Here is a 220,617-nt window from a genome sequence, read left to right on the forward strand (position 1 = left end):
GTTGAGGCTAGCAACATGTTCACTTTCTGATCATTTTTGTGCATTTTCAGGTCACTTTCTGTTGATTTTGAGTCATTTCTGGGTGGGCTATTCATTTTGAGTCAATTTCTGATCATTTTTAGGCATTTTCAGGTCACTTTAGGTTGATTTTGAGTCATATCTGGGGAGCCTATTAGTTTTGAGTCACTGGATGATTATTTTTGGGCATTTTCAGGTCACTTTCTGTTGATTTTGAGTCATTTCTGGGTGGCCTATTCATTTTGAGTCAATTTCTGATCATTTTTGGGCATTTTCAGGTCACTTTAGGTTGATTATGAGTCATATCTGATGAGCTTATGCATTTTGAGTCACTTATTTTTAGGCATTTTCAGGTCACTTTCTGTCCACTTTGAGTCATTTCTGGGTGGCCTTTTCATTTTGAGTCACTTTCTGATCATTTTTGGGCATTTTCAGGTCCCTTCCTGTCACTTGCTCTTGATTTTTGGACATTTTTAGACACTCTGCCATTGACAATGACTTTTAATAAGTTTTAACTTAGTGGGCTGGCTGTCAATGCTCATCTTTCAGTGCCACTGACTAGACATCCAATCAATTCTGACCGGAATATTTGTTAATTTGCTCCCCTCAGTGAAAATGGATTGGACGTCCACTGCCGTCAATGGCAGTCAATGAGGTGAGGAGGTGAATTAGGTTTCTACTGAGTCTCAGACAGGACAAAGACATATTGCACAGTTACAGAAACTACTCGTGCCTATTTTCTTACCTACTTTTCACCCGTTCCGAGCGTATTAGCGGTTACGCGCTCTGCACCGTTGCTCAGACGTCCGTCGCCGTCAACGGCATTGTCATGGCAACAAGTGATAAAAGACCGGGCGAGTGAACGAGCGAGCGAGCGAACTCAAGGTGATGTTTGCGCTGATCCGAGGCCTCGTCGCCATCTATACGAGGCCTTTATATCTCCATCCGGCGTCCACGTCGAGCGACCTTGCGTTTACGAGGCCGACGCTGCCGCCGACGAACAATTGGCTTGATTCATGTGACACGACGGCGAAACAGGAAGCTTAAAAGCCCCCCCCTTCCCCTCGCCAACAGCGAGCAATATATCTGGCCGACGCCCACGCTCGGGGCGTTCGACGGGTGGATTTAGTTACCTGTGAGGATCAATACGCTGACGCTAGCTGGCATTCTGCAAAATGACATTATGGATTTTGCCATTTGAGATTTTCCATATGTTTAACGGCCATCATATGAACAACATCTATCAAGAAGGACGCTTTGAATTGGGCTAGATTAGCCAGGTGCACCCTGGACTGGTCGCTAGCAGGTGTCAGCGCAGTAAACAAACCCTGCGATATGCTAATGCTACATGCTATAAAAGTTGATCATTAGTTTATCACTAATAGACGTCCAATCCACTTGAAGTGGGAGGGTGGGTAGGATTGCCGTCCTGGTGGCCGGAAAGTGTCATTGCATGTAATTTACTTTCCTATATGTGATTTTAAAATTAAGAGTTTTCCGGTAAAATATTGTCTATGTAAGTTGTAAAGCAATAAACCAAACAACAAAAATGAATGAAATGAACAAAAAAGATATTTTTATAATGGGTCAAAATTATTTTTCCAACACATCATGTGATTAGCACCTTAGATGGTCATTTCCTTTGCATGGATGTACATGGCCGTAATTGAATTGGAAGCTAGTTCATTCGTTGCCACCTACCTACTTCTTTTGTTGGAAGCCAATGAGTCAATCCAATCCAGATACTGAAGCTCATTTTGGTTTCCCTTAACAAGCGTTGAGCTCCTTAGCAATGCGCAGCGGCTAATAAGTATTTATTAGAGGCTAGGAGGCGCTAACGGGACTCGTCAATGAACGCCGTTAGCTCATAATTGCTAATTAATCAGCTTTCTGGCTGCCTTCATTAAGGAAGATATGAAAGTAGACCTGGGAACCAATTGAGTTTGGTGCAAATCGGTAATGTACTCTGAATGTTTGTATTAAGAAGAAAACAATCAATGATTTTGACCCACATTTAAGTCCAAATGTTTGTATTTATGATATTTAGATGACCCTCAGGGAGTATTTGAGTGGATTTTTGGTTTCGTTAATATATAAAATTAATCATAAATATATATATCAGGGCTGTCAAAATTATCGTGTTAACGGGCGTTAATTTTTAAAATTAACCACGTTAAAATATTTGACGCAATTAACGCATGCACTGAATGAGCCGCTCTCGCATTGCCTCAAAAAGATTTCAATGAGGCCGTTTATGGACATTAAGAGTGAAGAGAAAGCCACCGGCCGCTTGGGGGCAGCGCAGCGCCGTTCCATACTAATGTTATTCCTTCTAATACTGGGAGAATTAATAGTTGTGAGACGTTTATGCTGTTGCTTTGTGCTCCACACATATTTCGGTAAGTTTGCTTTCTTTTAGTGGCAATTATGTGTCTCTTGTTGTATTTTGGGTAAGATACGCTCAGAGATATATCTGTTATAAAGGCGAGTGGACACAGGCGTTCTTTGGGCTGCGCCGTTTATTGGCATACGCTTCTGCAACTCCTTCACAACAAACGGAAGTATCATTTAGTGAAAGCACAACAGAAACAATATTGCTCTCTCAAAAAAAAATTATGTTCACAAAAAGAAAAGCACTTCAGTCTGTAGTAATGAGGCCCTATTCTCACACAGCTAAACAACAATGCAAAGTGAACTGGCATTACTCAGAGTTTGGTCACTCAATTCTTATTGTTATTTTTATTCTTCTTATTATTATATTAACTCTACTTTTGATTGAAAATTGTACAAATTTTATTAAAACGAAAATATGAAGAGGGATTTTAATATAAAATTACTATAACTTGTAACTATAACATATATCTTTTATGAACTACAACTCTTACTATCCATGGATCACTTAAACAGAAAGAATGTTAATAATGCCATTTGTGAATTTATTGTCATAATAAACAAATACAGCACTTATGTACAGTATGTTGTATGTATATATCCGTCTTGTGTCTTATCTTTCCATTCCAACAATAATTTACAGAAAAATATGGCATTCTTTAGAGATGGTTTGAATTGCAATTAATTGCGATTAATTACGATTAATTTTTAAGCTGTAATTAATCTATATATACATATATAAATATAATTATAAAAAAATATATACGAAATAATTCAGAATCCAATAAAACAATTTTTTAAAATATATGTACATTTATATTAAAGAAATAATACATCAAAAATAGAACTCCAGTGATCCCTCGTTTTTTGCGGTTAATGGGGACCATAATCCACTGCGATTAGTGAAAAACCACGAAGTAGCGCCCCCCCACCGCCTCCCCGTGTGGGGTGTGTGCGCCTGTGTGTTTAATGTATCTATTCAGATTTAGCGTTGGAAAGAGATACATAGAAGATATGTTTTTTCACCTTTTTCCCAGAGTATAATTTTTTAAAAAAACTTTATGTACATATCTACTTTAATAAATGGTTTTGATGTAATAATTATGGTTTGAGTTTTAAACATGTTACTGTCCCACCGAATTGTTTTTAAAAAAGAATACAATTAGAAAAATGCTTGGCTTTATTAAATATTTCATTGAGTGGGTCCACTCAAATCTGCTCTAGCTGCTCACTAACACACAATGAGTTGCCACGGCAACTGTTTAACAAGTTAAACACTGATTGACGCATGCGGCGCTCTGAAGCAGGCATCTGTGGCGAGATCAAACGTTAAACGTCTGTCAATCATCGTTAACTTTTAATGTGAAAGTCAAAAGTCCTCTCTCACTCACTCAAGTCAGCCACGCGATGCAATCAGTTACACCACACAAAACACATCCGCTACATTAGAACCCGATTCGTTGCATTATTACAGGTATTATTATATTATTATTCCAATTTTTATTCATAATTTATTTGTTTTGCTCTGTGTAAATTGCTATTTGCAATAGTCTCGTCTTCAGTCTTGTCTGTGTTTTCTGCCATATATTAATGGATTGGACGTCTATCCTCGTCGACCGCGGCCGACGCGTTCAAGACAAAAACCACGATTTCAGGTTGGAATTGCGCTCCAACGCTGCAGGTGTTGCCGGTCATCGCTCGGCAGTCAAAACTGCTCATTCCCGCTTTTATGGCTTGAGCGATAAGCCTATTGATTTTGTGTTAAAGCGCACGCGAGATGGCCTGGCGGGAAGTCTCGGCCGGTGTGGCCAAATAAGCTATAAAGCCGTCCGCGGTACTCAAACGCCACCCGGCCAAGGTCGCCGCCGTTCGTCACTCGTTTTGCCCCGTTCCGGAACTTTTCAATCAAAGCGATCCGGCGGTTGCAGATTGAGCCGTTACAAGGCAAGGATAAAAAGAAAAACAGAAGGTCAGCGAAACGGAGCGTAAAAGGTAAAAATGTCTCAAGGCAAACTCGGGCTTTTTTTTTATTTCTTGATTTTATGACAAGCATTTCTGTTTACAACTTTTTTTGGGGGGGGGGACACGAAGCCTTCACCTTCGTGCGCCGACGACATTTTCAAAGAAAAGAAAAATACTACTGTTATCATGTTACTAAAATTTTCAAATCCCATGGAAATACTACATGAACAAAACAAATTCAATAGCTCTTTCAGCGCCATTGAAAAACTTAAAAACTATATTCAAACTCCTGAAATCTCTATTAGACACCCAATCCATTTAAAGTGCGTACGACAGGATTAAAAAAAAAAAAGTCTCAAACAGCATTATTATGTGAATTAGAATCATATTTTGAGACGATTTGTCTATATAAAACAATTTGGCAAAGCGCAGATGACGAGAAATTAGTTTTTTTTAATCCGCTGTTTAGCCACGCCTACCATTATAGGGCTCTAGCGTCCCCAACAGGTGGATGACGTCAGCGGGAGAATGGGCTCATCGGTTTTACTATTCATCCCATTGAGAGGGAATTATTCAGAACGAGGAAAACGCGACGGAGAGAGCCGCAAAATGACATTGTTTCACTCTCTCTACTCCAATATTTTTACAGGATATTCTTTTTATCAAAGCATTTTCCCCAATTGCTAAATAAATGGTATGTTAATGACAGATAACAGTCTTGTGCTAAATGGAATATGAAATAATAAAATTTCATCTATTCAGTACGACATGGCAAAATTACTTCATAATGATCAAAACTGTCGACTTCACCTTTACTGTCGCACCTCCTGAATGTTATTTTATGCCACTGTAGTTAGTCTTTTGTCATTTCCCTGCCCCGGCTTCGGAAAATGTAAACAAACCAAGAGGCATGACAGCTAGCCGACATGTTAACCCGAACCGAGTGATGTCTCAAAGTCTTATTTTCACTTTTCGAAGCGAAAAAAATCACACAAAACTAGCTTGGATCATATCATACGGCGGCGGGGTTGTCAAATGTCATTGCCAATCGGCAAACCGCCTGGCGGCAACCAAGTTACAGCTCGTTCCCCTGCTACGGACAGGAGAGCTTGCCGGGGATGCAGCCAGAGAGTACCGCCGGACAAACTGGCCGACGTCGGAGGAGCACGTCGCCATATGGCCAACACGAATATGGCGTAAACTAATGCTTTACACTACACAGCGAAGACGTAACCAGAGAGCGGTGTGCAGTTGTTGTGCAGCTAACATGGCAGGATGTGTCTGAAGAACTTTTCTACATGTCGGCAGAGGTGAAAGTGGGCCAGAACGGTCAGGAACGCAGTTTCAGCATGGGATTCAGGGCCAGAACGCAGTTCCAGTATTAAGATTCAGGGCCGGAATGCTGTTCCGGTACACAGTGCTTTGATTCCGAAAAATACAATTTTGAATGAAAATCAGTTTTTGTATGTGTTATAGAAATAACTGTGCTAACAGTTTTCTTTGCATTTCAGCAGTTTAAGAGGTTTGACCCCCCCCCCCCGACCCTCTCCCACCCACCCACACACACAAATGAAAGAAAAAAATAAATAAATAAAATTTCTGGCAAGAAATTCTAGCCACTTTCACCCCTGCATGTCGGTCCATGATAAATAGACCTTTATTTAAAGAAAGTTTGTACTGTTTACTTTGTAATCGTTGTATTCACGGCCATTTTAACACAAAGTTGCAATTTTTGATGGGGTTGAACATTTGACAGAACACCAGGCACATGAAGAGGGCAATAAGACGAGTGGGGGGGGGGGGGGGTGCAAAAAAGCCGCCGGTCGTCGTCAAGAGTCAAGAAACTGCATTGGGCAAGTTTTCAAGTCAAGAATCTGCATTGGACAAGGTGATGATGCCGGAACTTTTGTTTGGTGCTGTTCCAGCGAGATTTACAAAGATGACTGCATGAAGAAGGCATCAAAATTCCCTCTTTCCTTGATGATATGGGGCTGCATGTCAGGCAAAGGCACTGGGGAGATGGCTGTGGTTAAAACTTTAATAAATGCACAAGTTTACTTTGAAATTTTAGACAGCTTTCTTATCCCTTCAATTGAAAATATGTTTGTCTTTTCCAAGATGACAATGCATCATGCCACAGAGCTAAAACTGTTAAAGCAGGGGTCCCCAACCTTTTTTACAGCACGGACCAGTGTGATTTGGGTCTTTTTTTCCACGGACCGGTGGTCTGTCAAATTTTGCACCCTTATAAAATTTTGCTCCCAAAGCTTTTGTGGCGGTGAATAAAATTTTTTTTATATTCAGTTGGACCCTCAATGTTATCCAACGGTGCTAAAAAACTATTTACATCATAAAAATACATGTGCAACACGAAAATGGCGGAAATTAATGCTTAACGACACGGCGAAGTCGTTAAGTGAGAGAGCTGCGAACAGTTGTGTGCAGTTAACATGGCAAACGTAAGTTAATATTCCTTCCTTTAAAGAAAGTTTGTAGTGTGTACTTTGGAATCGCTGCATTCGCCGTCATTTTTAACGTTATGCGCATGCCAAATTCGTCAGAACACCGGAAATGTGCGGCAGAAAAAATACAGCAGATATAAAATAACATGTTTTTAGCCCTGTCGTGCTAAGTGCAGGCAAAATACAACTCACCCGCTGAATTAGTGGGAGGCCTGAGCTTGTTTCGTTGTGACGAGATGGTCCCGAGATGGGAGAGTGAGAGAAACTAGTGTCACAAAGACACGATGTTGGAAATTGTAGCACAGTTTTTAGTGCGCTCCTAGCGATGTCAGGATATTCCGAAATGACTTTAATCCAGAACCTCGGTAGAGTTGTTGTCTCAAATGTACGTTTAAGGTCGTCGTGATTTGCGATCTCTACAAGCTGATATTCCTGTTGCACAGACATGCTCGAATCGCTCGGTTTATTCACATACGGGTCACGAATCCACTCCTTCGCAGTTCGTGGGTCTTTAGTGATTGGGAAGTAGCACAGATTTTGTTTTCTTCAAGGTTGTAGGCTTATCTTCTGGCCCGTCAGGTTCCCCGTAAAAAAATCTGTCCAAAGACGTCTGTTTTTCAGTCATTCTAGTGTGGGGGCTAATTATTTCCGGGAACAAATGTGACGTGCCCGCCAGAGGTTGCACTAGACTTTTTCGTTGTCTGTCATTTTGACTGACAGGGTCATAAAAATCCGGTCATAATCTATTTTTACCCGTCACTTAAATTTTTAAAATGTTAATAATGACATATTCAATAGTATTTCGTTTTCATTCATCTTTAATTAATATTCTGTCCAAACAAGCTTAACAGAGAATCCACACCGCGCCATCACGCATCAAGCAGCTGTGCGTTATTAGCGCCTAGCTTGCCTTGAACACGGCTTTTTGGGAAGGATCGGACTTGACAAGTCATTAAAAAAAAATTTTTAAAAAGGGGTTTGAGGATAAGCCTGAGAATGATCGGTTTTCTCTCTGCTCCATATGAGCAATATTCCAACATTGCTTACATGGCCGAAAGTCAGGGCAAACTGCTCGTATGTGTGTGTGACATGCACGAACAGTGCGTGCATGCTATCGATCCATATACTTTGAATATAAACCTGTACAGGGATTATTTATGCCTGTTATTTGTGCCCTCCTTTTAATAAGCAAAATATGATATCCCTGGAATGACGGATGACAGCCAACATGTGTGATTATATGGTCATTTGTTTTGATGCTTCTGCGCATGCGGGTCGTCTTGCTCAGCACACGTCGGACTGCGAATTAGTGCGCATGCATAATACTTGAATGGTCTCAATGGACAAAGGTAGTCTGAACGGGCACGCCAAAAACCCAGATATGACAAAAAATTGGATTCGTGCATTAAGACCTGTGAACGTAGCCATAGGCTTGTTGCTGCTAAAAAGAGGACACAAATAACAGGCATATATAATCCCCGTTTAGGCTTATATTCAAAGTATATGGATCGATAGCATGCACGCACTGTGCATCGCTACCGTAGCTACCGTACCGTCTCTCGCTTTTTGATGACGTAATTGCTGCATTAAATCCGATTTGCGGGACTGGACAGTACAGACCGCCGTGACAGTCTGGAAAAATATGGCCCAGATCGGATTTAAACCACATACGAAAGTGACCCAGATCGGATTTGAAATGGTCCCGTTTTATGCGACTTGTCACGTTCAGACAGTCAAGTTAATGCCTCACTCGAGTCGGAAAAACACGAAAAAATCGGATTCGTGCATTAAGACCTGTAGTATGAACGTAGCCTTAGTTCGGACGCTCAGTTGCCTTGACATTTTTCCGAGTAAGGCCAACGACGTCATGCATCAAGAGAGACAATAGCTAATTAATATGCTCACTCGCCACCCTGTGGTCTGGGGTGTGAATTGCAACCTGTCAAAATGACGGATGGACTTGTTTTTTCCGTCACCGTGTTAAAAAACCGGTCAACGACGGAAAATATTCGGTTAACGCGACCCCTGGTGCCCGCCCTACGTCATACATTATTATCGAGGCCAAGCGCACATAGATATACAAAACAAGATGTACCGCTAACAGTCCAATCAATGCATTTCTATGACGACCTCCTATCCTGTAGTTGTATATCTAGAGTAGACAGGGATGTTGGTGTGTTAAGCGGCACAGGCCAAAGTCAATCGGCCAGAATGCAGTCGTTAATAAATTATTTATTATTTCTGCGCGGCCCGGTACCAAATGCGCCACGGACCGGTACCGGTCCCCGGCCCGGTCGTTGGGGACCCCTGTGTTAAAGCATTCCTTGGAGAAAGACTCATCCAGTCAATGTCATGGCCTGAAAATAGCCCAGATCTCAACCCTATTGAAAACCTGTGGTGGAAATTGAAAAAAATGGTCGACAGCAAGGCTCCGACCTGCAAGGACGATCTGGCAACTGCACTCAAAGAGAGTTGGCACCAAATTGATGAAGAATACTCATCAAGTCCATGCCTCAGAGAAGCCAGGGGTGGTGGTACTAAATACTAGAGATGTGTTTTGATTGTTATTTGTTTGTTTCTCATGATTCCATATTTTTTCCTCAGAATGGATTAATTCCATATACATTTCCCTGCACTTGCTCTATAAAATTAACATTTACTGACCACCACAATGTTTTACTCATCTCTTTTACTGTTTCTGAATGCTTAAGAGTTATACTTTTGAAGTAATTCATTATTTTTTCAGGCTTTTTATCGAAGTTTGTTCTACATGATAAAATGTCTGAGTGAGTGCTCGTCTGAGACTGGTGATTCCATACTTTTTGCTAGGGGTTGTATCAGGTGGTAGGGTGTCCTGACTTTTTCCTCAGTTAGAATATGGATTTTTGTTGATATATTTGGTTTAATGAGTAAAGCAATGTTGATATTTGCTGCTTACCTGCAATTAAATCACTTTCTTTTCCAGTGATAAAGGAAAACAAGACATTGATATGTGAGGCGCAAAACACTCAGGTGACTTTAAGTTCCGCTCTGAAACCCCCAGTTTGGCCAGCTTTCAAAATTGTCCCATATGCATGTGTGATAAATCATTGGAACGCTTAAAATCTCAATTTTCTGGGGGAAGAAAATTTTTGAACAGGAGGGCATTTAAAAAAAAAAAAAAAAAAAAATTTAAATAGCAAAACCCGAACTGGAGGTGAGAGCACACGAGAGCAGAATTAAAGACGCCATGATTTTAACGAGATATTATCGCGTTCTTACCTCTTTTCGATCCAAAAACTCCATGTAGAATGTATCACCGAGTGTCAAGACACAGCTGTGCGTGGCCACAGCTCTATTAGTGGGGGATTTTATGGGTGAAACATGGTAATATAACAAGGGTGGCGATGCAGAAATCGCAGACATCAAGGATTGGTTGAGATTAGAGATGTCCCGATCCGATATTTGGATCGGATCGGACCCCGATATGGGCAAAAAAATGTGCATCGGTATGGGATCGGAACACGGGAAAAATTCTGATCCAGACTTCCGATCCAGTTTTTTTTTTTTTTTTTTTAAAGTCCGGTCCAGGATTTCCAGTGCACCGATTTACATAATCCATTCCAGTTTTTGCTTCGGTTTCCCTAAAATCCGGTCCGCATTTACGGCACACCGTAAACACACTACATTACCATCTCCCAATTTACCGAGAGACTTCATCGGTAAAAATGTCAGCTGTGTGGGATCATTTCACCTTAAAGGACGACATAGATGAAGAGGCAGAGTGCAACATATGCCACAAAGTCAAGCGTGGTGGTAAAGCTGTAAGAAGTTTTAATACAACCAACCTAATCAAGCATTTAGCGACATACCACCACAAACAATATAAGAATAGCGAAGACAAAAAGAAAGGTCCTACGCAACTAACACTGGCAGAAACTTTTGCTATGCGTGACAAACTGGCACTCGACAGTCCCAAAGCCCAGGGAATAACAAGAGTCACTGCCGAAGAATTCATTCTGGATGATGAGCCATTATCTCTCGTGAGTGAAGACGCACCATCCAACACTTAGAACCACGGTACAACATGCCCAGCCGTCATTACATCCTTGAGCGATTCGGCCGTGGAAGTTTCGAGAACGATTCACAAACATCCAAATTCCGATTATTGAAATATGTCAAGTATAGCGGAACTAAACCACAGCGCGGTCTTCAGGACGCAATGAGAACCTGACCGCATTGCGTCCCGAAAGTAAACATAACTTGTCTTAGACCCGGGTAATGCCAATGCTCAACTCACGGTTTTAGCTCAACTCATGCAGCTGGATAAAAAACACAAGAATACCTGACTGGTGCTGACAGCCGCAACAAACTACATCAACGTCGTTTTACTGGAGATAATAGAGATCATATGTATATAGAACCAGATGCTACACGACAGACTCGACTGCGTTAGCAACATTGAAGTTTTGAAAATCAGATGCGTTAGTAAACAGCCGCCATCTTAAAGCAGAAGACTTCCCTCGTAGGCTGTTGTGAACCTTCCAAGCGAACCTAATTAACTTTTTATCTAAAATACTCCTAAATCGGCAAAATCTTGACTTGAATCTATCTTCAAAACAGTTTTAAAACTTTCACATGTCGAAAGTAGACAGAAGGGAAATTATGGAATAACGGGAGCAATATTAACAACTTTAACAGTTGATTCGCAAAATTAAATGAAATGAATGTAGTTTAAAGCTGCTGATACAGAATGGGGACTTGAGTATTTTATTTACTGTTTTAAAATGCTAACTTGTTTATTTAAACCTGAGAGGCTTTTTATACAATTTTTGTAACTAATGCACGAAACATTAAAAGCATCTAATACCTTGGGGGATTTGTGGGATTTTCCACTGAGGTTGTTGGTGTGTTTTGCTTTTTTAAGACAGTTTACAATATTATTTGCACGTTTTACTGACTGACTATGCCATTTCTGTTTGTTATTTAAAATGTTTTGTGTTTGTCACTGAATAAACAGGTCAGTTTCTTGTTACCAACCGTTGTGTGTTATTCAAACTCACCTAATTCAGCTGGCTAGTTGTTATCAAGGGTACTAAAACCTTTTTCAACATGAGTCTTACAACTAAATAAGGAAGCTAAATAACTTTAAACTTTAACACATGCTCAGATAGGTCAGTATCGGCCAGTATCGGTATCGGATCGGAAGTGCAAAACAATATCGGTATCGGATCGGAAGTGCAAAAACCTTGATCGGGACATCCCTAGTTGAGATTTTCATTTTCATATATTTACCATTTTAAATGTTTTTTTTTTTTTTTTTAACGTTTCTTTGTTTGGATCGATTATTTATCATCTAACATATCGGAGAAAATGCGATAGTAACAAAAAAAAATAAATAAATACATTTAAGCAATCATTATGAGGTAGATATCCGTGACTGCTTTACAGACGTTAATTTTTTCATTATGACTTCATTGTTAAAAAATTTCAAATATGGGAGTGAATAATTTTTTTAAGTCGTTTTTTTTTTTTTTTTTTAACTAAATATCAGACATCAATTATTGATTCTAGGCTATAAATGACATTTCAAATAATAAATACCATTACTTACCTTCTTTTTATGGGTAGGTTGAAACAAAAGCGGTTGCGTGACATCTGTAAACGGGGGTTTCCAGGGTAAAACTGACAAATTAAAAATAGTTTGGGGATTTAATGCGCCATGAATCCGCTATGGCAGCATATTGTTGTATCAAACAAAACAGTTCTTTTGGCTTAAAATACAGCAGATTATGTTAAAGATGGGTGCAAGAGCAGAAACTGCTTTTTCAGCGTTGTCTGTTTTCCACCGTGAACATTTCATGATGAAGAACTGAATATTTCATGGGGTGCCCTAATTTTTATTACATGACTTTATATTGATGCTTCGTCGTAGCTCCCAGCTAAGGTACATGTATGTGAAGTGCGTAGCTGTTTACCATAAGTAATAATACAATATTTTTTTCTCGCCGTACCAATACGACTTTAATCTAGTAGTCCTTTTTTCTTCTTTTTTTTTTACCCTAATCCTCCGTCGTAGTACGATGCGTAGTTTAGACACGGAGAATAGGAATCGGAGTGTCCTTATGGGAGTTTGATATACTCCCATTGTGGTTTTTCATTAAGTTGAAGATGAAATGCAAAAAATTAAATGACATAAACTAGATAACAAGCAATTTATTGATGAGATGATGACTTGACTCATTGCCAGAATAATTTGTGATTAATCGACTATCAAAATTGTTTGTGGCATATGCACACACACACACACACACACGCACACACACTACTTTATCTTCCTCTGCAGATGCAGATGACTCTCATGTGACATTTCAACTCTTAAAAAGGGAGATTTTATTTGACCAGTAAAACCAGCAGACACACACACACACACACCCCCACACACACACTCAATTAACCCCAGTCAAGTGCCGCCTGAGGGTAGAGAAGGAAAAACAACAGCGAGCTAATGTTGACCTGCGGCCTGTTTGTGCAAGATTTGGTGAGACGTGTGTGCTTCATCTTTTTCTTTTTTTTTTTTTTCCATTTTCCCCCGATTAATTGTGCCTCCAAAGGTTGGCAATCTGCACTAGGGGTGTGACAATATTAGTGCTGCAACAATGAATCGATTAACTCGAGTAATTCAAATAGAAAAAAGCTTTGAATCAAATTTTGCCGTTTTGAGGATTCGTTTAATCATAGACTTCATAATATATTGACGGGACACTGGGCGCGGGGCTGATTCATAGGGGGCCTATCTCCGTCAAAGCTGAGTGGAAACACAGACAAAGAGCTTTTTACATTGAAAATTCTTGTGAATAAATGCTTGAATCCCTGAATTTTTTAGAGAATGTAAAACAGTCTCAATTCTTGCTTAAAAGCAAAAAAAAAAAAAAAACAGGCAGTTTAACGTTAACAGTAGAAAACACATACAGGAGGACACTTCTCTCTAAACCGCTTCCTACTCATGTTTTGAAGGTTAGCAAGTTCACACAGTTTAATGTTATGCCAACTCTGATGTCGTACTTTCAGGAGAAAAATTTGTGGTGTGTTCCCCATTTCCACAACGTCTCAGTCTGAACATGATGAAAATAATTCACTTAATAATTGTAGGGTCAATTCTATCCTTACAACATATGGAAAGACAATCTAAATGACCAATAATAACTGAAGTCATTATATAACGCAAATAACGTTGCTTAAAAGTTGGTAGGGACAATTTGAGCATCCTGAAAGTTGGTAGTGTTTGGTCTCTACTGTCCCTATGCAAACTTACGCCCTTGCAATGCGGTACAACAAAAGAACAGTTGGGTAACTTGCATAGCAAAAGTCCGCTAGCTTAAATGCTATAAAATGCTACCGTAATTTTCGGACTATAGGCCGCTACTTTTTTCCCTCATTTTGAATCCTGCGGCTTATAGTCCAGTGCGGCTTATATGTTGATTTATTTGGGTTAATAGCTAACACTTTATTTGACAGCGGCGTCATAAGACTGCCAGAAGACAGCCATAAATATGACATGATACTATTATGAGAATCAATGAATGCTTATGACAGATGTCACTAACTGTCATCCGGCAAATTATATCACCAACTCTATGCCCAGCTCGGATCTTTTACATGCAGTCAAAAGTGAGATCATTTGACATCTCTCATAAGCATTCATTAATGCTCATGGCTGTGTCTTGTCATAATTATGATGGTCTTATGACAGTCTTATAGCGCCACAGTGAAAGTAGCTAACTAGCAATTAATGAAACAACTGGAATAGTAACTGAAGAAATTATTAGCACAGAACATGAATTTTGAATGTTATTTACATCTGTAGAGCTGCAATGCACGCTAGGAGGCATGTTGGATGACAAGTGTTGACAGCAGGTGGCAGCAGAGGTTCACTGTCTCCCCCATGCGGGAAGTGATGGCAAAATGACGCTTCTTGAATTAATGAAGCTTTGCAGCCAATTGGTTCAAGCTTTGCAGCCAATTGGTTCAAAGCTTCATAATGATTCATTTGGTTTTATGACAGTCTTATGATGCCGCTGTCAAAAAAAGTGTTTCCGGTTAATATCTTTTGATGTAAATATCCCCTAATACAGTGAGCACAGCTGCGGCTTATAGTCCAGTGCAGCTTATCTATGAACAAATGCCTTTGTTGTGTCAAATTTGGTGGGTGGCGGCTTATAGTCAGGTGCGCCTTATAGTCCAGAAATTAGGGTAATTATTTTTTTCCCCCCAAAGCTCTTAACAAATCATTAAAATGCATATTCCAGCAAAAACATTTATACTGCTAATTAACGGATGCACTGACAAACAAATTGGCGCAATCAAAAACTTTCCTAATGTTCCTAATTGTAAAAGCAGCTGGATTCAGCCATGCTAGATGAGTTACGTCATATTCACTGTTGCCACTCGAGGGCAGTATATCCACCCAAATCAATAAAACTAATTACACTTTCAAAACAAACCATTACAACGCCACTCTAATTAAACGAAGAGTTGAAGCAGCAAAATTTGATTCGAGGCTTTTTCTAATCGAAATACTTGAGTTAATTGACGTTTGCCGCACTAGCTGTGTTTTTTTGAAAACCTTTTTTGTTGAAATGAACTCAAACTAAACCGTGACTTATGTGTATCGTTACACCCCTATTGCTAATATTTAACCTTTTTTTAACTGAGCAAAAATAGTCACTTGCACTATCAGGGGTTGAAGGTCAACTTTTTAATAGCTGACCACTGTCCGTGAAAGGATTCATTCACTTACTTTGATTTTGTCATGGTGTTGTATTTTGAAAGCATCACCACCAAACCAGAGCCAAATGGTAAATATCTCTGACAGGCATATGCGGACCTGGTGGCCGAAAAGTGTTCCTATATGATTTTAAAATTAAGAGTTTTCCGGTAAAACATTGTCTATAAAAACCGTAAAGCAATAAAACAAACAACAAAAATGAAAGAAATTCACTAAAAAAAATTTTTTATAATGTGTCAGACAGACGGTCATTTGCTTTGCTGAGCCAAAACCACCTGAGGACCGAAGAGACAAGATGGATGTGCGTAATTTTTCCAGACCTAAGCTTTCAAGCGACAACAACTACTAAGCAAGAACCAACGATTGAAAATGTGGACCATGAAACGCCAGAGAGCACCGCCTAAATTGTGAGCGGCGTTTCAATTTGCCCCACTAAAGACGCTAATTGTGCAACAGAGCCACCACCATTGTTCTGCCAAATTTTGCACCCTTATAATATTTTGCTCCCAAAATTGTTAATAATAATAATAGTAAAAATAATACTACATTCAGTTGGACTCTCAATGTTATCCAAAGGTGCTAATAAGTAGCATCGTAAACATACATCGTCAAAATAAATATGGCATAAATTAATGTTTAACGACACAGCGAAGACAAACAGTGAGAGAGCGGTGTGCAGTTGTTGTGTGCAACTAACATAGCAGGATGTGTCTGAGGAGAACTTTTCTACATGTCCGTCCATGATCAAACATGAGTCAATATTCCTTTATTTATAGAAAGTTTGTAGTGTTTACTTTGTAACGGCTGTATTCACGGCCATTTTTAACACAAAGTTGCAATTTCTGATGGGGTGCTAAATTTGACAGAACACCGGCGGGCAATGGATGACGATCTTGGCGAAAAGTATAGCTGTCCTAAGCAACCTGATTTTAGAATTCCCCTCAAAAATGATGCGAAACAAAAAAAAAACCCGCTAATTTTCAACTTATCATTATAAATATTCATGTATGTTAATTTTATTGCTGACACTGCGTTTCGGGGTCATCAACATGTTGTGCCCACCCTGCCGCAAAAGTCAAACTCCGCCTATGCTGACAGGACTTTTAAAAACTGATGAAGTTAAGCTAAGATGAAAGCCATGGCACTTTTGTTCCACGCTAAGTGTTAGTTATGGAACACTAGCGTCTTATTACGAGCGGGCCGCCAATCTGCTTGCTTGTACTCATTTATGGTCATTTGGGGCAGATGTTTGCAGTCAAATGAGTCATAAACGTGTCGGTGCACAACCATTATCTTCCTTCTTTGATCTTCAGAGCATCTTGCGCTTCGTTTCCATGAAAAGGAAGAAGACAAGAGTTGAAATTCCTTCAACAGTGACTTCATAGAAGAAATGATGTATGGAAAACGCTTCTTATGTTTTTTTTTGTTATTTTTAACTCGTAGGCAGTCATTGACGGCCATAACCGTCCAATCCATTTGAAGTGCGAGGGTTAGCAGCAGTGTTGTTACTTTTTCAGTAGTGAGTATTCTAATTAATTACTTTTCTAATCTTGGCAACACAGTTACCATTACTATGCGAAGACATGCGTTAAAATTAGAGGTGTGCGAAATTTCAGATTCTTAGATTATTCGCAATTTGGCCGTGGAAGATTCCAGAACGATTCACAAACATCCAAATTCCGATTATTGAAATAAGTAAAGCGGAAGTAAAATACACTCAGCGCGCCGCGCGGTTTTCGGGACGCAATGAGGAACGGAGCGAGAGTAGCTAAACATCATGCTTGTCATTACCCGGCCTCTCGGGTAATGCAAATTCTCAACTCACGGCTCTAGCTCAACTCATGCCGCGAGATAAAAAAACAACAACATACTTGACTGCTGCTGACATCTGCTACAAAGTACGTCCACGTAATGTTACGGTAGATATCATATTTATATAGGACTAGATGCAATACGGACTCGGTGGCGTTAGCAGCACATCTACAGAAAGCTAGATGCGGCGTTAGTAAACGGCCGCCATCTTAAAGCAGTAGACTTCCCTGCAAGGCTGTTGTAGCAAACCTTCCAAGCGAACCTCATTAACTTTTTATCTAAAATACTCCTAAATCGGTAAAATATTGACTTGAATATCTTTAAAATAGTTTTAAAACTTTCACATGTCGAAAGTAGACAAAAGGGAAATTATGGAATGACGGGAGCAATTTTAACAACTTTAACTGTTGATTCACAACATTAAATTAATTGAATGTAGTTTAAAGCTGCTGATACAGAATGGGGATTTGAGTATTGTGTTTATAACTGTTAACTTGATACTGAAATAGTCGTTTATTTAAGCCTTTTTTTTTTTTTTTTAAACAGTTTTTGTAACTAATGTACAAAACATTAAAAGCAGCTAATAGCGGGGTGGGGGGTGTCATCAATAATCGATTTATAATCGAATCGTAGCCTCCGAATCGTAATCAAATCATTAGGTGCCCGAAGATACCTACCTCTAGTTAAAATGCGTTACTATGTTGGTTGAATGACGCGACAAAAGTGACAGACTCACGGAGACGAGTGAGCAGAACAGGAGTGGGGAGGAGGGAAGGGAGTTGTGACGCCGTTGCAAACGTAGGGGCAGTTTACATGGCGACTCTGCGACACAAAGACGCAATGATTGAGTGGCGGACTCGCCTCGCGTGCATATGGTGTCGGCGAAGACGAAAAATTCTGATTCCTGCCTCCAAAGTGGAAGAATCCGATTGCGGGGGGTTGAAAGGGGCTTCCTTGGAATGCATATCAAAGGCTCCTGCGACGCGAGACCGCGCCGTTAACGTCAGCACTCGTACAAGTGACATTGGGCGCGCGCGCCGGTGCTACTAAACATTAAAAACAGCAAATATGGCGGAATGTCGGCTTTAATAATATTTTCAAATTGAATATGTTGAACGTTTCAATTTTTGTGCCTTTTTGAACAAAAGAAAAATGACATAGCTTCAAGTGGGCGGGCATATTTTTTTCTGGGCTGAGGGAGCTTGGTGGGGTCAAAGTGCATCATTCTCTGTCGCCCTGTAAATCTGCACTGCCCCCTAGGGCCTGGCATGAATACTACATCGTTTTCATGCCGAATTGCGATATTGTTCAAATGGAGACGCAAATGCAAATTTGAATTTTTTCGTATTCTCGGAGAGTCACCATGTAAACGGCCCCGTAATGCAAGGTGGCTCCAATAATACCTGACAGTAGCAGATAGCCTACAAACTACGCCCACATGATGCTACGGTAGATATCAGATATAGAACTAGATGCGAAATGACAGACACGGCAGCCTTAGCACATGTATAGAGAACTAGATGCGAAATGATGCTCGCGTTAGTAAACAGCCGCCATCTTTAAGCAGTGGACTTCTCAGGAAGGTCAGGGAGGCTCGGTTGTAGAGAACCTTCCTAGCGGACCTACCGTAATTTTCGCACTATAAGGCTCACCTGACTATAAGCCGCCACCCACCAAATTTTGAACGAAAACATTTGTTCATAGATAAGCCGCACTGGACTATAAGCCGCAGTGGTTCTCACTGTATTATGGGATATTTACACCAAAAGATATTAACTGGTAACACGTTATTTGACAGTGGCATCATACGACTGTCATAAGACCAAATGAACCACCATGAAGCTTTGAACCAATTGGCTGCAAAGCTTCATTTGGCCATCCCTGCTCCCTTGGGGGAGACACTCAACCTCTGCTGCCAACACGGTCTTTGCCCAACATGCCTCCTAGCATGCAATGCAGCGCTACAGATGTAAATAACAATCAAAATTCATGTTCTGTGCCAATTATTTCTTCAGCTACTGTTCCTGTTGTTTAATTGCTAGTTATGGTACTTGGTAACACTTTTGTTTGACTGTGGTGCCATAAGACTGTCATTAGACAATGACAATTATGTCATGGCACTGTCATGAGCATTAATGAATGCTTATAACAGATGTCATTTAGTGTTATCCGGCAAATTAGCTCACTTTTGAATGGATGCAAAAGAGCTGGACATAAATGGAGTTAGTGACATAATTTGCCGGATGACACTTAATGACATCTGCCATAAGCATTCAGTAATGCCCATGATAGTGTCATGTCATAATTATGATAGTCTCATGACGGTGCTGTCAAATAAACTGTTACAAATTAATCGAAATAAACAAATAAGCCGCACTGGACTATAAGCCGCAGGATTTAAAATGAAGGGAAAAAAGTAGCGCCTTATAGTCCGAAAATTACAGTAAGTAACTTTTAGTCAGAAATACTCCTAAATCGGCAAAATCTTGACTTGAATGCATCATTAAATGATGAAACAGTTTAAAACTTAACAAAAGTAGACAGAAGGGATGTAATGCAATAACGGGAGCAAATTTAACAACTTTAACGGTTGATTCACAACATTAAATGATTTCTAAACATAGCGAGGGTTACTATGTTGTTGTTTTTTTAATGAAAAAAAAAACATGAAAGGTAACACCAGTTACTTTGCCAAGTAACTAATTACTCTTACACTCAGGTAACTGAATTACTAACTCAATTACTTTTTGGGAGAAGTCATTTGTAACTAATTAATTACTTTATTAAAGTAAGATTAACAACACTGGTTGGCAGTGAATGAACAAACTGCCACCCTTCCACTTCAAATGGATTGGACGTCTATCCCTTTTGACTGTCTACTCTAAACAGTCAATGGCACCGAAAGATGAGCACTCACAGCCAGTCTAAAAGAATTGGACATCTATTGCTGTTGCATTAATACGTTGAGTTCAAGAAATGGCATTGTTATTTCCACAGGAAGCATGGGAGACTTTCCTATGTGTGGGAAACGGCAGCTACTGCTGTCCTCTGTCGCCATCTTTAGGACAGCTGGGGAATCGTCTCCCCAAAAGGACACTTTCAACGCAAATTGTCACGCAAACCTGGTCATTTTGCATGGATAAAAGGTTTATGGAAAAACAACGTAAACAAAAACAAAACAAAGTTAGGGCGTCGACCAAAAAAAAAAAACGTTGCAGTGGGATTTTGTGTATTTTCATTGTGAAATTTATCTTACATGAACAAAGTGATGTAGGAGGAGCAACTTGCAACCGTGGACATCAGGTTTTTAGACAGAAACCAGAGTTTCCACGTTTAATGAAAGAAAAATAATGTTTAACTCATTGATGCCTGCATTTGAAGTATGAAGCATTGGAGGAATACATGAGTACATAAAAATACTGTGGTATTCATCTTGTCAACTAGGTGATCCTGTTCCTTTGCCATTGACAGCGATAGACGTCCAATTTCAACCGTTCGCAAACAGGATTGGATGTCTATCCCCATCAAAGACAGTCAGTGGGTTAACAAAAGAATATCGAATATTGAAAAATAAATCGCAAAATACAGCTCAAAATGAGAAAATCCTAAAATAAAGAAAAATACAAATGTATCTAATTAGAAATACAATTTTCATATTTGAAAATAAACATTTGGGGGGAAATTTTAGTAATAAGTTGCTTTTCATTTTTATTTTTTCCCCCCAAAAAAAACATTTTAAAAAATATTTAATTTTCCATATTTTCCTCTGAAAATCAATGATTTTTTTAAATTTAGGATTTTTCCATTTTTTGTTGTTCTTTTCAATTTCACTTTCTACATATATTTATTTATTATTAACAGTTTGAATTACTTTTGTATTCCCCCATTGTTTTTCGGTGTATACTATAAAAAATTCAGGCATCAAGAGGTTAAGTATCTGATGATCGTGTAGAATCTAAAAACAGTCTTCTAACTTCCTATTCAACGGCGACTGGTGGATCCTGATTTCCTCTTTCCCGCCAGCAGGTGTTTGGGTTTCAGGTCAAACACGTGACGGTCCGACTCGCCCTTCTTGCCTTGGCGGTTCATGCCTTTCTGGGAGTTCTTCATCATCTTCTTGGTCTTCTTCACCATCTGAAACACCGGCAAAGATGCTTTGTTCAAAAGCTAACAAGCGACTCCTTTATTTTAGGACTGCAACTAACGATTATTTTTTATAATTGATTAACCGGCTAATTGATTAATTGAATAAATGTCACAGGATAAAAAGAGCTTGTTTTTCTGTTTATTATTTGTAGATTGATTTCCATGACTCATGTATCGCTATATCATTGAGATCATCGTTATCGTGAGTCTTGTACCGCAAATTCCCATTCCCCTAAGTGTAAGCACACGTATAGATGCTAGCGTACCTTTGCGTCTCGTAATCCGGACTGGTCTCGAGGAGGACGGGAGGCGCTCTGGCTGCGCGTCTTGGAAACGGACGGCGCCGCCAGCGAAGCTTCGCGCTTTCTTTTCCTGGTGATGCTGCGAGAGCGACGGGCCTGCTGGGCGTAGTGACTCTGCCAGAACAAAGCAAACGGTGATCACCAAACCACCCACAAATCATAGCCGTTGACGCAGATACTCACTTCGTTTTTGTCGCTCATGTCCAAACCGAGGTCGCCCATCTCTTTCTCCAACGTCTTCCTCTCCACCTGCAGGGGAAACCGGTTTTTGTTTGTAATCCAGTTAAAGCTGTGGTGGTATTCCTCGACAATTCGGCCACCTTGGCGGAGGTTCTGGGCATTCGCGGTCCGTGTACATCCTTCTCTTTGGACTTCAAGATCATGAGGTGCTTCTTCTCGCGGATCTGCCGGGCCATGGCACGGATCTCCTGCATCTCCTCGTCTTCGCTCTCGTCGTCCGAGTCGTACTCGCCGGCGCGTTCCTTCAGCTCCTCTTCTTTCTCCAGGTCTTCCAGTTTCTACCAGACAACGAATTCAATTCTCCGACCTCGAAGCGCTTCACGTTCCGTCCCCGACCGTCGCCACTGACCTTCATGATGGCGGGGTCGATGTAGTCGGCAATGTTGTGGCCCTCCCACACTTCGGGGATCTTGTCGTGCTTCTCGTCATCGTTCATCAGGTCCCAGTATTCTGACGGGGACAAAGACGCTGCTGGTTAGGACGGCAGTGCGCCTGATGCTAACGTGTAATAATGACCCATGAGGCTCACTCTGAAGGTCCAGAATGTAGTCGTCGCCCATTTCCATCTCCAGATCTTTCTCCTGGAAGGCAAATTTGGGATTATCAGACAAGATGGTTGCAAATATAAAGGGTGTCAGACATTTTGTAGGGCTATTCAACTTTGCCTAAGAAGAAAATCCTAATTTTTTTCTCTCAAACCCGATTTTCCCGATATCGATTACGATTTCTTGGCAAAAAAAAAAAAAAATTGACAAATAAAGTATTGGGAATATCTTCTATATTAACTGTTTTTTTTTCTTTATTAGAACTGAAAGTGCCAGTGACTAACTCTTAATACACACAAAGAGCATTTTATTTATCAGGGTTCTAATAGGTTTCCTCAAGTTAAATTTAAGAGTTTTTAAGACCTAATTACGACCATTTTTTAAAAAACTTAATACTATTTCACAGCCATATCGTCAAAAACAAACAAAATTATTGAATTTGTGTCAATTTATTTCTTGTAAATGGAAATGTGGAATGTGTGCAGGATGCAAGACTGCAGCATATTGAAAAGGGGGGCTGCAGCACTAGCAGCTAGCTGGCTAGTGTTAGCTGCTGTCGCTTCACTTACATGAGAAGCTTGCTGGCTAGCTTTAGCTTCTGTCTCTTCAGGCTTGTGTGCAACTGGCTGGCCTAAACAGGCAGGTTGAAAAATGCCGGCTTTGCTTAAAAGGAACCACGAATAGAAAGACGTGTATTTCTTAAAAGATGAACTTTATTATGAGTTAAAATAATTAGATATTAAAAACCCCTCTTGAGGCTTTCAATCAATCAATGAAGACGGGCTTCCAGGGTACGACTCTAGCGACAAACACGTCATTTGTTCCGACATTTCAATTTGCTATTTCACAAAACGAGCAGCAAAAGCAAAATGAACAGGAAAGACGGGATGAGACGAGACGAGTAGGACAAAACCGGTGTTCTGCCAAAATGTCCAACACTGGCGAAACCTCCGACAAGAGGCAAATTTGACACCCAAGTACTACCATGCACTTGCATCTTGTTTTGTTTTGATGCATACGGACAGAACATATTCACGATTCGTTAATACTTCAAGTGCCTGTGACATGAAAAAGCACGTTTATTTCATAATGCACGCGGTATTTTATGCTCCTGAATTAAATGGACCACTTGGATGTGTGAAGAAGCGACCGATATATTTTAGAGCTGAAACGAATACTAGAGCAACTCGGGTTTAAAAACTGATCTGAGTAATTTTTTTCACCTCGAGTAATCGTTTAATTTTGACAGCTCTAAGCATCACATTTTGCCCGGACTACTTTTAATGCGGAACAACGCGCTGATTTCACGTGCGTAGAGGAAGAAGCAATAAAAAAATAAATAAAAATAAAAAACTTATTGCAGCCGACAGCCGCTACAAACGATGCCGACGTTGCTAAAAACTACCCTGCATGATGCTATCGTGGTAGCAGGTAGCGTCTGATGCTTCTCACAGAGATCACATCTATGTTGAACTAGATGCAAAATGACAGAGTCAGCGGCGTTAGTAAATAGCCGCCATCTTAAAGCAGTAGACCTCTGAGCACTAATAAATAAGATTAACGTCACTGTCACTTGCTCACGTAACGTTAGCCCTGCAGAGGGCTAGGTTTCTATTAATTATGACCACTGTCGATTGTGGCTAACGTGTCTTACACACAGGCTTTATTCACTCTGTGAAAACATAGCGCTGTAGAGTGATGAGGGTGTAAAATAAAAACTTAATAATGCTAACTGTCAATTTTAGCTCAGTAGTCATTGCTGGATAAAACACGTAGCACTGGTTCTTAATGTGCTCCAATACGCAGGTATCATACATTTATTTTGAGAACTGCAAAAACTCAAAATCCTATCAGGACTTACAGTTTAGACTAACTTAAAACTTAACTACATCTTAAAAATAGCTTGACACAAATAGAAATTCGATTGAAACACATGGGAAAAACACCTAACTTTTAAGTGATGTGTGTTATCAAGCGTAATGTCATTTTTAGGTAAGAATTATATATATATATTTTTTTTATAAAATCTAAACGTTTTTTGAGTGAAAGCAGTGAGTTAGTCTTTTGTTTAATTCTAGTTACATCTGAGATGCAATTGTTGGCTGTTTTCAACAATGTACATCAAAAATAAAGACATTGATTGACTGAAAATGGTTCAATATTAGATGAAATGTCTTGTTTTCTCATGTATATTTATAATTGCGCTTCACCTAAAAATGTTTTATCCGATTACTCGATTAATCGATAGAATTTTCAGTTGATGACTCGATTATTAAAATATTCGATAGCTGCAGCCCTAATATATTTATTCAATTTTTTGAATCCCGTGATACGAAAATGACAGACTTCCAGCTTAGGTCTTGCATTGAGGAAGGGGGCGATGTGACGTGTACGGGAGAAGGAGTCCTCTTCACTATACAGCCGTACTGTTGTATGAGAAGGACTAAGGATTCAGCTGATTTCGCGGATTAATTCATTTATTTTTCGCATCACGCCAGCCAAAATGCTTCAGAAAAATCTTGCTGTACGCCTTTTTGGGGTTTCAAAAGGTTCCCATTCACCGGTGGATATTGGCCAAAACAAGCCCTACTACTGTGGGACCATGGGACTTAACGAGGAAGTGAGTATACATCATGTTTTGTATTATATCAAATACTGGGATCATATTAATATGTAGGTGGCTTGCATTTTGTGGCTGACATGCTCCTTGTCCCCTTGGCCGATGACCGGCGGCTTGTCGCACATCCCCCCCACCGGGAGAGCACTATACTCGGCTTATTGCCTTCATCGTGTGCCCGGTGTTCTGTCAAATTTTCCAACCGATCAGAGATTGCTACTTTGTGTTAAAAATAGCCGAGAATACAGCGATTACAAAGTAAATACTACAAACTTTCTTTAAATAACGGACTACTTATGTTTGATCATGGGTGGACATGTAAAAAGCTCTCCTCATACACATATTGTCATGTTAGCTGCATAACAACTGCAGCCACCCGCCTATGAGTCTCTCGCTGTTTACGACTTCACCGTGTAGTAAAGCATTATTTTGCCATATTCGTGTTAACCATTTGGCAGCTACACGCTCCTCCGATGTCGGGCGGTTTGTCCGGCGGGCATTGTCCAGCCACTTCCCCACAAACGAGCCCTCTGCCCTCAGCAGGGGAACGACGAACTCTAACTCGTTCGCCGCCAGGCGGGTTGCCGATCGGCGGAGACAATCAACAACCGAGTCGACATGTGAAATGATCCGGGCTAGTTATGTGTGATTTTCCGCTTCGAAGACTTTGAAACATTACTCGGTTCGGGTTAGCGTGTCGGCTAGCTGTCACACCTCTTGGTTTGTTTTAGAGATCTCCCGATCCGATATTTGGATCGGATCAGACGCCGATATGGGCAAAAAAAATGTGCATCGGTATCGGATCGGCCGACACAGAAAAATTCCGATCCAGTTTTCCAGCGCACCGATTTACATAATCCATTCCAGTTTTTGCTTCAGTTTGCCTAAAATCCGGTCCGCATTTGACGGCACACCTTCAAACACACTACATTCCCGTCTCCCAATTTACCGAGAGACTTTATCAGTAAAAATGTCAGCTGTGTGGGATCATTTCACCTTAAAGGACGACAAAGACGAAGAGGCAGAGTGCAACATATGCCACAATAAAGTCAAGCGTGGTGGTAAAGCTGTAAGAAGTTTTGATACAACCAACCTAATCAAGCATTTAGCGAAATACCACCACAAACAATATGAGGAGTATGTTAAGAAAACCGAAGACAAAAAGAAAGGTCCTACGCGACTAACACTGGCAGAAACATTTACTATGCGTAACAAACTGGCACTCGACAGTCCCAAAGCCCAGGGAATAACGAGTCATTGCCGAAGAATTCTTTCTGGATGATGAGCCATTATCTCTCGTGAGTAAAGATGCACCATCCAACACTTAGAACCACGGTACAACATGCCCAGCCGTCATTACATCCTTGAGTGATTCGGCCATGGAAGATTCGAGAACGATTCACAAACATCCAAATTTCGATTATTGAAATATGTCAAGTAAAGCGGAACTAATACACAGCGCGGTCTTCAGTACGCAATGAGAAACGGACCGCATTGCGTCCCGAGAGTATGATGAGAGCATGCTTGTAATAGACCCGGGTAATGCCAATGCTCGACTCATGGCTTTAGCTCAACTCATGTCGCTGGATAAAAAAACACAAGAATACCTGACTGCTGCTGACAGGCGCTACAAACTACGTCAACATTGTTTTACTGTAGATAATAGATATCATATGTATATAGAACTAGATGCCAAATGACAGACTCGACGGCGTTCGCAACATTGAAGTATGGACAACTAGATGTGTTGGTAAACAGCCACCATCTTAAAGCAGGAGACTTTCCTAGTTGTGAACCTTCAAAGCAAACCTAATTAACTTTTTATCTAAAATACTACTAAATCGGCAAAATCTTGACTTAAATCTATCTTCAAAACAGTTTTAAAACTTTCACATGTCGAAAGTAGACGGAAGGGAAATTATGGAATAACGGGAGCAATATTAACAACTTTAACAGTTGATTCGCAAAATTAAATGAATTGAATGTAGTTTAAAGCTGCTGATACAGAATGGGGACTTGAGTATTTTATTTACGGTTTTAAAATGTTAACTTGATACTGAAATAGTCGTTTATTTAAACCTGAGAGGCTTTTTATACAATTATTGTAACTAATGCACGAAATATTAAAAGCATCTAATAGCTTTGGGGGTTTGTGGGATTTTCCACTGAGGTTGTTTGTGTGTTTTTCTTTTTTAAGACAGTTTACAATATTATTTGCACGTTTTACTGACCGACTATGCCATTTCTGTTGGTTATTTATAATGTTTTGTGTTTGTCACTGAATAAACAGGTCAGTTTCTTGTTACCAACCGTTATGTGTTATTCAAACTCACCTAATTCAGCTGGCTAGTTGTTATCAAGAGTACTAAAATCCTTTTCGACATGAGTCTGACAACTAAGTAAGGAGGCTAAATAACTTTAAACTTTAACACATGCTCAGATAGACCGGTATCGGCCAGTATCGGTATCAGATCGGAAGTGCAAAAACCTGGATCGGGACATCCCTAGTTTGTTTACATCCTCCGAAACCGGGAAAGGGAAATGACATAAGCCCGACTTAGGTGGCAGAAAATATTGTTCGGGAGGTGCAACAGTAAAGGTGAAGTCGACAGTTTTGGCCATTATGGAGTAATTTTGCCATGTCGTCCTGGAGAAATGCAATTTTATTATTTCATATTCCATTTAGCACAAGACTGTTATTTGTCATAACCATGCCTTTTATTTAGCTACTGGGGAAAAATACTTGGATAAAAAGAATATCCTGTAAAAATATTGGAGTAGAGAGACTGAAACAATGACATTTTGCGGCTCTCTTCGTTGCGTTTTCCTCGTTGTGAATAATTCCCCCTCAATGGGCTTCATTCTAAATCAGATGAAATCGTGACTCCACTGACATCATCCACCTGTTGGGGAAGCTAGAGCCCTATAATGGTAGGCGTGGCTAACCGGCAGATTAAAAGACTAATTTCTCGTCATCTGCGCTTTGCTAAATTGTTGTATATTGTCGAATTGTCTCAAAATATGATTCTGATTCACATAATAATGCAATTTAAGACTTTTTTTTTTTTCTCCTGTCGTGCGCACGTACAATTAAGTAATATCAAATAGGGGTGGTTTAAATACGCTACTTGACAAATGTGGTCGACAGATCAACAATCTGCTTTAAAGCTACCACAATAAAACAATGCTTAAAAGTATGAGAGGGAAACACATGCAAAAATTAAAGTTGCGAAAGGAATTGCAGAACAACGGTAGTGTTCGTCTAGTGACAAACTACGTCATCACCCCAAGCGTCCATTGCCCGCAAAAAACACAGCGCCCGCTGTATGTCAAAACAAGTACGAAATATTATAGACTTTTACATCAATGGGAATATTTTATGTGTTTCTAATAACAGATTTTAGTCAAAGAACAATTATGGTTTATTTGAACTATATATTTGACTTTAGGTCCGAGGTTCCCTCCAAGGTTATCATATCGTCAAAATCTCGTACCGGCACATGCCTGTTTATATATAAGCACAGATATAAAAATAGATGATTTGAATAACCCCATTGACTCCTTTGTAAACTAAACAAAAAACAGGATGTCATTTCAAACTGGTCCATCACTGTCAACGGCATTAATTTTTTGTTCCTACCAGTTTGCGTTTCGGAGCATCCACCTCCATGGCTCTTTTGCGCATCAAAGCTCCTTCCGGGATGAATGGCGGTCTCTCCTGTGGGAACAAACCGTGGTTAAGCGTGGACGGCACCGCTTCTCGCGCTTCTGCTCAACTGGTCCCACCTTGTCGTCTCTCTTGGTGGGAATGGCCAGGTGTAGCCTGTTGAGAACGTCGTGAACCTTCTTGCCCTTCATTTTGTTGTCCACACGGTGGGCCAGGAGCCGGTCGCAAGCCTGTGGCCGACAACACACTTGTTGTTTAAAAATTACTTAGAAAAAAAAATATTAAAAAAGTTAATATCTTGGCAAGCCGCCTAGGATCGGTCTAAAGACACTGCTGCTCATCAACTCATCCCGCAGCTTTTTAATTTTTTTATTTTAGTGCCGACTCACTTACCACTAGGGGTGTAACAATATATCGAAAAGGTGATGTATCACGTTAATTTGGAGCCCAGAAGGTTACCGATATGTAAAAATCGTCTTACCTCATTCTTGACCTGGATGACACCCTCCTCGGTCAGCGTGCTAGTCTCGATGACGGAGATGCCGTCCGCAACCAAGTCCGCAAACATTTTCTGGGAAGAAAAAAAAAAAAGTTTCAACCAACTAAAAAAACAGCCACAATCTCAAAACACATTTAAACAATGGGAGCATGTAAGAAAAATTAAATCCCACTAATAATAACGGAATGATCCATAACGACGTACCTGATCCTCCTCGGACAGCTCGGCGATCTTCTTCACGTCACATTTGTTGGCCACAACGATGAGCGGCTGCGGAAAGAAAGCGTGCGTTAAATTGGCGGTAAACGGCTAGGGAGGGAGCGTCGGGCGGATATCTTGTACGGATGTGCCATCTTAGGCACCCCACGACTCGAATATTGAACGATGATCACAGTTATCACGATTGTCACGATTATCGATGCGTTGTACATTATGAAGTAATACAGTAGCAAAACAAATGTATGTCCATTATTTATTTAAAATATCCTAATGACAACAGGAACGATGAAAACATGCCCATACAACAAAAAGCTGCCCTCAAGCTGCTTTTTTATTTTTTTTTTTTTTTTACAAGAAAGTGCAAAAACATTAACCATTTTAAAGGGAGTACTTATTTCTCTCAACAATACAATAACATTTACACAGGTGGAATGAATCACACATTTTCTGAAAACAAAGTGTCTTTAGAAATAAGACTTTTAACCAATATACTTTGTTTTCACAGATTTCTGTACTATTTTGCATGTTTGTAGTGTTACCGCTGTACTTAATCATGGTTTTACATGTTCTGCATAAGAAATACACATTGGCGAATTAGCTAATTAGCTTAGCGCTCGGCGCTAACTATTAAGATCTCAAAAACAACAACAACAAAGGCTAAACAGTACTAGAGGGTTTGTGTACTCACCTCTTATAGATGCACACGGATCTTAGCAACACACTCAGGACATTTTTCAATTGAAATGCCTTAAAGAGCATACGACACGAGAAAAAAAAGTCTTAAATGTCATTATTATGTGAATTAGAATCATATTTTGAGACGATTCGACTATATACAACAATTTAGCAAAGCACAGATGACGAGAAATTAGCCTTTTAATCTGCCAGTTAGCCACGCCTACCATTATAGGGCTTTAGCGTCCCCAACAGGTGGATGACGTCAGCGGTAGACTGGTCTCATCGATTTTACTATTCAGCCCATTGAGGAGGGAATTATTCAGAACGAGGAAAACGCGACGAAGAAAGCCGCCAAATGTCATTGTTTCAGTCTCTCTACTCCAATATTTTTACAGGATATTCTTTTTATCCAAGTATTTTTCCCCAATAGCAATATAAATGGCTTGAGAAGGACCAGTCAGCCCGTCGAGAGAGAACTATTCAGAACGAGGAAAACGCGACGAAGAGAGCAGCAAAATGTCATTGTTTCTGTCTCTTTACTTCAATATTTTTACAGGATATTCTTTTTATCCAAGTATTTTTCCCCAATAGCTATATAAATGGCTTGAGAAGGACCAGTCAGCCCGTCGAGGGGGAACTATTCACAATGAGGAAAACGCGACGAAGAGAGCGGCAAAATGTCATTGTTTCTGTCTCTTTACTTCAATATTTTTACAGGATATTCTTTTTATCCAAGTATTTTCCCCAATTGCTAAATAAATGGCATGGTCATGACAAATAACAGTCTTGTGCTGAATGGAATATGAAATAATAAAAATGCATTTATTCAGGACGACATGGCAAAATGACTCCATAATGGTCAAAACTGTCGACTTCACCTTTCCTGTCGCACCTCCCGAACTATATTTTATGACACCTAAATCGGACATATGTCATTTCCCTTCCGCGGCTTCGGAGAATGTAAACAAACCAGAAGGCCTGACAGCTAGCCGACATGCTAACCCGAACCGAGTGATGTTTCAAAGTCTTCAAAGCGGAAAATCACACATAACTATCCTGGATTATTTGACACGACGACCCGGTTGTCTATTGTCGTCGCGGATCGGCAAACCGCCCGGCGGAGAGCAATTTACAGTTCGTTCCCCGGAGGAGGGTGGCTGGAGTTGTTGTGCAGCTAACGGGCTGCTGCTAATGACCATTAGGACAGCTTTTTACATGTCTATCAATGATCAAACGTAAGTAGTCCTTCATTTAAAGGAAGTTTGTAGTGTTTACTTTGTAATCGCTGTATTCGTATTTGACATAATACAAAACAAGATGTTTACTCACTTCCTCGAAAGTCCAATGGTCCCACAGTAAATATCCACGGTGAATGGGAACCTTTTGAAACTCCAAAAAGGCGCATACGCCTCTCCCTCATACAGAATGATTTTTCTGCAGCCGTTTGGCTGGCGTGATGCGAAAAATAAACGTATTAATCCGCAAAATCAGCTGAATCATTCGTCCCCATACACAACAGTACGCTGTATAGTGAAGAGGACGTCTTCTACCGTACATGTCACAGCGCCCTCCTCCTCAATGCAAGACCGAAGCCGGAAGTCACTCATTTTCCTGGCGCGGGATTCAAAAAACTAAATAAATATAGCGATCGCCTCCACACACATCCAAGCGGTCCATATCATTCAGGAGCATAAAATACCGCGTGTATTATGAAATAAACATGCTTTTTCGTGTCACAGGCACTTTAAAACTACTGCTGGACATCCAAAAGACAAGGAGCAACAAACTATCTCTCTCCCCCTCTTGCTCTAAAAAATAACTTGCGCACAAAAGCGTGACCACCGGGTCACGCTTCTGGACCTACCTGTCTCATACACAAATTTATTTTCCAGTCTTTTAAAAAGGACTCTCTCTCAGTAACCGGCAGCATCCAAAACAGCATGTGTGCGCCCGTTAACGGTGCCCGGGCGGCAGACGTGTCTTGAATTTGAAAAAAAATCATCGTTTTTGAACCTTTATGAATCGTAATCGAATCATCACGTGTCGAATCGCGATGCATGTAATAATCGATTATTTGGAACTCCTCTAGTACCTTGTTGGCGAAGAGCGGTCGGATGTTGTTGAAGAGCTCCAGTTGCTGAGGCAGCGTGTGGCCGCACTGCTCCGACGTGTCCATGACGTACAGCACGGCCGCTCGTAGGTGGGCCAGAGCCGTGATGGCCTGCATTTCGATGGTGTTGCGCTCTTCCAGTGGGTGGTCCAGGATCCCGGGGGTGTCCACCACCTACAGTGACATTTGTGTTATTTATATTTAATCCCTCAAAGGTTGGTGGACGCGCCTGTATGTCCTGTGTGCACATTATTTTACAAGCATTGTAACTTGGTGATTATGTCACAAAATTTAAGAATAAAAAAAGTTCCACTTCTAATGGATTGGATGTCTATCTCCGTCAACGACAGTCAACAAATTGCCTCTCACCTGCCAGCGCAGGTATCTGTAATCCATGTGACCCACAAACAGCGACTTGGTGGTGAAAGCGTAAGGCTGCACGTCCACATCTGCTCGCGTCACCTGAAGATGGGAGTTGCCAGCTGTTACTATATTTTCAGAAAGATGCGCTAGAAGCTTACCTTGTTGATGAAACTAGACTTGCCCACGTTAGGATACCCGCACAGAAGTAGGGTCCTGGTGTTTGGGTCAATGGAGGGCAGACGGGACAGATGTTGACGCACTGTGAAAAGAACAGCATTGGTTTGTCAAGTACAGTAAGTCTCTTGTTTGTGAGTGCAATCTAGTCAAAAGTAGAGCTGAAACGAGTACTCGAGCAACTCGAGTAACTCGAGTTTAAAAACTGATCCGAGTAATTTTATTCACCTCGAGTAATCGTTTATTTTGACAGCTCTAAGCATCACGTTTTGCTCAGACTACTTTTAATGCGGGACAACGCGCTGTCACGTGCGGAGAGGAAGAAGGAAAAAAAAAAAAAACTTACTGCAGCCGACAGCCGCCACAAATGATGCCGACGTTGCTAAATACTAGCCCGCACGATGCTACGTTGGTACAGGTAGCGTCTGATGCGTCTCATTGAGATCACATGTATGTTGAACTAGATGCGCAATGACAGACTCGGCCGCGTCTGGGCACCGTTAGGAAACAGCCGCCATCTTAAAGCAGTACAGCGCTAAGCGCTAATAAAGAGCGCTAAGCGCTAATAAATAAGATTAACGTTACTGTCGCTACTAGCTCACGTAACGTTAGCCCTGCGGAGTGCTAGGTTTCAATTCATTATGACCACTGTCGATGCGTGGCTAATGTGTCTTACATACAGGCTTTAACATAACATAGCATTGTGGAGTGATGAGGGTGTAAAATAAAAACTTAATCATGCTAACTATCAATTTTAGCTCAGTAGTCATTGCTGGATAAAACACCAAGTAGCACTGGTCCCTAATGTGCTCCAATACAGCCTGTATCATACATTTATTTTGAACACTGCAAAAACTCACAATCCTATCAGGACTTACAGTCTAGACTAATTTAAAACTTAACTAGAACTTAAAAATGGCTTGACACAAATAGAAATTCAATTGAAACACGTGGGAAAAAATCCTAACTTTTAAGTGATGTGTGTTATCAAGCGTAACGGCATTTTTAGGCAAGATATATATATATATATATATATATTTTTAATAAGATCTAAAAGTTTTTTGAGTGAAAGCAGTGAATTTGTCTTTTTTAATTCTAGTTACATCTGAGATGCAATTGTTGGCTGTTTTCAACAATATACATCAAAAATAAAGACATTGATTGATTGAAAATGGTTCAAGATTAGATGAAATGTCTTGTTTTCTCATGTATATTTATAATTGCTCTTCACCTAAAAATATATTTGTTTTATCCGATTACTCGATTAATCGATAGAATTTTCAGTCGATTACTAAAATATTCGATAGCTGCAGCCCTAGTCAAAAGAGTATTATTTTACTCATTGTGTACTACAGTATGATTTGTCCCATCAGTGAGTGTTTTTTTAGATCGTCTTTCTTAAATGTTGTCTATTATGAAGTGAGGTGGCTCACGCTACACTGGCTTCCAGTGAGTCAAAGGATAGACTATAAAATACTACTGCTCGTCTACAAAACACTTAATGGCCTTGGACCAAAATACATGCTTGACTTGTTAGATTCCTATGAGACATCTAGACCCCTAACGTCGTCTGGAACCGGTCTTCTGCATGTTCCAAGAACAAGAACCAAGCAGGGTGAGGCAGCATTTAGTTATTATGCTCCTCACCTCTGGCACAAGTTACCCGAACGTCTGAAGTATGCTTAAACTGTTAGCTCTTTTAAATCAGGGCTAAAAACGCTTTTGTTTAGCACTGCATATCCATAACTATCTATAGACCCTACCCACCGACGTCACAAAATCACGTGCTCGCTGTATGGTTCCGCCCCCTTGTCCGTCATTTTGTGTCTGTATTATCAATGGTCTCAATTGATCGAGCAATTTATAATGCATTTCATGGAAGACCCGGTGCTTTCGGATGCCGTAAACTCACTTGATGCGTTGCATAAAAGGCGTTATGTGGAAAAGCTTCAGTTTATCCATTCGCCAGATCCATATCTGATGCCTAAATCGATATTTTTCGACCCGCTGTCTCCGCCGTATTTGCCTGACATCTGCTAGCTAGCCTGATATGTACAACTATCATGTCCACACAAAATCAGCCTATTCTGACGAAAGTTTGAAAAACTTTAAGAGCTTGGAGGCTTATAAATACTTCGTTGCTGGTTGGGTGAAACAGGTCCTCGTCCACGAAAATTCGGCAGGAATCTATCTTGTGCTTGGAAAGGTGAGTTACGAAATTTTCAATTCAAAATCTTTTGTTATTGCTAACATCCACTGTCAAGTCTAATGTATTTCATGTCGTTTGTCAATGGAGTTAGGGCTTTTAATGTTTATATGGTTTAGCGATAGCACTCTCACTACATACATACGTGTATGTTGTCGGCGATTAGCCTAGCAATGATCTTAATTGTGGTTGTCAGCCCAAAACTCTCTAAATATATATTAAATGCATCTTACCAGATATAAAATGACTACTACATAATCTGTGGTAATCGTTTGGAGCCCAGTTTTCTCGTCGAATTGCAGCAGCCCATCTCGCTCTCTTCTTTCCGGGTCTCCCGGAATCCGGTAGAACTTCAAGTCTCTCCGTCTTCTCCGTCTGTCTTCTCTGTTATTGTAACCGACCGCCACACACGCCTTCACCATTTTGATTATTAATGTTAACGAGCAGAAAAACACGTCGTAAATAGGAGGAATGTACGTAGCCGTAACAGGTAAACATGATGTGTTGACGGACAATTGGGCGGCACCAGTCAGGAGGAAGGAGTTGTGACGTCACGTGGGTAGGGTCTATATATTTCAATCTACCTGCTTTCTATTCCTCTTGTGCTTATCTCCATTGCTGATTTCAATTATTATTATTAGTAGTAGTAGTTTTTGTTTTATTTTTATTTTATTTTTATTTATTTATTTTTATTCTGTGATTAAATGCGATCTTTTGTCTTGGTTTTTACGTTGTGTTGATTTAAATGTGATTTTTATGATCTTCATGTGATGTAAAGCACTTTGAATTGCCTTGTGTTGAATTGTGCTATATAAATACATTTGCCTTGCCTTGCCTTTGTATTAATGTTGGTGATGACAGACTGTGAAAATGAATTTCCATATGCGACGATAAAGTCTAGCTAGCCTTCTGTCTATCTATCCATCTAGCCAGCTATCTATCGAGCTAGCCATCTAGCCAGCTATTTATCGAGCTAGCCAGATAGCTATCCATCTATCCAGCTATCTATCAATCTATCTAGAAAGCCATCTATCGAGCTGGCCAGATAGCCATCTATCTATCCATCTAGCCAGATAACCATCTATCCATCCATCTAGCAATCTATCCATCCATCTAGCCCGCTAGCCATCTATCTAGCTCGCTTTGTTGAAATATGAACAAATCTTAGCATCCTCTTACATTCCTAACTATAAAAAGGGACAAATCAGTGTTTTCACTGTTTTCTGAGTGAATCTCTGATTCAGGCTCCAGTAGGTCTCTTGCCATATTTGCAGCGACTGTGGTGAAATTAAATGGAAGATTCATCTGAAAACTCCACATTTTGCCACAAAACAGTTAAGTTAGTTTGGTGGTGGGAAAATCATGGTCTGGGGTTACATCCAGTATGGGGTGTGCGAGAAATCTGCAGGGCGGAAGGCAACATAAATAGTCTGAAATATCAACAAATCTTAGCTGCCTCTTACATTCCCAACCATAAAAAGGGCCAAATTCTGCAGCAGAATGGTGCTCCATCGCATACTTCAATATCTACCTCAAAGTTCCTCAACGCAAAGAAGATCAAGATCCTCCAGGACTGGCCAGCCCAGTCACCAGACATGAACATCATTGAGCATGTCTGGGGTAGGATGAAAAAGGAAGCATGGAAGATGAAACCCAAGAATGTTGATGAACTCTGGGAGGCATGCAAGACTGCTTTCTTTGATGTTCCTGATGACTTCATCAATAAATTGTATGAATCCTTGCCGAAGCCCATGGAAATCATACAAAATATTAAATGTGGATCTCACTGCACCACTACTTAATTCGCTTATGTTATGTAACATATTTTTGTATTTGAAGTACATTTTTTGTCCAATTTTCACACTACTTTCTGTAGGCGACAAAACTTTTGTCTTGGCAAAATTTGACTTTTGTGTCTTCATTAAATGATAAATCTTTTTTCAGTCAAACAAATATATTTTTGTACATTCAACATTATTTGGGAGGGTCTTAGCTTTCATATGAGCCATTTCTGAAACCAACAAAATGGATAAGCAACAAGACTTTTGTCAGGGACTGTATTTCCCCACGCACCCTAACTTTTTCCAACCGAAGTACAGCATTTTCACAAACCGAGGGACCGCTAAACGCCAATACAAAGACTGACCTTGCTCCAGGTACTCCAAGCTGGACTTCTGGCGCTTCAAAATGGTACACATGCGACCCAAAGCGGCTCGCTTCAGCTGCTTGCATCTATAAAGAGAATCTCCGTATTTCATCAGGCGCACGTAGTCCTTGGCCACGCTGAAACAAGGCAAAAATAAACTTTTAGCTGCAAAGTTCGTGTCAGGGCAAATTCATCAACACACGTACTTGTCAATTAAATTCTTGGCGATGTTGATCTGACCCAAAGCCAGCTTGTAATGATCTTTGTCGTAAAGCACGTTCATCAGGTCGGCGTAAAAGGGATGGATGTCCTGCAGAAAATAACACAAAGTTTGGGAAACTAATGTCACACAGTCCTGCAGTTTGTCTCTTTATAACAGGAGATTTTTGACTCACGTCAAGTTTCGGGAAGTCGGTGAGGATCTGCGTGAGGCGATCGTGGTAGTTTTGTTGCGTGAACTTCACCTTGCGCATGTAAAAATGTCGGATGCGGTGGATTTGGTAATGCTTGTGTATCACCGTGGGTGTCTTCCTTTGAGTTTTGGATAAGGTGATGTCAATGAAATCCTGCCGAGAAAAAAGTATGCATGTAGTATGTAGGCATGTGCCGGTATGAGATTTTGACGGTATGATAACCGTGAGCAAAAATACCGCGGTTTCACGGTATCGCAATTATAGCTCCAAAATTTTGAGATGTATGGGTTTAAAAAAAAAAAAAAAAAAAAAAACTTTTTTCCATTGAACAGGTTTTTTTTTTTTTCAGAACATATTTGCAAATTGGAACATGAATATAATGTGAAAATAAATTAATGTGAAAATAAATAAATTAACAAAAAATAACAAATATTTTACATAAAATTAAAATAGAACCTAGACTATACCCACAGCCAGAACTCAAGTTGCTCAATAATAGAGCAAGAACAAAATAATCGCTATAAAAAAGTAAGAACACTTCTAAATAAAATTAAAAATATTTATTGTGACGTTTTTTGAGGGGGAGAAGCTAAAGTTTCGCCATTTTCAGCCACTGTGTAAACTCTCTTCTACATGATGTCATGCCTTTGTGTTAAAAAGAACAAAGAATTCATAAGTTAATAAGTTAGTTAAAAATGTATAAGTTAGTTTTATAAGTTAGTTAAAATGTAAATATTGTTGAGGTTTCAAGGTTTCATCTAAAACAAAAAGTGAGGAGTGAGACCTCCTTTCGCAATTAGCGATCTTTGACGCGATCCTTTTTTTTCTCCCCCCTTCATTCAAGCTTGTTTCTCACTCAATGGCTGTGAGACATAAAACGTCGACCAAGCTGCTCTCCCAGCTTAGCCTAGGCTAACATTCGTCTTTGAAAGTTTTAGTTAGTTTGTATATTGAATTTGAAAGGAAAATGTATGTTTTGTTTTTGGCGACCTTTTTCATGGTGCTACTGCTATCCTGTTGAACCTACTCACATGTGGAAAAATACAATTGTATAACGTTTTAAATGTATTCATTTGTATATTTCACCACGATTTGAGAGCTCAATAAATTGAAGAAAAGTAAGCCTTGTGTTTCGAGGGTTGGTTTTTGGGTTTGCTGGCTGTTTAGCAGAATAGCGTGACTGACACTCACGGCAACAAACGGGAAGGGTGAGCGCTGCCGCACCAAGCCACTTCGGCTGCATTTTGGCACATGAAAAATAGCGAATACCGTACTAAGGTATGACAGAAAATTTTAGTGGTTTTGAAACCGCGACGTTTTCACACCACGGTAAACCGTGAAACCGGTAACCGGCACATGTCTAGTAGTATGTGTTGATCCCACCTACATGCGTACACATAGCCAAACAAATTTATAGAGGTGTCACCCGCTTGGCTCCCCATCCTTTTAAGGTTGACACTCACTCTTGTTGCTAGGGCCATCCCAAATAAAAAGAGGGGTGAAGGAGGGCTTTTTTTCAGAACGATTGTGGAAACTGTATTTTGTAGTCTAGTATTGCATTGTATAGTTTCCCTACTTCTCCTTGCATGCTTTTCAACTAAATCGAGTGCCTTCTCTCCTTATTTTTGTTCATGTTTATAAATGTCCTCCTAAGGATTCGTATTTGAACTTGACATTTAACATCACTAAGTTGACGTTGTCCTTGTAGGCGGTACAATATGTGCTCGTGTGTCTATTGAAGGGAAAAGGTACCGTTCTCTCACGTTTATGTCACGTTCATTTGAAATTGTTGAAAACCTTTATTTTTGGACTAAAATTAAACTAACATTTTACAGACAAAAACTGTAAATTAAAATTACTAAAATAAGACTAAGACCCTCTGGAAATGGCGACCGTAATTCCGGATCAACTCAAAGGTGCTATGAAATATGGCATCAAGTTACTTTAAATGATAGAAGAGCTTTTTTTTTGCCACAAATCCATCAAAACAGTCATCCCATTTCAATGGAGGAAGTCTGCGTGATGTCACGATGACGTCACCTCGCTTAGCAACGGGTCGCCATTTTGTGAAGGGGGTACACACAGCTAAACATTCCATAGACAAACATGTGAAATTAATATATTTCAGGTGTGTTTTGCGTCTTTTTTCATAAAAACGTCTTAAACATGGCTTACTATTATCACGAGTCACTGCCGACAGACGCGAGGAGGCGATACAATTTAAATTTAGCATTTATTGGCTTACAAAGCTGCCCATACAAAGTCGCAGCTGATAGCTGGATAAACAAAGGAATGGCCTGCAGTGGAGTTCGGAAACATCTACAACTACCTCATAAAGTCAACCAGTAAGTTGACCTTTATCAATTACGTTACGTGGAATACTGTGTGGAACTCAGAAAATTGGTAGTAAAATTGGTAGTATATACGAAGTGATTATTTCTGCCGTAACCGGTAATTCGCCTCCAAGCGTTATTTAGCCGGGAACACGTCACGGCAAAATAACCAATTCCTACCAGGCCAATAATATACCGATTGACTGATCAGAGCAGTTCACGGCAAAAGAAAAATAACGCTCTGCAAGTTCCCGGTTACGGTAATAATAAGCACTGCCTAGTCTATTGAATCCTAGCAGCTAATTGGGGCAAAAATTAAAGTCTACTCAACAGCCATAAAATGTCAGCTGCAAACGTAAATGTGCTTGAATTTAGGTTCCCACAGGCGAGAATAGTCCACGGAACCGTCTTCTTTTACTGTTCCTCTAATTGCTTTCAGCCATTTGCTTGTCCTTTTCTTCTCACGAGGAAGAATAAAAAACTTCAAATGTGGCTCCAAACTCTTCCTTGTGTGACAACCCGCAACACAGCAACTTTTAGTCATTCCGATGGAAAAAAAGACCACCAAGACGGAAGTTCAACGCGTCTGTATCACAATGCACGACAGAGCAACTGCTTGTGACTCATCTTTAGCCCCGTTTTCAATATGGCGACGCTTTGTTGTGGCTCGTGACGTAATTAATGCCCGGATGTCCGACTGCCTCTATCACTGTCAATGGCAGTTAAAGAGTTAACTTCCGGAGGACGCGTTTTTATATCATATCTTAAGTCATGTCAACACAATCAAAAGTTAGCAATAATTCAATATAACTTGTTTTTGTAAGTTAAATATAAATTACTTGTCACTTAGTTCACTCGTGGGGGATTTTTACTTCCTTGCACGTGTTTGCTAACTGAGCTGTCTTGGTGTATTTTTCGTCGATTTTCCAGAGCCAGGCGGTTAAAACCGGAACATCCCAAAAGAGAAAACTCGTGACGGATCACTTACCTTGGCGGTGGGAACCACCATGATTTTCTTGAAATTGTACAGTGCCATTTTGTCGGCACACGTTGCAGTCCGTAGACGGCACGATAGAAAAGGAAGGGATGGACGCTGGCGAATCGTGTAACGACAAAACCGGAAATGACGTTAAAGTGTAAATTTTTAACTCTTATTTTAGATGTCGTCCCTTGTGGTCAAATGCGTACAATGCATGGTGAAATTGGAGGTCGGAGAGTGCTGATATGACTGTCATTTCGCCTGATTTCAAATATTAATTAAAAAACAACCAAAAAACTGAGATATCCAACAACTTTTCTACTTCTGAGGTATACAAGAGTACCCCAAGACTTGAAATAGACTACTCTCATAATAATACTGACAGGTCATTTCAAAATAAAAGTACTTTGAAAATTGCTTTATGGAGTCTTGAGCGATTTACAAACAGTTTGGTTTGTAACAAACCGTATTAACTTGGCTATGATTCAGGGTGAATGCTAAAAAAAATGTATGTGGCGGAAAACACAGACAAGACTGAAAAAGCAGTTTCTGCTCATTCACTCCTCTTTAAAATAAACTGCTATATTTTAAGCCAAAAGAACTGTTGTGTTTGATAAAACAATATGTCTGTATGCTCCCAAAGCTGATTCATGGCGCATTCAGCCCCCAAACTATTTTTAATTTGTCCGTTTTACCCTTGAAACCCCCGTTTACAGACGTCGCGCAACCGTTTTTGTTTCAACCTAGCCATAAAAATTAGGTAAGTAATCGTATTTATTATTCGAAATGTATGTCATTTTTAGCTTAGAATCATTCGCTGATGTCTCATATTTCGTTTGAAAAAAAAAACACTTAAAAAATTCATTCACTCACATATTTTAAACTTTTAATAAAATTATGTCACAATGAAAAAAATGGTGTCTGTAAAAAAGTCACGGATATCTACCTCATAACTATCGCTTAATTATATTTTTTTGTTACTGTCGCGTTTTCCCTGATATGTTAGATGATAAATAATCAATCCAAACAAAAGAAATTGAAAAAAAAAGTTTAAAAGTGTAAATATATGAAAAATAAAATCTCGACCACTCCTTGATGTCTGCGATTTCTGCATCGCGACCCTTGTTATATTACCATATTTCACCCATAAAATCCCCCAAAAATCCAGCTGTGGCCATTCACAGCTGTGTCTTGACACTCAGTGAGACAGGCGACATGGAGTTTTTGGATCGAAACAAGGTAAATACGCGATAATATCTCGTTAAAGTCATGGCGTCTGTAATTCTGCTCTCGCGTGCTCTCACCTCCAGATAGGGTTTTGCTGTTTAAAAAAAAAAAGTATTTTTCTTTAAATGCCCTCCTGTTAAAAATTTTTCTTCCCCCAGAAAATTTAGATTTTAAGCTTTCTAATGATGTATCACACATGTATATAGGACAATTTTGAAATCTGGCCGAATTTGGGGTTTCAGGGCAGAACTTCAAGTCACCTGAGTGTTTTCCGCCATATATATTGTTAAGTTTTAAGTTAATAACGTCATCTCTGAAGGGTTTTAAAAAAACAATGTACAGTATAACTATTTCATTGTACACGCTCCTTTTATGATATTATAAATTGTATTTAGCTAACTGTTGCGACGCAAGATGGCCGATACGTTACGACGCTCATTCCTTTTTGCTCACTAGCGTTTATCAGACATCTAGTCGATTACAGACATGATATTTATCAGTTGATGAGCATTATAAGCAGTTTACGATTATAAGGGGTACCAAATTGTCTCGTTCATAATATTTATTATTTTCTAATATCCTTAATTGCACTAGTTGCGATTACATATATTTGGAAATAGTTATAAATCTGTTTGGTGTATTCAGACGACAGACGAGCAACATGTTTGTTATGATCTACGGCGGTAAGCGAGCAGCCAATCGGCGTGCTCAGTCTTGAAAAGGCCACGCCTTGCTGCTTGATCACGAGTGGGTCCGCGTGCGCGGCCTCCAAACAATATCCAATCGGAGCTGACGACTGACAGCCGTAGCCAATCAAAGCCCGCAGGAAGAACGAGGCGGGTCGAATGCGCGAGCCCTCCGCGACAGCTGCGGGTTTTGCGCTGAACCAGAGATGTTGACAAAACAAAGAGTATCCACTCCTCACTGGTAATTCAATGAAAAAAAATGTTGTATTGTTAAAATTGAGTGAATATAATTTCCTCCTGTGCATGCGAAACATAACATTTATTCTACTTTTTATAGAAAATTTGAGTTAATAAGGTAGTTTTGAGCCTGTAGATGACTTAAGCTTTCTTGAGAAGGTTCGTCATCTTATCAACATAGACGATCTTCTGGTGGAAGACGAAAGGGAAAGGAAACGGCGACTTCTCCATTCCAAAATCCTCATCTCTTCTCTTTTCGGGAGTCAAGAGTATCTACCAGTCGGAAGCCGAGACACCTTTATTCCTCGGATTTGGTCGATTCGCTTCAATTATTCCCTCTTCAATAGTCGCTACCACCAACCGTGTGGGAGATTTGCCTCGCGTGAAATTGTACAGGCGCCAGATTTATTGAGCACGACTGCACTAAGTTGGGAAGGCAAGCGGGCTAAGCTAGTTAGCCACCTAGCTTCCCTTGCTAACTAGCTCGCAGTGCTGGTAGGCTATACCTCACTTTTTTCGGGGGGTGGGTGGGGGAATAATTCTATTTTGGGACTTGTCGGCCGGGTTGTTAACACCTGCCTAAAGCTCGAATAAACGTTGAATGCTAGGTTCCCTGAGACGTTTATTAACAGCGAGCGTGTTCGACACTACCTGCTAGTTAATACCCTGCGCATTTAGCCCCAGACGTCAGGTGTAGGCCTCAATCCAAACCCCGACGTCTCCTGTCTTCTTTTGCCGCTGCCCGGACTCTCCTCCCCGCCCTCTGTGTGTTTGTTTGTGGATTACCGGACAGCGAGAGTTGACAGGTGAGTGATAAACTCTTTTTTTACGAATTTATTGTAGTTGGCTCAGAGGCAATACTCGTTGCGACAAAATAAAAATCTTTTTGTGGGGAAAAAGTGAAGTTAGCTTGGAGAGCTAGCCAAATATTAGCTCGATGGGGGTTGGGGGAATCGGGTGAAATCACGCCGGAGGTCGCCATCTTCCATTGGATACGAAGGCTAACCATACTGGGGCTACTTCATGCACTTTATTATTACTGGAGTTATGTATTTAGTGTTGTTAAATGTCGAGCGTCTGAACGAAGATATGGTGCTTATCTCGTCTGATCAAAACGCGACATTTTGCTCTCACACCTGCAATGCTGATTCTGGGAAACCCGATAATAACCTTTCCGAAAACTGTAATAGAGCATTCAAAACATTGTTAAATGGTCTTTCATCGTTGGGTTACGTGATGTACATGGTTATTAATTGAAGATTAAACACTTGAAGTTAATCAGAAATAAATAATTGTAAGCCTACAACTAGGGGTGGGAACCTCTGTGTACCTTACTAGACGATATGATTTGCGATACGAGGCTCATGATAACCTCGCGATACAATAATTATCGATACATGGGCCAGGAAATCAATCTAGGGTATTTTACAATGCAAATAATAAGCAGAAAAATATTGTGGTACTTTGTAGCTCAATAGGTGATCATTATGCTCCCGCTAAGAATCAATATATTGTTTAAAATAGGGCTGCAGCTATCGAATATTTTAGTAGTCGATTAAGCGATGGACTAGTTAGTTCGAATAATCGAGTAATCGGATAAGAAACATTAAAAATTAAAATATGTTAGCTGAGCCTCAAATGGTATAAAAAAAATTTAAATGAGGATCTATGTACAACAAAAGAGCAATTGGCTAACTTACATAGAAAAAGTTCGCTAGCTTAAATGCTATAAAATGCTAATGTTTTTTTACAATGCTTTTAACAAATGGTTCAGACACATATTCCCACAAATAAGGCAAAATATACCTATAAACTAAATCATGAATGCATTAAATAAACATTGGCTCAAACAAAAACTTAGCTTATGTTGGTCTTAACAGGGAGCAGTTGGATTCAGAAATGTGGAAAGAGGCAGACCAGAGGGCAGTGTATCCACCCTAATCAATAAAACTAAATGCAAACACTTTCAAAATTAACCATTGCAACGCCATTTTTATTAAACGAATACTCGAGGCAACACAATTTTATTCGAATATTTTTTTCTAATCGTAAACTCAAGTTAATCGATTAATCGTTGCAGCACTTGTTTATAACGTGTAACTGTTTAAAAAAAATATATATAATAATAATAATGACCAACAAGTTGCTACCAAAATCTTCCATTAGAATATGGTAGTGTTGGCTTTAGGCATGTGTTGGTGTGAGATTTTGACAGGATGATAACTTTAAGCAAAAATACCATGGTTTTACGGTATAGTGGTATTGCAATTATAGCTCTAAAATGTGTTATTTTGCGATGGGTTAAAAATAAAAATCAATTGAGCAGGATTTATCGAGATATCGTCTTAAGTAGGTGTCAGTGTCAAAAAATAAAAAGGAACCAACAAGTTGCTGCCAAAATTTTCCACCATATTAGTGTCTTGGTTAACTCTTTGACGCATTGACGGTGCACGACGCCCAAGCCATTTAGAGTGGGAACGTTCGTTCATTCGAAACCAGAGCATTCAGTCATTCTGTCTGATTTTCAGGACATTTACAGGTCACTTGCGGTTCATTTTAGGCCATTTACAGGTCATTTCCTCTTGAGTTTGAGTCACTGGCTGACTGCCTATTCATTTGGGTGAATCCCGTGTCACTTCACTTCTGTAACTTCAAATAAACAGGAAGTGAACCATAAAATACCCCAAAATCAACAGGAAGTAACTGAACATCAATAGGTAAATGACCTTAAATGGCCCAAAATGACCTAATTGCCTGGCATTGGCTGCCACTGACGGCCATAGATGCTCAATCCGTTTCAAGTGGGAGGGTGGCAGCAAACGAACGATGAAATAAATGCCATTATATTTTTAAAAGTTGGATTTTTCTCTTTTTTTTTTTTCCATTAAGGTCCCATATTATTTAGAAATAAAATTATTAGAAGCTAAAAAACACATCTCAACCAGGGGTGCCAATAATTATGGAGGGCATTGTACTTTGTTTTCACAAATTCCTGAATTATTTTGCTTGTTTGTAGAGTTACCGCTGTACTTAATCATGGTTTTACACGTTCTGCATATGAAATACACGTGAGAGAAATAGCTAATTAACTTAGCGCTCGGCACTAACTATTAACACCTCAAAAACAACAACAATAAAAGCTAAACAGTACAAGAGGGTTTGTGTACTCACCTCTCATAGACGCACACGGGTCTCAGCAACACACTCAGGACATTTTTCAATTGAAATGACTTGAAAATACAGCTGGACATCAGAAAGACAAGGAGCAACGAACTATCTCTCTTCCCCTCTCGCTCTAAAAAATAACGTTCGCACAGACACGTGCCGGGTCGCACTTGTTGTGCGTGCATCCGTTAAAGGTGTCCGGGCGGCCGACGTGTCTTGAATTTCGTTCCGCTACGAGCGGCTGTCGTAAAGTTATGAGGGAAAATCAACGTTTTTGAGCCTTTATGAATCGTCTCGTGTCGGATTGCGATGCATGTAATACCGTATTGGTCGGAATATAAGACTGTGTTTTTTGCATTGAAATAAGACTGAAAAAGTGTGTGTCGTCTTATATTCGGGGTCTAGACATTATACCCATTCGCGACGCTAGATGGCGCCAGATATCATTGAAGCGATGTTCTGTCATGACAGATCTCAGCTACTCTCAAGTTTAACCAATTTGCATTATTTTTTTTTGAAGTGCTTTTCCTTATTCAGATTTGTTTCAAGACTACAGTTACAGTTAGACTTCACTTTGATGGTTAATGCAGTTATTGCAGTTTTGTTGTTTTATCACAATAGATTGGATTGTTTACATTTCGAAAACCAGAAGCAATTTATTTAGGAATGTGATTGCACTTTAGTTTACATATTTAAATTTTCAGATATTAAGATTTGAATGAGGCAAAATAAGATGCTTTTTCTCTCAAATATATTGTTGTATATTGTATCATTTGTTTTGGATGTGCTGTGATTATTTTCTGTATAAAAATTAATTTGGTGTTCAAAAAGTCTTTTTTTTCCAAACTTGAGTCTTGAAAAAGAGGTGGTCGTCTTATAATCAGGGCCATCTTATATTTGGACCAGTACAGTAATCGATTTTTTGGAACTTCCGCTATCCACCTTAGTGTCCAGCTTGAAATCCTCCCACACTCTTGACATTTTCTGCTTTTTCTCATTGCCTTTCTCTTTGCTTACGCCGGCTTCTTCGTCATTACCTCTATATTCATGCATAGTTGAAATCAAATATTTCCGCCGCCTCTGTCTTCTTCCTGTTTGCACGTGATGTCAGCGCGTCATACCGCATTCAAAGTAGTTCGGGCAAAACGTCATGTTTAGAGCTGGCGAAATTAAACGATTCCTCAAGGCGGTGAAAATTCCTCGAGTTACTGGAATTATTCGAGTACCGTAATTTTCCCGAATATAAGGCGCACCCGTATATAACGCGCACCCCAAATTTACTTGTAAAATCTAGGGAAAACTATTGTACCCGTGTATAGGCCCCATCTGGGCCTAGGTCCCAGGCTTCAACTGGGACCATGTGCTTTGGTCAGATGACACCAAGATTGAGCTTTTTGGCAACAAACACTCTAAAGTGGGTCTGGCGTGCCACGAAAGATGCACATGCTGAAAAGCACCTCATACCCACTTTGAAGTATGGGGGTGGGTCAGTGATACTGTGGGGCTGTTTCGCTTCCAAAGGCCCTGGGAACCTTGTTAGGGTGCATGGCATCATGAATGCTTTGAAATACCAGGACATTTTAAATCAAAATCTGTTGCCCTCTGCCCGAAAGCTGAAGATGGGTCGTCACTGGGTCTTTCAGCAAGACAATGACCCTAAACATATGGCCAAATCTACACAGAAATGGTTCACCAAACACAAAATCAAGCTTGTGAAACATTATAGGAGAAGATTAGGTACTGTTTTGTTGGCAAAAGGGGGTTGTACAAAGTATTAACACCAGGGGTGCTAATAATTGTGACACACATTATTTGATGTCAAATAATTATTTCTTTATGTGGGATTTTTCCCCACTGAATAAATGCACTTGTATTGAAGGTTGGATTTTGCTCTTTTTTTCCATTAAGGTCCCATATTATTTGAAATAAAAAAAATATAAGAAGCTAAAAACTAGGCTGTCAAACGATTAAAAATTTTAATCGAGTTAATTACAGCTTGAAAATTAATTAATCGTAACTAATCGCAATTCAAACCATCTGTAAAATATGCCATATTTTTCTGTAAATTATTGTCAGAATGGAAAGATAAGACACAAGACTGATATATACATTCAACATACGGTACATAAGTACTGGATTTGTTTACAATAACAATAAATCAACAAGATGGCATTAACATTATTAACATTCTCTTAAAGTGAACCATGGATAGAAAGACTTGTAGTTCTTGAAAGATAAATGTTAGTGCAAGTTATAGAAATTTTATATTAAAACCCCTCTTGATGTTTTTGTTCTATTAAAATTTGTAACATTTTCAATCAAAAAATAAACTAGTAGCTCGCCATTGTTGATGTCAATAATTACACCATGCTCACTCATTGTAAAATAAAATCATTTGGACTCAAGCGCCAGCAGAGGGCGCCAACCACACAAAAAACAAGTAACAAGCGGGCATTACATTGCTGTCATTTTAATCTGAGCGGGGCTGTGCGCTAATTGTAGAGCTGAAACGAGTACTCGAGCAACTCGAGTAACTCGAGTTTAAAAACTGATCCGAGTAATTTTATTCACCTCGAGTAATCGTTTATTTTGACAGCTCTAAGCATCACGTTTTGCTCGGACTACTTTTAATGCGGGACAACGCGCTGTCACGTGCGGGGAGGAAGAAGGGGGAAAAAAAAACTTACTGCAGCCGACAGCCGCCACAAACGACGCCGACGTTGCTAAATACTAGCCCGCACGATGCTACGTTGGTACAGGTAGCGTCTGATGCGTCTCATAGAGATCACACGTATGTTGAACTAGTTGCATAATGACAGACTCGGCCACGTCTGGGCAGCGTTAGTAAACATCCGCCATCTTAAAGCAGTACAGCGCTAAGCGCTAGTAAAGAGCGCTAAGCGCTAATAAATAAGATTAACGTTACTGTCGCTACTAGCTCACGTAACGTTAGCCCTGCGGAGTGCTAGGTTTCTATTAATTATGACCACTGTCGATGCGTGGCTAACGTGTCTTACATACAGGCTTTAACATAACATAGCATTGTGGAGTGATGAGGGTGTAAAATAAAAACTTAATCATGCTAACTATCAATTTTAGCTCAGTAGTCATTGCTGGATAAAACACCAAGTAGCACTGGTCCTTAATGTGCTCCAATACAGCCTGTATCATACATTTATTTTGAACACAGCAAAAACTCAAAATCCTATCAGGACTTACAGTTTAGACTAACTTAAAACTTAACTTGAACTTAAAAATGGCTTGACACAAAGAGAAATTCAATTGAAACACGTGGGAAAAAAATCCTAACTTTTAAGTGATGTGTGTTATCAAGCGTAACGGCATTTTTAGGTAAGATATATATATGTTTTTTTTTTTTTTTTTAATAAGATCTAAAAGTTTTTTGAGTGAAAGCAGTGAATTAGTCTTTTTTTTTTTCTAGTTACATCTGAGATGTAATTGTTGGCTGTTTTCAACAATATACATAGAAAATAAAGACATTGATTGACTGAAAATGGTTCAAGATTAGATGAAATGTCTTGTTTTCTCATGTATATTTATAATTGCTCTTCACCTAAAAATATATTTGTTTTATCCGATTACTCGATTAATCGAAATAATTTTCAGTCGATTACTCGATGACTAAAATATTCGATAGCTGCAGCCCTAATTTGGACCCAAGCGCCAGCAGAGAGCCCCAAACACAAAAAAAAAACAAGTAACAAGCGGACATTACATTGCTGTCATTTTAATCGGAGCGGGGCTGTGCGTTAATTGCGTCAAATATTTGAACGTGATTAATTAAAAAATTAATTACCGCCCGTTAACGCGATAATTTTGACAGCCCTATAAAAAACACATCTTAACCAGGAGTGCCAATAATTATGGAGGGCACTGTATTTCTGTCTCCATCCATGTACCCGCGTATAATGCGCACCGTGATTTTACAAGTTGATTTTTGGGGGGGGGAAGTGTGCGTTATATTCGGTAAATTAAGGTAATCATTTCAGCCCTACCGTCCGATGAACTGCCCGTTCGGTGAGTGTGTCTTTTCTTACGACGTCTCTCTAATCAATGTGAGCACGAAGGCTGTATTCATTGACCACCTATCTATTCATTGATGAAGCAAGGACCAACAAAATCGCAAAGGTTACCAAGGCCTCCACGTGTAGTTTTTTATTTGAACAGATGCGTGGTTGATTTCTTGTTATGAGTAAACCTTGCCCTGATTCATTTTTTTTTCCCTCTCTCTCTTTCTCTGTTGTTGTTTTGTCGGTTTTTGGCGGTGCGCCGTAGCCTCCTCGCTGCCACATCGTCTTCTCCCTGAGGAGCCAAAAAGCAGACGGCTCATGACTTCTGACCAGGACACAAAGGTTGTCGCTGAACCACAGGTGCAGCAAGTACAAGAGGCCAAGGACAACGCTCATTTGGTACGTCACACTGCTCGGTGACATGCAGTCATCCCTCACTATTTGGGTTGTCAAAAGTATTAATGCTGAAATGACTTTTTTTTTTTGTTTGTTTTGTTTTGCATTTTCCATGGTAATTCGTTGTGTACAATTTATGCTAGTTCTCTCAGTTTGAATGATGTTTCTGAACCTGTGCAATTTGTCTGTTTTTCTCCATCTGGGACTCCGGATTTTGGAGCATTTCCATGTAACTTCAAGTTGATTTTGGGTCACTTCCGTTACATTTTGGGCCATTCAGGGGTTACTTCCTTTCATTTCTCGTCAATACCATACCGCACGTAACACGTCGCCTTTGCCCATTAATATTCCTGACGTTAGAAACTAGGGTTGTTCCGATCATGTTTTTTTGCTCCCGATCCGATCCCGATCGTTTTAGTTTGAGTATCTGCCGATCCCGTTATTTCCCGATCAGATTGCTTTTTTTTGCTCCCGATTCAATTCCAATCATTCCCGATAATTTTTCCCGATCATATACATTTTGCATTAAGAAAAAAATGAATAAAACTCGGACGAATATATACATTCAACATACAGTACATTAGTACTGTACTTGTTTATTATGACAATAAATCCTCAAGATGGCATTTACATTATTAACATTCTTTCTGTGAGAGGGATCCACGGATAGAAAGACTTGTAATTCTTAAAGGATAAATGTGACTTTGTATATTGTGACTAAATATTGCCATCTAGTGTATTTGTTGAGCTTTCAGTAAATGATACTGTAGCCATTTAACTGTTCTGCCCAAATGCATGATGGCAGTGACTGTGCGTAGTGGCACCAATTGATATATCTTCTCTGCGTTGGGAAGTAACATAGGGTGTTAAGAAAAAGTTCAACCACTACCATTCTTCCCCACATTGCTACCCACAATATTTCTAATTGTCGAGAGAGGGATTTTAAGGCTTTAGCCAATTAAAAAGAGGCTCCAAAGACTGCCAAAATTCTCTCTACTCAGTTTACGCTGCCTGTTAGCTCTATTTATAGGTAAAACGGTGCCATTATAGATTGAATGCGACAATGCGTGAGTGGGTCGTGCAGCGCATGCGTTAATTGCATTAAATATTTTAACGTGATTGATTTTAAAAAAAATAAATTACCGCCGTTTACGCAATAAATTTGATAGCCCTACTTTAAGCCAAAACTAAAGACTCTGGATGAATGTAAGACATTTTGTATGTAACGTTAAAAACAATTAGAAAACGATTTCATTGAAAAAATATATACATATTTTAAAAAAGGCATGTCCGATATTTTTTGGCCGATTCCGATACTTTGAAAATGACGTGATCGGACCCGATCGATCGGCATCGATCAATCGGGACATCTTTATTAGAAACTGTTGCTACGGGGGTGAAACCCACGTTTGTCCCTCCTGCTAGATCGAGGGTCGGCAACTCGTGTTTTGAGAGCCGCATGCGGGTCTTTAGCGCTGCGCTAGTGGCTCCCTGCATTTTCAAAAATGTTTGAAAATGCACAAAGAGGTTGGAGGAAATATATTTTTTGTTTTGAAATGGTTTCTGTGGCAGGACAAAAATGACACAAACATTCTTAACATTTTCCAATGCTGTAAAAATGTATAGAATACATATTAAATTTCAACATTTCTATCAACAAAGATTTGCGTCATAGCCTGCGACACACGTTTCTATCAGCAGGGCGGGATGCCAGGCGGATGGCTGTTGTAAACAAGCCACAACACCCGTTGGCAGCCGAGTACCCAGTTGGGAGTCAGAGGAAAAAGTGCGATTCTATTACTTTTCAAGAACTTAGGCTAGGTTCATACCGCAGGTCTTAATGCACGAATCCGTATTTTTCTTGTTTTTCCGACTCGAGTGAGGCATTAACTTGACTGTCTGAACGGGACAAGTCGCATAGAAGTGGACTATTTCAAATCTGATCTCGGTCACTTTTGTATGTGGTTTAAATCTGATCTGGGCCACATTTTTCCAGAATGTGGCAGGCAGTCTGAACTGTCAAATCTCCCGAATGGCGTACTGCGAGTAACATGTCACTTTTGCTCATTAATATTCTCATGAGGTTAGCAATTGTGGCAAGTCGGGTCAACCTCCCGTTTGTCCCCAATAATAAATGAATGGAAATTGTGTACGAAGGAGATGTTTACCGAGTAAAACCTACCATTTCTGTCTGAAAAGGATGTCCCTGGTGCCAAATTCCCTGGCAAAGATGTGGAAGAACATACAAATGTTTAGTTCAAGAGATGGCTTGTGTGTCGAGGGCTGAAAAAGAGCTGACCTGATAGTCAACCACTAATTGTGCAAGTTCTCCCACTTGAAAATATTAGAGAGGCCTGTAATTGTCAACATGGGTAAACCTCAACCATGAGAGACCGAATGTGGAAAAAAAACCCCAGAAAATCACATTGTTTGAATTTTAAAGAATTTATTTGCAAATCATGGTTGAAAATAAGTATTTGGTCAATACCAAAAGTTAATCTCAATGCTTTATGTACCCTTTGTTGGCAATAACGGAGGCCAAACGTTTTCTATAACTCTTCAAAAGCTTTTCACACACTGTTGCTGGTATTTTGGCCCATTCCTCCATGCAGAGCTCCTCTAAAGCAGTGATGTTTTGGGGCTTTCGTTGGGCAACACGGACTTTCAACTCCCTCCACTGATTTTCTATGAGGTTGAGATCTGGAGACTGGCTAGGCCACTCCAGGACCTTGAAATGCTTCTTACGAAGCCACTTTTTGTTGCCCTGGCTGTGTGTTTGGGATCATTGTCATGCTGAAAGACCCAGCCACGTCTCATCTTCAATGTCCTTGCTGATGGAAGGAGATTTTCACTCAAAATCTCTCGATACATTGCCCCATTCATTCTTTCCTTTACACAGATCAGTCGTCCTGGTCTCTCAGCAGAAAAACAGCCCCAAAGAATGATGTTTCCACCTCCATGCTTCACAGTGGGTATGGTGTTCTCCGGATGCAATTCAGTATTCTTTCTCCTCCAAACACGAGAACCTGTGTTTCTACCAAAAAGTTCTATTTTGGTTTCATCTGACCATAACACATTCTCTCAGTCCTCTTCTGGATCATCCAAATGCTCTCTAGCGAACCGCAGACGGGCCTGGACTTGTACTGGCTTCAGCAGGGGGACACATCTGGCAGTGCAGGATTTGAGTCCCTGGCGGCGCACTGTGTTACTGATAGTAGCCTTTGTTACTGCGGTCCCAGCTCTCTGTAGATCATTCACTAGGTCCCCCTGCGTGGTTCAGGAATTTTTGCTCACCGTTCTTGTTATCATTTTGACGCCACGGGGTGAGATCTTGCATGGAGCCCCAGATCGAGGGAGATTATCAGTGGTCTTGTATGTCTTCCATTTTCTAATAATTGCTCCCACAGTTGATTTCTTTACACCAGGGGTCTCCAAACCTGTCCTCGAGAGCCGCTGTGGGTCCTGGTTTTTGTTCATACCGATCAAGCACAGGCCTTTTAACCAATGTGGTTTCTACTAAAACAAGCAGCACCTGACTGCAATCAACTGATTACAATTATAAAACACCGGATTGGTGAAAAGGTGTGGTCTTGTTTTGTTCAGTGAAATCCTGCACCCACTGCTGCCTTATGTGGAATAGTTTGTAGACCAGTGCTTTACACCAAGCATTTTACTTATTGCAGATTCAGTCTTCCCAGCCTGGTGCAGGTCTACAATTTTGTCTCTGGTGTCCTTCGACAGGTCTTGGCCATAGTGGAGTTTGGAGTTTGACTGACTGAGGTTGTGGACAGGTCTCTTTTATACTGATAATGAGTTAAAACAGGTGCCATTAATACAGGTAATGAGTGGAGCCTCGTTAGACCTCGTTAGAAGAAGTTGTTGTTTATGTTGTTGTATTGTTGTTTTTTACTTAAGAGGCATGGTCTATTGTTTTAGTTGTGATTTCTTAAAAAGTATTTTTGAATTTAAGAGTAAATATTTATCGCGTTTAAATGGGTGTACTTGGATCTATTAATATATACTGTATTCTCACTGTGTTATTGTAAATTGGTTAAAAAAAAATTGGGGGGGGGGGCGCAAAAATATCGCATATCGCAGTAATTTATGAGAATAATTATCGCACACTAAAATTTGTTATCGCAACAGGCCTACGTCCATGTCACTCATTGTTTACTCGTCACATTAGTGCATTAGTCGGGGGCAAAATTTCTTGTAAAAATTATAATTTCACATCGTTATCGCTCGCCCCTGCGTCATGGAAGGAATCGCAAAGTGACAAAATCCTTAAACGGGTGACGAGTCTCATCCAGCATTCCGCTTACAGGATTCCGCCAAGGTTTCGGACCTCAACCCCAATGCCAAAGCATGGGCCAACCGCATGTTTAGCGTGGACCCCAGTGGCGGTGCCGACAACTCTGCTGCGACCCTGCGACCATGGAAGGATGGCCGCGAAAGCTCAACCCAGCCAGGTTGGCCCACCTTGTCCTATGCTTTGATTTCGTTTGTGGATTTAAATGAGTTGATCACTATTGGGCATCCAATCCATTTAATCTGCCAACCCTCCCACTTCAAATGGATTGGACATCGCCAATGGGTTAATATACAGAAAGCTTTTTGTCTAGAATGTTCCCACACTACGCATGAACTTCATTTGACTCCTTAGGATTGTTAAACTGACTTGATCTTTTTTCATTGGAGGCTACGAAGCCAGCGAAGAGGACGTCGCTTTCAAGGAGCCACTCATAACCCCGCCCGATGAGCCTCCACCGGCGCCGCTAATGTCGGCCCAAGCTCCCGCCTCCGCCGTGCCCGTCACCCCAGAGCGCTCGGAGCCGGCCTACCCGGACTTCTCCGAGCAAGGGCCCACAGGTAGGCAAAATATTCTGGCTCAGATGCCATTGAGAGTAATATTCAAACCAGAAAAACAGAACAGTTTTGTTTTTACATTACACACACACACTGTAAATTTCATACTGTAATCTCTCGCTACTTTGGGGTTCAGGCTTTGCCAATTCAGTGCATTGCGGAAGTATTCATAAAAAAAATAAAACTGAAAAAAAATAGGTGTCGTTTCATTTTGAGAATATTTCGCAGTTAGACATAAGGTATATGACTCGGGGGCATTGTAGAAACCCACGGGCTCTCATCCGAGGCACGTAATTGGTTCCTGGTGCAAGATCGATACATGAAACAAAACAATGAGCACCATCGAAGTGATCGGCACGACAAGACTAGGGCTGTCCCAAATGACTTAATTTCCTCCCGATTAGTCAGCCGACTATTTTTACGATTAGTCGACTAATATATATATATTTTTTTTTACTACTTTAATAATTTAATTTTTGTTGAAGCTTATTAATTCACAAAAAACATTTTGGAACGCCTACATTCTTTATTAACGTATAAATAAATAACATAAAATCAATACAATAAATAAAAATAATAATAAATCAATAATAAATCACAAACAATGAGGTCAAATGATGCTGGCATTAACTAGTGCAAAAAAAAAATGTAAGCGGAAACACTGAGACTTCACCTCTTTAACAGGAGTCAAAACAATTCTTACTCTTTTTGTGGTATGTCTATATTGTTCTAAATGTTAAAATGAATTGCAATGTCCCGGACAACCATTTTCAGAATACTTTGTGTGAGTTCAGATGCTTTTTCTGGTGTGCATTCCGCATTTTGGAAAAACTGTTCAACTTTTGTTTGTTGTAACCTGAAAATCGATCAAGTAGAGGGCACACTGAAATATTACAACTATTTTGAATGAGAGGCACACATACTCACAGTAACAAAAATTAAATATATAGTATTAATTTGATAGTATACTACAATATGTATATACACAATGATACTTTATAATATAAAGTGACTAACATTAGTGCAGTCATGGATTACAGTAAACAGGCCAGTGCTGTTGCCATATATATTTTCATTATATTATGTATATACAGGATGTATGTATATATTTTCCCCAAGTGGGAGCTTCCATGATCCTAATAAATTTAATAATAATAATAATATATATATATATATATATAATTATTAGGGCTGTCAAACGATTAAAATTTTTAATCGAGTTAATTACAGCTTAAAAACTAATTAATTGTAATTAATCGCAATTCAAACCATCTCTAAAATATGCTATATTTTTATGTAAATTATTGTTCGAATGGAAAGATAAGACACATGACGGATATATACATACAACATACTGTCAGGCATGAAAATCTCTCACCTTTCGGCGAAATTCGCCGTTTTGAAGTAAAAAAGGATGACCTACGTGAATCGTGTAGATCCGAGGAGAAAATTTTTAAGGGGGGGGGGGTCGGGTGTAGGCATGTGCCGGTTACCTTCACGGTTTGTCATGCTATTAAAACGTCGCGGTTACAAAACCACTAAAATGTTTCGTCATACAGTAGTACGTAATCGTTATTTTTCATGTGTCAAAAATGCAGCCAGAAGTGGCTTGGCGCGGCAGCGCTTACCCTTTCCCCTGTTTGATGCTGCGTGTGCCAGTGACGCTATTCCAGCAAACCCAAAAACAAGCACTCTAAACGCAAGGCGTACTTCTCTGCAATTTATTGATCTCTCACATCGTGGCAACTGAAATATACCAAATGAATACATTTAAAACGTTGTACAATCGTATTTTTCCAAGTGTGAGTAGCTTCAACAGTTTAGCTTCATGAAAAAGTTCGCCAAAAAAAACCCCACACATTTTCCTTTCAAATTCAATATACAAAGTTACTAATAACTCACAAAGCAGAATGATAGGCAAGGCTTAGCAAGGAGAGCAACTTCATTGAGGTTAATCACAGCCGCTGAGAGAGAAACAAGTTTGAATGCAGGGGGGAGAAAAGAGCGTCAAAGATCGTTAATTGCGACAGATGATCTTGTTCTAAGTACAAAATCGCGTTCGCTGGAAGAGGAGAGGTCTCACTCCCAATTTTTTTTAGATGAATGCATTTGCCAGCATATTGAATTTGGTGAGTAATGGTTTCAATCGTTTTCATATTTTGCGTTATGACAAGTTACTGCAGTTCGTTCCAGCTTGCATTGAATACTGCCAGAGCTAGCCAAATCTCTGGTGAAAAAAATAGCTCCCGTTAAGTTAGCGTCAAGCTTGTGTATTTAATGGTAATATAAAAGCAGTGTTGTCAGTAACGCGTTATGTGAGTAATGCGTAACAGTAATCTGATTGCTTTCTTTCAGTAAAGAGCAATCTAACGCGTTCATTTTTCTAAATCCGTAATCTGATTAAAGTTACTTTCCTTGATGCCTGTGCGTTTCTATTTTGTTATTGCCCCATAATGTATGTATAATGAAGAATACTGTAGTCATGGGAGTGACAGCACGTGTCACATTTTCTAATCGGGTATGGAAAAAAAACAGGTGACGTGTTTTACCATGATGTGTGAGCCGTGAGCGCTGGGAATTTGCGGTCAAAACAACATAGCCTTGCTATCTCGCCAGGATGCAATTAAATAGGCAGGAGATATACTACAACCGGCTGCATTTGCACACTGGAAACACAGCCATTACTTCACATTTTTGTCCAGTAAAGATGACAAAAATATCTCCTTGCGCTGGCTCTAAAAGACTGTTGACCGCTAAAGCATCCAATTCAAGCACCACCTGGAATTACAGCACAACAGGTAACAAGACAGCCAGGACTTTTTGATACTGCTCGTGCTCAATCCTCTGTTCAAGCTCAGTTGTTGTTGAGGGTTTTGAAAGCTTAGGTTTAAAGAAATTCTAAATATCCATCTTGCCTCCTCATCTTTAGTTTTGGCTAAGCAAAGCAAACGGCTGTCTCTCAGGTGCTATAGTCACAGGATCTGTTCGAAAAATAATTTGGACGCATTATGAAATACTTTGAAGGATTCTTATTCATTTCATTCATTTTTGTTGTTTTATTGCTCTAAAACTTTTATAGACAACATTTTAATGGTCATATTCAATGGTCTATACTTTAAAGGGGAAGTTCAGAATTTTTTACATTAGGCTTAATCTTTGAGTTAGCCTGGGTTCAATTAGTCGCTGGAGTTGATTTGAACAAATTCTGTGCAGTTTGCCAGTTATTTGATAGTTTCAGGGCTTCGGAGTGAGAGCGCGAGTCAATGGTGGTTGAAATCAACTGCTTCAACTAATTAAACCCCTGCTAATTTGAATATTAAGCCTTATGTGAAAAATTAAAATTGTCAAATTCGCCTCATGTTTCGCCGACGGAGGACATTTTGGCAGAACGCCGGAACATATTTCCTCCACACCCTTCTCACCTTTTTAACCCCTGACCCATTTTCATGCCTGTACTGTACATCAGTACCATTTACTGTATTTGTTTATTGTAACAATAAATCCACAAATGGCATTATTAACATTCTTTCTGTTAAAGTGATCCACGGATAGAAAGACTTGTAGTTCTTAAACGATAAATGTTATAGTTACAAGTTATAGTAATTTTATATTAAAACCCCTCTTCATGTTTTCGTTTTAATAAAATTTGTAAAATTTTCAATCAAAAGTAGAGTTAATATAATAAGAATAAAAATAGAGTGAAAAGTTTTACGTGTATTTTGCATAGCTAAATTGATATGTAATGCCAGTTTATTTAGCATTGTTGTTTAACTCTGTGTCAGAATAGGGCCTCATTACTATAGACTGAAGTGCTTTTCTTTTTGAGAACTTTTTTTTTTTTTTTTTTTGAGAGATAGGAATATTTTTGTTGTGCTTTCACTAAACGATACTTATGTTTGTTGTGAAGGAGAAGCTTTTGCCAATAAACGGCGCGCCTGTGTCCACTCGCCTTTACTGTATAACATATACAGTGGGGAGAACAAGTATTTGATACACTGCCAAAACCCATTGGCAGTGTATCAAATACTTGTTCTCACCACTGTATCTGTACATATCTTAACCAAAATAAAACAAGAGACACATAATTGCCACTAAAAGAAAGAAAACTTACTGAAATATGTGTGGAGCACAAATAGCAATTTGCATTGCATTGTGAATACAGCATAAACGTCTCACAACTACTAATTCTCCCACGTTTAGAAGACATAACACGAGTATGGAACGGCGCTGCCCCCAAGCGGCCGGTGGCATTCTCTTCACTCTTAATGTCCATAAACGGCCTCATTGTAATGTTTGAGGCAATATGACAGCAGGTGCGTTAATTGCGTCAAATATTTTAACGTGATTAATTTTAAAAATTAATTAACGCCCGTTAACGCGATAATTTTGACAGCCCTAATAATTATATATACATTAATTATTTTATTAAATAAAAATGCACGTTGATACGACGCACATAAAGGTAACTTCCATTTTAAAAAATCGTTAGAAAGTTGTATGGACTTACAATCTGCTAGCTTGTTGTTGCTTGTTGTCTTGGAAAAATATACTTGGGTGACGGCGCTTCAAGTGTTCGTTCATAGCTGACGTGCTACCGTGCGTGGTATGCGAGCTCAGCTTAGCAAAGAGTACACACAGTGGCACCCTCCATATTTTCCTTGAAATTATTCCAGGCTCTGGCTATTCTGGTCCGCTTTTTTGGCTTTATGCCACTTTCATGTGTCACCAATTCTGCCCTTTTTGGTAATTGGCGGTGTTTTCAACTCCTCGCCATAATGAGGAGTGAACCGGCGATTCACTTGGCTCGTTGTCGTTGGTTCGGCCCATGTCCTCCTCAGGAAGGCGGCGGCGTTCATAAAAACACTGGCTCTTTATCGATACTTTTATTGTCCAAAACAAAAACGCAGGGGCTGCAGCCACTGAACTCCGCGCTCACCGATCTCCCTCTGTTTTGCTCCCGCTAACTCGCCCATTTTCTTCCTCTTTGCTCAATCTGACAATGCCGGTCACATTGAAATAACAGCGGCCCCCTTGGGGGTGTTCGTCGCAACCGCTTGCATCGTGAGCGCCGGCCATTCTAAACTTTATCCGCATGTAATTTTTTTTTAACCCGTCAATACCCGTCAACGGTATGTTTTGCCCGTCGACGCATTTACGTCATCGATGACGTCGACTAGTCGGGACAGCTCTAGACAAGACCTTCATTAAGAGTGGCTTTATCCCATGAGCTGATTGGCTGCGCACACCATCAGGGATTCCCCTATGGTGATTGACAAATAAGACGGCCAATAATAGTTGCTTTATCCTGTGAGCTGATTGGTACTTTCTTGGCAATTCAGGTACTTCTGGAGCTATTATTTTTTTATTTGTGTGATTCAGTAAACATGCTTTACTCATTTCAATGAAGTTCAGTGTTTGCATTATTCAATTTTTTTGCCCAGTTTTACACTTTTACTGCATATTAATATCCTCTCCAAAAATTTGCTATCGGCCCCTCTAACTACTAATAATGGACTGAATTGAGTCCTGAAAAGCTCTAGGTAATATCACGAGCCAATACCAAAGTTGACTCAATGAAGTATTTTTCTGGTCACAGGCAGCGATCCCCAGCCTGAAAATCCCCAGGAAAGTTTGAGGGAACACCTGAAGAAAGCCCTGGAGTTCTGCCTTTCCCGGTGAGTGCCGCTCATGCACATTTCTAACTTTATTTTCCTCATTTGCATGTTTTTAACTCATTTGCATCACGTTCTTGATTCATTCACAACATTGTTGTACCGTAATTTCTGGACTATAAGGGGCTCCTGACGATAAGCCACCAGCCACCAAATTTGACATGAAAACGGCATTGTTCATAGATAAGCTGCTCTGGACTATAAGACGCAGTTGTCCTCATGTAATATAGGGTATTTACACCAAAAGATATTAACTGGGAACACTTCATTTGACAATGGCATCATAAGACTGTCATGAGACCAAATGAACCACCATAAAGCTTTGAACCAATTAGCTGCAAAGATTTGTTTCAAGAAGCTTGATTTGGCCATCACTGCTGCCTTGGGGGAGACAGTCAACTTCTGCTGCCACCTGCTGTCAACACTGTTATCATCCAACATCCCTCCTAGCATGCATTGCGGCACTATAGCTGTAAATAAGAATTAAAATTCATGTTCTGTGCTAATTATTTCTTCAGTTACTGTTCCAGTTGTTTCATTAATTGCTAATTATGGTATTTGGTCATTTTTTCGTGGATAGTGGTGCCATAAGACTGTCATAAGACAATCATAATTATGACCTGTCTCTGTCATAAGCATTAATGAATGCTTATAACAGATGTCGTTTAGTGTCATCCAGCAAATTATGTCACTTTTGAATGGACGCAAAAGATCTGAGCTGGACATAAATGGAGTTAGTGACATATTATGCCGGATGACACTTAATGACATCTGTCATAAGCATTCAGTAATGATAGTGTCATGTCATAATTATGACATTCTTACGACAGATGCCGCTGTCAATTAAAGTGTTACCTATTAAACCAAATAAATCAACAAATAAGCTGAACTGGCTATAAGCTGCAGGATTCATAATGAGGGGGAAAAAGTAGTGGCGTCGTACAACAGACTAGTCACGTGGTGCGTCATCCTCTACAGCAGGGGTGTCCAAACTTTTTGCAAAGGGGGCCAGAATCTGTGTGGTAAAAATGTGGGGAGCCGACCTTGGCTGACATCCTTTACGTAGAACAATATATTTATGCAAATTTCAGCAAGCCATTCTGTGTGTCACATTTGCTTTATTATTATTTTTTTAAATAATAATTTCCACAAAATCTTGCAACTAGCCTTTGTGGCGTTCTCTTTCATCTCTTGGGCTCTTGCAAAATACTGCTGCTGTAAAATTAAACTAGCTTTAAGTTGCTTCAATTTCTCGCTACGTATCGTCCCTGTAATCTTGTCATACATGTCAGCTTGTCTTGTTTAGTAATATCGCCTCACATCAAACTCTTTAAAAACAGTGACTGTCTCTTTGCAAATGAGGCAGACACAGTTTTTGTGTATTTTAGTGAAGAAATAGTCCAATTTCCACCTATCCTTGAAGCGTCAGCCGTCACAGTCAACTTTCTTTTTTTTTTTTTTTTTTTTTTTGTTGATAGTCGCCATTTTAGAAAATTGGGAGTAAAGGGTCACGCGGGGTAATGTTTCTTAGAGTGCTGCTGCCTTTTAGTGGGTAAATGAGGAGCAGCATTTAGTGTGTAAGCTACTTCATATGCCGGTAGCAGTACTGCTGACCAATTTATTAGTTCTGTGTGCAGGCCAGACATTATTGATTTTATGACACAGGCTGGGGGCCGGATGAAATTTGACCACGGGCCGCATTTGGCCCCCGGGCCGCACTTTGGACATGTCTGCTCTACAGGATGCATTGCAGGGAAAATAAACATTTAATTATGAAAGATCATTATGTATTTCTAGCCCACCTAGTCATTTTAATAGTAGGCTAATATGGCTAATGTAGATTACGGGTATAACGGTACATGTATTTGTATTGAACCGTTTCAGTACTTGGTGCTCGGTTCGGAACGGAGTCGTAGCGAACGAGTTTCTGACGAAATGTAACCTTTACTTTTCGAGGCTGTGAGTCGATCTGGTTACAGTTTCTTTGTGTTGATTATATTTATTCAGTCTTCTCTACTATAATGAGGACCAACACGGTAGTACAGTAAATTAGAAACGTCAACGGTGCGACAACGTGGCCGCCGTGAGAACGCAGTGAAACACAAGATTAAAGTCAATCAGCCAATGCACACCAGTCACAGTGCGGCCACGTGTTAGACGCGTCCCAGAAGCGGCTCAACACAACGCACGCAAAAAGAACGGCAGAGTTGACTTATTTGACGTGAGACGCGGCCCTCCTGCGTTAATACTACTAGCTAGCAGACCGGAAGTCACTCGTGTAAAAATACGGTGGATCCGGTTGATTTTCAAACTAATATGCAATCGTAACCCACTTTTTGAGTCCATCAGATCTCTTTAGTGGTAGATCGGGGCACAGTTGACTTGTCTTTGTTGATTTACAGTTGTCTTCTCTGCTATAATAATAACCAACACGGCCCCGTGTTCAATACAGAACCCTCCTACCACAACAAAACAAGTAGGAACTAATATTTACATAGGAACTAAAGTTATACAACATAAAATATACAATATTAATGAATACTACATCACATTTGTAAAATATAAACACATAATAAAATAAATAATAGCCCATTTAAATAAAATGAAATGAGCTAAAACACCTGTAATTAAATAATAAGAATAATACACAGATCCTGCTTACACAATTAAATTTATTAATTTCTGTGTGGCGCTCTAACTCGAGAAAATCCACCAATAAAGCTTTTGAAAACCGTTCATAAGAAAAAAAAAATCATTGAGGCATTTATTTGTAAAATACATGATCAAATCTTTGTCGTTGGGATTGCTTTTCTCTTTAGCACAGGACTTTTTTCTTCTTTCTTTCAGAAAGAAAGCTGACCAATACGCGAGGTCTGAAAGGCAAATCGTTGTTGGATTATTATCTATAAATACCCGCTACTTTTTGAGCAGAATTCTAGCTTTGTATAGGCTACTGTTTCTATTGTTGAAAGCACAAAAGTGTGTAATAAACAACTAGCACATTTTTATTTTGCATTTTGTTTTCTTACTGTACCGAAAATGAACCGCACCATGATCTCAAAACCGAGGTACGTACCGAACCGAGATTTTTGTGTACCATTAAACCCCTAATATAGATACATACAGCATGTGTTGCCTTCATTATTAGGCTTATATAAAGCATTTAATTTTAGCGGCTCCGGACACATTTGTTTTTTTGGGAGGAGTCTCATATGGCTCTTTCAACAGTTTGGGTTGCTGACTCCTGCCTTAGACTGACTCACCGAACGCCTGGGGTTCAATCGAACCCAGGTTAGGAACCACTGTCCTAGGTTAATTAAGGGTTCGTGTTATTGTTTACTATGATTTTGTCCAAAACAACATCAAATGCTGTTTTTTTCCCCATCAAGAGGTACTTGTGTTTCCAGCTGGATGGCTTCCAACCCTGTCCATGAAGTGGGCTAGCCCCCCCCCCCCCCCAAAACCCCTCACCCTGCCGTCCGCCCCCGTATATCACCTTTTCGATATATTGTCGCACTCCTACACACAATGAGGAAAACGTGGGATAATTCAATACTTCTACTTGTCTGCATTAGGACTTGATGTTCTACACCTTTTCGACCCCTGCCTTGTCGTTGTGATGCCATTTTGTCGATGTGATCGTGAGGAAAAATTTATTATTCCGGCAGAGACGTGATATGAAACATTCCGGATGCAAGATGGCGGCCACTGACGCCAACGTCAACTCACTAACTTCAAGTCAGCTCAGGAAAACTCATTTAGTTACCATGCGACAGTGCTGCCATCTGCTCTTGAATGATAGAGCTATTATTCCTCAATATACTGGTGAAAATGACGGCTTTATAATGAGTACAAAAGATGTTTTGGCCGACAGAAATCGAGGGGACGGCGGCGCGGAGTGTAAAGGGTTAAGGAAGGGAGTTCCCACCTCAATAATGAGCATGCTTTTATGCTTAGCAGTTTCAGCAAACACATTTTCTGGTCTGTGTCTCTCAGGGAGAACCTGGCCAGTGACATTTACCTCATCTCCCAAATGGACAGCGACCAGTACGTGCCAATTGTGACTGTAGCCAACCTGGATCACATCAAAAAACTCAGCTCGGACGTGGAGCTCATCGTGGACATTTTACGCTGTGAGTGTCACGCAAGAGCACGCGTCCGCGTCAAGCTATTTAGCAATATGGTTGTTGACGTTTTTTTTCCAGCTCTGCCGTTGGTCCAGGTGGATGAGAAGGGAGAGAAGGTGCGACCCAACCAGAACCGCTGCATTGTGATCCTCAGAGAAGTTCCGGAGAGCACGCCCGTCGACGTAAGTGCATCTGCGTGGAGTCGGTCTGATGTTATCAACCGATGAACGCGCTTGTCGTTCATTCGTCAGGATCTTGTGCTCAAAAGCTTTCACTGGCGGTCGTTGACCGGGTTCACTTGGATGGTTGGCAGGGAGAAATTGAAGAAACACAATAAAAAGTAAAAAAAAAAAAATTTAAAAAAAGCCATTTCTGGGGAAATTGCTTCAGAAAGATTTGATGGTGATAGATAAACTCGGCTGATTTGTGTTTCCGGATCACTTGATGGCAATAGAGAATCATTGGGCGTCGATCGCCGTCAATTGCAGCCAGTGTTGTTTTTTTATAATACTTACTGTATCAGTAGAGATGTGGCCGAAAATAGCTAAAATTGCATTTTCAGTTTTCGGTTAAAAGACCGAAAATTGTCGTCGTCTTGTAATGACTTCGTCAAAACACAACAAGAAGCAAAACTACTGGGTCACAGTCAACATGTCCACGGTTTGGAAGTATTTGGAGGTATCAACAAGATGTATAAATTATTAAATGAAGGAAAATAAAATAAATTTGCTTTATCGCTGCTACCCACGCGTTCTGAAGTTGACAGACAAAAGCTGGTGTTCGTCTCGTGATGTTTTAGTCTCCAAAAAAGCACCTTTTTAGCTCGTTATAGTCTCGTCAATGCCGTGAAAATATTTAGTGCTGCAACAATTAATCGATTAACTCGAGTAATTCGATTAGGAAAAAGATTCATTCAGATTAAATTAAAGTGGCGTTGTAATGTTTTGTTTTGAAAGTGTTTGCATTTAGTTTTATTAATTTGGGTTGATACACTTCCTTCTAGTGGTGTCAGTGAATATGACGTCACTCGTTTCACATAGCCGAATCCAGCTGCTCCCTGTTAACACCAACATAAGTTTCTTTGTTTGAGCTAAAAAAAAATTGTAATGCATTCATAGTTTAGTTTATTGGTAACTTAGCGTTTTTTTGGGTGGAATGTGTTGGAACTAGGGGTGTCAAACGATTAAAATTTTTTAATCGAGTTAATTACAGCGCAAAAATTAATCATAATTAATCGCAAATCAAACCATCTATAAAATACGCCATATTTTTCTGTAAATTATTGTTGGAATGGAAAGATGAGACACAAGATGGATATATACATTCAAAATACGGTACATAAGTATTGTATTTGTTTATTATAATAAATCAACAAGATGGCATTACCATTATTAACATTCTGTTAAAGCGATCCATGGATAGAAAGACTTCTAGTTCTTAAAAGATAATGTTAGTACAAGTTATAGAAATTTTATATTAAAACCCCTCTTAATGTTTTCGTTTTAATAAAATTTGTAAAATGTTCAATCAAAAAATAAACTAGTAGCCTACCATTGTTGATGCCAATAATTACTTAAACAATGCTCATGGGTGCTGAAGCCTATAAAATCAGTCGCACCCAAGCGCCAACAGAGGGCGACAAAACTCCGAAAAACACAACAAGTATACATTTCACTGTGCTGTCATTTTAATGTTTGAGCGAGGCATGTGCGTTCATTGCGTGAAATATTTTAATGTGATTAATTTAAAAAACTAATTTCCGCCCGTTAACGCGATCATTTTGACAGCCCTATTTTGAACCTTTTCTTTAGAGCATTGTTTAAAAAAAAAGTTAGCATTTAATAGGATTTAAGCTAACACACTTTTGCTATGGAAATTAGCCAAATGTTCTTTTGTTGTACTTAGTTCATTTATTTTTCATACCGTTTGAGGCTCAGCTCAGTTATTTACATTTTTCTATGTTCCTTATCCTATTACTCGATTATTCAAACTAAGTAGTTCATCGATTAATCGACTACTCAAATAATCGATAACTGCAGCCCTAAAGTTAGTGTTCGTTGGTGAAATATTTTCATCATCGTTGACTGCAAAAATGTTTCTTTCCCCCCAGGAGGTGGAGGCTCTTTTTAAAGGAGACAGTCTACCGAAGTTCATCAACTGTGAATTTGCCTACAACGACAACTGGTTCATCACCTTTGAGTCAGAAGCGGACGCACAACAGGTAAAGCCCCAAACTGAGAGATCGTCAGGTGTGCCGCGAGAAATTGTCCAATATCGTAGTTTTTTTGTTTTTTTACGTTGTCGGGCTGAATTTCAGTAGGAAGGAGGGAGTATGTAGAAGGTTGGTGCCATGTGCAGATGAGCGAGGTATTACTTGTTCCGCGTTCAAGAACTGCTTGGATTTCTAGCCATTAGCCACCTTACTGTCCGCGACAATGTGGATCTCAGCACGTATACTGTAAATCATTTGATTAGACTCGTCAAATGTCGATATACACAAAAATGAATTGGATATCTTGCGCCGTCAATGGCAGCTAGTGAGCTAACGTAGACACTATTCTATGGAAGATTTTGATAGCAACTTGTTGGTTCCTTTTTACTTTTAAACAGTGACACTTTTTAAAAAGATACATCGATTCTTGGTGGGAGCTTATGGATAACCTTTTGGACTACAAAGTATCGCAATATATCACCTTTTCGATATATTGTCGCTAGAGGCGTGCGAAATTTGCAATTCGGCCGTGGAAGATTCAAGAACGATTCACAAACATCCAAATTCCGATTACTGAATTATACCACGTAAAGCGGAACTAAAACAGTCTCCGGTGCACAATTAGGAATGGACCGAGAGTAAATATTAGGGTTGGGAATCTCTGGCATGAAGCCGATTCGATATGTATCTAGATACACAGGTTACGATTTGATTAAAAACGATACATTTTTTAGGCCGAGCGATTCGATATGATTCAATACAGTTTAATAACGAATCGGTTCGATACAGAGTGAAAACGATACGATAGTAAACATTTATTCTGTGTGTTCGTACAGTATTTTAAAAATATTAAAAAAAGACCACATTTTTTAAGGGCAAAATTAAACAACAAAATTTCATACCAATGTTATGTTTTATTTTTTTATGAGAAAAAAAATAAGGCTTACTATATGACCGTCATTTTGTTGGATGGGATTGATAATACAATAAAACTCCAGTGACAGACAACAATAAAGTGCAGTAATTTAATTACTGTATTTCCTGGTGTTTTGAACACAATAGGTAAGTAATTTAAGTGCAAACTTTCAACGTAAACATCTTGCAAGCAAAAAATATTGTATGCAGCAGCTCTTGAAAAAAAGAATTAAACCTGTTCGTGTTATCATAAATAAATAATTATGCTTTACCATTGGTATATCTGGGGAATAAAAACATGGCATTTTAGACAGACAGGTCTATAATCATTACTTTAACCATATACACAGCAAAGTCAATCACTTATGCCTATGCTTCCACATTTTTTTATTCCTCAGCACTGTCTATATCTCTTTTGAAGGGCAGATTTTTCTTGAAGAAGATCAACTGATCCACATGTTCATGTTTAAGTCTACTGCGTTTCGTGGAAACAATATCTCCAGCAGATCGTGCTGCCCTTTCCACCATTGTAGTGGGTTATTTTTCAGGGTTAAAAACTCACGATCTCTGTACCGCTTCACACTTCACACTAGCTCGAACAGATCTGGCTGCCTTCGTCGCTTCAAAGTCCGACTTTTGTTTTCCGGGGTGCGTTGAAAATCAATCGCTGTATGTCGCTGGCGTGGTGCGCAAACTGTCCATTGTTTTAGCATGTTGCTTCGTTGCCACTACTAGTTTCGTTTTGGGCTGTGAAGAAAACGATACGGAGCGTGCATTACAGTGGTTTTGTTAGCTCTGGCGTTGTTATGACACGCCCGGGACGAACGGGTAATGACGGCGACTACTAGCGGTTCTGCCGAAATGAATGGGAAGTTGAGGCAACCACGACGGCGGTCACAATCTAAGTGCGGTGTGTGGTGAATGACACAAGCGCAGCATGTGAGGTAAAAGCTAAATTATTATCATATTAAGCAATGGATTGAACTAGGCATTAGAAGCCTAAGAAGATTCTTGTGCTCGCGATAGCCGAATTTTATCTCTACTATCGTTTCCTTGAATATTTAATGGCTAATTACTGTCGAATGGTAAGTTTACTATCGATACAGCTGTATCTCACCTGTAAAACCGGATATCCGGTCATATCAGTTTATCGTTCTCAAGCTTAGTAAATATCATGTTCAAGTCATGCCGCTAGATAAAAAAACAATCATACCTGACTGCGGCCGCTACAAACAACACCCAGTTGCTACAAACATACGGCTACAGTAGATATCACAAGTATAACACCATAACACATATATGTGAAACTAGATGCAAAATGACAGACGACTGCGTTAGAACATTTATTAGAGAACTAGATACGAAATGACCGTCGGCCGACAGTAAACAGCCGCCATCTTAAAGCAGTAGACTTCTCTAGAAGGCTCTGTTGTAGCAAACCTAATTAGAGTAACTTTTTATCTAAAATACTCCTAAATGGGCAAAATATTGACTTGAATCTATCTTTAAATAATGAAACAGTTTTAAAACTTGACATGTCAAAAGTTGACAGAGGGGAAATTATGGAATAACAGGAGCAATTTTAACAACTTTAACGGTTGATTCACAACATTAAATTTATTGAATGTAGTTTAAAGCTGCTAATACAGAATGGGGACTTGAGTATTTTATTTACTATTTTGAACCGTCTGAGAGGATTTTTGAACAATTTTGGAACTAACGTATAAAACATTAAAAGTGGCGGGGGGGGGGGGGTATCAATAATCGATTTATAATCGAATCGGAGCCTCTAAATCGTAATCGAATGGTTAGGTGCCCAAAGATTCCCACCTCTAATTGTCGCCCGCTAACAACTACGAAACTAAAGCAATTTTGGCATTCTTGGAAAAAAAATCTCCAAACATTACAGTTAATGGCACTGAAAAAGTGAACTCTTACACCAAAAGTGTCAAATCTGTATGCACCCTGACTTAAAAATGTTCTCCTGTTCAAGGCATATCAGTACCTCCGTGAGGAAGTGAAAACCTTTCAAGGGAAGCCTATCAAGGTTAGCTGCATTCAATGTATAATCTTGAGCTACAAGAAGCCTGGCGCCATTTTGTGACAGTGTGTTTTTGGTTTCACAGGCAAGAATAAAGGCAAAGGCAATCGCTCTCAACACTTTTATGCCAAAGAACGGTTACCGGCCAGTGGAGGTGAACCCGTATGCGCAGCAGCGTTACACCGCGTCTTACTACATTCCGCCGGTGTACAGCCCCCAGCAGCAGTTCCCCCTCTACAGCCTCATCACGCCGCAGGCCTGGTCGGCCACGCACAGCTTCATCGACCCCGCGCTGGTAAGAACTCATCAGCAGCAGTATCGTGTATACGTTTGACCATAGATATCATGGATGAAGCTAGATGCATGGGTTAAAGGTTTCCCGTCATCGTGGCGGAAATTCGTCATCAGAGAGAATGTGAGAGAATAGGTACCTATAATTATTTTTACAAGTGTTAGTGATTGTTAGTTGCTTTTGAGTTCTGTCGTGTCATGTTTTTTATATGTTAATTTTGTTGGCTGTTACAGCCCTAAACTGGGTTTTAGCTTCTAATTCCTCTTAATTAGGCTCTGTTATTATCAGCAAGCATGGGTAAGCTATTCAGTTGGAAAGAATCCAGTGTGCTTTACGATACGATACGATACGATACGATTTGCAATACAAGTAGTCCCCGGGTTACGACATATTCTACTTGCGTTTTCGACTTTATGGCGCCGGAGTCTCGTCCAGCATTTTGTCTCCAGTTTTTTTTTGTTTTTTTTTTTAAAGTTGCGAAAACAGTACCTTATTGTACATCAAAGTATTTTTTTTTCCTTTAGTAATATGACGTGTTCTGACCTCACTAAACGTGAAGTTTTTTAGCTTGACAGTCAGCAAACAAGACAACTGTGGTTTTTGAAGCTTTGTACTCCCTTCACTTTTGACAATTTGTAAAGCTGGAGCACACATATGTACACTTATGTTCAAGACGACCCTATTAACACTAAAACACTTAACACAAAACAATTGGTGTTCAAACATCCATCTAGTTTGGGCAATATACAAATTTAGTAGATTAAATTAGCGTAACAAAAGTAAGCTAGTTTACATGCTAAGATTGCGAACTTTTTTACAATTCTCATAGCAAATCGCTCTCACGTAACTCTACAAACTGTAGCTTTAAACATACATCGATCCCTCGTTTTTTGCAGTTAATGGGGACAGCCCCCCGCGATAATCGAAATCCGCAAAGTAGAATTGTTGCTTTTTTTTTGTGTGTGTGTGTGTTCAATGTACATTATTTATTCATATTTAGCATTGCAGACAGACACATATAAGACACGATCCCCCCCCCCCCCCCCCCCCCAAAGTATAATTCTTTATTAAATTCTTCATTGAGTAAATCTTCTCAAATCAACTCATAGACTAGCACACGGCACAACACAATGAGTTGCCCTAGCGACTACAGCCAATGTTTAAAAAGCTAAACGAGGCGGCGGGCTTTGAAAGCTTCAAAGCAGCTCCCTTGTCACTCGTCGTTTACTTTAACAAGCTGGAGCTTCTTGGTTAGAAAGAAAAGCTTCAGGAGGGAAAGTGAGAAGCTGTATGTGATCGGATTGGACATCTCCATCAAATCCTGCACTTTTTTTTCTTTTATAATTGAAAAAAAATCCGCGATGGACTGAGGTCGCGATGATTGACGCGCGAAGTAGCAAGGGATCACTTGTAATCAGAAATGCATACACAAACGTTAATTAGCTAAAACAACTTACAGCCTTATGTGTGCCAAACCAGGGCACATCTTTCCTTTATTCATTTCAGACAAGTCTGCTACTCAGTAGAGGCGGGCGGTATACTGAAAATTTACCGTTACCGAAATTCTTCACGATGACCGTTGTAATTTTGACCATGTCAGTAAATTCGATAATTTAATAAAACAAGAAAATTAAGTCTTTTCATCCTGGTTCGACTCTGTGTTGTCCGGTTATGTTCATTCCCCTTTAAGAAAGCAGTCAGTGTTCTTACGTATGAAGTCACGTGGGTTAAAATCAATGGAGCATGTACGTTGAAATAATTATAACGCGATTTTCAAACAAAATAATAATAATAAGTGTTCATTCGCTGCCAGCCCCCAGTTCAAATGGATTGGACGTCTACTCGTGATAAACTCATTGTAAGAGGAGAAATTATTCATATACTGTGGGGCAAATAAGTATTTAATCAACCACTAATTGTGCAAGTTCTCTCACTTGGAAATATTAGAGAGGCCTGTAACTGTCAACATGGGTACACCTCAACCATGAGAGACAGAATGTGGAAAAAAAAAACAGAAAATCACATTGTTTGATTTTTAAATAATTTATTTGCAAATCATGGTGGAAAATAAGTATTTGGTCAATACCAAAAGTTCATCTCAATATTTTGTTATGTACCCTTTGTTTGCAATAACGGAGGCCAAACGTTTTCTGTAACTCTTCACAAGTGTTTCACACACTGTTGCTGGTATTTTGGCCCATTCCTCCATGCAGATCTCCTCTCGAGCAGTGATGTTGTGGGGCTGTTGTTGGGCAACACGGACTTTCAACTCCCTCCACAGATTTTCTATGGGTTTGAGATCTGGAGCCTGGCTAGGCCACTCAAGGATTTGAGTCCCTGGCGGCGCATTGTGTTACTAATAGGAGCCTTTGTTACTGTGGTCCCAGCTCTCTGTAGGTCATTCACTAGGTTCCCCCGTGTGGTTCTGGGATTTTTGCTCACCGTTCTTGTCATCATTTTGACGCCACGGGGTGAGCTCTTGCATGGAGCCCCAGATCGAGGGATATTATCTGTGGTCTTGTATGTCTTCCATTTTCTAATAATTGCTCCCACAGTTGATTTCTTTATACCAAGCATTTTACCTATTGCAGATTCAGTCTTCCCAGCCTGGTGCAGGTCTACAATTTTGTCTCTGGTGTCCTTCGACGGCTCTTTGGTCTTGGCCATTGTGGAGTTTGGAGTGTGACTGACTGAGATTGTGGACAGTTGTCTTTTATACCGATAATGAATTAACGAGTGGAGACTCGTTAAACCTCGTTAGAAGTTAGACCTCTTTGACAGCCAGAAATCTTGCTTGTTTGTAGGTGACCAAATACTTATTTCCACTCTAATTTGGAAATAAATTCTTTTAAAATCAAACAATGTGATTTTCTGTTTTTTTTCCACATTCTGTCTCTCATGGTTGAGGTTTACCCATGTTGACATTACAGGCCTCTCTAATCTTTTCAAGTAGAACTTGCACAATTGGTGGTTGACTAAATACTTATGGCAGTTTAAGGGTTCAAATCAGTGAAGCATGTTAAAATAATTATAACGAGGTTTTCAAACGAAATAAACTGATGTTTATTTGCTGCTACCTCCCAGTTCTAATGAATTGGACGTCTAAACTCATTAGGGCTGTCCCAAACGACTAATTTCCTCCTGATTAGTCAGCCCACTATTTTTACGATTAGTCGACTAATCTAATTTTTTTTTTTTTTTAATTTAACTACTGTCATAATGATTTTTTTGTTCAAGCTTATTAATTCACAAAAAAAACGTTTTGGAACACCTAAATTCTTTATTAACGTATAAATAAATAAGATAAAAACAAATAATAAATCACAAACAATGAGGTCAAAGGCTGCTGGCATTAACTAAAGCAAAAAAATGTCAACGGAAACACTGTGACTTCACCTCTTTAACAGGAGTCAAAACAATTCTTACTGTTTTTGTGGTATGCCATTGTCTATATATTTCTAAATGTTAAAATGAATTGCAATGTCCCGGACAACCATTTTCAGAATACTTTGTGTGAGTTCAGATGCTTTTTCTGGTGTGCATTCCGCATTTTTGGGGATGGGAAAAACTGTTCAACTTTTGTTTGTTTTAACCTGAAAATAAATAAAGTAGAGGGCACACTGAAATATTACCACAATTATTTTGAATGAAAGGCACACATACCCACAGTAACAAAAAAATAAATATATAGTAATGATTTTATAGTATACTACAAAATGTAAAACTTTATAATATTAAATAACTAACATCAGTGCAGTCATGGATTACAGTAAGCAGGCCAGTGGTGTTTCCATATATATATTTATCATATTATGTATATACAGGATATGTGTATATATTTTCCCCAAGTGAGAGCTTCTATGATCCTAATAAATTTAACAATAATTTTAAAAAATATATAATTATATTAATTATTTTATTAAATAAAAATTAACGTTGATACGACGCACATAAAGGCAAGTTCTATTTAAAAAATCGTTAGAAAGTTGTATGGACTTACAATCCGCTAGCTTGTTGTTTCTTGTTGTCTTCAAAAATTACACTTGGGTGACGGCGCTTCAAGTGTTCGTTCATAGCCGACGTGCTACCGTGGTATGCAAGCTCAGCTGAGCAAAGAGTACACAAAGTGGCACCCTCCATATTTTCCTTGAAATAATTCCAGGCTCTGACTATTCTGGTCCGCTTTTTTGGCTTAATGTCACTTTCACGTGTTACCAACTCTGCTCTTTTTGGAAATTGGCGGTGTTTTTAACTCCTCACCGGCGATTCACTTGGCTCGTTGTCGTCGGTGCGTCTGGGTTCGTCCGATTTCCTCCTCAGGAAGGCGGCGGCATGCATAAAAACACCGAGAGGCGTCGGATGGCTCTTTAAGGATACTTTTATTGACCAAAACAAAAATGTGAGGGATGAAGCCAGTCAACTCGGTGCTACCTGCGAACTTTTCCAACTCACCGATCTTGCTCCCTCTCTCTCTCGCTCGCTCGCCCACTCGCTTCCTCTTTGCTCAATCTGACAACGCCGGTGTAGGCGCACTATCCTAGTCCCCTCACTATCCTCTCGCGGGGGCCTGCGCTTGTCAGTGACGTTCCTTATTCTCGCTATATGAATATACAACTTTAGCATTTGTTAATAATACACTCTGTGTGTAGTATCATCCATCGATTTTCCTTTTTAAATGAGCACTTTTAAGCGAACGCAAGAAGTAACAACGGGAACATTTTTAAACAGGCATTTCACGGGAGAGCATTTCGACTCTTTGGCCAATCACGGGAGAGCATTTCGACTCTTCGGCCAATCATATAGCGAGAGTGAGTGGATAGTGAGGGGAAGAGGATAGTGAACCTACACCGGTCACATTGAAATAACAGCGGCACCCTTGGGGGTGGCAGTAACAACCGCTTGTATCTCGAGCGCCCGCCATTCTAAACTTTATCCGCATGTTTTTTTTTTTAACCCGTCATTACCTGTCGACGGTATGTTTTGCCCGTCGACGCATTTACGTCATCGATGACGTCAACAACGTCGACTAGTCGGGACAGCTCTAAAACTCATTGTGAGGGGAGAGTTTACTCATATACATACAGGAAGGAGCATATTGTGTGTGGTTTGAATGACTAAAGATATTTTTGTTTATTTTAGGTTGCTCCATTTCACAACAACCAATTTATCAATGGATTTGCATCGGCCAGTTTTAAACCAGCGACTACTCCCGTCACTGTAAGACACCACTCTCCCCGGACCAGGTGGGTGCTGAACTTCCTTCCTTTGGAGTTTCACAAGAAACGGACAAAAAATATCAAATTGATTTGGAAGTCTTTGTCCTCGTAGAAACCACAGCAAGCCTCACTTGAGGCCAGGGCTACCCACCGCCGAGCGCACGGGTCTCCTGGAGAGCCCCGGCCTGTTTCCAAGCTTCCCCAGCGACAGACTGAACGGCATCCGCAGCAGCCCCCCCACGCGCTTCCCAACCAGCCAACCCAGAAGCAGGTTACCTGCCGCCTTTCCTCGCCGGGAGATGGCGGGCACCGGGCGAGTGTCCGACTTTAGCACCGCCGACTACTCTACCCTGGGAATGGGCAGAGGAAGGTAACCAAGATGCTAGTTTGAGTGTTGTAACATGCCAAAATTAAAGCGATAAAAAAATATTTGGATTATCTTCAAATTTTGGTTTTTTTTTTTCAAGGAAAAAGAGGGATGAAAAGTTTACAGTAAGTTCTTTTCACTTTTTCGTTGCTAAACATATTTATTGTTGAGTTGCGGTCCTTAACATGAAGTGACTTGTGCGTGACCAGCGAGTGACACCTCAGTCGCCGCCACCGCCGCCACCTCCACCCAAAGCGCCGTCTCCGAGCTTTGAGTTGGGCATGTCCAGCTTCCCCCCTTTGCCCGGAGCCGCCGGGCATCTCAAAAGCGAGGACATCTTTGACAACCGGCTGGTCAGCGGCGGCGTTCATGCCACCCCGCCCGCCAAAGACAGAGTACGCTTCACTCTTCCCTTTTTGAACTTTTGTTCTTCAAACATAATTTATCCGTTTTTGCTCAGAATGCTAGATGTTCTGATTTTTCTTTGGAAAAAGCCTGTATACAATTTTCATATGAATGTATTGCGCAGAATGCAAGTGTGGACTCCAGTCCTGGAGTGACCCCCTCCTCAGTCGGCCCCAAAGAGCCTCTTCGGACACCCCCTTCTGCCTCGTCCTCTTCTATGATGCCCGTGAGCTACATATCTTCGCCTGCTACGCCCACCCCAGCGGCGGCCTCCACCTGGGTCCCCGCCATGTGCTCGCCACCACCTCCCTCCCTCCCAGCCGAGTAAGAACCACATTGATTAGCAGTGAATAAGGAATGAATGTCCCAGATCCGATCGAGTGAGTTTGGGAAATCGGGCCCGATCTGGCACAGGTCAGGAAATCGGGCCCGATCTCGCGTGGTTTGGAAATTTGTTTCTTTTAACAATATAATTGTAGAACTGGATATTTTTGTTGCTTTGTAGCCCTTAAAAATTAGAAATAAAAGTAAATACATCTTAAAAACACGTGTTCAGAAATCGGGCCCGATCTGGTGCCGGTCGGGAAATCTGGGGCGGCGATCAGGCGCTAGTCAGGTAAATCTGGGGGCCCCGATGGGGCGCCGGTCGGGGAATCTGGGGGCCCCGGTCTGGCACCGGTCGGGGGAAATCCGGGGGCGCCGGTCGGGGGAAATCCGGGGGCGCCGGTACGGCGCCGGTCGGGGGAAATCCGGGGACCCCGGTACGGCGCCGGTCGGGCGAAATCCGGGGACTCCGGTACGGCGCCGGTCGGGGAAATCCGGGGACCCCGATATGGCGCTGGTCGAAAATGTTGTTGCTTTGTAGCCCTAAAAATTAGAAATAAAAATGAATGTGTCTTAAAAACTCGACCGCATGTTCGGAAATCGGGCCTGATCATGTGCACCTCTCAGTTGAGATACTTTAGGCATCTTACAAACTAGACACAAAAAACATGTACACTGTTGCCTCGTCAAAAGGAAAATGGTTCGTTTTCTGCTACTTTATTTCAGGGAAGCAAGGGTATCGGAGGTAAAGCCCAAGGAGGTTCCGTTGTTTGTGGAGCGAGTTCCTGGGACTCTGTCTACAACCAGCAAGTCTGTGCAAGTGAACGGCGCCGCCACGGTCAGTGTACATTCAACTCATTATTTGGTGTGCACCAGATAGTTTCTGGTGCCCACTAGAAACAATCTGGTAAACAATAGCAGTATAAAGCATTTAAGCTTGCGAATTTTTGCTATGCAGGTTAGCCAATTGTTGTAAACATTATCATTGTATAGCATTTAAGCTAGCGAACTTTTGCTATGCAGGTTAACCAATTGTTTTAGACATTAGCATTGTATAGCATATAAGCTAGCAAACTTTTTCTATGCAAGGTAGCTAATTGTTGTAAACATTAGCATTATATAGCATTTAAGCTTGTGAACTTTTGTGATGCAAGGTAGCCAATTGTTGTAAACATTAACATTACATAACATTTAAGCTAGTGAACTTTTGCTATGCAAGTTAGCCAATTGTTGTAAACATAGCATTTAAGCCAGCAGACGTTTGCTATGCAGGTAAGCCAATTGTTGTAAACATTATCATTGTATAGCATTTAAGCTAGCGAACTTTTGCGATGCAGGTTAACCAATTGTTGTAAAATTTAGCATTACATAGCATTTAAGATAGCGGACCTTTGCTGTGCAAGTTAGCCAATTGTTGTAAACATTAGCATTATATAGCCTTGAAGCTAGAGGACTTTTTCTGTGCAAGTTAACCAACTGTTGTATACATTAGCATTATGTAGCATTTAAGCTAGCGGACTTTTTCTAAGCAAGTTAGCCAATTGTTGCATTGTTGCAATTGACTATCTTGCATAGCAAAAGTCTGCGAGCTTAAATGCCATATAATGCTAATGTTTACATGTTTCTTGTGCGCGCGACAAACAATCTGGTGCGCACCAGATTACTTATAATTTATTTTATATCTGTCAATGTCCCTGTAGCAGATCCGTAGATATCTCTTATGTTCCTTTCGGCTTCAATGTCGTATTGGGTTTTTGGAGTTGGATAACATCGGGATCTCGGTTATTGGTTAAAAAGTCATTATCGGACAACTCTGCTTACAGTTTGTGTGTGTGTAAAACTATCTGCAGTTGGTCATGGCCATGAAATTATTTTCAAGTGGCATTAAAAGAGATTTGCTGATACTCATACAACCCCTAGGAAACAGTATGGAATCACCAGTCTCGGACGACCACTCGCTCAGACATTTTATCATGTAGAACAAACTCGCATAAAAAGCTTGAAAAAAATAATGAATTATTTCGAAAGTGCAACTCTTTAGCATTCAGAAACACTAAAAGAAATGAATAAAAAAAATTGGTTGTCAGTAAATGTTACTTTTATAGAGCAAGTGCTGGGAAATATATCATCACCTTGTCAAGAGTCAAGAATCTGCAATGGACAAGGTGATGGTGCTGGAACTTATGTTTGGTGCTGTTCCAGTGAGATTTACAAAGATGACTGCCTGAAGAAAACATCAAAATTCCCTATCATCCTTGATGATATGGGGCTGCGTGTCAGGCAAAGGCACTGGGGAGATGGTTGTGGTTAAATCTTCAATAAATGCACAAGTTTACATTGAAATTTTAAGACCGCTTTCTTATCCCTTCAATTGAAAATATGTTTGTCATTTTCCAAGATGACAATGCATCATGCCACAGAGCTAAAACTGTTAAAGCATTCCTTGGAGAAAGACATCCAACATCCAAACAAGTTCAAGCTGTCCCGCGGTGCCAGGGTACAACAGTGTCAACCCGTACTAAGCGTTGGCATCTGAATGAAAAGGGAGTCTATGGTAGGATACCCAGGGAGACATAAAAAAGACAGGCTGGAGTTTGCTAAAACTTACCTGAGAAAGCAAAAAAAAAAAACGTTTTGGAAGAATGTTCTCTGGTCAGATGAGACAAAAGTAGTTTTTTGGGAAAAGGCATTAACATAGAGTTTACAGGAAAGAAAATGAGGCCTTCAAAGAAAAGAACACGTTCCCGACAGTCAAACATGGCGGAGGTTCCCTGATGTTTTCAGGTTGCTTTGCTGCCTCTGGCACTGGACTGCTTGACTGTGTGCATGGCATTATGAAGTCTGAAGACTACCAACAAATTTTGCAGCATAATGTAGGGCCCAGTGTGAGAAAGTTGGTTCTCCTCATAGGTCACGGGTCTTCCAGCAGGACAGTGACCCAAAACACACTTCAAAAAGCACGAGAAAATGGTTGTCAAGACTCAAGAATCTGTATTGGAAAGGGTGTCAAGAGTCAAGAATTTGCATTGGACAAGATGATGATGCTGGAACTTTTGTTTGGTGCTGTTCCAGTGTGATTTACAAAGAAGTCTTCCTGAAGAAAACATCATAATTCCCCTCAGTCCTTTAGATATGGGGCTGCATGTCAGGCAAAGGCACTGGGAAGATGGCTGTGGTTAAATCTTCAATAAATAAACAAGTTTACATTGAAATTTTAGACAGCTTTCTTATCCCTTCAATTGAAAATGTAATTTTTTTCCAAGATGACAATGCATCATGCCACATTCTTGGGAGAATGCCTCTTCCAGTCAATGTCATGGTCTGCAAATAGCGTAGATCTCAACCCTATTGAAAAAAATGGTCCGCAGAAAAGCTCTGACCTGCAAGGATGACTTGGCAACTACAATCAATGAGAGTTGGCACCAAATTGATGAAGAATACTCATTAAGTCCGTTCCTCAGAGACTGCAAGGTGTCATAAAAGCGAGAGGTAGTGCTACTAAATACTAGAGATGTGCTTTGATTGTTATTTCTTTGTTTCTTTCTCATGATTCCATATTTTTTTCCTCAAAATGGAGTCATTTCATGTATATTTCCCTGCAATTGCTCTATAAAAGTAACAATTACTGACCACCATAATGTTTTTGATTCATTTCTTTTAGTGTTTCTGAATGCTAAAGAGTTGCACTTTTGAACTAATTCATTATTTTTTCAAGCTTTTTATCCAAGTTAAGATAAAATTTCTGAGTGCTCGCCCGAGGGAGTACCGCTGTAGTCACTTCTGTAAAAGGTTAAGAAAAAATATTTGCTGCGCCTTCAGGAGCAGAGGAAGCCTTCCTATGCTGAGATCTGCCAGCGGGCTAAGGAGCACCCCGGCCCGACGCAGCCTTCTGCCCCCAAGGAAGCCAAGCCGGCAGGCGCCGACCCAGCAGGCGAGGAGAAGAAATGCCCCGACGGGGAGACGTGCCCGCCATCATCCAAGGGAAGACCCCCACGGGACGTCCGCCGACCGGCCGGCCGCTGGGCCTCACCGCCCCCGCCCAAGTCGCCGCTGTAGGAAGGGCATCTCCTTCCTCCCGCTCTTCTCCATTGACGCCTCGGAAACGACGTCAGGGCTACTCCATTCTTCAACACGGGCAAAGAGGACACCTTCTTTTCTGGATCAGGGCTCGCAGACGAAAAGCACTTTACTGTGCACGTAAAGCACCGTCTCGTTCATTTTTACTTTCCCACTTTGATTTTTGCCCCCCCCCCCCCCCCCCCCCCCCCCCCCCCCGCTCCTTTCTTTTAATCACTATTTTTTTGTGGGCGGGGTTGCCAAACATTTCTGGGAATTTGACTTTTAATGGGAACGACGGGCATAGAATGTCGATTACTTTGTTTTTTTGCTCAAAGCTCAAAATTGGAAAATAGCAACAGCGTGAGTGGAAACAATGGCGGGAAAATTCCCCTATTACTCATTGACGACAATAAATGTCCAATCCATTTGAAGTAGGAGGGTGGCAGAGAATGAACGAATGTCAAACTTATTTCAAATGGATCGAACGTTTACTAGAGATAAACTCGAGTTTTAATTTAGTTTTTAAATTGGATGTCTATCACCGTCAATTCTATGCTCCTTTTTTATTCCCATTGAAGTCTCAAAATTCCCAGGATTTTGCGACCCTTTGCCCAAGCGACACTGTGAGCGGTAGGAGAACATTGGCGGTAGGTGGCTTTTTTCTTTTGTTTTTTGGGCATGCGGAGTGGCCACCTTTTCCTTTTATAACCCATTATACGTCTCCGTACGCCAGCTGGAACAGAGCAAGACGCTCACCTCTTGGTTCCAACTCTTTGTCGGACGCTTAGCCGCTTCAGCGAGACGTCGGGCGGTTTGGACTCCAAATGAAACGTTTGAGGAGTGAACGCGAAGCGCCGTTTCACGGCGTTGGACTTTTTTGACAGACATTCTTGGATCACGATCGACGCGGAAGTTTGTTAGCGTCACTAGCGTCTTTCGTATGGGTAGCGGTTAATCGTTAGCTCACGTGCTAACAAGTTAGGATCGGGAGCGAAATTTCCGAAGACGGGCTAATTTGCTTTTGACTTGACATTAGCATCACTAGCGTCTTTTGTTTGGATAGCGGTTACTCGTTAGCGGAAGTGAAAACAAGTTATGATCGGGAGATGCATTCACGAAACGTGCTAATTTGCTTTTGACTTGACTAGAGTCTTTGTAGAGGGAGCGGTTACTTGTTAGCACACATGCTACCAAGTAACAATCGGAAGAGGCATTCACGAGACGCGCTAATTTGCTTTTGACTTGACATTAGCGTCACTAGCGTCTTTCATACGGATAGCAGTTACTCCTTGGTCCACGTGTTACCTAGTTATAATCAGGAGCTGCATTCACGAGACGTAGTAATTTGTTTTTGACTTGAGATTAGCGTCAGTAGCGTCTTTTGTTTGGATAGCGGTTACTCGTTAGCACAAGTGCTAACAAGTAACACTCGGAAGATGCATTGAGAAGACGCGCTAATTTGCTTTTGACTTGACATTAGCGTCACTAGCGTCTTTTGTGCGAATAGCAGTTACTCCTTAACGCACGTGCTACCTAGTTACAATCAGGAGCTGCATTCACAAGACGCGCTAATTTGCTTTGTACTTAAGATTGTTACCGTCACTAGCGTCTTTCGTACGGATAGCGGTTACTTGATAGCGCAAGTGCAACCAAGTTACGGTCGGGAACTGCATTCACGAGACTTGCTTTTGACTTAACATTGTTAACGTCACTAGGGTCCTTTGTAGGGAGAGCGGTAACTTGTTAGCACATGTGCTACCAAGTAACAGTCGGAAGATGCATTCACAGGATGCACTAATTTGCTTTCGACTTGACATTAACATCACTAGTGTCCTTTGTAGGGAGAGCGGTACCCTGTTAGCACACGTGCTACCAAGTAACAATCGGAAGATGCATTCACAAGATGCGCTAATTTGCTTTGGACTTGACATTAGCGTCACTAGCGTCTTTTGTACGGATAGCAGTTACTCCTTAGCGCACTTGCTACCTAGTTACAATCAGGAGCTGCATTCACAAGACGCGCTAATTTGCTTTGGACTTGAGATTGACATCACTAGCGTCTTTCGTACGGATAACTGTTACTCGTTAGTGCACCACTTTACGATCGGGCGCTGTATTCACGAGACTTGCTTTTGACTTGACATTAGCGTCACTAGCATCTTTTGTGTGGATAAGGGTTACTCGTTAGCGCACCTGCTACCAAGTTACGATCTGGAGCTGCATTCGAGAGACGCGCTAGTTTGCTTTTGATTTGACGGAAGGCGCGGCAGTGACTCGGGCGCCAGTTTGACGCGATAAGCTGCGCTAGCCAGATATGAAAGGAATTTAGGGCGTTTTACTTTTTCGATGGATGGCTTTAGATGACTTGATGAGGAAATGAGGATCGTGCGCGTAACTTGGTTAGCGTCACTAGCATCTTTTGTACGGATTTCGGTTACTCGCACATGCTAGCAGGTTGCAAGCGGTAAATATGAAGGGTGTCACGAGTTGCGCAAATTTGCTTTTGACTTTTGATCTGATTCGAAATTGCGTTAGCTAGATTTGAAAGGGATTTAAGATGTGTATATATATATATATATATTTTTTTTTTTTTTTTACGGAAGCCTTCAAGCAGACAAGGAAACAAGGTTCACACGCGTTACTCGCGTCTCACTAATACTGAAAACTCACGCCCTAGGTGTTTAAGACACATATGCTACCAAGTTACTAACAGTAGGTATGAACGGTGTAATTTTTTTTGCGTTTGACACAATAAAGTCGTGGTAGTTAGATATGAAAGGGATTTATTAGTGATTGGATAGCAGCAAAGGGGGTAAGGGGAGGCAAACGAGTCTTTGCTAACTTTGTGAGACATGAAAAACGGCGCTGGCACGACGTGCCAAGTGATGCTGGATTAGCAGGTTTCCAGTTTCCGAAAGACGCTTATACGCTTCCAGAGTCAGGAGCACGTGTTACCAAGAGACTCGCTAATTCTGCTGATTTGACTCGACAAACTCCGCTAACTAACTTCGTGAGACATGAAAAACGGCGGGAGCCTGACTTGCTAATTCTTGATTAATTGGCAAGTTTCCAGTTTCCGATCTTTACGTAAGACTCGTATGACTTATTGAGTCACTCCTGTGAGCTAGGGTGTAAGGTGCAGGTGCTACTAAGAGACTCGCTAAATCTGCTGATCTTACTCGATAAGCTGCGCTAACTAACTTTGTGAGACACGAAAAAAGACGTGGGAGGGACTTGTTTCCTGTTTCCTAGCTTTACGAAAGACTCGTTTGACGCTTACCGAGTCACGCCGGCGAGCTAGGTGTGCAAGTTGTACGTGCTACCAAGAGATGCGTTAATTCTGCCGATCTGACTGGATAAGGTAACTTTGTGAGACATGAACAACGGCGTGGATGCGACTTGCTAAATCATGCTGGATTACCAAACGTTTCCAGTTTCCATGCTTCACGAAAGACTCACATGACTCTTACCGAGTCACTCCGGTGAGCTAGGTGTGTAAGTGTAAGGAGCACGTGCTACCAAGCGACGCGCTAATTCCGCCGATTTTACTCTATAAGCTACGCTAACTAACTTTGTAAGATACGAACAACGGCGTAGGCGCAAATTGCTAAGTCATGCTGGATTTCCAATAGTTTCCACGCTTTACGAAAGACTCACATGACTCTAATCAAGTCACACCGGCAAGCTAGGTGTGTCGCACGTGCTACCAAGATACTCCCCAATTCTGCCATTCTGACTCGATAAGATGCGCTAACCAACTTTGTGAGACACGAACAACGGCATGACTTGCGAATTAGTGCTGGGTTGCCTAAAATTTTCCAGTTTCTGCGCATTACGAAAGACTTGTGTGACGCTTACCAAGTCACTAGAGCGAGCTAAGTGTGTAAGTCACACATGCTACCAAGGACTTGCTAATTCTGCCGATCTGACTGGATAAGCTAACTTTGTGAGACACGACTTGCTAAGACATCCTGGATTACCAAAAGTTTCCAGTTTTTGCGCTTTACAAAAGATTCGTTTAACACTTAACGAGTCACTCCGGTGAGCTAGTTGTGTAAGGCGGACGCTCTACTAAAAGATGCTAATTCTGCTGATCTGACTCGATAAGCTGCTAGTTAAAGGTTAGCTAAGAAAGTAGCTAACTTTTGTGAGCTACAAAAGTAGCTAGCTTTTGTTAGCTGCAAAAGTAGCAAGCTTTTGTTAGCTACAAACGTTAGCTAGCTTTTATTAGCTACAAACGTTAGCTAGCCTTTGTTAGCTACAAACGTTAGCTAGCCTTTGTTAGCTACAAACGTTAGCTAGCCTTTGTTAGACACGAAAAACCACGCGACTTGCGAAGTGGTGCTGGTTTTGCAAAAGTTTCCAGAAGACATACGGCGCTTACCGGATCACTGGCGAGCTACGAAAGATGCGGTTGCGCTTGGCAGACCTTAAGACGACAAATCTGGGGGAAAAAACCTGACCGAGACTTGTAATTTGCGCCAACACTTCATGAAAAGTGTGAATTGGCTACTGGAAGAAAAGCACAGGGGGCACTCATGTCTCAAGGCTTTTGCTATATTTTGACTTGACTTTAGATGGCGCTAAATGACATCCAAGGAAGTAAAAACAAGAAGCGCCTTGTAGCAGTTGCGGCTTCAAATGTCAATTCCAGCGAGAAAAGACAAAGAGGGAAAACCTCCAGGTTCTTTTTCTTTCATTTTAAGGACTGAGATGCACTCGGATGGCTTCGTTTTTCTGTTTTTTCGTTACGCCAGTCGACAGAAGACGCACATTTCTCAATCTGCGCTCCGTTATTCACTTGTTCGGAACGACGCGGCGCGAAAGATTTTCCATCCAGTGCTTGAGAAACTTGAATTTTATTTGAACTTGAAAAGTGACTTTGCCTTAACTTTTATACCAGACGAGCATAGAGTGTATTTGTCGCCCCACCTCCGCTAATAAAAAAAAATATTAAGGCACGAAAGGCAGAGTGCAAATAAGTCGTTTTTTTTGGTTTATTTTTGCCCTTTTTTTTTTTTTTTTTTTTTTTTTAAATACCAAAAACAAGAATCGTTCGGATTCAGGTCGTTTTTGGCGGGCGAAAGTCAAAACGTGTAAATGCAAACAGTCGATACTGTATTAAATATTATGCACTTTGAGGTGTGTGCTTTGCTTGTACAGTTGTAAATACTCAGATTGAAGAAAATATAAGAGGTACCTAAAAAAAAATATTAATGTCGCTAACGAGATGGATGTAGGATTTAAATAAGAAGACAAAAAAATGACTCAATGTTTGTGTTTTGTTTTTTTGGACCCTTTTCAAATTTTTTTTCGAGTGTGATGTTTGACCAACTGTATATTTTTTTTGTTCCGTTCCGCTTGGTTTCATTCCATCGACACGTTGGGCGCGTTTGTCTTGTTTACACGCCAGGAAAAAACTACTAAAAATTTGCTTAAATGTTGATTTTTTTCGAGGTTCGTTTCACTAAAGGTTCTCTGGTTTTTAACCCGTCGACGGCCGATCGGTTCGAAGCGGGAGGGTGGCAGCGAATGAACGAACGTTCATTCGCTGCCACCCTCCCGCTTCGAACCGATCGGCCGCGTTTTCTCACCGCCTCCGATTTTTGTTTACGAAAAGCACATTTGGAGACCATGCCTTAACGTTTGTATTCCGCAAAATGGCCGCCATCATCTCAATAGGCCCGTTTGGCGACTGGGAATCATGTTTCTTCTTCTCACTGTGGTTTCACTTCATTAGCGTTAGCTTACATGCCGGCGGATGTCGAAGAACACACCTTTAACCGTTATGCGCTCGTTTTTTTTGTTGACTTTTTTTGTTGTTCTTCAGTGTGAGACTGGAATCAAGCGCGTGGAGATAATTTAAGTTGTGTCAGGATGTTCAATTTGGAGGAAATAAATGTAGCTTATTGGAAAATAAACATTTAGGCACTGTTGAGAGGCACGTCTCTTGTCTTTTTTGTTTTCAGACGACGACTAAAGGCAAAGGGTGGTTTTAGACGAGGTTAATAAGCCCATCCCGATATTTTCCGACTCCGAAAAAAACTAGATCAAACCGATTCTGGGATATGCGGTTGTCCATTTAGCGTGTTATTGCTAATTGTATTGTGATGCCCTACTGGATGCGTTAATAATGATAAATGTAACAACTTCAAAAGTTTTCCTAATAAACATTCTGTGAAAATTACTGTAATTTTCAGACTATAAGGCACACCTGACTACGCTGCTGGCCAAAAGTATTGGACCCCCTGCAATTTTGTCAGATAATGCTAAATTTTTCCCAAAAAATGATTGCAATTACAAATGCTTTGGTAGTTGTCAGGGAAGTTCAAGTTTGAACTCCAAGACAAGTGTCACCTCGATAGCTCGAATATGAGAGAAATGAATCAGACCCAGCCATGGATTGCCTGCTTCGAAGACTTTATATAAAAACTTGATATATATCAAGGTTACAATGGTGTGATCCGGCCAGGAGCCGTGAACATGCAGCAGTACAAATACAACACACAAGTCAAGGGTTTACATATGCTTGTTGAAAGGGCGTCGCTAACTATGAAAACGATACCTACTATGAAAGCAAAAACGAAACGTATTCCAGCCCACCTCTGGTGATTTTTAGCTGAAAAACATCGTGAGTTACGACCTTGGGAACTTAGCTGTAGCTGGCATGAAAAGGGAGTAAAATCAGATAAGAGTCCACAGAAACCCTTTGTATTTTGTTCAAGAAATACATGTGCAATGCAAGAACATACAGTGCCTTGCAAAAGTATTCGGCCCCCTTGAATCTTGCAACCTTTCGCCACATTTCAGGCTTCAAACATAAAGATATGAAATTTAATTTTTTTGTCAAGAATCAACAACAAGTGGGACACAATCGTGAAGTGGAACAACATTTATTGGATAATTTAAACTTTTTTAACAAAAAACTGAAAAGTGGGGCATGCAATATTATTCGGCCCCTTTACTTTCAGTGCAGCAAACTCACTCCAGAAGTTCAGTGAGGATCTCTGAATGATCCAATGTTGTCCTAAATGACCGATGATGATAAATAGAATCCACCTGTGTGTAATCAAGTCTCCGTATAAATGCACCTGCTCTGTGATAGTCTCAGGGTTCTGTTTAAAGTGCAGAGAGCATTATGAAAACCAAGGAACACACCAGGCAGGTCCGAGATACTGTTGTGGAGTTTAAAGCCGGATTCGGATACAAAAAGATTTCCCAAGCTTTAAACATCTCAAGGAGCACTGTGCAAGCCATCATATTGAAATGGAAGGAGCATCAGACCACTGCAAATCTAACAAGACCCGGCCGTCCTTCCAAACTTTCTTCTCAAACAAGGAGAAAACTGATCAGAGATGCAGCCAAGACACCCATGATCACTCTGGATGAACTGCAGAGATCTACAGCTGAGGTGGGAGAGTCTGTCCATAGGACAACAATCAGTCGTACACTGCACAAATCTGGCCGTTATGGAAGAGCGGCAAGAAGAAAGCCATTTCTCAAAGATATCCATAAAAAGTCTCGTTTAAAGTTTGCCACAAGCCACCTGGGAGACACACCAAACATGTGGAAGAAGGTGCTCTGGTCAGATGAAACCAAAATTGAACTTTTTGGCCACAATGCAAAACGATATGTTTGGCGTAAAAGCAACACAGCTCATCACCCTGAACACACCATCCCCACTGTCAAACGTGGTGGCAGCATCATGGTTTGGGCCTGCTTTTCTTCAGCAGGGACAGGGAAGATGATGAAAATTGACGGGAAGATGGATGCAGCCAAATACAGGAACATTCTGGAAGAAAACCTGTTGGTATCTGCACAAGACCTGAGACTGGGACGGAGATTTATCTTCCAACAGGACAATGATCCAAAACATAAAGCCAAATCTACAATGGAATGGTTCAAAAATAAACGTATCCAGGTGTTAGAATGGCCAAGTCAAAGTCCAGACCTGAATCCAATGGAGAATCTGTGGAAAGAGCTGAAGACTGCTGTTCACAAACACTCTCCATCCAACCTCACTGAGCTCGAGCTGTTTTGCAAGGAGGAATGGGCAAGAATGTCAGTCTCTCGATGTGCAAAACTGATAGAAACATACCCCAAGCGACTTGCAGCTGTAATTAGAGCAAAAGGTGGCGCTACAAAGTATGAACGCAAGGGGGCCGAATAATATTGCACGCCCCACTTTTCAGTTTTTTATTTGTTAAAAAAGTTTAAATTATCCAATAAATTTTGTTCCACTTCACGATTGTGTCCCACTTGTAGTTCTTGACAAAAAATTAAAATTTTATATCTTTATGTTTGAAGCCTGAAATGTGGCGAAAGGTTGCAAGGTTCAAGGGGGCCGAATACTTTTGCAAGGCACTGTATGCTTGTTGAAAGGGCGTTGCTAACTATGAAAACGATACCTACTATGAAAGCAAAAACGAAACGTATTCCAGCCCACCTCTGGTGATTTTTAGCTGAAAAACATCGTGAGTTACGACCTTGGGAACTTAGCTGTAGCTGGCATGAAAAGTGAGTAAAATCAGATAAGAATCCACAGAAACCCTTTGTATTTTGTTCAAAGAAATACATGTGCAGTGCAAGAACATAGATGAATGCAGTCTAACGAATGAATATAGTATCACAGTGGGGAGAACAAGTATTTGATACACTGCCGATTTTGCTGGTTTTCTCACTTGCAAGCCATGTAGAGGTCTGTAATTTGTATCATAAATTCTCTTCCACTGTGAGGGACGGAATCTAATACAAAAGTCCAGAAAACCACATTGCATAATTTTTAAATAATAAATTGGTATTTAACTGCATGAAATAAGTATTTGATACATTACCAACTAGTAAATATTTCGGCTCTTAGTTCTTTTTTAAGAACCCCTCCTGTTCTCCACTCATTACCGGAAGTAACAGCACCTGTTTGAACTTGTTACCTGTATAAAAGACACCTGTTCACATGCTCAAACAAACAAACTCCAACCTCTCCACAATGGCCAAGACCAAAGAGCTGTGTAAGGACATCAGGGATAAAATAATAGACCTGCACAAGGCTGGGATGGGCTACAGGAAAATAAGCAAGCAGCTTGGTGAGAAGGTAACAACTGTTGGAGCGATTATTAGAAAATGGAAGAAGTTCAAGTTGACGGTCAATCTGCCTCGTTCTGGGGCTCCGTGCAAGATCTCCCCTCGTGGGGCATCACTGATCATGAGGAAGGTGAGGGATCAGCCCAGAACTACACGGCAGGACCTGGTCAATGACCTGAAGAGAGCTGGAACCACAGTCTCGAAGAAACCCATCGGAAACACATTACGCCGTCACGGATTCAAATCCTACAGCGCACGTAAGGTCCCGCTGCTGAAGCCAGTGCATGTCCAGACACGTCTGAAGTTTGCCACTGACCATCTGGATGATCCAGAGGAGCAATGGGAGAAGGTCATGTGGTCGGATGAGACCAAAATGGAACTTTTTGGTCTAAACTCTGCTCGTGTTTGGAGGAAAAAGAAGGATGAGTACAACCCCAGGAACACCATCCCAACCGTGAAACATGGAGGAGGAAACATCATTTTTTGGGGCTGCTTCTCTGCCAAGGGTACACGACGACTACACCGTATTGAGGGGAGGATGGATGGGGCTATGTATTGCCAGTTCTTTTGTCTTCTTTCTTTTTTCTGTGGCGCCTCCAGAAATTTTTCATAGGGGTGACCAGATGGGGCCACTTAAAATCTTGGGGTGGCCAAAACTAAAAGCCATTATTTCAGGTTTTCATTGTATTATTGCAGTAAAAAGGTCAGGGGAAAACTATCAGAAAGACTTAAGGACACGACTACTGATACAGTATACTTTGGTGTATTGTGTAATATTTGATGTTACTAATGGTTTAATGTGCATAGTCCATAACTGTCCAGTCAACATTTTGAGTTCCTCAACAATTCTGTTTTTATTGTGTTATGTATATATTAGGCATAAGGTGTACATTTAACTAGGGCTGTCAAACGATTACAATTTTTAAACGAGTTAATCACAGCTTAAAAATTAATTAATTGTAATTAATCGCAATTCAAACCATCTCTAAAATATGCCATATTTTTCTGTAAATTATTGTTGGAATGGAAAGATAAGACAAGATGGATATATACATTCAACATACTGTACATAAGTACTGTATTTGTTTATTATAACAATAAATCCACAAGATGGCATTCACATTCTGTTAAAACGATCCATGGATAGAAAGACTTGTGATTCTTAAAGGATAAATGTGAGTTGAGTGAGTTGTTTTGTAAATTGTGACTAAATATTGCCATCTAGTCTATTTGTTGAGCTTTCAGTAAATGATACCGTAGCGACTTAACTGTTTTGCCCAAATGCACGACGGGAAATGGTGCAACCATGACTGTGTGTGGTGGCTGCAAATGCTATATCTCCTCTGCGTTGGGTACACTACAGGGTGTTAAGAAAAAGATCAACTCCTGTCATTTGTCCCCACGTCACTTCCCACTATATTTATAGTTACTGTGGGAGAGATGACAAAGCTTTTGCCAATTAAAAGCACGGCCCCAATGAATGCTTGTATCTACTCCACTCACTTGACACTGCCTCTTATCTCTGTATATAAGTAAAACGGCGCCATTGTAGGCTGCTTGCGGCAATGCGTGAGTGAGTCGTACCGCGAATGCGTTAATTGCGATATTTTCACGTGATTAAAAAAATTAATTACCGCCCGTTAACGCAATAAATTTGACAGACCTACATTTAACGAAAGAAAATAAATGCATTCATTTGGGATGAAATGCATAACCGATGCTACAACAATCTAACGCTTTACTGGCAAGCGGGGTGGCCAACCAATTTATAGGGGTACCCGTGGCCACCCCCTGGTGGCGCCAGTGTCTTTTTTACATGCTCAATGTGGTACACACAAGGACACAGTACAGCGGTTAACTCAACTTTAATCCATTTTAACTAGCTGCAAGTGTGATTCAGTGATTGCCAGAGGTGCTGTTAATTAAGTGTTGAGTTAATTATCGGGGGTTGATTTAATATTTGCTTGATTGATTTAATATTTGCTTGTGCTCATATATACCTAATACATACATAATACATATTGCCATATTTTTTATATGCCTAATACATACATAATACATATTGCCATATTTTTCTTATTGATATAACCAGTAAATGATTATTGCTTGCTATACTAGGTTGTAGTATAATGTTTAAGTGTTATAAAGTGTTAAAGAGGGTCGGGGTGACAACTGCCTTGCTTCATGGCCGCAACATTGCGTAACTAGACCTTCTGGGACATCTTCAGCATCTTACGTCTAGACTTTCGTCTAGACTTCCGAGGACATCTTCCATTCGAGGACATCTTCCATGGCCGCAGCGTTGCATAACTGAAGTGTCTGGGTCATTCTGACCACTTTATCTAAGTGCCTTTGCTTACACACGTGTATTTAGTTAGTTCCGCCTACATGCTCACACATAGCCAATCAAAATCACATGGGTGTCTCCAGCTTGCTTTTCCCCCTCCCTTTAGGGCGGCACCTTTCTGTGTTAGGACAAACCCCTAATAAAAGAAAGCGCAAGGAGTTTAGTTTAGATCAGTTTTGGTGACTAAACAGCGTAATCTAGCATTTCATTGTCTAGTCCCTCCTTGCTCTCCTTGGCCAAGAAAACTGAGTGTCTTCTCTCCTTATTTTTGGGTAATTTTACGAATGTCTGCCTGAGGATCTATTTTTGAACTTGACATTACACAAATTAGAGAAGCATCACATGATTTTCAAAGGGTGCCATTACTTTTGTCCGGCGGAGTTTTGTGTGAAATGATGTTAATGGTCCCCCCCATTTTGTGTTTTTTCATTGCAAGCAAAATCAATGAAGATATTACTCCCAAAGCATTTATAACTTTAATCATTTTCTGGAACAAATTGAGCATTATGTGACAGAATTGCTGGGGTGCCAATACTTTTGGCCAGCAGTGTACAAGCTGCCACCCACCAAATTTGACCAAAAAAACGGCATTTGTTCATAGATAAGCCGCACTGGACTAGCTGTCCTCACTGTATTATGGGATAATTACACCAAAAGTTATTAACTGGCAACACTTATTTGACGGCGGCATAAGACTGTCATCATAAGACCACATGAACTTCCACGGAGCTTTGAGCTAATTTGCTGCAAAGCTTCATTGCTTCAAGAAGCTTTATTTGGCCATCACTTCTCCCTTGAGGGAGATGGTCAACCCCCGCTGCCACCTGCTGTTGTCCAACATGCCTCCTAGCATGCATCGCAGCACTACAAATGTAAATAGTGATCAAAATTCATGTTCTGTGCTAATAATTTCTTCAGTCCCTGTTCCAGTTGTTTCATTAATTGCTAGTTATGGTGTTTGGTAACACCTAAAGATGTGATCGAGTCCGATCATGTCATTTTCAAAGTATCGGAATTGGCAAAAAAATATCGGACATGCCTTTTTAAATTTTTTTTAATTAAATCGTTTTCTAATTGTATTTAACGTTACAGACAAAATGTCTTACATTCATCCAGAGTCTTTAGTTTTGGCTTAAAGTAGGGCTATCAAATTTATTGCGTAAACGGCGATAATTAATTTTTTTAAAATTAATCACGTTAAAATATTTAATGCAATTAACACATGCACTGCACGACCCATTCACGCATTGTCGCGTTTAATCTGTAATGGCCGTTTTACCTATATATAGAGCTAACAGGCAGCGTAAAATGAGTAGAGAGAATGTTGGCAGTCTTTGGAGCCTCTTTTTAATTGGCCAAAGCCTTAAAATCCCTCTCTCAACAATTAGAAATATCGTGGGAAGCAATGTGGGGAAGAACGGTAGTGGTTGATCTTTTCATTAACACCCTATGTTACTTCCCAACGGAGAGAAGATATACAGTTGTGGTCAAAAGTTTACATACACTTGTGAAGAACATAATGTCATGGCTCTCTTGAGTTTCCAGTTATTTCTACAACTCTGATTTTTCTCTGATAGAGTGATTGGAACAGATACTTCTTTGTCACAAAAAACATTCACGAAGTTTGGTTCTTTTATGACTTTATTATGGGTGAACAGAAAAAAGTGATCAAATCTGCTGGGTCAAAAATATACATACAGCAGCGCTAATATTTAGTAACATGTCCCTTGGCCATTTTCACTTCAATTAGGCGCTTTTGGTAGCCATCCACAAGCTTCTGGTTGAATCTTTGACCACTCCTCTTGACAGAATTGGTGCAGTTCAGTTAAATTTGATGGCTTTCTGACATGGACTTGTTTCTTCAGCATTGTCCACAAGTTCTCAATGGGGTTTAAGTCAGGACTTTGGGAAGGCCATTCGAAAACCTTAATTCTAACCTGATTTAGCCATTCCATTACCACTTTTGATGTTTGTTTGGGGTCATTGTCCTGTTGAAACACCCAACTGCGCCCAAGACACAATCTTCGGGCTGATGACGCTAGGTTATCTTGAAGAATTTGAAAGTAATCCTCCTTCTTCATTATCCCATTTACTCTTTGTAAAGCACCAGTTCCATTGGCAGCGAAACAGCCCCACAGCATAATACTACCACCACCGTGCTTGACGGTAGGCATGGTGTACTTGGGGTTAAAGGCCTCACCTTTTCTCCTCCAAACATATTGCTGGGCATTGTGGCCATACAGCTCGAATTTTGTTTCGTTTGACCACAGAACTTTCCTCCAGAAGGTCTTATCTTTGTCCATGTGATCAGCAGCAAACTTGAGTCGAGCCTTAAGGTGCCGCTTTTGGAGCAAGGGCTTCCTTCTTGCACGGCAGCCTCTCAGTCCATGGAGATACAAAACACGCTTGACTGTAGACACTGACACCTGTGTTACAGCAGCTTCTAATTCTTGGCAGATCTGCTTTTTGGTGATTCTCGGTTGAATCTTCACCCTCCTGACCAATTTTCTCTCAGCAGCAGGTGATAGCTTGCGTTTTCTTCCTGATCGTGGCAGTGGCAAAACAGTGCCATGCACTTTATACTTACAAACAATTGTTTGCACTGTAGCTCTTGGGACCTGCAGCTGCTTTGAAATGGCTCCAAGTGACTTTCCTGACTTATTCAAGTCAATGATTGTTCAAGTCAATAATCGCTCACAAGAAATTGCTAATTCGTGTTGCTGTATGTATATTTTTGACCCAGCAGATTCGATCACTTTTTTTGTTAACCCATAATAAAGTCATAAAAGAACCAAACTTCATGAATGTTTTTTGTGACAAAGAAGTAACTGTTCCAATCACTCTATCGGAGAAAAATCTGAGTTGTAGAAATAACTGGAAACTCAGGAGAGCCATGACATTATGTTCTTCACAAGTGTATGTAAACTTTTGACCACAACTGTATCAATTGGTGCCGCTCTGCACAGTCATGGTTGCACTTCCCATCATGCATTTGGGCAAAACAGTTAAATGGCTACAGGATCATTTACTGAAAGCTCAACAAATACACTAGATGGCAATATTTAGTTACAATATACAAAGTCACATTTATCCTTTAAGAATTACAAGTCTTTCTATCCGTGGATTGCTCTCACAGAGAGGAATGTTAATAATGTAAATGCCATCTTGAGGATTTATTGTCATACTAAACAAATACAGTACATATGTACTGTATGTTGAATGTATATATTCGTCCAAGTTTTATTCATTTTTTTCTTAATACATTGCCAAAATGTATATGATCTGGAAATATTATCGGGACTGATTGAAATTGAATCGGGAGCAAAAAAAAAAAAGCAATCGGATCTGGAAATATCGGGAACGGCAGATACTCAAACTAAAACGATCGGGATCGGATCAGGAGCAAAAAAAAACATGATCGGAACAACCCGATTTATATTCATCCCTTTCTTCGTTTTTGAGGTATTGCGAAATTCCTTTTCTGACCCCCGTGATTTTTTTACCACAAAATGTAATCACCGCAATGAAATTATGATCGTCAAAAGTAAAGGTGAAACAACTTTTCCTGAGTTCTATCAATGGCAATAAATAGGTGCGAAGAAGCAAATTTTTAGGTTTGGAAATATAAATATAATAATTCATATTCAATCACACTGAATCAACGAATGTAGAAATACTGTTTTTTATTTTTTATATTTTTGCGGAGCGCGATTAAAATCAGGCCAAATATTTTAGAACTTCCACACATAATGTCTCGTTTCCCTCGATGGCCGCTAGATGACGCCAGAGACTAAACTACAGTGACGTGTACTTTATGTAAATACGTACTTGCTGAATATGAATCATTTCCAAACATATCTTTCCACTAATTGCGTGGTGCTCTACTTTTAGTGTCATTTAGAACGAGTAGAAGTCAAATCGATAAATGTATATCAAACATTGAACTTGAACTTGACGGGTTCAAATTCAGTTACCGGAGATCATACGGGACTCTCCTTTCAAAATAAAGCTTGACAAGTGTTCAATGAACTTCCGCGTGAAAATTCTCAAACTGGTTGATGAAAAAACATTAACGTGGCTATGATTTAAACTGAATTTTGGAAAGGAAATATAATTGTTTTTATGCCTGAATTTACATTTAACAACTAGGCTATACATCAAAAAGTAGGGTTGTTCCAATCATGTTGTTTTTGCTCCCGATCCGATCCCGATCATTTTAGTTTGAGTATCTGCCGATCCTGATATTTCCCGATCCGATTGCTTTTCTTTGTGCTCCCGATTCAATTCCAATCATTCCCGAACATTTTTCCCGATCATATACATTTTGGCAATGCATTAAGAAAAAATAATAGTATCTACGAATCTAATCATTCAACATACAGTACATAAGTACTGTATTTGTTTATTATGACAATAAATCCTCAAGATGGCATTTACATTATTAACATTCTTCTGTGAGAGGGATCCACGGATAGAAAGACTTGTAATTCTTAAAGGATAAATGTGACTTTGTATATTGTGACTAAATATTGCCATCCAGTGTATTTGTTGAGCTTTCAGTAAATGATACCGTAGCCATTTAACTGTTCTGCCCAAATGCATGATGGGAAGTGCAACCATGACTGCGCAGTGGCACCAATTGATATATCTTCTCTGAGTTGGGAAGTAACATACGGTGTTAAGGAAAAGATCAACCACTACCGTTCTCCCCCAAATTGCTTCCCACGATATTTCAAATTGTTGAGAGAGGGATTTTAAGGCTTTAGCCAATTAAAAAGAGGCTCTAAAGACTGCCAAAATTCTCTCTACTCATTTTACGCTGCCTGTTAGCTCTATATATAGGTAAAACGGTGCCATTATAGATTGAACGCGACAATGCGTGAGCAGGTATTGTATTAAATATTTTAACGTGATTAATTTTTAAAAAATTAATTACCGCCATTTACGCGATAAATTTGATAGCCCTAGCCAAAACTAAAGACTCTGGATGAATGTAAGACGTTTTGTCTGTAACGTTAAATACAATTAGAAAACGATTTAACTAAAAATATATATATATATTAAAAAAAGACATGTCCGATATTTTTTTGCCGATTCCGATACTTTGAAAATGACGTGATAGGACCCGATCGATAATATATAATACATATATATATAATATGTTGAGAGAAATGGAGGAAATGTTTTGTATTCATAAATGTGTCCTCAGTTGATTTGGAAATAATGCTCCTATTGCTTGTTATTATTGACATATTATCTTTTCGCCACAAGATGGCAGGATGGGACTTAAATATCTAAAGTGCTACATTTATTACTTCTTTGTGTTTGACTTTGATGACTTTGATTTGTGGGATTGCCTGTGAAGACAGCAATGAGAAAGGATGTATACGCATGTCAATGGAAATTAAATACGCCAAGTTTTGGCTAAAAGACAACTTATTCTTCGTCAATTCTTCCTACGAATGCAACGTTGAGCTGCAACCACCTCAACATAATATAGATAATTATTATAACTATATTATCAGTATGTAGAAATATGTAAATACAATTAAATTGGAAAATCTAGAATAAATATTGTGATTTAAAAAAGAGAATTAAAGGAAAATAATAATACAATATCGATATTGTGCTGAAATGGTTAATCGATTAACTCGAGTAATTCAATTAGAAAAAAAAGCTTCAAATCAAATTTTGCTGCTTCGAGTATTCGTTTAATTAGAATGAACATAACATACTCATAGCTTCTCCGCCATTTGCTATTGCCCAGCATACCTGGCATAGGCGGAGCTTAACTTTTGGGGCGGGGGGGGGCACAACATGTTGATGACCTCAAAACGCAGTGTCAGCCATTAAATTAACTTACAAGAATATTTATAATAGTAATAATTAGGGCTGTCAAACGATTAAAATTTTCAATCGAGTTAATTACAGCTTAAAAATTAATTAATCGTAATTATTCGCAATTAATCGCAATTTAAACCATCATAAAATATGCAATATTTTTCTTTAAATTACTGTTGGAATTGAAAGATAAGACACAAGATGGATAAATACATTCAACATACAGTACATAAGGACTGTATTTGTTTATTATAACAATAAATCAACAAGATGGCATAAAAATTCTGTTAAAGCGATCCATCGATAGAAAGACTTGTAGTTCTTAAAAGAAAAATGTTAGTACAATTTATAGAAATTTTATATTAAAACCCCTCTTAATGTTTTTGTCTTAATGAAATTTGTAAAATTTTCAATCAAAAAATAAACTTGTAGCCCGCCATTGTTGATGTCAATAATTACTTTGGTCATGGGTGCTGAAGCCTATAAAATCAGTCGCACCCAAGCGCCAGCAGAGGGCGGCAAAACTCCATAAAACACAATTAGCAAGTGAGTGTTTCACTGTACCGTCATTTAAAGTTGTCTGAGCGGGGCATCTCGTTAATTGCGTCTAATATTTTAACGTGGTTAATTTAAAAAATTAACGCCCGTTAACGCAATAATTTTGACAGCCCTAATAATAATATATTTCAATCTACTTGCTTTCTATTCCTCTTGTGCTTATCTCCATTGCTGATTTCAATTATTATTAGTAGTAGTAGTAGTAGTTTTTGTTTTATTTTTATTTATTTATTTTTATTCTATTCGTAATTAAATGCGATTTTTATGTATAATATTATTTCCGATTTTGATTGTCTTGGTTTTTACGTTGTATTGATTTAAATGTGATTTTTATGATCTTCATGTGATGTAAAGCACTTTGAATTGCCTTGTGTTGAATTGTGCTATATAAATAAATTTGCCTTGCCTAATAAGTTGACAATGAGCCTTTTGTTGTTTCCCATCATTCTAGAGGGGAATTCTAAATCAGGCTGCTTAGAACAGCTATAACTTTTCGCCAAGATCATCATCCATTGAATATGGTACGCCTGCCGGTGTTGTTCCAATGTAGTTACCCCAGTCAAAAATTGTATCCCCTGAGCGGAGCCATATGGAGGTAGATTTGTGTCTTTATTATTTAATCGAAAGAAAGTGTCTTCAATAAAAAATGTTGCTTCAATCAAAATATATATTTTCAATCAAAGTCGCTTCAATAAAAAATAAATAAAAATTTAAATGTGTTTAAATTCGGGCTGTCAAAATTATTGCGTTAACGGGCGTTAATTAATTTTTTAAATTAATCACGTTAAAATATTTGACGCGATTAACGCACATGTCCCGCTCAGACAGATTTAAATGACAGTAGAGTGAAATGCCCACTTGTTAATTGTGTTTTATGGAGTTTTGCCGCCCTCTGCTGGCGCTTGGGTGCGACTGATTTTATAGGCTTCAGGCATCAACAATGGCGGGCTACTAGTTTATTTTTTGATTGAAAATTTTACAAATTTTATTAAAACGAAAACATTAAGAGGGGTTTTAATATAAAATTTCTATAACTTGTACTGACATTTATCTTTTAAGAACTACAAGTATTTCTATCCATGGATCGCTTTAACAGAATGTTAATGCCATCTTGTTGATTTATTGTTATAATAAACAAATACAGTCCTTATGTACCGTATGTTGAATGTATATATCCAGCTTGTGTCTTATCTTTCCATTCCAACAATTTTACAGAATATATATATAATTTACAGAAAAATATGGCATATTTTATAGATGGTTTGAAATGCGATTAATTACGATTAATTAATTTTTAAGCTGTAATTAACTCAATTAAAAATTGTAATCGTTTGACAGCCCTAGTTCATTTGCAAAAATAAATTTGAAACTAAAAAAAATGCATGTGAAAGCCATTTTTCTTTGAATTTGTATTGATTGGGGCAGGGCCGGGCCATTTGGGGGCCCTAAGCAAAATGATGCAAAGGGGCCCATATTTTTGGCCCACCATTTCGTCACAGTGTACTGTGAAACCCATACATGCAATCCAACCCATACGTCCATATTTTGTATATTAATCAGATTTTGTTGCACTGCATACTTCAAACTTCTCACCCCAAATGATTGTCAGTACTCACAGTAGATAGCGCCAAACCTTTTTCTAAAAGAGGGAAGAAAGAAGTTAAAGAAGAATTTTAATTTTTTTAAGCTTGTAATCAAGTCTCAAAACTCACAAAAGTCAAATAAAGCAAACTGTAGTAAACAGAATACAAATTAAACAATTGCCAGATTGGGGGCCCCCTAGTGGTCAGGGGGCCCTAAGCAGCTGCATAGTCTGGGTATAAACTGGGCCGGCCCTGGATTGGGGTCAAGTTTTTTTTTTGGTTGAAGCAACTTTTTTGAATGAAGTAATGTTGATTTGTGTTTAGGCCACATTTTGACTAGGACGTTTTTGTCTTATTCAATCAAAAAATAAGTTGCTTCATACAAAAAAATATAGATTTCCAAAAGAAAAATCACTTAAATTAAAAAATAAAAATTCAATCATAAAAAATGTTTTTGAATGTGAAAAAATATTTGAGATTGAAAAATTTGCATTTGAAAACTTAATTTTTCATTGAAAAAGTCTTCTTTGATTGAAGCAATCCTTTTTGTGTTTGGGCCATATTATGGGTAGGACATTTGTGTCTAAATCATTCAATCACAAAAAAATTTTTTTTTTCAATCAAAGAAAAAAATCATTACAAAAATTAAATTGCCCTCCACGATTTTATTTTGTTGTTGTTGAAAATTATATGCAAAGCAAATGACCGTCTAAAGTCACATGATCCGTTCGAAAAATAATTTTGACCCATTATAAAAAAAATATTTTTTGTTCATTTTAGGGCTGTCAAACGATTAAAATTTTTAATCGAGTTAGTCGCAGCTTAAAAATTAATTCTTCGTAATTAATCGCAATTCAAACCATCTCGAAAATATCCCATATTTTTCTTTAAATTATTGTTGGAATGGAAAGATAAGACATAAGACGGATGTATACATTCAACATACTGTACATAAGTACTCTATTTGTTTATTATAACATCAATCAAAAATAAACTATCAGCTCGCCATTGTTAACGCGATAATTATGACAGCCCGAGTTCATTTCATTCATTTTTGTTGCAGTTTTATTGCTTTACAATTTATATATATATTGGAAAGTCAATTTCATGCAATGAAACTTTTCGGCCACCAGGGGTGATACCAGAAAGTATCCCGGATTCCACCGCTTCAACATGCGCCTCCACGGTTAACAGGAACCCAGGAATTGAATGCTCGGGTCGGCGCTTGTCGTGGAAACTCCCTCTTTCCGGGACTCAAGATCAGACTGCAGACCAGTTCGCCAAGATCGTCATCCATTGAATATGGTACGCCCGCCGGTGTCGTGCCAATGTAGTAACCCCAGTGAAAAATTGTATCCCCTGGGCGGAGCCATATGGAAGTATATTTGTGTGTTCATTATTCCATAAAAAAAAAAAAAAAAAAAAAAAAAAAAAAAAAAAAAAAAGAGTTGCTTCAATCAAAACATATATTTGCAAGGCAAGGGCAGGGCAAGGGCAGGGCAATGGCAGGGATTAGGGTACATGCTGAGAATTTTAAAAAAAAACTTAAAAAAATAAAAAAAAATAAAAATAAAAATAAAAAAAAACTTGAAAAAAAAAAACTTGAAAAAATTAAAATTAAAAAAATAAAATAAAATTACATTTAAAGAAATAGCTTTCACGTGCATTTTTTGCGTTTCAAAATTTTGCATTCAAACACATCCTTTTTTGATTGAAGCGACTTTTTTTTATTGAACATATATATTTTGATTCGGGCTGTCAAACAATTTAAATTTTTAATCGAGTTAATCACAGCTTAAAAAGTAATTAATTGTAATTAATCGCAATTCAAACCATCTCTAAAATATGCCACATTTTTCTGTAAATTATTGTTGGAATGGAAAGATAAGACACAAGACTGATATATACATTCAACATACTGTACATGAGTACTGTATTTGTTTATTATAACAATAAATCAACAAGATGGCATTACCATTATTAAAATTCTGTTAAAGCAATCCCTGGATAGAAAGACTTGTAGTTCTTAAAAGATAAATGTTAGTACAAGTTATAGAAATTTTATATTATGTTAATGTTTTCGTTTTAATCAAATTTGCAAAAATTTCAATCAAAAAATAAACTAGTAGCTCCCCATTGTTGACGTCAATAATCACACAATTCTCATGTTGCTGAACCCATAAAATTAGTCGCACCCAAGCGCCAACAGAGGGCGACAAAACTCCAAAAAACACAAGTAACAAGTGCACATGACCCTGAGCTTCATTTTAGTCTGTTTGAGCGTGGCATGTGCGTTAATTGCGTCAAATATTTTAACGTGATAAATTTTAAAAATTAATTACCGCCCGTTAACCCGATAATTTAGATAGCCCTAATAAATATATATATTTATAATACAAATATATACATATATAATATATAAATATTTAAAATATTAAACTTTTCTCCAATAAAAAAAAAAAAATAGCTTTCACATGCATTTTTTTTTTTGCCTTTCAAATTTTTGCATTCAAACACATTCTTTTTTGATTGAAGCGACTTTTTAAAAATTTATTTAAAATATATATTTTGATTAAAGCAACTTTTTTTTCTTTTTTTTTTGGATTGAATAATAAAGACACAAATTTACCTCCATATGGCTCCGCCCAGGGGATACAATTTTTGACTGGGGTAACTACATTGGCACGACACAGGCGGGCGTACCCTATTCAATGGATGACGATCTTGGCAAAAAGTATTGCCTAAGCGTTCTGATTTAGAATTCCCTTCAAGAATGATGGGAAACAAGAAACGCTCATTGTCAACTCATTATTAGGGCCCGAGCACTAAGCGTGTGAAGGCCCTATTGTTTTGCAAAGGATTTGAATGAAAACGGGCAATTTGGAGGCCTGAACATGCACGAAAAGTCACCAAAATTTGCACATACGTGCGGAAAATTGTAAATTTTGATAATTTTGCAACGTTGCAAAAAAATCTAACAAAATGGCTCTGTGGCGTCCGCTTGAAATTTTAAAATTGGCCTATAACATTAGGGTCTGTCAGCGTAGAGCTATGACATTTGGGGAGTCTATACCTTGTCCAAAACCGCTCCAAAAAAGCATTGGCACCCATATTCCAAACCCAACAGGAAATCGGTTATTTTGGATCGAATATGAAATTTTTATCGATTTACAGGGTGCACATTTGAGACCTTTTCGCCGAGGGAGTTAGTTGGATCATCTTCAAAATTGGTGAGACTGTTCAGGAGACATATGAGATCTTAAATTTGTAAAATGGTGCGTTTCCATTCACGGGTTTGACCTGGGCGTGGTGCCAAAGTCGGCCATTTTTTCGGCAAAATGACAAATTCAGTAAATGACTAATAGTTCCTTGACACAACGTTCAATCTTTTTCATATATGGCATGTATGTGCGGTATCCCACCCTTAACACGAGTGCATTGAAATATTACCCATTAGGCCTAGCGCCCCCTAGTGAGAACAGGAAATGCCTTTTTTTTACGAGACAGGTTCCTCCTTCAAGGGAAAAAAATCTGTTGACCTTAAACCTGCATCAGGGGAGCCTTAAGACCTGTGTTCAGGTGCCTGATGAAAAATATTGAAGTTTCGTTGAAGCGGCGGGGTCCAAACAGGAAAGTGAAAATGACCGTCAACAATTTGTCTCACCCAAAACTTTGAACAGTCATAACTCAGCAGATATACAACATTTCTGCACCAAACTTCCCGTGCTTGTTGAGAGTCATACCCTGAAGGGTCTTGTAAGGGTCATTTGCATCAACTTTACAGTGCCAACTAGTGGCGACAGAAAGGAGTTTTAAAACAGGCCTTTCCTATTGGGTTTTTTCAACGTAGAGCAATGAAATTTGGGGAGTCCATACCTTATGCAAAACTGTTCCAAAAAGTCTCTTGCACCCATTTTCCAAATCAAACAGAAAATCAGGTAGTTTGGATCGAATGTGAAATTTTTATCCATTTGTAGTATAGTTTACATTTGGAGTCCTGAACATGCATGAAAACTGACCAAATTTTGCATATACATGCGGCTTTGCATGGATTTTGATAATCTTGCGACGTTACAAATAAATATAACAAAATAGCTCAGTGGCGCCCCCTTGAATTTTTCAAAAAGGCATTTCCTATTAGGTTTTTTTAACGTAGAGCAATGAAATTTGGAGAGTCGATACCTTGCGCAAAACTGCTCCAAAAAGTCTCTTGAACCCATATTCCAAACCCAACAGGAAATCGGGTATTTTGGATCGAATGTGAAATTTTTGTCAATTAACAGGGTGCACATTTGAGACCTTGTCACAGAGGGAGTTAGTTGGATCATCTTCAAAATTGGTGAGACTATTCAGGAGACATAGGAGATCTAAAATTTTCAAAATGCTGCGTTTTTATTCATGGGTCTGACCTGGGCGTGGTGCCAAAGTCGGCCATTTTTTTGACAAAATGACAAATTCAGTAAAAGACTAATAGCTCCTTGACACAACGTTCAATCTTTTTCATATCTGGCATGTATGTGCGGGATCCCACCCTTAACACGAGTGCATTGAAACATTACCCATTAGGCCTAGCGCCCCCTAGTGGGAACAGGAAATGCCTTTTTTTTTACTAAACAGGCTCCTCCTCCAAGGAAAAAAATATATTTACCTGAAACCTGCATCAGGGGAGCCATAAGACATGTGTTCAGGTGCCTGATGAAAAATACTGAGGTTTGGTTGAAGCAGAAGAGTCCAACAGGAGAAGTGAAAATGACTGAAGCCATTTCGTCTCACCACAAGTTTTGAACAGTCATAACTTCTACAACATATCTGTGCCAAACATCTCGTGCTTGTTGAGTCAGACTCTGAAGGGTCCTGTAGGGGTCATTTGCATCAACCCTACAGCGCCAACTAGTGGCAATAGAAAGTCACTCATTTTTAAAAATATATGTCCAGTTCTTTTCAGGTTGGTCATTGTAGTTTCAAGACCTTTTAAAATACTTATTTTACGGCCCATGTCCACATGTCTCTGTCTGTTGCCGTGACGACCCTTTATTCGCTCCTTTTTTGTAGTACTCTCTCCAATAGGGGTTTTTATCTCTTAGGTGTCTGAATGTATAGAGGTGACTTTCGAGCATGTTAGATTCTAATGAGATGATTAGAGAGGACGATCTGCCACCACCCTGACCTGCACACTGTCCGAGTTGCGCTAGATTGCGAGGGCCCGTTCAGTCCTGCTTGCAGGCCTAGTTATAAATATTCTTCTAAGTTCATTTTATTGCTGACACTGCGTTTCGGGATCATCAACATCTTGTGCCCCTCCTGCCCCAAAAGTCAAACTCCGCCTATGTAGATTAGGGCATTTACATAGAAAACACGTCTATACTTACAGAATTTTCAAGTTAAGAAACTACTTTCAGAACCAATGAATTTCGTAAGTAGAGGTACCACTTGTCTATAGACCCTACTCACGTGACGTCACAGCCACGCCCCCGCGGCATGTTGTCCGTATACTCGTCATGTTAATGCATTAGCGCTTCGTAAATTCCTCCTATTATGGCGTGTTCTTCTGCTCGTTAACATTAATAATCAAAATGGTGAAGTCGTGTGTGGCGGTCGGTTGCAAAAACAGAGAAGATAGACGGAGAGACTTGAAGTTTTACCGTATTTCGAGAGACCCGGAGAGGAGAGCGAGATGGACTGCTGCAATTCGACGAGAAAACTGGGCTCCAAACGACTACCACAGATTATGTAGTAGTCATTTTATATCTGGTAAGATGCATTTAATATATATTTAGAGGGTTTTGGGCTGACAACCACAATTAAGATCATTGCTAGGCTAATCGCCGACAACATACACTCAGACGTTGTGAATGAACTACCTGAAAATACAGTGCCTTGCAAAAGTATTCGGCCCCCTTGAACCTTGCAACCTTTCGCCACATTTCAGGCTTGGAAGATAAATCTCCGTCCCAGTCTCAGGTCTTGTGCAGATACCAACAGGTTTTCTTCCATAATGTTCCTGTATTTGGCTGCATCCATCTTCCCGTCCATTTTAACAATCTTCCCTGTCCCTGCTGAAGAAAAACAGGCCCAAACCATGATGCTGCCACCACCATGTTTGACAGTGGGGATGGTGTGTTCAGGGTGATGAGCTGTGTTGCTTTTACGCCAAACATATCGTTTTGCATTGTGGCCAAAAAGTTCAATTTTGGTTTCATCTGACCAGAGCACCTTCTTCCACATGTTTGGTGTGTCTCCCAGGTGGCTTGTGGCAAACTTTAAACGAGACTTTTTATGGATATCTTTGAGAAATGGCTTTCTTCTTGCCACTCTTCCATAAATGCCAGATTTGTGCAGTGTACGACTGATTGTTGTCCTATGGACAGACTCTCCCACCTCAGCTGTAGATCTCTGCAGTTCATCAAGAGTGATCATGGGCGTCTTGGCTGCATCTCTGATCAGTTTTCTCCTTGTTTGAGAAGAAAGTTTGGAAGGACGGCCGGGTCTTGGTAGATTTGCAGTGGTCTGATGCTCCTTCCATTTCAATATGATGGCTTGCACAGTGCTCCTTGAGATGTTTAAAGCTTGGGAAATCCAAATCCGGCTTTAAACCTCTCCACAACAGTATCTCGGACCTGCCTGGTGTGTTCCTTGGTTTTCATAATGCTCTCTGCACTTTAAACAGAACCCTGAGACTATCACAGAGCAGGTGCATTTATACGGAGACTTGATTAGACACAGGTGGATTCTATTTATCATCATTGGTCATTTAGGGCAACATTGGATCATTCAGAGATCCTCACTGAACTTCTGGAGTGAGTTTGCTGCACTGAAAGTAAAGGGGCCGAATAATATTGCACGCCCCACTTTTCAGTTTTTTATTTGTTAAAAAAGTTTAAATTATCCAATAAATGTTGTTCCACTTCACGATTGTGTCCCACTTGTTGTTGATTCTTGACAAAAAAAATTAAAGCCTGAAATGTGGCGAAAGGTTGCAAGATTCAAGGGGGCCGAATACTTTTGCGAAATCCTGTATATAATTATAAGGGGATAATAAGACAGTTGTCATACAATTAATTTACAATTTCACTATTGAGGTCAAAAGCCAAAAAATAAATTCAACTAGGGACAATCTGGAGTAGTGCTATCGCACTTCATATTTATTACATATTATATATGAATGTAGTGAGAGTGCTATCGCTAAACCATATAAACATTAAAACCCCTAGCTCCATTGACAAATGACATGAAATACATTAAACTTGACAGTGGATGTTAGCAAGAACAAAAGATTTTGAATTGAAAATTTCGTAACTCACCTTCCCGAGCACAAGATTCCCGCCGAATTTTCGTGTACGAGGACCTGTTTCACCCAACCAGCAACGTAGCATTTATAAGCCTCCAAGCTCTTAAAGTTTTTCAAACTTTCGTGAGAATAGGCGATTTTGTGTGGACAAGATAGTTGTAAATATCAGGGTCAGGCGAAGACGGCGAAGACAGCGGGTCGAAAAACATCGATTTAGGCATCAAATATGGATCTGGCGAATGGATAAACTGAGGCTTTTCCACATAACGCCTTTTATGCAACGCATCCAATGAGTTTACGGCGTCAGATAACACCGGGGCTTCCATGAATTGCTGTATAACTTGCACGACTAATTGAAAACAATGAGAATAGGTCTAAAAAATACGGACAATATGGCGGCCGGATACAGCGACACGTCATTTTGTGACGTAGGTGAGTAGGGTCTATAGAGCTAGAAATGTAATTGCACTGACGCAAAATGGCCGTCAAGCGATAACAACCAGTTTGGCTAACAGCGTGCTTATCGCACATCGTATTTTTTTAAAATGATATTTACAGCCGATAAGGCAGTTTTGTTTTTGACAGGCGAGCGGACCGGAAACAGCTAGTTTACACATCCGCGAGCTTGACGGCTCGCTGACTGGGTCAAGGAGTAAAATCAGTTCCGACTCGGATCTTTTTCTGAATATTTTTGAAAGGAAAAAAAGAAGAGGGAGGGGAGAAAAAGGGAGTTTGACGGCGGAATGGCGGATATGGACCCGCTGGTACCGATACCCGTGGAGGTTCGGGCCAAACTTGCCGAGCTGGAGTTGGAGTTATCCGAAGGTGAGTGGCTTGTTTAGCTTGCGAGTCGGTTCGGTCTGCTCTGGTTCTGAGTTGAAACAGGGAAGAGTTTGAAAGTTGATAAAAACAAGACAAAAGTGTTTCCAACCATTCCTCGCTGTATCGCGTTTCACTTTTCACGAGGGGAAAAACATCTTTTTTGTTTGTTTGTTTGTACACACGATCGCGTTTTTAATAACTATCATAAACTTTTAGTACCATTGACGATTATAGTCGTCAAATCAATTGGCGTCTAGTCATTCTTGTTAAACGCATTTATTGGAATGCGTTTAACACGAGTAAAGTCCAATTCATTTGAACTGGTATAGTGGCAGCAAACGGATTGGACGTCTACCAGTGATAAACTCATTTAAAATCACAGCAGAAGGATGACGAGAGCTTTTTTAATGTTTATTGGTTGTTTTGTTGAATGATTTCCCACCCTATGTATCGATAATTGTTGTATCGCCATACCGTGAGCATAAGCGGATTTTAAGCGGGGGCCAGGCCCCCCCGGTGGCCGATAAGTGTCTTTGTATTAGGGCTGTCAAACGATTTAAATTTTTAATCGAGTTAATCACAGCTTAAAAAGTAATTAATTGTAATTAATCGCAATTCAAACCATCTCTAAAATATGCCATATTTTTCTGTAAATTATTGTTGGAATGGAACGATAAGACAAGATGGATTTATATATTCAACATGCGGTACTTAAGGACTGTATTTGTTTATTATAACAATAAATCAACAAGATGGCATTACCATTATTAAAATTCTGTTAAAGCAATCCCTGGATAGAAAGACTTGTAGTTCTTAAAAGATAAATGTTAGTACAAGTTATAGAAATTTTATATTATGTTAATGTTTTCGTTTTAATAAAATTTGCAAAATTTTCAATCAAAAAATAAACTAGTAGCTCCCCATTGTTGATGGCAATAATTACACAATTCTCATGGTGCTGAACCCATAAAATCAGTCGCACCCAAGCGCCAGCAGAGGGTGACAAAACTCCAAAAAACACAAGTAACAAGTGCACATGACCCTGAGCTGTCATTTTATTCTGTTTAAGCGGGGCATGTGCGTTAATTGCTTCAAATATTTTAACGTGATTAATTTAAAAAATTAATTACCGCCCGTTAACGCGATAATTTTGACAGCCCTACTTTGTAATTGACTGTCCTATGTATGTATAAAAGTTGTAAAGCAATAAAACTGCAACAAAAATGAATAAAATGAACATAAAAAAAAAATTTTGTAATTGGTCAAAATTATTTTTCGAGCACCTTAGACAGTCATTTGTTTTGCATTATCATAAAAAAAAAAAAAAAAAAAAAAAAAAAAATCATATTAAAACCCCTCTTAATGTTTTCGTTTTATTAAAATTTGTAAAATTTTCAATCAAAAAATAAACTAGTAGTTCGCCATTGTTGATGTCAATAATTACACCATGCTCACTCATAGTACTAACACATAAAATCAGTTGGACCCAAGTGCCAGCAGAGGGCGCCAAACACCAAGAAACAAGTAACAAGCTGACGTTACACTGTGCTGTCATTTTAATTTGTTTGAGCGGGGCATGTGCGTTAATTGCTTCAAATATTTTAACGTCATTAATTTAAAAAATTAATTACCGCCCATTAACGCGATCATTCTGACAGCCCTAATTTTCAAATAGAAATGCAACTTTTCATAGTTTGAATAAACATCTATTTTCTTTGTGCTAATGATGAATGTGCAAGATGTCCAATCCATTTAGACTGTAGACACCAAATTTAATTTTTACAATGTGTAATCGTGGAAAAAAAACGTAAATAATTGCCAAATCGTCAAACATTATTTAATGCCAGTGCTGTTTTAGTATCGCAGATTGTCCCGCCTACTCATGGCGCATTAGCTATTCAAAAAACTAGCTCAAATGAGCCCAGCAAGTGAAGTGACTTTGTCTTAGTCCCAGACAGAGGAAGACAAAGACAAGAGTGATTGCACAGGTACAGAGCAGTGGCTTCTCCAGAAATTTTTCATAGGGGTGGCCAGATGGGGCCACTTAAAATCTTGGGGTGGCCAAAACTAAAGCCATAATTTCAGGTTTTCATTATATTATTGCAGTAAAAAGGTCAGGGGAAAACTATCGGAAAGACTTAAGGACACGGCTACTGATATACTTTGGTGTATTGTGTAATATTTGATGTTATAAATGATTTAATGTGCAGTCCATAACTGCCCAGTCAACATTTTGAGTTCCACGACAATTCTGTTTTATCGTGTTATGTTTACCGTAATTGTCGGACTATAAGCCGCTACTTTTTTCCTTCATTTTGAATCCTGCGGCTTATAGTCCAGTGCGGCTTATTTGTTGATTTATTTCAGTTAAAATGGAACACTTTATTTGACAGCGGTGTCATAAGACTGTCATAAGACCATCATAATCATGACATGACACTGTCATGGGCCTTACTGAATGCTTATGTCATTAAGTGTCATCTGGCAAATGATGTCACTAACTGTATTTATGTCCAGCTTGAATTTTTACATCCAAAAGTGAGATAATTTGCCAGATAACACTAAATGACATCTGTTATAAGCATTCATAAATGGTCATGACAGTGTCATATCATAATTATCATTGTCTAATGACAGTCTTGTGGCGCCACTGTCAAATATAGTGTTACCAAATACCATAACTAGTAATAATGAAACAACTGGAACAGTAACTGAAGAAATAATTAGCACAGAACATGAATTTTGATAGTTATTTGCATCTGTTGCGCTGCAATGCATGCTAGGAGACATGTTGGACAACAATCGTGTTGACCGCAGGTGGTAGCAGAGGTTGACTATCTCGCCCAAGGGAGCAGTGATGACCAAATGAAGCTTCTTGAAGCAATGAAGCTTTGCAACCATGTGGTTCAAAGCTTCATGGGGGTTCATTTGGTCTTATGAAAGTCATTTGATTTTGCTGTCAAATGAAGTATTACCGGTTAATATCTTTTGGTGTTAATATCTCATAATACAATGAGGACAGCTGCGGCTTATAGTCCGGTGTGGCTTATCTATGAACACATGCCTTATAGTGCTCAATTAGCGTATATTAGGCATTAGGTGTACATTTAACCAGGGCTGTCAAACGATTAAAATTTTTAATCGAGTTAATCACAGCTTAAAAATTAATCGTAATTAATGGCAATTCAAACAATCTCTAAAATATGCCATATTTTTCTGTAAATTATTGTTGGACTGGAAAGATAAGACAAGACGGATATATACATTCAACATACTGTACATAAGTACTGTATTTGTTTATTATAACAATAAATCCACGAGATGGCATTAACCCATTTCTATGAAAGGGACCCACGGATAGATTCTTAAAGGATAAATGTGAGTTTGTATATTGTGACTAAATATTGCCATCAAGTGTATTTGTTGAGCTTTCAGTAAATGATACTGTAGCGACTAGAGGCGCGCAAAATTTCAGATTCTTAGATTATTCGCAATTCGGCCGTGGAAGATTCGACAACGATTCACAAACATCCAAATTCCGATTATTGAATTATACCAGAAAAAGCGGAAATAAAACGCAGTCAGCGCGGTCTTCTGGATGCAATGAGGAACGGACCGAGAGTAAATATCATGTTCAGCTAATGCCGCTAGGTGAAAAAACCCAATAATACCTGACTGCGGCCGTCAGCCGCTACAAACAGCGCCCAGCTATGGTAGATATCACATATATCTAGACTAGATGTGAAATGACAGACTTTCCCGCGCTAGTAAACAGGCGCCATCTTATAGCAGTAGACTTCTCTAGAAGGCTCTGTTGTAGAGAACCTAATTACTTTTGATCTAAAATACCCCTAAATCGGCAAAATCTTGACTTGAATCTATCTTTAAATGATGAAACGGTTTTAAAACTTTCACATGTCGAAAGAAGACATGAGGGAAATTATGGAATAACGGGCGCAATTTTAACAACTTTAACGGTTGATTCACAACATTAAATTAATTGAATGTAGTTTAAAGCTGCTGATACAGAATGGGGACTTGAGTATTTCATTTACTATTTTTACTAAAATAGTAGTTTGGTTTATTTAGCCTGAGAGGATTTTTGAACAATTTTGGAACAAATATACAAAACATTAAAACAAAACCAAAAATGGGGGGAGGGGGGCATCACTAATCGATTTATAATCGAATCGGAGTCTCTGAATCGTAATCGTAATCGAATCGTTAGGTGCCCAAAGATTCCCACCTCTAGTCGCGACTTAACTGTTCTGCCCAAATGCATGATGGGAAGTGGTGCAACCATGACTGTGAGTGGTGGCTGCAAATGCTATATCTTCTCTGCGTTGGTTACACTACAGGGTGTTAAGAAATAGAACAACTCTTGTTATTCTTCCTCACGTCGCTTCCCACAATATTTATAGTTGCTGTGGGAGGGATTGCAAAGCTTTTGCCAATTAGAAGCACGGCCCCAATGAATGCTTGTATCTACTCCACTCACTTGACACTAGGGCTTTAACGATTAATAGATGAACTCGAGTATTCGATTAGAAGAAAAGATTCGAATTAAATTTTGCTGCTTTGAGTATTCGTTTAATTAAAGTGGTGTTGTAATGTTTTGTTTTGAAAGTGTTCTCATTTAGTTTAATTGATTTGGGTGGATGCACTGCCCTCTAGTCTACCTCATTTCACATGGCTGAATCCATCTGCTCTCTGTTAAGACTAACATAAGCTAAGTTTTTGTTTGAGATTTTTTTTTTTAATGCATTCGTATTTTAGTTTAAAGGGTATATTTAGCCATTTATAATGGGATTATGTGTCTCAACCATTTAACAACATCGTAAAAAGAATATTAGCATTTTATAGAATTTAAGCTAGCTGACTTTTGCTATGTAAATTAGCCAACTGTTCTTTTGTTGTACATAGATCCTCATTCATTTTTTTTATACTGTTAGAGGCTCACCTAAGGTATTTTAATTTTTAATCTTCGTTATTACTCGATTATTCGAATAAATAGTTCATCGATTAATCGACTACTAAAATAATCGATAGCTGCAGCCCTACTTGACACTGCCTCTTATCTCTGTATGTAAATAAAACGGCGCCATTGTAGGCTGTTTGCGGCAATGCGTGAGTGAGTCGTACCGCAAATGCGTTAATTGCGATAAATATTTTCACGTGATTCATTTTAAAAATTAATCACCGCCCGTTAACGCGATAAATTTGACAGCCCTACATTTAACAAAACAAAATAAATGCATTCATTTGGGATGAAATGCATAACTGATGCTACAACAATCTAACGATATACTGGCAAGCGGGGTGGCCAGTGGGGTGGCCGACCAATTTACCCCCTGGTGGCGCCACTGGTACAGAGACATCATTTAAACTGAGCAAACTAGCTTTCAGTGCCATTGACAGCGCTAGACGTCCAATACGTTTAGACTGAGAGGGGCGTTTTAAATGGATTGGACGTCTAGCACCGTTATCAGCAGCCGTCGAGTGCCGCTAAAACACTTTTGGAGCATGGCCAGGTGAAAAACCGACAGGTGCACACACCTGTCTCACCGATACGTATTGCGATGAGTCATGTCGACTTTGTTTTGCCGCGCCACGTCTGAACATGTCGCGGCGACTGATCAGGTTGGACCACTCGGATGACCTGCTTTCCATGTTGTTTGCATGTTCCCGCTTCTGATCTTTTGCTTTTGTGGCTGAGCACAACCAAGCAACACGCAAAGAATTTCCTGAGCCCCGTTAGACCTCCCTTACTAACCCCCCCCCCCCCCCCCCCCCACTCCCCAAGTCGAGAATCTATTTTAGGTTTAATAAATTCTCCCGTGTGTGTGCGCGCCAGAGAGATTCCTTCAAAAGTACTGCAGGGATTTTCCCGTCTGGCAACAAACCAGTTAGAGGACAACTGTTGGAATCAGGGCCGGTCCTATGTTAATCCGGGTCCGGGAGCAATACCATTGTTTAGCCACCCCCGCCCCATGTAAAAAAAATATTAAATTATGAAAAAAAAAAAAAAAAATTGTGGGAAAATATAGAAGATTAGATTTTTAAAAAATGAATTACTCCTATTTTCTTTATTTTTTAAAAATTTAATTAGATAAATATATATTACAGGTTTTGGCAATCAGATTTTATTTTTTAAAATTATGTCTGTAACCCTTTGGTGCCCGAATTTGCATTTGTGACAAAATAGACATAAAAATATTGGGGAATACAAAAAAAAAAAAAAATCTCTATTTTGAAGTTCTATTTTTGATATTTACATTTTTTATGTAAATGGAAATGTAGAATATTATAACAAAAAACAAAACCTCTTTTTAATGATTGTTTTTTTAAAAAATTTATGCGTTAGTTTTTCAGTTTTTAGTCCTACGATTTACATTTTTTAAAATTTGCATGCATAAAAAGGCCCCAAAAAAGGAAATGTTTTTTTTTTAAATTAATTTTTAAATTTATTTTAATAATTTCTATTTTTAATGTTTATAACATTCTGCATTTATTATTATTTTATGTATTTTTCAGTTTGTATTTTTAACATTTATTAACATTTTTTATTTAAATAGAAAGAAGGCGAAAACCTGTAAATGATTTTTTTCCCCCCTAAATGTTTTCCAAAATTTCATTTCAAATATTTTAAAATTATTTTTCTGTTTATATTGTTCTGTTTTTAAAAAAGCTGACATGGAAATAAAAACGATAAATATTCTTTTTTCCTTTTTTTTTTTTATTTTTTTTTTTACCTTAAATACATCTCATGTTTATTTTTTTATTATTTTAAAAAGTTATGAAAATATGTATAATTTAATACAATAAAATATATTAATATATTGATATGTTACTATCTAAAATTATTAAGATCAATTTTTTAAAAATCGTGAATACTATCTAAATACATATTACTATTTCTTATTATAATATATATTATAGAGTATATGTACAGTATATATAAAAATAAACAAAAATCAAATGGAATTTGTAGGATTTTTTTTTTCATGAAATCCTTAAAAATGAAAAAGTATCTTTTGTGAGAAAATATAGAAAATTAGTTGTTGTTTTTTTTAAATGAATTTTGACATTTTCTTTATTTTTTGAATTTAATTAAATAAATATTAAATCAATGTTCAGGCAATCAGATTTGTTTAAATTTTTTTGTCTGCAACCCTTTAATGCCTGACTTTGCATTTAACAAATATACAATGGTATGAAAAAGTATCTGAACCTTTTGCAATTTCTCACATTTCTGCATAAAATCACCATCAAATGTGATCTGATCTTTGTCAAAATCACACAGATGAAAATACAGTATTTGCTTTAACTAAAACCACCCAAACATTTCTAGGTTTTCATATTTTAATGAGGATAGTATCCAAACAATTACAGAAGGGGGAAAATAAGTGATTTAATATTTAATAACATTTAATATTTAATAATATTTTGTTGCCCCCCCACCTTTGGCAGCAATAACTTCAACCAGAAGCTTCCTGTAGCTGCAGATCGGTCTGCCACATCGATCAGCACTAATCTTGGCCCATTCATCTCGACAAAACTGCTGTAGTTCAGTCAGATTCCTAAGATGTCTGGCATGAATCGCTGTCTTTAGGTCATGCCACGGCATCTCAATGGGGTTCAAGTCTGGACTTTGACTAGGCCACTTCACAACGTGTATTTTGTTCTTCTGAAACCATTCTGAAATTGATTTACTTCTGTGCTTTGGATCATTGTCTTGTTGCAGCATCCATCCTCTTTTTAACTTCAACTGTCTGATAGACGGCCTCAGGATTTCCTGCAAAACAGCCTGATAAACTTTTGAATTTGTTCTTCCGTTAATGATTGCAAGTTGTCCAGGTCCTGAGGCAGCAAAACAGCCCAAATCATGATGCTCCCTCCACCATGCTTCACGGTGAGGATGAGGTGTTGATGTTGGTGAGCTATTCCATTTTTCCTCCACACACGACAATGTGTGTTACTCCCAAACAATTCAACTTTGGTTTCATCAGTCCAGAAAATATTTTGCCAAAACGTCTGTGGAGTGTCCAAGTGTTTTTTTTTTTGTGAACATTAAACGAGCAACAATGTTGTTGTTTTTTTAGACAGCAATAGCTTCCTCTGTGGAGTCCTCCCATGAACTTCTTGGCCATAGTTTTGCATATAGTTGACGTGTGCACAGATATATTGGACTGTGCCAATGATTTCTGTAAGTCTTTAGCAGACACTGTAGGGTTCTTTTTTACTTCTCTAACTATTCTGCGCTGAACTCTTGGCATCATCTTTGGTGGACAGCTACTCGTTGGGAGAGAAGCAACAGTGCCAAACCCTCTCCATTTGCAGACAACTTCTCTGACTGTCGATTGATGAACATTCAGACTTTTAGAGATTTTTTTGTATCCTTTCCCAGCTCAATACAATTCAACTAGTGGTGCAACGATTAATCAATTAACTCGAGTTTTCGATTGGAAAAAAGATTCGAATTTAAATTTGGCTGCTTCGAGTATTCGTTTAATTAAAGTGGCGTTGTAATGTTTTGTTTTGAAAGTGTTTGCATTTAGTTTATTTAATTTGGGTGGACACACGGGCCTCTAGTCTACCTCATTTCACATGGCTGAATCCAGCTGCTCCCTGTTAAGACCAACATAAGCTATGTTTTTGTTTGAGCTAATGTTTTTTGTAATGCATTCATAATTTAGTTTATTGGTATATTTAGCCATTTTTTGTGGAAACATGTGTCTGAACCATTTGTTAAGAGCATTGTAAAAAAACGATAGCATTTTGTAGCATTTAAGCTAGCAGACTTTTGCTATGTCAGTTAGCCAACTGTTCTTTTGTTGAACATAGATCCTCATTTATTTATTTTTTTTGTACAGTTTGAGGCTCAACTCAGGTACTTTCATTTTTTATGTTCCTTATCCGATGACTCGATTATTCGAACTGAATAGTTCATCGATTAATTGACTCCTAAAATAATCGATAGCTCCAGCCCTACATTCAACAGTCCTATCACAGGTCTTCAGACAGCTCTTTTGACTCAGCTATGATGCACATCAGACAATGCTTCTCATCAAGACAATTCTTACCAGGTGTGTGTTTTATAGTGGGCAGGGCAGCTTTAAACCACTCATCAGTGATTGGGCACCCACCTGACTTAAATTGTTTGATAAAAATTGGTTTCAATTGCTCTTTAAGTCTCCTTCGGCAGAGGGTTCACTTACTTATTTTTCTCCCTTCTGTCATTGTTTTTGCATACTATCATCATTAAAAAATGAAAACCTATAAATTAACGCGATAATTTTGACAGCCCTAACTGGCGTTAATTACTTTTTAAAATTAATCACGTTAAAATATTTGACGTAATTAACGCAGATTACCCGCTCAGACAGATTTAAATGACGGTACAGTGAAACACCACTTGTTAATTGTGTTTTATGGAGTTTTGCCGCCCTCTGCTGGCGCTTGGGCGCGACTGATTTTATAGTCTTCAGCCACCCATGAGCATTGTGAAAGTAATTATTGACATCAACAATGGCGGGCTACTAGTTTATTTTTTGATTGAAAATTTTACAAATTTCATTAAAACGAAAACATTAAGAGGGGTTTTGATATAAAATTTCTATAAATTGTACTAAAATTTTTCTTTTAAGAACTACAAGTCTTTCTATCCATGGATCGCTTTAACAGAATGTTAATAATGTTAATGCCATCTTGTTGATTTATTGTTATAATAAACAAATACAGTCCTTATGTACCGTATGTTGAATGTATATATCCATCTTGTCTTGTCTTTCCATTCCAAAAATAATTTACAGAAAAATATGGCATATTTTATAGATGGTTTGAATTGCGATTAATTGCGATTAATTACGATTAATTAATTTTTAAGCTGTAATTAACTAAGTAATTAATTAAGTTTGACAGCCCTACTTTAAATGTTTGGCTGGTTTTAATTAAAGCAGACACTGTTTTTACATCTGTGTGATTTTGACAAAGATCAGATCACATTTGATGTTGATTTTATGTAGAAATGTGAGAAATTCCAGAAGGTTCAGATACTTTTTCATACCACTGTCATAAAAAGATCTATCATAGAGATACTTGAGAAAAATTTAAAAAAATGTCTGTTGAACTCATTGACCAATCCATTTGCACCGAGAGGGGTTGAATGAACCAAAGTTGACCAACGCTGCCATTCTTCAAAGTGACAATTTGGCACGCAAGTCAAATGTTTGGCTGCAGGCGACCGACAAGACAACGCGCGAGACGTCCGCGTGACTGTAGCGATCAATGCGCCCTCTGTTGTCTCTCGGCGCCGCCCGTCGTCGTATTTCTCGTATTTAGCGGCGTCTGATCGAGTCCCAAAAGTCACGAGGGGACCGTCGAGAGCAAACGATCAGAAACTCGTCGTTGGCGCCCCCCCGACTGTATTCTTTATCCTCTGTGAAAAACAATATTATTGATTGGGCTTTGCTAGCCCAGCTAATAAAATTCCTCAACTTTATTATTCAATAGATTCCGTTTGACCGACCAGCACCGTTCAAATATCAATATGACCAGAAAATTTTTCAAATGACCCCTCCAAAATTTTCCGTTCGCGTGCAAATGAAGATTTATTGGGGGGGGGGGGGGGGGGGGGGGGGAAATAAAAATTGAAAACGCTACTTGTCCTAAAATTTTGGACTAAATCACATAATTTCAATTTCATAATCAAAAATTCCAGCTTGGTAAGGGGCATAAATAAAAGTTGTATACAGAATTTGCCAACAATATTCCCATTTATTTCTAATGGGATGCCATTGACAGGCATATACGTCCAATTTTCCAATTCATTTTCAATGGCAGGAAAACATCGGTTCTTGTTACTTTAGGCCATTTACCATGACAGCCTATTGACATTCAACTGGGGCCTATGTAAGTCGATGCCATTGACAGCGATGCGATAGGAAGTGTCCCCGAAATGTCTCCCAAATCAACAGGAAGTGACCTGCTATCAACAGGACGTGTCCCCAAAATTTCCCCAAATCTATAGGAAGCGACCCGATACGAACAGGAAATGTCCCCAAATCATCAGAAAGTGACCTGATATCAACCAGGATGTGTCTCAAAATGTCACCCATGTCAATAGGAAGTGACCTGATATCAACGGGACGTGTCCCCAAAGTGTCCCCAAATCAACAGGAAGTAACCTAATATCAACTAGAAGTGTCACCGAAACGTCCCCAAATCATCAGGAAGTGACTTAATATGAAGAAGAAGTGTCTTCGAAATGTCCCAAATTAACAGGAAGTGACCTGATATCAACAGGACATGTCCCCAAATCATCAAGAAGTGTCCTCGAAATCTCCCCAAATCAACAAAAAGTGACTTTATATCAACAGGAAATAACAACGAAATGTCCCCAAATAAACAAGTAGTGACCAGATATCAACAGGATGTATCCCCGAAATGTCCCCAGATCAACAGGAAGTGACCTGATATCAACAGGATGTGTCCCCAAAATGTCCCAAATCAACAGGAAGTGACCTTATATCAACAGGACGCGTTCCCAAAATGTTCCCAAATCAACAGAAAGTGACCTTATATCAACAGGACGTGTCCCCAAAATGTCCCAAATAAACAGGAAGTGACCTTACATCAACAGGACGTGTCCCTCAAATGTCCCCAAATCAACAGAAAGTGACCTAATGTGAACAGGAAATGTCACTGAAATGTCCCCAAATTAACAGGAAGTGACCTGATATCAACAGGATGTGTCTCAAAATGTCACCAAATTAACAGGAAGTGACCTGATATCAACAGGATGTGTCTCAAAATGTCACCAAATCAACAGGAAGTGGACTGATAGCAACGGGATGTTTCCCCGAAATGTCCCTAAATCAACAGAACGTGTCCCAAAATGTCCCCAAATCAACAGAAAGTGACCTAATGTCAACAGGAAATGTCACTCAACAGGATGTGTCTCAAAATGTCACCAAATAAACAGGAAGTGGCCTGACAGCAACAGGATGTGTCCCCGAAATGTCCCTAAATCAACAGGACATGTCCCAAAATGTCCCCAAATCAACAGAAAGTGACGTTATGTCAACAGGAAATGTCACTGAAATGTCCCCAAATTAACAGGAAGATTCTTAATATCAACAAGAAAGGTCCCTGAAATGTCCCGAAATCAAAAGGAAGTTAACTGATATCAACAGGACATGTCCCCTAAATGTCCCCAAATAAACAGGAAGTGTCCTAATATCAACAGGAAATGTCACCGAAATGTCCTCAAACCGACAGGAAGTGACCTGACATCAACAGGACGTGTCCCCTAAATGTCTCCCAAATCAACAGGAAGTGTCCCCGAAATATCGCCAAATCAACAGGCAGTCTCCCTGAAATGTCCCCAAATGAACAGGAAGTGTCCTAATATCAACAGGTAATGTCACCGAAATGTCCCCAAATCAACAGGAAGTGACCTGATATTGTCCCCGAAATATCCCCAAATCAACAGGAAATGTTCCCAAAATGTCCCCAAATCAACAGCAAATGACCTGATCAGGAAATGTCCCCGAAATGTCGCCAAATCAACAGGAAGTGACCTGACATCAAAAGGATATGTCTCTGAAATGTCCCCAAATCAACAGGAAGTGACCTTATATCAACAGGACGTGTCCCCAAAATGTCCCCAAATCATCAGGAACTCTCCCCAAAATGTCCCCAAATCAACAGGAAGTTACCTGGTATCAACGGAACGTGTCCCAGAAATGTCCCCAAATCAACAGAAGGTGACCTGATATCAACAGGATGTGTCCCCGAAATGTCCCCAAATCAATAGGAAGTCTCCCTGAAATGTCCCCAAATCAACAGGAAGTGTCCCAAAATGTCCCCAAATCAACAGAAAGTGTCCCAAAATGTCCCCAAATCAACAGGACGTGTCCCAGAATGTCCCCAAATTAACAGAAAGTGACCTAATATGTCAACAGGAAATGTCACCAAAATGTCCTCGAATTCACAGGTAGTGACCAGATATCAACGGTAGGTGTCCATGACATATCCCCAAATCAACAGGAAGTTACCTGGTATCGACGGAACGTGTCCCAGAAATGTCCCCAAATCAACAGGAAGTGTCCTAATATCAACAGGGAATGTCACCGAAATGTCCCCAAATCAACAGGAAGTGACCTGACATCAAAAGGATATGTCTCTGAAATGTCCCCAAATCAACAGGAAGTGACCTTATATCAACAGGACGTGTCCCCAAAATGTCCCCAAATCATCAGGAACTCTCCCCAAAATGTCCCCAAATCAACAGGAAGTGTCCTAATATCAACAGGAAATGTTACCGAAATCTCCCCAAATCAACACAAGGTGACCTGATATTTTCCCCGAAATGTCCCCAAATCAACAGGTAGTCTCCCCAAAATGTCCTCATATCAACTGGGCAGGTCTGCTGCCAAAAACAACACCGCGTCTAATCTATTTGTATTGGGAAGTTTGAAAGCCATCATTCACGCAAAAAAAAGTCATGTTTTTTTTTTTCCCTTCACGATTATTCTCGGCAGAATCAGCTGTTTCCCACATGTTACAAATGTGGTTTTTGAGGCTGCCGTTTTTTTGTGGAGGGAAAGGCAAGAATGCTTGTGTTGTCGTGTGTGTGAGCGCAAAGGCAGGCTTTTGTATATTTTTGTCCTCCGAGTGTGTTTTTGTCCAGAAGGAATGCGCTCGCTGACGATTGGCGACAGATGCTTCGTTTCAGGCCAACATCTGCCTTCGTGTGTGTGTCTTAACTCTTTTACTGCCACTGACGGCGCAAGACGTCCAATCCAAACATTGTCAAAGAGGGGTTAGTTTTGTGTCAATTGCTTATTAACTTAAGGGTCACTTGTTGATTTTGGCTCACTTTGTGCAGATTTCGGGAAACTTTGGAGTCACTTTCTGTACGTTTTTCAAAATATGTGTACTTGTACTCGCATGTAATTGGTCTACAAGTAGGTGTACTTGCGTTTATATGACTGAGAGTACTTGCACTTGCGTGGACGTTTACTACAATTACTTGTACTTGCGTGGACTCTAATACAAGTACTTATACTTATGTATAAAAATAATATGTGTACTTGTACTTGCACTAGCGTATGCTTGGACTACAAGTGTGTGGACTTGCGTGTGCTTATACTACAAGTAATTGTACTGTGTGTACTTGTACTACCAGTACATGTACTCGTGAGTACCTGTGTGTACTTGGCTTGTAATTGCATGTAATAAACATACAAGTACTTGTAAAGCATGTACTTGTACTACAAGTACTTGTTAGGTTTTGTCTTGGTTCCCTCCTAGTGTGTCCCTGTGATTGCCCATTGATTTTACCTGTTGTACCTGCTCCTAGTGTATCCTCCAACCTGCATCCTCCCGTGTCACCCAGCTGTTCCTTGTTGTCTCGTTACCCCTTGTCTGCGTGTGTGTATTTAAGCTCCCAGTTTCTTTTCACTCCTTGTTGTGTCAGTGTCAATGTCAATTTCAAGTCCTGTCCAAGCCCTCGTGTACCAGTCCCTCCGATTAAGTAAGTTTTGTTTGAACATTGCATTTTTTTATCCCCAGTCCTTGTGGTTGTACTTTGTGTTTTTGTTAGTAATTATTAAAAAGTTTTTTGAGTTCACCGCCCCCTACCTTGCTGCGTTTTTGTTTCCCTGCATTTGGGTCCACACCACCTGCCTGCCCGCGATCTGTGACAGTACTGGCATGTACTTGGACTACAAGTACTTTTACTGGCATGTACTTGGACTACAAGTACTTGTACTGGCATGTACTTGTACTTGATGAATTACTCCCATTTTCTTTCTTTATTTTTTTCATTTAATTACCGGTAAATAAATATTTTTAAAAATTTTTGGGCGATCACATTTGTTGAAAAATTTGTGTCTGTAACCCAGGGGTCCCCAAACTACAGCCCGCGGGCCGGATACGGCCCGCCTCCAAATTTGGTCCGGCCCCCTGAACAATTTTTTTTTTCTTTTTTTTTTTCAATAGTTTTATTTATTTCCTGGCTTTTTCTGTGAAGAACCCAGAGAAGGTTATTTGGTTATTATCTATTTAATTAATAGTGTTATTATTGTTACATTATATTATATTATATTATATTACTGTATATTATATTTTGGGCTGTCAAACGATTAAAGTTTTTAATCGAGTTAATCACAGCTTAAAAATTAATTAATCGTAATTAATCGCAATTCAAACTATCTATAAAATATGCCATATTTTTCTGGAAATTATTGTTGGAATTGAAAGATAAGACACGAGACGTATATATAGATTCAACATACTGTACATAAGTACTGTATTTGTTTATTATAACAATAAATCAACAAGATGGCATTAACATTATTAACATTCTGTTAAAGCGATCCATGGATAGAAAGACTTGTAGTTCTTAAAAGATAAATGTTAGTACAAGTTATAGAAATTTTATATTGAAACCCCTCTTAATGTTTTCGTTTTAATAAAATTTGTAAAATTTTCAAACAAAAAATAAACTAGTAGCTCGCCATTGTTGATGTCAATAATTACACAATGCTCATGGTGCTGAAACCCACAAAATCAGTCGCACCCAAGCGCCAGCAGCAGGTGACAAAACACCAAAAAACACAAGAACAAATGGACATGACACTGTGCTGTCATTTTAATCTGTTTGAACGGGGCATGTGCGTTAAATGCGTCAAATATTTTAACATGATTAATTTAAAAAATTAATTCCACCCGTTAACGCGATAATTTTGACAGTCCTATATATTATATTGTATTATATTATATTATTATTATTTTATTTACTTTTGTTCCGTGACGAATTCATAAAGGGTTATTTCATTGTGGCTTTTTGAAAAACAATACATTTTTACATTTAGGCACTCCTGCAATTGTCACCCTTTTTCTGTTACAAATTGACCCGGCCCCTCATCAGAGGAAAAAGTTATGTGGCCATCACAGGAAAAAGTTTGGGGACCCCTGCTGTAACCCTTTGATGCCTGACTTTGCATTTAACAAATATACAGTAGTAAGAAAAAGTATCTGAACCTTTTGCAATTTCTCACATTTCGGCATAAAATCACCATCAAATGTGAGCTGATCTTTGTCAAAATCACACAGATGAAAATACAGTGTCTGCTTTAACTAGAACCACCCAAACATTTATAGGTTTTCATAGTTTAATAATAGTATCAAAACAATGACAGAAGGGGAAAAATAAGTAAGTGAACCACCATAAGCGGATTTTAAGGGGGGGGGGCAGGGGTGCAGCAGCCCCCCCGGTGGCCGAAAAGTGTCATTGCATGTAATGACTTTCCTATATATATAAAAGTTGTAAAGCAATAAAAGTGCAACAAAAATGAATGAAATGAACAAAAATATATATTTTTACCATGGGTCAAAAATATTTTTCGAACAGATCATGTGACTAGCACCTTTGACAAAGTCATTTGCTTTGCATATAATTTAACATATATATATATATATATATATATATATCAATTTTTTTATTTTTTGATTGAAAATAGTTTTTTTGATTGAAGCAATTATTTTGGGGATTGAATGATTTAGACACAAACGTACTACCCCATAATATGGCCCAAACACAAAAAGGATTGTTTCAATCAAAGAAAACTTTTTCAATGAAAAAATAATTGTTCTAATGCAAAATTTTCAATCTCACATACTTTTGCGCATTCAAAAACCTTTTCTTTGATTAAAATTTTCTTTTTTGATTGAAGTGATTTTTCTTTTTGAAAATATATATTTTTTGAACCATTTTATTTTTTGATTGAATAATAAAGACAAAGATGATCTAGCCAAAATGTGGCCCAAACCCAAATCAACATTACTTCAATCAAAAAAGTTTCTTCAATCAAAAAAAAAAATTTTTTTTAATCAATCAAAGAAAAATAGCTTTCACATGCATTTCTTTGTTTTTTTTAGTTTTTTGAGTTTCAAATTTATTTTTGCATTCAAACACTTTTTTTTTTTTCGATTGAAACGACTTTTTTTTTGGTTTAAAATACATATTTTGATTGAAGAAACCTTTTTTTTTTAATTAAAGCATCTTTTGTATGATTGAATAATAAAGAGACAAATCTACCACCATATGGCTCGGCCCAGGGGATACCATTTTTGACTGGGGTAACTACATTGGCACGACACCGGCGGGCGTACCATATTCAACGGATGACGATCTTGGCGAAAGTATTGCTTAAGCAGCCTGATTTAGAATTCCCCTAAAGAATGATGGGAAACAAAAAACGCTCATCGTCAACTTATTATTATAAATACTCTTGTAAGTTGATTTTATTGCTGACACTGCGTTTCGGGGTCATCAATATGTTGTGCCCCCCGTGCCCCAAAAGTCAAACTCCGCCTATGACCGTTATATTTAATATTTTGTTTTTTAGCTTCAACTGTCTGACAGACGGGCTCAGGTTTCCCTGCAAAACATCCTGATAAACTTTTGAATGTGTTCTTCCGTTAATGATTGCAAGTTGTCCAGGCCCTGAGGCAGCAAAACAGCCCCAAATCACGATGCTCCCTCCACCATGCTTCACGGTGGGGATGAGGTGTTGATGTTGGTCAGCTGTTCCATTTTTCCTCCACACACAACATAGTGTTTTCCTACCAAACAATTCAACTTTGGTTTCATCAGTCCACCAAATATTTTGCCAAAACGTCTGTGGAGTGCCTTATATTATAAATACTAGGGCTGTCAAAATGATCACGTTAACGGGCGGTAATTTTTAAAATTAATCACGTTAAAATATTTAACGCACATGCCCCGCTCAAACAGATTAAAATGACACCACAGTGCAATGTCCACTTGTTACTTGTGTTTTTTTGTCGCCCTCTACTAGCGCGTGGGTGCGACTGATTTTATGGGCTTGAGCACCCATGAGCATTGTGTAATTATTGACATCAACAATGGCGGGCTACTAGTTTATTTTTTCATAGAAATTTTTACAAATTTTATTAAAACGAAAACATTAAGAGGGGTTTTAATATAAATTTTTTAATAACTTGTACTAACATTTATCTTTTAAGAACTACAAGTCTTTCAATGCATGGATCGCTTTAACAGAATGTTAATAATGTTAATGTCATCTTGTTGATTTATTGTTATAATAAACAAATACAGTACTTATGTACAGTATGTTGAATGTATAAATCAGTCTTATCTTTTCATTCCAACAAGGATTTACAGAAAAATATGGCATATTTTATAGATGGTTTGAATTGCGATTAATTACGATTAATTATTTTTAAGCTGTAATTAACTCGATTAAAAAATGTAATTGTTTTGACAGCCCTAATAAATACGTGTCCTCGCCTGCACTTGTACTTCGAATATGTATTTGGGCTAGAAGTGTGTGTAAATGTACTACAAGTGCGTGTTCTCTACTTGCATCCTGTTGGAGGCAGTCTTTCAGGTCCTCCGTGTGTTTGTTTTCAATTCAGGTGAGACGGCTAGACTGGATTGCAAAGTAAAAGACTGACTGGAGGCAAGAGATTATTACTGCGCAGTTTTAATTTCAGAAATTTCTGGGTGCATTCAATGACAGAACAAAGCTATGTAGAGAAATGCACACAGAACAGAGAGCTCGGCGTTGCTTATATTGTACTTAAAAGGAGGTGTGTCTGTTTGGTGATTAACTCATCTTACAAAATAGGTCACGAGCCATGCTGGTTGGCAGTTAAAAGTCCATGATTATTTTTGGCAGTTAAAGTCCATGATGATCTGAGGCAAAACTATCAGCAGTTTCAGTGAAAAACAACTGGTCCATGCTTGCAATAGGCGAGATGTATACTTACTTCAGTACTATAGGACCATATTCTTGTTTACTTTTCCTACAAGTTTGTGTATTTGTGTGAACTTGTACTATAAGTACTTGTGTGTAATAAGAAAAGTACTTGCGTGTACTTGTAATATAAGTACATGTTCTTGAGCTACAAGTGTTTACTGATCAGTACAACAAAGCCACCCACGCGATTTCTCCAAGAAATTGCATTTTCTAGTAGTTGCATAGTTTTTAGCGTGATCATTCCCCCTCTCCCCCAATCATATTTGGTCATTTGGTACCACATTGGAAAAATGGCGCTCATCCTGTGGAACAGACATTCTCTCTTGTTACACACACATATAAAACACATGACATCACACAGCATTGTGAGTGTGTCTCAGAAGGGTTCTCTTTGTCCTTCTCTGTTAGTATCTATGACAACACACACAGTAGCCATTGTATGTCCTTTATTCTAATTTTATCTCAACGTTAACTCTCTAACTATATCAAATAGAAGAAAAATGACTTCAAGCCGCTTGCTTGTATTGAATCACGCCTTCCCGCTGTGGACGGACACACACTTGTCACACCGTCAGCTGTGCGTAAAGGTCACTCACAAACACACACACATGCCACAATTTCTCATGCTGTCAGCCAATGGGGTTAACCCTTTCGCTGGCAGTCCTCCCAGTTCAAATGATATGGATATTTATCGTTGTCAGTGGGAGACCATGAGTTAAATACAATTATTGGAAAGCTGCAACCACTCCCAGTCAAAATGGATTGGACGTCTAGTGCCGTCAATGTCGGCCTTGACCCCTTGATGTCTGAATTTACATTTAACACACATACAGTACGTACAACAGAAAGCATTGGGGGAAATGCATGAGTACATAAAGCTAGTAATGATGATTTTAAAAAAAACAACAATATATTAAAGCAATAAATTATCGGGTTAACGGGCGGTAATTAATTTTTTAAATTAATCACGTTAAAATATTTGACGCAATTAATGCACATGCCCCGCTCAAACAGATTAAAATGACAGAACAGTGACATGTGTCATGTACGAGACGGACGACCCAGTTGCGTATCGCAGACACAGGATTTCATTGATGTTGACAGGCAAGGGAAAACTATCAGGTCAAGCGGCAATGGTGAGTTGACATGCAAGCATATGTTGAATCGCTGACGACCTGACACTGGATGTTGTCTGCTCGAGGCTTATATACAGTGCCTTGCAAAAGTATTCGGCCCCCTTGAATCTTGCAACCTTTCGCCACATTTCAGGCTTCAAACATAAAGATATGAAATTAAAATTTTTTGTCAAGAATCAACAACAAGTGGGACACAATCGTGAAGTGGAACAACATTTATTGGCTAATTTAAACTATTTTAACAAATAAAAAACTGAAAAGTGGGGCGTGCAATATTATTCGGCCCCTTTACTTTCAGTGCAGCAAACTCACTCCAGAAGTTCAGTGAAGATCTCTGAATGATCCAATGTTGTCCTAAATGACCTATGATGATAAATAGAATCCACCTGTGTGTAATCAAGTCTCCGTATAAATGCACCTGCTCTGTGATAGTCTCAGGGTTCTGTTTAAAGTGCAGAGAGCATTATGAAAACCAAGGAACACACCAGACAGGTCTGAGATACTGTTGTGGAGAAGTTTAAAGCCGGATTTGGATTTCCCAAGCTTTAAACATCTCAAGGAGCACTGTGCAAGCCATCATATTGAAATGGAAGGAGCATCAGACCACTGCAAATCTACCAAGACCCGGCCGTCCTTCCAAACTTTCTTCTCAAACAAGGAGAAAACTGATCAGAGATGCAGCCAAGAGGCCCATGATCACTCTGGATGAACTGCAGAGATCTACAGCTGAGGTGGGAGAGTCTGTCCATAGGACAACAATCAGTCGTACACTGCACAAATCTGGCCTTTATGGAAGAGTGGCAAGAAGAAAGCCATTTCTCAAAGATATGCATAAAAAGTCTCGTTTAAAGTTTGACACAAGCCACCTGGGAGACACACCAAACATGTGGAAGAAGGTGCTCTGGTCAGATGAAACCAAAATTGAACGTTTTGGCCACAATGCAAAACGATATGTTTGGCGTAAAAGCAACACAGCTCAACACCCTGAACACACCATCCCCACTGTCAAACATGGTGGTGGCAGCATCATGGTTTGGGCCTGCTTTTCTTCAGCAGGGACAGGGAAGAAAATTGACGGGAAGATGGATGCAGCCAAATACAGGAACATTCTGGAAGAAAAGCTGTTGGTGTCTGCACAAGACCTGAGACTGGGACGGAGATTTATCTTCCAACAGGAAAATGATCCAAAACATAAAGCCAAATCTACAATGGAATGGTTCAAAAATAAACGTATCCAGGTGTGAGAATGGCCAAGTCAAAGTCCAGACCTGAATCCAATTGAGAATCTGTGGAAAGAGCTGAAGACTGCTGTTCACAAACACTCTCCATCCAACCTCACTGAGCTCGAGCTGTTTTGCAAGGAAGAATGGGCAAGAATGTCAGTCTGTCGATGTGCAAAACTGATAGAAACATACCCCAAGCGACTTGCAGCTGTAATTGGAGCAAAAGGTGGCGCTACAAAGTATTAACGCAAGGGGGCCGAATAATATTGCACGCCCCACTTTTCAGTTTTTTATTTGTTAAAAAAGTTTAAATTATCCAATAAATGTTGTTCCACTTCACGATTGTGTCCCACTTGTTGTTGATTCTTGACAAAAAATTAAAATGTTATATCTTTATGTTTGAAGCCTGAAATGTGGCGAAAGGTTGCAAGGTTCAAGGGGGCCGAATACTTTTGCAAGGCACTGTAGTGTTCTCAGTTATTCTTTATGACATAATAAAGGGCTTTGTGATGCATGAGTGTGAAGCAATATGATGAAACATTACTAGCTGAAGCATTACACATGCAAGATGATGAAACATTAATGGCTGAAACATTAATATGTGACAACATGTCCACTTGTTACGTGTGTTTTTTTGTTTTGTCACCCTTTGCTGGCGCTTGGGTGCGACTTATTTTGTAATTATTGACATCAACAATGGCGTGCTACTAGTTTATTTTTTGATTGAAAATTTTACAAATTTTATTTAAAACGAAAACATTAAGAGGGGCTTTAATATAAAATTTCTATAACTTGTACTAACTTTTATCTTTTAAGAACTACAAGTCTTTCGATCCATGGATCGCTTTAACAGAATGTTAATGTTAATGCCATTTTTTTAATTTATTGTTATATTAAACAAATACAGTACTTATGTACAGTATGTTGAATGTATATATCCGTCTTGTGTCTTATCTTTCCATCCCAACAATAATTTACAGAAAAATATGGCATATTTTATCAATGGTTTGAATTGCAATTAATTATGAATAATTGATTTTTAAGCTGTGATTAACTCGATTAAAAATTTTAATCGTTTGACAGCCCTAATATATATTAGGGGTGCACGATATCCATTTTTTTCAAACCGATATCGATAACTTCTTGCTCCTTAAGGCCGATACCGATACGATAACGGATAATATATATATATATATATAATTTTTCAATGTATATTCACTAGGGTTGTTCCGATCATGTTTTTTGCTCCCGATCCGATCCCGATCGTTTTAGTTTGAGTATCTGCCGATCCCGATATTTCCCGATCCGATTGCTTTTTTTTTTTTTTTTTGCTCCAGATTGAATTTCAATCATTCCCGATAATTTTTCCCAATCATATACATTTTGGCAATGCATTAAGAAAAAAAATGAATAAAACTCGCACAAATATATACATTCAACATACAGTACATAAGTACTGTATTTGTTTATTATGACAATAAATCCTCAAGATGGCATTTACATTATTAACATTCCTTCTGTGAGAGGGATCCACGGATAGAAAGACTTGTAATTCTTAAAGGGTAAATGTGACTTTGTATATTGTGACTAAATATTGCCATCTAGTGTATTTGTTGAGCTTTCAGTAAATGATACTGTAGCCATTTAACTGTTCTGCCCAAATGCATGTTGGGAAATGCAACCATGACTGTGCGTAGTGTTACCAATTGATATATCTTCTCTGCGTTGGGAAGTAACGTAGGGTGTTAAGGAAAAGATCAAAGACTACCGTTCTTCCCCACATTGCTTCCCACAATATTTTTAAATGTTGTGAGAGGGATTTTAAGGCTTTAGCCAATTAAAAAGAGGCTCCAAAATTCTCTCGACTCACTTTACGCTGCCTTTTAGCTCTATATACTGTATGGGTAAAATGGCGCCATTATAGATTGAACGCATCGTGTAGCGCATGCGTTAATTGCGTTAAATATTGTAACGTGATGAATGTAATAAATATTAATTCTCGCCGTTAACGCGATAAATTTGATAACCCTACCTTAAGCTTAAACTAAAGACTCTGGAAGAGTGTAACACATTATGTCTGTAACGTTAAATACAATTAGAAAACGATTTAATTAAAAAAAATATATATATATATATGAAAAAAAGGCATGTCCGATATTTTTTTGCCGAATCCGATACTTTGAAAATGATGTGATCGGACCCGATCGATCGGCATCTCTATTAAATACAATTATTGGAAAGCTGCCACCACTCCCGGTCAAAATGGATTGGACGTCTAGTGCCGTCAATGTCTGCCTTGACCCCTTGATGTCTGAATTTGCATTTAACACATATACAGTACGTACATCAGAAAGCATTGGGGGAAATGCATGAGTACATAAAGCTAGTAATGATGATTTCAAAAAAATATATATTAGAGCTGTCAAAATTATCGCGTTAACAGGCGATAATTAATTTTTTAAATTAATCACATTAAAATATTTGACGCAATTAACTAGGGCTGCAGCTATCGAATATTTTAGTAGTCGATTAATCGATGGACTAGTTAGTTCGAATAATCGAGTAATCGGATAAGGAACATAAAAAATTAAAATACCTGAGCTAAGCCTCAAACGGCATAAATTTATTTTGAAATATGAAATTGAAAAACAAAAGAATAATTGGCTAACTTACATAGAAAAAGTCCGCTAGCTTAAATGCTACAAAAGTTTTTTTTACAATGCTCTAAACAAATGGTTCAGACACATATTCCCACAAAAAACGCCGAAATATACCTATAAACTAAAAAAAATAAAAGGGGGACGTTCCTCCTTTTTTGTTCTTATGAATTTCAAATAATTAGAATTAAAAAATTTAGAAAAAAAAAACATCATTGATTTTTTTACTTTTTTTTTTTTTTTTTTTAGAAATTTCTGAAAAATAGAAGAAAAAAAATCAAATAAAGAAAATAGGGAAATGATGAAAATTAAATAAAAAGGGGGAAGTTCCTCCTTTTTTATTTTTGTTATAGAAATTTCAAAAAAAAAATCTTCATTTTTTTTTTTTTTTTAAACTTTTATTTTTGTTTTAGACATTTAAAAAAAATAATGGGGAAATGAAAAACGCATTTGGAAAATGAAATAAAATTTAGAATTGAAATTAATATAACATGTAGTTAGGGGGGGAGTTCCTTTTGTATTTTTGTTTTGGAAATTTCAAATAATGCAAAAAACTAAAAAAAAAAATCCTCAATTTTTTAATTTTACACTTTTTTATTTTTGTTTTACAAATTTCTAAAAAAATTAAATAAAATAAATCTTTGATAATTATTTTTTTGAATTTAATTTTCTGTATTTAATTGCATTTTTTTTCATCATCTTTTTATGATTTATTTTGATATTAGAATTTTTCTCAATTTAAGCTGCATTTTTTTTGTTGTTGCTGTAATTTAATTTTCTATATTGGCTTTTTTTGTATTAATATTATTTGTATGTATTTATATATTCCTGCAATGTTTTATGTACAGTATATTTGTTACATGTTAATTCAGGCATCAATTGAGACATTTTTAACTAATACATTATTGTTATTTTTTTTCTTTACTATTATTATTTCATGTTTATATATTACGATGAAATATTATTATTATTAATTTTATTGATAGTGGTACTCTGAAAGCAAAGTATTCTGTGTCTAATCCATTTGACTGGGAGGCCCAATAGCAATCGAACGATTGACTGAACGCGCGAACCTCTTGCACAACATACTGAATCAATAATAGGTCAGCCAAGTGGAAATAATTCCACCTCCACACACACACACACATAAGATGGCGAGTGACGCTATGAATAGAAGTGCGATGCTGCCACATGATCTCATGTGACACTATATTATCAAATCTTCACATTGCCTTTTTGTTTGTAATAGTCATGTATGCTCATTCGCACGCGTTCCACATTCGCTTCAGAGAGGCGTCCCAAAACGTTTATCGTCTCAGAACTTTTCTCGGGAAGCTTTTTTTTTTTTTTTTAGAACTAAAATAATAGTATTGATGTCACCGAGAACACTGTTTACTTGTATATTACAGTATGAAACTGAACATATTTGACATGGCTTGGGCAATGATTATTAGTTTAATCGTGATCAGTCACATTAGATTAATTGCGATTAATCGCAGGAATGAACAATGAATTCAAAAGTAGTACTTGTGACACTAACAGTGGGGCAAATAAGTATTTAGTCAACCACTAATTGTGCAAGTTCTCCCACTTGAAAATATTAGAAGTCTGTAACTGTCAACATGGGTAGACCTCAACCATGAGAGACAGAACGTGGGGAAAAAACCCAGAAAATCACATTGTTTGATTTTTAAAGAATTTATTTGCTAATCATGGTGGGAAATAAACTTTTGGTATTGACCAAATACTTATCTCAATACTTTGTTATGTACCCTTTGTTGGCATTAATGGAGGCCAAACGTTTTCTGTAACTCTTCACAAGCTTTTCACACACTGTTGCTGGTATTTTGGCCCATTCCTCCATGCAGATCTCCTCTAGAGCAGTGATGTTTTGGGGCTGTCGTTGGGCAACACGGACTTTCAACTCCCTCCGCAGATTTTCTATGGGGTTGAGATCTGGATCGGGCTAGGCCACTCCAGGACCTTGAAATGCTTCTTACGAAGTCACTCCTTTGTTGCCCTGGCTGTATGTTTGGGATCATTGTCATGCTGAAAGACCCAGCCACGTCTCATCTTCAATGCCCTTGCTGATGGAAGGAGATTTTCACTCAAAATCTCTCGATACATGGCCCCATTCTTTCTTTCCTTTACACAGATCAGTCATCCTAATCTCTTTGCAGAAAAACAGCCCCAAAGCATGATGTTTCCACCCCCATGCTTCACAGTGGGTATGGTGTTCTTCGGATGCAATTCAGTATTTTTTTCTCCCCCAAACACGAGAACCTGTGTTTCTACCAAAAAGCTCCATTTTGGTTTCATCTGACCATAACAGATTCTCCCAGTCCTCTTCTGGATCATCCAAATGCTCTCTAGCAAACCGCAGACGGGCCTGGATGTGTACTGTCTTCAGCAGGGGGATACGTCTGGCAGTGCAGGATGTGTGTGGAAGCGATCGCTATATTTATTTAGTTTTTTTAATCCCGCGCCATGAAAATGAGTGACTTCCGGCAACAGTCTCGAGTTGAGAAAGAGGGCGCTGTGATGTGTACGGAGGAAGGAGTCCTCTTCACTATACAGCCGTATTGTTGTATGAAAAGGACTAAGGATTCAGCTGATTTTGCGGATTAATACGTTTATTTTTCGCATCACACCAGCCAAACGGCTGCAGAAGAACCTTGCTGTTGGAGGGAGAGGCGTGTGCGCCTTTTTGGGGTTTCAAAAGGTTCCCATTCACCAGTGGATATTGGCCAAAACAAGCCCTACTACTGTGAGACAATTGGACTTACGAGGAAGTGAGTAAACATCGTGTTTTGTATGTCAAATTCTGGGATCATTTTAATATGTAGGTGGCTTGCATTTTGTGACATGCTCCTTGTCCCCTCGGCTGACGAACGGCAGCTTGTCGCCACCCCCCTCCCCCCACCCCGTCGGGAGAGTACTACTAGTATACTCTGCTTATTCCCCTCTTCATTCAAGTGCCCAGTGTTCTGTCAAATTTTCCGACGGATCAGAAATTGCAACTTTGAGTTAAAAATAGCCGCTAATACAGCAATTACAAAGTAAACAGTACAAACTTTCTTTAAATAGAGGACTACTTATGTTTGATCATGGATTGACATGTCATTGTCATTGATTGGCAGCGGTCATTGTCCAGCTGCTTCCCCGGGGAGCTCCCATGTCCGTAGTAGCTAAGACCTAGCTGTAAATTGTTCTCCGCCGGGCAGTTTGCCGATCAGCGATGCCAATCGACAACCCAGTCGTCATGTGAAATGATCCAGGCTAGTTATGTGTGATTTTCCGCTTCGAAGACTTTGAAACATCACTCGGTTCGGGTTAGCGTGTCGTAGGGCTGCAGCTATCGATTATTTTAGTAGTCGATTAATCGATGGACTAGTTAGTTCGAATAATCGAGTAATCGGAAAAGGAACATGAAAAATTAAAATACCTGAGCTGAGCCTCAAACGGTATTAAAAATAAATAAATGAGGATCTATGTACAACAAAAGAACAATTGGCTAACTTACATGGCAAAAGTCCACTAGCTTAAATGCGATAATAATGCTAACGTTTTTTTTCCCAATGCTCTTAACAAATGGTTCAGACTCATATTACCACAAAAAAACAGCTAAATATACATATAAACTAAATTACGAATGCATTAAAAAACATTAGCCCAAAGAAAAACCTAGCTTACGCTGGTCTTAACAGGGAGCAGTTGAATTCAGCCATGTGAAATAAGGCAGACCAGAGGGCAATGTATCCACCCTAATCAATAAACGAAATGTAAACACTTAAAAAAAACCATTACAACGCCACTTTAATTAAACGAATACTCGAGGCAACAAAATTTACTCGAGTTAATCGATTAATCGTTGCAGCACTAGCGTGTCGGCTAGCTTTCACGCCTCTTGGTTTGTTTACATTCTCCGAAGCCGGGAAAGGGAAATGACATAAGCCCGATTTAGATGGTGTAAAATATCGTTCGGGAGGTGCGACAGTAAAGGTGAAGTCGACAGTTTTGACCATTATGGAGTAATTTTGCCATGTCGTCTTGAATAAATTGATTTTTATCATTTAATATTCCATTTAGCACAAGACGGTTATTTGTCATGACCATGCCATTTATTTAGGTATTGGGTAAAAAATACTTGGATAAAAAATAATATCCTGGAAAAATATTGGAGTAGAGAGACTGAAACAATTACATTTTTCGGCTCTCTTCGTCGTGTTTTCCTCGTTGTGAAATATTCCCCCTCAACGGGATGACTGGTCCTTCTCAAGCCATTTATTTAGCTATGGGGGAAAATACTTGGATAAAAAGAATATCGTGTAAAAATATTGGAGTAGAGGGACTGAAACAATTACATTTTTCGTCTCTCTTCGTCGTGTTTTCCTCGTTGTGAATTATTCCCCCTCAAAGGGCTGCATACTAAATCAAACGAAATCGTGACTCCGCTGACGTCATCCACCTGTTGGGGACGCTAGAGCCCTATAATAGTGGGCGTGGCTAACCAGCAGATTAAAAAACTAATTTGTCATCATCTGCTGTTTTCCGAAAGTCTTAAATAGGATTATTATGTGAATTAGAATCATATTTTGAGACGATTCGACTACATACAACACTTTAGCAAAACGCAGATGTTTTCCGAAATTTCCAGGTTTGCGGTGAATCAGTAACAGGCACACTTTTCTAAAATAGACAATGTTTATTGATTAGAAAATGCAGAACAAATGAGATTTATTGATTACAATCCCACAAGAACAAACAAACAAGTATCACAAACAAGCATAACAAATGTCAACGATGACGCTAGATTTGAGTTTGTCAACCCCAGAATCCCCGCGCTACCGTTACAGCAAAACAAAACGTCCCTTTAGCAATGAAAATCGCTTACCGTGACAAATGAGCGGGGAGCCAAAACACTCCGCAGCGCGGCAAAGGATTTCCGCCAGCGGGTCACCTACGGATCGCCTGGCTTTGTCCCTTCACCGCCTAACCGGAGCGTTGGCTCCCGCTCATTTGTCACGGTAAGCGATTTTCATTGCCAAGGAACACCTGGTTGTGCTGTATCGTAGCGCGGGGATTCTGGGATTGACAAACTCAAATCTAGCGTCATCGTTACCCTTGTTTTTTTATGCTTGCTTGCTCTTCTGGGATTGTAATCAATAAATCTCATTTATTCTGCATTTTCTAATCAATAAACATTGTCTATTGAGCAAATCTGTTTGTTACTGATTCACCGCGAACCTGGAAATTTCGGAAAACATCTGCGCTTTGCTAAATTGTTGTATGTAGTCGAATCGTCTCAAAATATGATTCTAATCCACATAATAATCTTATCTAAGACTTTTTTTCTCCTGTCGTGCGCACTAAACTGATATATTGTTCATCCATCCACAAGATGTCAGTATTGTAGCCCCAGACCGTACAGTTTTTCTTTGGTTTTGCGATGTGCTCTTGGCTTCTCTAGTGATGACTTACTGGAATCAGCAGGCAAAAAGAACAAAGTACTTTATTTGGGAAAGAATCTTTGAGGTATACAGACGCTACACGCCTCTGGGAATCCTTGATGAAACAAAATCTGTAAGTTTGCACGTTTTAACAGAGGTTCTGATATCATTTCGGTGTGTTTATTCTGTTAATTTGTTGTCATTTATGTGAAGCGAAGCAACATGTTTTTGTGCTAAGCTAAATTAGCCACTTCATGTGATTTACTTATAACGGAGCTAGTCTTCACGTGGCTTCTTCTCCGTGGTGTTCGGCAGCTATTTTTCCGTTCGTCGGTCAAGGCATCGAAACTTGGAATCGAAATTAAAAAATATGAACAGTTACGATTGTTAGTCCCGGATCCCTTCGATGCCCAGTGCCCAACCAATGTCATCAGCCTTGTGTTTGTTGTCTCTTTCCCCTTTATCTTGTCCTGAATTTTTCTCCTACTCCAAATTTGATTCAAACATATGTATGTCACATACTTCCTCAGTAGAGGTGGGAATCTTTGAGCACCTAACGATTCGGTTACGATTCAGAGGCTACGATTCGATTATAAATCGATTATTGATGCACCCACACATTACCCCCCACCCCCAAACGTTTAATGTTTCGTACATTAGTTCAAAAAATGTTAAAAAATCCTCTCAGGGTAAACCAAACTACTATTACAGTATCAAGTTAACAGTTCAAAACAGTAAATAAAATACTCAAGTCCCCATTCTGTATCAGCAGCTTTAAACTACATTCAATTATTTAATGTTGTGAATCAACCGTTAAAGTTCTTAAAATTGCTCCAGTTATTCCATAATTTCCATTCTGTCTACTTCTGCCATGTGAAAGTTTTAAAACTGTTTTATAAGGCGGCTGCTAGCTACATTCACTAACAGACTAGCATTGTACTTGGACATATTTACAGAAAATAAATGCTAACTGTACTTTTTTGGGGGGGGCTTTTAACCAAGAATCGAGACTGTATTACGTCCATATCTATAAAGAATTCGGGGATTTAAGCATTTATTCACAAGAATTTTCCCCGGAAAAGCTCTGTTTACATAAGGCGGCCGCTAGCTACATTTGCTAACAGACTAGCATTGTACTTTGACATATTTACGTAAAATAAATGCTAACTGCCAGTTTTTTTGTAGTTGTTGTTTTTGCTTTTAACCAAGTGTCGAGACTGTTTCATGTCCATATCTATAAAAAGTTCGGGGATTCACAAGAATTTTAACCGTAAAAGCTGTGTTTACATAATGCGGCCGCTAGCTAAAGTACATTAACTAAAAGACCAGCATTTTACTTTCACATATTTACGTAAATTAAATGCTAACTGCCGTTTTTTTTTTTTGCTCTTAACCAGGAATCGAGACTGGTTTACGTCCATATCTATAAAGAATTCGGTGATTTAAACATTTATTCACAAGAATTTTCACCAGAAAAGCTCAGTTTACATAAGATGGCCGCTAGCTACATTCACTAACAGACTAGCATTGTACTTCGACATATTTAAGTAAAATAAATGCTAACTGCCTGTTTTGTTTTTTTTTTGCTTTGTTTTACATCCATATATATATATATATATATATATATATATATATATATAAATTTCGGGGATTTAAGCATTTATTCACAAGAATTTTAACCGTAAAAGCTCTGTTTACATAAGGCGGTTGCTAGCATTTATTCACAAGAATTTTCACCGTAAAAGCTCTGTTTACATATGGCGGCCGCCACATTTACTTACAGACCAGCATTGTACTTCAACATAATTACATAAAATGCCAACTGCACGTTTTTTTTTTTTTTGCTTTTACCCAAGAAGCGAGACTGTTTTACGTCCATATCCATAAAGAATTCGTGGATTTAAGCATTTATTCACAAGAATTTTTACCGAAAAAGCTCTGTTTACATAAGGCGGCCGCTAGCTACATTTGCTAACAGACTAGCATTGTACTTCAACATATTTACGCAAAATAAATGCTAACCACACATTTTTTTTGTCCTTTTAACCAAGAATCGAGACTGTTTTACATCCATATCTATAAAGAATTCGGGGATTTAAGCATTTATTCACAAGAATTTTCACCAGAAAAGCTCTGTTTACTAAGTTTGTTTTGCTTTGAGACTGTTATACGTCCATATCCATAAAGAATTCGGGGATTTAAGCCTTTATTCACAAGAATTTTTCCCGAAAAAGCTCTCTTTACATAATGCGGCCGCTAGCTACATTTGCTAACAGACTAGCATTGTACTTCGATATTTTTACGCAAAATAAATGCCAACCACACATTTTATTTTGTCCTTTTAACCAAGAATCGAGACTGTTTACATCCATATCTATAAAGAATTCGGGGATTTAAGCATTTATTCACAAGAATTTTCACCAGAAAAGCTCTGTTTACTAAGTTTGTTTTGCTTTCAACCAAGAATCGAGACTGTTAAACGTCCATATCCATAAAGAATTCGGGGATTGAATCATCTATTCACAAGAATTTTCAGTGGAAAAGCTCTGTCTACATATGGTGGACACCACACTGACTGACAGCGTCGTACTTTGACATATTTACATAAAGCTAACTGCATGTTTTTTTGCTTTTAACCAAGAATCGACACTGTTTTACGTCCGTAGCTTTAAAGAATTCGGGGATTTAAGAATTTATTCATAAGAATTTTCACCGGAAAGGCTATGTTTACGTAATGTGGCCGCTAGCCACATTCACTAACAGACTAGCATTGTACTTTGACATATATACGTAAAATAAATGCTAACTGACCATTTTTTTTTTTTTTTTGCTTTTAACCAAGAATCGAGACTGTTGTACGTCCATATCCATAAAGAATTCAGGAATTTAAGCATTTGTTCACAAGAATTTTCACCGGAAAAGCTGTTTACATATGGCGGCCGCCACGTTTACTTACAGACCAGCATTGTACTTCAACATAATTACATAAAATAAATGGCAACTGCACGTTTTTTTTTTTTTTTTTTTGCTTTTACCCAAGAAGCGAGACTGTGTTACGTCCATATCTATAAAGAATTTGGGGATTTAAGCATTTATTCACAAGAATTTTTACCAAAAAAGCTCTGTTTACATAAGGCGGCCGCTAGTTACATTTGCTAACAGACTAGCATTGTTCTTCGACATATTTACGCAAAATAAATGCCAACCACACATTTTTCTTTTTTGTCCTTTTAACCAAGAATTGAGACTGTTTTAAATCCATATCTATAAAGAATTCGGGGATTTAAGCATTTATTCAAGAGAATTTTCACCGGAAAAGATCTGTTTACATAAGGCTAGCTACATTTACTAACAGACTAGCATTGTACTTTGACATATTTACAGAAAACAAATGCTAACTGCCGTTTTTTTTCTGCTTTTAACCAAGAATCGAGACTGTAATACGTCCATATCTACAAACAATTCAAGGATTTAAGCATTTATTCACAAGAATTATCAACAAAGAAAGCTCTTTGTCTGTGATTCCACTCGGTCTGCTTTGACGGCCTCGCCAACAATGCAGGCTCCCTATTTATCGGCCCCGTGTCCCGTCAATACATTATGAAGTCTATGTTAATGTACAGCCACAATAATGATATAATGTATTTTAACTTATTGGCTACCGTTGACGGCTAGAGACGTCCAATCCGTTTGAACTGGGAGTACCACATTTATGTGTACATGTAGGAAATTGTCCTACAAGTACTTCCAGTCAAAATGGATTGGACGTCTATCAATATCAATGGCAACCAATGAGTTCAATTTTACAGTAAAATTAACATTTACCGATACATTTTATCTTGTATCTTACATTTTCCATTTGATTGCTGCCAGACCATCCGAGTCTAAATCTGTGTCCTTTTTTGTTGTTGTCCTTGTCATGCCTTCTTTCCCTCTTGATTTTCTTGCGCTGGTTCCCATCCCTTCCTCCTTGCGAGCTGGATTGCTCAGGATCTGACTTTAAATGGTCATGCTGCTCAAAACACACACACAAAGCAGTTCAGCGTTGCCTAAATGGTTTGTGTTTAAAGCCCCCCCCCCCTATTGGCAGCTTGCATATTCCTCCAAAGAACCAATGAGTCATCTATAACAGGGGTATCAAATGTACGGCTTGTGGATCCAGGGTTGTTCTGCCTGTTGTAGCTCATCCATACCGTACATAGAGAACCACGTGCTTTTAATTTGACATTGGCGCCATTGAACCGAAGCAGTCACATTTGTTCATTCGACCCCTCCCAGTCAAAACGAGTTCAATGAGTACCCTGTAAGGTTTAAAAATGTCATATTTTGTGCATAAAAAGCTTTGTAATTTAACAAATAAATACCAAATGGAGAATACAACGACCCGGGCCGGTGGATCCCGACAACCCGGCTAAAAGGCCTAACTCGGCGCGTTGACCTTAGTTTTAACGAGGGTTGTTCCGATCATGTTTTTTTTTTGCTCCCGATCCGATCGTTTTCGTTTGAGTATCTGCCGATCCTGATATTTCCCGATCCGATTGCTTTTTTTTGCTCCCGATTCAATTCCAATCATTCCCGATAATTTTTCTCGATCATATACATTTAGCAATGCATTAAGAAAAAAAATGAATAAAACTCGGACGAATATATACATTCGACATACAGTACATAAGTACTGTATTTTTTTATTATGACAATAAATCCTCAAGATGGCATTTACATTATTAACATTCTTTCTGTGAGAGGGATCCACGGATAGACAGACTTGTAATTCTTAAAGGATGAATGTGACTTTGTATATTGTGACTAAATATTGCCATCTAGTGTATTTGTTGAGCTTTCAGTAAATGATACTGTAGCCATGCCCAAATGCATGATGGGAATGCAACCATGACTGTGCTTAGTGATAGATTTTCTATCGGGTTCAGATCTGGTGACTGGCTTGGCCACTCCAGGACCTTAAGATGCTTCTTACGGAGCCACTCTTTAGTTGCCTTGGCTGTGTGCTTTGGGTCGTTGTCATGCTGGAAGACCCAGCCACGACCCATCTTCAGGGCTCTCACTGAAGGAAGGAGGTTGTCAGCCAAGATCTGGCGATACATAGCCCCATCCATCCTCCCCTCAATACGGTGCAGTCGTCCTGTACCCTTGGCAGAGAAGCATCTCCAAAAAATGATGTTTCCTCCTCCATGTTTCACGGTTGGGATGGTGTTCTTGGGGTTGTACTCATCCTTCTTTTTCCTCCAAACACGACGAGCTGAGTTTAGGTCTTTTTTTGGTCTTTGGTCTTATCTGAACATATGACCTTCTCTCATTGCTCCTCTGGATCATCCAGATGGTCAGTGGCAAACTTCAGACGTGTCTGGACATGCACTGGCTTCAGCAGCGGGACATTGCGTGCGCTGTAGGATTTTAATCCGTGACGGCATAATGTGTTTCCGATGGTTTTCTTCGAGACTGTGGTTCCAACTCTCTTCAGGTCACTGACCAGGTCCTGCCGTGTAGTTCTGGGCTGATCCCTCACCTTCCTTATGATCAGTGATGCCCCACGAGGTGAGATCTTGCATGGAGCCCCAGAACGAGGCAGATTGACCGTCAACTTGAACTTCTTCCATTTTCTAATAATCGCTCCAACAGTTACCATCTCACCAAGCTGCTTGCTTATTTTCCTGTAGCCCATCCCAGCCTTGTGCAGGTCTAATATTTTATCCCTGATGTCCTTACACAGCTCTTTGGTCTTGGCCATTGTGGAGAGGTTGGAGTTTGTTTGTTTGAGCATGTGAACAGGTGTCTTTTATACAGGTAACAAGTTCAAACAGGTGCAGTTACTTCCGGTAATGAGTGGAGAACAGGAGGGGTTCTTAAAAAAGAACTAAGAGCCAAAATATTTACTAGTTGGTAATGTACCAAATACTTATTTCATGCAGTTAAATACAACTTTATTATTTAAGAATTATGCAATGTGATTTTCTGGATTTCTGTATTAGATTCCGTCCCTCACAGTTGAAGAGAACTTATGATACAAATTACAGACCTCTACATGGCTTGCAAGTGGGAAAACCAGCAAAATCGGCAGTGTATCAAATACTTGTTCTCCCCACTGTATATATATAATTTTTTTCTCTCACTATTTTGCACAGTATATAACCTGTTTTGACCATAGTATGTGTAAAGGCCAAAAACGCTTATGACCATACCTGCTGTTTGTGTTGAATTGTCAAACATAAAACTATTCAATCTTATTTTTTCTATTGAATGTTTATCCTAACAAGTTGAATTAATATTATCAAGCTTCAAAACGGTTGGTCGAGCATGTTTGGTTGTCAATGGGACATCAACATTACAAATTTTGAAAAAAGATTTTGGGATTTTTTTGTCTTTTTGGGGCCAAAATGTGGATTATAATATGTCAGTGAAGAAAACAACAGTTTAGACATGAAGTTCAAGGTGTCCTGAAAAAAGGGACCCAACTGGGCTTTTGTAAACAATTTTTTCTTTGAAATATAAAGGCAACATCAAATGCATGCAAATTCGGCCAAAATAGGTGTTAAAGGGTTCATTACGATTGATTAATTTTTAAGCTGTAATTAACTCGATTAAAAATTTTAATCGTTTGACAGCCCTAGTTTGAGCTAATGTTTTTTTTAATGCATTCATTATTTAGTTTATTGGTATATTTAGCCATTTTTTGTGGGAATATGTGTCTGAACCATTCGTTAAGAGCATTTTAAAAAAACGTTAGCATTTTATAGCATTTAAGCTAATGGACTTTTGCTATGTAAGTTAGGCAACTCAAGCTCAGCTCAAGTATTTTAATTTTTTACGGTCCTTCTCCGATTCCTCGATTTTTCGAACTAAATAATTAATCGATTACTAAAATTATCGATAGCTGCAGCCCTACATACAGCACAGAGAGATCCAGGCGAGGACGCAAACTGGATCCAGGGTCACCATATTACAAATCAACAAAGATTCCCGAGAAAAATGACAACGATTAGGTAAACATTCAGTCTTTTAAAGGCTCTGGTGAGGCGGGCCGTGGTCTTGAAGTCGGGTGTGTTTCGGCGTTGTTTCGGATTATTGTCTGTTGGACCGGAGAATTCGGGTGTTCCTGTTGTGATTTTGCCATCCTCAGCGCCACGTGAGTGCTGAGTGTTCACTTCTCGGTCACGGGTTCCTCTGTATCAGATGTTTCTTGTGGCAAGACAACATGTCCCGCAATTTGTTCTGGACTGTCCAGAAGAGCTGATGGCGGGAGTTGGTGGTACAGACGTGGGCTTGTAGATGTCATGCCAATCACCTAGTTGTCAGCGTCAATTTTGCTCAGTCAGTTGCATGACGCGCGTTGGGCTTCCGTGGTCAGAAGGCGTCCTGTATCTGTTCTGCCCTTATCTGCCCGTTGTCTTGCCTGCAAGTTCTAATCATTCAAAGTCCAACTGTTCATAATATCAAATGTATTCTGTTTGTTTTTCTTAGACTAGAATATAAATGCTATTTATTTTATATTAGGTGTGTTAGAGTAATACAAACAAACAGTAAATATATGAAAAGATACATTTTTCAATACATTTGGTTGGCTGCAAATGAACATTCTTTCATAGTCAAAATATACATGGAAAAACTGTCAATATGATCGAGCTGCCATCCCAGTTGTGGTTTTCCTGATCCGAGCGGCGTGTGTCTGCGCTAAGTCGGATTTGTCAACTCTTCCGTGCAAGCGTTTTTTTCCTGCCTGTTATAAATCCTCTCAGGATTTGATGTCACTCTTCTTCCTCTTTTAGATGGTAGCTTTCCATGTGATGCAAACGCGACCAAAAAGTGGCCAAAATTTTCCAAAAACATGCATTCAATTCAAGTGACCCAAAATCAACAGGAAGTGACCCTGTAATGCCCACAAATCAACAGGAAGTGATCCGCTATCTATAGGAAGTGACCCTGAAATGCCCCCAAATTAACAAGAGTGACTCTGAAATTCTTCCATATCAGCAGGAAGTGACCCGGTGTGAACAGGAAATGACCTTAATATGCCCCCAAATCAACAGGAAGTGACCTTGAAATGGCTCAAAAAAGACAAAATTTTCGGTTCGCCCAAAAACGTGATTTTTTTTTTTTGAAAAAACAAAATTTTTTTCCTACAATTTTTGACCAAAAAGCATTTTTACACATCAAAAATTCCAGGACAGGAAGGTGCATAAAAGTTGAATACAGAATTTGGCAAACATGTACGGTCCCTCCAAAATTTGCCAAAAACGGTCCCATTCATTTGTAATAGTATGCCACTGACAGCCATTTACTGTACTTCCAAATTTCCCATTCATTTTCAATGGCAGGAAAACTTGTGATTTTTGTCCATTTATCATTACAGCCCATTGACATTTTGTGACCTGATATCTACAGGACGTGTCCCCGAAATGTCCCCAAATCAAAAGGATGTGACCTGATATCAACTAGACATGTCCCCTAAATGGATATCAACAGGATGTGTCCTCCACATGTCCTTAAATTAACAGGAAGTAACCTGATATCAACAGGACGTGTCCCCGAAATGTCCTTAAATTAACAGGAAGTGACCGGATATCAACAGGACATGTCCCCCAAATGGATATCAACAGGACGTCTCCCCTAAATGTCCCCAGATCAACAGGAAGCAACCTGATTTCAAGAGAACATAAACCTGAAATGTCCCCAAATTAACAGGAAGTGACCTGACATCAACAGGACGTATCCCCCAAATGGATATCAAAAGGACATGTCCCCCAAATATTTCTGAATCAACAGGAAGTGACTCCAAAATGTCCCTAAATTAACAGGAAGTTACCTGATATCAACATGACGTGTCCTCCAAATGGATATCAACAGGACATGCCCTCCAAATGTCCCTAAATTAACAGGCAGTAAACTGATATCAACAGGAAGTTGAAGTGTCCTCGAATTATCCCCAAATCAACAGGACGTGTCCCCCAAATGGATATCAACAGGACATCTCCCCCTAACGTCCCTAAATTAACAGGAAGTGACCTGACATCAACAGGACGTCTCCCCGAAATGTCCCCAAATCAATCGGAAGTGACCTGATTTCTAGAGGACGTGTCCCCGAAATGTCCCCAAATCAACAAGAAGTGACCTGATACCAACAGGACGTGTCTCCAAAATGTCCCCAAATCAACAGGAAGTGACCTGATTTCAAGAGAACGTGTCCTTGAAATGTCCCCAAATCAACAGGAAGTGACCTGATATCAACAGGACGTTCCCCAAAATATCCCCAAATTAACGGGAAGTGACCTGATATCAACAGAACGTGCCTCCCAAATGGATATCAACAGTATATATGCTCCAAATGTCCGTAAATTAACAAGAAGTGACCTAACATCAACAGGTAACCCCGAAATGTCCATAGGTCAACAGGAAGTGACCTGATTTCAAGAGAACGTATCCCTGAAATGTCCCCAAATAGACAGGAAGTGACCTGATTTCAAGAGAACGTATCCTCGGAATGTCGCCAAATCAACAGGAAGTGACCTGATATCAATAGGACGTGTCCCTAAAATGAATATCAACAGGATGTCCCACAAATGTCCTTAAATAACAGGAAGTGTCCTATCATCAACAGGACGTCTCCCCGAAATGTCCCCAAATAGACAGGAAATGACCTGATTTCAATAGAAGGTGTCCTCGGAATGTCCCCAAATCAACAGGAAGTGCCCTGATATCAACAGGAATTACCCCCAAAATGTCCCCAAATCAACAGGAAGTGACCTGATAGATCTTTATCTACCACATCAAAGCCCCATCGTAATTTCTCCAGAAATGGCAGTTTCTAGCTTTTATTATTGAGATTTCTTTTTTTTATTTTGGTTTTGTATATTCTTTCTGTGAAAGTGAAAGCTTGTTAATATCTTGTCTTCTCAGGGGACATCACCCAGAAAGGCTATGAGAAAAAAAGGTCCATGCTGATTGGAGCCTTTTTGGCACAAGGCCCAGGTAAGCAGTATTATTGTTTTGAGTAGTACAGTGGTACACACGACATGCCATTGTGCTGGCTGTAATTAGCATGGATGCTATGCTAAGACGAATGTTTCTCCTCAGGTTCGAACGCATCGGCGGGAGTTCCGGAGAGACGACCGCCGGCAGCACCGTCCTCGGCGGCACGATTTCGCCGAAGACGCTTATCCGGGTCCAGGGACGAGCGGTACCGCTCAGGTGACGGGATGCTGCCTTTACATCATTTAAGACTGAACGGGTCAATCTGATTTGGCAGATTAAAGGGTTTATTGACTATCAAAATAGAAGAGACAGCGAGAACGAAAAGTGGTATTTGCTATGTGGCAAAATGGATTTTGCCATGCGGCATTTTTTTGCCATGTGGCAAAATTAATTTTGCCATGTGGCATTTCTTTGCCATGTGGCAAAATTGATTTTGCCATGTGGCGAAATGGATTTTGCCATGTGGCAATTTTTTGCCATGTGGCGAAATTGATTTTGCCATGTGGTATTTTTTTTTTTTGCCATGTGGCAAAATGGATTTTGCCACGCGGCATTTTTTTGCCTTGTGGCAAAATTAATTTTGCCATGTCGCATTTCTTTGCCATGTGGCAAAATTGATTTTGCCATGTGGTGAAATGGATTTTGCCATGTGGTATTTTTTTTTTTTTTGCCATGTGGCAAAATGGATTTTGCCATGTGCCATTTGTTTGCCATGTGGCAAAACTGATTTTGCCATGTGGCAAAAATTATTTTGCCATTTGGCATTGTTTTTGCCATGTGGCAAAATTGATTTTTGCCTTGTGGCAGAATGGATTTTGCCATGTGGCATTGTTTATGCCATGTGGCAAAATTGACTTTGCCATGTGGCATTTTTTTTGCCGAATTGAAAAATTGATTTTGCCATGTGACATTTTTTTGGCCATATGTCAAAATTGATTTTTCCACGTGGCATTGTTTTTGCCATGTGGCAAAATGGATTTTGCCATGTGGCATTGTTTTTGCCATGTGGCAAAATGGATTTTGCCATGTGGCATTGTTTTTGCCATGTGTCAAAATGGATTTTGCGATGTGGCATTGTTTTTGCCATGTGTCAAAATGGATTTTGCCATGTGGTGTTGTTTTTTCCATTTGGCAAAACTGATTTTGCCATGTGGCATTTTTGTTTTTTTATACGGGCTTTTTTTTTTTTTGTAAATGTCATTTTAGCAGGCCATGCACGTCCAATTTTTCCATTCATTTTAAATGGCAGAAAAACATGTGGGGGTATGATTTTTGACTGTTTTGACAACCATTACCACAAGTAAAAAAATGTCACATGGCAAAATCAATTTAGCTACATGGCAAGAAAAATGCTACATGGCAAATTCCATTTTGCCACATACCAAATACCACTTTTCGTCCGCAGCCCTGCATCAAAACAGATGACGATTCATTTGCTAATCAGTCAGTTAATCGTGGCAGCACTAGTTGAGCTACCAAATGAGTCAAATATTTTTATTGTTTTTGGTCAGACATTCACAGCGAGGCAGTGCAAGCGGCGTTAGCCAAACACAGAGAGAGAAAGATGGCCGTCCCCATGCCGTCCAAGCGCCGCTCGCTGGTGGCACGCAACTCCGCTGAGGCGTACACGCCGCCAGGTAACGATCACTGCCAATTACGGCCATTTGTATTTTTATTTATTTATTTTTTGCTAATTAATTAGCTAATTTAGCTCTTGAACTGCTGGCTAAATTAGCATAGCTAATTAGCGCAGCTAATTTAGCTCTTGAGTTGCCATTTGAGGGCGCTTGTTATCAGGTTACTTCCTGTTGATTAGGGGATATTTTGGGGTCACTTCTTGTTGATATCGGGTAATTTTTAGTTGATTACTGGTCATTTCCTGTTAATTTCGGGGTCACTCCCTGTTCCTTATTTTGTTGTGACATTCCCAATTCCCTTGAGTTGAATGGAAAGTCATTTTCATTTAAAAATCCCATCTTCCTCATCAGATACCTCCTCAGCCTCTGAGGGTGAGGATGGTGAAGGTGGCGCTGGCGAGGACGTGGAAGGAAATGACGACGGTGGAACTTCCTCGCACCACGCCATCCACCTCACGTCATCCAACACTAACTCGTCCACTGCGTCCTCATCCTCGTCCGGTGATAGCGGGGCGGTGGCCCACGGGCGCTTTGCCAAGGTTCTGGCCCAGCACGTCCACATCTCTGCTCACCGGCGCCACCTAAACATGAACCAGCAGCACCTCAGCAGCGGTAAGATGACAACCGCCGTACCCCGAAATAAGTTGATAATGATGTAGCGCTTGCCAAAAAGTGTTTTAATTCCATATAGACGCCAATGGAGGGCAGCAAAGCGCTACTTTTTACAGAAATGGAGCCACTCAACTTACTTTAACGCAGTTTCTTGGAACAGACGTGTCACAAAATACCGCTAAAGTGCATTGTTAAAATGGAAATTTGCTATTTGTCATGCTAACGTGAATATCATCCAAACCAAAAAAAAGCCCCAAAATCAATGGTCCAAATTCTATGTTTTTGTCCAACGCGAGTGTTTTTTGGCAGAGATCCACTCGGCACCCCCGGACGTTACGGGTTATGGCGACCGCTCGTCGGTTGCCGACAGGCTCCGGGCGGAGAAAGCAGTGGGTGGGGCCCCAAAACAGACGCCCAAGTACGGTAACGCCGAGCTGATGGAGACCGGAGACGGTGAGTCACCGTTAGCCTTGGGGTGGGTGCTAGCGGAGATAACACTGCTCACTGCAAGTACTAAGTCATCGCTACATTTTTGAAATTATAAAATATCTGCACCTTTTTTCAACTGGCATTGTCAGGGTTAAAAAAGCTCCACTTTTGCTTTTTATGCGTTCGGTCAGGCGTTCCAGTCAGCAGCCGTGTTTCGGCCAAGATTCAGCAGCTGGTCAACACGCTGAAAAGACCCAAGAGGCCGCCGCTTCGAGAGTTTTTTGTCGACGACTTTGAAGAAATGCTGGAGGGTATCTTTCCAAAGACCTTTTTCCAATATTTTTAGAAAATTCGAGAGAGAAAATAAAAAACGATTAGCATTAGCTTCTGATGTTAATTTTGCTAACAAGGTGTTTCAACCTGTTTTGAAAATGGAACAAAAAAAATGAATTAGCTTTAGCCTCTGATGGTAATTTTGCTAACAAGGGGTTTTGACCTGTTTTGAAAAAGGAAAAAAGGAATAGCTTTAGCCTTTGATGATAACTTTTAGAGGTGTGCATCGGCACTGCCCTCACGATTCGATTCAATTACGATTCGGTGGGCCACGATTCGATTCGATTCAGAGGGTCACGATTCGATTCGGTTCGATTCGGCAACGCATCGCGATGTATTAAAGCCTGGGATGCATTCAAATTCTAAAGCAAAGCATATTTTTCGTGAATCATGAGGCAACACAAGCGGTCAGACATTAAACAACTTTTTATTGGCTCTTGTGTCACTCCTGGTTGAAGTCAAATGAAAATGCTTTCATATATATATATATTTTTTTTCAAAAATTATCACAGCATTTAATTAGTGCTTTGAATGAGACCAGGGCTTTTTCTCTTTTTTTTTATACACAGTAGCAGTCTTTCACACAGTGCAACATCTGAACTCCTGTGCAAAATCAGTAATAACAGTCACTGTGTTTTAGTGACAATGACCCATCAATAAAAATATTCAAGTAAATATTAAAGAAAACGACAAAAAAAATATTGTAGTGCAGCAGCATCTTTATCGCAATATCAATCCAGGGATCAGGTCACTTGCAAACAAAACATCAACTAAATTGCAATGTAAAACAAAAGTAAAAAAAAATGAAGGCCTAGCCCACTATATATGTGCAATCAACTTAGAAATGTAATCAGCAACTACCACATAACAATAAAAAAATAATGAAATAAAATGAAGTGCAGCAGCATTTTAGCAGCCATAACAATCTATTTCAACATGAGGAAACATCAGTTTTTTGCAATTGAGAGAGCAGAGAGATAGTAGAGGTTAGATCGGGCCTAAAAAAATCCAGCCCGACCCGACACGGCCCGCTGGTATTGAAGCCCGACTCGGCTTGGAGTGACGCGAAAAAAAAAACGCAGCAGCAGCGATTTATTTTCATTTCTTCGAGTTTTCTTAATGTTTAAATAGTCTACATATTTTTATGATCATTATAGACGCATTTACACAACGAAATAACACTGGGGAAGTTTATTATTAAAAAAAACATGCGATTTTCCAGACACAGAGAAGATTCAAAAGGATCACATTTGTGTTGCCTTTGTGTGCATAAAAAAGTGTCTTTCGTAACAAATTCTCAGTTGACAGAAAAAAATGCAAGTTTTCTTCATGTTTAAATAGTCTACATATTTTTATGATCATTATAAAAACATTTACACAACGAAATAACGCTGGGAAAGTTTAATTATAAAAAAAGAAACGTGATTTTGCAGACACACAGAGGAGAAGATTCAAAAGGATCACATTTGTGTGCATAAATAAAAGTCTTTCGTAACGAATCGCAAGCGCCACAGCGGAGGAGAAGAAGAAAAAGTGGGCGGCGCCACTGCGTTCATGTGTGTCTACAAGCAAATGGACGATACAGAGAGCCTGCTCTCGGTTTTATCCCATGTTTTTTTAAATTATAATTTATTAGTCAGGCGTGGCGACCCGACCTGACACAAATGTGAATGCTTAACATTCTGGGCCCGACCCGACCCGTTTGGGTTGGGGCACAAGATCTAACCTCTAAGAGATAGGACATAACATAACAACGGCTGAAGCGGAGAAAGAGGGAGCGATAAAGATTATTGATGCACCTAAGACATTGAAAGCAGACATCTGGAGACATTTTGGCTTCTACGAGGTTGGTGAGAAACTTGAGCAGAGTTATGCGGTGTGTAAAAAATGAAACACGAAAATAATAATACAAATGGGGAAACCAAATCCGTTGCATCGCCGGAATTGCGCAGGGAAGATTTTTGAACGTACTTATATATTTTAAAATGCGCTGAATGGATTCTGCTTGTTGCCCGCATCGAAACGAATTGTCCATGCCCCGCATCGGGATGCATCGCCACATCGATTATTGTTGACACCACTAATAACTTTACTATCAATGTGTTTCGGCCCGTTTTGGAAATGGAAAAAAAAAATAGCATTGGTCTCTGATGGTAATTTTGCTAACAAGGGGTTTCGACCTGTTTTGGAAATGGGGGAAAAAAAGAACAAGGACTAGCATTAGCCTCTAATGATAATTTCGCTAGCAAGGTGTTTTGAGCAGTTTTGGAAATGGAATATTTAAAAAAAAGATTAGCATTAATCTCTAATGATAATTTTGGTAGCAAGGTGTTTCGGCGTGTTTTTGAAATGGAAATAGAACGGAATAGCATTAGGCTTTAATGGTAATTTTGCCAATAAGGTGTTTCGCCCTGTTTTGGATATAGGGGAGAAAAAAAAGGATTAGCATTAGCTTCTGATTATAATTTTGCTAAGAAGCTTTTGACCAGTTTTGGAAATTAAGAAAAAAAAGTATTAGCTTTAGCCTCTGATGGTAATTTTACTAAGAAGGTGTTTTCACCTGTTTTGGAAATGGGGAAAAAAAGAACAAGGACTAGCATTAGCCTCTAATAATTTTGCTAGCAAGGTGTTTTGAACAGTTTTGGAAATGGAATATTTTAAAAAAAGATTAGCATTAATCTCTAATGATAATTTTGGTAGCAAGGTGTTTCGGCGTGTTTTGGAAATGGAAATAAAACGTAATAGCATTAGGCTCTAATGGTAATTTTGCTAATAAGGTGTTTCGCCCTGTTTTGGATATAAAGGGGAAAAAAAGGATTAGCATTAGCTTCTGATTATAATTTTGCTAAGAAGCTTTTGACCAGTTTTGGAAATGAAAAAAAAAAGAATTAGCTTTAGCCTCTGATGGTAATTTTACTAAAAAGGTGTTTTCACCTGTTTTGGAAATGGGGAAAAAGGATTAGCATTAGCCTCTGATGATAACTTTGCTAACAAGGTGTTTCGACTTGTTTTGGAAATGGAAAGATAGATTAGTATTACCCTCTGATGATAACCTTCTAACAAGGTGTTTCGACCTGCTTTGGAAATTAAAAAAAAAAAAAAAAAGAATTAGCATTAGCCTCTGATGGTAATTTTGCTTACAAGGGGGTTCAACCTGTTTTGAAAATGGAAAAAAGTATTAGCATTAGCCTCTGATGCTAACTTTGCTAACAAGGCGTTTCGACCTGCTTTGGAAATGGAAAAAAAAAAAAGAATTAAGATTACCCTCTGGTGGTAATTTTGCTAACAAGGTGTTTTGACCAGTTTTGGAAATGGGGAAAAAAAGAAAAAGTTTTGGAAATGGAAAGATAGATTAGTATTACCCTCTGATGATAACCTTCTAACAAGGTGTTTCGACCTGCTTTGGAAATTAAAAAAAAAAAAAAAAAGAATTAGCATTAGCCTCTAATGATAATTTTGCTAGCAAGGTGTTTTGGTCAGTTTTGGAAATGGAACATTTGGAAAAAAAAACATATGCATTAGTCTCTAATGATAATATTGTTAGCAAAGTGTTTCAACATGTTTTGGAAATGAAAAACAGAACGGAATAGCATTAGGCTCTAATGGTAATTTTGCTAACAAGGTGTTTCGCCCTGTTTTGGATATAGGGGGAAAAAAGGATTAGCATTAGCCTCTTAATATAATTTTGCTAAAAAGGTGTTTTGACCAGTTTTAGAAATGGAAAAAAAAAGAATTAGCGTTAGCCTCTGATGATAACTTTGCTAACAAGGTGTTTCGACTTGTTTTGGAAATGGAAAGAAAGATTAGTATTAGCCTATGATGATAACTTTGCTAACAAGGTGTTTCGACCTGCTTTGGAAATGAAAAAAAAAAGAATTAGCATTAGCCTCTGATGGTAATTTTGCTTACAAGGGGTTTCAACCTGTTTTGAAAAAGGAAAAAAGGATTAGCATTAGCCTCTGATGATAACTTTGCTAACAAAGCGTTTCGACCTGCTTTGGAAATAAAAAAAAAAAAAAAAAAAAAAAAGAATTAGGATTACCCTCTGGTGGTAATTTTGCTAACAAGGTGTTTTGACCAGTTTTGGAAATGGGGGGGGGGGGGGGGGGGGGGACTAGCATTAGCCTCTAATGATAATTTTGCTAGCAAGGTGTTTTGGTCAGTTTTGGAAATGGAACATTTAAAAAAAGATTAGCATTAGTCGCTTATAATTTGCTAGCAAGGTGTTTTGGTCAGTTTTGGAAATGGAACATTTAAAAAAAAGATTAGCATTAGTCTCTAATGATAATTTTGCTAGCAAGGTGTTTCAACATGTCTTGGAAATGAAAAATAGAACGGAATAGCATTAGACTTTAATGGTAATTTTGCTAACAAGGTGTTTCGCCCTGTTTTGGATATAGGAGGAAAAAAGGATTAGCATTAGCCTCTTAATATAATTTTGCTAAAAAGGTGTTTTGACCAGTTTTAGAAATGGGGAAAAAAAAGAATTTGCGTTAGCCTCTGGTGGTAATTTTACTAAAAAGGTGTTTGCACCTGTTTTGGAAATGGGAAAAAAGGATTAGCATTAGCCTCTGATGATAACTTTGCAAACAAGGTGTTTCGACTTGTTTTGGAAATGGAAAAAAAGATTAGTATTATTCTTTGATGATAACTTTGCTAACAAGGTGTTTCGACCTGCTTTTGAAATGGACAAAGAAAACATCAGATGATTTGAAAAACAAATCACAGTCATCAGCGCTTGTTTGTGATCTCCATAGCGCCGCAGCCCGACCCCAACCTGCCCAAGGCCGAGGGACCCCAAATGGTGCCCGCCCACGGGGAGGATCTGGGCGTGGTTGACAACTGCCCGCCCTGTCTGGAGGCGGCCCTGCAGAGGTGGGCCACAGTCTCCCCCAAGGCCCCCTGCCTCACTACCGCCGACGTCAATGGGAAGACCCTCCACCAGCTCACCTACGGTGGGTAGCGTAGCGCCTACAAACCATGCTTTCCCCTCTGTTTCAGGCAAAACAATGACACCTTTATTGCCTTTTACTAAGCGTAGGATACTCTTGTGTTGCCTTTGTAGGCAAACTGTGGTCGCAGAGCGTGAAGGTGGCCTACAACTTGTCGCACAAGCTTGGAACCAAACAAGAACCTCTCATCAGACCTGGAGACAGAGTTAGTGGAACCACAAGACATGCAGTACACAATGGAACTCAATCACTGACATTAACATTTGTATTGGTCGATCCATTTACTTCCTCTGACATAGATATTCGTTGACTCCGTTTTTCAAATGGGTTAGCCCAGCTGATTGGTTCTGTATTACAGTAATGGTGAACGGACATCAGGGGCATGGATTTGAGATCAGCATTAGAGTAAACCCAACCATTGTGAAGTGAATTATTTTAATTATGTTCAGACTTCTGTAGCTGGGGGTCGGACCGCCAAGGCCCAGCTCCCTACGCACCCGACCCCTTTGGCCCCTCCCACCGGTGGTGAGTCCATGGAAAGGGGGACCAACTCCTCGGTGGCAAGGCCTCGGGGGTGGATGAGTTCCGCCCGTAGTTCCTAAAGGCTCTGGGTGTTGTGGGGCTGTCGTGGCTGGACATGCCTCTACAACATTGTGTGGACATCGGGGACAGTGCCTCTATATTAGCAGACCGGGCTGGTGGTCCCCTTTTTAAGAAGGGGGACCGCTGAGTGTGTTCCAATCATAGTCCTGGTAGAGTCTATTCAGGGCTGCTGGAGTGGAGGGTCCGTCAGGAAGTCGAATCTTGGATTCAGGAGGAGCGGTGTGGTTTTCGTCCCGGCCGTGGAACAGTGAACCAGCTGTACACCCTGGGCAGGGTCCTCAAGGGTGCATGGGAGTTCACCCAACCGGTCTACATGTGTTCTGTGGATTTGGAGAAGGCGTTCGACCGTGTCCCTTGCGGAGTTCTGTGGGAGATGCTTTAAAAGTACGGGGTACCAAGCCCCTTGGTAAGGGCTGTTCGGTCCCTGTATGACCGGTGTCAATTTGGTCCACAATGCCGGCAGTAAATCGGATTCGTTCCCATTGAGGGTTGGAGTCCGCCAAGGTAGCCCCATTGCCACCAATTCTATTCATAACCTTTATGGACAGAATTTCTCTGCCCAGCCGAAGTGTTGAAAGGGTCCGGTTTGGTGGCCTCAGCATTGCATCTCTGCTTTTTGCCAATGATGTGGTGCTGTTGGTTTCATCAAGCCGTAGTCTCCAACTCTCACATGAGCGTTTCGCAGGCGAGTGGGAAGTGGTCGGGATGAAGGTAAGCACATCCAAATCCGAGACCATGGTCCTTAGTTGGAAAAGGGTGGCGTGCCCTCTCCGGGTCGGGGCTGAGATCTGCACATAACAGAGGAGTTCAAGTATCTTGGGGTCTTGTTCACGAGTGAGTGTAGGAAGGAGCGGGAGATCGACAGGCGGATCGGTGCAGCGTATGCAGTGATGCGGACTCTGCACCGGTCCGTAGTGGTGAAGAAGGAGCTGAGCCAAAAGGCAAAGCTCTCGATTTACCAGTCGATCTACGTTCCTACCCTCACCGATGGTAACGAGCTGTGGGTTGTGACCGAATGAACAAGTTGGCGGATACAAGTGGCTGAAATGAGTTTCCTCCGCAGGGTGTCCAGGCTCTCCAATAGAGATAGGGTGAGAAGCTCTGCCATCCGGGAGGGACTCAGTGTCGAGCCGCTACTCCTCCGCATTGAGAGGAGACGGTTGAGGTGGCTTAGGCATCTGGTTCAGATGCCTCCTGGATGCCTCCCTGGGGAGGCGTTCTGGGCATGTCCCACCGGCGGGAGGCCCCGGGGACAACCCAGGACACACTGGAGAGACTATGTCTCTCGGCTGTGCTGGGAACGCCTTGGGATCCCGCCGGTGGAGCTGGTTGAGGTGGCTGGGTAAAAGGAAATCTGGACTTCCCTGCTAAAGCTACTGGCCCCGCGACTCGACCCCGGATTTAGCGGTAGATGATGAATGAATGGGTATTACACAAAGCTTTTTTTATCCTGAGGTACCGCTGTACAAGGAAACTGGACCTGTTCATATTGAATATCATTGGTACTTTTCCAGGTGGCGCTGGTGTTCCCCAACAACGACCCGGGTTCCTTCATGACGGCATTCTACGGCTGCCTGCTTGCCGACGTGATCCCCGTCCCCGTGGAGGTTCCGCTCACCAGGAAGGCGAGTTGAGCGCGCGTCGCTCTCTGGGTGGCCAAAGCGGATGCTAACCCGACTCCCGTGCCTCCAGGACGCTGGCGGTCAGCAGATAGGCTTCTTGTTGGGCAGCTGCGGCGTTGGCGTGGCTCTCACCAGCGACCTCTGCCACAAAGGGCTCCCTAAGAGTCCCACGGGGGAGATACTTCAGTTCAAAGGTCTGGCATACAGTATTATAGACGTCCATTTATCCTTGAAATGAGTGGGTGTCCAATCGATTTGAAGTGGGAGGGCTGACAGTTCATTAACTACGGGTGTAGTTTTCCATTTTTGACAACAACAGACATCCAATTCATTTAAACTGGGAGGAATGTGTCAGTGCCAGTGATACCTAACGCAAATGTTGACCTGCTTCACACACAGGTTGGCCCAAGCTTTTGTGGATGGTCACCGAGTCCAAAAACTTGTCCAAACCCCCCCGAGACTGGTTCCCCCGCATCAAAGACACCGGACAAGACACCGCCTACATTGAGGTAATCAAAGATCCGCCTCCTGGCTAACCAATGGATTACCTGCTTGTGTTGCAGCCTGGATTAGGGATATCAAAATAAACACTGAGATCGCGATGTTTTGCCTTCAATGGCTCAAAAGAGTCCATGCCACTGAGTGCCATGTACGTCCAAATTTCCCATTCATTTCCAATGGCATTTACATTGCATTGACACCGATTTACACAGATGCCAATGAGGGCGATGCACGCCATGCCGTTGATGGCCATGTATTTCGATTCTATTGATGCCAATGTACTTGGATTTCATTGACGTCAGTGTTTCCCCTAGGATTTTTTGAAGCTGTGGTGGTGGGCTGCATCGGAGTCGGACAGCCTCACCATGTCGTGCCACAGCGAATTTTTTTTTCTTCATTTTTTCCCCCAAGAAGAACCATAACAAAGATATATTTGAAATATTTCATTAGCCAGGCTAATGTTGTACCTCTCAGCTACAGTACATGTATGTAAAATGCGTAGCTGATTACAGCTACGTTACCCGATGTACTAATGCGACTTTTTTTTCTCGTGGCAATAGTACGACTTACATCTCGTAGTGACTCAGGGTTGGCAACCCAAACTGATGAAAGAGCCATATTTGACCCCCAAAAAAACAAAAAAAAAACTGATACAGTATGTCTGGAGCCACAAAAAATTAAAAGCCTTGTACAAGCCTTATAATTATTGATACTAGCTATATTAGCCTACTATAGAAATGACTAAGTTGGCTAGAAATACGTAATTAGCCTTCATGATTAAATGTTTATTTTCCCTGCAGTGGATCCTATAGAGAATGACGCACCACGTGACTACTCTGTTGTACTATGCCACCACAAGTTTAACTTCATTACAATATTAATGAATTGAAAGAATGTTTGTGTCATGTTTGTCCTCCTAGAAATCCTATTAAAACAAAAAAATATATTTCCCTCCCCCATCTTTTTCCATTTAAAAAAAAAAAAAAAAAAAAAGCGCCGAAGCATCGCTAAAGAGCCGCATGCGGCCCGAGAGCCGCGGGTTGCAGACCACCGTCGTAGTCCTCCTTTTTCCTTTTATTTGACCCTCATAAGTACTACATTACCACAACAATAACAGTCCTTCTGTCAACTGACCCATTTAGAGCACTGGGGGAATTCTAATAGCCGTGTAAAGAGTTTTACTTGATTCGGTGAGAAGGTGAATAGTTTTTTCCCCGTTGTTCGTAAACTAAATTTCCACACAAAGGCACGTCGAGGTACCATTAACTTAGCAAGGAGAGGTATGAGAGTCATTTTTCGAGTGTACCAGAGATCGCGAAATTTGGGTGGGGGGGCGCATTTATCAAAGTTTCGTCAGCCCTAATTGTCTGAAGTTGGCGCGCCGGTGTTGTGCCGAAAAATAGCCACTCCACGTGAAATGTCCCCCCTGACGGGAGCGCCCACACGTCACTCGTACAAACAGCCTTTTCTTACCAATCGATGGAACCAGAAACGACGTTCTTGTACCGTGAATATGTATCATTTTACTCTGCTTGAACTGATAAATCGTTTACTGTGACCAACGCTCTGAAAATAGAGCAAGGCTTTATTTTGGGCCCCGCCTCTCCGCAGTCTCTCAGCGCAAGTTAGTCAAAGTTTGCTTTCCGTCCCAGACGGCCGTCCACCGCTCACTTTCGCCGAAAAGTCCGATCCAAATTATTGTAATGCCCCGGATATGGGCAAGAAGGAGAGAAGTCTGTATTTGCTTACCCACTTTATTGTGGTAACAATAATAAAGAAAAACAATAACAAAATAACAGCGGGCTGCTACGACATGCGACCGCTATCTCTCGCTATCTCGCTCGTTCTCCCATTCTTCCTACTCGTTCCCCTTGCGTCTCTTAAGGGGGGGCCTGCATAGTTACGAACATTAGGCTACAATACACAATGAATAGGTGTCCGCTGAACTCCTCCCACTCGGCTGCCGCTAGTTTGAAGCGGCCTTAAAAAATTTTTTTATTTAAATAAATAAATAAAATACATCTCATTTGCCAGGCGTGGCGGCTTTCATTTTAGTGTGGCGGTGCGCCACAATCTGTTGAATATAGGGGAATCCCTGGACGTATTTGTAAGTCCATGTCAACGGCGGCCATGTACGTCCAAATTTCCCATTCATTTTCAATGGCAAAAAAACCTGCGTCCCCAAATCAACAGGATGTGACCTGATATCAACAGGAAGTGTCCCCAAAAAGTCACTTCCTGTTGATATTAGGCCACTCCCTGTTTATTTTGGGGACATTTCAGGGTCGCTTCCTGTTCATATTGGGTCACTTTCTGTTGGTATGGGGGGATTTCAGGGTCTCTTTATACTGATTTTGAGGCATTTCAGGAGAGACAGCGAGAACGAAAAGTGGTATTTGGGTAACTGGCACCCAAGTCTAGTCATAGCCACGCCTTTTTCTGCCATTTAAAAATTTGGACGTTCAATGACATGGCCTTACTTGGGTGCCAGTTTAATGTCAATGTGCTGTTATGTAAAGTGCATGGTCAAAAATCCCAACCACACGTTTTTCTGCCATTCAAAATGAATAGAAAATCTGACGTTCATAGCCGTCAATGGCATATCCTGACTTGGGTGCTAGTTGCATGTCAATGCGCTGTAATGGTAAGTGTATGCTCAAAAAATCACAGCCACATGTTTTTCTGCCATTTAAAGTGAATGGAAGATTTGGACGTGTGTAGCCGCCAATGGCATGGACGTGCATGGCCTGCAAAAATGCCACAAAATGTCATATGGCAAAATTCATTTTGCCACATGGCTAAAAAATATGCCGTATGCCAAAATCCATTTTGCCACTTGGCAAAAAAAATGTCATATGCCAAAATCCATTTTGCCGCATGGCAAAAAAAAAATTCCATATGCCAAAATAAATTTTGCCGCATGAAAAAAAGAAATGCCATAACCAAAATACATTTTGCCACATGGCAGAAAATGCCACATGCCAAATTACATTTTGCCACATGGCAGAAAATGCCACATGCCAAATTACATTTTGCCACATAGCAAAAAATAAACGCCATATGCCAAAATACATTTTGCCACATGGCAAAAAAATGCCACATGCCAAAATACATTTTGCCACATGGCAAAAAAATGCCACATGCCAAAATACATTTTGCCACATGGCAAAAAAATATGCCGTATGCCAAAATCCATTTTGCCACTTGGCAAAAAAAATGTCATATGCCAAAATCCATTTTGCCTCATGGCAAAAAAAAAATTCCATATGCCAAAATAAATTTTGCCGCATGAAAAAAAGAAATGCCATAACCAAAATACATTTTGCCACATGGCAGAAAATGCCACATGCCAAATTACATTTTGCCACATAGCAAAAAATAAACGCCATATGCCAAAATACATTTTGCCACATGGCAAAAAAATGCCACATGCCAAAAAAATACCACATGCCAAAATCCGTTTTGCCACATGGAAAAAAATGCCACATGCCAAATTACATTTTGCCACATAGCAAAAAAATGCCATATTCCAAAATACATTTTGCCACATGGCAAAAAAATGCCATATGCCAAAATACATTTTGCCACAAGGCAAAAAAAATGGCACATGCCAAAATACGTTTTGCCACATGCCCAAAAAATGCCACACAACAAAATCCGTTTTGCCACATTGGAAAAAATGCCACACGCCAAATTACATTTTGCCACACTGCAAAAAAATGCCACACGCCAAAATACATTTTGCCACATGACAAAAAAAAATGCCACATGCCAAAATACATTGTGCCACATAACAAAAAAAAACAAAAGCCACATGCCAAAATCCATTTTGCCACATACCAGAAAAAATGCCACATGCGAAAATAAATTTTGCCACATACCCAAAAAAAGGCTACATGGCAAAATACATTATCCACACGGCAAAAAAATGCCACATGTCAAGATCCATTTCACCACATACTAAAAAAAAATGCCTTATGGCCAAATCAATTTGCCACATACCCTGCAGCATTTCAGGGTCACGTCCTGTTCATATTGGGTCACTTCTTGTTGATTTGGGGGCATTTCAGGTGAGTTCCTGTTCATATCGGGTCACTTGGGTTGGAAATCAATAAGAGTGATTTTTTTTTTTTTTGCTATTGAAATGAATGGTGAATACAGCCATTGGAAATGAATGGGAAATTTTGACCATTAGAAATGAATGGGTATGTTTTCGGCAAATTTTAGCCGAACCGTACGTTTATAGAAAAAAAACTGTATAGAGCTTTTGTTTCCCTTACAGTCCTGATTTTTTTCTATGTATAAATGATGTGATTTGCGCAAAAATTGTCAGACAAGTAGCGTTTTGAAATTTTACTTTTTATTTTTCAACCAACAGAGTATGTGTTGTGTTTGCTAGTACTTTTTCCCCCCAAAAAACAATTGCTGACTATGCAAATGATTCAATGTGCGTGTGTCAGTACAAGACGTGCAAAGACGGCGGCGTCCTGGGCGTGACGGTGACGCGAGCCGCCATGTTGGCTCACTGTCAGGCCCTCACGCAGGCCTGCGCCTACACCCAAGGTAACTTTTTCATCCATCCGTCATCTGCATCGCCCACCACTGCGCTCACGTTGCGCGTATGTTTGTGCGTCCAGCTGAGACCCTGGTTAACGTTCTGGACTTCAAGAAAGACGTCGGACTGTGGCACGCCGTCCTCACTGTGAGAAACGCAAACTACCGTTACACATTTCACCCATCACGTTTAATGAACGTGTAAACACATGTACGTAATAAACAGGAAAAACGAGCTCTTTTCATCGTTCTGCTGTGAATTTAATTGAGTGTAGCGCTAGAAGACATCTAATTCATTTGAGATGGGAGGGACTGACACCCATAGACGTCCAATCCGTTTAAAGTGTGAGGGATGGCAGCGAATGAACATTCGCCACCCTCCCAGTTCAAATGGATTGGACGTCTACCAGTGATAAACTCATTTAGTAGGCGCAAACGTGATGACTGTGCTCCTTTTTACACTGGATAGCTTTAGCTTGCAGCACTACTTTTAGCATTTTGGCAGGTCAGTTCGAAAATAAAACGTCATAATTGTTGTTCACCAATGAATTAAAAATGTATTATATCATGATATAAAATGGCCGATACCGTGATAATTTTTTCCCCCATATTGCACGGCACTGAAACCTGATTATTCACAATGTGAACTAACGTCCCTGAAACATGTGCCTGTCAGAGCGTGATGAACATGATGCATGTGGTGAGCGTTCCGTACGCCCTCATGAAGGTCAACCCGCTGTCGTGGATCCAGAAAGTGTGTCAGTTCAAAGGTAAGGCAGTTGGCACCACACAAATACACAAAAATTGTAAAATTATGGTAATAAGGGGTGAAATCTAGATCAAGAATTGTAATAACTTGGTCTAAAAAATGTAAAAAATTGAAATTATATCCAAATGTTTGGTGAATACGTTGAAGAAGCTGGAATAATGTGTGAGGGAATTTTTGTCAAAAATGGTGAACGTTTGGTCAGGAATTGTGACGTTTTGGTCAAAAATTGTGAAATTCGGATGAAGAATGGTGACATTTTTTATCAAGAATAGTGATGTTTTGGTTAAAATTGGGAAATTTCGATCAGGAATTGTGATGTTGTCAAAAAATGTGTCAAATGTGAAGTGTTTGGTGAATATGTTGAAGTTGGAATGATGTGTGAATTAATTTTTGTCAAAAATTGTGAAATTTTGGTTAAAGAAAGTTAGTAAAAATGGTGGAATTTCGATCAAGAATTGTAATGTTTTGGTCAAAAATGTTCAAATTTTGGTTAAGAAATGGTAAATATTTGGTCAGGAATTGTGATGTTTTGGTGAAATTGGTGAAATTTTGATCAAGAATTGTGATGTTTTGGTTAAAAAAATGTGAATTTTGGTTAAAAAAAATTGTAACATTTTGTTCAGAAATCGTGAGATTTTGATAACAATTGTGATATTTTGGAAAAAAATGTGAAAAATATAATATTTTGTGAACATGTTAAAGTTGGAGTCATGTTTGGATGAATTTTTGTGAAATATGGTGAAACCTGGGGGTAAAAATTGTGAAATTTTGTTAAAGAATTATAATTTTTTGGTCAAAATGGGTGAAATTTTGTTCAAGAATTGTGATTTTTTTTTTTTTTTTTTTGGTCAAACAAAAGTGGTGAAATTTCAATCAAGAATTGTAATGGTTCGGTAAAAACTGGTGACATTTTGATCAACAATTTTAATGTTTTGGTCAAAAATGTTGATATTTTGGTCAAAATTGTGATATTGTTTCATCAAAAATTGTGATGTTTTGGTAAAAAATTGTGAAATTTTGATCAAGAACTATGACATTTTGGTCACAAAATGTGAAATTTTGTTAAAAAATTGTAAAATTTTGTTTAAAAGTCATGAAATTTTCATTAAGAATTATGATGTTTTGGTCAACAAATGTGAAATTTTTGAAAAAAAAAAAATTAAAACTGTTCAAAAATCATCAGATTTTGATCAATAGTGATATTTTGGTCAAAGAATGTTTAAAAAATTTAAATGGTTAACATATTTGAATATGTTCAATTTGAAGAATGTGTGTATGAATATTTGTCAAATATGGTGAAATTTGTGGTCCATAACGGTAAACTTTTGTTAAAAAATCATGAGATTTAGATCAAGAATTGTGATTTTTTTTTTTTTGGGTCAAAAAATGTGAAAAATTTTAAATGGTTAACATATTTGAATATGTTCAATTTGAAGAATGTGTGAATGAATATCTGTCAAATATGGTGAAATTTGGGGTCCAAAACGGTAAACTTTTGTTCAAAATTCATGAGATTTTGATCAAGAATTGTGATTTTTTTTTTGTCAAAAAATGTGAACATTTTTAAAATATTTAGAATATTTGAATATGTTCAAGTCGGAGAAAGGTGTGACTAAATATTTGTCAAATATGGTGAAATTTGTGGTCAAAAACGGTTAAATTTTGTTTAAAAATTATGTGATTTTGATCAAGAATTGTGATGTTTTGGTCATAAAATGAGAAAAATTGAAAACATGTAAAATGTTTGGTGAATGTGGTGAAGTTGGAAGAATGTGTGAATGAATATTTGTCAAAAATGGTCAAAATTGAGGTAAAAAAAATTTGAAATACTGGTCAAAATTGTGAAGTTTTGGTAAAAGTGACTTGAATTGTGCAGTTTTAAATATTTGAAGCGTTGGTGAATATGTTAAAGTTGGAATAAGATTTGGGTCAAGAACTGAAATTTTGGTAAAAAATGTGAAGAATACTTAGGTATCCCGCCAAAGATTTAACTATAATTGGTATGTTATTGGCTGCCATTGACGGCACTAGCCGCCCAATCCGTTCGAATCAGGAGGGTTAGCAGTGTTTATTATTAGCGTCTGTTAGCCAATGACGTTTGTCCCGCGTTGTGTTCACGTGTTCAGCCAAGGTGGCGTGCGTCAAGTCCCGCGACATGCACTGGGCTCTGGTGGCGCATCGTGACCAGCGTGACATCAACTTAGCGTCTTTGAGGATGCTGCTGGTCGCCGACGGCGCCAATCCCTGTAAGTCACCGTCATTTGCCGCAGGTTTAAACGGATTTGGACGTCGACCGCCGTCAATGGGTACGGATGAGTTCGTACAGATGATTATTTCATCAACGTGACGACAGTGCTCCTTTTGAATTTGTCATCTTACAGAATTAGATTAATCATTGCCATTAATGTCACAATAAACATTTGAAAAATGAAACATAAATAGAATATTTACTGTTTTCTTACCTTTTTTTTAAATTGAAAACAATGGACGTCCAATTCATTTAAACCGACAGAAGTGGCCGTCAATGCTCTGGTTTCAGCGCCATTGACGGCGCTAGGCGTCCAATCCGTTTCACCCCTGCTCTCCCTCAGGGTCCATCTCGTCCTGCGACGCCTTCCTCAACGTCTTCCACACCAAAGGTTTGAAGTCGGACGTTATTTGTCCCTGCGCCAGCTCGCCCGAGGCGCTCACTGTCGCCATTAGGAGGTACGTTTTTGGTTTTTTGTCTTTTGATTGAAAACTCCTCAAAGCTTGAATATACATTTAATACATATACAGAAGGGTTAAAGTCCTCCGGAAATCCGTCACAGGTCGCGCTGAAGATTGGGGTTGGGGTGCTACTATTCTGTATGGAGAATCGTAAAACCCTATGATTAATTTCAGAAGCATGAGATATTTGTTGTCGAATCCTGTCTTGACATATTTTGTGTATATTATAAAGTTTGTTATGCTCAAAACAAATACATAGAAAAACAGTAGACAGCCCACTCTCCCAAAAATCCACCAAAACAAGAGAAACCCCCCCAATAACACACAAAAAACGGATCGAAAACGACGGAAAACCACAGAAAATCTAGAAAAATCGAGAGGAAAAAAAAAAGGAAAATGCGAAAACTGCACTAAAGGCAAAAAAACCTGAAAAAGACAGGAAAAGGAAAAACTGCAAAAAAAAAAAAAAATTGGGCAAAACTGACACACTGCTAAAAAACAAACAAAACACGAGGCCTGCAAACAGGCCTTAGCGGGCTTGTTTTTACATATCCTGAGATGAGAAATACATTCATACACATAGGTGAAAAAAAAACTTTTGAAGAGGGTCCTACAAAAAAGGAGGCGCTACTGAGCTGTGCAGCCACACCCTTATTCCAAAGCGAAATACATTTTCTAATTGGGCAAATTCAACTAAGTGTGCCAAATTTTGTGACTCTAAAGCTGCCTAAGTCCTTGAAGAAATCTACTTCATTTTAATGGCGAAAAAGAGTCATCATGGCAACAGACAGAGACATGTGGACATGAGCCGTAAAATTTTACATAACAAAAGGTCTTGTAACGACACTGACCAACCTGAATGGAATTGGACATGTATAAGTAAAATAAGTGAGTTTCTGTTGCCACTATTTAACGCTGTAGGGTTGATGGCAATGACCCCTACAGATCCTTCAGGGTACACTCATCAAGCAAGGGACGTTTGGCGCAGATATGTTGTATATCTGCCAAGTTATGACTGTTCAAAATTTGTGGTGAGACAAAATGGTAACCGTCATTTTCACTTTCTTGTCTGGACCCCTCGACTTCAACAACACCTCAATATTTTTCATCAGGCACCTGAACACATGTATTAAGGCTCCCTTGATGCCGGTTTGAGGTAAATTCATTTTTTTCCCTCGGAGGAGGAGCCTGTCTAATAAAAAGGGCGTTTCCTGTTAGCAGCAGAAGGCGCTGGGCCTACTGGGTAATATTTCTGTTTCTGATTTGAAATTTTTGTCAAAAAAAGGTAAAATTTGGGTGAAAAATCGTGAGATTTCGATCAAAAATTGTGATGTTTTTGGTTAAAAAAAAAAAAAAGTGAAAATTTGAAAATAAGTCAAATGTTTGGTGAATATTAGGGCTGTCAAAATTAACACGTTAACGGGCGGTAATTAATTTTTTAAATTAATCACGTTAAAATAATTGACGCAATTAACGCATATGCCCCGCTCAGACAGATTTAAATGACAGTATAGTGAAATGCCCACTTGTTAATTGTGTTTTGTGGAGTTTTGCTGCCCTCTGCTGGCGGTTGGGTGCGACTGATTTTGTAGGCTTCAGCACCCATGAGCATTGTGTAAGTAATTATTGACATCAACTAGTAGTTTATTTTTTGATTGAAAATTTTATTAAAACAAAAACATTAAGATGGGTTTTAATACAAAATTTCTATAACTTGTACTAACATTTATCTTTTAAGAACTACAAGTCTTTCTATCCATGGATCGCTTTAACAGAATGTTAATAATGTTAATGCCATCTTGTTGATTTATTGTTATAATAATCAAATGCAGTCCTTATGTACCACATGTTGAATATATATATCCATCGTGTGTCTTATCTTTTCAACAGTAATTTACAGAAAAATATGGCATATTTTATAAATGGTTTGAATTGCGATTAATTACAATTAATTAATTTCTAAGCTGTAATTAACTCGATTAAAGATTTTAATCGTTTGACAGCCCTAGTGAATATGTTAAGTTAGAATTATGTTTGGTTGTCAAAATTGTGAAATTTTGGTCAAGAATTGGGACAATCCAGTCAAAATTGTGTTTTTTGGGCTGTTCAAAAATGGTGACATTCTAGACAATTTGAAAATTTCAGTCAAAATTTGTAATGTTTTGGTCAAAAAAATGACCAAAGTTGGAAGAATGTGCCAATAAAAGACTGAACTTTGCATCAGGGAGTCATTAGTTATTCACCCAGGTTAGGCCCATGAATGAAAATTCTACATTTTGATAAATTAAGATCTCATATGTCTCATGAACAGTCTCACCAAATTTGATGGGGATCCAACTAACTCCCCAGGTGCCAATGTCTCAAATGTGCACCCTGTAAATCCACTAAAATCCTCTTAGGCAGTCCAATGAGTTAAGGAGCAAATTGAATGTGTAAGTGAAGGTATCGATGTATTCCAAAAATACAGGAGGCCCTGGAGAGTTGCCAATTGATTAGGTGCATCATCAAATGGAACTTTATGCAGTAGGCTGTTGTCCGTTTGTTTGGTATGCGCTCAGGCCCGCCAAGGACGGAAGCGTCGCGCCAGCTCGCGGTGTTTTGTCCATGCACAGTTTGAGTTACGGCGTCATCCGACTGGACTCAGAGGAGAAACTCTCGGTGCTCACGATGCAAGACGTCGGCGGTGTCATGCCAGGAGGTGATCGCGCAAGCCAACATGTCACAACAATAAAGAAAATTCCCTCTAAAGTATCGGGTTTAGATTAAGGAATGTCACCATTAATCAGTTATGTTTTTATTTGTAATAATTATGTCCTCTTATAGCTTTGAAGACTCATTTTTTAATTCATATTATCAGTCATTACAATATAGTATTTTGGAAATAGCCCAAAATGTACATGAAGTGACCCTGGACTACCCCAAATAAACAGTGACCCAAAATCAACAAAAAGTAACTCACAAGTGCCTCAAAACCATGAAAAACGTACCCAAAATCAACAGGAAGTGACCCGTAAATGAACAGGAAGTGGGCAATGAACAAAAGTTGATTTAGAAACACCCACAAAACAACAGGACATGATCCATAATGTATAGGAAGTCACCCTGGAATGCCGGAAAATGTTCAGAAAGTGACCCAAAATCAAGAGGAAGTGGCCCAAAATGTACAGGAAGTGACTTGGGAATACCTGAAATTCACTACACAGTGACCCACAATCAATAAAAAGTGATGCGTAAGTGCCCCAAAACCAACAGAAATTGACCTAAATTACAGGAAGTGACCCTGAAATGCCGAAAAATCAACAGAACCTGATCCAAAATGTTCATGATGTGTCCCTGGAATACCCAAACTATACAGAAAGTGACCCATAAGTAATGCAAAAAAAAAGGGAAAAAAAAGGAAAAATACATATTAAAAAAAATAAAATAAAAATGTCATTTAAAAAATACATAATAAATAAAAAAATATATGTAAAGATAAATAAATAAATAAATACAAATGAAAAAACATTAAACATTTAAAAAAAAAAAAAAGTAACTGTACAGAAAGAAGAAATGTACACTTACCTGAAATCAACGGGAAGTTACCTGTAAATGCCCAAAAATTAATGGGAAATAATCAATGAACAGGAAGTGATCCGGAAATGCCCGTAAACTAACAGAAATTGATTCAAAAATGTACATGGAAGTCACCCTGGAATTTCCCAAATATACAGAAAGTGACCCATAAGTAATGTAATAAAGTATGTAAAAAAAAAAATAATAATAAATACATAATTTAAAAAAAAAAAATTAAATACAATAAATAAGAAATATTTTACAAAATAAAATAAATAAAAATTAAAAAAAACACTAAGAATTAAAAAAAAAAAAAAAAAAAAAAAAGGGGGGCTCAGAACCAATCTACACTTATCTAAAATCAACAGGAAGTGACCTGTAAATGCCCAAAAATAAATAGGAAATGGTCAATGAACACGAAGTGATCCGGAAATGCCCGTAAACCAACAGAATGTGATCGGAAAAAATCCATGTAGTGACCCTGGAATGCCCCAGAAATACAGAAAGTGACCCAAAATCAACAAAAAAATGACCCATAAGTGCCTTAGAACTAAAAAGTTACGCAAAATCAACAGGAAGTGACCCAAAATGTACAGGAAGTCACCCGGGAAAACCCCAAAATCATCAGAAATGACCCCAAATCAACAAAAATTGACCCATAAGTGTTTCAAAACCATCAGAAACCAAAATCAACAGGAAGGGACCTGGACAAGACCAAAAATCAACAGGAAGTGACCTTTGAATGCCCAAAAATTAACAGGAAATGGCCAATGAACAGGAAGTGATCCGGAAATGCCCCAAAATCAACAGAGTGTGAACCAAAATGTACATGAAGTCACCCTTGAATACCCCAAATATACAGAAAGTGACCCTTAAGTGCCTTAAAACCAAATGGAAAGTTACCCAAAATCAACAAAAATTATCGAATAATATAACCTGAACTAAGCCAACAATATTTTTAATACGTCCACCCTGTTGTCGTCAGCCGTGATGTGCGTGGTGAAGACGGACGGCGTCCCGCAGCTGTGCAAAACGGACGAAGTGGGCGAGTTGTGCGTCTGCACGGTCGCCACGGGGACGTCCTACTACGGCCTCAGCGGAATGACCAAGAACACCTTCGAGGTTGGCAAAACGCACGCGTATTCGTCATCTTTCCGGCTACATGTTCTTTTCCATCTTCGTAGGTGGTGCCCGTCGACGTCGCCGGCGCCGCCGTGGGCGAGTTACCTTTCACGAGGACGGGACTGCTGGGCTTCGTCGGCGCCGGCGGTCTAGTGTACGTGGCGGGCAAGGCGGACGGCTTGATGGTAGTCGGCGGGCGGCAACACAACGCCGACGACATCGTGGCCACGGCGCTGGCCGTCGAGCCCGTCAAGTTCGTCTACAGGGGACGGTGAGGAAAGTTCCCCGTACTGGATTCTTTCACTTTTGGATCTTGGGCTTATGTAGATGAATGTGGCAGGGAATAGAAATTTTTGGTCAGAAAAGTGAGGTGAATATGTTCAAATGTGAACGTGTGATTCAAATGCTACATGATTAGAATGATGTGAATGTGTGATGTTGAATATGTCAGTGGAATTTATTGGAAGGTTTTTGGTCAAATTTGGTCAATTTAAAAAAAAAAAATAAAATGTTGTGAATACGGTATGCTCAATTGTGAACGTGTGAATCGAATGTGTGATGTTGAATGTGTCAGTGAGACTTAATGGGGGGTTTTTGGTCAAATTTGGTCAAAAATGTGAAAAAACGTGACATGTGCTGAGATTATGTTCAAATGTGAAAGGGTGAATTGAATGTCACGTGCATGGGAAAGATGTGAATGTGTGATGTTGAATGTGTCAGTGGAATTTATAGGAAGGTTTGTGTTCAAATTTGGTCAAAAATGTGAAAATAGGCAACATGAGATGTGAATATGTTCAAATGTGAACGGGTGAATCGAATGTCACCTGAATGGGAAATGGTTGAATGTGTCAGTGAGATTTAATGGGAATTTTTCAGTCAAACTTGGTCAAAAATGTGGGCAAAAAGGGTGAAAAGTGAGGTGAAGATGTTCGAATGTGAATGGGTGAATTGAATGTCACATGAATGGCAAACATTAGGAATGTGATTTTGAATGTGTCCGTGAGATTTAATTAGAGTTTATTTTTGGTCAAATGTGGTCAAAAATGTGGGCAAAAAAGGTCAAAATTGAGGTGAATATGTTCAAATGTGAACGTGTGAACCAAATGTCACATGAATGAGAAACGTTAACATGTGATGTCGAATGTGTCAGTGAGACTTAATGGGAGTTTTTTGGTCAAATTTGGTCAAAAATGTGAAAATAGGCAAAATGTGATGTGATTGTGTTCAAATGTGAATGGGTGAATTGAAAATCACATGAGTGAGAAAAATTAGAATGGGATTTTGAATGTGTTCGTGAGATTTAATGAGAGTTTTTTTTTGGTCAAATGTGGTCAAAAATGTGGGGGAAAAAGGTCAAAATTGAGGTAAATATGTTCAAATGTGAACTTGTGAACCAAATGTCACATGAATGATAAACGTTAGCATTACCATAACATGTGATGTCGAATGTGTCAATGAGACTTAATTGGAGGTTTTTGGTCAAATTTGGTAAAAAAAATGTGGAAAAACGAGACATGCTGTGATTATATTCAAATGTGAAAGGGTGAAGTGAATGTCACGTGAATGGGAAAGATGTGAATTTGTGATGTTGAATGTGTCAGTGGAATTTATAGGAATATTTTTTGTCAAATTTGGTCAAAAATATGAAAATGCGTGAAATATGTGTGGAAAATGTTAAAAATGTGAACGAGTGAATTAAATGTCATATGAATGGGAAATGTTTGAATGTGATGTCAGTGTGTCAGTGAGATTTAATGGGAGGTTTTTGGTCAAATTTGGTAAAAAATGTGAAAATAGGCAAAATGTGATGTGAATACGTTCAAATGTGAACGTGTGAATCAAATGTCACCTGAATGGGAAATGGTTGAAAGTGTCAGTAAGATTTAATGGGAAGTTTTTGGTCAAAAATGTGGGCAAAAAAGGTGAAAAGTAAGGTGTATATATGTTCAAATGTGAACCTGTGAATCAAATGTCACATTAATGGGAAATATTAGAATGTGATTTTGAATGTGCCCTTGAGATTCAATATGAGGTTTTTGGTAAAATGTGGTCAAAAATGTGAAAATATCTGAAAAATAGGAAGATGTTCAAATGTGAAAGGTGAATTGAATGTCGCATGAATGGGAAATGTTTGAATGTGTGGTGATGATGAATGTTTCAGTGAGATTTAATGAAAGATTTTTAGTCAAATTTGGTCAAAAATGTGAAAATACATGAAATGTGATGTAAAGATGTTTAAATGTGAATGGGTGAATTGAAAGTCACGTGATTGGGAGATGTTTGAAAGTGATGTCGAATGTGTCTGTGAGATTTAATGGGAGGTTTTTGGTCGAATTTAGTCAAAAATATGAAAATACGTGAAATGTGATGTGAATATGTTCAAATGTGAATGGGTGAGTTGAATGTCACATGAATGGGAAACATTAAGAATGTGATTTTGAATGTTCCCGTGAGATTTGTCTGTGAGATTGAATGGGAAGGTTTTGGGCCAAATTTTGTCAATAATGTGAAAATACGCGAGATGTGATGTGAAGATGTTCAAATGTGAATGGATGAGTTGAATGTCACATGAGTGGGAAATGTTTGAATGTGTGATGATGAATGTTTCAGTGAGATTTAATGGAAGATTTTTGGTCAAATTTGGTCAAAACTGTGAAAATACATGAAATGTGATGTGAAAATGTTCAGATGTGAACGTGTGAATTGAAAGTCACATAAATAGAAAATGTTTGAATGTGATGTTGAATGTGTCAGTGAGATTTAATGGGAGGTTTTTGGTCGAATTTCGTCAAAAATGTGAAACTACGTGAAATGTGATGTGAATATGTTCAAATGTGAATGAGTGAATTGAATGTCACATGAATTGAAAATGTTTAATTGTGGATATTGAATGTGTCAGTGGAATTTATTGGGAAGTTTTTGTTCAAATTTGGTCAAAAAACTGAAAGCATGCAAAATATGTGAATACAGTATGTTCCATTGTGAACGTGTGACTCGAATGTCGTGCCAATGGAAAGATGTGACTTTTATGTTGAATGTGTCGGTGAGATTGAATGGGAGGTTTTTAGTCAAATTTGGTCAAAAATGTGAAAAAACATGACACGTGCTGTGATTATGTTCAAATGTGAACGTATAAATCGAATACAACATGCATGGGAAATGTTTGAAGGGCTGATGATGAATGTGTTAGATTTAACAGGACATATTGGTCAAATTTGTTCAAAATTGTGAAAAAAAAGTGATGTGAATGTGTTCATATGTGAAAGTGTGAATCAATGTCACATGCATGGGAAATGTTGGAATGTTTGATGATTAATGTGTCAGTGAGATTTAATGGGAAGTTTTTGGTCAAATTTGGTCAAAAATATGAAAAAAGGACAAAATTGAGGTGAATATGTTCGAATGAGAATGTGTAAATCAAATGTCACATGAATGAGAAAAGTTAACATGTGATGTCGAATGTGTCAGTGAGACTAAATGGGGAGTTTTTGGTCAAATTTTGTCAAAAATGTGAAAAAACGTGACGTGCTGTGATTATGTTCAAATATGAAAGGGTGAATTAATTGTCACTTGCATGGGAAAGATGTGAAAGTGTGTGAAAAAATGTGAAAAATGTGAAAATACTTGAAATGTGTTGTGAATATGTTAAAAATGTGAACGAGTCAATCAAATGTCACATGAATGGGAAATGTTTGAATGTGATGTCAAATGTGTCGGTGAGATTTAATGGTAGGTTTTTGGTCAAATTTTGTCAAAAATGTGAAAATAGGCTACATGTGATGTGAATATGTTCAAATGTGAACGTGTGAATCAAATGTCACCTGAATGGGAAATGGTTGAATGTATCAGTGAGATTTAATGGGAATTTTTCGGTCAAACTTGGTCAAAAATGTGGGCAAAAAGGGTGAAAAGCGAGGTGAAGATGTTCAAATGTGAATGGGTGAATTGAATGTCACATGAATAAGAAACATCAGAATGTGATTTTGAATGTTCCCGTGAGATTTAATGAGAGTTTTTTTTGGCCAAATTTTGTCAAAAATGTGAAAATACTCGAGATGTGATGTGAAGATGTTAAAATGTGAATGGGTGAATTGAATGTCACATGAGTGGGAAATGTTTGAATTTGTGACAATGAACATTTCAGTGAGATTTAATGGAAGATTTTTGGTCAAATTTGGTCAAAACTGTGAAAATACATGAAATGTGATGTGAAGATGTTCAGATGTGAACGTTTGAATTGAAAGTCACATAAATAGGAAATGTTTGAATGTAATGTCAAATGTGTCAGTGGGATTTAATGGGAAGTTTTTGGTCGACTTTGGTCCAAAATGTGAAAATACTTGAAATGTGATGTGAATATGTTCAAATGTGAATGGGTGAATTGAATGTCACATGAATAGGAAACATCAGAATGTGATTTTGAATGTTCCTGTGAGATTTAACGAGTTTTTTTGGCCAAATTTTGTCAAAAATGTGAAAATATGCGAGATGTGATGTGAAGATGTTAAAATGTGAATGGGTGAATTGAATGTCACATGAGTGGGAAATGTCTGAATTTGTGACAAAGAACGTTTCAGTGAGATTTAATGGGAGGTTTTTGGTCGACTTTGGTCAAAAATGTGAAAATACTTGAAATGTGATGTGAATATGTTCAAATGTGAATGGGTGAATTGAATGTCACATGAATTGAAAATGTTTAATTGTGGATATTGAATGTGTCAGTGGAATTTAAGTGGAAGTTTTTCAAATTTGGTCAAAAAAACTGAAAGCATGCAAAACATGTGAATACAGTATGTTCCATTGTGAACGTGTGACTCGAATGTCGTGCCAATGGAAAGATGTGACTTTGATGTTGAATGTGTCAGTGAGATTGAATGGGAGGTTTTTGGTCAAATTTGGTCAAAAATGTGAAAAAACATGACATGTGCTGTGATTATGTTCAAATGTGAACGTATGAATCGAATACAACATGCATGGGAAATGTTTGAAGGTCTGATGACGAATGTGTCAGATTTAACGGGACATGTTGGTCAGATTTGTTCAAAATTGTGAAAAAAAGTTGAAAAGTGAGGTCAATGTGAAAGTGTGAATCAAATGTCACGTGAATGGGAAATGTTAGAATGTTTGATGATTAATGTGTCAGTGAGATTTAATGGGAAGTTTTTGGTCAAATTTGGTCAAAAATATAAAAATACGTGAAATGTGTTGTGAAAAAGTTCAGATGTGAACGTGTGAATCAAATGTCACCTGAAAGGAAACTGTTTGAGTGTATGATTTTCAGTGTGTCAGTGAGGTTTAATGGGAGGTTTTTGGTCAAATTTGGAAAGAAAGTGAAACTGTCGCAAATTTACGTCAACGTATCAATGAAATAAGTCAGTCGTTGCCTGCTTAAATTTGGAGTGCGAAAAGTCAGACTTCCACACCTGTGTGTGCACGTGACAGAATAGCGGTGTTCTCCATCGAGGTCCTGCATGACGAGAGGATCGTGGTGGTCGCCGAGCAGCGTCCCGACTCCTCTGAGGAGGACAGCTTCCAGTGGATGAGCCGTGTACTGCAGGTACACAGTGAACGCCGATTCAAATTCATACACTCTCACACACATTCGCATTCCGTTCGTCTCCAGGCCATCGACGGCATCCACCAGGTGGGCGTGTACTGTTTAGTTCTGGTTCCAGCCAACACGCTTCCCAAGACCCCTCTGGGTGGCATCCATCTGTGTGAGACTAAGCAGCTCTTCCTGGAGGGGGCGCTGCACCCCTGCAACGTCCTTATGTGCCCACACACCTGTGTCACCAACCTGCCCAAACCTAGGCAGAAACAACCAGGTGGGGATACGCATTTTAAAAATTTTACTCTGATAAAAACTGTTTGGAATATTTCATATACTGAAATTTGACATGTTTTTGCCATTGAAAATTAATGGAGCTTTACCCATTTTGGTAGGAATTATGTTAATGTGTGATTGGGATTGAATCCAATATTTCTGGTCAAAAACAGTCAAATTTTGGTGGAAAAATGTGAAAATTTGCCAAAATTTGTCAAAATGTGAATGAAAAGCATATATGAATATGTGACGTTGAATGTGACAATGGGTTTTAATGGAATATTTTTCGTCAAAAATGGCCCAATTTTGGTGAAAATATCTGAACAGTTTCCAAATTTGTCATGAATATATTCCAATATGAACGTGTGAATCAAATATAGAATGAATACGAATATATGAAAGTATTACATTTAGTGAGTCAAAGGCATTTAATAGAAGGTTTTTGGTCAAAAAGGGTCAAATTTTGGTGGGAAAAGGTGGAAAATTTGCAAAAAATTGTCATGAATACTGTATGTATAGATGTGAACGAACAGAATGTATGAATGTGTGATGCTGAATGTGTCAATGGAATTTAATGGAAGGCTTTTTTTGGTCAAAATTGGTCAAATTTTGGTGGAAAAAAAGTGGAAAATTTACCAAAAACTTGTCGTGACTACTGTATGAATAAATGTGAATGAGCGGAATATATGAATGTGTGATGTTGAATGCGTCAGGGATTTAATGGAAGGTTTTTGGTCAAAATGGTCAAATTTGGGTGAAAATATGTAAAAAAAATTTTTTTTAATTTGTCATGAATAAAAGTTCAAATGTGAATGTGAATAACAATATATGAATGTGTGGAATTTAATCAGTCAGTGGCATTTATTGGAAGGTTTTTGGTTAAAAATGGTCAAATTTTGTGAAAATATGTGAAATATCTGTGAATGTGTCATTTGATTTTAACATAAATATGGTTAAATGGCACATTATAAATGTGATGTGAAACGTGTCAATGGCATTTGATAAAAGGTTTTTGGTCAAAAAGGGTCAAATTTTGGTGGAAAAAGGTGGACATTTTGCAAAAAATTGTCATGATTACTGTCTGTATAGATGTGAATGAACAGAATGTATGAATGTGTGATGCTGACTGTGTCAATGGAATTTAATGGAAGGCTTTTTTTTTGGTCAAAATTGGTCAAATTTAGGTGGAAATACAGTATGTGAAAATTTGCCAAATTTTTCATGGATATGTTCAAATGTGAACGTGTGGATCAAATACAGTATAATAGGAATATGCAAATGTATGTTGTTTAATGAGTTAATGCCATTTAATGAAAGGCTTTTGGTCAAAATGATCAAATTTTAGTGGATATATGTGAAATGTCTGTGAATGTGTTAATAGATTTTAACATAAATGTGGATATTTTGTGGTGATGTTAAATGTGTCAATGGCATTTGATATAAGGTTTTTGGTCAACAGTGGTCAAATTTTGGTGGATAAAAAGTCAAAAATTTATCAAAAACTTGTCATGAATACTGTATCTATAAATGTGAATGAGCGGAATATATGAATGTGTGATGTTGAATGCGTCAGGGATTTAATGGAAGGTTTTTGGTCAAAATGGTCATATTTGGGTGAAAATATGTAAAAAAAAAAAAAAATTGTCATGAATAAAAGTTCGAATGTGAATGAATAACAATATATGAATGTGTGGAATTTAATCAGTCAGTGGCATTTATTGGAAGGTTTTTGGTTAAAAATGGTCAAATTTTGTGAAAATATGTGAAATATCTGTGAATGTGTCATTTGATTTTAACATAAATATGGTTAAATGGCACATTATAAATGTGATGTGAAACTTGTCAATGGCATTTAATAGAAGGTTTTTGGTCAAAAAGGGTCAAATTTTGGTGGAGAAAGGTGGGCATTTTGCAAAAAATTGCGATGAATACTGTCTGTATAAACGTGAATGAACAGAATGTATGAATGTGTGATGCTGAATGTGTCAATGGAATTTAATGGAAGGCTTTTTTTTGGTCAAAATTAGTCAAATTTTGGTGGAAATACAGTATGTGAAAATTTGCCAAATTTGTCATGACTATGTTCAAATGTGAACATGTGGATCAAATATAGTATGATAGGAATATGCAAATGTATGTCGTTTAATGAGTTAATGCCATTTAATGAAAGGCTTTTGGTCAAAAATGGTCAAATTTTAGTGAATATATGTGAAATATCTGTGAATGTGTCAATAGATTTTAACATAAATGTGGAAATTTTGCGGTGATGTTAAATGTGTCAATGGCATTTAATATAAGAATTTTGGTCAACAGTGGTCAAATTTTGGTGAAAAAAAAAGTCAAAAATTTACCAAAAACTTGTCATGAATACTGTATGTATAAATGTGAATGAGCGGAATATATGAATGTGTGATGTTGAATGCGTCAGGGATTTAATGGAAGGTCTTTGGTCAAAATGGTCAAATTTGGGTGAAAATATGTAACATTTTTTAAATTTGTCATGAGTAAAAGTTAAAATGTGAATGTGAATAACAATATATGAATGTGTGACATTTAATGAGTCAATGGCATTTATTGGAAGGTTTTTGGTCAAAAATGGTCAAATTTCATGAAAATATGTGAAATATCTGTGAATGTGTCATTTGATTTTAACATAAATATGGATAAACGGCACATTATAAATGTGATTTTAAATGTGTCAATGGCATTTACTGGAGGTTTTTGGTAAAAAATGGTCAAATTTGACAACAACAAAACACTTGACCAATTGTTGTTCAAACGTCCATCTAGTTTTTAAATTAGCCTAATTTGCATCACAAAAATCCACCAGTTTAAATGCTACGAATGCTAGCGATTTTACAAATCTCATAGCAAATCACTCACATGCAACTCCACAAATTGTAGCTGTAAACTTCATTACAAATGCATACAAAAACACATTGGCTGAAACAACTTACAGCCTTACGTGGGCCAAATCAGAGCGCAGCTGTCCTTATCCATGTTAGATGAAAGTCTGCTCCTCAGTCATAAGGTGACAATCAAGCCAGACACAACGCTGCCAACAGAGGGCAGTGTTTCCTCCATCCCGCAGTGTGCCGCGTCGGTTGGGGGGGGTGGCTGGGCGGTGGTGGGGATGTGCGTGGGAGGCGGTGGCACGTACCATCGTCCCTACCCTGAGGGTTGGTCAATGGGGGCACTGGTAGTCCGGGGGACCACCCTGGGAGAAGTAAATCCTTCACTGCCATTGACAGCGATTATCATTAAAGATTATCATTACTCCTCCTCTGTAGAGATTGGCCCCGCCTCCGTGATGGTGGGAAATCTGGTTTCCGGCAAGAGGATTGCTCAGGCCAGCGGGAGAGAGCTGACGCAGGTCGAAGACAATCATCAGGTGTGCGTTCGTTCGTTCGTTCGTGCGTACGTGTGGGAACGAAAGCACTTTCTCAATACTTTTGGCCAATTTTTTGTATTTCAGTTGCTGTTCCTGTCTGAAGTGTTGCAGTGGCGAGCGCAAAGCACGCCGGAACATGTGCTCTACACGCTACTAAACTCACGGGTTAGTGAGGACACGCTATGCATTTGCATTACATGCAAAGCTACGTGCTTTGGCAGGTAGACCTCTTAGGGTCACTTCCTGTTGATTTTGGCAAGAGAGTCTGGCTGCAGCCCGCCTCTCTCAGTACCCTGCGCCGCTCGTCTCAGTACCCATCCCGCAGACAGGAAGTGACGCAATATCGCAGCTCTCAGACAGGAAATGACAACATGAAGCAGCGCTCGAGCTCCGAGCTTCCGGTTTTATCGTAATAGTTAGCGTCCATTCGAACGTAAATACTAGTTTACTTTTCTTTTCGCACGTCTTTTATTTTCGGTTTCAGCATCACTCATTTTTATTTAAATAATAATTTATTTCCATGCTCCTTAAATTAATTTGGTGAAATCGAGAGATTAACTCTTTAAGCGCGGTCAGTTTGTTAAAGCCTGCTGATTTTACCAAAAAGAAAAACACGGTTACAGTACATCAAAATTAAAATACACACTACTGCAATAAAGGTTTAATTAGTGACTGAAGGATCGCCTGTGACCTATCACAGTGTGTACTTTAGTTTGTCAATTGTAAAATATACACCAATTGAGAATTATTAGAAATTGCTGTCATCCTTACATTTTTATGAACGGACACATTAATACAGCTTCATTACAATTTAATGTATCAAAAACGTAATATTCTCTCAATGTTGCAACCAAAACAATTTTGTCTTTCATTTTGCTACTTAAATTCATTCATGTGGGTGAAGATCGTAATTAACTAATTCAGAAATTATATTAAACTTTCTGCTCCAGGAAAGGCACCTTTATTTCAAACAGAAATGACAAAATAGTTGTGATGTGTTAGTTGTAGGTTGTTTTAATTACCTGACATTTTTCGGCAAGCACTCCCGCCTTCATCACAGGTAATTAAAACGACCTACAACTAACATCTGGGATAAAAGAAAAAAAAACAACTAATTTATAAGTGTAGGAAAATAAACTCAATACAACCAGTTCTAATGTGGTAAAACTTTATTTTTTTACTTTTATTATTTTTTATTATTATTGAGAGAATACCAGATATTTTCTTTAGTCAACAATCTCCTCAAAAAAGGTAAATCCATCTTCCAGTTGGTTGAAACAAAACTTGAATGGCTCCAAGACATTGTAGTTCGTGCTCATCCTCTTCCATCTGCAGGATGCTTGGGAACTCCTACTGCATTGATCCCCCCCCTCCCCCCTGTTCGAGGCTTTTGTGCTGTCTTGCACAATCCTTTTACCAAAACTGTTCATTGGAAAAGAGAAAGAAAAGAGCTATTTGAATATTACATAAGTAAAATAAAAATGATGCTTTGTTAATTTTATACTTGATTTTTCTTTTCAGGCATTGCATTAAACTAGGTATATAAACAATCTTACCATTTTTTCCCGCCATATCTTTTTGGAGTGGGCCACCACTAACTTGAAGGAGATGTGGTTGCACCTCTTCCTAAAAATAAATCAGTGAATAAAGGGGGGCATGTTCAAAAGTGCGTCAGAGTAATGGACACTAAAAAGTCTTTAAAAGCTGACCTCAGCAATTATATTCAAATTTCACTTCTGTAACTGATAGACTGGTGGCACTTCACCCTGCAGTAATGCTTTTGCCTCATCTGTCCAATGGGCAAACTTTTTCCTGTGGCTCACATAAGTTGAAAAAATACAAAAATAAGTATTCCACATTTTCCAACAAAGAATTAAGGTGCTGTGCACCTACTTTCCTATGAATGCCATATCAACAGTTTCAAAGACTTACCATGCACCCAAGTTTGAAATTGTCCGCTAGCAATATACACCACCACTTCCTCAGAGTTGGCATATCAGTCTAACAAAAATTAAAAACAAGTGTAAATGAATAATAACGACAAGGATATTTTGTAGCCCAATTTGAATGATTCTGTGAACTTCATTTTACAATGGTTAAACTCAAAGAGAGCATCCAGAACAGTGCAAAGAGCATACTATAAATGGATAAATGAATACAAATATCACAGCGGACAAAATTGGACAGTTAAACTCACCTACCATCAACATGAAGATGCCACAGTCCTTCCCCTATGGCTGTCCCGGAAAACCCTAACGTAAGAATTTAACCGAGTCACTTCCTTCAAGTTTTGAATCAATGAATATACACACTTTTACAAATACCTCTATTTCACTTCCAATCCTCTCTTTCCATGTCCCCCTGTTGATTGACTGTCAACGTTTTCTGCAATTGAAAATATAGGTTTATATTAAATACAGTAGTTAAACAATTACAAACGTGTTTCCATGCATAAGAACACCAACCAATCAGGTTTAAATGATTCATGCAAACAAAACAAGGGCGTAGGTTTGCATAGGGACGGTAGGGACATAACACGACCAACTTTTCAGGATGCTAAAGTTGTCCCCACCAACTTTTGAGCAACCTTATTTGCATTATATTCGTCCCTACCAATGTTGAGACCGGGCCAACGCCCTTGAAACAAAACATTCGCAATTTTAGAGTGGCATTTTAGAATTTTGCTTCAAATGATTGGATGAATCATCTGGAGTGCAATTCTGCTTTAATTGAAGGGGCAACATAAAAGGATCGACTGGAACATACCTTCAAAACCAAACAAGGCTATTCTGGATCATCATGGAAACGCCATGCCAATTATGAATGGATACTGAATTTCATTTGAGATAACAATAGTTCTCTGATCTCATGATTGGATCTGTTTTTCTTCCCACAAATAATTGGAATTTGGATCATTTAATTTGTTATGATTTGACTGTTCTTTGAAAATGAAGCAATGCTCCAAGTTGTAGTTGTTACTAATCAGCCTTACAGGCAAATGCATGTGTGGGTCACATCCTGTAGGCTTCCACCATGTTGCAACAACATAGGGGTCAGCCACAAATATGGTCCTTCCCTGAAAAATACATAATCTATACACACGGACATATGTTATATAAATACAAACGTACGCAGACACCTACATGAGGCCATACAAGCATTCTGTAGGCTACATAGTTAAAATACCTTACACACGCCAAAAAATACTTTTTTATACCTTTGAATGAGCTACTTGTTAGACAAGTTATAAATATGCATTTCATATCTGCAAAAAAACAAACACAAAAAGTTACATTTTACTTCATTGTACAAGTGACATTATGTTCTTTAGAGAAACTAAATCCTCAAAATTCACAGTTGATTCCATTTCATTGTTCAGGCCAACGTTCCAAAAGTCAGCACGTGTCAATCAAACTTTCTTTTTTTAGACAATCAACACAATTTCTGGCCTCTTTATATTCAAGATTTGCATAAGCTAATGAGAATGTTGATTGGTTAAATAAACAAAGAGTAAATAATCAATTATGTCCAATTGTTAACTAATATAAGGAATAATAAGCCTATCCAGATTTCCACTGAGCACAACATTTGTCTCAGACATAAAAAACATACCAGCCGTTCCTGGGCAGGATGAGTTTGAACCGTCCATGAAGCTCGGCATGGTCTTATATTGTCACCATTGGTCCTGTCTGCACAGTGAGTTTTACAGTGTTCGATGTCTATTAAAAAAAAAAAGTGTTCAGCACAGTCCAAAATCTAAAGTACATTACTACTTATGCTACTTACTTCCATTTGGATCTGTGTGACATCCCTGTATCTGCATGGGAAGACTACCATTTGGGGGTCGTGATTTAGTTTCTTCCCAATGGGGTGGTGATCTTGGAGCTAGTAAAAAAAAATAATAATAATAATGAAAAAATATATAGCTAAGCAGAGTAACAATATCAAGAAAAAATTACAACCTTGTCCTATTTGGATCATGTGACAACATTCAAACTACAAAGGACCAGACAAAACAAATGAAGGCAAAACAACAATACCATACAACAACAAAAACAGCGAGCTGCGAATTGCAGGCATGTACATAATGAAAAATAAGAGTGCAATATAATGAAAACTACACAAAGAAGACTGTTCATTGAGGGGCAAAAAATGTAAAAAGCATTAGCAGCATTAGCCAATTCGCTGCTGAATTCATCAGTACGTATTAAACAATGTAAGTAGAGCAAAGTCACATGCAGTTAGTAAAGAAAGACATTATTTAAATTACATTAAAAATACTAGATATAAGTACGGTCTTTTCAACTCAGAATAAACACTTCATATTTTCACCGCAAGTGTTGTTTAACTATTTAACATTTTTAAACATGCATACGCTTTTAAAAACTTTTTTTCAGTGCAGCCACTTACCGTGTTTTCTTCGCGAGAGGTGAAATAACGTAACTTGTTTTCGTCGCAAGGGTTGACGACATTTCCGGTCTGAGGGGACTGAGAGCTGCGGTGTTGCGTCATTTCCTGTCTGCGGGATGGGTACTGAGAAGAGCGGCGCAGGGTACTGAGAGAGGCGGGCTGCAGCCAGACTCCTCTCGATTTTGGGGACTTCTGAGGTCACTTCCTGTAGATATTGGGTCGCTTCCTGTTGAGGCCTTTCAGTGTCACTTCTTGTAGTTATCGGGTCACTTCCTGTTGATTTTGGAGCATTTCAGGGTCACTTCCTGTTGAGTGGTGGGCATTTCAGGTTCACTTCCTGTATATATGTGTTTACTTTCTATTTATACTGGGGTATCCAAGAGTCACTTCCTGTAAATGTTTGGTCACTTCCTGTTGATTTTGGGGCATTCCAGGGTCACTCCCTGTAAATATCAGGTCACTTCCTGTTGAGTTTGGTGCATTTCAGGGTCACTTCGTATTGATTTTGGGGCATTCCAGGGTCACTTCCTGTAAATGTTTGGTCACTTCCTGTTGATTTTGGGGCATTCCAGGGTCACTTCCTATTGATTTGGGGCATTCCAGGGTCACTACCTGTAGATATCGGATCACTTCCTGTTGAATTTGGGGCATTCCATGGTCACTTCCTGGAGATATCGGGTCACTTCCTGTTGATTTTGGATCATTTAAGGGTCACTTACTGTTGATTTGGGGTATTCCAGGGTCACTTCCTGGAGATATCAGGTCACTCCCTGTTGATTTTAGGTCATTTCATGGTCACTTCCTGTTGAATTGGGGCATTCCAGTGTGACTTACTTTTGATTTTGGCCATTCCAGCGTCACTTACTAGAGATATCAGGTCACTTCCTGTTGATTTTGGGTCATGTAATGGTCACTTCCTATTGATTTGGGGCATTCCAGGATCACTACCTGTAGATATCAGATCACTTCCTGTTGAATTTTGGGCATTCCATGGTCACTTCGTATTGATTTTGGAGCGTTCCAGGGTCACTATCTGTAGATATCGGATAACTTCCTGTTGAATTTGGGCATTCCAGGGTGACTTACTTTTGATTTTGGGCATTCCAGGGTCACTTAGTAGAGATATCAGGTCACTTCCTGTTGATTTTGGGTCATTTCATGGTCACTTCCTGTTGAATTGGGGCATTCCAGTGTGACTTACTTTTGATTTTGGCCATTCCAGCGTCACTTACTAGAGATATCAGGTCACTTCCTGTTGATTTTGGGTCATGTAATGGTCACTTCCTATTGATTTGGGGCATTCCAGGATCCCTACCTGTAGATATCAGATCACTTCCTGTTGAATTTGGGGCATTCCAGGGTCACTTAGTAGAGATATCAGGTCACTTCCTGTTGATTTTGGGTCATTTAATGGTCACTTCCTGTTGATTTGGGGCATTCCAAGATCACTACCTGTAGATATCGGATCACTTCCTGTTGAATTTGGGGCATTCCATGGTCACTTCCTGGAGATATCAGGTCATTCCCTGTTGATTTTGGTTCATTTCATGGTCACTTCCTGTTGATTTTGGGGAATTTCAGGGTCACTTCGTATTGATTTTGGAGCATTCCAGGGTCACTATCTGTAGATATCGGATCACTTCCTGTTGAATTTGGGCATTCCAGGGTGACTTACTTTTGATTTTGGGCATTCCAGGGTCACTTAGTAGAGATATCAGGTCACTTCCTGTTGATTTGGGGTCATTTCATGGTCACTTCCTGTTGAATTGGGGCATTCCAGTGTGACTTACTTTTGATTTTGGGCATTCCAGCGTCACTTACTAGAGATATCAGGTCACTTCCTGTTGATTTTGGGTCATGTAATGGTCACTTCCTATTGATTTGGGGCATTCCAGGATCACTACCTGTAGATATCAGATCACTTCCTGTTGAATTTGGGGCATTCCATGGTCACTTCCTGGAGATATCGGGTCACTTCCTGTTGATTTTGAACCATTTAAGGGTCACTTACTGTTGATTTGGGGTATTCCACGGTCACTTCCTGGAGATATCAGGTCACTCCCTGTTGATTTTGGGTCATTTCATGGTCACTTCCTGTTTAATTGGGGCATTCCAGGGTGACTTACTTTTAATTTCGGGCATTCCAGGGTCACTTACTAGCGATATCAGGTCACTTCCTGTTGATTTTGGGGCATTCCAGGGTCACTTCCTGTTGAGTTTGGGGCATTCCAAGTTCACTTCCTGTTAAGTTGGGGCATTCCAGGTTCACTTCCTGTACATATTGGGTCACTTCCTGTTGATTTGGGATATTCCAGGATCACTTACAGTAGATGCGGGTCACTTCCTGTTGATTTTGGGGCATTCCAGGGTCACTTCCTGTAGATATCGGGTCACTTCCTTTTGATTTTCTGTAGCTACCGGGTCACTTCCCATTGATTTTGGGGCATTCCAGGATCACGTCGTGTTGATTTTGGGTTATTTCATGGTCACATCCTGTTGAATTGGGGCATTCCAGGGTGACTTCCTGTAGCTATCGGGTCACTTCCTCTTAAATTTGGGGCATTCTAGGTTCACTTCCTGTACATATTCGGTCACTTCCTGTTGATTTTGGGATATTCCAGGATCACTTACTGGAGATGCGGGTCACTTCCTGTTGATTTTGTGGCATTCCAGGGTCACTTCCTTTTGATTTCCTGTCGATATAGGGCAACTTCCTGTTGATTTTGGGCATTTCAGGGTCACTTCCTGTAGATATCAAGTCACTTCTTTTGATTTCCTGTAGCTACTGGGTCACTTCCCATTGATTTTGGGGCATTCCAGGATCACTTCCTATTGATTTTGGGTTATTTCAGGGTCACTTACTATTGATTTTTGGACATTCCAGGGTTAGTTCCTGTAGAGACTGGGTCACTTCCTGTTGATTTTCCGGCAATCCAGGTTCTTTTCCTCTAGATATTGGTCACTCACTGTTGATTTGGGGCATTTCAGGGTCACTTTCTGTTTATTCAGGGCACTTCAGGTTCACTTCCTGTAGCTATTTTGTCACTTCCTGTTGATTTTGGGGCATTCCAAGGTCACCTCCTGTTGATTTTGAGGTATTCCGGGCTCACTTCCTGAAGATATTTGGTCCCTTCCTGTTTATTTGGGGTATTCCAGCATCACTTCCTTTTGATTCAGAGGCATGTCAGGGTCACTTCCTGTTCATATCAATTGGGTTAGAAGTCCATAGGAGTAAATGGATTTGTTTTTGCCATTGAAAGTTGCCATGGGAAGTTTTGCCCATTAGAAATAAATGGGTATGTTTTTGGCAAATTTTGGCCTAACCTTGCATTTTTAGCAAAAACTGTATAGAACATTAGTGCCCCTTAGCATCCTGATTTTTTTAATAGATAAGGAAGACATGGAAAAATATTGAAAGTGCGCAACCTCCCCCAGGGTACGACGGCCAGCTCGCTGACGTGCTCGCAGCTCCACAAGAGAGCCGAGAAGGTGGCGGCCATGTTGGCCGAACGCGGCGGCATTCGGGTCGGGGATCACGTGGCGCTGCTCTACCCTCCAGGTAAGCGAAAAAACGCCCTCGCGCGGTCCCGAGCGCTCCGTCACGTCCCTTCCGGTTGGGGGTCGCAGGCACGGAGCTGATCGTGTCGTTTTACGGCTGTTTGTACGCCGGTCGCGTTCCCGTCACCGTGCGTCCGCCTCACCCGCACAACATCGCCAGCACGCTGCCCACCGTCAAGATGATCGTCGAGGTAATCGCCGAGTCGCCTTTGGTCTTTTCTTGTTTTTTTAACGTCGTCGCCTCGTAGGTGAGTCGATCAGCCTGCGTGCTGACCACGCAGGCCATCTCAAAGCTGCTCAGGTCCAAAGAGGCGTCGGCCGCCGTGGACGTGCGCACCTGGCCGCTCGTCCTGGATACGGGTACTAGCTCGCCGGCCTCGACGGCGGACGGCAGCGCGCTCACCCTTTGCGTGTGCTTTTAGACGATTTGCCCAAGAAGAAAGCGCCCGGGTTGTACAAACCTTCCGATCCTGACACGTTAGCCTACCTGGACTTTAGCGTGACCACCACCGGCATGCTAGCTGGAGTCCAAGTACGTATTATTTTTTTGATTTTGTTAAAACGCTAACTGACGCAGACGTTTGTGTTCAGATGTCTCACGCGGCCACCGGCGCCATGTGTCGCTCCATCAAGCTTCAGTGCGAGCTGTACCCGTCCCGAGAGGTGGCCGTCTGCCTCGACCCTTACTGCGGTCTGGGCTTCGTCCTCTGGTGCCTTTGCAGGTAACTCAAAACTTTTGCACGACAACATGTAGTGCTGTACGATAAGGGGAAAAAAATACCACGATATGGGCCATTTCATATCAAGATATGCCTAGATCACCATCAGGGTTGTTGATGGTAGCTTTGGAACAGGAAGTGACCCATTATCAACAGGAAGTGAGCCCGAAATCAACAAGAAGTGACCCAATATCAACGGGAAATGAGCCCGAAATCCCCCCATATCAACAAGAAGTGACCCAATATCAACAGGAAGTAGGGGTGTCAAAATTATCGCGTTAAATTAATTTTAAAAATTAATCACGTTAAAATATCTGACGCAATTGACGCTCATGCCCCCCTCAAACAGATTAAAATGACAACACAGTGCAATGGCAACTTGTTACTTGTGTTTTTTGGGAGTTTTGCTGCCCTCTGCTGGCGCTTGGGTGCGACTGATTTTATGGGCTTAAGCACCCATGAGCATTGTGTAATTATTGACATCAACAATGGCGGGCTACTAGTTTATTTTTTGATTGAACATTTTACAAATTTTATTAAAACGAAAACATTAAGAGGGGTTTTAATATAAAATTTCTATAACTTGTACTAATATTTATCTTTTAAGAACTACAAGTTTGTCTATCCATGATCACTTTAACAGAATGTTGATGCCATCTTGTGGATTTTTTGTTATAATACCGTATGTTGAATGTATGTATCCATCTTGGTCTTATCTTTCCATTCCAACAATAATTTACAGAAAAATATGGCATATTTTATAGATGGTTTGAATCGCGATTAATAAAAATTAATTTTTAAGCTGTAATTAACTCGATTAAAAATTTTAATGGTTTGACAGCCCTAACAGGAAGTAAACCCGAAATACACCAAATTTTACAGAAAGTGACCCAATATCTACAGGAATTTCAAGATGCCTCAAAATGAACAGGAATTGGCCCTGAAATGTCTTAAAATTAACAGGAAGTGACCCAATGTCAACAGGAACTGAACCAGAAATGCTCATAAATCAACAGGAAGTAATCCAATATCTACAGGAAGCGAACTCAAAATGCCCCTAAATCAACAGGAAGTGACCCTGAAATGCCTCAAAATGAAGAGGTTTCCCTGGAATGCCTCAAAATCAACAGGAAGTGACCCTGTATCAACAGGAAGTGAACCCGAAAGCCCCCACAATCAACAGGGTGAAATCCTGAAAACCCCATATAAAAAAAAGTGACCCAATATCAGCAGGAAGTGAGCCCGAAATTCCCCCTGCCCCATATCAACATGAAGTGACCCAACATCAACAGGAACTGAACCCGAAATGCCCGCAAAATCAACAGAAAGTGACCCGATATCTTCAGGAAGTGAACCAGATACGCCCTCAAACCAACAGGATGTGACTCTGAAATGTCCAAAAATGAACAGGAAGTTACCTACTACAGTATATACAGAAAGTGAACCCGAAATCCCCACCAAATCAACAGGAAGTGAGCCTGTAATCCCCGCCCCCCCAAATAAACAGGAAGTGACCCAACATCAACAGGAGGTAAAGCGGAAATGCCGGTAAATCAACAGGAAGTGACCAAAAATCAACAGGAACTGAACCAGAAATGCCTGCAAATCGACAGGAAGTAATCTGATATCTACAGGAAGTGAACTCAAAATGCCCCCAAATCAACAGGAAGTGACCCTGGAATGCCTCAAAATTAACAGGAAGTGACCCAATATCAACAGGAAGTGAGCCCGAAATCCCCCATGCCCCATATTAACATGAAGTGACTCAACATCAACAGGAAGTGAACCCGAAATGCCTGCAGATCAACAGGAAGTGACCCGTTATCTACAGGAAGTGAACCCAAAATGCCCCCAATTTTACAGGGAGTGACCCTGGAAGGCTCAAAATCAAAGGGAAGTGACCCAATATGCACAGGAAGTGAACCCGAAACCCCACAAATCAACAGGAATTGACCCTGACGTCCCCCCCAATGTCAACAGGAAGTGAACCCGAAATGACCCAAATTTCCAGGAAGTGACCTGATAGCTACAGGAAGTGACCCTGGAATGCACAATACCAAAAGGAAGTAACCCAATAAGTACAGGAAGTGAACCAAAAATCCCCCCAAATTTAACAGGAAGTGACCCGATATCTACAGGAAGTCTGAGATGCCTGATAATCAACAGGAAGTGACCCGGTATATACAGGAAGTGAACCTGAAAAATGCCCCAGATTTTTCAGAAAGTGACCTTGGAATGCCCCAAATTTAACAGGAAGTTACCCAATATCAACAGGAAGTGACCCAATATGTATAGGGTTAGGATAACCCTGAAATACCCCCCATATAAACAGGAAGTGACCCAACATCAACAGGAAATGAACCTGAAATACCCTCAAATCAACAGGAAGTGACCCCAAAAAGCCCAAAAATCAACAGGAAGTGACCCAATGTCTACAGGAGGTGACCCTGAGATGACTCAAATTAACAGGAAGTGACCCAATATTTTCAGGAAGTCAACCAGAAATCCCCCCAATATCAACAGGTGACCAAAATCAACAGGAAGTGAACCCGAAATGCCCCAAATTTAAGAGGAAGTGACCTGATAGCTACAGGAAGTCTGAGATGCCTGATAATCAACAGGAAGTGACCCGGTATATACCGCAAGTGAACCCGAAATGCCCCAGATTTTAGGAAGTGATCCTGGAATGCCCCAATTTTAACAGGAAGTTACCCAATTCCAACAGGAAGTGAACCTGAAATGCCCAAAATTTAACAGGAAGTGACCCAATATTCACAGGAAGTCTGAGATGCCTCAAAATCAACAGGAAGTGACCCAATATATATATACAGGAAGTGACTCTGGAACGTCTCAAACTTAAAAGGAAGTTACCCAATATAAACAGGAAGTGACCCTGGAATGCCTCATATGCAACAGGAAGTGACCCAATATCAACAGGAAGTGAACCTGAAATGCCCCAGATTTTACAGGAAGTGACCCGATATTTACAGGAAGTGACCCTGGAATGCCCAAATTTTAACAGGAAGTTACCCAATTCCAACAGGAAGTGAACCTGAAATGCCCCAAATTTAACAGGAAGTTACCCAATATTCACAGGAAGTCTGAGCTGCCTCAAAATCAACCGGAAGTGACCCAATATATATACAGGAAGTGACTCTGGAACGTCTCAAACTTAACAGGAAGTTACCCAATATCAACAGGAAGTGACCCTGGAGTGGCTCATATTTAACAGGAAGTTACCCAATATCAACAGGAAGGGACCCTGGAATGCCTCATTTTTAACAGGAAGTGACCCAATATCAACAGGAAGTGAACCTGAAATGCCCCAAATTTAACAGGAAGTTACCCAATATTCACAGGAAGTCTGAGCTGCCTCAAAATCAACAGGAAGTGACCCAATATATATACAGGAAGTGACTCTGGAACGTCTCAAACTTAACAGGAAGTTACCCAATATCAACAGGAAGTGACCCTGGAGTGGCTCATATTTAACAGGAAGTGACCCAATATCAACAGGAAGTGAACCTGAAATGCCCCAAATTTAACAGGAAGTTACCCAATATTCACAGGAAGTCTGAGCTGCCTCAAAATCAACAGGAAGTGACCCAATATATATACAGGAAGTGACTCTGGAACGTCTCAAACTTAACAGGAAGTTACCCAATATCAACAGGAAGTGCCCTGGAGTGCCTCATATTTAACAGGAAGTTACCCAATATCAACAGGAAGGGACCCTGGAATGCCTCATTTTTAACAGGAAGTGAACCTAAAATGCCCCAGATTTTACAGGAAGTGACCTTGGAATGCCCCAAATTTAACAGGAAGTTACCCAATACCAATAGGAAGTGAACCCGAAATGCCCCAGATTTTACAGGAAGTGACCCGAGATTTACAGGAAGTGACCCTGAAATGCCCTAATTTTAACAGGAAGTTACCCCATACCAACAGGAAGTGAACCTGAAATGCCCTAAATTTAACAGGAAGTTACCCAATATTAACAGGAAGTGAACCTGAAATGCCCCAGATTTTACAGGAAGTGACCCTGCAATGCTCAAAATCAACAGGAAGTGACTCCGAAAAGCCTCAAATTTTACAGGAAGTGACCCGATATACCGACTATGACAGTAAAGCGACCATCTCAGTTCCCACAGGAAAATGGCATTTTCTAGTTCAAGTTACTTTTGACGCTTTAGCGTGCACTCGGGCCACCGCTCCATCTTGATTCCGCCCTCGGAACTGGAGAGCAACGCGTCGCTGTGGCTGTGGGCCGTCAGTCACCACAAGGTCCGGGACACCTTCTGCTCGTACGGCGTGATGGAAATCAGCACCAACGGGCTGGGCCAGCAGACGGACGCGCTCAAGGTGAGCGAACCGAACGCCTCCCTCACTTTGGAACCCGCCACGTCATTTTGGCCCGGGCGCCTTTGTGGCAGAGTCGCGGCGTGGAGCTGTCGAGGGTGCGGACGTGCGTGGTGGTGGCGGAGGAGCGGCCGCGGACGTGCCTGACTCAATCCTTCTCCAAACTCTTCAAGGACCTGGGCCTTCACTCGCGAGCCGTCAGCACCGCCTTCGGGTGCAGAGCCAACATGGCCGTCTGCCTGCAGGTCACGTGAGCACCCTCGCCTGTTTCATTGCGGTCATTACATGTTCATTTTGTGGTCTTTTTATGTAAATTTCTGTATTTAAGGCATTTTCAGGTCACTATTCTGTAATTTCAGGTCACTTCCTGTTGATTTTGGGCCACTTCCTGTTGAATTTGGGGCATTTCCAGATTATTTCCTGTTAATTTTGGATCAAAACTTGTTGAATTTGGGGCATTTCCGGATTATTTCCTGTTAATTTTGGATCAAAACCTGTTGATTTTTGGGCTTTCCGGGTCACTTCCTTCTGATTTCGGGTCTCTTCCTGTCAATTTGAAGTCACTTCCTGTCGACTTTAGGTCACTTCCTGTTGATTTCGGGCCATTTCCAAATCACTATCTGTTGAATTTTCGTCAATATCTGGTAATTTTGCGGCACTTACAGATCACTTCCTGTTGATTTTGGGTCACTTCCTGTTGCTTGCCGAGCAATTACAGATCACTTCCTGTTGATGTTGTGTCACTTCCTGTTTATTTGGAGTCCCTTCCTGTTGATTTTGGGTCACTTCCTGTTCATTTTTGGGCAATCCCAGCTCGTTTCCTGTTAATTTGGCTAACAACCTGTTGATTTTTAGGCATTTCTAGGTCACTTCCTGTTGATGTTGGGCCACTTCCTATTAATTTGGAGTCACTTCTTGTTGATCGCGGGGCATTACTTGGTCACTCCCTGTAGTTTATCTCATTTTCTGTCATTTCACATCACTTCCTGTTGAATTTGTGTCACTTCCTGTTAATTTGGAGTCACTTCCTGTTGATTTTGGGTCACTTCCTGTTCATTTTGGGGCAATTCCAGATCATTTCCTGTTAATTTTGGGTAACGACCTGTTGATTTTTAGGCATTTCTAGGTCACTTCCTGTTGATTTTGGGCCACTTCCTGTTGATCGCGGGGCATTACTAGGTCACTTCGTGTAGTTTTATTGCATTTTCTGTTATTTCACATCACTTCCTGTTGAATTTGTGTCACTTCCTGTTAATTTGGAGTCACTTCCTGTTGATTTTGGGTTACTTCCTGTTCATTTTGGGGCAATTCCAGATTTCCTGTTAATTTTGGGTAACGACCTATTGATTTTTGGGTCACTTCCTATGAATTTGGAGTCACTCCCTGTTAATTTTGGGTAGCTTCCTGTTGATTTTGAAACATAATTAGGTCACTTCCTGTTGTTTTATCTCATTTTCTGTCATTTCAGATCACTTCCTGTTGATATCTGGGCATTTCTAGGTCACATCCTGTTGATTTTGTGTCACTTAATGTTAATTTGGAGTCACTTCCTGTTAATTTTGGAGCATCACTAGGTCACTTCCTGTTGTTTTATGTCATTTTCTGTAATTTCACGTCACATCCTGTTGATTTTGGGTCACTTCCTATTAATTTGGAGTCACTTCCTGTTGATTTTGGAGCATCACTAGGTCACTTCCAGTTGTTTTATGTCATTTTCTATAATTTCAGGCCACTTCCTGTTGATTTTGGGTCACTTCCTGTTCATTTTGGAGGAATTCTAGATCATTTCTTGTTAATTTTGGGTCACAACCTGTTGATTTTTCGGCCTTTCTAGGTCACATCCTGTTAATTTGGAGTCACTTCCTGTAAAATTTGTGGCATTTCAGGTTCACGTCCTGTTGATATTGGGTCGCTTCCTACTGATATTAGGGGGACTTCGGGGTCACCTCCTGTTGATTTGCGGGGTATTTAGGGTTCATTTCCTGTACATATTGGGTCACCTCCCGCTGATTTTGACGCATATCAGACTTCCTGTAGATATCAGGTCACTTCCTGTTGATATAAGGGGATTCAAGGGTCACTTTCTGTTGGTTTTGGGGACATATGGGGTTCACTTCCTGTACATATTAGGTCACTTCCTTTTGATTTTGAGCGTTGTAGATATCGGATCACTTCCTGTAAAATTTGGGGCAATTCCAGATCATTTCCTGTGAATTTTGGGTCCCATCTGTTTGATTTTATACATTTCTAGTTCACTTCCTGTTGATTTTGGGTCACTTCCTGTTCATTTGGAGTCACTTCCTGTTGATTTCGGGGCATTACTAAGCCACTTCCTGTTGTTTATTTTGATTGTGGCATTTCCAAATCACTATCTGTTGATTCTTGGTCATGGTTTCTGTTTATTTAGAGCATTTACAGATCACATTACGTTAGTTTCGGTTCACTTCCTGTTGATTTTTTTGGGTAACTTCCTATTGATTTTTTTGGGTCACTTGTTGATTTTGGGACAATTCGAGTGTCAGGGAAGTTCGAGTTTGAACCCCAAGACAAGTAGCAATCGATAGCTCAAATATGAGAGAAATGAATCAGACCCAGCCAAGGATTGCTTGCTTCGACGACTATATATCAGGGGTGTCCAAACTTTTTGCAAAGGGGGCCAGATTTGGTGAGGTAAAAATGTGGGGGGCCGACCTTGGCTGACGTCCTTTACGTAGAACAATATATTTAGGCAAATTTTAGCAAGCCATTTTGTGTGTCACGTTTGCTTTATTATTTTTTAAAAATCATTTCGTCAATCTCGCAACTAGCCTGTGTGGCGTTCTCTTTCGACTCTTGGGCTTTTGCAAACTAACTTCAAGTTGCTTCAATTTCTCGCTGCGTATCTTCCCTGTAATCTTGTCGTACATGTCAGTGTGTCTTGTTTGGTAATATTGCCTCACATTGAACTCTTTAAAAACAGCGAGTGTCTCTTTGCAAATGAGGCAGACACTGTTGTTGCGTATTTTAGTGAAAAAACAGTCAAATTTCCACCTATCCTTGAAGCGTCGGCCAACGCAGTCAGCTTTTTGTTGTTGTTGATTATCGCCATTTTAGAAAATTGTAAGTAAAGGGTCACACGAGGTAATGTTGCTTAGAGTGCTGCTGCCTTTTAGTGGGTAAATGAGGAGCAGCATTTAGTGTGTAAGCTACTTCATATGCTGGTAGCAGTGCTGCTGACCAATTCATTAAGTCTGTGTGCGGGCCAGACGTTATTGAATTTATGACAGAGGCTGGGGGCCGGATGAAATTTGACCACGGGCCGCATTTGGCCCCCGGGCCGGACTTTGGACATGTCTGCTATATATACAATGGCGTGATCTGGCCAGGAGCCGTGAACACGGAGGAGTACAAAGAGGATACACAAGTCAAGGGTTTACATATGCTTGTTCAAAGGGCGTTGCTTACTATGAAAACGATACCTACTATGAAAGCAAAAACGAAACTTATTACAGCCCTCCTCTGGTGATTTTCAGCTGAAAAACATTGTGAGTTACGACCTTGGCTGCCACGAAAGGGAGTAAAATCAGATAAGAGAGTCCACAGAAACTCTTTGTATTATGTTCAAAGAAATAGGTAGAGCACACAAACATGGATACAGTCAAAGCACCAATGAATATAGTATCACAGCAGTTATGTGTTTTATAAACATGAATAAAATATTATTTCACATTGAGATCACTTCCTGTTAATTTGAGGTCACTTCCTGTTTATTCAGGGGCATATTAAGCTCACTTCCTGTGGATTTTGGGTCACTTTCTGTCGATTTTTAGTGATTTTTAGGGCTACTCTAGTTTGTCTATCACCTTTATAGCAGTCAGTGATTTAAATGCATGTGCGTGTTCTCTATTCAGGGAACATCCAGTCCCGACCCGACCACCGTCTTCGTAGACATGAGGGCGTTGCGCCACGACAGGTGCGCTAACACATGCTAACGCAGGCTAACTGAACCCCTTGACAATTTTTTTCGTTTTATTTTTTTCAGGGTGCGACTAGTGGAGAGAGGGTCACCCCACAGTTTGCCCCTTATGGAGTCTGGCAAGGTGAGTCATTGCGTGCCAATGACGAGGACTAGCTTTAAAATGATCTCTACCTTAAATAGATTTAGGCGCTAATAAACCACAATTGTTCTCTTGTACTAAAATATGTTAGGAACACATAAAATGTTAAATCAATGGCAATATTTTGTAATATTTACTAGGGTTGTTCCGATCATGTTTTTTTGCTCCCGATCCGATCCCGATCGTTTTAGTTTGAGTATCTGCCGATCCCGATATTTCCCGATCCGATTGCTTTTTTTTTGGTCCTGATTCAATTCCAATCAATCCCGATAAATTTTCCCGATCATATACATTTTGGCAATGCATTAAGAAAAAAATGAATAAAACTCGGACGAATATATACATTCAACATACAGTACACAAGTACTGTATTTGTTTATTATGACAATAAATCCTCAAGATGGCATTTACATTATAAACATTCTTTCAGTGAGAGGGATCCACGGATAGAAAGACTTGTAATTCTTAAAGGATAGATGTGACTTTTTATATTGTGACTAAATATTGCCATCTAGTGTATTTGTTGAGCTTTCAGTAAATGGTACTGTAGCCATGCCCAAATGCATGATGGGAAGTGGAACCATGACTGTGCGTAGTGCTACCAATTGGTATATCTTCTCTGCGTTGGGAAATAACATAAGGTGTTAAGAAAAAGATAAACTACTTTCTTCCCCATATTGCTTCCCCACGATATTTTCATATGTTGACAGAGGGATTGTAAGGCTTTAGCCAATTAAAAAAAGGCTCCAAAGGCTGCCAAAATTCATTCTACTCATTTTACGCTGCCTTTTATCTCTGTATATGAGTAAAACGGCGCCATTACAGATTGAGCGCGACAATGCGTGAGTGGATCGTGCAGCGCATGCATTAATTGCGTTAAATATTTTAACTAGGGCTGTCAAAATTATCGCGTTAACGGGCGTTAATTAATTTTTTAAATTAATCACTTTAAAATATTTGACGCAATTAACGCACTTGCCCACCTCAGACAGATTTAAATGACAGTACTGTAGAGTGAAAGGCCCACTTGTTAATTGTGTTTTGCGGAGTTTTGCTTCCCTCTGCTGGCGCTTGGGTGCGACTGATTTTATCGTGTAATTATTGACATCAACAATGGCGGGCTACTAGTTTATTTTTTGATTGAAAATTTTACAAATTTTATTAAAACGAAAACATTAAGAGGGGTTTTAATATAAAATTTCTATAACTTGTATTAACATTTTTCTTTTAAGAACTACAAGTTTTTCTATCCATGGATCACTTCAACAGAATGTTAATAATGTTAATGCCATCTTGTTGATTTCTTGTTATAATAAACAAATACAGTCCTTATGTACCGCATGTTGAATATATAAATCCATCTTGTCTTATCGTTCCATTCCAACAATAATTTACAGAAAAATATGGCATATTATACAGATGGTTTGAATTGCGATTAATTGCGATTAATTACGATTAATTAATTTTTACGCCGTAATTAACTCGATTAAAAATTTTAATCGTTTGACAGCCCTAATTTTAACGTGATAATTTTTTTAAAAAATTAATTACCGCCGTTATCGGGATAAATTTCATAACCCTACCTTACGCCTAAACCAAAGACTGGATGAGTGTAACATATTATGTCTGTAATGTTAAATACAATTAGAAAACGATTTAATTAAAAAAAAAAAATATATATATATATATATATATATATTCAAAAAAGGCATGGCCGATATTTTTTGCCGATTCCGATACTTTGAAAATGACGTGATCGGGACATCTCTAATAATATCTCATACTAACATTTATCTTTTAAGAATTACTTGTCTTAAAAATAGAGGATCCCTTTAAATGCTCATGTTTTCGTGCCGTTGACGGCGCTAGACGTCAATCCTAACACCAGTAGCGTATGTATTTTTGTGACAGCGTTTTCTGTGTTCCCTCGATCAGATCCTTCCCGGCGTTAGGATCATCATCGCTAACCCGGAGACCAAGGGACCAATGGGAGAGTCCCACCTGGGCGAGGTACGCTTGCACTTTGAACTAGACTCCGAGGACAGTTTCAGCTTTGAAATAATCCACATACATAATTAGGGTTGTTCCGATCATGTTTTTTTGCTCCCGATCCGATCCCGGTCGTTTTAGTTTGAGTATCTGCCAATCCCGATATTTCCCGATCCGATTGCTTTTTTTTTGCTCCCGATTCAATTCCAATCATTCCCGATAATTTTTCCCGATCATATACATTTTGGCAATGCATTAAGAAAAAAATGAATAAAACTCGGACTAATATATACATTCAACATACAGTACATACAGTAAGTACTGTATTTGTTTATTATGACAATAAATCCTCAAGATGGCATTTACATTATTAACATTCTTTCTGTGAGAGGGATCCACGGATAGAAAGACTTGTAATTCTTAAAGGATAAATGTGACTTTGTATATTGTGACTAAATATTGCCATCTAGTGTATTTGTTGAGCTTTCAGTAAATGATACTGCAGCCATTTAACTGTTCTGCCCAAATGCATGATGGGAAGTGCAACCATGACTGTGCGTAGTGGCACCAATTGATATATCTTCTCTGCGTTGGGAAGTAACATAGGGTGTTAAGGAAAAGATCAACCACTACCGTTCTTCCCCACATTGCTTCCCACGATATTTTTAATTGTTGAGAGAGGGATTTTAAGGCTTTAGCCAATTAAAACGAGGCTCCAAAGACTGCCAGAATTCTCTCTACTCATTTTACGCTGCCTGTTAGCTCTACATATAGGGAAAACGGCGCCATTATAGATTGAACGCGACAATGCGTGAGCGGGTCGTGCAGCGCATGCGTTAATTGCATTAAATATTGTAACGTGATTAATTTTTTAAAAAATTAATTACCACCGTTTACGCGATAAATTTGATGGCCCTACATTAAGCCAAAACTAAAGACTCTGGATGAATGTAAGACATTTTGTCTGTAACGTTAAATACAATTAGAAAACGATTTAATTAAAAAATATATATTTTAAAAAAGCATTGTCCGATATTTTTTTACCAATTCCGATACTTTGAAAATGACGTATTCGGACCCGATCTATCGGGACATCTTTATACATAATACTAAAACATGCAGATTCTGAGTCAATTACTTTGTTCTGATACCAAATTAAAAACAGACACTATTGAAGGCGCTAGATGTCAAATCCATTTGAACTTGGGAGGGTCCCAGTCAAAACAGATTGGACATCTCACGCTGTCAATTGGACCCAATGAGTTAACAAGAAAGTGATCTTAAAAATGCCCCAAAATAAAAAATAAAAAATGCCTGACTAGAGTACCTTCTAAACAGTTGCTTTTTTGTCTGGGGTTAGATTTGGGTGGAGAGCGCCCACAACTCGAGTGGTACCTACGGAGACGACGAGGACGAAGAAGGCCGGCGTTCGGCGGCGCGCTTGAGCTTCGGAGACACGCAGACGCTTTGGGCGCGCACGGGCTACCTGGGATTCCTTCGGCGGACACTGCTCAAGGACGCCAACGGAGGTCAGCGGTCTGACGGAGGGAGCCGCCCACTTTCCTGCGTGCCGCGTTCAACTTGTCTTTCCCTGTCCTTCTGCCAGAGCGTCACGACGCGCTGTACGTGGTTGGTGCCTTGGAGGAAGCCATGGAGCTTCGGGGGATGCGCTACCACCCCGGCGACATCGAGACGTCAGTCATAAGGACGCACAAGAGCATTGCTCAGTGGTCAGTAGCTTACAAAATTGGTTTCTTTTTTTTTTTGTCTTCATATTCACATTCCGGATCTGAATCTGTCAACTTAAGCCCCGATTCTCATCGGAATTGATCAATCTTTTGGCGTTGATGGATGTAGGCTAGGTAAGGCAAATTCATTTGTATAGCACAATTCAACAAAATCAGCAAGTCCGTCAACGGCAAGACAGTTAAAATGTCGACACTAAAGATGCTACATCAGTCGACCACCAAAGACGGCTATGTCCATCAACGCCAAAGATGACTGGCAACACCAAAGACGACTGTCTATCAACACCGAAGACGACTGTCTGTCAACACCAAAGACGGCCATTTTCGTTAACATCAAATACAGATATATCCATGAACATCACAGACGGCTACGCCTGTCAACGCCAAGGACAGCCATATCCGTCAACACGAAAGACGCTATACCAGTCAGCACTAAAGACCGCTATGCCTGTCGACTCCAAAGGCAGCTGTGTTGGTCAGTGCCAAAGATAACAATGTCAACCAGTCAACAACAAAGGCGACTTTGCCTGTCAACGCCAAAGACTACTTTGCCCGTCAACGGCAAGGACGGCTATGTCCCTTAATGCCAAAGAAGCTATATCATTCAACACCAAGACTCTCGATCAGTCAATGCAAAGACAGCTATGCCCATCAATGCCACAGACAACTATGTCCTTCAACGGCAAGTACGACTATGTCCGTCAAAGCCAAGACCGTCAACACTAAAGACGCTATCCCAGTCTGCGGCAAAGACAGCTATGTCCAACAACACCGAAGACGACTGTCCAACGACGCCAAAGACGACTACCCGTCAACGTCAAAGACGACTGTCTATCAACGCCAAAGATGGCCATTTTCGTTAAGACTAAATACCGCTATATCCGTGAACACCAAGACACAACACTGGCTACGCCAGTCAACACCAAGGACAGCCATATCCGTCAACAAGAAAGATGCCATACCAGTCAACACGAAAGACTGCTTTGCCCGTCAACGCCAAAGACGACTATGCTCATCAACGCCAACGTCAGCTATGTTCGTCAATGCCAAAAGATACCTATGTCAACGCCAAAGAGGGCTTTATCTGTCAACGCCAAAGACGACTATGCCTGTCAAAGCTAGAGATGGCTATGCCCGTCAACGGCAAGGACGGCTATGTCCCTTAATGCCAAAGAAGCTATATCATTCAACACCAAGACGCACTATCAGTCAATGCCAAAGACAGCTATGCCCATCAATGCCACAGACAACTATGTCCTTCAACGGCAAGTACGACTATGTCCGTCAAAGCCAAGACTGTCAACACTAAAGACGCTATCCCAGTCTGCGGCAAAGACAGCTATGTCCAACAACACCAAAGACGACTGTCCAATGACGCCAAAGACGACTACCCGTCAACGTCAAAGACGACTGTCTATCAACGCCAAAGACGGCCATTTTCGTTAAGGCTAAACACAACACTGGCTACGCCAGTCAACACCAAGGACAGCCATATCCGTCAACAAGAAAGATGCTATACCAGTCAACACGAAAGACTGCTTTGCCCGTCAACGCCAAAGATGGCTATGTCCGTCAACGCTAAAGATACCTATGTCAACGGCAAAAGCGGCCATGCCCGTTAACGCCAAAGACGACTATGCCCGTCAACGACAAAGACTGCTATGTCCGTCAACGACAAAGACAGCTTTGCCTATCAACAGCAAAGATGCTATATCAGAATACGGTGCCAAAGACAGCTATGTCCGTCAACGACAAAGCAGCTATGTCAGTCAACACCAAAGACAACTATGCCAACACCAAAAACGGCCGTGCCCGTCAACTCCAAAGACTGCTATGTCCACCAACACCAAAGACAGCTATGTTCATCAATGCCAAGGACACCTATGTCAACACAAAGACGGCTTTATCCGTCAACGCCAAAGGCGACTATGCCCACAAACGCCAAAGACGACTATGTCCGTCAACGCCAAAGATAACTATGTCAATGCCAAAGACAGCCATGCTGTCAACGTCAAAAATGGTCGTGCCAGTCAACACTAAAGACTGCTATGCCTGTCAACACCAAAGAAACCTATGTCCATCAATGCCAAAGACGGGTATTTCTGTCCACACCAAAGACAGCTATATCTGTGAACACCAAAGACTGTTACGCCCGTCAGCGCTAAGGGCGGCCATATCCATCAACATTAAAGACGCAATACCAGTCAACACCAAAGACAGGTATGCCCATCAACGCCAAAGACGGGTATGCCCGTCAACCCCAAAGACTTGCTATGTCCGTCAATGCCAAAGACGGCTATGTCTGTCATCTACTAAAACGACGTTGCCTGTTAATGGCAAAGATGCTATATCAGACAACGGTGCCGAAGACGGCTATGTCCATCAACGCCAACGACGGCTATGCCCGTCAATGCCAAAGAATGCTACATCCGTCGACACGAAAGATGCTGTATCAGTCAATGCAAAAAATTATGTCCGTCAATACCAAAGACAGCTACATCCGTCAACGGCAAAGGCGACTGTGTCCGAACGTCAAAAGATGAATTCATCACTCAATTCCTTAAATTCCAGGGCCAGACTTACTTGTAAATATCAGTGGTAATTGGGCAAAGGTTTCCAACGATTTCATTCCCACACAATTTCTCCAGATATCTATAGTTTGAGACCCCTTTTTTGTTTTCAGCGCGGTGTTCTCGTGGAGCAACCTGCTGGTGGCGGTGGTGGAGCTGTCAGCGTCAGAGCGCGAGGCGCTGGACGTGGTGGCGCTGGTGACCAACGCCGTGCTGGAGGAGCACTTCCTGATCGTGGGTGTGGTGGTGGTGGCTGACGTGGGCGCGGTGCCCATCAACTCGCGCGGTCAGAAGCAGCGCACGCACCTGCGCGACGGCTTCCTGGCTGATCGTTTGGACCCCGTTTACGTGGCCTACAACATGTAGCCAAAGTAGTTTTTTGTTGGATGGGGGGGATAATTTCCTGTTTTTAAAATGCATTTTTCGCAAACTTACGGAGCCCTTAAAGGGACATCAACAGGGAAAAAAAAACAAATTTAAGCAATCTTTCTAGTGCACACCAGCAACTATCTGGTAAACGTTAGAATTATGTAGCATTTAAGCTAGCAACTGTGGCTATGCAAGTTAGCCAATTGTTGCAACTGGCTAATTTGCATAGCCAAAGTCTGCTAGCTTAAATGCCAAATAATGCTAATGTTTCCAACAATTAACTAACTTGCATAGCAGATGTCTACTAGCTCAAATGCTATATAATGCTAATGTTTACAACAATTGGGTAACTTGCATAGCAAAGGTCCGCTAGCTTAAGTACTATATAATGCTGATGTTTACAACAATTGGCTAACTTTCACAGCAAAGGTCCACTATCTCACATGCTAATTGGCAAACTTGCATAGCAAAAGTCCGCTAGCTCAAATGCTGTATAATGCTAATGTTTCCAACAATTGGCTAACTTGCATAGCAAAAGTCAGCTAGCTCAAATGCTATATAATGCTAATGTTTCCAGCTATTGGCCAACTTGCACAGCAAAAGTCCGCTACCTTAAATGCTATATAATGCTATTTTTTCCAACAATTGGCTAACTTGTAAAGCAAAAGTCCGCTAGCTTGAATGCTATATAATGCTAATGCTTACAACAGTTGGCTAACTTGCATAGCAAAGGTCCACTAGCTTAAATGCTATATAATGCTAATGCTTACAACAAGTGGCTAACATGCATAGCAAAAGTCCACTAGCTTAAATGCTATATAATGCTTACAACAATTGGCGAACTTGCATAGCAAAAGTCCATTTGCTTAAATGCTATATAACGCTAATGTTTACAACAATTGGCTAACTTACATAGCAAAAGTCCGGTAGCTTAAATGCTATATAATGCTATTGTTTCCAACAATTGGCCAACTTTGATTGCAAAAATCCGCTGTCTTAATTGTTAAATAATGCTAGTGTTTACTACAATTGGCCAATTTTTATTGCAGATGTCCGCTAGCTTAAATGCTATATAATGCTAATGTTGCCAACAATTGGCTAACTTGCATAGCAAAAATCCGCCAGCTTAAATGCTATATAATGCTAATATTTATAACAATTGGTTAACTTGCATAGCAAAAGTCCGCTTGCTTAAATGCTATATAATGCTAATGTTTACAACAATTGGCTAGCTTGCGTTGCAAAGCTCCGCTAGCTTAAATGCTACATTATGCTAATGTTTACCAGATTGTTTGTGGTGCTTAAATTTATTTTATTTCTGTCGATGTCCCTTTATGGGCTCTGTACAAACTCGCCTAAAACATAAATTTTATAAAGTTTTTGCTACACATCATTTGCAGTTACTTGACTTTCAGGGTTCCTTGTAAAAAAAAAAAAAAAAAAAAAAAAAAAACGTTTTTTTTGTCAAGCCGTCTGGTTAATGTGTGTAATTATGTACAAATATAAGTGATTTTATTTATTTTGTTTCTTCTAGAAGGCAGAAAATTGGAAAATTTGCAAAAAAAAAATTTTTTTTTTGGTTTGTTTTTACTTGAAATCCAAGTTGTTTTTCACTCCGTCCATATCAAACAAACGCAAAAAAAAAAAAAAAAAAAAATGTAAAAATTAAAATGAGTTCAATAGTTTTCACCTTAATGCCAAAACATTTTTGTGGGGGTAAAAAAGCACCTTGCTCACAAGTTTTTTTTGAATTTGCCTTATTTGAGTTTTAATGTCAATAAATATTTTAAGTCTGGCTTTCAATGTTTTGTGCATATTTCATTTTTTGGAGGGCGGGGGGGGGGGTAAATACGCAGAACTGAAATGGGTGCTAGGAGGAATTACAGGTCAGAGCCACTAGAGGGCAGCCTTCTGTATGTTAGGATTTGCCAGTAGAGGGAAATTGTGAAATTGTTGTCGGTATTTCAGCCTGTAATAATACTAATAATTTTGTAAAATGTGCTTCCATCCGTGTAATATTCAAAGGCCAGAAAGAAGAAAAAAAACAAAATGCAGTTGCTTCATTTCCCAAAACTAGTAAGTCCTTTATTTTTATGTTTAGAGAAAATAGATGAAATTCTGTTAAAATAAAAACAAAAAAAAACCTCTTGTCTTTTTGAATTTGATGTGTTTCTTTTCAGATTATATTTTGTTGATTGGATTTGATCAGCGGAAGTTGGTGGCAATTCCCTGACCAGCCGGAAGATAGCCGCAGAGAGTAAGAGTCATTTATTGTGAGCATTGTTGCTTGTATCTTAAATTAGACAAATTCTATACGAGGAATCCTTATTATAATCATTTAGACTATAAATTTATTAGTCTTTATAGAAATTTCACCAACATTTCAATTTTCCCAATTAAAATGATGGAAGACAGATCCACAAAATTCATAACGCCCAAAAAATTAAGAATATTTTTTTTATTTAAACAAAATCCAGTCTGTTTACGTTGTACCTTTCGTGTTTTTTTCTTGATTTTATAAACAACTGTCTGTTTATAATATTTCAAATATTGACTGAATTTTTTGGGGGGGAAATGGTTGTTTTAAAAAGGTAACTTTTTTTTTTTTTTTTTTTTAAATCATTTGAATGCATTTAAAGGCGACCTCCTGTAAATTTTGAGTCACTTCCAATTCATTTGGGGGCCGCTTCAGCAACCCAAAATCAACAGGAAATGACCTGTAAATACCCCCAAAATTGGCACTGGCTGCCACTGACGGCGATAGATGTCTAATTCATTTTGACTGGATTGGACGTGTAGTGCCGTCAATGGCACTATAACCAGAGTATGTCTTGTAGGCATTTAAAATCCAATCAGAAAATCAAAAACAAGTGACCTGTGAATGCCCCAAAATCAACTTAAAAATGACGTGAAATGACCCTAAATGATCTCCTTGCCTTTCATTGGCTGCCACTGAAAGCCATAGACGTCCAATTCATTTTGACTGGATTAGACGGTGAGTGCTGTCAATGGCACTGAGACAACAGCGTGTTTTGTGGGAATTTACAGGTCACTTCCTGTTCATTTTAGGCATACACAGAGACTAAGGGGGTCCCCGGTGGCCAAAAATGTCACTGCGTGTAATTGACTTTCCTATAAATGTATTTAAAATTCAGACTTTCCTGGTGAAATGTTGGCTATTAAAGTTGTAAAGCACTTAAACAAACAACCTCCGCTAGCTTATACGCTGTATTATGCTAATGTTTACAAAAATTGGCTAACTTGCATAACAAGAGTACGCTAACTTAAACGCTATATAGGCCTAATGCTAATGTTTACAATAATGGGGCAACTTGCGTAGCAAGAGTCTGCTAGCTTAAATGCAATATAATGCTAATGTTTTCAACAATTGGCTAACTTGCATAGCAAAAGTCCGATAGCTTAAATGCTATATAATGCTAATGTATACAACAATTAGCTAACTTGCACAGCAAAAGTTGGCTAGCTTACATGTTATGTAATGCTAATGTTTACAACCATTGGTTAACTTGCATAGCAAGCGTACGCTAGCTTAAACGCTATATAATGCTAATGTTTACAACTATTAGCTAACTTGCATAGCAAAGGTCCACTAGCTTAAATGCTATATAATGCTTATATTTACAACGGTTGGGTAACTTGCACAGGAGAAGTCCGCTAGCTTACATGTTATATAATGCTAATATTTACAACAATTGGCTAACTTGCATAGTAAAAGTCCAATAGTCTAAATGCTATATGATGCTAATGTTTACAACAATTGGCCAACTAGCATAACAAGAGTACGCTAGCTTAAATTCTATATAATGATAATGTTTACAATAATTGGGCAACTTGCGTAGCAAAAGTCCGTTAGTGTAAATGCTATATAATGCCAATATTTACAGCAGTTGGCCAACTTGCGTAGCAAAAGTCCGCAAGCTTGAGGAATGCCAATGTTTACAACAATTGGCTCACTAGCATAACAAGAGTATGCTAGCTTAAATGCTATATAATGCTAATGTTTACAACAATTAGCTAACTTGCATCGCAAAAGTCCGCTAGCTTAAATGCTATATAATGCTCATATTTACAACGATTGGCTAACTTGCGCAGCAAACGTCCGCTAGCTTACATGCTATGTAATGCTAATGTTTACAACAATGGCGTACCACAAGCAACACGTCACTTCCGCTCATTAATATTCATGACATTAGGTACTGTTGCTAAGTAGGGACAAGCCACCGTTTGTCCCTAATAGGAAATGAATGGAAATCGTGTACGAAGGAGATGTTTACAGAGCTAAACCTACCAATTCGCTCCGAAAATGATATGCCTGGTGCCAAATTGACCGTCAAAGATGTGGAAGAACATACAAATGTTCAGTTAAAGAGATGGCTTGAGTGTCGAAGGCTGAAAAAGACGAAAAAAACGAGCCGACCTAAGCATAGCTTTAGCTTTTTTTTATCGACGCGACTGACAATGACATTTTCCTGTTTCAACAAGCTATCCTTTACCATCAGACCTGTCTTTCTTATATATCCTCTGGTTGTCCGACGTCTCTTACCGTTCTTGGGGGTAATTTAGTTAGCTTTGTGTAGCGATCGCAAATGCTACTCAGTGACAGCCAACGAACACTTTTAATTTTTTCATTGATAACACATCTTAATCCGATAATTTATTTACACTTCCCCCTTACTAAAGTTTTTTATATATATATATATATATATATATAACAGAAATGGTAACAGTGGCAGTCAGATGCCATTGTAATTCTTTTCAGGTCATTCATTGTCAGACAGAAGCAGTACGGCACAACGTTACGCTCAAAAAATAAGTTAAAAATATAAAAATGGCTTACCTCTGTCCTCTGAAAGACCATGCCAACCCAACAATGTTTACTGCATATGAAACGTGAATGGATTCGCCGAGCTGGTGTTAAAGTCCGCGCAAGTTGATTCGGTCTTCACATTTTTTCTCCCCGAGTTTTTGGTTTCCGGAAACTTATCAAGAAAACATCCTTCATGTGTGCTAATGTCTAGAGACGTTTCTACAAGTTCCAAAAAAGCAATGCGTGATCGGCATGTTTGTTTTTGAAAGATTACCGTAGAAAAGTAGCACTAATTACATTGGGTCTATGCGAGGGTGTGTCTATAATGTCCCACTTCGGCTTTACTTCCGCTTTACGATGCGACGTCGGGGTCTAAAAATAGCCTGCGTGCGGTACGCCACTGGCTAACTTGCATAACAAGAGTATGCTAGCTTAAATGCTATATAATGCTAATGTTTACAATATTTGGGCAACTTGCGTAGCAAAAGTCCGCTAGCTTAAATGCTATATAATGCTAATGTTTACAACAATTGGCTAACTTGCACAGGAAAACACCGCTAGCTTAAATGCTATGTAATGCTAATGTTTACAACAATTGGCTAACTTGCACAGGAAAAGTCCGCTAGCTTAAATGCTATATAATGCTCATATTTACAACAATTGGCTAACTTGCACAGGAAACATTAACTAGCTTACATTCTATGTAATGCTAATGTTTACAACAATTGGCTAACTTGCATAGCAAAAGTCAGCTAGCTTAAATGCTATTCATTTGTGGACATTTTTGAGTCACTTCCTTTTCAGTAACCCAAAATCAATGCCCAAAAGGAAAAGGAACTCGTCTGGCATTTGCCATTTGAAGTCCCTCCCACTTCAAACGGATTGGACATCTACTAGGAACAGACTAATTCCAAATCACAACAAAGAATGAAAATTGTTTGTTTTTCTGTTTATATTAGTGCTGTTCGACATAACGTTATGCTGTACATCGCCGTGTTTAACAAATGAAAGTCGGACTCCGCAGCCCTCGTTTTTTCTGTAATCGTCCCTCAGAGAAAAAAAGATTGTACACCCCTTCCCACCGAGTTGAACGATGTCTATTTTAAGCACCTAAACCTTGACCTGATTGTATGTCTACCCTTTGGTTAGCCCTAAACACTGATAACAGCACTCCGTCCCCCCTGCATGAGCAGGTGTGCACATGCATGCACAAAAAAAACCTGTGCACGTGTGGCATGTGCCTCCCCCACGCTTCAAGGTTCAACAGGAATCATGGGATACGACCTCTCCGGAGACTATCATGGGACGTCTGTTAGTGGACTTTAACATGGACTGAAAGCCACATGTACACATTTTCTCAGCAAGTATTTAGGACGAAAAACAAAACGGGCACGAGGGTGCCGCAGCACATTAACAGGCTGTGTCCGCATGCCCTCAACTGGCTAACTCGTCGCTAGTGTTGTATAGATATACTAGTAATTTTCGGCTACCGTTACTGATAGTGTAGGGACACCACGTTTTTACAGAGGGGAGAACAAGTATTTGATACACTGCCGATTTTGCTGGTTTTCCCACTTGCAAAGCATGTAGAGGTCTGTAAGTTGTATCATAAGTTCTCTTCAACTGTGAGGGACGGAATCTAATACAAAAAAAAAATACCGTTGAATGATTTTTAAATAATAAATTTGCATTTAATTGCATGAAATAAATATTTGATACGTCACAAAAATCGAACTTAATATTTGGTACAGAAACCTTTGTTTGCTATTACAGATACCAAACGTTTCCTGTAGTCCTTGACAAGGTTTGCACACACTGCACCAGGGATTTTGGCCCACTCCTCCATGCAGATCTTCTCCAGAGCCTTCAGGTTTCGGGGCTGCTGCCGGGCAACACGGACTTTCAGCTCCCTCCATAGATTTTCTATCGGGTTCAGATCTGGTGACTGGCTTGGCCACTCCATGACCTTAAGATGCTTCTTACGGAGCCACTCTTTAGTTGCCTTGGCTGTGTGCTTTGGGTCGTTGTCATGTTGGAAGACCCAGCCACGACCCATCTTCAGGGCTCTCACTGAAGGAAGGAGGTTGTCAGCCAAGATCTGGCGATACATAGCCCCATCCATCCTCCCCTCAATATGGTGCAGTGGTCCTGTACCCTTGGCAGAGAAGCAGCCCCAAAAAAATGATGTTTCCTCCTCCATGTTTCACGGTTGTTGGTGTTCTTGGGGTTGTACTCATCCTTCTTTTTCCTCCATACACGACAAGCCGAGTTTAGACCAAAAAGTTCAATTTTGGTCTCATCCGACCACATGACCTTCTCCCATTGCTCCTCTGGATCATCCAGATGGTCAATGGCAAACTTCAGACGTGTCTGGACATGCACTGGCTTCAGCAGCGGGACCTTACGTACGCTGTAGGATTTTAATCCATGACGGCGTAATGTGTTTCCGATGGTTTTCTTCGAGACTGTGGTTCCAGCTCTCTTCAGGTTATTGACCGGGTCCTGCCGTGTAGTTCTGGGCTGATCCTTCACCTTCCTCATGATCAGTGATGCCCCACGAGGTGAGATCTTGCATGGAGCCCCAGAACGAGGCAGATTGACCGTCAACTTGAACTTTTTCCATTTTCTAATAATCGCTCCAACAGTTGTTACCTTCTCACCAAGCTGCTTGCTTATTTTCCTGTAGTCCATCACGGCCTTGTGCAGGTCTATTATTTTATCCCTGATATCCTTACACAGCTCTTTGGTCTCGGCCATTGTGGAGAGGTTGGAGTTTGTTTGTTTGAGCATGTAAACAGGTGTCTTTTAAACAGGTAACAAGTTCAAACAGGTGCAGTTACTTCCGGTAATAAGTGGAGAACAGGAGGGGTTCTTAAAAAAGAACTAAGAGCCAAAATATTTACTAGTTGGTAATGTATCAAATACTTATTTCATGCAGTTAAATACAAATGTATTATTTAAAAATTATACAATGTGATTTTCTGGATTTTTGTATTAGATTCCGTCCCTCACAGTTGAAGAGAACTTATGATACAAATTACAGACCTCTACATGGCTTGCAAATAGGAAAACCAACAAAATCGGCAGTGTATCAAATACTTGTTCTCCCCACTGTAGGTGTTTTTCTCACGTGTTTCAATTGAATTTCCATTCGTGTCAAGCCATTTTTAAATTCTAGTTAAGTTTTAAATTAGTCTAAACTGTAAGTCCTTATAGGATTTTGAGTTTTTGCAGTGTTCAAAATAAATGTATTGTAACATATCAGGTTATAATATGGCGGGGATATTTGCATGCGTTCCTGAATGCACCGTTGACGTGCGGGGGTGAGGGAGGTGCGGGAGAGCGAGAGACGTTCCTTCCTGTTGTTGTTGTCGTTCCACAAGTTCCCCAAAAAGAAATAATTGCAACCTAACGAAGCGGGTGACTCTTTGTCAACGTTATAGTATGATACCTGCTGTATTGGAGCACATTAGGGACCAGTGCTACTTGGTGTTTTATCCAGCAATGACTACTGAGCTAAAATTGACAGTTAGCTTTATCATATTTTCATTTTACACCCTCATCACTCTACAGTGCTATGTTTTCACAGATTAAATAAAGCCTGTATGTAAGACACGTTAGCCACGCATCGACAGTGGTCTTAATAGAAACCTAGCCCTTCGAAGGGCTAACGTTACATGTGCGAGTGACAGTAACGTTATATTTGTTAGTGCTGAGAAGTGTACTGCTTTAAGATGGCAGCTGTTTACCAACACCGCTGACTCTGTCATTTCACATCGAGTTCAACATACATGTAATATCTATGAGACGCATCAGATGCTACCTGCTACCACGGTAGCATCATGCGGGCTAGTTTTTAGCAACGTCGGCGCAGTTTGTAGCGGCTGTCGGCTGCAGTAAGGTTTTTTTTTTTTTATTGCTTCTTCCTCTATGCACGTGACATCAGCGCGTTGTCCCGCATTAAAAGTAGTCCGGGCAAAACATGATGCTTAGCGCTGGCAAAATTAAACGATTCCTCGAGGTGAATAAAATTACTCGGATCCGTTTTTAAACTCGAGTTACTCGAGTTGCTCGAGTATTCGTTTCAGCTCTAGTTACATTAATCAGAAACTCGTTCGGTACGCCACCGTTCCAAACCAAGCACCATGTACTGAAACGGTTCAATACAAATGCATGTACCGTTACACCCTTCCCTCAAAGGATCTTATTTTTGACTTTACTTTATTAATATGTGTTCTGTCCTCAAGAAACGTAAAGTTGTTCAGCTTTATAGAGTTTTATATTGTGCTTTTAGAAGCTTTGGCTTACTGACACTATTCTTCAGTGGTTCACATCCTATTTACATGATAGGGATTTCTTTGTGTCAATCGGAAATTATCAGTCAGAACGAACCAAATTCACGTGTGGAGTCCCTCAAGGGTCAATTCTTGGACCACTCTTATTTAACATCTATATGCTTCCGTTAGCTCAGATAATGGAACAGTATGACATCTCCTATCACGCCTATGCAGATGACACGCAACTGTACATTTCTGTGTCCCCACATGATTATAGTCCCTTAGTCTCCCTGAGTAAATGCATTCATCAAATCAATGAATGGATGTGCCAGAATTTTCTCCAGTTAAATGTGGAGAAAACAGAGGTGATCATTTTTGGGCCAAAAAAGGAAAGGTCAAAGATAAGCAGCCAACTTAGCACAATGTCACTTACAGCTACAAATCAAGTCAGAAACCTTGGCGTAATTATTGACTCAGACCTAAAATTTGATAGCCATCTAAAGTCCGTCACTAAATCCGCTTATTACCACCTAAAAAATATAACCAGAATTAAGGGGCTTCTGACTCAACAAGACATGGAAAAACTTATGCATGCATTCGTTTTCAGCAGATTGGACTACTGCAACGGTATATTTACAGGTCTTGATAAAAAATCAGTCAGGAAGCTGCAGCTAGTACAGAATGCTGCAGCCAGAGTCCTCACAAATACAAGGAAGCTGGACCACATTACACCGGTTTTGAAATCGCTACACTGGCTTCCAGTGAGTCAAAGGATAGACTATAAAATACTACTGCTCGTCTACAAAACACTTAATGGCCTTGGACCAAAATACATGCTTGACTTGTTAGATTCCTATGAGACATCTAGACCCTTAAGGTCGTCTGGAACGGGTCTTCTGCATGTTCCAAGAACAAGAACCAAGCAGGGTGAGGCAGCATTTAGTTATTATGCTCCTCACCTCTGGAACAAGTTACCCGAAGGTCTGAAGTATGCTCAAACCGTTAGCTCATTTAAATCAGGGCTAAAAACGCTTTTATTTAGCACTGCATATCCATAACTGTCTATATATTTCAATCTACCTGCCTTCTATTCCTCTTGTGCTTATCTCCATTGCTGATTTCAATGATTATTATTAGTAGTAGTTTTTGCTTTATTTCTATTTTTGTTTTATTTTTATTTATTTATTTTTATTCTGTGATTAAATGCGATCTTTTGTCTTGGTTTTTACGTTGTGTTGATTTAAATGTGATTTTTATGGTTTTCATGTGATGTAAAGCACTTTGAATTGCCTTGTGTTGAATTGTGCTATATAAATAAATTTGCCTTGCCTTGCCTTGCCCTTTTGACAATTTGTAAAGCTGCAACACACATATGTACACTTATGTTCAAAACTACACGCATTTTAACTTGTGCTGCAACGATTAATCGATTAACTCGAGTATTCAATTAGAAAAAAAAAGATTCAAATTCAATTTTGCTGCTTCAAGTATTCGTTTAATTAAAGTGTTTGCATTTAGTTTTATTGATTTGGGTGGATACACTGCCCTCTAGTCTGCCTGATTTCACATGGCTGAATCCAGCTGCTCCATGTTAAGACCAACATAAGCCAAGTTTTTGTTTGAGCTAATGTTTTTTTCTAATGCATTCGTAATTCAGATTATTGGTATATTTAGCCGTTTTTGTTTTGTTGGGTTTTTTTTTCTTTGTGGGAAAATGTGTCAACCATTTGTTAAGAGCATTGTTAAAAAAAAAAAAAAAAAAAAAAAAAAAAAAGTTAACGTTTTATAGCATTTAAGCTAGCAGACTTTTGCTATGGAAGCCATTGTTCTTTTGTTGTACATAGATCCTTATTTATATATAAATATATAAATATATATATATATGTTAGGGGTGTCAAAATTATCACGTTAACGAGCGGTAATTAATTTTTTTAATTAATCCCGTTAAAATATTTGACGCAATTAACGCACAAATGCCCCGCTCAAACAGATTAAAATGACAGTACAGTGAAAGGTGTACTTGTTGTGTTTTTCGGAGTTTTGCCGCCCTCTGCTGGCGGTTGGGTGCGACTGATTTTACAGGCTTCAGCACCCTTGAGCATTGTGTAAGTAATTATTGACATCAACAATGGCGGGCTACTAGTTTATTTTTTGATTGAACATTTTACAAATTTTATTAAAACGAAAACATGAAGAGGGGTTTTAATATGAAATTTCTATAACTTGTACTAAAATTTATCTTTTAAGAGCTACAAGTTTTTTTATCCATGGATCGCATTCACAGAATGTTAATAATGGTAATGCTATCTTGTTGATTTATTGTTATAATAAAGAAATACGGTACTTATGTACCGTATGTTGAATGTACATATCCATCTTGTGTCTTATCTTTCCATTCCAACAATAATTTGCAGAAAAATATGCCATATTTTATAGATGGTTTGAATTGCGATTAATTGCGATTAAATATGATTAATTAATTTTTAAGCTGTAATCGTTTGACACCCCTAATATGTATATATATATATACATATATGTATATATATATATATATATATAATAATTTTTTTAAAACCGTTTAAGGCTCAGCTCAGGTATTTTATGTTTTCATTTTCCTTCTCCAATTACTCGACTATTTGAACTAACTAGTTCATCGATAAATCGACTACCAAAATAATCGATAGCCGCATCGAAAATAAAGACGACTGACCGAAAGTGGTTCAATATTAGATGAAATGTCTTGTTTTCTCATGTATATTTATAATTGCTCTCTACCTAAAAAAATGTTTTATCCGATTACTCGATTAATCGATAGAATTTTCAGTCGAATACTCGATGACTAAAATATTAGATAGCTGCAGCCCTAATTTTAACAATTAAACACTTGACACAAAACAATTGGTGCTCCAACGTCCATCTAGTCTGATCGATATGTAAATTTAGTCGATTAAAGTTCTTTTCCTTTATCTAATTTATCGGAAATATCAGCGAGAGTAACATGACGAACATGAGTTGGAAAAGGGATAAACTTGATTGCATAATCTTTTCGCAATGCTTCCAATCATTGTTTAATTCACTTGCTGCGGTTAAGTCTTGTGATCTTTAATTCTCATGAGGAGGAAAGGAAGGTAGTAAATCAATTTCGATTGCCCTGACATGACATGACTTGACATGCTCCCTATCTCACTCGTGCTCCACTTTGAAATAAGCTGCAAATTAGGTTACCGTTTGAGAGGAAGAAGAAGAAGAGGAGAAAAAAAAAAGGCTACTTTGTGCTCATTTTAGTGGTGGGAAACTATGGGTACCTCACGATACGATTTACGATACATTGGCGAAATGGCGATACAACAATTATCGATACACGGGTCAGGAAATCATTCGTCAAAAGAAGTTGTCATCAGAAAAACAAGCTATTTTTATCCTTCTGCTGTGAATTGGAATTAGTTAATCGAGAGTAGACGTCCAATCCGTTTGAAGTGGGAGGGATGGCAGCGAATAATTCGCACTTCAAACAGATTGGACGTCTACATTAGTGCTATAAGGATTAATCGATTAACTCGAGTATTCGATTAGAAAAAAAGATTTGAATTCAATTGTGCTGCTTCGAGTATTCGTTTAATTAAAATGGCGTTGTAATGGTTTGTTTTTGAAAGTGTTTGCATTTAGTTTCACTGATTTGGGTGGATACACTGCCCTCTAGTCTGCCTCATTTTACATGGCCAAATCCAGCTGCTCCCTGTTAAGACCAACATAAGCTAGGTTTTTGTTTGAGCTAATGTTTTTTATTGCATTCGTAATTTAGTTTAAAGGTATATTTAGCCAATTTTTGTGGGGAAAAAAAAAAACATTAGTATTTTATAGCATTTAAGCTAGTGGACTTTTGCTTTGTAAGTTAGCCAAATGTTCTTTTGTTGTACATATGTAGATCCTTATTTTTTTATTATTATTTTTTTTAATACCGTTTGAGGTCCAGCTCAGGTATTTTAAATTTTTCATGTTTATCCGAGTACTCGATTATTCGAACTAACTAGTTCATCGATTAATCGACTACTAAAATAATCAATAGCTACAGCCCTAGTGTGTTATCAAGCGTAATAAAATTTTTAGGTAAGAAATAAGATTTTTTTTTTTTTAAATAAGATCTAGACGTTTTTGAGTGAAAGCAGTAAAAAAGTTATTTTTTTCTTTTTTCTAGTCACTTCTGAGATGCAATTGTTGGCTGTTAGTTCAATATTAGATGAAACGTCTTGTTTTCTCATGTATATTTATAATTGCTCCTTCCCTTTAAAAAAAAAGTTTTATCCAATTACTCGATTAATCAATAGAATTTTCAGTCGAATACTCGATTACTAAAATATTCGATAGCTGCAGCCCTAGTCTACATACTAGCAGTGCAACGGTTTGCGGTTCAAAGCCGAACCGTACAGTTCGCCCTGTGCGATTCAATACGCCTTTATGAACCGCGCCTTTTCGGTTTTTGCAATTAATTTATTCCGATTGCTCGTGGAATGAATTGGTGGAGCTCTGTGTGCCTGTGTGTACGGTGGCCGAGAGGTGTCAGGCGAAAATGCAAAGTCCAAACACTTTGCAAATAGAAAAAGCCCGAACTCCAATGGCAAACGCTTTGCAAAAGAAAAAAAGCACGAATGCAAACTGCCACAACACGATCCCCAATTCCTACAGCGCGATCGCAAATTGGCAAAAGAACGAACCCCAATTGCCACAACACGGCAGCAAATGGCTCGCAGCACAAATGCCAATTGCCACAACACAATCCCCAATTCCTAACGCGCGATTGCTAATTGGCAAAAGCACGAACGCTGTAAGATATGCTTGATTGTATGACCATTATACTCTGCGGGTTATACAAGTTTGCTCTCCCACAGCTATTATACGCGCTCTCCCAAGCTATTATGATGAATACAGTTTTAGCCCATAATCATGTGCTTAAATTTTTATTACCGGCAATCGCTCACATTCTGCTGATAAATAGATACACACACATTCATCACACAACTCTCAGTACTTTTCCACCAAGCTACTTTGAGTGCAAATGTGTGTTCAAAACAAAGTTATCTTGCTCGCTCAAGAGTGTGACTGTTAATTTAATCAATGAGTGTGACTGTTAATTTAATCAAAGACTAGAATAAGGAACTTGCCCGATCGAAACTGCCACGTTGGACAACAGTGTTGTAACTATATTCTGCCCAGAATATTTGTAGCGATCACAAATGCCACTCAGTGACAGCCAACGAACACTTTTAATTTTGTCATTGTTAACAAATCTTAATTCTATATCTTATTTACACTTCCCCCTTACTACAGTTGTTTTTTTTTTACAACAATAAATGTAAAAGTGGCAGTCGGATACCATTTTAATTCTTTTCAGGTCATTCCTTGTCAGACAGAAGCAGCACAGCATGTCACGCTAAAAAATAAGTTAAAAATATCAAAATGGCTTACCTCTTTGCCCTCTGAAAGACAATACAAACCCAACAAAATGTTTACTGCATAAATGTTTAGTGCCGAGCTGGCATTAAAAGTCCGCGTAAGTTGATTCAGTCTTCACATATTTACCTTCCGAGTTTTTGGTTTCGGGAAACGTATGAAGAAAACATTCTTCATATGTCGTAATGTCTAGGCTCGTTTCTACAAGTTCCAAAAAAGCAATGTGTGATCGGCATGTTCGTTTTTGAAAGCTTATCGGAGAAAAGTAGCACAATTAACATGGTTTCTATGAGAGGGCGGGTTAATATTGTCCCACGCCTGCTTTTCTTCCGCTTTACGAAGCGACGTCACGGTCTAAAAATAGCATGCGTGCTGTACGCCATTGGCTTACTTGCATGGCAAAAGTCTGTTAGCTTAAACACAATGTAATGCTAGTATTTACAACAATTGGCTAACTTGCATAGCAGAAGTCCATTAGCTTAAATGCTGTAAAATAGGGTGACCAAACGTCCTCTTTTGCCCGGACAAGTCCTACTTTCACGTAGTATCCTCGTCATCCGGGCGGGTTTTATAAATTCATAAAAATGTCCGGTTTTTATGATTTTTCACGGGACCAATTTTAAGAGAATCCCTCCGGCCGCTGGGTGGCAGCAGTTGACATGGCTCCTACAAGAAGGGAGGGAAGGAGTAGTTCTTCTTGTTTTTGTTGGCAGTTTACCCCTATCATGAGGCATTACCGACATCTACTAGGTTGACGACTTGGCCACAACGCCTGAAGTTTTTTACGATAAATACGTATATAATGGCAACTGTTGACTTCTGTCGGAGTTTTGACTGTAAAATCCCGTTTGGTGGCGCATCGTTGCGCTGCCGATGATTAAACTTTTATAGCAAGGTTTGATTTTTCCTCAGCGAGCTATCAGTAAACTAAACCACGCTAAGCATTGTGGGAAACGTAGTTTCTAACTGCTACGTTTGGAAACATGCTTGTTGAATTGTTTCTCAGTTTATTTCGGTTCTTGTTTGTGTGCTATCTACAACATTGAATGAGAATATCAATTGAATGGGAATAGCAATTCTTCAAGGACAATTGTCATGATAGTAATTTATAAAAATGTTTAGTTGGCACACAGCCTACTGTATGTATGTGTATTGACTGGACTACATTTCCATGGGTTTGCATTCTTATATATATAATATATATATATTAGGGCTGTCAAACGATTAAAATGTTTAATCGAGTTAATTACAGCTTAAAAATTAATTAATCGAAATTAATCGCAATTCAAACCATCGATAAAATATGCCACATTTTTCTGTAAATTATTGTTGGAATGGAAAGATAAGACACAAGATGGATATATACATTCAACATACGGTACATAAGGACTATTTGTTTATTATAACAATAAATCAACAAGATGGCATTAACATTATTAAAAATCTGTTAAAGCGATCCATGGATGGAAAGACTTGTAGTTCTTAAAAGAAAAATGTTAGTACAAGTTAGAGACGTTTTATATTAAAACCCCTCTTAATGTTTTCATTTTAATAAAATTT

The 220,617-nt window shown here is 39.3% G+C and overlaps 3 protein-coding genes across 7 annotated transcripts; 2 read left to right on the plus strand and 1 right to left on the minus strand.

Annotated features, from left to right (window-relative positions):
• Positions 1–17,915: 17,915 nt before the first annotated feature.
• gtpbp4 (GTP binding protein 4) lies at positions 17,916–41,182 on the minus strand. Its single transcript, XM_057858056.1, has 17 exons — positions 41,059–41,182; positions 37,720–37,890; positions 37,531–37,634; positions 37,325–37,461; positions 32,957–33,057; positions 32,805–32,897; positions 32,418–32,609; positions 29,633–29,698; positions 29,411–29,500; positions 29,049–29,159; positions 28,903–28,980; positions 22,630–22,681; positions 22,450–22,550; positions 22,181–22,378; positions 22,044–22,109; positions 21,825–21,974; positions 17,916–21,546 (listed from the first exon to the last, which is right to left on the minus strand). The coding sequence occupies exons 1-17, from the start codon at positions 41,104–41,106 to the stop codon at positions 21,394–21,396; spliced, it is 1,911 nt and encodes a 636-aa protein (XP_057714039.1). The 5' UTR covers positions 41,107–41,182; the 3' UTR covers positions 17,916–21,393.
• A 2,093-nt stretch (positions 41,183–43,275) lies between these two features.
• LOC130930075 (la-related protein 4B-like) lies at positions 43,276–81,477 on the plus strand. The gene is made up of 17 exons (XM_057857787.1): positions 43,276–44,005; positions 50,661–50,794; positions 55,116–55,260; positions 55,490–55,660; positions 61,254–61,332; positions 65,326–65,462; positions 65,535–65,638; positions 67,567–67,677; positions 70,577–70,630; positions 70,710–70,919; positions 76,056–76,159; positions 76,245–76,502; positions 76,600–76,624; positions 76,709–76,894; positions 77,029–77,228; positions 77,955–78,066; positions 81,048–81,477. The coding sequence occupies exons 2-17, from the start codon at positions 50,714–50,716 to the stop codon at positions 81,282–81,284; spliced, it is 2,214 nt and encodes a 737-aa protein (XP_057713770.1). The 5' UTR covers positions 43,276–44,005; positions 50,661–50,713; the 3' UTR covers positions 81,285–81,477.
• Positions 81,478–108,590: 27,113 nt separating this feature from the next.
• LOC130930233 (disco-interacting protein 2 homolog C-like) lies at positions 108,591–206,966 on the plus strand. 5 transcript variants are annotated; one of them, XR_009067017.1, is made up of 37 exons: positions 108,591–108,810; positions 147,998–148,069; positions 148,175–148,288; positions 149,584–149,709; positions 150,061–150,321; positions 150,631–150,774; positions 150,942–151,061; positions 155,841–156,038; positions 156,149–156,240; positions 158,153–158,263; positions 158,331–158,454; positions 158,660–158,769; positions 163,222–163,324; positions 163,399–163,463; positions 163,992–164,085; positions 166,211–166,330; positions 166,676–166,790; positions 169,352–169,491; positions 171,334–171,470; positions 171,533–171,741; positions 176,913–177,027; positions 177,094–177,295; positions 180,585–180,850; positions 188,531–188,654; positions 188,723–188,844; positions 188,902–189,013; positions 189,076–189,185; positions 189,245–189,375; positions 193,566–193,734; positions 193,806–193,976; positions 197,622–197,683; positions 197,753–197,810; positions 199,764–199,838; positions 201,178–201,346; positions 201,424–201,547; positions 204,249–206,580; positions 206,685–206,965. XR_009067017.1 is itself a non-coding variant. In XM_057858033.1 (37 exons), exons 1-37 carry the CDS (start codon positions 108,729–108,731, stop codon positions 204,499–204,501), a joined length of 4,716 nt encoding a protein of 1,571 aa, XP_057714016.1. In that variant the 5' UTR covers positions 108,591–108,728; the 3' UTR covers positions 204,502–206,965. The 5 variants fall into 5 exon arrangements, 3 of the variants coding, with proteins under 3 accessions (XP_057714016.1, XP_057714013.1, XP_057714017.1); XM_057858033.1 differs by having other exon boundaries at positions 180,585–180,685; positions 180,770–180,850; positions 204,249–206,965; XM_057858030.1 differs by having other exon boundaries at positions 204,249–206,966.
• The last annotated feature ends 13,651 nt before the right edge of the window (positions 206,967–220,617 follow it).

The sequence above is a fragment of the Corythoichthys intestinalis genome, chromosome 14 (assembly GCF_030265065.1).
Source record: "Corythoichthys intestinalis isolate RoL2023-P3 chromosome 14, ASM3026506v1, whole genome shotgun sequence".
NCBI classification, from domain to species: domain Eukaryota; kingdom Metazoa; phylum Chordata; class Actinopteri; order Syngnathiformes; family Syngnathidae; genus Corythoichthys; species Corythoichthys intestinalis.

Excerpts from the sequence above, each read along its gene's own strand:
- gtpbp4 (XM_057858056.1), bottom strand. The coding sequence starts at position 41,106 with ATGGCACTGTACAATTTCAAGAAAATCATGGTGGTTCCCACCGCCAAG. Across the intron at positions 33,058-37,324 it reads CTTGGAGTACCTGGAGCAAG|TGCGTCAACATCTGTCCCGT; the intron begins GTCAGTCTTTGT and ends TTCTTTTCACAG. Across the intron at positions 28,981-29,048 it reads CCACCAAGAGAGACGACAAG|GAGAGACCGCCATTCATCCC; the intron begins GTGGGACCAGTT and ends TTGTTCCCACAG.
- LOC130930075 (XM_057857787.1), top strand. The coding sequence starts at position 50,714 with ATGACTTCTGACCAGGACACAAAGGTTGTCGCTGAACCACAGGTGCAG. Across the intron at positions 65,463-65,534 it reads CATCGTGGACATTTTACGCT|CTCTGCCGTTGGTCCAGGTG; the intron begins GTGAGTGTCACG and ends TTTTTTTTCCAG. Across the intron at positions 77,229-77,954 it reads CCTCCCTCCCTCCCAGCCGA|GGAAGCAAGGGTATCGGAGG; the intron begins GTAAGAACCACA and ends ACTTTATTTCAG.
- LOC130930233 (XM_057858030.1), top strand. The coding sequence starts at position 108,729 with ATGGCGGATATGGACCCGCTGGTACCGATACCCGTGGAGGTTCGGGCC. Across the intron at positions 149,710-150,060 it reads TGAGGCGTACACGCCGCCAG|ATACCTCCTCAGCCTCTGAG; the intron begins GTAACGATCACT and ends CTTCCTCATCAG. Across the intron at positions 193,977-197,621 it reads ACATGGCCGTCTGCCTGCAG|GGAACATCCAGTCCCGACCC; the intron begins GTCACGTGAGCA and ends TTCTCTATTCAG.